The sequence below is a fragment of the Denticeps clupeoides genome, chromosome 4 (genome assembly GCF_900700375.1).
Source record: "Denticeps clupeoides chromosome 4, fDenClu1.1, whole genome shotgun sequence".
NCBI classification, from domain to species: Eukaryota; Metazoa; Chordata; class Actinopteri; order Clupeiformes; family Denticipitidae; genus Denticeps; species Denticeps clupeoides.
In genome coordinates this window covers 27,429,070-27,717,427 of record NC_041710.1, presented here as the reverse complement: position 1 = coordinate 27,717,427, position 288,358 = coordinate 27,429,070, and the positions used below count along the sequence as shown (strand labels likewise).

Genomic DNA, 288,358 nt, shown 5'->3' with positions numbered 1-288,358 from the left:
CTAAGCACCTGGAGGGCTGTGCGGCCCCTCAAAGAAATGCCAACCCAAACAATTACTGACCCATTACTGCCAAACCGGTCATGCTGGAGGATGATGCAGGCAGCAGAACGTTCTCCAGACTCCAGTATCCAGTCACATGTGCTCAGTGTAAACCTGCTTCCATCTTTGAAGAGCACAGTGCGCTAGTGGCGAATTTGGTGTTCTCTGGCAATACCAAACAAGCTGCACGGTGATGGGCTGTAAGCACACCCCCCATCTGTGGACATCGGGCCATCATACCACCCTCATGGAGTCTGTTTCTGACCGTTTGGCCTGCTGGAGGTCATTTTGCAGGACTCTGGCAGTGCTCCTCCTGTTCCTCCTTGTACATAGGTTGAGGTAGGGTCCTGCTGGAGGGTTGTTGCCCTCCTACGGCCTCCTCCACGTCTCCTGATGTCTTTTGGTAGCGCCTCCATGCTCTGGACACTACACTGACAGACACAGCACCTTCTTGCCACAGCTCGCATTGATGTGCATCCTGCATGAGCTGCGCTACCTGAGCCACTTGTGTGGGTTCTAGACTCCGTCTCATGCTACCACTATAGTGAAAGCAACGGCAGCATTCAAAAGTGACCAAAACATCAGCCAGAAAGCATAGGAACTGAGAAGTGGTCTGTGGTCCCCACCTGCAGTGCCCCTGCAGTGCCACACCTGATTAAAGCACTGGTTGGTAATGGGTAGGTTTTGGTGTGTTAAATGAGGATAAACCTGAATAAGAAGCATGCAAGTGTCCGACAGGATTAGGCAACTTGTAACTTGTAACCATGTATCGAATACATCAACAATTTTTCATGCTATTATGTATTAATCACTCTGGCTCATGCTTTTGTGTTCCAAGATCCTGTAGCTGTCTGTAGCTACTGCTTCACATGCACCAACGCTGCACATGACCTTATCTGAATGGGTAGTGTGATTTCAAATATCAACATAAATGTTGATGAGATTTCCAAGCAGGTTTAGATGTTCTCTTCTTTTCTGAGGTTGGCTTTTCCATTGGTTATTTAGCATTTTTACCATAGACATTTAGAACGTGGGTCTAGAGGTTCCTCATTGTTTTCAACAAATTTGTTTTTTCTTACCGTTATCAACTTTGCTCATTTTTCCTATTAATGCAGGCTCGCTCCAGGTAAAAGGCGTTTGCAGTTTACTGTCAACTCTGTCTGCATCCTCTGTTTTCATTTTGGCAGATGGCAGCCAGCATTATGGTGCAGTACCGCTACATGCAGTTGAAGCATGCATATCATAATCTATTCCTTTTCTGCTTCTTGAATGAGAAAAGAAACTTGAATCCATTTGTGTTAGTTTGTTTAATATTGTGACATAACATTCAGTCCATCAACCTTCACAAGATTTAATGAAATGCAACAGCACAACACGGCAACACATCAAGGTCACATGTAGGGTTTTATGTGAAGTGGAGGACATCTGGGCAGATGTGGAGAACTGTCTGGGCCCCGGACAATGCAAGGCAAATAAATCTAGCCGAAGAAAGAGCCAGTGAGCTTTTGGAGCAGACACAAAGAGGGGACAGGGCAGGGCGCACAAACACCCTAACATCAGCATGGCCTCATTGTTCTACTCTCGTTTCATCTTCTCCTGTTTTCCCCAAATATTTGGAAGAACGCTCTGAATAACATGGCGGTAGTGAGAACGTCAGGTTGTGTATATTGTTAAAAGGAACTCTGGCAGGACAACCTTTCTTCAAAGGCCTTTTTCGTATTTTGTTTAGTTTTGTGGACCCCCCCACCACCACCACCACCTTTACAGTATTTCAGCTGCACAACACGATTTCCAAGGATATCTTATTGTTCCAGGAGTTGGACGCTTAGACAGGGCGCCATCTGTGCTCGTGTTTCTTTTGTGATTTGAACAGATTGAATGGTTCAGAAAAAAAAAAAGCAAAGACAACAGAAACCTAAGACTGCAGCCGTATCGATTGAGAGTAGCGAAAAGCAAAAGACGCTGCAAATTGTAGATCATCTTCCATAAAACCAGCTCTTTGAAGGAAAAAAAATACTTAAGCGGAAATGCAGACCCTGTTTACCATCAAATCAGTGGGAGGCATCTGAAGCGTTGCAAGGTGTGATGCCGGTCAGGCCGGGTACGTTTCCCCTCATTGCGCATTTGATGGCGCTTTCCCGGGGACGTCGCATTGATTAGGCCCTGAGGGCGCCCTGCGGTGCTGCTCCATTGCCGTGACTACCTGACTGACAGCTCTGATCAAGCATGCAATGGCAGGCCAAGAGGTACGGCAGACCTGCCAAAACTTCAATCAGACCAAACTGACATCTGACGAGTTGCAGCGCTCCTCTGAGGTAAAGGGGCAATAAATGAGATGGCAGTGTTCCCCACAGGACCCGAACCTTGATCCAGCCACCTCCTGATGAATAGTTTAGCCGGCCCAGCAGTGTTTCTGCACCCAATTGCTATTAGAGCAGAGATATGCAGATAAGACCAAGCCAGGTTACAAGAGTGTCACAAAAGGGCCATCTGTTGTAGGGGGCCGTCTGGAAGAGCTGCCGTGCTGCAGACGGGTTTCATTCAAACAGGCTGCCTGTTGTTGTTTTTCTATGAAATCAAATGAATTCTACACATTTGGAATAATTATTATTACTTTTAGCACACTGCCAGACTGAATGACATTTTCCAACTCATGTGTATTAGTGTACTGGCAGCTACAGATTCTTGTTCAGATGATAAAAGGACTCCTACACTGGAATAACCATGCATTCCACTGTTAATGGTTTTAGTCCTATACACATCCTCCCTCGGATAACTCCTCTCTTTCTCTTCTTCTCTCGCCTCCGTTCAGCAGAGGGGCGCTGAATGCTGAAGAGTAGTGGAACCTCAGAAGGCTCATTCTCACTTTGTTCTATTATTCACTAGCCTGGGCTTCAGAACTCGCTGCATCTCAGTGGGTTTGGAGCACTCCACACACGGAGAGAGCGATAGATGGATCGACGAAGGGAGAGCGAGAGGTAAAGGGAGAGGCGCAGGGCGCGTCAGTGCTGTTTACACTCTGGGCCGCGGCTTGCCAGAGAACACAACAACGCCACTCCAATTCCATGTTCACAACAGCGGGCCATCAAAAATAAATCAAAAACGGCCCCGACGCCGGCCGCTGCGCCCACTGACACTTTCGCATCTCCGCATCCGGAGAGCGAGGAGCATGTGCAGATGCTCCTTACCCCTCCGAAGTCTGCCGCTGTCACTTTTCACAGGAAACATGACATTTCTTCCCTCAGAAGAGTCTCAGATTAAGAGTCAACCCTCAGCCCATCTGCTGTCTTTTTCTGGGGTAAACTTTTACATCTCCGAACGCCCGGCAACAATCTGATATTTCCTCAGCATGCTCATTTGTACCAGCATAAATAGTTATTTGCGAGATAAAAGCAAACATGTTTGTTTTTCTGTTTTTGTCCCCCCCCCCCCCGCGCTTCGACTCCCCATAGGCGTTTACGAGCACTTTGGTAATAAGGACCAGAAGAGGATTTAGCGCTGAAGGAGTGTAGATGTGCTTTGATGTGCTCTTAGATCAAGTGCACTCTACAGCGACGTCTACAAAAATACATATATATATACGGCGAGCGAAACTAAACCCTCTCCGTCTCCGCGGACCCTCGCTCCATGGTCTCCAAAGCCAAAGCATGAAAGTGTGTCTGCCTGCACCATGGCGTCGGGGGAGTTGTATGGACCCTGTCAACAACTTCTGATAAACCGTTCCCCCAAGAAAAGAAATAAACTAAGATGTTCTGGAGAGAAAGTGTTCCGTAACTTTCTTTTCCATCTCCCAGCTAAAGTAAAGACCAAACTTTTGAGGCAGTGTTATTTTGGTGTGGTTATGATAGCGTAACAGATAAACAACATAATTTAATCATAGCCAAGGTAATAATAAGTATTACAGAAATCGTTCTCTAGAGTCAGATTAGATATGATAAAACGTCCTACTAACACAATAGGCTCAGAACTTCCTTACCCAAACAATCTAGCCAGTTTCCCACAGATGGTGTTTAAGATATGGAGAGAATATTTGTTTAGCTGTCCAGTAAGAGTTTGTACTGCTAATTAAATTTTTTGCAGACTGTGACTCGTAGAATGAAAAACGAAAACACACACACACACACACACACACACACAGAGTTCTGCCCAACAGCGAATAGCCGATCGATGTGGAGCTGCTGACACCTTCAGGTGTGTTCAGTGTTAGGGCTGCCATTGCTGCTGTCTCCAGTAGTGCAGTACAGTGGTGGCCTAGTGGTTAAGTAAGCGACCCCGAGAAATCAGAAGGTTGTGAGTTTGAATCCCGACCCGCTAAGGCGCCACTGAGGTGTGCCTGTCATGGCTGCCCACTACTCACTAAGGGTGATGGTTAAAATCAGGGGACACATTTCGTTGTGTCACCCTGTGCTGTGCTGTTTTTCACAATGACCATCAATCACTTCACTTAAAAATTGGGGCCTTCATCTTCTGAAGTTTAATTTTAAGACAATGCTGCAGATTCAGAAACTCCTTCAAATCTGCTCCACAAAAATGTGTTTGTCTTTTCATCTGATGGTTCGTCCATGGTTAAACTTAATGCATGATTCATTGCAGGGATTTTTATTTTGGGATATATGTTGCAGTAAATGAACCACTAGGAGGGCTGAGGTGCTGTAATTATCTGTGGGCGGGACCAAAATGAAGCAGTCTGTGTCAAGCAGGAGCTGAGACATACCAAGCGGCTCTTACACTAAAAACAGACTTACTTTTCCATTTAGCTGAAAGAATGGAAATGCCAGAAAGTGTCTCATCTGTCCAGAACTAAGGCCTTAAATCTAATCACATGCATTAGTGTGGGTGTGTCTGTGTCCTATATATATACTGAACAAAAATACAAAAGACCCATTACACTCAAATATTGTTCACAAATCTGTCTTTGAGCTCACATTGTGAAAAATGTGAGCACCAACACTCTTTTGACTAAACTAATAACTTGACTAAAAACAGTTTTATGAGTGTTCCTGTAATAATGTGGCTAATGAAATTATTCAGAAAGTAATCATTTCAGTTCTTTGGCATTCGTTTCACATAACCACTGGCAGCCTTTGTTAACAGGGCATCTAAACAAAAAACACAGAAAGCAACAACAGCAAAAAAAAAAAAAAAGAAGCAAAATCCTTGACTTCCTGCAGACTCACAGTATTTTCAAGTTCGTCCTTCACATGCTCAATTAACGCGGGCCGTCCGACGTGCGCATGCGCACTGGCCAGGCGATGAATTATTTAGCGACGAATTATTAATAAATAATAACGGGGGGCTCGGGGGAGCCGGGGCCCGGTCAATTAGGAGAGGATGGTGTGAACGGGAGCAGCAGGGGGGCTCATCTCTCGCGCCCATCATTATCAGCCGCGCCGTCAGACACAATTACCTCGGCCGCCGCCCCAGCGCGGGCAACACTTCAAACGTGCGCGCCGCCGCGCCTACAGCCAGCGTGAGCGCGCCTGACGTCCCCAGCGCGGACAACGCTTCAAACGTGCGCGCGCCTGACGTCCCCAGCGCGGGTAACGCTTCAAACGTGCGCGCCGCCGCGCGGACAGCCAGCGTGAGCGCGCCTGACGTCCCCAGCGCGGGCAACGCTTCAAACGTGCGCGCGCCTGACGTCCCCAGCGCGGGGAACACTTCAAACGTGCGCGCGCCTGACGTCCCCAGCGCGGGTAACGCTTCAAACGTGCGCGCCGCCGCGCGGACAGCCAGCGTGAGCGCGCCTGACGTCCCCAGCGCGGGCAACGCTTCAAACGTGCGCGCGCCTGACGTCCCCAGCGCGGGCAACACTTCAAACGTGCGCGCCGCCGCGCGGACAGCCAGCGTGAGCGCGCCTGACGTCCCCAGCGCGGGGAACACTTCAAACGTGCGCGCGCCTGACGTCCCCAGCGCGGGTAACGCTTCAAACGTGCGCGCCGCCGCGCGGACAGCCAGCGTGAGCGCGCCTGACGTCCCCAGCGCGGGCAACGCTTCAAACGTGCGCGCGCCTGACGTCCCCAGCGCGGGGAACACTTCAAACGTGCGCGCCGCCGCGCGGACAGCCAGCGTGAGCGCGCCTGACGTCCCCAGCGCGGGCAACACTTCAAACGTGCGCGCCGCCGCGCGGACAGCCAGCGTGAGCGCGCCTGACGTCCCCAGCGCGGGCAACACTTCAAACGTGCGCGCCGCCGCGCGGACAGCCAGCGTGAGCGCGCCTGACGTCCCCAGCGCGGACAACGCTTCAAACGTGCGCGCGCCTGACGTCCCCAGCGCGGGTAACGCTTCAAACGTGCGCGCGCCTGACGTCCCCAGCGCGGGTAACGCTTCAAACGTGCGCGCCGCCGCGCGGACAGCCAGCGTGAGCGCGCCTGACGTCCTTCCGTTTTCCGCGGTTCCCCTCTCCCTTTCTGCCTCTGTGTACCTTTATATATATATAATGACCCCCCCTCTCAAGAATTTTCCAGCCCCATATACTTCTAGCGCGAATTCGCTCTAATTAATAGGAATTTGACTCATAGTGGTTGCTTTATGGAAGTGCGCGAGCCTTTGATGTTCTACCTCAGCCAATCTGATATAATTAGAGTTGTGTCTGTTATGGATGTAACCCACATCAAAATAGTCCACGTTTTTTTTCCTAGCCTGCATAGAGTCACTTCGTGTCCTCCGGACATTCCGTGAGTTTACCGGAAATCGGTGTTTTCTTCCTGACTAAATAAAGGTATTGTGTGAGTCTCATTTACAATTCTATTACAATTTTTTTACCAACACATGGTCCACACAAATAAGCACATTTTCATTTGACGGGGCCCATCAGAATCACAACCAACACCCATGAGTGTAATTTTGTCTTTTACCAGGGCAGTGAGCAGTGGGTTGTCATGAAAGGTACCCGTGGAGCAGTGTTTGGGCACAGTACCTTGCTCAAGGGGACCTCAGTGGCACCTGAGCGGTTGTGTCACGTGATTCCTTGTGAAATGGTGTGATGCGATTCCCATAAAAGGACAAGATGGCCGCCTTCCGTTGCTCAGTCATTGAATGCCTTTAGACTAATGACTCAGCTCTACTCACCTCAAACCCTAAAATAAGACAGTTCCTTTCCTTGCCTGTTTTCCTGTCCTGTCTCCCTGCCTTTCTGTCCCTTGTTTTGTCTTTTTCACGAGTGTCAACATCCATGTAATGTGAAAATTGTGGAAATTCACCAGCCTCCTTGTGCCTCTGCGTGACTGGATTTTCACTTCCATGTACAGGTGCTCACTGTCCTGTCTCGCTTAGTTTTTTTGACAGGTTCAGGATTTGACCATGCAAACTATCAGTTACGAGTCCACTTCCTTATCTGCTAGGCCACCACTAAATGAATGGCTATTACATGTGCAAAAATGGGTAAAACCAAGATTACACAATGATTACGCAGACCAATGAAAGGGAAAACCAGTAGTCTAATAGGCTTAATTAATTAATAGGATCTGTTATCAACTACATCAATGTTGGCCCCACTGGTTCTATAGTTCATGCATAAGATCTTGCTGGTTTATTCAGACTATACCTGCTTCTCCAGTTGTTACACAAATACATACCAACAGGTGCATCAGCTCTGGGACAATCATTACATCCTCTGTTGAAGAAAATCATAGCCAGGCCCTTTTCATCATGTAGCTTCTCTAGCTGGTCCGAAACTGATTTGTCTCAGTGCATCTTTTTAAAATTACTTACATGAGCCTATATCAAAAAGACTTCCAGCCAGGCGAAAGAAGTGCTTAGAAGGACCCCAACTGATTCCAAAGAGGGTGAACATCAAGCATATAAGAGATCATGATGTCTAAGTTATGCTCAGTCAATCTCTAATTAAACATGTTGATCAGTAGAATGTTAAATTTGCCTTAGAAAGCACAATTTCAGGTGTCAGTCTGTCTTTTTTTTTTTACCGATCTTCTTTAAATATTCATCAAATCCAAAATTATTCTACACAGAACTGTACATTTCCAAATTATACTCTCTTCAGAACAAGAGTTCTTTTAGCTCCACACAGATCCTCACAGCATGAATTAAAATTTTTCGTTTTTCATGACATCAAATATATTCACACAGTTTCACAGGCCACCAATTAAAATGTGATTGTAGCGCCATCCTGTGGCAGAAGAGGACCTTACATTTCATTTCGCAGTATCACTTTTCTCTATGCATATTTCTTTGTATCACAATATTAGATTTAACAGATTCTATATTCAAATATAGGATTAATATGTTTCCTGTTTTTAGTAATTCTAAAATACTGAATTACCATTCAAGGCAGCATTTTGTTGTCTTCAGAACATGTAATTTACTCTGTTGCTTGTTAACTCGCACCATAACTGTCCACCAGAGGGCGCTGAATTTCCAATCATCTGTTAATCACCAGAACATGAGAGGAACTGAGAGGAAAAGTGATCAGTCACTCATTGCCTCATTAATAAATAATCACAGTGTCAGGAAATATATTACTCCAGCCTGATTGGTGGAAGTAGAGAAATGTAATTAAATCTTTAATCAACACAAGCAATAAAATGTACAATTTTCACATCCGATGACTGAAAAAACACATTACATGAGTTTAATTGGTTTTTATAATTGAAATGATGTATGGCTTGAGCAGCAGAGCAGTAATAATAATAATAATACAGGGCAAACTAGCAACTAGCATATGGAAACAATAATTTCTATATCTAATTTGAAACTCAATTCCAGCTTTGCTCTTGTTGTCTTTTCAGGGGCAAAACCCTTGTAGCCAAAGGAAACTTAAATAAATGTCTAAACATATAAAATGCTAAATGTCATATTCCCAAGAAACATTAAGAGTTAATTTTTTTTAACAAATAAACATTAACAGTTTATTACAAGAAATCATTAGAAATCACTCACTTATTCACTTTCCATAACTGCCTAGTCCTGTTACTCTATATCGCGGGTGCCAGAGCCCATCCTGGGGCACAGGGTGGGGACTCACCCAGGGCGGGGTGCCAGCCCACAGCAGCAAGCACACACACACATCATTCACTCACATATTCAGGAGTCGCCAATCCACCTAGTGTACGGAGGGAGGAAACCGGAGAACCTGGAGGAAAGCCATGCCAACAAAGGGAGAGCAAACTCTGTGTACACAATATCCAAGTCAGGATTCAAACTCACGACATTGGAGGTGTGAGGCCACGTGACAAACATTTGAAATTCTGCAAATAATGAACAGATTATTTTGCTACAAAGCCTCAAACTATTGGATGCTGTTCTGCTTTGATAAGGGTAAGAAGTGTTTTTTTATTTTGATTAAACTCTTACATAAGGTTTCACATCCATTTAATTAGAACAATCGAGGTTGGCACGTTGCACTTCAAAGGCAATAAGTTACATTTCTAATGTAGTGCATTTTCATCGCAGTATACCTCAGAAACCTCAGCTGCAATCTCCTGATTTATTTGTGACTACTCACCTGTTTAAAAAAAAAAAGATCAGTCTGCTCTGAGCTGACAGCACACAGGCACGCTGTGGCAAGATCTCTCAATCTTCCTGGCATCTCCTGCCTCCATGACTGCTTGGTAATAAAGCGATAGCGCAGCCTCTTATGCAGCCTGCCGGTTGAGAAAAATCCATTTGTATACACTGTCACCACTGTACCAGAAAAAGTGCCAGAATGAGGAAAGGCAGCAAAAACGCTGTGCTTTGTCACGCCTGGTGTGGTCGCTTCAGCTTCAGTTCCCTCCTGTGCAGCTGTGCCGGTCTCTCCCGCTTTTTAGAAGACACCTACCACTCAAGACGTGACTCAAAGTCAGACATTTCCATCTCAATTTTGTTCAGCACGTGCGGTGATAACACGTCACCGGTCCGGTGTAACAATTATTCAGGAAGCCGTGAGCTGAGCTGAGTGAGCATGCTGCCCAAATCTGGCAGATTTTAATTTAATGGTCAAGCATGCTGACTGTGGTCAGGCTCCCTGGCACAACTACCTGCTCTCCCCCATGCATCAAGACCTACCGACTGGGCAAAAGTGCACACAAGTCAAGATAATATATACGGTCGCGGTGGCAGTGAGACTGATTCGATTCTTTGCTACCTAATCGCGGTTGATTAGTCAGTGTATAGAGTTTACTTTACTTTACTTTACTTTATTTTGCAGACGCTTTTATCCAAAGGGTTACAGGAGGAAGACACCAGAAATTCTCGTTCGATTTCTATAGATTTAGAGTTAACAAAACTAGGAGCCCTGATAAGGCCTAACTTGTCAGAAAAAGAACATGCTCGGGAATTGTTAAGTGCTAGACGAAGAAAACATTTTTGTTTTTACATTTATTTTGTGCAGTGTGTGTGCATGTGCATGCGTAAGTGTTAGATTCGTCTGAAATACTTTTTGAATAAGTGTTTTTTTCAACTGCTTCTTAAAGGTGGTGGTAGTCTCGGCTGGTCGAATGGAGCAGGGCAAGTTGTTCCACCAGCCAGGGGCAACAAAGGAGAACAGAGTTGATTGGAATCGGAGACCCCGTGAAGAGGGAATTTTCAATCTCATTTCATTTGCAGATCTGAGAGGGCGTGCAGGAGTGTAGCTAGAGTTTAAACATGATTCTATCATTTTCTTTAGCATTTTTGCTCTGAAATAAAACAGTCACCCCTGAGTCATAAGCACAGACCCTTCCGTGTCTCGCCGGGCCATCTGAGCAAATACTCACATGGGTGCACAATAACAAACCACTCAGCACTGAAATGTGAACAGCAGTTACCACCGCGTTGTCTCTAGCTGCACATTTGGACGGAATCAATAACCTCAAATGGTTTTTGTCTTCAAAATGGGTAGGGCATTACTGCAGCCGCACCCGCGTCTCAGAGCCAGCGGCCAGGCCTGCCTCTGGTCTCTAATAAACAGCGGGCCAAAATAGCCGTCTGGAGATCCAAGTAAACAAGCTTCAATTAACTTGTTAATTGCACAAGGAGCAGTTTGATAACCGTCCAGTTTATCAATTAAATTCTAACCTTGCATTCGGTTCAGAGCTTTTTATGAAACTGGCTTTTCAGTAATGGAAGACTCACAGGATCAGATACAGGCAGATACTCTACAGTTAATGGCGAATGGAGTGGAAATAAAAGTGTTTAGGACCAACAGAACGCAGAGGTGCACAGTGTGTAAAAAAACTCACTGACGCCTCAAACTTCCTCTGCCACTGATCTCAGCACAAACCTGCTCAGAGCCTGAAGGTCTGGAACTGGGGGGCATTGGGAGAACATTACCTGCCCAACCACAGCGAGCCAACAATGCCTGGTTCGGTGGAGGAGGAACAGTTATGGGGTTGGTAGTAGCCTAGTGGGTAACACACTCGCCTATGAAACAGAAGACCCGGGTTCGAATCCCCCTTACTACCATTGTGTCCCTGAGCAAGACACTTAACCCTAAGTTGCTCCAGGGGGACTGTCCCTGTAACTACTGATTGTAAGTCGCTCTGGATAAGGGCGTCTGGTAAATGCCGTAAATGTAAATGTAAATGTAAATGGTTATTTTTCAGCGGTCGGGCCGTTCCAAAATGGCCTGCCAAAACAATTCCAGACAATTCCATGCCTTGTCCGGAATGCCCAAGCTCAGTGAGAACTGGAAGAACCTGACCTGCCCACCTAGAGCCCAGGCCTCAGCTCAGCTTTTCCGGAAGAATTCCAAGTTCCAACTCCAAAATCTTTCCAAAAAACTGGAAGCTTCTATGTACACCACCATCCGTAGTGCATTTTTCTTACCTTATAGAACAAAACCGAGGACACAGGACTATGAGGTTATGTGAACAGCAATAACAAAAAGACAAAAGGTTTGTGTCTCTCCAAAGCAGGAGCTTTTGCTGTGATGGCAGCATTTCACACTCTGGGCTTCTCTTGACCGTCTTGGACAACGGAGACGGTTTCCAGCAGTCCTGAAGGTTTGTGCTGAACACTTCTTGTCATTCTTCACTTTCTCCTGACAACAAAAATACTAAATATGTCATCCTCCATCTTAGCCTCCATGACCGCCACAGAGTAAGTGGTAGTAGCCTAGTGGGTAACACACTCGCCTATCAACCAGAAGACCCAGGTTCAAATGCCACTTACTACCATTGTGTCCCCGAGCAAGACACTTGAGTGTCTCCAGGGGGGGACTGTCTCTGTAACTACTGATTGTAAGTCGCTCTGGTTAAGAACGTCTGATAAATGCTGTAAATGAGTAAGTGTGTCCAAGCTGTTGACTGGTAATGTATATAGAATAAGAAGTAAAATTATAGCTGTATTTTGATTTGTATAGATGTATATAGGTCAGATACCCCGAAAATATTGGTCCATAGAGTATGACAGCTGGAATTTAGACAAATGTGTGCGTCTTAGTAGACGGCGCGCGTGCGCGTGGAAGAGACGCCGGTGGGCGGGGACTCGATGCCGATGGGCGGGGACTCGATGCCGATGGGCGGGGACTCGATGCCGGTGGGCGGGGCGAACGCCAGATGCCGTCACGCAGGGGGAAAGTAGCGTTACTCCGCGCCACAATGTCGCCGCTCGCGTCGACCCAGTAAGCCGCTAGTAGGAGAAGAGTTGCGCCGCCGGTAATGCTGGGATCGGTGATGAAACTACAGACCCGGGTTCTCCGGCGGGGCGTCGCGTCGTTCCCGCTTCTCAAGGTAAAAAACGCAGCACTTTCCGGTTCTGTCGGCGCGGCTGGACCGCGTCCGGTGGTTCTTCCTTCTGACATTAAACGCAACATGCGCCAGGAAGTCGTTTCGTAGGTTTTTTTTCCCCGATTCCCTTGCAAGTTTTTGAGCGCGAGGTGGGAACCGTCGGTCGGGTCGCTGTGGGATATTCAGGGTGTGGTGGACTCCATTGTCGAGAGAGGAACAAACTTTTTCTCAGGAAAAGATTCGCCGATGTTGTTAAAAACGAACGCCAGACGTTTCCTTTTCCGTCTTGCATGTGAGGTCTTCCTCTTCCTCACCTCGAGGCTTCTGTACAAACCCCGACTTTTAAAACAGGCGAACACGCACTTTCTGATCTCTCAGCGTTGCTTTACAGCAGAATCGTTGCATGACGTATCAACCTTGTGTGTGTGTGTGTGTGTGTGTGTGCGTGTGTGCGCGCGCTTTTAAACTTGGAGAAGCCCCACGCAGCTCTCCACCTTCCCCTCTGAACCTGAATCAAATGGCCTGAAACCAGCTGGACGGACAAAAGTGTTGCCGAAAACAATGCTGCGGAGGTGCCGTGACGTGGGTGGAGGCCAGGCGATGTTCACACAGAGAACATGACACCAGGAGATGGTGTACCTGCTGAGACATCAGAGAGCAGGTGCCGTTTCGTTTGTTCGCCGATGAAGATCGTCATCTGACGCCTTTTCGACGCTTCCAAGATGTCACATGCTCCAAATAGAGGCACCGAGACGCACCCCACCCCACTGCCTTCTTGGATATCCCAGCAAATCTTCACCGAGTTTACTTACGGATGTACCCTCTATCATCCTAGATTTAATTACGCACCTCATCTGTGACGACCGCTGACTGAGACTGGTTTCCCGGGCGACCGCACATTTAGCAATAGCCCGTCACCCTACAGAATCTCTGGAAGTCACGGAGAAGCACAGGACTCTTTAACGGGTCCGTACGCTGGTTTGATGAGGATGACGACGATGACTGTGTAATTAAATGGGTTTTGGGGTTGTTCCGAATGTCACCAACCCGCACTTCTACGGCCCTCCGGGTGCCGTTTGACTGAAGAGCCCACATTTGGATCCCATTGGCAAGGCTTGCTTGTCTGCACGCAGCACAAATAAATGAGTCAAAGTCAACGTTGCATGCAAAAGTGCTGAGGAACGGGCGGGTTCAGCAGAACCGGGGCCACGGTGAAGCCCAAGTGATGAAACCTCTGGTATCCGGCCGAGGCAAACTGTGCAGTTCCTCACCTCCAGTTCGCTGTACCCAGCTCAGTGCACTACGTAACGCATACTTCAGTCCACCTCGCACGGCAAAACGATTTGTATGTGTGTGTCTTATTTCGCCGCTGTGTGACTGGAGAGAGCATGTGACAATATGAATTGCTGCAGCAGGACTCAGTCCGGTGATGCGCCCCATCTGTCCAGTCTGCAGTCGGAGACGACACGTTCGCTCTAATTCACTTGCGTTGCAGTTTGTGCTCAAATCTTCAGGGTGTCTGAAAGAACCTTACGTGCGTCAGGAGCTTTTGTTCCCCCCCCCCCCCCCCCCCCCCCCCCCCCCCATATTCATTGTTTTATTGCAGCTATAAACGTAACAGGAGCTGTACTTCCTGAAGGCCTGTGTAATAGAAATCGTGTTGATTCTTTCCAGGTCACTGACCGTGCACTCGGTTGCCCTGCCCTCCTTTGCTCATTATTTTCCCTTTTTATGTCTCAACAACTTTGCATGCAATAATAACAAAACCATTTATTTCATTATATCCATAAAATTGCACATTGAATTTCCTGTCGCTCTACTGCTTGCATAATGTAGCTTAATTTTGTGAAGAATTGCACACGTTGCCCAGTTGTGCATCCTGCACAAATATTCCAGTTCTTAGTCGCTATGAGCTGTGTTAAGAAAAGCATGGCTTCTGGGCCTCACTGTTCCTTTCATCACAGACACGTAGGAAAGTCCTGGCAATTCTCAACGAGGCAACAAGACAGGTAGTGCTCCAGGAGCCTTTTTTCCCCCGCTGAACAGCGTTTTCACTGTGCAATACTTCACTGTAATTGATGTAGTAATAACACCAAGGAATGGTGCGTCTGAATACTAAGTAGTAAGACCCCATTTTCTATGGCTCGGAGAAAAGTGTTCTCCCTGAATCCGTGAGTTCTAGGGAAATGTAACTTGGGTGAACCAGGTCATGGCACAATTTATCCTAGATGTGGCTAATGGACGGACATTCTTTCTTCTAAGGTAGACCGTTCCCCCGTACGAAGTACCATAGTGCGCTTGTATTGATGTTCCCAATGACGCGTTTGTGACCCCAAAAGTCCTTCGCTCCTGCAGATTCTGCATTGTTACTGCGGGTCACTGTATTGTTAAGCTCTGTATTGAAAGGATTTAAGTGATTTGGGACGTTTGCTGGTGAAGAGTCCACGTTCTGCCAGTGACTATTCTTGTTTAAACCTGCCCTGTCATAACTGTGGTGGGCGCCACACTCCATGGGCGATAAACTTGTCATTCACACAGCAACTGCTAGACCTCTACCCTTTAGTGGTTGTCAAGATCCATCTCGGTCAGGAAGCAGGGGAGACTTGTGTTTCTAAATATAATTCACTAAGTGCACTCAGTTGTCCTTTTCGATTCGGCTACAGCATGCAGGTCATATATTAACATTTGCTAACATCTATGCATCATCTTAAAACTGACCAATCGAAGATGCTTTATTAATGGCACTGTTTGCAGTCTGGTATCTGTTTCAATGCAGAGCGATAAAATATTGACAGAATGACAGAAGACAACATCTCTTGCAGTCCATTTATGCAGTTCTCCGCTTTTAATGAGTAGTTACAACCCAACCTGGATCGACTCGGCCTTAAGTGAGTGATTGTGATTGTCCTTTGTGATACACAGCAGCACAGCACACGGTGCACACAGTGAACTTTGTCCCATCATTTAACCCATCACCCTGAGTGAACAGTGGGCAGCCATGACAGGCACCCGGGGAGCAGTGTGCGGTGTCTTGCTCAACTTCACAATGGTAATAATTAGGAATGGGCTCTACATATGACATCATTTATGTATTGTGCGTCTGACAGACACAGAATGTCCATTAACAGTCTCATATTCAGTCTGGGATGTGAGACGAGCGCAAAGCTGGTTTCAGACTGAATACAACAAGCACTGTGATCTGAACCTAGGCCTGCAACAACGAATCGATTAAACCGATAAAAAAAATGATTACTAAAAGCATCTGCAATGAATTTCATAATCGATCCGTTGTGTCGTGCGACACAGAGACATTTGATTATTAAAAAAAAAAACTTAAGTTGAGCGCAGAGTCCAGCGAACATACTCTGTCTCTCTCACGCGCTGATGCCTGCAGAGGTTGGCACCTCATAGACAGGGCGAGGTAAAAAAAGGTAGAGAAAAGATACAAGGCCACGTAGGCCATAATTCGTGTGCAATTTAACATGCGGTTTTACGTTAAAAACAAGCACAGTTTCTAACGTCTGTCACCTGACTCCGCCAGTGGAAGTGGTCTGTGCACGTGGGCTTCCACCCATTACTGTGGTGGAAGGCTAACAATGAAAGATATTCCATGTTGGCCAGGCTAGCCAAGTGGGGCAGTGGTGGCCTATCATTTAAGGAATCCCAAAGAGCCAAAGTGCTACAGAGGACACATTTTGTTGAGTCACCGTGTGCTGTGTTAGTCCATTTTTATTTTATTATTATTATTATTATAACAGCTCAAGGAGCAACATGTTTATGTCATTTATATTTCTAAAGTAATAGAACTTTCTTACTTTCAGTTTCAATGTGATTCTTGAGTTTGCTTCTGAGACACCAGTAGATTCAGTAGATTTTTTTTTTTTTTTTTTTTTTTTTTTAATAAAGTGCCACCTGAGCTGCCAGAATGATAAATAATTTATAAAAAAAAAAAAAGAACAATACAAATCAGAAAATTTAACAGGATTTGTTTGAATGTCAGAACTTCTTCTCTACACTACACTGCAGATGCACACACTCACACACACACACACTGCAAAAAAAGCTTTTCTAACTTAGTAGTTTTGTCCTGATTTCGGTCCAGATCTCTAAAAAATCTTAAATCAAGATACATTTACTAGACACATGAAATAGCATAAGAAATGATGTCTTGTTTTCTGATAAAACATCTCAAAATTAAGTGATTGTTTAAAACAAGCAAAATAATCTACCAGTGGGGTAAGAAAACTAATCTTAATGAGATATAATCTCAAACAGAGGTTTTAAGCATCACTTAATTTTCTCTTGTCTAGTAATCTTGATTTAAGATTTTTTAGATACATGACGACAGATTGAAAAATGAATGGTCCAAAAAAAAGCTAGTGAATAAAAACATGTCTTTAGTCTTTTCATGCAAGGTAACTATAGCACCCCTGCTTTACTACTGTTATTAACGCGCTAACGCTAACTTGTCATGCCTGTCAAGCTGGATGACGGGTAAACATTTACATTTACAGCATTTATCAGACGCCCTTATCCAGAGCGTCTTACAATCAGTAGTTACAGGGACAGTCCCCCTGGAGCAACTTAGGGTTAAGTGTCTTGCTCAGGGACACAATAGGCGAGTCGTCCATGCGGAGACGCAGAGAACAGTCCGAACGCTGTTTCATCCCCCCTCCACACCTGTAGGTGGCGCTTGATTTTTTTTTAGATATTTGGACTGGAAACGAGATAAAATTACTAGGTAAGAAAAGTGTAGTGTAGTGTAGCTATACATGACAACAGATTGAAAAGTGAATGGTCCAAAAAAGGCTAGTGAATAAAAACACGTCTTTAGTCTTTTCATGCAAAGTGCAAACTAACTATAGCACCCCTGCTTTACTATTGTTATCAATGCGCTAACGTTAACTTGTCAAGCTGGATAACGAGTAAACACCAGCACCAGGGACATTACATTCCTCAGTTCAAAATGGAACTAAAGTAGGATTCTGTAGTGACTTCCCCTGCTGCTGAACTCCCTTCTTCCTCCTCATCAAACACTCCAACATGTTTGCGTTTCAGGTGCTGGATCATTGCCGCGGTGCTCCCGTGCCGTGCCATGTCGCTTTTGCATATTTTGCAGTTTATTTAGTGTGAAATGCTCCCGCACTTTGGATGACTTGGGTCGTGCAGATTTCTCTGCCTCTGCCATGTATCTGTCCTCTACCTCCGCTCGTTTTTTTTTTTTTTTTTTTTTTTTTGCTCCGCGCTGTCTATGAGGCGACAAACTCTGCTAGCATCTGTGCACGAGAGAGACCGAATGTGTTCACTCCGTGTTTTTTTTTTTTTTTTTAATAATTAAATGTCTGCGTGTCGCGTGGCACAACGAATCGATTAGGAAATTTGTTGCCAACTCTTTTAGTAATCGATTTTTATCGATTTAAGCGATTCGTTGTTGCAGCGCTAGCTGGGTTATGATTAATTATTATTATTTTGTATTTACTCTTACAGTTTATTGCATTTTATATACATATGTATTCGGAGATATCTTAAAGGACCAGGTGTTGAGGATTTTAATGGAGGCTGTTTTTCTACGTAGTTGAATACAAGAATACATCCTGAAAGCCTTAGATGTTTGTACTTGTTTTGGCCAAAATGCAAAGTAATATTTGGGTAACAAATGTATCCAACTCAGGACCTCTACAGTTTTTACCTCTAGGAATGAATGATTCTTATCATCTGGATGGTGAACAAAGAGTTTCTGTGCTGGCACGCCATGCTAGCAACACGGACTCAGCAGAGATCAAGGCCACTACACCGACTGATCCCAGCGAGGAGGGAGATAATTTTACACAACCCCGCTGACTGTCACTCTGTCTAATTTTCTCGTCTGTCATGTGGGGCATGATGCATGTGCCTGGACTGACTTCACAGACAGCAAACATGCTGAAGTAGCATTCTATTATTAAAAATGGAAGGTGTGCTTATGCAGAACGGTGGTCCCAACATCATTACTGCATGATAATGTACAATTTCGATTAGTCAGGAAAATGCTCAATGAACAAATTGTGGTGCACAGATTGAAGCATTTAGCAAATTAGCATATTACTGGTGGTTCAAAAAAGGAAACTGTGAAATGTAACGTCACATTAAATGACGCAGGTACGTGCTTTCGTGAACCATGCCAAGTGAACAGTGTTTGAGGACGAGACCTTGCTGAAGGGTTCCAGCAAATGGCACCTTGTATCGGTTATTGGTAAAGGTGTGTAGCTCTAATAAACCAATCTACTCTGGTCACAGCAATCCCGGTTCGAATCCAGGTCAAGGCAGGCTTTTATGGGGTAGTGGTGGCCTAGCGGGTAAGGAAGCAGACCCGTAATATGACCGTTACTGCTTCGAATCCGGAACTGCCATGGTGCCACTGAGCACAGTACATTTCCTACGCTCGTGGTCTCCGAGACCAGATGCTGCAAGCGCAGCACTGCACTCAGAATCCCATTGTTTTCCGTGATTCATTGAAGCACGAACAATGGACACAATAGGCGAGTCGTCCATGCAGAGAACAGTCCGAACGCTGTTTCATCCCCCCTCCACACCTGTAGGTGGCGCTGTAAGTCCCCGTCTAGTTCTCCTCCGCGGCGAGGTAAACACCAGCACCAGGACTGCTCCCCTGTTGCTGAACTCCCTTCCTCCTCATCAAACACTCCAACATGTTTGCGTTTCAGGTGCTGGATCATTGCCGTGGTGCTCCCGTGCCGTGCCATGCCGCTTTTGCATATTTTCGCGCAGATTTCTCTGCCTCCGCCATGTATCAGTCCTCTACCTCCGCTGTGACACCTTGAGGGAAGTTATATGCTGGAGAAATATGTTTGATGCTGTTGGCCTTCCGGGTGTCTTTTGTAGGCAGTGTAGATAGCTATGGCGATACCTATAGACCTGCTTTTCTGGGGCAATTAATATTTTCCTTCTCACAATAAAAGGTTTTATTCATTTATTAAATACTGGTTAAATACTCTACCGTTATCCGAACTCCAAAGTTTGTTTTTTTCCCACACCTCAGACTAACGTCAGGTTTTTATCTCCTCAGCTTCCATTTTAGCTCTAATCAAAATGCATCACCAAACCACGCATTTACTGCCCGAGCCTGAGTAATATGATAGATGAACTGTGCTTTTTCAGGCTTAAATTCCTATCAAACACTACATGCAGTGATAAGTGTGTCCCCTCTCCCCCGTTCAGCAACAGGGAAAAGCAAACAGGTCATAAGGCTGCGATGATGATCAGGTTCAAGCCCTTAAAACACTTGCTCTTTTAATTTATATTTTCTTTTTATTTCATTTATCTTGTTTTAATTTCCTCTCAGGACTTTAAGCACCAACACATTTTTGGTAAGTTAACTTTCTTGTAGAATTGTTCTTCAAATAAAGAACTTTGTTAACCAGTCAGATATTTCATCATTTACAAGTCAATATTGCCTATATGCACTGTGATTTAAAAAGGAGTAAAAGTGAACCTGCTAAACTGTTATTAAATGTGATGCTGTTAAAAAAACGTTAGGCGCACCAGTTACATCCTGGTCTAGGTCAGGAACGTGAACAATTAGAAAGAGGGAGGGAAACGTCACAACTGTTGGAACGAAGTGATTTTTAATAAAACAAAACAAGTCACGCCTTGACACACAGTCAGGCCATGAAAAGCACTGGGTAGACTAAATGGGAACAGAGCATCCTTCCTGCGTATTTTCCCTTTCTCCTTCTCTCCCCCTCCTCGTCACAAGACTCAGACGGGAGCGCGAATCAGCGCCAGGTCTGGGAGGAGTTCCGTAAATTACAGGCTCCTCATACCAAAAAGGAAAAGACACCAACAAGACAGAACATACAGACCACACATCACATGATCACGGGACGTAACACACCAGTGCAACTAATGCAAAAAGTTATTCTAGAGCCCTGGTTTCGAATTGAAAAAGCTGGAGTGGTGCAACCCAGGTTCAAACCCCACTTACTGCTTGTGTCCCTGAGCAAGACACCTGAGTGTCTCCAGGGGGACTGTCCCTGTAACTACTGATTGTAAGTCGCTCTGGATAAGGACGTCTGATAAATACCATGTATGTAAATGCAATTTTGTATCCCCCATCTTTGTAAGAAGTGCTTGATCAGTGATTACAAGTCAGTATGGCAAATGTACTCATGATACAGATGACCGTTACAGAAAAAGAGCAAACATCAGCTTATATAACCTAACACATTTTTTGTTCTGACTGTAAAAATATTTGGCAGACAGTGAAACCTGAACCATTAATGGAATTATGTGTTTGCTATACCTTTGTCTAACTGTCATATTAAGGTTAATTTGAAATGCTGTTTTGAATATTGACTATTTCTCTAAGAAACTTCATCCTGAACCCTTTCAGATTTATTCTTTTTATTTATTTGTTTATTTTAAAAATCTTTTTATTGCAGATCTTTACTGCTCTGTCTGTCTGGGACAGAATAATGCAAATCATTTTTCACAGGAGAACAGTAGTGCAGTCAAGTCGCATTTCGTAGTTTAGTATAATCAGGGCATGACCATATTTCCTGCATTGGGTAAGACACACACGGTGGGTAGATATTTATTACCCTTTCTACCTTCTCCGGGCATGGTGAAAAAATCATTATATAGGTCATAATTTTGTCATGCGTTCCACAGCCCTGCTGCCAATATGGCTTCTGGGCGACTTAATGAAAAGCCAAGCTGACCGCTGGGCCTCAGGGATTTGTGTGCACGGCAGCCGTATTTCAGATGTGACAGGGCCAATAATGTCCTGCAGGCTTTTGGCACTGTTGGGGGAAATGGAGAAATGCGGTAGCCTTTGATGGCTGCTAGCCTGTCACCTCCAGGATTCCTCACATTCACGTTGTGCACTAAGAAATCAGCCCAAGAACTGGGTTCAGAGCACATACCAAATCTCAGTAATTATTTCAATTACAGCAATATTTTACACACATTACAGTAGTGTGTGGTGGATAGGGATCTGAAAAACCAGCAGTCGATGACGTTGATGACGTCGCCCCAGACCTAGTGGTGGAAAGTGTATAACAACATGTTTTCATTGGGTTCCTCTTGGCTGTTTTGTGATTTTTTATTTTTTATTTTTAGAATTTGTCAAAACCAAATCTGTAATTATATTCTAACTTGTCATGCCTGTCAAGCTGGATGACGGGTCCTACGATTCTGGCGTGATGTTGTAGACTTGAAAATAGTGTTGCATAATTAATCAAATTTTAATCATGATCACAATTTTGGCTGGGAAGATTAAATTAAGATGATCGTCTGTGATATTTACATTTGAATAGCAGGCTCTGCTGCATATCAAATAGAGCACTTTCTCAACCAAATGTCAACCAACCACCAAGGGGGCGAACAAAAGCGTAATCTGTATGAGTGGCAACCTCAAATTGTGACAGAGTTAGACATAATGTGGGGATCAGTAGGTGACAGCATAAATAGGATGTTGCATTCAGCCTCTCAGCATACGCCAATAAACCCATAAGTAAGATTTTATTTTGTCATTATTTGAGTAAATATCATCAAGAATCATCTTAATTTAATTGTGGCAGCCAAAATCGTGATGTGATTAAAAAATTTTTTTAACTGTGCAGCCCTAGTGCTTTATCCTTTTACCTCAGACAAGGTAGAAGATGGCCAGATATTGGACAAGTATCTGAGTAGGGTGTGTTGATAGAAATGGACGAATCATCTTAATGTTGTAGAGAAGGAATCAACATGATAAATAGCAGTTCACCATTGCTGGGGTTGAGTTTCGGATGGTGTGCTGCCATCCAGGATGATATGCTAGACAGGCAAGCAGCTGAAAGGTCCAGAAAGATTAGTACTGATGACAATTTTGCTGATCTGGCAGCATGTAGTTTCTCTGTAACAGCCAGAAGAGCAGTCTCTGTGGAGTGGGCAGTTTTGAAACCAGACTGATTTGAGTCCTGCTGTTCTTAGTAAGATTCTACCTTCTAGGATTTTAGAAAGAAATGGTAGAAGATGAGACTGGTGCTGTTTTTGGCGGAGAGGGCAAGGTAATACAGAAGGAGAGGAAGAAGTGGTCAGAGCCATGAAGTGGGGTGGGAATGTTTTTCTTGACCGTATGCCCACCGTTTTTCTGTTCAATGGAGCATAAATAACTAAATAAAGCACCCACACAGGCGTTCAGCACCAGCATTTGGACAGATGGCACCAAATATACGCAGTATGTAAAACAATTTTCTCATCAATATCTGCCAAAATTTCAACAAGCGTTAAACAACATTGAGTGAACTTTTTGGGAGTAAAAAGAACAATGAGCAGGCTTATTTTTAATTTTTTGCAATTTAAATAGACAGTTGTCATATCTGTGTGTAACAGATATGAAATGCACCCAGCATCTGTGAGTGTTTTTTTTTTCATGGCTTGCCTGCTAGTCTCCAGTTATTAGAGCTGACAAACATACCCAAACTGTTACAGGTTACCTTTTCAAGTCACTCTACTGTACTTTTGTCTTTCAGGCTCTCCGCTAGTGCTCAATACCGTTTCACTTTTCTTTCCTGCATATCTACCAGCTCCAGTTACAACAGTGTGAGAGGAGAAGGCACAGTAGTATTTGGATATCAAGACAGGATTATGCTGTTTTTAGAGTCTCTTAGCATTCACAGAAATCTGTACAGGAGGTTCCATTATACAGTGGGCCCTGCTTCGTTTGAAGTGCTTCCATAGATGTGCTGTATACATAAGTCTACAACATGCTTTGAAAAGTGCAGTTTTCACAGATATAGAACACATACCAAACTCTGTTATGCATGCAATAAACTACAAGGTCTATAAATGTTAACATAGTCAGATTATCAGATATGTAGTTCCCCAGGTATTTAACCACATTACATTCTTTAAAGACAGCCGCTCGAAAGAAGTCAGGAAATACCAGATATCAATCTCTGAACCAAGTAGGCACACAGCTCTATTCAAAAGCAGGTCCAAACCACTCTAGTCAAGCTATATGTGGCACTCTCACCGCTTGCCTGAAGGAGATAAAGGCGTGTCTGAAGCTGTTATACACATATAAACTCTTTCAGAGCTAAAATACACATATATGTACTATGTTTTGATAAAAAAAAAACTGTCAGTGGTCAAAATAAGATTCTGCATTCTATTTAAGATACTTTGATGGAATACTAGCCAGAGCTATAGGCCGATAATTATATACATATTTTATATGGGCACTAATATAATGGATAATATAGAATCAGGTAAAATACCATAAGTTAAAAATCAGAGGTAAGGTAAGCAGAGGGCAAGCAAAGGGACGAGTTATATGAAGATGGTTGTTCAGAGAATGAAATGTAACAACATGAATATGTTATGACTTAAAATATATTTAAAAACGTATAGTTCATTTTTTAAACTGCCTATGGAGGCTTTTAGGGGAGCTTGTGTCCTTTTTAGGTGGAGACGAGCTTACCTTAGCTCCCCCATAAATTAAACAGTGCCGGCAACATAACATTAGTGATGTGATGTTATATTCAGTTAAACAATTAAACTATTTTTTCAACTTTAATGAAATGACTCAAACACTGACAGCAGTATGTATCATTTGCAGGGGTGGGTAAGACTCAATGGTGATTGAGCAGGAAAAGAGAGAAATTAGTTTTGTTGGTGGAGGGAGAAATAGAACAGCTGTCTTCCTTCTGGGTCTCTGTCTGAATGTCACTGGAGGACTTGATAGCATCAGGCTTTCATGGTTTGCATGTTAATTGGATGAATTGGGAGGAGGAATGAAGCCACCACAATTGTCCTTGTTTTCGTTTGAAGGGGCATTAACAAGGAAATGCTATCATTTCTGGCTCTCAGGAAGATGTCTGGATTAAGTTCCAACAATCTTGGGTTCAGAGCACTGAAACAACTTATTTCCACCTGCAATTCTTTTTATTTTGCATATCGCAGAGTCAGCCACTGCTTTTTTTAGTCTGCTGATGCTTAAGAAGTTGATAATGGCCTTAGAGCTGGGAATATTTGAGTGAACAGTAGAATGGTTAAATCATACATTAATAAAATTGCATTTTATTGTCTATAGTTGTCTATAGTATAGTTCACTTACTGTTTGTTTAAACGTAATTATCTTTTTGGCCATAAATGAGCAGTCCTAATTTCAACCCATCAAGTATATTCAATATATCGGCCGCTCCTAGTTCAGAGTTGTAAGATTTTACTCCTTTCCGGTCACTTCCAAGTCAGAGTCAGAATACAGAGAGGAGTTGTAACAACTGATGGACTGGTCAGCAATCTTTTTATGAACATGGACAAAAGGAAACAGGTGATTGTTGACTTCAGAAGAGAATGGAAGGACCACTTCCCACTGAACATTGATTGATTTTGTGTAGAGATAGTCAGGAACACATAGTTCCTTGGTGTTCATCTAGAGGAAAACCTCTCCTGGAATCTAAACACAGATGAGAAGATCATTGGAGTCTCTCTTCCCTCCGTAAGACATTTGCATCACACGCCCCATCAGGAAAGCCACCAGCATTGTGAAGGAGACTATGCAACCCTCACATGCACTGTTCACCCTCCTAGCAACCAAAAAAAAGTACCAAAGCATTTGGACCCTCACTGCCAGACTGTGCAAAATCTTCATCCCACAGGCCATCAGACAACCTCGTAAAGACACGCACACTCACACACTACCTCTGTTATATTGGGTACATTTTTGAGTACATCCATTTTCCATTTTGCACAGCAGTATCTGCACTATTTTTACTTTGCACGTGTAATATTCGTTTCACTATTCGTTTAGTGTTGTCTGTCTCATTGTTGTCCACATGTTTTCATTAAATTTTACTGTTGCTCTGCCTGCTTCCTCTGTTTGTGCTTTATGTAGCCGGTTTGTCTGCGTCACACACGTGCACTTTGTCAGTATGTAACTTAACATAACTACGTTACACGCAGCACCAGGTTCCAGAGAAACGTTGTTTCGTTTCAATACGTACTGTCAATGTATGTGGCGCTGCAGTCGGTGAATCCTAAACTTTTTTTGTGTTGTATTTTGACATTTGGTCCCCAAGGACTTGTTATGAAGCCTGGAATATGCTGATAAAAGAACATTGTGTGCAGAACCGAGATGATGATGATGATGATGATGAGGATGATGATGAGGCTGTTTGCAAGACAGTGGCAAATTGCCTGAGTGCGGTCTGTCTGGGTTTCTCCTCCTCCTCAGAGTCTACATTTTCTCTCATTAGCATCTTGGTGGTGTGCCATGAAAAAACACAGCAGTCTGAATGACGTGCTGCTCCTGGCATGACGCATGGGGCTAATCGGTGTGCAGCGGAGCTATGCGGCCATATTTTGCTCCTCCATTTGTAGCAAACAAATGACTTGAGTGAATGCACCGATGCTTTAATCAACTAGTCATGCATACGTAAAATTCTCTTGGTCTGATGGAGGCAAGGCACTCAGCACAAGCCACTGTGCTCACATGCTTGGAGTCTATAAGCAGTAGATTTATCTATTTCAAGCAGGGCCTCAATGCAACCGTAGACAGTCGCTCACGTCGCTTTTTCCTCACCTGAATTGATGTTGGATGAGATCTGTGTCGGTGAGAAAATGCCATGCAGACACGGAACTAGAAGACTTACGTATCCTTAGTGTCTATATTACTGGTACATTTGTGAAGAATCTAAAAGCAGCATTCTTCAATTGAACTCTATTTCAAAAAAATATTTAAACATTTGTGCAGGTTGAAGAGATGGTAGAAACTGTAACTCTTCCAGGATTCAGATGTGGTGTTCACCGTAATTCTGATTCATTCGTTAATTTTCCTAAACTGGATTGGCAAGTCTGGAGCATATACCAAGAGCCACACCTTGAGCTGCTTGGCAGACTGAATTTGCATGCAGCAATCCCAGGACTAGACTGGAATCAAGGCTCCTTGTACCAAGTGAGCCGTCCGTGGAACATAGAGTCTGTGGATGACCCCTTGTGATCGGACCGGACCAATCGTGTCTCCAGAGTTTCACAGATCACTGGTTACTTTGTTTTAGATGAAGATGAAAGGGAGAGGTTTTTAAAAGACTTCAGACCTTTTTCAGCCCTTGCAGTGAGAATTTGACCTTTCGCTTGTGCTGCCCTTGATTCTTAGACTAATGTAATATTGATCGAATGGGGAGATGGTGGGTCCGGTGGGTTGTGGCCAACGGGTTGTTGTATGTCACTATGACAGGGACGCATGTGACCACTGCCCCATACACTAAATCCACAGAGTCTGTGCTTAATCGACCAGCACAGCCACACTAAATGAAATCAGTTCCTGTTCCCACAATACTCAGTAGGGAATGTTGATAGTATTTTCATCTTTTAAGAGACTTTGTTTCATTCCTATTATTTTGGGACAGTGTAAGACTTAATTTCTTTTGTTAAATTGTTTTTATTGTAGACTTTTATTTTTAATTTATTAACATTGAAGAAAATCAAAGCACAGCATTGAAAGCATTGCTGTGGAAATGACAAGTCCAATCAGATTAAAAGACTGATTTACCTATTGCACAGTTATGCTGACAGCCACGCTGCCGTTGCACCGCAGGTTGAAAAGCAGCAGCAGGAGACGTTTGCCAAAGGCAGAATCAGCAGTTCATGAACTGTATACAAACTTGTCCATTTTAATACATTTTCTTTTAAATTTCAGGTTTCTTCCTTATTTGTGATTATGATTGCTTGCTTATGATAACTCTGTCCCATCATACAGTTTCTATGTCAAATTCAAATTTTATTTGTCACGTACACAGTCATACATGGTATGATATGCAGTGAAATGCTTGTGTGACTGCTATTGACCACAATATTACAAATATTGCAAGTATAAAGCTTTACATATAATGTAAACATACATTATATGTAACGCAACAAGGTGTGCAAATGTACTGTGCTGATTGTATAGTCACTGTTAAACGCAATCATGCTGTAATCCTGCTGAAATCATTTTCACGATTTGTATGAAGATTTTTTTTCTTCATTAACACAGTTGACACAGATGCTGTCATTCATTCACTTGCTACAATCATGACAGCCAGGAGTCACAGTAAATAATGAATATTATATCTTATTTAACAGCTCACTGTACTAATAATACAAGATATGTCTGAACTTAGCTGAAATGCCGTTCAGTGTGTTATTTTCGAGCTACGTCTTCATCTGTCCAGCAGCAGGTTGAAGGTTTTGTGTGTTCCACAGGCTCAGCCCACGCATTGTCTCTGGGGACGGCACCAGATCGCATTTTATGGATCTTTACTGCCCTCTCATGGTAAATTAGAATTTTGCATGTCTTCAATTCAACAAGGAGCGTGGTACATTGATCTAGGATCAAACCATGACTAAACAAAAGAATAGATTTATTATCTTATAATTTTACTTAACAACCCAGATTGCCGGAAAACATAAGCAGTTCAAATGAATCTCTTTCTTGCCCCGGGGCTGTAGACATCTCAGTGGAGTACAAACATGGCCGTCCGGTGCTGGCGCTGCCCTTGCCTTCTAAGAGAGAGAAATGTGTGTTCTTCCTGAGGCCCATGCTCATGACCATCAATGACCTCATCCAAGACTTGAAGAAAGAAGATCCCGGTATAGAATCAGCTGTGGTGCTCACAACAGGTGAGTCCAGAAAAAAAGGAGGGGAAAAATGCACGAGCAACATCCATGAGGATCCAATGCATTGGATTTTAAAACATCTACTGATTTGAACATATAGCAAGCAGCAGACTTGCAGATAATCTGAGCAGGAATTTGGCTCTGCACCATACCTGTTAAGAATTTTGCACAACGTACATACATTTATTCACTTTAATATGTTTTTTTTTTCTCTGCACAAGTGTGTTTGTTGCTTTGGATAAAACAGCTTACACCGTATTTTGCAACCTTTCTGGAGAGCGTTGTGCCTGTCTCTGTGCTTTCAGAAGGGGAGAAGGTTTCATGCAGCACCTCCGTAGACACACTTCTCCAGAGAAACTTCCAACTCTGCATCAATGACATGGTCTACAACGTTCACTCTGCACAGCAAGGTAATAAACCGAAATTCCTATTTGTCCTGTTCCATTTGCTTTTATTTGTAAACAGATTTTTAAAGATTTCTGTCAAACGCATTCAGTTATTCTTCTTCTTCTAAAACAATTTGTAATTACTTTTACTTTTATTACAATACTAATATTGGTGTCAGGAGCACTTCTATTAAGTAAGAACGAAAGTCAAGAAGAAAGGTTGTCTTACTTCCAAGCACTACCAATTGTTTATTACGGGTTTTCAATGTTCAACGATATAGTTAAATAAAGCTTTTAAAAGCAACACCACATTATAACTGGTTTAATTAGCTAGTTTGCACATTAAATAAAGCCTGTGTCGCAACAGATAGAGTCATGACCGTGCACATTATCCTCAGATAAGGATGGCCATGGTCCACTACTGGGCGTGGATGACATGAAGAACATGGTGCATCTTCTGTACTCTGCGCTCCACCTGCCAGTCCATCAGCAGATAAAGGAAGTGGAGCTTCGCAGGAAGCTGGACAGCCTCCAGCAGGAGCTGATGCCCCTGGAAATGGTGAGGGGTAGACCGGTAATACAGGAACAGTGAATGTGGAATGGTGCTCTACTCGTACCGGATTATTTCTGTTGTGTTACGAACCCGCACTGCTGCTCAGCAAGGAGTCAATATGCATGCCAATCGCTATTCTTCTCATTTCAGTCCTTTAACTTCACTTTGGTGCTAAGCACATAATGATTTAAGATGAAAGAGTGATGTAGGAAGATGGTTGTAGGTTTATATCTGGGGGTAAAATATCTGCGTGGTTTTGTGTGTGTGTGTGTGTGTGTGTGTGTGTGTGTGTGGTGTTGTAGCTGAGGACCCAGGTCGATCGCAGAGCTGAGCTGAGCTCGTCATGGGCGCTGTGGACAGGACTGGCACTTCTGTCGGTGCAGGGTGGGGCTCTGGCCTGGCTCACTTGGTGGGTGTACTCCTGGGACATCATGGAACCGGTCACATACTTCATCACCTACAGCACCAGCATTGCGGTTTTCTCCTACTACGTCCTCACCAAGCAGGTGCGCTATACATTGGTTTCTTCCCAAAATCACCATCAGTGGGGTTCACAGATGCCACATTACAGATGTGTGAGAACTAGGGATGACAATGTCTTGTCTGGTGGATTAGACTGAAGATGGGATTTTTTTTTTTTATTTTGAGGCCAGATTCCAGAATAGCTCAAGAAATCATTAAATATAGGATGTTCTTGTTGACTTGAAATGCACTCCTCAGTGCTATGTTGGCTTCAGTAACCCAACAATGTGTGTGCAGTTAACCTATGTTGAGGTGTTAAGGAATTGGATGATGGAACTAGACAGAAATGTTCATTTTTATTTGCCTAACGCTTCTGTTGCTCTAGGACTATGTGTACCCTGATGCGAAAGACCGGCAGTTTCTGCATTACTTCCACAAGGGGGCTAAACGGAAGCATTTCGACGTGACCAAGTATAATGAGCTGAAGGAGGAGATGGCTGTGGTATGGAACTGCTTGTCCTGTCTTGTCTTTTTTTGTGAGGTGGTGTCATGCCCATAAAGCTTGCGTGCACGATTCCTTCCACAGGTGGAGGAGGATTTGAGGCGTTTGAGGAGTCCAAATCAACTCCAACTTCCTGTACAGCAGATTCAGCCAAAGGAATGAGGAAGATCCATCGATGTTAACATTTACATATATTTAGTTTTGAACGTGGTGCCTTTCATTTTACATTTTTGATTTCAAATTTTGGAAATGTCCTTATGCAAAGCATGGCAAAACTATTAACTATTTGAAGGCTTTGAAATAAACACGGTGTGAATGTTTGAAATCTTTAGTGTTTCTCTTCTAACCAAGCACAATTTGAAATATGTTCAGGTACATCATGGATCTTTGCCTTAACGCAGTAAATAAAATAAACACCAACGCAAAGTGGAAAGGTTCACCCTTTATTAAATCCAATCCACAAAGTCCCCCTAAATCATGTATATTCCCAGTAAGAGAAACAAGTCACAAAGATGTGTTCTTAAATCATACACACTGACACCAGAGAATCCCCCCCAACAGTTTTAATGATAGTTATAAAAAGTGTTCAAGTATTTGTGCAACAGGAATGTTCTGCACTGGAAGGGATTTTTATTCATGAGAGCCCCCCGCCCCGTGCAGAAACAGCACCTACACCTTCACAACAGCACATTTGATTGTTACTGTGAGATAGTACCATGAACAGAACTGGAGCCGGCGATCCACTATAAAACAGTTAATAAAAAAGTATGCCAACCATGATTCAAAAAGCAGGATTTATGTCTGTACATGTTCAATGCAGCCCAAGTCTCCTTATTCCCTGAGATACCTTCTAGTTTTTCCTGTTTGTGGAGAACAAATGATCAGATGTAAACAAGAAACAGTAATTCCCTTTTTTTAACAGAGATGGTCCAGGCACAAAACATATGGCCATGAGGAGTAGTTAGCTGGATAAACCAGTGGTTTTATGAAAATTAATAATATTCACCATGACCAGAATGTCATTTCCAGACATTCCTGGGTTGCCTGATCACAAAAAAATTATGATCTTATTACCGCCTACACTAAGCGTTACTATGCTCTTGTGCACCCTTGTCTAACATTTACATGGTTTTACATTCTGGACCCTTGCAATACACACTGGCAACATGCCAAATGCTGAAATTTGCCCTGGGCAATTAAAAACGAAAGTACAGTTCAGTAACAGATCAGTCCCGCTGATAGAAGCAGTTCCTATTCATTCCCCTCTGAACACACCCGATCTGTTCAACTATGGTGTAATTGTTGAACTGTATATGGTGCTTGAAGAGTCACAGAAGAATATACAGAATTTAATTATTACGTAATGGTCGATGTATTTGCAGAGACCAATTGGCCCCCCAAACTCTCTGAATCTTAGACCACTTATACATAATTATTCACAATGCTGAAAAAGCCTATATTGTTCAAAATTAATTTTCTTTTCATTTGAATCCAGTCCAGCATTTTCAGACTGGTACTATCAGTGTATTGAAGATATATATATGAAACCATTCTGTGAAAGTGTAGTGGCTCATCATTTTTTGGGCCTGAAGTACAGCTTTTTGGTGAGCATGGAGGCAAAACAAGGAACCTGTTTCTTGCCTATGGCTTTCGGATCTCTGCACTGGCCCACGCTGCGTCTGGACACCACCCGGTTTACCAGCGTGAGGAGCTCAGTGAACTCCAGGGTTGTTCCATACTCCTTCAGCACTTCACACAGGTCCTGGATGTACCACGACCCGTTCACAGTCTCACGGTGGGAGTAATATCCTTTAGATACGGAGACAAGATACATTTTTTATGAATAATTCGAATTACAATCCATTTTCACCTCCCTGGCCATTCATTATCTTAATCTGCAGGCATTGCTTACCCTCAGCAACCGAATAGCACATGATGAAGTCAGCACCAGAGGGCAGAGTGTAAACAACACCTGCATCAACCTCCACCTCATTGGTCTTTGTATCCACGACATCCATAGGGGTCACTGGGTCATCATGCTTTTCACCCCGACACGCCTGGTGACCATACACAGATGAATGTGCAAAGTTAAATAATACATAAAAAAAAAAAAAACTGTCCTGGAAACGAACCTGCAAGATGAAGATCTTGGGCTTCCCCGCCAGACTTCTGCACTTGTTTCCTTTAAACAAAGCAGTAACTTCCTGAATAGGGATCTTCTCATCTTTGGCGTAGATGTGGTCATTTTCACCATGGCTCAGAAACACACAGACGAAGCAGTCAGCATTGGAATGGTCCTCATTAGCAGCTGTATGGAGGAAAAGGTTCATATTTCACTAAAATATTACATTTATTTGGCTTCACACAAACACACAGATTCTGGCATATTATTATTCGAATTTGACCTACCATCTGTAATAATCCTCCGAATATCTTTTTCTGTGAGGTCGTCATATGCTCTGACATCAAATTGTAGTTCTCTAAATCTGCAATAAGCAGCAATTAAACGAACGGAATTCAGATTCTCTCACCAGCTTCCGTACTGTTTTAAAACCAAAACGAAGCGCCTACCAACCTCCTCACCAGGTTTATCCGGTCTGCAGCAGTGCCACTGCGTGACGGCAACGCGAGTTTCCAAAAGAAATGCTCCTGGTTAAAGATGAGTGCCAAGCCCCGCGTCTTGTTGCTCATACTGTACTCCACAGCTGGATCCAGCTGCACAGAGCTGCAGAAACCAGTACAGTATCGATGCTATAGTATTACAGTGTAGTTATAGTAATGTTGTAGTTACAAAGGACACGAAGGATCGTACCTGTGACGAATGGCATCCGTTTCTGCCACGTCCAGCAATGCGGGGCCTGAAATGGAAAATCGGGGAACCGTAACAAAGTACTTCTTTACAGTAGTCTATGCATTTACATCATTTACCAGACGCCCTTATCCATAGCGACTTGCAATCAGTAGTGACAGGGACAGTCCCCCTGGGTCACGTGTCTTGCTCAGGGACATGATATGTTGGGTTTGAACATGCGACTTTGGCGATGTTACTTGCACCTTATGCCAGTGTCACAGCTGGAGGCTTTAATCCAGCATGTAAGAGTTCAGTAAGCAAACTGGATGGCCCGAGAACTCCTAAAAAACGTCACGACGCACAGGAATGTGGACCGTCGCAGCATTTCTTCCTGGGAGACGAGATGTGTAGCAAGGAATTCTTTTAAAAAACATTTATATCTGCCAAGTTCCATCTGTCCGTACGGCCCACTCACATTAATGAACGAGGACAGAGAGGGATCAGGACAAGTCACCGCGACGAAGGCGACACCTCTGATCGTTAATGGTGATGTAGCTTCGGTCTGTAACGTTTGTTAGAGGCAGATCGGCGGGGTCAACCCGCCATTGTTCACAACGCACCTGGTATTAAGCCGACGGCCTAACACAGCATGTGACTGGCAGAATGCCTTCTCTAAATCACATTTTCCCCGGGCAAAAAAAAAAAAAAAGCTGAATAAAAAGGATCGCGAATTACTTCGCGGTTGCCGTGGCTCTGCTCGCGGAACAGGAGCTCACCTGTTCGGACAGGAGCGGCTGCTTCGCTGTCCGTCTCGGTGGTTCCTGACGAGAAAAGTGAGACTTCAGCTCAGAAAACAACTGTATAAAGAAACAGACTGATACAAACCAATTAATTCGGCGACTTCTGTCAGTGAAATGTTGAAATAAGAAGGTAAAGAGTTTCCGCTCAACAACTACAAACCCATTCCAAAGTCGGTTCAGTGAATCGAACCTGCCACGTCCATCTATCACGCCTCACAAAATCTCTGCTGAAATTAACGACGGGCGCTGGAAGAGATCGTTCTGGAACTTTTACCTGGAGGTACAGCTCCGCCGGGGCTCGCCATCGCTCTCCTCTTCCTGCTTTACTTTGCAAATGAACACGCTTGACAGGAGCCGTCGGAACCGAAAGGGGCGGGCCGGAATTTGATTGGCTCGCGCTCGGTGTAGCGGAATGCTATTGGCTGAGAGGGATGTCAGTCAATCGACGCGACGAGCTTCCGTGAGCGGTGAGAAAATGAGCGCACGTACGAAGCTGTATAAAGAAATGCGACTGACAAACGTCACTTCAGCTAAACATAATTTTATTTCCATTTACTCGAGCAGTAAAAAGACAGCGCAGCATAGTACTTCTCAATTTGAACTGTTACTAAGCGGTATTTTAAAGTGACCAGACACGGCGCTATAAATATATGCATAAATTAGGCCCTGAACTATATTATTTGGCATTGCAGATCCTGCCACAAATGTCCTTCGACACACTGATACAGGGTCAAGGAAATCCTTACATGACACACTCATTAAATATCTATTTTTGATATCGCATAAACATACTGGTTGATTTATTGAGCATCTCTGATGGGCACCCCAGAATTTGGTCAGGGTCAGAATGGCATACAAGTGCATCGGAACAACTTTTCTGCATGCTGCAAGAGCTGTCTTTGTGCTACTCTGTATTCCACACTACAAATATGAAGTATAAATTCTAATTTCACTCATTCTGTATATAAAAAAACAAATAATTGATCCAAATGAATTAATGCTTCCTTCAAATAAATGTAAACAGTTTCAATCCAGTTAAGCGACAACATCCGACAGCCATATATCTGGTTCAGCATTCAGTAACTAGCCGCTTGGTGTAAATGCATCCACAGGTAAACGTAACAGCCTTGTGGGCATGTGGCTGAGTTTAACATATACTACTCGGAGGAGCAGCATGACTGGCACAGTATATATGTTGGCAGTGAAAATGTACCACATACAAGCATGCCATTCCAAACCTCATCTCAGACATGTCTAACGTTACAACCAGGTTGCCTGATCCCTGAGCAGTAATCAAAAACCACGGGGCAATGTGGCCGCCCCAAGTCCTCTGGGTTATCACAGCTCCAACTTCTCCTCGTAGCGACATACACACGAGGCCCTCTGGCTGTCGAGGTACGGCTTACAGCCCATGTGCATAACAGCATCAAAGAGCAGATTCACTGCAGACTCACAAGCTGTGGGATAAAAGACACAGGACAGAAAATCCATGAGCACCAATAGATCCACGCATTTTAAATTCAAGGTGCAATTTACCAAAAAATTATTTTACTTTGGCATTGGTGTCTGCCCTGAGAAGGACAGCTACCCAGAGATTTAACATAAATAAATACTGTTAGTAGCTCTTATCAGTAACTGTGCTGTCAAGGCTGTAATATGTGTGCGGGTGAATTACGGGAGAGGGGGGGGATAAAGGTCTGTTGCCGATGTTCTATTTAACATGAAATACTACCACATATCATATTCACATTAACAGTGAGCAGATGTTTACCTTGGACACTGTGGTTCAGTCCAAGAGTCTTCTGTACGTTCCTGCAGATGGCCTCCAGACAGTCCTGGAACTGGTGGTCGCAGTCATGCTTCTCACGTCCGCAGGTGTCATAGCAGCGGTCGTGCTGATTGCAGCACTTCGTCATGGACGGAATCCCAATGTCAAACTGTGAGGAAGAATCAGCGTGCAGATGCAATTAGACGTGAAATTACGCACGTATATAATATTACACTTGCGATATGGATGGACTTCATATATAATGTGAAGTGACCTGAAACCCAAACAACGGTGATCCACATCCATTCGGGGGCGGTGGCTTGTAAGAAGGCCGAGGTTCTGGCTTGTAACCTGCAAGGACCGAATTGTTCGTATAAACGTAATTAAAAACGAATGACAGCAGGGCCACAAGCTGGGACAACTGCACTAATAAGCTGTATTAGTCTCTCACCATCGCTGCATTTGTAATGACACAGCCCGTCCTCTCCGCCAAACAGATCCAGCGCTGCGTTCAGGTACGTGTCTATTTTGTGGACACCATTCCGAATGGTTTTCAGAGTCAAACGCCAGTCGGGAGTCTCCGGCTCATTTTCTTGCTTGCACACAGTTACTCTGAACGCGAACAGAAACAGGACGGTGAAAACGGAGATGACACTAAAGTACATAGTCCGCACTGGCAAACAAATTCAGGTTTTAGGGCGATTTCTAGTCAGTGACATCATTTCTACTCTCGCCAGTGTACTTCCGGGTAGTGTTTGGTCACGTGGTGTCCGGACGGCCAATGAGGGAGCCGCCCCGCAGTTATCGCGGTGTGTACAAAGTTCATGCAAATTACTGACCTGCGGAAAACGAAGGATTAAGTGTCGGTGTCAGGGCAGCAGTTCTAGGAAGTATATAACAAGGTCAACTATCAAGGTGAAGTGTCAGTGGTTCTCTGAAGCGATGACCAAACCTGTGGCGTTTCTCTCCTGGCGAAACAGGATAAAGGACCGTCTGCATGGGTGCCATCGCCGTCCGTCCAGGGGGCGCCACACTACTGGGATTACTGCGTTTTAACATGAAAAGGACAAGTCCACAGGAATTTATCTGCCCAGCAAAGTAGTAGTAGTAATAATAAAAACAATGTTTTTTTTACGTGTCAAGACTTGAGTAAAAAGAAGGGTTCTGGGAAGCCACCTAAAATCTGGCCTAGGGCTCCATATAAGTTAGGGCCTGCCCTGGTCGCCATATAAATTAGGGCCCGGCCTGGTCGGCATCATTTGACACCAAACAAAAAACAACATTTCAATGTATGTACCATGGCACAATTTTAAATAACATTTTATTTCAGTTTCAAATGTTATTCTTACATGGCAATATAAAAAAATAATAATAATCAAGACTTCGTTCACAGTCACCACAGTGGGCTAAGAAAAATGTGGAAGATGTTACATCTACTTTACAGTACCATAAAAGAATTTTAATAATCTATACTCTGTAAATAAATCATGACAGGCTGCATTAACAACTCCAGACAGTAAGATTTTATTCAAATGATTAGTCAAGCAATGACGAAAACCATTTTTTCCTAGATATTTAAGTTACTCCATAACTTTAAAACATTCAAAATAAAAAATGAAATATACACTAAAATTCATGACTGAAATGACTCAGAGGTCCACCCGGTGACCGTCCTGGCGAAGGCCAGAAAAACACAAACCATGGTTTACCCCATTACAGTGTTGTGCTGAAAAGCAAGGAAGCATACAATTATGCTGGAAACTTCAAAGAACGAGCAGCTCATTGGGTTCAAAGACTCTGAAGGTTCTCTGAAGAACAAAGTCTTTACTGGTTGCATGGATGAAGAGGAGTAACTTTATAGAAGGAAGAAGGTTTGTATTTTTCTTGTTTTTCAGTGCAGAATGCTGGGAATCCTTCAGACAAACTTCAGCAAACAATCGGCCGTCTTTATTTATCTTCAGTCCTCGGGATGACATCTTACTCCATGAACTGCATTTGATTAAGCTCTGGGATGTCACTGAACCAGAGCATTCACCTGGATGCAGCAGGTCAATTTTGTTGAGGAGAACTTAAAAGATCTCACAGTTTACATGATGTTTATTTTAGGTGGCTTGCTCCTATATTAATGTGTTCCTTTAAAAACCATGTACATATTACACATATATATATATATATTATCATATATTTACTCTAAAAGTCCTTAGGCCTGAGCCTCATCCTCCACGAAATAAGCTGTTTAGTCTGTCCAGCTCCTTGCAATTCTCCATAGTCATGAGCTCAGCTTTCCGACGCAAGCGTTCATCTCTGTAAACCTTAGCTGCATACAGCAGGTCAGTTTCTTAAACAAAATTAGAAGAAAAAAGATGGTTAATGTCTCAAAGATTACTCACACTTCTTAACCGTATTCTTAGACGACATCGAACAAAAAAAATGCACTTACTTGTTTGTCTCTCCTTCCAACAGTTGTTTCGTACATTGGATACATAATCCTCTTCTACGCTCTTTTCAATTTTCTGCAACACCAAACCCTTGTATTCTGCTTTGAAGTCTCTGTTTACGTAGTAATCTACGCGGAGGTTCTCAGTCTGCCTCTTCACTGTCTGCCCAGTAGACCTTCGGAGAAACAAGGAAGATTTTAAAACAAAAATCTAGAAAGAAATATTAGACTTTCAAATAAAACTGACCACCGCTATATTAACAACTTTGCATTTAGTATGCACACCAATACCGTAAACACTCTTTGGTGTCTGTCTAAATGAAAAATGGTGCTCTTCTCAACTGCAGACTTACTGTTTGGAATATAGGCTATAGGGGGGAGTGGACACCATCAGCTGGCTGAGGATGGATACCAGAATCAGGATAACAATGGGCATCAGCTGGATGAACATGGAGAAGCCACCCTAAATACAAATAAAAGAAAATTCATATTTGTGCAGTGGAAGCCATGTATGCATGTTATGCCTCTAGAAACAGGACAGTTAGGTCAGACATTCCATCATCATAGCTCAATTAACCTGTCAGGATAATTTATTGAGAACAATGAATTATTAAAGAATTATTAAATTATTAAAAAAAGACTATATTTCGTATAAAAAATATTATATCTGGACCGCTGGGAGGAATTACAGAATTCTGAGTCCATGTGGACTGGAAACTTAATAGATGTGGGTATGTACTCAGATGAAGGTAATATGGTGACAGTGACAGGACCCTGGCCTACTTACATCTCCCCTCTCCTCTCGGTCCCTTCCAGTTTGGTCCTGCTGGCTGTAGCGCGCCCGCCCGTTGGTGAAGGTGTGTGGGCTGGCTGGATTGACAGCATGCAAAAGAAGGCAACAATCATTTCAGCCCAAACATTTAGAGACATTCCAATTGTACCAATGTGTTCATTGACAAAGGTTCAACAATTGAATATGAGGAGGGAAAAAAAAGGACCATAAGGAACATTTCAGGCCAAACAATTTGACCATTTTGATGTTGCATGTAATGAACACAGAACTGAAGTGATGAAGCATTTATCATCAAAAGACTCCTACTGTTAAGGTGACAACCCATTAACACAAATACAGATTTAAGACATTAAATAGGCCAAGCATTACTCGAGCACCATTGGTGGCACACTGAGGCCCCAATTCTTCAAATAACTCACCACTCTGAAGCGACTGCAACAGAGTTCAATAATAGCAAAATGTTCTCAAAGTTAAAAATCAATGTGGTAATGCAAAAAATGGAGGAGTCTAACTAGCCAATCAATCTTTAAATGAGTGAATATTCACACACGTTTAATTGTTAAGTGACTGTCAGACTCACATGAGGGGAAACCTCCACCGAAGAACATGTTGAACAGATCCTCTGGAGTAATATCTGCCTCAAAGCCTCGGTGGAAATCAAAATTGCCATGGCCATGGCCTGGACTGCTCGGTTCCTCCCCACCTGTGACATCATACTGTCTCCTCTTGTCAGGGTTGCTGAGCACAGCGTAGGCGTTGCCGATCTCTGATTGAAAAAGAAAAAAAAAAACGCAGCTTGTTAGCAGTTCATTTGCTGGAATTCATTTTAACTCATAGCAGGGTCAGTGCAAGATTACTTTTGAAGGCTTCCGTGGCACCAGGGGCATGGTTTTTGTCAGGGTGGAACTTGAGCGCAAGTTTCCTGTACGCTTTCTTTAGCTCCTCTTCATTGGCCTCCTTATTGATGCCCAGTACTTCATAGTAGTCCTTACATCTTTTTATCCTAAAAGGACAAACAATTATGAGTACATTAAAATGGTCTGCTTTTTTAAAATCAAAAATAAGAAAAATCTAAATGTGCAAATAGGGCACGCAACTTCACGAGTTTGATTTACACCGTAGTGAAAACGGCCGTAGGAATGGAATAGTGCAAAAAGCACTTTTATTAAAGATTTTATGCATGGATCATGTTACAGTTACAGTGTGTCATGAATCCCCAGAGTGTAATTAGACTCTGGATAGAGACGAGGGAGTTAAGATGCAATTTTCACAGTTTGTTGCCTGAGATACGTTCTACCTCAAAGGTCTTTGGCTAAAAAGGAATCCAGAAAATAACCTTCAACAAGACAAGTGTGGACGTTGGAAGTGCAGAATCTCACACTCTCTAAACTATAGAAAAAGTCTTTTCGTTGAGCTCACACCAAGCGTTCAAACTCACAATGGAGGTTTAACGCTGCCCCACACAGGGATGGGGGGCATATTATTCTTGGGCTTTTCTTTCACAGTCTCCTCCCCCTCTATTTCCGTGGGTCTCCCTCTCTCCATCGCCCTCTGGCTTGCTGTAATGCACAGACTCTCTCTCTTCATGGCCCCATGGGCAATAAGCCAAGTATCAGGGGTTTCCATGGTGATGGCAGGGTGAGGCGAGCACAGCAGAGACCGCGGTCTCCTCTTTGAACGTCTGATTAAAAGGCATCGGATCCGCGGAAATACACCCGCGTCAGCCTCCTCTGTAACACAACCTGTTGTTTCAGCCATGATCTTCACCACAGCCACACGGCACAGTCCAGCTTTTGCACAATATGTTCTGCTCTGTAAAATTCTTTTATCTAGTAAGGCGAAATGTATACAGAAACCCTAGCAAAAACCAAACTGGAACATTTAAGAGTTGTATGTCGAGACTTCGGGGACAAGCCGCGTGAAACTGATGTTCTCCATGCTGACTCATCTCAGGAGCAAGCAGGTGCCTTAGGAACACCGCCATTCTTACACAGGTTGCGGCTAGACGGCGGCAGTGACGCAATACTGCTGTGGCCGTGCGACCACATTTCTGTATGTTTTTCGGCGGTTTTCACTACAGACTACACTACACTACAGAACGGAGGCATCTGGATTAATGTTCTTCTGAAATGTATGTATACTGTTCAGTCTGGCCCCATTTGAACTAAAATAGGGGCCAGAATACAGAGTAGGCTGCATCCAGGGCCCTCTATTTTACATTATGATCATTTCTAATGACCACAATGCTAGTAAGTGGCGTTACACAAACCACAACCACCCTTGATTAATAGTACAGGCTTAATGGGACCTGTAAACAGAAGGTTGCCAGTTCCAATCCCGAACTGCCAAGGTGCCACTGAGCAAAGGACCATCCCCACCCATCCCCACCCGCTGCTCACCAAGGGTGATGTTTAAATGTAGAGGACACATTTTCACAATGACAATCACTTGACTTTCACTTTTCCAGAGCAGTTTAAGGGAACCCCCCAGTTGAGGAAATTCCTTCAATAGGATGTTTCAAACCAAACCTGCAATGCGTGAACTCATGTCCCCTTCCATAATAGGGGTCAACTTCAGAACCACGCAATGGTTTTGGTCTCAAATTCAATCATTCTAATCGCTGAATTGTGTAACACACATCTCAACACGTAACTATTTACGTGGTGGTAGTAGCCTAGTGGGTAACACACTCACCTATGAACCAGAAGACCCAGGTTCAAATCCCACTTGTCCCTGAGCAAGACACTTAACCCTAAGTGAAGTGAAGTGATTGTCACAGTGAAGTGATACACAGCAGCACAGCACACAGTGCACACAGTGAAATTTGTCCTCTGCATTTAACCCATCACCCTGAGTGAGCAGTGGGTAGCCCAGGGAGCAGTGTGTGGGGACGGTGCTTTGCTCAGTGGTACCTCAGTGGTACCTTGGCAGATCGGGATTCGAACCAGCAACCTTCTGATTACGGGGCCGCTTCCTTAACCACTAGGCCACCACTGCCCCTAAGTTGCTCCGGGGGGGGACTGTGCCTGTAACTACTGATTGTAAGTCGCTCTGGATAAGGGCATCTGATAAATGCCGTAAATGTAAATGTAAAACATGCTAGTACAGTCAGGTTGGCCGGCTTCCGCAGCCACAATAACGTCAGGCTGTAAACGAGCTCAGAAGCTGTACTTCTCGGTCTCGGGCCGGGCCCAGTCCAAATTCTACTGGGCTTGGACCAGGACTAGCTTTTAAGGCCTGAATACAGCTCTGGTGAAAACACTGCCACATTCCTCCTAATCCCAAAGAACAACACAGATTTGTACAAAGAACGTACTAAAACAGCTGCCAACCAAAGTTCCCCAGTGGTCAACTTATCACTAACTGGAACCAGATGTATGTAGTTCATTTATAGTCACTTTTTTTTCCTTATGGATCTTATAATTGCACAATAATTCTGTGTGTTGCGACAGGGCTCATCATTTCCCATTTCACTTCTAAAGCTGATCAGTTGTCAGACAAATCAGAAGTCAGGAAGTTGTGTTGTCAATTTTGTTTTTAGTAAAATCGCTTCAAGCTTCAATCATATATGAAACTGTCTCTTTCACTGACAAGGGTGCACGTGTGAATGTGTTGAGACACCAACTCTGAGGCCTGAACCTTTATCTGAGTCGTGCAGCCATTCGGACTCCATTACAATTCTTCACCAAAGAATCCAATCATATGCATGGATGCATTCAACAGTACTGTGCAAATAATTCTGGAAATTAATATGAAGCATAGATTATGAAATTGAGAATTTCAATACTTTCTGAAATTCATGATAATGAGAGTCAAGTACCGGCTGACTGACAAAATAGTTTTATGTAAGTTTATAGTAAAATGTTAATGATAGTTGCAGGATAACAAGACCTGTTTAAGCTGATGATGTTTTAATGATCACATTACATGAAATGCTCCCAGAGTCATTATGATTATATGACCAGAGCATTTTCTTGATGATTACTGAAATAAATAAGTGTACATTTATACAAAGTTTGACTTGAACTAATCACGTGTGAGGACATCATATTGGTCAGTCCACAGAATATCTTAGTATCTGAGTATATTCATTAAAAACAAAGCCTCCTTTGATCATTTATGAAAGTGAAACTGTCACTGCTGGTTAGGTTGACCCAAGGCACAAACCACAATGGAACACACAAAAGAAGTGGGACAGGAAACCACACAAGACACATCTAATGAAAGGACCAGTGAAGCAGACCACTAAAGCAGAATAGGTGACAGCTGCCGAGACCTCGCTCACAGTGAGCACAGTACAAGGAGAAAGCGGAATCAAATAAGAGTAATGCTCAGTCGTCACCCACCTTTGCACCCCGTCCAACTGCTCCTTGGTGTACGATTTGGCTGTGTCTCCTCCTGCAGACTCCTGTCCTCCCCTCTCGGTGTGGGCATTTGGCCGTGAGTTCTCGGCCGGCTTCCTCTGATATGCATTGCCATTCCCTGCAGAGCTTCCATTTCTTGACAAGGCCTCCAACAAAACTGCAAGAAACATGCAATTATCCTACAAACAAATACACTGTTGCTGGACTCATGATTACCAGTTGTGTCAAATATACAGTACAGGCCAACAGTTTGGACACAGAAATACTTCCCGTCACCAGATCCAATGTTGATATGCATCTGAATTAATTGCTATATGCATTGCTATTTCACCAGGTAAAAAGCTAATTGTAATTTAATTTAAGATCTCCAAAAGGTTTAACACAAATGCAGAAATCCATTTCCAAACTCCAAGTTCTCAGTGTGTGCCCTTTATCAGTTCAGCCTTTATCCTGCGATCTGGAAATCCAGATCGAATCGTGGGACATGGCAAGCTGGCATGGCTTCATTGTATGCATTTTCCTCGCGCGTATTTTGAAGCAGCACAAATGCTGGAGAAGTGGGATTAAACAGAAATAAGAATAACTGGTTATCAGAACTTCCATCAGAGGTTAACTAAAACCACAATAGCGAATAGATTTTTTCAAGAACAGCACTGCAATGGTCTTGGTATTGATATTACGTGTTAACGTAATCCGAGCGAGGACTGCACCCTGCCTTGGTTCACTAGAACTCCTCAATCGCTTCATTAAGGGATTCTGGACAAGCCTATTTATCTCCCTTACTGCTTCCCACGATGATCCTTCCCCACTGCCCCCTTTCCCCACAAATCCCCTTCTACAGTGATTAGAGGCAGGATGCACAGCATGCATGACAGGCGCCGCGTTTTAGGGGAGGTTGTGGGGTGATGGGTGCTCCGATTCCAGCAACAAACACACGATCACGCAGCAAGCAGCAACCCGAGCGTGGACCACAGGCACGTCAGTCCCACTTCACGTTGCCAGACAACTCGACTCCGCTGCACCACATGAAAATAAGCAGACGTTTTCACTCTCGCTCGCACGCTAACGACAGCAGCTAACGCGCGACGCCGTGTTCACGCCCCGCGACTGCCCACTCTGTCACCCCGCAGAGTGACAGTAGCGGGGCCGTAACGAGCAGGCTCGCCCGGACAGAGATGCCCCGACGGAAAATGTTCGGGGCCTGAAACGAATTCGGTTCGGTCGGATACTCCATGTAGCTCGGACAAGCTAACAGCCACAAACGGCTCTCCGCGCATGTCTCACCTTTCGCTTTCTCGGTCGGAAACAGCTTTTCCGCTTTATGCAAAAACCTCAGCGCCTTTTCTTTGTCTCCCGCTTCCAGCGATTTGGTGGCGATTTTTATACATTTTTCAGCTTCGTCTCTGTTGCTTTCCATCGTTCTTCCTCTTCCACCCCCACCGTGTGTCAGCTGAGCGGAGTGGTCGCCGCTAAAGCGCGTATGTGTAGTTTGATATGAAATCAGCACTTTCAACATTTATTTAAAAATGTGTTTCATTACACCATCCTTTTCAGTAACTACTGAAGTGAGCTGTATGTAGTGTTAGCTACTGTTAACCACTGAAATTCCTATCAGTAACTATTTCCTTCACATAGTTGTAGTGACGAATCAGCAAACGATGATCACAGTTGACCACATATTTACTTCGCTGTCGTACGTTTCATTTAAGTGCGTTTAACAACATATTCTTTTCAAAATCTTTTAAACAAAATGTATTTTACAGGTTGTCAGATTCAAAATAATTACCAAAAAAAAAAATAATTCTATCGACAAATGGAAGACAATCCAGACATTTATTAGATTGCATTTTATTACACCTTGATTGGAGGTATACAGTAAAAGATTACGCCCGAGTGATTGCAACCAAAAGAAGTTCCAGTGACATATCAGCTGCTGCATGAAACTGATTCAATTCCATCACAAGGGTGGGACTATCAGGCGGACTCGCGTTGCTGTCTGGGCGAAGTCTCTGGAGTCCGACCAAGGGCACTCTGAGCTGCATGGATACGGAAGTTTAACCTCGACTCCATGGAATAGCCCTTGTAGTTCAGCCTGTAGAAGAAGGGTTAAAATAAATCAATCGATGATGCTTTAGTAATACACGCAAAGGTGTATATTTTAAATTTGCATCTAAGTATAGATCTATTATTTAAGCATGTCAAACAATCGCACACAGACTTACTTGGCATTTTCAATGTGAGCAATTGCCTTCTCAGTGTCTCCTTGTTGTTTGCAGAGGAGGCCCAGTTCATAGAGAGTGAAAGGTACCAGGTAATGGTCATATTTTATGTTCTTCTCACTGTGGGGGCAAAATAATCATTTAGAAAGCTGTATGTGAGCTTGTGTCTTCAGATTGGGCAATGCATTGAACAGTACATCACAGCACAAAACGAAATGTGTCCTCTGCACTTCATCACATTGGTGAGCAGTGGGCAGCCATGAAAGGTGCCTGGGGAGCATTGTGTGGGGACTTGAACAAACAACCCAGCATATACAGGTCCACTTCTTTACCTGCTAGGCCACCACTGCCCAATTTATTGGTAGCTCAATCAGGGGCTCAACCGGGTCTGAGTACCTGTCTGGGTTATGAGGCCAGGCACTACAGTGCAACCTCAGTTTTTTTTTTTTTACTTTCACAGAGCCCTGGTCCTCTTATTTGAACTCAACACCTTACTGAGCAGTGGGCAGCCGTGACAGGCACCTAGGGAGCAGTGTGTGGGTACTGTACCTGTGTGTTTTGAAACTGGGAGTCGAACCTGAAGTGCCACTGAGCAAAGCACCATCCTCACACACTACTCCCTGGGCGCCTTTCATGGGTGCCCACTGCTGGGTGATTGGTTAAAAGCAGGAGACACATTTCACTGTGTCACCGTGTGCTGCAATGCATCACAATGACAATCACTTCACTTTCAAAGTGAAATGAGTCCTCTGCTCTTTACCCATCACCCTTAGTGAGCAGTGGGCAGCCATGACAGCAGTGTGTGGGGACGGTGCTTTTGCTCAGTGGCACCTTGGCGGATCGGGATTCCTTCTGATTATAGGGCCACTTCCTTAACTGCTAGGCCATCATTGCCCCAAGGCGGTGTCAGGGGAAATGATCTGACCTGGAAATGACCTCAGCATAGCACTTTTCAGCCTGCTGCAGACGGCCCAGGTGCTTCAGACACACACCTTTCAGCATCTGCACCAGACAGCGGTCATCTGTGTGGTACTCTGATGGCTCTGCAGAGGGTCAAATAAAAAAAATATATATACATATCTTAATAGTACATTTGGTGCAGCACACTTGATATTATCAGTAAATACATTTCATGCGCTTATTGTTATTCGTTAGGGTGTCTATTTTATACTATAAATACTTATAGCTCTTGTGCATTAGAATGTTTACATATCAAATATGTTGACTCACTAGGGTCATTCCTTAGCTGCTCCTCTGCCTTCTCAATGGTGACAAGGAAGTTCACTGTCAGGTCCGGCCGCTTACCAACAAGGTGGAAGCCATTCCACATGTACATCATTTCCTAAAAAGAAATTGATACATTTGGACATTTATAGACATTTGGAAAGATTCACAGATTTACTTTGCTCATAAAATGCTCATAATGTATCTACATGTTTGGTATGGTAGTGGTCCCAAGAACATAGTCTTGTAACACAAATAACAGCAGTCCTACAATTAAGATGTATTTTCAATAAGGAACGTACAATCCATCCACTCCTTTCAAATCCATTCATCAAGCGCTTGCTTTTACAGGAATTTTGGCGAATTCATCTTAGCAGAATTGTTGAAGTTCAGCCCCATTGGGGGGGGGTTTAAGCATGAACCTCGTTTTTAAGGTCATGGCACACAATCTCAATAAGATTCAGGTCAGGACTTTGATTAGGCCACTCCAAAGTCTTCAGAGGTAGACTTGTGTTCTGCATCATTGTCCTGCTACACAACCAAAGGTCAGCTTGAGGTCACCAACAGATGGCCGGACATTCTCAATCAGGATTTTTTGGTAGACAGCAGAATTCATGGTTCCATTTATAATGGTATATTTTCCCCAAAGAGCCTTAATGAGCTTTTTGCTCAGCAGTGGTTTATGTCTTGACACTTTGCCATGCAGGCCATTTTTGCCCAGTTTTTTTCTTATGGTGGTGTCATGAATACTGAATTAACCGAGGCCTGAAGTTCATTGGATGTTGTTGTGGGGTCTTTTGTGACCTCTTAGATGAGTCGCTGTGCTCTTGGGGTCATTTTGGTCAGCCGACTTCTCCTTGTTCCATGTTTTCACGATTTGTGGATAATGGCTCACACTGTGTTTCGCCAGAATCCCTCATTTGTTCCTGAATTTCTTTGTATATTGGCATGATGTCTAGCTCTTGAGGATCTTTTAGTCAACATCAGGTCACGCAGCACAATCAGTTTTTTTCCCCCCATACAGAGCCATGGAAGGTTAATATCTGCTCTTTAATTCAACTTTCTGACTAGTGAATGTGGAGATTTGGAGACATGTCCCATGCAGGAAGTCAGAATTCTGGTTGTCATGTAAGAGCAGGGGTGTGAACAGGGGTTTAGGGCAGTTCTGCTGGTAAGAGGTGATACTCACAACTAGAGGAATAACCAGCTTTACTGGGTTGGGTGCATTGTACCGTCTTGCCTTCCGCACAGCAAACTTCTCAGAAGGGACAGATTTTCCTGCAAACTTGAGCCGGAGACCCTCCACTTGCCTGCATAGATTTAACACACGCAGCACTTGGGTGACTGCTTACACATTTACACCCACTACACCCCTCAGTTTAGCCAATTTTGAATTACATCCCAATGGGTGGAGTAATTAGAAACTCTCCCTTTGCCACTAACCTAAAGAGCTCAATTACATTCTCTCCGGTGTCCTTCTGTTCCTCCTCAGACATCATACACAGGACAGATGCTTTTTGAAAAACATAAATGGCCTGTGAAGAAATTAAATCTCTCAGTTTAGTATTTGCTAGAAAATAAAATTGAATCAATGCCGTGCAAATGAATTTAATTAAGAGATCATTAAAAATATTGATAATATATTAATTATTTTAGCAGTTGTACGCCAGTTTAACTGGGGGTCAAATTTTTTACTATGATTGAGGTTTCGTTCTCCAGATTTCTTGTGTTCTCCTGCCAACTTTCCTTTGTTACTAGGCTTTTACTGTATTGGGATAAAATGGAGGAATTTTTGCATGATATTGGCAATGAAAAAAATGGGAATGGAAATGAAAAAATAATGTTCACCATCTTCACATTTTGTGTATAGCCAAATAAAGAAATACCGCATTTTGGGAAAGGCTCCTGTAATTAAAACAAAAGGCTGCATTGTTAGGTCAGTGGTCACCTGGCTCCATTTGCTCTCTTTGGACAGCAAGTCAGCATAGCGATATGCCTCCTTCCAATCTTGCAGGAAGCAGTAGGACCACATCAGCTCCCAGTAACAGAGATGGTGGATCTGATGCCATTCCTGCTGAGCTGTGATGCACTCCAGAAACATCTGCTGCGACTAAAGTTGTGCATGCAGATATATATACAGAAATCCAGCCACCGGCCATTGGACCTATTTGACATATACTGACATCTAGTGGTTCACTGAAAAGTGTAGTAAAGCATTAGTCATTTTTAATTAGGAAAAAAAGCTACTTACAAGCTCAAAGTCTCCTTTGAGAGCTGCAATTCTAGCAGTGTAGAAAATCATTAGACAGCCCTGATGGGAAAATGCACAAACTGTAGATTTTTATTACTACTCCACATTTATTCTTCTAAACCTGTCTCAAACTTACATTGGGGAACAGTTTTATGTATGGATCAAGAAGCAATTCAGCTTCAGCAAGATTTCCATCACCGGACCCTAACACACAGAAAAAAAAAATTTAAAAATCTGAGAAAAGCTTGTAGAATATTATAAGCACAGAACTTGGCACTTCAACAATCTGTATCAGGGGTTCCCAATCCTGTCCCTGAGTTTTCAATCTAGCCATTGCTATAATGGGATTAGGTGATCCTTAACAACCCTATTATTCACATGGCATGTTGAAAGCACAGACGACTGGAATGAAAAACATGAACAGGACAAATAATAAAATTAATGATAGATAAATACTAAAAATCCACTGGAAAAGGCTATGTCAATTTTATTAGCAAAAATAGGCCACCGTCATCAGGTGATGCATTTTAATTATCGCGAGAGAGATCCAAAAATGGATGCTGAGGAGGTGAAACAAAGGTTAGCCTGTGGCAATTACGTTTTGATCCCGTTCATTTTGCTGAACATTTCCTTTCCCTCTTAGTCTAGCATTCGTAGCGCCAAGCTGTACCGGCCGGGTCGGCAGCTCTAGTAGGAAGAGGAACAGTGGATTTGAGAAAGCAGCACATCTCTGTTGTCAAAGTCATAGCGACTTTAACTAACAACTAAAAAACAAATCTATATTTGTACAGCCAGTGGTGGACTAGTCCATTGTTCTTCTCCAGGTTTTACCACTGTGAGCTTGTCTGCTGCATAGAAGACCTGTGTCTGTCGGTCCTCAGCAAAAAGCCCCGCCCCAGATATTCAACAAGTTACTCCTTTCATATCTCATATACTGATGTAGTGAAAGGGAAGTGAGAGTCATTGTGATTCACAGAAAGCACAGCACACGTTGCACACAATGAAATATGTCCTCGGCTTTTAACAATCACCCTTGGTGTGTGGTGTGGGGATGGTACATTGCTCAGTGGAACCTCAGCAAGATTCGAACCCGGCAACCTTCCAATTGCAGGTCCCATTTCTTAGCAGCTAGGCCACAACTGCCCCATGTAATCACAGTGATTTTATTACAAGCTTATTGACATTTATTTTTATATTACTTAGCCTACCCTTTTAGGTTTTGGTAATATTGGAAATATTGAGAAGATGGTAAGTTGCTCTGGATAACAGCGTCTGCTAGAATGCTGTAAAATGTTGGGACTGGAACCCCCTGCGCCACAGAAAATGGTCTCACCCAGTATGACAGTGACATATAGGTGATACATGAGCAGGGTGATGGTGCTGAGAATGGCACGGAGGTTGCTACTGGCTGCTCCCTGGCGTAAATATGACAGCCCCAATTCCTAGAGAAATGATCAGGTTCAGGCACAGTTTGCATTATCACAGAGAAAAGAGAATTTACACAAATAGAATCTATTTTAAATGTTACATTCTGGCACCAAGTGTGAAGAAAATCAGACAGACTCACTCTGTTTCCAGAGAAGCCGATGAACTCCAATAGCCTGAGGACTTTGCTGGGTAGAAGAGAAAGCATCTAAAGAGAAACCTCAGTTATTAAATGGCAAACAGACACACACAGACTAAAACATGCCCACATCACAACATTTACCAAGTTGAAAGATCCAATGCCCATGTGGACACCGCCAGCAAAATGCACAAGCGTCTCGCTTTCTTTGGCCAAATCTTGATTTGAATTTAAGATGGCCTGGCATTGCCTAATATAAAGCAAAATGACAGGCTTACAACTGAGAATCAGCACTTCTTATGCATTTTCTCATAATAATCCTGTTGCAAATTTTGGAAAAGGATCCCAGTGCTGTAGTTCAAAAGCTTACTTACAATTCGGCAAATGAATTTATGAATAATAAAATGTAATTCTGATTTGGTAAACCATGTATTATTCTTTGTTAAATAATCAAAGAACATGTGTACACTGTAATTTAGTACTAATATAATACAGAATTACATTTTTAATATACTAATTCATTGATGTCTTTGTACAGTACATATATTACATTAAAAACCATTGGCAAATGTCCAGCATGGCATGATTTCAATAGTTTCTCACTTAAATATCTGATAACTTGACCGGATTCTGATTCCTCCTCTGATGAAGCCAATTAAGCTCTCATCCTGGCAATTGAAATGATATGTGATTACATTTTGCAAATTAACATTAAATGCATATTAAATGAAAAAAAAAAAAAGAGGACATATAATGCAATACCTCCAGAAATGTGAGTGCGGCGTTCTGGAGAAGAACCTCCGCATAGCACAAGTCAGCATGCATCTCCACTACAAAAGGTAAAGAAATTAAGATTAAATTAGACACAGATCCAAAGGCAGCGGAAGAGGGTTTGACTAGTTTTATTCTAACCTTCTGTCAAGTTCTCCTCTGCCTGTTTATATAGGAGGTTGGAAATGCTCTTAGTGAGAGTGGTCCTTCTCCTAAACCTGCAAATTAAATTACAATTCAAGAACATGTCTATTTCACCGCTGCACACAAACACTAAAATTACACCCGGTTTGACCTCTGACAAGTCTGAAGAGCCTCATTCAGTGCGGTCATGGCTGCATGCATATCCCTGGGTTCAAAGGTCATCGCAGCTTGCATGACTAGGATGCTGCTGTAGCCCATTGCATGGTACATGCTCTCGTTTCTCCTGTAATCATGTAATCAACACATTGAATGGAAACAATGATAGACTGTCCATGCGTGCAAATGTTTCTTCTTGAATTGCACACCATGGTCTGAGAATACCGAGCGCCTCTGAGAACTTGTTGTTCAGGAAGAGGCTCAGTGCACCATAACAATCTTCTAAAGCAGTCACCAGATCCACCTTGGTTTGCCTTAGTTATAAAAGAGAGCAATTCATTAGACAATCTGGCATCCAAGTCGTTCACCTCCGTTTAGTTTTAGTAAGTTATTGTAGATAATTGATCAGTTATAGATTATTATGTCATGGTTGGGAACTGCCTTCTGTAGACTTACACAGGGCTGCTGTCAAATGCCTCTTCGAAATCCTTCTGAAAGACAAGAAGTGAAGAGATTATCCCAAAGTCTGATCACTGTCATCTCTGTCTCCTGGGCCCAGTTGTTCACAGGGTAATCCAATCTGAGTCTTGAAAATGGGATGTTCAAATGAAAAAAAAAAAAAAAGGATCAGATCACCTAATCCAGTCTCCGTTTTAATCTGGATTAAACATACACTTTCTGTATTGTTCAAACATTTGTGTATGAATTTGGATATAAGTGATCCAAAAAATCTGATCCCAAACACAAGAGTGGATTCAGGCAGCAAATAAAGAATATGTCATGAAGTGACTTTGTGCGGTACTCCAGAGTTTATGGTGAACTGTCTTGCCCTGAGTCCCAATTGTGTGCATGGGTTTTGTATAAAGATGCCCTGTTTGGATCATGTTGCCTTCAGGACGTTGTGCTGTATATCTTATGTGATGATGTGTGCTCGGTTTTTTGTTAGTAATAAATACTGGATTCACGTAAGTCCCACAAATGTGTCCTCATTCTTCACCACGCCAACCGAACTGTGCCAGAAAAACTTGAAAACTGGACTTTTTTTTTTTTTTTGGACATGAAGCCTTCCGGCATAGAAGAGGGGGGAAAATTCCAGTGAAATATCTGTACTCGAACTAAATTTTAAAACACATTGTTTATTAAAGATCTCACCTCCTCGACAATTATGTCCTCTTCTGGACATTCCTACGTAAATGGAAAAATGGTGTATGAGCAGAGGAAAAAACAGAATACTGATGACATTTTCAGAATGATGAAAATCTGCCCATAAATCGGTCTTTATAAAGAAAATTTCATTTACAGCAGTCTTGTATAAAAAAACAAACAAAAACAAATTACAAGCGCTTTTAGAACGCGTTTCTAAATACATTTGAACAGAGACAGACTTGCCTTTTTGACGTCGCTGTCTGTCGTCGCCATTTCCAGCCGGGTGTAAAGTTAAGACTAAAGAGTTAAGAAAGGAGCACCCGTGCTGCTCGCGGTCCAGTTCTATGAAAAGTACATTTTGAATCCAAGTAAAAGCTATAAATTGCCCTGACCCCCCTCCAGCCGAACAGTGTCATCTCCAACACGCCCAGTGCAGAGAATTAATTAAACACCGCAATCTCGTCATGGGCATGTCAAGCGATATTTTCGACCACAGCACACTTTAACATTCGCTCTAAGTATTTTCCCGGATCCTTTCAATAGTTAATATTCTTTTCATTTTAATCATTTTAATAATACAACACCACTACGACTAATTAAATCAATTTCATTGATTGTAGTGCCTGTCTATTACTTTGATGTTCTGCTTCTAATTATCATCATAACAGCACACCATCAACACTTCCCAAGAAGACTGCGTCCGAGACACGCACTCCTTCACTAAAGGGTTCACTATGGGGCGAATCCGCCAGTATTAACTTGCAGCGCAGCTAATTACTTATATTGAAGGCTACAGACTACATTTCCCAAAAACGCACACGCGGTGACGCAACTTCCGCTTCCACTTTAGAAAATGGCGGAAGGTGGCGGGCGTTCAAACCCCAATGTCCCCGTGTATGAATACGTAGATATAAACACCCAGGTTTTCCACGTTGGGTCTTTTAGGCAGCTGTGGCTGGACTCCCTTCCGCCTGACGTGTACTCGTTCGAGGAGCTCGATGAGGAGGCGCAGGACGCGAAGTTCTCCGAGGAGTTCGGGGTTCCTGCGGAAACGCTCGCTGAACTCCGAGCTATCTGCAGGTTTTACATTTCCCCCCTCTCTTCTTCAACACCGACTGCTTATCAGCAGCTTTTCTCGTCGTAACCATTTCTCACTCCCCTGTCTCCAGCGTGGATTCTTTAAAGAGTTACCCCGATGATGAACCCCCCGACACTAGCGTGGTTCCACCAGACCCGCAGCTTGCCTGCCTGCGGTAAGGTGCTTTAGCTCGGCCTCAGGAGGCGGACATGTCCGGTGTGCTCATATAAATGCACATATTCTCCCGGGCTACTTTTATTACTTGCTTTAACTTTTTCAGGCTTCGGAAAAGAAAGCAGGATTATAAGAACAGTCTTGCTAAAGACTATACTGGGAGACATGATGCCTACACAAATGAAATGGTGAGGTAGTGCACGTCGCTGTTGAAAACTCAGGTTCCCCTGGCGCCAACTCTCCATTTTCTCCTCTTCTTTCCCATCTCACCCTCAGGAGCTCCAAAGCGTTGGCCGGAAGCCTGCAGATGCAGACAATGCGGTCCCGGAAGGAGAAATAGTCCTGACTTTTAACATAGTCTATCCTGTTATATTTTACCGGGTAAAATTTCTTCAGCTGCGTAGCTCCGGGATGCCGAGCGTTTTGTAATGGACTGAAGTGTGACGGTCACCCTCTGATTACAGTTCAAGTACGTAAGGCCCCATCAGACACTGCAGGTGCTGGGCAGCCAGAAGCTGGCGGAGCTGAGAGACGCCATCTGCTGTGTGAGTGACCTGCAGGTCTTCGGGGAGTTCAGCAGTGTGCCCGACGCCGTACCGCAGTTTGTCAGTAAGGTGAGAGACAAATGCACTCCTCCACTTGTATTCAGAGACGTCATAGTGCCGTTCTCGTAGCCAATGGATTCTCCTTTTTCTTTTCAGGATCACTACAAATCTGCTTTCTTCTACTTTGAAGGAGTGTTTTACAATGACATGAGATACCCAGAATGCCGGGATATTAGCCAGTAAGATCCTGCATTTGAACTGCTTTTTTATTATAAAGTGGTCGAACACTGTGTGTATATATGTATGTCAGTTCTGTAGAAATAAGAAACAATTTGACCTGAAACAGGTTTTTGTCGTCTGAGACAACAGTACACTTTGAATCTCATTTATTGTATATCCCGACATGGCAGTTAATTGTGATAAACCATGATTAATTTAATTGAGGGAATGTCTAGAGAGGATTCATTTTCGTGTTCAGTTCCTAATTTACTCCAATCAGTCTGGCTCCTGGAATCAATTCAGCTTGCAAAAGTCACGCATTTGTTAAGGCCTGTTGGTTTCCTGATCTTGTGAGCGGTGGTTTATGCACATTCCTCCTCTCTTTGGAGAACGGTTCCAACTTATGTAAAAAGCGTAGTTGCGTCTGTAAGGGATAATTGCTCATTCATTGCAAGTTATGCTGGTGTGCAGGACCACGCGTGAATGGGCAAAGACACGGGACTTCCCGGCCTTCACGGTTGCCAAGATGGAAGAGACAACCTTCTATGACCTGAAAGTGAAGATTGGATATCCCTACCTCTACTGCCACCAGGGAGACTGTGAACATGTGGTCATTCTCACAGACATAAGGTCAGTGCTAAATATACCGTTTAACCATGTAAATTGGTTTATCTGCAACTAATTCATAAGCTGTTCTAGAGCATATGTGCTGTGCAGAATAATGAATTATCTAAGTCCTTCAGGCTGATCCATCGAGATGACTGCAGAGACCGGAAGCTCTACCCACTTCTCACCTATAAGCACAGAGTTGTGACCCGGAAGTGTTCTGTGTGTCACCTGTACATCAGCAGGTGAAGAAACTACTCTTGGTGTAACTACTCTATTAATTTTGCATTTCAGTGTCTGATTTGTTACATTTTTTTCTTCCTTTTTAAGGTGGATCACCACCAACGATTCTCTCGCTCCCATGGACCCGTGTCTCTTTTGTGACCAGTGCTTCCGGTTGCTGCATTATGACAAAGAAGGCAACAAAATTGCTCCATTTAAGGCTTACTCCTATGTAGACCCTGGAGCGTTCAACTAAATTTCCTGGAATCTTGAGTTTGAAATGTTTGTAGGTATGCAAATGTTTTACATAGTAGGATTTCTTTAATTTAAACCTGGAGCACTGCTGCTATTTGTTTTGTATCAAAATGCTGAATTTAGTTCTAATAAATGCTTTTGTGAAAAGTGCTTCTTTGTGCATGCATGTGCCCAGAGGACAGATTTTACATTGCCCTTAGTTTAGCATTCTGGCCCCAGTGGTGGCCTTGTCCCACACACTGCTCCCTGGGTGCCTGTCATGGCTGCCCACTGCACCCCGCTGATAGGTTAAATGCAGAGATTTTGTGGTGTGTCCTTGTGAAACTGCAGAGCAGCACATTCACTTCACTTTCAAACCATTGAGACAATATGGAATTATTGACCCCCTATTAACAACTTGAATTGACTTTGAATGTGTAAACAGCTTTATTTGTGATGGCAAAACAGGTTTTAAGACTGGCACAAAAATACTCTTATTTACAGAACATAAAGATCAAAAAGAGAAAACAAATCGAGGAGTATATGAGAAGCATTTCCTTGGCAAATACAACTTTGGCACGACTGTCTAGTAGCATTTTTTTAGTACACACGTCATCCAAATCTTAACCTTAGGGCCAGATTGAGATTTCTGAATTTCAGCGAGTAGTTTGTCTGAGCACCGGACCAAGACATTCCACTCCAGGGCAGTAAATGGACTAGCTCTGCTGATCGTGGATAAAGTTATGTATATCTATACTACTAGGAGAGAATATATAACACCATGGCAGATATGACAAAACTATGCAAGACAACACTAAGTCTCACCCAACTACTCCACTAAGCCCTACCACAAACAACTGGCCTTATTTGTAAGTTTTTGCAACCAGAACAGTGAAATGGAAAAAAAGTGCTAACATCCAAAATACTACAGCAATCTACACAATGCAGTACAGCTTCTAATATTTCCTACTGCACATACAGGTGCAAAGACATTTCTTTAATGACAAGACCATACAGTTGCTTCTAAGAAAAGGCACCAAAATAAAAATGTATTTGAGCAACCATAACATATGTTTGAGGCCTCAAAAAAAAATCTGCTTCCTCCAGTTTTTAAAAAAATGTTTTAAAACGTGATCCCAATTTGTGCAATTGTCTCCCACTTTTTAATAAATCATGTTAAAAAAAAAAAAGATGTGCAAATAGACATACTAACAGGAGGAGCCTGTTGGGGAAGGAGTGGGTAACTCTTTATAGAAGGATGGAGAACAGACACCCAGAGGAAGAGCAGCCCTGTACGCCAGCTCCTTTGTGCTCAGCAGGGCAGTAACTGGGTTCCTCAGATCTGGCATTGTCCTTCAGGCAGATTCTGGTTGAGGACTAAAGTAAATAAATGCACAAAGAATATGGTCAATGTGTACTGTGAAATAAAGGGCAGTTTCAGTTTAACAAAAAAGTAGTGCAGTGTCCTCATTTACAGTTTCTCAAAATTCCTTACTGAATAATGACTTTCACCAAAACAATCTAGTGGCAATGAAAAAAATTATGTAGCCCACAGATAAAGGAAGACACAGGAATTTTTTCAGGTTTCTGTTTTTCCTTTTGCTCATTGCACAAGGCTACAGCATTCAAGCTAAATCATCAAAGTCACCAGCAACTCTGAAAAGATTGTGAGAACCACAAAAAGGTGAATGCAAATGACAGCAAGGGAAAAATAAATGCACATTGTCACCTGTTTTCCACAGCTGGAGTCTCTTCTGCTGGTCTGTTCTGCTCAGCCTCCTGCTTGTTCTCCTCTGGGCTGGAGTCACCGTTCATGACCTTGTCTGCATTCAGCACATCACGAACAGACTGATACATAATCAAGCATGCAACCACCACTATCTGCATTAGACTCTGGTTTTGAGAAAGCATGTGATGAGTACCAGACAAAGCTCCCACATTGTACACAACTGGAAATGCAGAAAAGAGGATCGAGTCTGCATGTCCAATTTAGAGTTTTCAATGTACTGGTAACGGTCCACATTTCAGGTAAACCCTGCAAATGCTGGAGTGTTGTCCTCACCTAAACCCATCTCCTTAGCTTGTTCCGCCTTCTTCAGTGCCCCTTTCTTGGTCTCCTCATACTGCTTCTGCTCGGCCAGTGACTTGTTCAACACCTGGCTGAGCACGGAGTCACCCTCTCCCACCAAGAACATGGTCTTGAATTTGTTGTACAACATAGTGGCCTTATCCATGACATCCTGGCTGGCTTTGAACCTGCGAATCTAAAATTGAACAAAAAAATAAATAAAAATCCTATATAAAAGCCCTTGTGCATTTTAGAGATTTGAGAACTGTAGTTAAAAGGGATGGGGGAAGGAGTAGTTTGGAGAGAAGAATGCACCTTTTTCAGAGTGGCTATCAGGTCGCTGTGCTTCTGAAGGTGTTGGGTGGTGACCTGGAGTGACCCTAGCTCATCCAGCGCAACCAAACACTTCTTCACATCCTGAAGGCAAACACCAATTGGCCACTGAGTTTCACATTAAAATCAGAAAATAATTTGATAGGGCCATAAAAAAAAAAAAAAAAAAAAAAAACCTCTCTCAAATAGATAATGTCAAGCATAGAATCATTGAACGGAGGACATATAATAATAATTTTCAGTCATCTGATCTGCCTTGGGCGAAACAAATTTCTTTAAAGATTAAGCGTTGACCTTAAATCTTGCTGTGGGGCAAGTAGGACACTCACAGGATTGTCGATCTTCAGGGAGATTTTAATCTCTCCATGCAACCTTTGCAGCCTGGATTCTGTAGAAACTTCTGGATCAGTGAGGGGGATAAAATATAACATTATAGCACATATACAAACAAGCCCCTACATGCTCTTCTTCTCAAGTCAAGAATGAGTGCTTGGCTTGCCCTGAGAAGGACACACTCACCTTTTCTTTTGTCTCCTTTTCTTTCATCCTTCTTGCTGTCCTCCTTCCCCAACCTGCAGCAGAGAATTACTCAAAATTCAAGCCAGAATAAGAAAAATATAGGCCATTTTCCCCCACGGTGCAATCATCAGACATTTACACTAATCCCCTGATGCCCTCAGGTGCAAAATTTAGTTTTTAATATGTTTATATAAATCATATCATAATAGTCATAAACAAAAATTTGAATTTTTTTTTCTTAATTTTATAGGGTTCTACACGACTGGCTGTTTGGTTACGATGATTCCAGAAACATTTCCTTATTTGGTAATCCATAAAGAGCACATCATTTACAGCGCAGGACTCATGACTTAATTGTCCTCAGTTCGAATGAACAGTCGAAAGCGGCACTCACTCTTTCTGGTCATCAGGCCTCCGGCGACGGTCGTCTTTATCTGCATCAGCCGGGATCGACTGGCCTTTCTGTGGGTTGCGCTTCCTGCCTGCTCCCCTTTTCTACAGAGACAACCACATCATATCAACAGCGATCAACTGTACTTATGGGGCAGCAAGAATCCCGATCCACCAAGGTGCCACTGAGCAAAGCGCCGTCCCCACACACTGCTCCCCGGGCGCTTTTCATGGCTGCACACTGATCACCAAGGGTGATGGTTAAAAGCAGAGGACACATTTTGTTGTGTCACCGTGTGCTGTGCCGCAGTGTTTCAAAATGACCATCACTTCACTTTCACTTATTGTGTTTTAGAGAGTATAGTAAATGGGTATTTATTTACTTCCTCATCCTCAGAGTCTGATGAGGAGTCCCCTTTGAGGTTCCTCCTCCTCTTAGCCTCTGGCTCCTTCTTCCCGTCTTTCCACTCTTCCTTCCTCTTCCTGCCGTCTGGCCTCCTCTCATCATCCTCCAGGTTTCTGGTTTTGTCAGTAGGAACTCTTTTCCGTTTACGCTCTGACTCTGCAGTGCCGTCCCTGCTGAGACATTCAATGCTCAGCGGAACATTTGCAGCACATAAAAACAAGGATCTTACACGTTTTTAGAAAATAATGTCCATGACTTTTCAATTAGACCAAGGCAAAAAGTCAAATTTACCAAAATATTGTTAAACTAAATTAATGATAACCCTGAAAAGCTTAACTTAAACAACAGTCTTTCTTCCTCAAAGTTTCTCCAAGTCCAAGCCTGAGTAAAATGGGCATCATGTTCATAAATAAATAATCAGCTTTAATTTACATGACTTTTAAAAGGAGACACGTGGCTGAGAAAGTTCAGGAATATGGAAGCAACGCACGCAGTAGCACGTGGCAAGGTTCACCGCGTAAAGCCAGCAAAAAAATATATAGACTGCTCTACTTTTAAAGAATGTAGTTGCAAACGTAGACAGTCTTAGGGAAACTATGCATTCATGTCTCAATCAAATTCCATGACTTTCCAGGTTTTTAATGACTGTAGGAACCCAGCTAAACCTGAACTTAATTCTGAGATTTGTGCTGCATGTACCTCTGTGCAAGATGTGCATGTTTGTCAAGGTCTCACCAACACGTTTAAAAAAAAAAAAAATCTGAGGACATACTTGACATAACATGAACTTGCCTGTACTGATGACCATACATATAGTCGATGTATCAAAAGTAAAAACACACAAAAACAGAAAGGTCAGGTCACTGACATGTCACTGCCAGATCCATGGGGCTCCTGCTGCTGGAGCAGAAGCAGCTTCTCAGCTCTAGGCTTCCTTCCACGTCGCTTTGGAGCAAAACCGTCTCCACCTGAAAAAACAGGGGCATTGTCAGTATGATTCCATTCCACACCGTTAAGTCAAGCCATGGTAAGAGCTTGAGAAGACCATTTAATCGGACTCTACAGAGCTATTACTTCTTTTTAATGGTACACAGTAGTTCTCCAGTCAGCTTGTGCAAAACCTGTAGTAAATTGTCGGATGTTGATACAAATTGTCATGTATTTAGAAGCTACTTCATTTAAACCTTGAAGTCTAAAAGGTGGTGGGCTAGCGGGCAAGCAGGCGGAACCACCAAGGTTGAACAAAGTACCGCCCCCACACACTGCTCCCCGGGCGCCTTTCACGGCTGATCACCGCTCACTAAGGGTGATGGTGAAAAGGGCTCGACAAAAACAATGACTTACACTTAAAATGTTTTCCCCTTTCGGTTTGGGTTCAACTTCAGTTTGTTATGTATAGTTATTAGTGGTGGGCCATTATCGGCGTTAACGTGAGACTCTTATCGAGTTAAATGGTTACACTAGATTTATAAGTATATTTCTTCTTTCTTGTGTCTTTTATTTTCTTATTTCCTAAAGACTTTTATTTTGTTTTTGAGACCCGGTTCAGGTCTCTTGGACACATGGCGTGAGCTGGGAGAGGTGCGTGGTGTTTGTGTGCAAAAAGTTATTTCTTTCATTTTAATTTATGTACATATTAGTAATATTTTGCATGTGTGTTATTTTGTGAATTTTTTTTATGTTCTTTTAATACTGTATATTGTAGAGAGAGGTGCAGAAAGATGCGATGTTCTGACGCGACCTTGCTTTTTGTACAGAATACACTTTGCACAGAAAATCTCTTGGGTGTCAGCTCATCATTTGTGGTTCAAGAAACGAAATAAAAAAAGTTACACAACGCAGAAGAAGAACCACTACACTATGATGACTTTCACCTTGATATTTTAGCGCGGATGTATATCTAGCCGAATTGCACTGTAGGGGGCAAGAACGAGTCTTCGAACTGTGAAATTACCACATCAAACGTGACGTGGTAACATGGATGCAGCTATTTAACTGAATAAACAGTTGGTAAACACAAGTACATCTTATTGAACATAATTTATTTTCATCACCAATTATCATAGTAGAACAGCTTTCTCAAGCAGTTTGTGATGCATTTTGGAAACAGGAGATGAGCCCCTGGTTTGAGAAACCTGTTCTTACTTTTAGTCATTATTTGGGCAGCACACATATTCTGAATGCCTTCGGCAGAATTCAAATGAGCCATTTTAATCTAGATTCATCTTGTTTACTCTAGATTAATTCCATGATTACAGTAAGATTAATCTAGATTAAGAAAATTAATCTATGCTCACTTCTAATACTTATGCATATAGGGCATATAGTTATGATGCTGCTGTAGTTTTGGAGGGTGCCAAAGACACAGTCATTTACGGGTCAAAGCTGGAGACACAATTGTGGAGCATGCGCAGAGAGTTGAACAGAAATGGGTTTAAATTAACATCTCCATGCAGCTCGACTCTTAAATCATATCGGTGTTAGTCTGAGTAATAAGATTTTGATTTCTGATTTCAGTCGAACACGGCCCTCAAACTATATTTAAACCAGCCTCACTGCAGAGGACCTGAAGGACTGCTTTACCTGAAGGACTAGAGGTGGGACTGGTTGGAGAGTCCTCTTTATCAGAGTCGTGTTCTGTTTCATTCTAAAACAATAAAACAAAAACAAAAAATTAGGATGTTTAATTAATATTTCATCCATTAATATTTTTTGATTAATTTAATTCTCTACCTTTTTCTTTCTTCCTTTCTTGGGTTTTGCAGGCATGTCAGCGGATTCCTTACATTAAAATGTATTAGAGGTGGGGGAGAAGAGGTAGAGTGAAATCACTTCGAATTACAATAAATCTTCATCATTGTAGCATCACAAAAAATGTGCTGCTGCTCACCTCGAGTTCAATTTAAAGTTCTTCCACACAATGACCGATTCATAATAATTTAAACAAAAACTTCAAAAGTTACAACAGCACGAGCTGATACTTTCTGCGTGCAAATGTAAGGCAACTAAAACCTTTACCCAGAACCTTTATCTTTTTTGGTTACTTGACTAAAGGCAGGCATGCGATGCATCCAGTCATCTAAATGGACATTACAGGACATTCCGAGAACGTTGATAACGGAGTTGTGGTTACATTGACACAACGTTAGTGTACTTCTCCACAAACACAAAATAATGGATCTGAAGAACATTCTTAACCCTGTGAGCGGAACTGGTCCTGAAACATCTCCAGTCAAGCTCAGTCATTCCTCAGTCACAGCAATATGGTGCAGGAGCACCGAACAGCAGCCCAGTCAAACAGGGTGGACCCACAGAAAAACAGGAAACAGCAGAGGCGGTTTCTTCCCACCACCATCACCCGGAACTAACTAACTTTATAAAGCAACATCCAAGAGAGAGAAATTAGGTCCACCACTATGCATGCAAAACCCCACAGTCATGCCATGGGCCATCTCTCTAGAGACAGTGGTTCCCCTTCATGCAGTGGAGGTTACGTACGTCCTCCGTCAGGGAACCCTTTTCTGACACCTCCATCTCCTCCTCCTCCTCCTCCTCCTCACCAGCCTCACTGCCAGCAACCTGAGATGACACCAAACACACACACAAGGCCCCGGAGTGCCAGGGTTACACACTGAGAAGCTCAGCTCGCTCACAGGAACCCATATCCACAATCCGGCGAGGATTTTCAACAGCTTCCTGAGGGGCTCAATGACAACAAGGTCTCAGCACGAAGACATATCTGCCTGAGGAGAAAGACGTCTGGGGATTCAGAATTTTGTGTCCTGAACAAATCTTTAGAGTAGTTTTAACAGATAAAGTACAACGCAGAACAACAACATCAGGGCCTAAAGGGAATTAGAAGAACCTACTTTAGATTTTCTCCTCTTCTTCTCATCTTCATCCCCCTCCAGGCTGCTGTCTGAGTCTTTGTCAGCTGTGGGCTCAGCTGCAATTGTCTGCAAAGACCACAGATCACCTCAAAATGCGAGCACTAGGAGGGCTTTAGATGCCACTGCACTGCAAGGTCAGACTTCCTGTTTCTTTTAGCATATTTCCGATATGATTTCCTATGAAAAAGAAATTACCTGGATTTAACTCGACTCACCTTCTGTCCATTCAGCTCCACTGTAGGGTTGTTCTCAATTTCCCACAGTCCTTCATTGAAGCCTTTCCTTTTGTTGGGTTTGCCATATTTCTCTTTATTTGGCAGATATGGGAAAATGTCTTTGGGGCCCAAGAAAGCACTGTTGCAACAAAAAAAAATTGTAAGTTTAAGGACGAAAAAAAAAAAATCAACTCAGTCAACTTATCTTCTGACTTTGAGTAAGTATTACTTACGTTTCATGAGTCCCGAAGAAAAATATGGGGAACTTAACATTGGCTGGTTTGACTGCACCATCAGGAACTTCGTCAATCTAAATGATAACAAGAAATTAATATAAGTCTTCTCTCTCATGGTCCACTGGTAAATTGGTGAAAATAAGTTAATGTAGCACACATCTACATGAAACGGTGAACCATAAATTAATGGAGGCTGCCCAGTCTGTACAGCCGTGTGGGCCATGTGCCTGTGATTGGTCACTGTTCTGGATAAGAATGGGACCTCGAGCATGTCCTACCCTGGCTGGCCAGTGAGGATACCCCTTCATCTTTGCAAAGATCAAGACGCCAGGTTTGTAGTCTCGAGCCATTTCTGCCAATGTGTCAGAAAACGCCTTCAGCTGCATATGGGAAAAACAAGCATTACATTAGAAAAGCACCCATCTTCAACGTGGGGGTTTCAGGATGTGAAGATGACATCGGCGGCCTACTGCCTGGTGGGAGAAACTCTACCGAACGGCGTGTGTGTGTGTGTGTGTGTGTGTGTGTTCTCCTGTAAAGTAAGGCGGCTCCTGACCCCTCCCCCACGGAACGGTCGGGCCGACAGCAGCCCATTCATCCGTCGTGCGCGAGACCGCGCTGCACGTGGCGCGCGCTCGCCGTTAAATATTATTATTAATAATAATAATAATGATGATGATGATAAAGTTCTATCGCCGCCGCGTCCCACCGTTCGCCCGCTTCGAATTCCCCGCGACCGCGTCGCGCTACTTCGCTCCAGGTGTCACCTTTCCTCGTCGAAACCGCAATGTCACGGCCGCGCCCGCGACTCGGACGTGGAGCCAGTAGCAGCGCCTGTCGCGCCCGGCGAGCGAATTCGCCGTTTTAGACCCGCGGCGGGACCTGCGCTTACCGGGAACCAGCCTGCTCGTTAGCAACGCAGCGCGCCAGGCAGCCCGCACTCCCGCGCAGCCGAGCACCCGGCCGTACCAACGCGGGCGGAAAACGGGGGGAGCGGGGCATCTTTTCAGCCGACTAATAACAAAAAGACCGTTCACCGCGTGAGACGCAGTTGCCGGCGTGCATGTATAATTACGTCGTCATCCCTTCTTCACATAATAACAATATTTTTACGCCAAATTAGTTTTTTAGAAAAAGGCGGCAAAAGCGGTTTACACCTTTTTGGAATAAGTAGGCCCGAAGCGTATATATATATATATATATATATATATATATATGCGCAAGATGGAACGGTCTTTTTATTTTGTATTTCTGTGTAAAAGTTTTCTTTTTATTTCTACATATCCATCTAATTTTGAAAATGAATTAATTATTATGAAGCCATTTAAAATTAAATTGTGTTCAGTGTGTAAAACCCTGGATATCTTTACGATTGAGTCATGTGTTGCAATAAGGAAACGTAAAATATGAAACAACATATCACGTCAAGAAAATATATTCATTTTAAGTTTTTAGAGTGAAGGTAGTGCCATCTGGTGGACAATAACATATTTTCACTTAAAAGAAAAGAAACTTCAAATGTTTTCTTTATCGCCATCCAGTGGTTGCACGCTTTACTACATGTTGTACAGCCTTCTCCGTAATATATTAAAGAACATGTGGCCATGTGGATGGTGATGAACTTTACATGTATGAGGACTATAATATGGATGGTGATTGCACAAATGTGGAAATAGGTTATGAAGGTGACCCCTGTGTGTATATGTGTGGCAGCAACAGAGGGCATACAGTATAGGTCAAAAGTTTGGACACCTTCTCATTCAATGTGTTTTCTTTATTTTCATGATCATTTACATTGATAGATTCTCACTGAAGGCATGAAAACTATGAATGAACACATGTGGAGTTACGTACTTAACAAAAAATGGAGACCTGACCTCCACAGTCACTGGACCTGAACCCAAATGAGATGGTTTGGGGTGAGCTGGACCACAGAGTGAAGGTAAAGGGGCCAACAAGTGCTAAACACCTCTGGGAACTCCTTCAAGACTGTTGGAGAACCATTTCAGGTGACGAAGCTCATCGAGAGAATGCCAAGAGTGCAAAGCAGTAATCAGAGCAAAGAAATTAGAATATAAAACATGTTTTCAGTTATTTCACCTTTTTTTGTTGACTTCATAACTCCACATGTGTTCATTCATAGTTTTGATGCCTTCAGTGAGACTCTACCAATGTAGATGAAAATAAAGAAAACACATTGGATGAGAAGGTGTGTCCAAACTTTTGACCTGTACTGTACTTATCTGCAAGACAATAGAAGTAAATGTGAAGGACAGGCTGTATTTGCCATGATGGTCCCTGGTGATCTGAGAGCAGCCTGGCCCAGGAATAGCTCTGGTGCTGAGAGGACTCCCCATTCACCCTGCGAGGTGAGAGCCCTCTGCTGGACAGGGGCCAGCGCAGCAGGGGTCCCAGTCAGGCAGACGACCAGGGGGTGGTGGTCAGGCGTCTACCCTTCACCTTGACAGATGAGATGTTGGCACAGTGTCTCACACACAGTCACTGTCTTTGGGATCACAGTGCACTTGTCTGTCCATCCTATCCCCCTTTTCTTCTCGCATCTCACTCATTTTCCGTGTGTGTGTATGTGTGTGTTCAGCCAATTTTTTTTTTTACTTGTAATATATGTGCCACATCTGCCAAGGGTCCTTCCAGTGGCCGGGCCATGATGATGTATCACTATAACGAGAGTGAAAGAACAGGCTGAGGCACGCTATGATTTATGAGTATACATAAAAAGACTGCCACCTTTGTCCTTCCGCCATGGACACGGACTGGTGTTCAAGTGTCAGTGTGCAATGTGTAGTCAGTACCTGGGGAGGTGGCACATCTGCCCTAATGTGGGGTAACAGAATGCATCTGCCAACGAGCCTCTTTAGCGCTGAGCACAAACTGTAGGGATCTGTCCTGTGACTTTATTTGGGTATTTTTACACCATCGCTTCGTGTATGACTGTGCTGCCAATGAGGACAGATCATTGTCATTTGAAAAATGGGGATGGCGGTTTAATTACTGAGTAACATACTGCAAGTTGCAATCTATATGCACTAAATAAGGTATAAGGGGAAAAACAGTTAAATAAAGCCTGGCAAACTTATTTGAAAAAGTATATGGGTATTTATGTGGTGTTTTTTAAAGTGAAAGTGACATTTTTTGACATTGTGAAACACTGCAGCACAGCACACAATGCACACAACAAAATGTGTCCTCTGCATTTAACTTATCAGCCTTAGTGTGAATCACCTTGATGGTTCAGGATTTTAACTCACAACCCGTCACTTATGAGTCTTTCAATTTATGTATATTTACAAAAGAACACCTGTTGGAAGCCAATTTACAGTAGATAAATAATCTAGCCGTGCTGTGAGCCATTTCATTTGTCTCACTATAAAGCACTATATCAATTCTTAAATATCTTTGATAATGTTTCTACAAAGAATTAATTTTTGTATTGATCTGAGTAAATTCTTCTCCTTGCATGTTGTGTATTAATTTCAAAATGATAAGAGCCAATTTCTACTTTTCTACCCATTATTGGGAATATTATTGGGCATAAAGTTAAATTAATTTAACCACCAATTTCCAAAGACATCACATTGGATATTTTTCATATTAATTTTGAAAAATAAGTTAGTCATAAAAGGTGATTAAAAGAGGCTATATTTAAGGTAATAAAAATTGTGAGAAGAATAGAATCCTACCTTTTTGATCTGAGGACTCAAATGCACACATTGTCATGAAGATTACACTAGTGAGTTAAAGTTTGTGACACCTGTGTCACCGTGGGTTCTTATGGGTAGGAATAGGTTAAGCTCTTACAGTGCACTTTACTTATACTTTCTAAATAATACTGAAATCATACATTCATGATCTCAGTATTATTTTTTTGGAAATCAAGTATATAACAACAACAACACTTATTTCTTATATAGCCCAAAATCACATACAGAATGTCTCAATGGGCTTTGACAGGCCCTACAGTTGACACCCATCACACTGGATCCTTCTACAAACAAGGAAAAACGAAAGGAAGAGAGAAAAAAAGAAAGGAAGATACGTTGGGAAGGAGTGAGGGTAGAGTGAGTCTGCGAGTGGTGTCAGTGCAGGGTTTGTGATTGTTCAATAAGAGAAAAAGGCCTATAGTTGTAGGGGTGGAGAAGTCCAAAATGTAGTCCACTGTTATGGTGTACAATACGTGTGCATTATGATCCTACTGGTCCATTGAAAAATATAACAACATTGCGGTGATTCAATCTTAAAACCGCACACCGTAGAATGAAGTTACACCTCTAACATTCATTTCGACAGGCGGTCCCTTTTAGTGCGTTTCTAATATTAACCTTTGATTTGAGAAACAGCCCATTAAAGATGTTTTTATGAGTTCATGTGTGAAGGTGTATGTACCCTACTATCCAGGAGGTGTCAGAACTGTACTGGGTGCCCATGCTCCAGTCCTGTCCTCTTGAAGGGCACCTTTCTGCAGTTGGGTGAGCGATGTTGTCCTTGAGCCGTCGGCGCGCTTGTGTTGGTGGTGCCTGCCGCCGATTGGCATCCTTCCCCTCTGCCGCTGGCAACCCTTCTGCTCATTGGGGGGTGGGGGTGCCATTGGAGGATGATGAAGTGGTCGCCAGGCAGGTCAGTGCCTTCATTAGAAACATCTACAGTAACCAGTTCTGGGCACTTTTGGAGTTTTGAGACTACGTGGCACCACAGCACTCCCAGAGGCAAAATAAATTCAGTTGCACCAAAAGCAGTCGTTTTCCAGAACGATGACATTTTCGCGGCACAGCGAGGAGTGCATGCGTTGTTTATCAGCATCGCAGGAGGCACACGGGAGTTTCCGGGGGGAAAGGCTGAGTGGGAGGGAGGCGGCCGGGCCCTCGGACAGCAGGTGAGTAAGGGAAGACCGGGGGGATGACAGATGCTCCTGTCAGGGTTCCAACGGTCGCCACTTTGCGGGAACACTACAGATGCCTTCCACCACCTCCCGCTCTCCTCCCCTCCTGGCTCTCGACAGGCGGCAGCGAGGATGACAAGATCAGTCCGGTCCTCTCAGCAGGCAGAGTGACCACGGCGGAGGTTGACTGGGTGTGGTGATGGAGCACCGCGGTGGGGTCCTCGCATGCCGGGGCCGGCGCTGCTGTTATAAATGCTGGGGTCGGCACTCGAGGACAGGGGAAGGGCTCTCGCGCTGGGCTGTGGCCCCAGCTGAGACGCGGGGTCCGTGCCGTCCCGCCCCGTGAGGGGAGCAGATGTTTTCGCTCGGGGCGAGCCAAATTTCTGGAGCAACCTTCAGCTGCTTGGAGGTCAGGCCTTCAATAAGGTGGGCAGCGTGGGGGGACATTTTGAGAGGCACGTGCTTCAACTTCCATACAACAACATATTAATTATGAGCTAGGCCCTGGGCTGGAGGGTTGTAGTGGAACATACCACCCCACTGTTTGCAGCTCCGCTCGGCTGACATTAGCCAAGGTGGTTGGCAGATCCGGCACTCTTCTCCATATTTTCTTTCACTTCAGTTCACATACAGACAGATTTCACGTGTCGTGCTGCATTTTTTTTTTTTTTGGTAGTTTTCTTTTTTTTTTTCAAGCTGGCAGCACGGCTGAGATCAGTGGCTTCTTCCAGTTTGTCCTTCCGCTAATTGGCATGAATTGAGAGATATGAAGAGATTGTCCTCCCAGTTCCTGTAACTTCCTGTAACAAACGAGTGGAGTGCGGCTCACCCCTTAACAACCTCCGCATTGATTGTCTTTTGAAAGTGGAGGCGAAAAGGATTAGGCAGCGAGCTGGTGGAGAAGACCCAGCTTATTGGCCCTTTTTTATATTTGGCAACAAGATTGACAAAGACGGGGAGAAACAAAATCTCGGGGCTTATGGCTGTTACACGCTGTCCCAGGGAAAACTTGAAAGGGGGAAGAGAAGAGGAAGACTGGGAAGAGAAGAGGAAGACTTGCCTCCGTTGTTCGGGGCCACAGGAAAAGAGGAAGAGAAGTGTGGCGGCACAAACATCACTGGGAATTGAGATGTTTAAGAACCTTAAGAGGGGGACGAAACGATCAAAGGGGGCTCGTTGATTCTCATTCGGGTGTGAACACATCCTGTTGGCAGGAACAGAGAGGATTTATTGTTGGTGGGATCACGGCATGTGAATCCGTCACATCAGCACATTAGTTTTATAAGGCCCTTGGTATAGAGGCGATCAGATCATTATCCTCACAGGGAGCAGAGTGGATGCCAGTGAGCGCCTCATCAGCGCAGAGGAAGCGTCTCTGGGGGCTACGGGTTAAATTCACAGTCCTGTCAGATGCGTCGTCGGGGCTGCGATGTACCTTACAATTTAATTTGGTTCTGCTTCTTTTTATTTGAACGATGAAAAAAAAGGAAAGGATAACTATCATCCACAAAGCATTGGCAGCAGTGGCTGACCGATTTCTGCCGAAGAACATAATGCAGCACAAAGCCATTTTAGTCCAGAGTTGGGGGTCCACTTCCTTCTCACAACCCTTGCAACCAGAGGAACATTGACCACTGACTCTATTTTACATACCTCTCATCTCAAGCCCACTGAATCTGCTTGGTTTTTGGGGTCTCCCTATTTCCAAACGATAGCAGGGTCCCTGCAGAAAACCCTTTTTGACTACTGCAGGTAGTTTATACCAATATAGGCACAATAATGACCACATAATCATCATGACAGACGTTTCTAGAATACTGCTGCTATTCATTACTGACACGGCATGAATTGGAATGGAATGAGTGAATGAACACATTGACATATTTAGGAATCTTAAAAAATTGAAACAAGATATTACCCACAACACAATTATCACAAAAGTGCACTGTTTTTTGTGCTCCCCCTAAAAGACTCATAGATCAAATTACGGGAGATGCAAGTTCCTTTTCACCACTACTGCTCCTTAAATATAAGCTGGAGAGGGACTGAAAAAGTTTTCAAGGTGGCCAGTCTCAAAACCTCACCGACTCAGGTTTCTTATTTGTTGGATAAAAACTACATCACAACAATCAAATACTGGCGATCAAATACTAATCTGTTCACTGCAATCTACCAGAGTACAGTCATTTCATCCATGGGTGCATGTTGAAAGAACCCAGATCCATCCTCCCCATTTAAAAAAAAAACCCTGCGCCACCCATGAAGACGGCCAGGCATGAAGGTCACGTCTCGCTGCCCCACTTTTGGTTTTAAAGCACCTCAAAAACAGACGCAAATTGGCCTCTCTTAATTCTCAGGCCTCCTCAGGTCGCGGGACTAATTCAGAGGAGTGTTTTTTTACCCCTTCTTTCTTCCCTCAGTACCAGGAGCCATACTGGATTATAAATCAAAGCCGGTTTCACATGTAGCTCTACTAATTACGCCTTCTCTGACTCTCTCAGTGTCACTTTAAACCACCCTTTGAGCTGCGTGTAGGGTAATTCAAAGAAACCTAAAAGAAGACCCAAGCGTTGCCAAAATCAATTATTCTCACCTCGCTGTGCTGGTTCCGTCCCAGCCCACCTTTGACTATTAAAGACTTTCTTGCTCTTGCTTCTCATTTTTTTGCCCTGTCCTTGAAACGGGTAAGTTGTCTGTAACTGATAACCTAGAAATATATATATATATATATATATATATATATATATATATATATATATATATATATATATATATATATATATATATATATATATATATATATATATATATATTTTTTTTTTTTTTTTTTTAAGTTCAAGAGGACCAGCACACACCTTTAGCACCACTGCTTCTGTCAGGAATTTTTTTCCTTGCTCCATGTCCTCTGCATGTCACGCTCCTCGGCACGGCGAGGCCAGACCATTCATCACACAGATGACCGGAGCTCCGGTTGTGCTGGGCGCTGTGCTAATGAAAGGGGCCGTGTCCCAGCCACTCCGGGGGGAGACGGGGAGAGGGAGGCCGCACTCGCCGCTCTCTGTAATTACCACTCTGGAAAAGCAGGAGCTGGGGACCCTTCCTCTGACCCAGAGAACTTAGGACCAAGTTTTGTTTTTTTTTTGCACTTCTGCTTCCAAGCGTCCAAACGTCCCACGGTCCTGTGTGGCGGGCGGGTGGAAAACGGGGATGGTGGACTCTGTGGGGCCCTGGCGCAGAGCTTGGGGGAGGCCGCGTGCCAAGCACGCGATGGGCCATGGTGGACGCGCTGACAGGAAGAGGAATGGACTGTCAGTGAGAGATGAATAAGAGAGAAGGAGGCAGGCGCCAGTGACCTGCTACAGGACTGCATGGTCAGGACAGTGACTGGCTGACCTCAGGTCTCTGTCATGCCGGTCATCTGTTCCAGAAGTGCTGGGAGGCACTGACCCTAGACCTGTTTTTGGCTTGGAACATGCAAGTGAGGGCTGAGACGGGGTTTGATTGATCCTGGAACTGTTATAATACGCTGGAAAGTGGGCTGCTCATTTGTACCAGTGCTATTGGGATGGATGCCTTCACTTTGGTCTCATGTTTAGTCCATTCAATCAGGTCTGGAAAAGAGAACCCATGAGAAAAAAAAAGTGCTGCGTCTACACAAGGTCCGTTAATTTCATTCCTTTTTTATGACTATTTTAAATGTCCACATGCCACAATAACGCTCTCACTCTTTCTACTCAGTATATGTCACAGCCGACAGGTAAGGTGGAGTCCGATGACTGATGATTATGATGTATGAAAAAACAGTGGGATGATGGACTTGCATATAAGACTGACCAAGACTGATTGACTTGCATCTAATTTTAGATCTACATCTATGGCAGATTATGACTTACCTCCTGTCAGTGTCTTTTCTGATGCATAGAGGTCTCGTTTTGTCATTTTGAAAAATGTCATTTGTCAGAGCCACTGTACACTGACTGTGCTTTTATAAAACAAAGATTAGCTTACAAAACAGCCGCAATTGATTAATTATAAATTATTAAGTTCGTTTACAGAGACTGTGAGGTCCCATACATATTAGTAATTCAGTGTAATAAAAATGACAATTTCAGCACTGCTGAAGATCTATTTCTAGAGCAATTCTTATTTACTGACCCAATCTACTTGAGTTACAAAAAGCATAAAGCAGAAAAAGTCTGCTTCATTGATTACAGTGTACAGTAAGTTGCTATGTGCTGAGAATGATGACAGTGGTGGCTGTGGCCCACAGCTTGGGTCAGAAGTCGTCCAGCACACACAGACAACGGCAAATGCAAAGATGAGGCTGAGGAGGGAGCCAATCAATTTTGCTGTTTGATCTCACCAGTCTCTGAATAAATGTATATTTAAACGTTCCTCCGAGCAAACATCGACTTTTCAGCTGCCGTGAATTCTCCAGATTTTTTCGGATGAGGTTGATTTTTTTCCCCTCTTCTTCCCTCTCTTGTTCGCTCCATCTGATTTTATTTTTCCATGTCTTTTTTCTCTCTCCCTCTGTTGGATCTGTTTTTAACTCCACTGGGCTTTGAGCGGCGTGCTGTTGGTCAGAGGCGATGCTGCTGGTATGGAAGGTTGCGGCCGAGACCAGAGGTCCCGTTTCCTGCTCCTCCTGGCCCATGTCTGCCAGAACGCCCTCCACCTCCACAGCATCTACACCCAGCCAACCTTCCTGGCCTCCTTATCCAACCCGCTGTCCACTTACTCACGTACACTACTATCTGAGGGCACATACATGCAAACACACACACACACACACACACATGGTACTGATAATAAGGTAATGAGAAAATAGAACAAGCTCTTTGCTTAATGATTGATTATGCATTCTTCATAGCAGAGAGCAAAGGACATAAATATTTAAGCTGTATGGCAAATTTATACAAACTTTAAATATATTTTACAGTTCAGGTAAGCTTCCATTTAAAACCTGCAGCATGTAGACCAAGAGCCCTAGTGTGCAGTAACACAGAACACAGGGCTCACAGATCGTGGCAAAGATGGTTTTGGCCTATTTTACACATTACATTGTTACAGACAGCTTCTTCCCTCTGGCAACTGCCAAATGCCATTTCTCCCATGGCTTCTGCTGTCCTTGATCTTATTTAAATAACAAGCGTGGCTTTGGTAATTGTGGTATAAACTTGTAATACATGGCTGGCATAAAGTGATTAATCATCAAGGTTGAAAAGATTAAAAAGCAGAAAATTGATTAAAATGAAATAAATATGGTATCTGGACCTCCGCCTAAATAATTAATTGTGTGTTTGAGGTTAGAGATACACAGCGATTAGCAATTTAAATGTATTTGGGGGCAGTTTAGCATTTTGTATATTCATATAAAGATATATGAAAGAATATCTTCCTGTCAACCAGTTGAGTGTAATGTGTGCTAAAAAGGGTTATTTAGGCCCAAGGGCACTCCCATGAATAAATGATGTATTTCACTGAATGTAAAATTGTTTCACCACAACCTAGTAAATAGCACCCTTAATAATGTGTGGCCTTACATTATCATAGTATTCCACAAAAGGTTATTGCTATGCATCCATCTACTGCAATTTATAAATAAACAAGGTTTTCATGTAGTATGGGACACTACTGATATTGTTTCATTATTGATAATGAAACCTCAACAGCTATAATATTGAGTGTAAAGTAGAAGAACTTGCTTATGCTATTGATCCAACAAGGGCTAATGTTTTTTTTAAATATAGTGCATCATTTCCATTTTTTTAAATAAAAATGACCACAGGCACAAAGGGAATAGAGAGATTTGTGTTGTAAAGAACATTTAGAATTGTAAAGCCCAATATTTGTGTATTGGTGATCTGTGATTTTGTGCACTTGTGTGTGTGTGTGTGTGCACGTGGTGATTCCTTGGAGATGCTGTAGACCTCTCTGCACGACCTGTGCCAGCTCCTGGCAGCAGACAGTGTGCTAATAACACAACCCCAGGGCCTGTTGGGAAAGCAGCGCTGCTGTGCTGCTCCCGCCGGCTGCCGTGACCTTTGACCTTGGCCCAAGCTAATGAGCAGGTAGGGACGGCATGGCGGGCCAGAGCAGCTGTGCTTTGCAGGTTCCAGGCAATGACATTTGTCCTCATCAGCAATGTTTTTCACGGTGCACATTGAAAAAAGGGAACAAGAATAATAATAAAAAAAATACATCTCCCATGTCCCTCCTTTCCTTCCAGCTCCAGCTCACGTTCTCAGAAGGAAGCGAGGTCAGCACACACACACACACACACACACACACAAATCACACACTCAGGAGTGTTCTGCATTTGTAATTCTCCGGCATTAATTACAGCTTGTCTGTTTCACAGTGTGATGCCATTGCTGAGGGCGTCTGGATGCTCCTGAAATCTGTGCGGGCCCAGCCGCCGCCACCCCTCAGCCAGTCAGCTCCAGTTCCAGCCCTGGGCCGAGCCCTCGGCCCATCAGTCCCCCGCTCACAGCTACAGGGACCTAATTAACACAACATAAATTACAGCAGTGCTGATAAAGCAGTCAGACCCTGGCCCTTGCTGTGTGACTCGCTGTCCACACAATGGGCCAGTGGTGTGTGTGTGTGTGTGAGATCTTCGTGTGTGGTTGTTTTTCCTCCTTGACATGGCCATAAGGGTTTATGTTTGCGAGGAGCCGGGGTGCAATTAACTTGACTTAGACATTGATAATTAGCCATAAGGTTACAGCTAAACCATTGGCAGTCAGATGAAGTATTTGTGAGGGTTCCTGTTCCTTGCTATCTAATCTGTCCCAAAGCACTGGTTCCCTGTCCTCTGCTCGATGAATATACATTGGCCACCCAGTCAAATATTATGGAGCTAAGAACTAGAAAAAGCGAAATCAGCGCAACGTTGGCAGCCAGTCCCACAGTGCATGTGTGCCACGGAGTAGTTTCTGACCAAGTTTAGTTTTACTGGAGGGTAAATATTTAAGCGGCATTGGTGCAAGACAGACATTTGAAATGTGTCACATTTCATTTAGGGCGTCGCTAAAACACCATCCTCCACCCTAGCTGGGTACCGTGGAGACGAGAGGAGTAACACGCTTGTGTCAACAACATGTCATTCGAGAGTGACGACTGCGCAAAGTAAACATGCTCTAATATTAATTTTGCCCATACTCTTGCATGGCTTTGAGGGGGAAGGATAAGTTTCAAGGGAAATATGTGGCTGGGTTTCAATATTGAGGGTGGCTTTGGGGAGAAGCCCACTGATCTCTGGGTAAAGAGCACACAGGGTGGCAAAACTGACGGGCGGCTCAATGCTAGCTCACCATGCCACCCGAGGGGAAACCAACGAGTGTTATTACTCCTCCAGGTAGTGAGACTTTCCCTTCCCATTTAACATCTGTCAGGAAAAACAAGAGGGCAATCTGAGGATAGATGGGAAGAGAGAAAGCGGAGTTTGTTGCACAATTCTTCATCTCCTTCAGGGCTGGCTTGTACAGCGCTTTTCGACCTACACCGAACAGTGTGAGCAAACTTTTCTTCCCCCCACCTGGATAATTAATAATTACTGATCTGCAGGATCCAATGGCACCACGCTCTGCTCACGGACAGGTCCAAATCACAGTGTGCAGGACCCCAGAATTGGATCTGACTTTTCTGCCCAGGCTCTGAAGGGAAGCATAAAAGCTGTGTTTCAGCCAAAGCTGTCCTGGTTGATCTACCTTAGATTACGGCTCTTGTGGAAGTTCGCTGTCGAACCCCAGAAAGAGAGACCATTTTAATCTGAGAAGAAATGCAATAAAAGATGCATGCACAGCAAACAGCTGAGGATTGGAACAGGAGCGTTCTGAAAAAGTAATGAAAATGACAAAGATGCCTTCTACTCGTAAAATACCTCCAGGATATTAAGGAAAAGTCCCAGTGTTAAAACATGCTGCAGTACATTTTTGCAGATTGAACAGTGTGGGCCCAGACAAACTGCATGTCTGTTGGGGGCTGTGGAAGATCTGGCTGGAAGAGATGTACTGATGCCTGCACAAGTAACGTTGCTGGCTTACCAGCTCTCCCAATTTAAAGATTCAATACTGAAGTCAACTTTTAAAAAACTAAAAAACTGACTGCGAGAAATGTAAAAAGAGAAAAGTTAATGTGCTGAGAAGACAGGAGGGTAACACGTGCAGCATAAATACTCTCCACAAAATACCCAAACCATACGTTTGCTGAAAGGGCTTATGGCATTTCTCTGACTTTCAGTTTGACAGTTGTGTTACCCTTTAAGCGGTTGCAGAAAAAATTTAGATATATTTTACTACTGTCCCAACCCTGTGCCTGATGTCCCAGCCAGGGAACCCTAAAATGGATTGAGCAGTTATGGATACTGAGTGAGTGACATTGTTTTAATTCAACAGTGTTTCGTTAAATTAATTCCAAAAGTAAGAATGAGGCAAATTCAATCTTCTAACTGTGCCTAACTGGTAAATGAACATATAAGTTGGGTGGAAACAGGATCCTAGAAAATTCTCAGAATGTTCATATGCTGGTTACAATGGTGAAATGCAAAAAGAACATTTAATTCATTCAAGACCAGTTCTTCACAAGCTCACCTCAAAATTAGTCAAGTTAATGAGCAAAATAATGTATACAGTAAAGCATCCATTTGATACAGACTCATTAAATGTTCCCTGGAATGAGACCACCCATCTGCATGTCACCAGATGTGCCATCTGCACCATGGGACTGGGAAATCTGGCAGCTTTGAGAAGAGAAGCAGGTCAAAGAAAGGCCAAAGGACACTTGTGAGCAACATCGGCATGCACCTCTGGCACAGCTTCTGCCAAACACTCTCTTTCCGAGATTGTGGGCAGCATTCCCAGAATCCTTTGAGTGAGGGCCAGAGGTCTGGTGACCCAGTTCACCTCAGACTTGTCAGTGGAGCAAATCCTTGTGCTGAAGATAAAGGAAGCCAAGGTGCAAAAAAACCCAAAACATTTCTCATATTAACTAAAAGGCCCATTCGCAATCTAGAGCAATGGACAATGCCTGCCATGGAACTAGAGTTGCCCTATATTTAACCTAGTTGCCTATGATATACCGTGTATGTGTTACATGAACAAAAAGACAAAGAAACAGACATTTGACAGATCAACTCAATGGCAGGATGCATACCGAGACTTTACCAGAGAACAGCTCAAATGTCATGCTGCCAATGTGTTACGAACTACTGCAAGTACATGTTGTGGCCGATGATGAGCGCTCCTATTAGGCAATGCTGGGATGTGTGTTCGCTCTCTAAACTTTCTCACAGATGCTAAATAAGACACGACACATGGGAAGTATTCGCCAATGTCAAATCAAGTATATGGATTTACAGAAATAAATAGAAACACATGAGTTATCTGTATCTTGGAGAAAAGAAAGCAACAGCATAACTACCTCTTTTTCTTGGTGACTACTCGTTTTCTGACTATTCTTTTTCTTCTGATGATTTTAATAAGCAAAATTGAAAAATAAAGGAGGCTGTAGGCATGATTGGCAGCTGACACACACCCTACCTCGTCATTCTGGACAGGTGACACCCTCTCCCGTCTCCCTCAATGTCACAAACTGCAATGTAGCACGGCACCAGTCTAGTCCAGCTTGCTTCAGAACTTGATTGGTAACGAGCCTTTTTTTGGAACAGATCATTGGATGGAAGTGCGTGTTTGCGTGCGCGTTTGGGGGTGTTTTGGGCTGGCTGGTTGGGGGGGGGGGGTGCTGCTGATAGCAGGTGCATTGTGGGTATGGCGTTTTTGTTTGGGGGTGGGGGGTGGGGGGGTCTCACTGCTGTGCCTGTCTGTGGGCCTCTGACATGTGCACTGCCCCATGAATAATTGAAGCTGCCCACACAGTCGGGGCCCAGCAAGAAACGCTTCCCTCTCTCCCTCTCCTTTCTTACTGTCTTTCTCGGTTTCGCTCTTGCCAGACTGTAGTCAGACCTTAACAATGCACTTCTTAGAGAATTGTTTGCACTGTCCACTTACTGGTGGAATTATTACAGAAGATACAATTCCACACTTTCGCTCCCCTTCCTTTCTACCAGATTCACCCCTTCCTTTCCTCCCCCTGCTTCTCACCCCTACTGCCCTGGGACTGAGTAGGAACTTAATTCTTGCGTGTTTGTATTGATTAACAAGTTCAGCTCACTCATTAAAAATGGATGTGGCTTCAAAGCCGAAGGTGCAAAAGCAGAGCAGCATGGGCCTCACAATGGACTCGGTGTTAGCAGCTACTCTAGACAGTCCCTAATTGAAAGAAACAAACAGAATCCTGCCACGCTTTCTTGAGGTGAGTGGTGTCACAACCAACTCTCTTCTCCTGGCCGGACTTTCGAGACACGGAAGTCAGGCTTCTCTGAATGTGCAGACACTGACTTGGCCAAGAGTTTTGTTGTTTTCAGTGCAGCCATGTTGCAAAATGGTTGAGACTGGGCATGCTTAAATCAATGATAGCACTGTATATATACGTGTGTGTGTGTCTGTGTGTGGTTTTTCTGCGTATTACGAAACTTCTCCTACCCCTTGTAGTTTTCCTGCAGATAAACAATCAGAGTTTCCAGCCCAAACTCCGATATGAGAAACTCAATCTGAGTTGAGGCAGACTGCAGGGAATAGAAATGGAAGTGGAGGAAAATGAATGATGCCGCGTCCAGGGGTCGAAGCTGAGGTCCCTTTGGTGAGTAAACCGCTCCACTCACTCAACCTTTCTCTCCCCAACTCTATATCTCTCTTTCCAGCATGAACATTGCCAGGTAGTGAGTTTTCAGGTTTTTAATTTCATAAGCAATGTCAGTGTGTGGGTTTGTGTGCATATGTGTGTGTGTGAGTGTGTGTCATATATATACAGATATGCCTAACTTTTTGCTAATATACAGTATATATATATATATATACACACATACACACACACACACTCACACACACAGTACAGGCGAAAAGTTTGGACACACCTTCTCATTCAATGTGTTTTCTTTATTTTCATGTTATGTACTTAACAAAAAGTCGGGACCTGGACTCCACAGTCACCGGACCTGAACCCAATCCAGATGGTTTGGGGTGAGCTGGACCGCAGAGTGAAGGCAAAGCGGCCAACAAGTGCTAAACACCTCTGGGAACTTCAAGACTGTTGGAAAACCATTTCAGGTGACGACCTCTTGAAGCTCATCGAGAGAATGCCAAGAGTGTGCAAAGCAGTAATCAGAGCAAAGAAACTAGAATATAAAACATGTTTTCAGTTATTTCACCTTTTTTTGTTAAGTACATAACTCCACATGTGTTCATTCATAGTTTTGATGCCTTCAGTGAGAATCTACCAACGTAAATGGTCAGGAAAAGAAAAGAAAACACATTGAATGAGAAGGTGTGTCCAAACTTTTGGCCTGTACTGTATATTTATTAGCAAAAATGTAGGGATATCTGCAGCTGGATTTCTTTCTTGTTTTATTTCTCTGCAGACATGAATGCCAGGAACATTTTAGCCCGATAGTTAAAGACACCTAGCACTGTCCAAACAGTGATACTATAGAGTAGAAGTTTGACTGTCGAGAGAAAGCAGGAGAGAGAGAGAGAAAGAGGAAAGAGACAGCCAGAGGCTTCACTTGTCTTTGAAGCGCTGAGAGTAAAGGACCGGGGGCATGAGGCCTCATTGAAATGGTTTCAGCAGTCATCACTCTTCTGGGCATGGCCTCGGGCTCCTGGCCCCGCGCCTCTTTCAGGCGAGTCCCACAATGCACTTCTCCAGCACCGCCGCTACCTTGATGTGGGGACTTGGATCGATAGCTGGACTCTCAGAGCCGGTGGCAGCGGTGGCCAGCTCTGATGTCTGAAAACTGCAGAGGTGTTTTATTGTTCTCCCTTCACTGCTGGTGCCATGAGTTTCGAGAGCGAGAAGAAAGCTGGCGAAGGCACTTCAGATGCACCTCAACCCCAAGACAGCACTGCATGAAGCTAAGAGAAGCGAGCGAGGGAAGAAAGGGTGGCTTTTTGTTCTTGGCTGGAAAGAAGCGAAACCTGGCCTGTTGTCACAGTTTATGTTCTTGTGCGTTTTTTTGTGACATACAGCGAAAGGAAAAGGGGAGGGGGATGGAGAGGAAAGACTCCCATCAGTAATTGTACATGTTTGTGTGTGTAGGCCACGCCACGAGTGGGTGAAAGAGTGTGTAAATCACCAGGAAGCACGGATGGTCCCTCAGTAGCCACTAAGTGCTTATAGTATTTACTACCGCTGCTTTCGGGAAGCTCCCCTAGCTGCTCCCAGCAGATCCATCACAAGCCCGAGACAACGTATGGCCGCGGGAGTGAGCAGGCCCGCACCGCCTTAAGCCTGGGAGAAATATGCGCTTATGAAATCATAAATTTGATCTCAAGTGCTAATTAGTATTAGGGGCACAGAGCTTTTTTTTATTTATCAACTTTTGCCACAATTAATAATGGCGGCCTTGAGGAGGACCCGGCGATACGCAGGACATGTTTTGGCGCATCAAGGCCATAAACCCACGGCCCATGGAGGAGGATTGTGGCAGGCCCCGGTGGGGAAATGAGTAATTGTGCCTGTAAAATTTTAATTGCTCGGGAAACACATTCTAAATTACAGCGCCTCACTTCCAGACACAAGGCACATGGCAACAGGGGTGCGGAAATGGCGGGGTTGTGCATTTCTTAAGGAAATGGGGGGGAGGTCAACTGAGGAGACACTGAGACCCCATGTTCTCTTAAAAATAAAGCTTTCAACACCCAACACCAAACATGGACACCCCACAAAAAAAAAGATCCTTAAATCTCCCCCTTGTTCTGTCTCCCCAACAGACCACCCCTGCCAGAGACTCTACTGTTACGTTTTTCCGCGATCCAGGCGTATGTGTGTGTGTTTAAGAGCCATGTGGTGGGGGAAGGGTTACGACACAGGGACTCTGAGTGGTCTCGGCGTTAATTAGGCTTCATTGTGCTGCTCTGGCACTTTCTCTGAGCTGGCTGTCGCTGGCGCGGGCATCTCTCCAGCTCTCACTCCCTCCCTTCTCTCCCTCCTGAGGCCTCATGGCTAATAACAAGCGGAGGAGTCGCTTTGGAGGTCAGGAAGGTTGACTTACTCCTCTTTACCCCCAACACACTCTGTGCTGGGAACCTGGCACGAAAAAATTGAACTCTGTGACTTCCTGTTTCAGGTGAAGGAGAAACATGTTATTGACACGCATATCATGATGCTTGATGTTTGATCTGTACATGTTACATCACAGTTGGGAGATTGACCAGAGGCATCGTGGAGGTTTTGGCAGCAGGTGCGTGCTAAGCCTGACAGACCTGCGGGAGATGGGCCCCATGGCGGAGCTGCACCCTGGAGACTACACTGCAACAGACCACAATCTAACGTACAACCCTAGGGCTGAGAATCAGCATTGATCTTTGGTGCCTCCTGCAGCAAGAAGAAGGTTCACAACAAGCCTCTGGTAGCGCTGAAGTGACCACTGGCAATGCAAAAGCCTTTGAAGGTGTCTCATCCAGGGGATCCGCACAGCTATGCATTGTGCTGAATTACTATGTAATCAAAGACTGACATGCAGTCTTTTTGTAGCTCACACAGTGGAATACAGAACGATGTTTGTGTGATTTTTATTTCTCTAAGATCCCTCTACCCATCTGTTGACCTTAGAATTGCGAAGCCTTGCATCATTCTTTAATATTTGTTAGGCACCTTCTGAAATGGAAACATACCAAATGAACAGACTAAGTTCTAGTCCAGTTGTTTTTTTTCTTTCACTTTGCTGGTGCATGTGACTGTGTGCGTGGGATCCAAATATCCCCCGCAAATGTTTGTTAACAGCGACTGTTATTATTATTAAGACATGTAATATGTAGTTTATTCTCTTTTTTGTCTTTCATTGTACTTTTCACCTGTCGCTCCATCGAACGAGACCACGGTCCTGATCAGGTCCCTGAGAGGTGCAAGAGCAAAAGGCCTGTTTAGCAACTTATTTCTGCAGTTTCCCTGCCAATGTGAATATAGATGTGGAAGGAAAATCCATCCGCGGAGTGTCCGTTAACACTCCTGAGGAATTCTAACCAAGTGCCGCTGAGCTGTCCCTCCAGGGCTGAGCAAAGTCGAGATTTTTACATGCTCTGTAACTTCAAAAAAAGCGTCCAAAGTGATATTTTAATGAGCTTAGAGATGATAAATTATTTAGAACCTTTACTAATGCCTCTTTCAAGGTCTGGCCATTCCGTGGCACGTACGGATGGCTGTGTTTCAGAAACTTCATTCAGTTGCTCACAACAGAACATGTCTATACACACACACACACACACACACACACACACACACACACACACAAAATGTCTCACACTGGAAAAGCACGGCATTGTGCAACAGCCAGTCGGTATTGTAGTGACCATCCAATTATGTGGCCCCACTTTGAAGTCTGTGAAGATATCTTTCAAGTTTAGGCCAAAATTATTAGGCTACTGTAGGTCTGCGTTTTTTTTTTTCAAAGAACTTATGTTTAATTCTCCACATCGCCCGCATGCACGCGTTGTGCGTTCTTTTGCTCGTTTTTTGCAATCAACGCACTATTACATCATTAAAATTTTCTTCTTGCCTGCAAATTCAATTTGAAATGAAGGGGACCACGAATGTGCTCGGCGGGTCTCGGAGTTCAGAAACAAGGAACCCCGCAGAGGGCTGTCAAATCGTCCACATTACTCTCCTTTTTGAAGATCCTGCCACATGCAGTTCTGCTTTTACACTCGAGATAAAGTGGAGCTTTACCGGCGCTCGGTGGGGCACCCGCTTTGATTCCCCGGTAACATGGCTTACTGTGACAACGCTTCGCAGGGGGTCTCTGTGAAGCTAATCTCTAATCATGGATGAAACACATTCGGAGGAGTATTAGGGCGCCAGGTTGATCTTTAAAAAAACTCTTTAGTGGAATGAGGGGAGGGTTGTAAGCATCAGGCTAAGCCACGGCGCGGGAGGAAATATGCCTGCATTTCTCCTGCGTGGTACAGAGCAGCCACGGCAGGTTAATGATGAATAGCCGTTTCCCTTCCGAGGCCGCAAGTTTGCCAGGTAAAAATCTGGGCCTTTCTCTGGTCTCTGCTTTCGTGGCTTTGCAGCAATCAGACGCAGTTTCAGGTCAAATTTGAGAGGCTATAGATGTAGAAAGATGGCAGAGCCAGTGGTTGGTGCTTTTAAATTGGTTCCACCATTAAAGAGGTTGTGAGAGGAGAGGGACGGGATCCGTATTCATGGTCGTGTCTCACCCCTAACGTTTATTATTCCATTATTAGGGCATTATTCATGCTGAAGCATGCTGCTGAAGCAAATTACCTTGACTGCTTTTCACACAACCTGCAACATTGCTGTTTGGAAGATGGTGCTCCGAGATTCCCCGCCTTCATTCATCAGACAAAGGAAACAGTCCATCACGGTCAATGCCTCCTCACAACCCCCTCCCTGCAACTCCCCATTTTGCACTAACAAGGACCAAATAGACAATAAACACAGCTGATGATCCCACTGTCAGGACCTGAAATTTCATAAGGGCCCGATCAAATTATGAGAGACCTTGCAGTGCAACGCAGGGGGCTCTGCGCAGGATTAAGGGCAACTATCTCAAGGCTGCGCTTGTCCGATAACCGCACCTAAAGCGACCTTTTCTCAGGCACACAATTACCTAGCCGCAGGCCTCCCAGCAACCCCCTTCCTTCCCCCACCCACCCTGCGTTTGAATTTCATCAGGGGTTTAATTAGTATACAAATAAAACCCCCCTTATCTCCTGCTCGCCCTAATTGGCCTGTCTTTACTTCTGGCTGAAGAGCGTGTGCGAACGGCCCCCGTAATTAGGGTGACCGTGTTCACCTTTCCCTCTCCGGCGTAGCAGTGCAGTTGTGGGAGGGGCCTCGTGGGGCCATCCGGAGCGAGGGGGGGGGGGGGCTGTGGCTGAAGGGGATTGTTTTATTTTTTTTATTTATTGGAGGGGGGGCTCTGGATTATTGCCTGAGCAATCACCGGGCGTCGTCCCACTGCCGCTCTCACGCGCCAGAGGGGGCTTTGGGCGTTTGGTGATTCCCACTATCCTGGCCCGGCGTAGCGCAGCTCCGGTCCTCTCGCTTGCTCGCTCGCTCGCTCCCCTCCACAAGTAAGTGTTTATCGATTAGCCCGCTCCCGCTTTCCGACAACTTAATATCAGGTGACAGTGCAGAGAGCTCTCTGTGTAATTAGAGTTCAGCGCGGAGAGGAAGGGGGGAGCAGAAGCGATGGACAATTACAGGCTCTTGTTATTAAACTTGATTCCCCTCCTGCTCTTAATGCTGGACTGCTGACAGGCACCCCGCAACCGACTCCTTCCCAGTCGAGGTGGCATCTCTGTGAAGCTGTGCTAAAGGTACAACCGGCCACTGACTTGCTTCAGTTATGACACTCATTCTATATGGCATCACTTATTTGTCCATTAAGAAATAAAAACAAAATAAAGGAGTTAATAAATGGCACTGTTTACTGTAAGCTCAATGGTTTGGGGGTGGGTTTGTTGGCTGTGTAGGGAGGACAACATAGCTTTTTAACTTTAAATTGTGCAAAATTACATGAATGTATTTGGATGATTTTTTTTTTTATCCCACTGTCTAGGCATGACATTCTGGTGGAGAGCAGGAAGTGAAGTAGTGAGGATCTGGCACCTGAAAAGATGCCCATGCTAAGTTCTAACACGAGAAAAGGACAAGTGGTTACACCTCGCAATCTAAAAGTCAATGTATTCGGCTCATATACACCATTATCACATTTACTATGTTTTACACAATGCACGCTGTATGAGCCCAAATGCAGTTTAGATCAAGTGGAATAAAGTAATATAACATAACATGATTAGAATTATAGAATTTAATTGATTTACTTATGCCAAGATTTTGAGTAAACAGTTACAAAGCTGTTGCGATTTGATAGGACAAGTCTTCAGTGAGCGTCAAGCTAAGCTCCAACAGAATACAGGAATCTCTACACGCTATGTGGTCATAAAACTGAAAAATAATGATAATACACACTGAGATAAATATCTGCCATTACAGGTGTTGTTTAGTCAATTATGCATATAGATAATTGATATACATATATGTTTATTGTTTTTGTAACACGACTCTTGCTTTGCATTCATATGCACTTTGCCGTGTATTGGTGTTAAATGATGTGACAATAAAAGCAATTTGACTCTCCATACCTGCACACCACCTGTAAAATAAGCAAAACTTTAACAGCACGAACACACACAAACAAGATGGGGAGTCACGCTGACTCTCCCCAAGACCAAAAACTATGGCAAAAACCAAAACTCTGACTGTGCAAGGTATCAGGGGGCGTGGCCTGACATCAGAGCGCCGGGAACTGTTCTCAGGTGTGTCCGGCTGTCCCGGGATCACTCGGTATGTCATGTAAGTCAGCAACATAGATGAGCTACGATTTCTAACCCGTGGCCCACCGCCCGGTACACAACACATTTGGTATCAGCGATATATTTAATGAAGGACGAATCTAAAATGAAATGCCTGCCAATACGGAAGCCGATGAAGGAGACGACTGTAACTACAGATTGTAAGTCGCTCTGGACAAGTGCGTCTGATAAACGGCATCAATTTCAAGAAGAGCCACATCTAGGGGAGTTGTTTCTTATATCAACGGCAAATCTTTGGGTTCTGTCAAAAACTCACTCATCTTCACATACCATCCAAAAAATGTTTTAATTCATTGCTTGTATTGCTTTTTAGACACTGGGTCTAAATCCGTACATTACAGACTCTCTGCAGTGCTTTCCTCCATATATGTTTTCACTTCCTGCCCTCCATTAGGAATCGTGCATCATCATAACCACGTGACTGAAATCAAACTATTCAAAGCAATGGACCCACAATTCAGTTTGGCAGAATATGATGTGATTTCCTTCCAAGCGAAGGAAGCGTACCATTATGGGCCGAGCTTATTTCCTTCCCTTGTCTCTGTAGTGAAGTGATACATTTTGTCATTGTGATACACAGCAGAGCACATGGTGCACACAACAAAATGTGTCCTCTGCATTTAACACATCACCCTTAGTGTGAGCAGTGGGCAGCCATGAAGTCTTTAGAGTTAATCACAATTAATTGCACATTTTGAAAATAATTAATTGCAATGTCTTTAATCGATTGACTAATCCAAAAAAAAAAAATCATTTTAAGAGTGTCATTATGAGTGGGAGCATTGGGGACTTCTAAAGATTCCGCCTTTTCCCTTTGAAGTTGACTAAATAGCGCTGACACATTCCTGCCTTATCCCCTGCAGGCCTGCGATGAGACATGACATCAGCCTGCTAATTACATCCTGCACTTAGTTCACCAGCCTGTCAGAAGTGTCTATTCAGATATGTGTCATGCACCATAAGGCTTCACAACTTACAGCTAACAAGGTGGCTCATGAGCATCTGAACATCGACCATTTGCAGGTTTACCTTAAAAGGCGCTTAACTGGAAGCCACCACTGTGCTCGGGTGTTTTCTCATACCAGCAAGGTTGCTGCACTTTTGCTGCTGCCTTGTTCGCTCAGCAGAGACTTCCCTTGAAAAATTTGTATGTAGTGATTATTTACAATATGATTGTTGTTTTCTATTTCAAATTATCCGAAAAATAAAAATGTAAATGATCAAAGTGTAATCATCTTTTTTTCTAATTTCATGCGTGCCACTCAGAGCTGAATTAGTACAGACTGTGTGACATAATTAAAATATTTGATGTTGCACCGATGTTCATGAATGCCCACCCTCAGTGAGTGAGCCGAGGTTCACAATTCATTTTAAACTGGAGAAAATCCAGAAAGATTACTTTTCTCCAGGAGAAGAGTAAAAAGACTTTGTGCTTTGTGTAGAGAGTTTTCCATCTCAAACATTTTTAAAGGATGTTACTAATCAGATGTAAAAATATGGATGCTGTTTGAATCAAAGAAAGAGATAACAGCATCCAAAGTAGCAAGATACCAAGCAAGTCAGACACATCAGGACAGGAGGCTGTGCTAACTCTCACAAAGACTTCCGAAATTATTTTTCAGTATATGCCTACATTCTTTTTTTTAAGCTTGTAAACAGCTATACAGCTATTCTATTTGAAAAATGAAAAACAAAACAAAATATTTGTGACCTGAAATATATTACAAACACTGTAAGGCTTTGCTCAGTTGAAACATTTCTGTAGGTTTTGCACCGTGACACAAGGACACAAGTGAACAATAAGAAAAAAGTCCAGACCAGTCAGATCTGAACATTTTACTCATAAATGATGTTTTCAACATGTTCTCAAGGACTGGAACATTGGATGTGGTACAATTTCTTTCATTTTCTTTTTTAACTAAGTAGGAATTTGAAAGCAGATGAAAATGAATCATTATTCATACAATGTCTCATGTGACAAAATAAAAAAAAATGCACGTTTGAAAGCCATGACGGTCTGAACTGCCACTCTCTGAATGGCCAAAGCTCTCTTTACACCTATCGCCATTTCTAACCAATGCAGGACCATACACAGGCCAGGGGAGCTCGTATTAATGTTAAAATGAAAATTTCATAATAGGGGACCTTTAAGAAGGAAACTAGTTGGACAGATTTTGGACATCAAGTGATGTTGTGTGTGTGTGGGTCTAAGACTAGAGGCAGTCCTTGGCTCAGCAGCTGGAACAGTAGAGTGAGAGAAATCGAGACGCCCCGCCCTGGGGAGTGCACAGCAGACACAAGATCAATTCTCTCCATCTCTCTTGCGAAGCTTGATAACAAGCACCAGTTCAGAAAGCCCACAAGCTGTCTCACCTTTGAAATGTTCAATCTGGCACATGCACATAGACACACATACTTTCACACACGTGGGCAGAAAGATTTGAAAAACTAGCTATGATTCTCCCGGAATACCAGCAATGATGCTCTCAGATCCACACGGACTCTAATTTGAAACCAAACACAACAGAACGCGTTTAAGTTGCTCTTCTGTTTTTGCCTCTCTTGGAAAACAATATGAATTTGTCCAGAGCTGGAGTACATTTTGAGCAACCCAGGAAGTCCTTGCATGACTATCAATACCGGACCTACTGTAATTTGTGGCTGTGCCTGTGCCAAAAGCATGCGGTTTGGATGGTGATTGTGGCTTGCACTGTTATTGGCCATGACCACAGTCCTCAACTCAAAACACACACCGTGAAAATCTTTGTTTCCCCCTACAGACACAACTGGTCTTGATAACGCACTCATCTGGAGGGTGTATAGAGTGTAATGTTCCTTTCCTGTCGGTCTACTCGCTTTTTGGGGAATCTCTTTTTTCTGTTTTTTAAATGTTATTTACATTGGACAGATGGAGGAGAAAGTGAACACTCTTACTTCCAAAGGTTATTTTTCCATGAATATGCATTAAGCTGGTTTGAACCATGCAAACTACAGTGCCCCATTGATCCAAGTGCAAGGACGTGAAGGTTATAGATGATTCAAAATTTCGGCAGGATAGCATGGAATCCTTTTGACAGGACTCAAAGACTTCAACATATCTGAGACACATCACAGAGCCACGTCCATCTCATTCCGAAACCTATTGTTCTTCAGTTTGATTCCTGATGTTGGAGGTGGACTTTTCTCCTCAGCAGTGTTCAAACCACTTGTGTAAGCCTGGAGAGATCTGATCTGGTGTGACAGGAGCGACTCTGGTTCCATTTAGTCTAACCATGAACAGAGATGACCTCTGGGAATTGGACTGGGATGCTCCAGCCCGATCACACGACCCGATCACACGACCAGAGCAAAGGGCATAGTGACAAGACCTTCCTCCCAGGGTCGCGGTCTTAGATGCGCTTCACCTCAAGCTCTGTTGTTCTGCATGTCTTAGATCATCACTGTCTCTCCTCAATGTCACCCCTGCAATGTCATAACAACAAGGTAGTAATATTCCCCATGATCACACTTCCCTCTGGGATCAGGAGCAGAGGCCTGAGCCAATGGAACACACGCTCTTCTGATTGCGATGTATGTTTATCGGCACATTACATATGCGTTGGCACACATGCTGGCATTCATTAAGGGTTAAAACAGACCCAGCAATTAAATCAAGACATTCACAGCATCCAGTTTTACTCCTGTTCAGCCATGTTTTTTTTTTCCTGCTCTAGGATATTAGCATCAGACAGGGACAGCTTACACGTGTGACCTTTTACATGCTATTCAATTAAAGGGGGAAAAAAGAAGAGACACAGAGGGGTCTCTGTAGCTCTGCGGGCTGCCTCTGTGTCTTCCCCCGAACATCTGCCCGCGATGGTGTCGCGGCACGCCTTCTCCCGGCAGGGTCGCGTTGTCAGGGAAGATGGGCAGGTGTTGCAGCCTCTGTCATTAGACAGCCAGCTGTGCTGTCACGGCGATGTCATCCGTGACCCCATCATGGGCCCCTGTGAGCGGCTCAGGGCGGAGGAGACCTTGACAGGGTTGGCTGGGGTGAAGCCATGCGCTGCATATCTATGAAGGATGCCGGGGTACCAGCAGACCCTCACAAATACACATACAATACAAGGCACAGGCCAACACACACACTTTTTATAAACCCCACTGCAGCCAATAAGACCACAAAATGCTTCCCCATGGACCTCTGTTTGACTTTTAGTACCACAATGAAAATCTGAAACAACAGGACCTGTGATTTTTTTATTTTGAAGCAATCACAGAGGAAGAGAATATCTGCAAAATTATTATGAAAAGCGTGCCTTGCTGAATGTAGATTGCTGCCTTGCGGGAGAGACATTTGTTAAAAGTTTGCATGTTAATATAATATTCCACGATTCCTGAGAACGTACTGGACAGGATTTGAGTGACCCCAACATTACACATTGTTTGATTTTCCTTTTATCCCCTCTTTCTGTGGAAATGAGTGACACAACAATGTGGCGAACGGCTTACAACAACACAGCAGCTCGGCACCAATAAGAAAGGCATGGGAAAAACATGCTGCTTCCCAAAACATAATGACATTCACATGTACGGTAACACGCACTGTATCAATCATGGAGCAATTTCCACATGACCCTGGTCTGGCAAGGAAGTCTCTGACATCAGAACCCTTGTCTAGTGTTTCATGACACAGATCTAGTCCTGACTTCTTTCCAGTTTTCAGCACAGCCATGCATCTCTTAATCTCATCATAGCACATGTCAGCGTTTTCCTAATTCCATCTTCTGTTTAAGGAAGACACATGGTGTCTAAACTCTAGCAAAAGAAACTCAATTCAAAGTATTCCTTACATTTTGTACAAATGCCCCAATCTTAGAATAATTAGTTTTATCTTTATTCCATCTGTGCGTGAGAACATTGCCTTGATGTTCATTAAAAACGTTCATTTATGCTTTTAAAACATACATGAATATATCTACTGATGTAGAAATGCAGGACACGGACTCATGCAGGGTTGGGTCAAGACCCCACCAACCACCAACATGCCACTGAGGTGCCTGACTAAGAAACTGCTCCCCCGGCATCATTCATGGCAGAATACGGGATGGCTTAGAAAGAGTGGAAGCATTTTGTTGTGCTGGCAATGCTGTCCTCACTTTCACATATTTTTTTTGTCTCTGTTTGACATTTGGTCTATATGTATTAGCCTGTAATGCCCCTCCATACACATATGACACCCCAATCAAAATTATAATAATAACGAAAGAAGCTCTTGCATAACAGTCACATACAATGTTTACCATAAATCTACTGTTCGAGCAAATAAGGACAGAGACCTCTTCAGAAGAGATTAATTGGGGTCAGGTATTCCAGTCCCTAAATAAAATTACATTTTTTTGCCTGCAATACACAACAGTTTGTACAGCTTCATAGCAAGTAGGATGCCCTGAGCTGACATATTTTGTCCCAATACAATATTCCTGATTTTACTGTGATTATACACACACACAGATGCACATAAATGACAAGCTCGCTTCAGAAGTGTTGCATTTACTAAGGAACCATCAACAAAGTGCATTCAGTGGAAGATGTATGCAAGGGAGCTTATAGCATTTTTGCAGGAATAATTCTGGAATGAAAAAAGTATCTGACAAAACTGCAAACACTTAAATAAAATATTTTCACAGATAGAGCATTTTCTTTATTACAACCAAGTCAAACCAAGGAACTGAGATATCTGACATAAAGCTGGTGCATACAGTATATCAAAATTGCTATCTTTGTTGGAGAGTTCAGAAGCTCAGAGAAAATACTTCCCCAGGGGCAAACATACAATACATCATTGTCATCATTGTTTAATTCATATCATTATACACTTTTAATTTTACAATATTCCGGCCTGCCAGGTTTGGCCAAGTGGATGAAGTGTCTTTCACCTCTGCTGCACTGCATCTCTCATCCTCACCCCTCTGTCTGGGGAAGAGGGAAGGTGGGGAGAGAGAGACAGAAAATGAAAGTTAGAAAGGAAGGAGAAGAAAGGGGAAGAGAGGCAGGCTCTCCTCATCTGAGATCAGGAGCTGGAGACTCTAGGCTATCAGGAGTACCATCAGCAGAGAGCGATAGACACACTTGCAGTGGCCATGCAAAGAGCAGAATGCCAGATTTACACTCACTGCGCTGACACTTCACTTCATGGTATGGAAAAGTGCTCTGAGGAAAAGTAATTTAAAAATCTTCAAACGAGCTAGCCAAGCATAAATTATTAGTAATACAGTTAATACATTAATATTAGCCAATGTATAGTTTTTATTTTTTGTTTTGTATATACGGATTTTTTCATTAAATGCATTAGAAATATGCCATGCCACCTTAAAAACATGCCTTTTTACAAGGAAGAATTAGACATGCTTGATATATTTAGGCTATAGAATTCGTTTTTGTAAAGTCCTCCTGACATTCTTAGGATTTTAAAGATATTTGGGAAAGTTGAAATGCAAATGCTTTGGTGTCAGGTTAATCAGTATTGGGTTTGTGTATCACTAACGCAAGATTGTGTCCTGTTTTTCTTTTTTATGCATATTTGCAAACAACTATATGTTAGAAGAAGATTTTAATTCATGTTTTGAAAAATGTATCTAAATTATTCTTGATTTTTACATGTTTATGAAAGTATGCTGTGTTGTATCATATTGGTTGTGACAGAAAGGTTTCACAACTTGCTGCTTATGCTGCTTTACGCATCCCTGTCCTCCATTAAAAGAGTCTACAATGGGTCAGAAGTGGGTCTGGGAACAATCAACCTGGAATTAATCATTTTTCTTTTAAACCATGTGGATATGTTGTGTGTGTTTTTCATCTGGAAGTTACATGGACAGTCAAGTCGATGAAGTTTCTGGGAAGTACGAACCATGTCCCAGCCTTGCCGGATCCAGTGCTCACGTGTATCACATAACAGAGGACACTTTCACAGGTAGGACCTGTGGGACCTGCAAAATATTGGGCAGGACCCAGATTTACAGGAGGACCCAATGTTAATACATTTATATTAACTATAATCAATTAATTCCAGAGACCTTTGAGTTAAACTCATCCCGTCTGTGTCTTATTCTTATGTTAACCCCTGGTGTGGCTTAATTGAGTCGGGCTAATACACTCTGCAACACTTCATTCGGCACAAACAACAAAGGGGTGAGCTGTACGTGTGTGTGTGTGTGTGTGCGTGCGTGTGTGTGCGCGCGTGCACTTGGACCATTTTCCCTTGGTGATTATTGGCTGCGGAGGTGTCAGGGAAGGGATGCTACTCCCCACCTCACCTCCGCCGCGTGCGCATTGTTGTCTGCCATTATTGGCAGCGCGCCTTTCTACTCCGACACCAGAGGCCTCCCTGGTGGCCTTTGTCACAGAAGAAAGAGAATGATCAATATCCCAGTTAAACTCGACTTTCAAAGCTGATCGCACCTCGTTCGGGGGGCTCTGCTTTAATGAATTTTCTTTCATTCCACGCAAGTTTTTAAACATCAAACAATAAATCGGCCTGGGCACAGTAAAATATTTAGATCTATTGACTGTGTTTGAAAAATGCAGAGGGCAAAAACTCTGGTGGTTTGATGTTGATACATTCTGAGCACTTTAATCCACCCGAGTGTTTCCTTTTATCTTCCTGGGTTTCTCCAAAAGAGGGAAAAGGGCCTGAAGAATATTCTCAGACATGAGAGCATACCTCCGCTGTACATTTTAAAGCCATCTTTGGTGGAAGAAAAAAAAAAAAGTGTACTTTCTTAATTGTGCTGCACTGGCCAACACTGATGCAACGCTCTTCTTCACAGACACACAGAAACACACTCAGAAAAAAAAAAAAAAAAAAAACAACTCACACTGGCAAGGTGATAAAAATTACATCACACGGAGAGGGCCAAGAGAAGTTGGCTGGCCGTACCGCAGTAGGTATTGACAAAATATCATTACGCTGACATGAAACGACCCACAATAAAAAGAAAACAAAATGAGGGAGAGTCAAAAAAAAAAAAAAAAAAAAGCCATAAGATTATATAGTCTATGGTGGCTATCAAAGGGCCTCGTACATTTTAGTATCGACCGTTTGTTTGGTAGAAAAGATGACACGTGTTCAGAGAAGAAACAAAAGAAAGCAAATCAAAAATAAGTTAAAAAAAGTTTTTATTCACTTTGCGTAAACAAAAGAGAAATATATTTTCCCGCTCCCGCTCTTTCGCTTGTATCGGTTTCCCTATAAAACCTAAAAAAAAAACCTGGACCTTTGGGATTCTAGGGCAGTGGAAATCACTCCGCGACACATCTAGGTGCATTGCTGGCCCCTCGAAATTCCCGCCTCCTTGCTGCATTCCGTGGTAATAAACTGCAGCGTGTCCGGCTGGCGTGGCATCCCGGGCCGGACGTTAAACATCTGCTGTGTGATTCATTCGTTCTAGGATGCGGTGTGACACCGAGGCACATCTGCCCAAACGCGAGCCGCCCTCTCTCTCTCTCTCTCTCTCTCTGCCTCTCCCCCTCTCCCGTCCTCTCTTTTCCTCCCTCCCTGTCTCTCGGCAGCCTGGCTCTCATCAGCGGCCTTGCCGCGCACATGCTTGTGCGATGATGATGCCGTCATTTTTGCTTTTCTTGCGCGGTTACTTCAGCAAAGTGACATCCCTCTCTTGCGCTCCATTTGCAAGGGCGGAGGAAACGACAGATGCTGAGCCTGGAGGGACGAAGAGATGGCAAACACTATGAAAGTCAAGAGTCAAGTCGCGCACACAAGGAACCGGATAATTTAAAACACTTTTCAGACGATGACTCATGTCCGGTCAATTAAAAAAAGTTGATATTTGATGGGTATTTGCCAAAACGAATGATTTTAAGTGGGTTTTTTTTTTTTGTTGTTTTATTTTTAGCCATGGCAAGTATAATAAAAAATACAGTTGTGTCGCATGACATTAATTAAAGTAATTAAGGTTCTGTCAAAACCACTGGTGTCAAAAAAAAAAAAAGCTGGTGTCAGGTATTATGTCAGGTTACATTATGTTCTGTAGAAACTGACCTCACCCAGAAACTTCAGTGTAAATATACACACATGCAACAACCTGTAATAAACACTGAATAACATGTAATAACCACTTTATGATGTGAAAAGTTGAAACCTCGCGAGACTCAGACCGGACGTTCCCTCAGGTAAGCAGGTCATGTAAATGCGCTTATGTCAATTAAACAAAACAACGTGCAAAACCAAGTTAACTTTACTGACGAGCTCGTATTTCGAGCTTTCGAACAAGATTCGTTCCAATTTATTTCGCCCTCTTCCTGCCGCTGGCCGGGTTAAGCTCCGTTGCGCTCGCACCTGTTAGATGGAGCCAACGGAGATGATATATTTTGTGACGGTCGCTTTACGTGCGAACAGGAAAAATGTTCCCCAACGTGATCGATGTATTTGTATTAATAACTAATTTAAAGGGAGAAATGGCCAACGTGTCGAAGAGAAACTCCCGTGACTTTCCTCCATCGCGCCTCCGCAGCGCGGCTGCTGTGAGGCCGCTTGGCCGACAGGTGGCAGTATGACACCTGATTCCCCGCCGACTGCGGCCGAACTTTCTCCTTCCGCTGCCCCGTCTCAGCGGCTCCTTCTCCTGACCAGGCGCAGTGCCGATGTCATACATTATTATGCAAACTATACTATATAACAATATACATATATATATATATAAAACAATATATGTATGTATATAACTATATAACAAATAAGTGTTCTAAGAGAGAAGAGAAATGGTTCGGGGATTCATGGATTCACGTGTAGGGAATGTGGCGTGAATGCTTTTTTTTTTTCGTTTCATTTTAATTCCATTCCAAATCTCAACTCGGGTCCTTTCGTTCTCAAACTATGTTTTGCGTGTGCCTGAATTTTGCGCCCCCCACCCTTCCGATATCGACAATATCATTCCTCCAACACAGAGGGCAGAGGCTGGAGGGGAGCCCTTGTAATGCAGATGTGACACCATTTTCACTCCAACCACTTTACTTCAATCCCCTCTGAAAGCAATTAAAAGGTAACTGAAATCCTTAGGATCTAATGGGTTAATTTCTGGGGCTGTTGCTCGGCAGCCCGATACAACGAATTCTCTTTGTTTGTTTGCCTCGCAACAGAGCTCAAGGTGGACTCTTTATTGACTCTTGTCAAGTCTCAAAATGATGAAATTCCCGAGTTTCAGGAAAAATAGCTGGATGGACTGTATAGACAGCGGGGAGGTTGCAGCAGAGAAAACGCACTGTTTTGTGCGCGTCTGCATGGGGAGTATTTTGAAAAAGTTTTGGAAAACCATTTCCTCTTCATTTCACGCGAAGGAAAGCGCTTTTCCATCGCCGCCATTTATTGCCTCCACTCAGAATTAGCGATTTATTTGCTGAGGGGAAAAAAAAAAAAAAATCAATTAGCGCTAAATTTATTCATAGATTTCTGGCTCTGGCAATCAATGCAAGTCCACTCAGTAGTGTTCCCAGGGACTGGGTTCATCCCACTTAATGTGTTTGAAGGGGAATTACCATTGATGTTGTTTTCCCTTCCTTTAGGTCAAAGTGCACATCGAGCTGTCACGGCCTGCTGTCACCAGGGAGGGTCTCACCTAACCGTTACTCGAAAGGCACTTGGACATGGGAAAGGCCACAGGGACAGCCAGAGGTGGTGAAGTGTCAGGTTAGCTCCAAGTCATTATGAAAACACACCCTGCTTTAATGCTGGATGTGAACCCATCACACTAGGGGGATTCAGCGGTCATTCATAGATGCACATGACAGAAAACACAACACGCTCCAAATGCCAGGGGACGAGTCCAAAGGAAACAATTGACCAGTGGCGAGAAGTATGACTGTCAAACATTTAAAGGTTACGGGTTTGAACCAAATTGATAGACTTTGTGTCTTTTCGGCTTTCAGGAAATGAACGGGTTTTTCACACACGCACACAGGCACAGGGGTAATTGTGGAGTATAGCAGGTACATGTACACCCTTTTGAGCAAATACGTGCGTTCAGTGATGTTCTGATGTTTATAATGCATACTGCTTAGCAGTGTGTATGTAATTAAAAATAATACATAAACAACATGAATATTGATTTCAAAGGGCTACAGCACTTAGGCTATATATCCAGGTCAATTAAAGATATTTGGGCATTTGGAAATCTTTTTTTTTTTTTCTCACTCGAATCCTGAGGCTCTAAAAATGCTCTTTAGCCCCTAATAGCTGTACTTGGGCTCTCGGAGGATCTTGACATCTTGATCCGCTACAGAGAGTAAATGATAACCATTTCCGTATAAATACTAAGACCTGCGGGGGAAAGTTTAACCTGACAAGCTGCACTGAGTGCTTTTTCAATCCGAATCTTTTCTTCCACTGTTTATAGAGTGCGTGTCCATCTGACTGCATGAAACACAGCGGAGAGGGGAAAAAAATCACACGAAGCAAAGCAAGTGCATATGGAAAACAGAAAGACTGCCGCCATAATAATGTTATTTTATGCACTGACATGACCATGACAAGAAGTGAAACAAGTGATAATGAATGTGTACAGCACAGAGAGCATATTGTTAATTTTCCATCTTTCTACTAATTATTCATGCTAACTTTTTCGTTCATTTTACAGTGGACCTTCTCAGATCCTAAAATAGCTTCTTCTTTTTTTTTCATTAAAAGTCTTCAGCATCTGCCAATAATCAACCCCTTCATAGTGAGACACTAAATTAGGTTTATTTTAATTTCAAGCAGTTAATGACTCCCTCTCAGAGATCCAAGAGAGTGTATTTATTTGAAAGTAGCCTAATTCATGTGCCTCATCAACAAATTAACGATATTTGACTAAATCCAAGTTGTGCCTAAGCACAAAATGCCGTTTTGTATTCCTTTCATACATTTGTCTGCCGTTACAGCTTTTATAAAGTATAAAATAATTGGACCGTATGCTCCATACAGCTAACATAAATATGGCATAAAACATCCAGCTGTGGTTGCTGCCGCTCAGTCTGCCCAAGGTTATTGAGACGGCAAGGTTTTACCTAATGACCAGCATCCACCCAATTACGTATCAGCCAGGCACAGCCCACATGTGCACGGCACAATTTCACTGGAAAGAGAATCAAGTACACGCTCAAATGTGGTGGAAAGCGTGTGAGTCTGTGTTTTTTCTCCCCCTCCAGTAGCAGTAAATAATACAGATGCAGCATTACATTTAAACAGTTGCACAGGTTTATTTGGCATGGCTCATGTCGGGATTGTCTGTGCTCTGATGGAAGACAGATTTCATTTATCCATTCTTTTTTTGGGAATAGATAGGCAAAGATTTTTAATCTGAAGTATGATAAGGGGGGTTTTATTACTTTTATTACTTTTTTACTTAATTTTAGAACTTTTTTTTCACCATTTATGGCTTTTTTGCATGTTCGAATAGCTTTTTTGTGTGTGTGCATTTACTGCAAAATTGTACAAGAAAAAGCACATTTATATTAAGCCTATATGATCTATATTCACCCGTTGGCCTCTTGCTGCTTTTGTCTGTTACATGTAATCTATAATGAATTAGCTGCTATAATTCTCAGGTGGCTTTATATGATCTGCTGGTTGAACGTAAAGTCAAACATGTTTTAACACCATCATCATTCTGCTGGATCTCCTCTGTAGAGGATCTCGCTGCGAGCCACAGATGGTTGGATTTTCCCAGCGCTTCCCTCATTCAGCGCTTGCTGTAAGATCAATTGTGTTTGTGCTCTGTGTATGTATTGTGTATCAAAGAGTCCCCCTAGTCAGTGTTTCCACTTATAAGGCAAAGTACTGACACAGAAGGCTCCACTGGGGACTTGTGCCTTTGCCTGTGAAGAAGTAAATTTTTAAACACATCTATGTAATAACATGTGGTGAGAATGGGTTGGGTGGGTAGGACTTATGCACACCCACGCACACACACACACACACACGCACACACACACACACACAGGTAGATGTCAAGGTTACAACCTCTTTGTTGGTTTGCTGGTTCAGTTTACCTTTGCAGGGGAATTGAATAATTACTCTGAATGTCTCCATTGTTAGTAGAAAAAAAAGCTATAGTTCTTTTATTAAGGTGTATGACTTTTAAAAGAGCATCTCTCTATGGAATAGGGAATGCACTCTCACACTTTTCAATATTATATTGACCTTGTAACTACCCAACCTTAACTCAGAAATCGATAAGGCCAATGTCTCGGAGTAGGGTTGTCAGCCCACCTTTGCACCACTATTATTACTGCTACTGCTGCAGGAGACAAGCCAAAGGAGCAGTGATGCACCTCTGGTGACTAGAGGTTATGGAAAGTTGGAAATCCACTGCATCAATATATATGTTCATGTACTTGCAAATGACTAAGTCAGTTTGACCTAATTGTTGGTTGACCCTGAGAGTTTTGTCTTTGGCCATGTGGTTGGGCAGTGAGCTCCATGCTGTCCAGAATATGGCTACTCATCTGGAAGAACATTCTGGAAACATTTTTGCATCTTCTGCTGCAGAACATACCCATTTCTGTCTCTCTCTTTTACGCTCTGTTCCTCGTGCGCTTCCTCTTACTAAGGCTGGATGGCAATGTCAGTGACAAGCCCTCAGCGGAGGCAGGCCATGAATATGCAAGGCTCTCACTAGAGCAGGGCAGAACCGGAGAAAAGGAAAGCTTGTCTGAATGGGGAAAATAAAGCATTTTGTCATCTTAAGATCATAATATTGATGAAATTAGCATATTTCCTCTCGTGAAATATGCTTCGCTTTTTTTCTGCAGCTTATAGACGCTAGATATCAACAGGGAAGAAAAAGAGAGGCCTTCGCTATCCCAGCTTAGTCCACTTCTTTGCCATTTTTTACAGAAGAAAACATTTTATCAAAAGAAAAGAAATAAAAAATAAAATCACATATTTATCCCTTTAAAGGCTCCACATTCCCCATGTGATACAAATGAATTGAACACATCCTTGATATTGAAATAAGTCTGGACTGTTCACCGTGCATTTTGGCACACAGTATGATGCTGAATGCACTCGGGATCGTAATCAATTACTAGTGAAGAACTCCCTCTAAAATACCAGCAGATTGTGAAAAAAAAAGCAATACGGCTAAGGCCTCCAGGTTTAACCCTACGGTGCCACACATGTTACACGTCTCTTCCCGTCGGCCAGAAGTGATGCCATCAGATGTGACAGGATGGCCCCCGTGGAGAGTAAATAGACAATTGGTCCTGCCAGGATACCTTTATGCGAAAAGATGCTGCAACTACTTGCTGTAACCTCTTTGTTATACACGCCCTGGATTCCCCAGGACAGGGAGATTGCTCTGGCAGGCTGTCCCCCAGGGGAGAAAGCTGTTTCTCCCTGGCAGAAGGGAAATGTGATAACGGCGCAAGAAGTGTGTCAGGCTTGTTCATTTGGCAAAGCCCCCTTCATTTTTCTCAGCGGCACCCACCCCTGACACCATGCTCGGGACTCACCGTTTACTGAATTAGAATTAGCACGGTCCGCACCGTCTCCCAGATGCGACAACAAGAAGCGTGTGCTAATTACTTTCGTGCCGCAGATAAGAGCGGTGCATCGGGCGCGTAGCCCCTGCGGTGAATTATGTTTCACCGCTCACCTGGTCAAGGCGCCTAGACAGAACTTTTTAATCAGCAGGAGCATAAAATGGTCGCGTTCTGTGGGGCCATGCAAAGCAGAAAGCAGACCTTCATCCCAAACCACAGCGCTTGTGTAATTGGGGACAGACAGCATGTTGCCTCAGAGTGACTCAAACACAAGACTTATTTGTACCCTGGCTTTCCACAAAGGGAAAAGGGTGGTGATGCTATTAACTGCAGTTGTTTCCTGTTTGGACAAGGGGTCTCAAATTCCAGGACATGCCGTCTCTCTCTCTTTCTCTCCCTCTCCGACTCTCTCTCTCTCTCTCTCTCGCTCTTTTTTCTTTCTTTCTCTCGCACGACCCGCTCTCCTCGCTGACCGTCACTTTCTCTATTTTCTGGCACACTTCAAACCCGTTTTCCGTCCATGCTTACGGTATTGCCACTTCGACAGACCTTAGATAACAAGACATTTGAGCCCATTGGGAATGTGAGCACTTTCAGTGGCTTCTGCCTCTCCGGCTCTTTAAAAGCTTTTATCAGCACCTTAAAGGCACCAGGACAAAAAGGAGGCCGTGCTCTCGGGCCAAAGGGAGTGCATTGTCTTGTGAGGACCTGATTGCTTTGAATAAAGGCATGAATTATTAAGGCCAATGGCAGATTACATTCACCTAAGCGACACACACTCGCACACACGTGCTTTCAGGGAAAGGGGCATGGCGAGGCCGATCGCGGCCTTGGGAAATCGATAAGGGAGGAGGTCTGACGCGCGTGCAGAAAAAGTACGGTAATCTGCAGTCGCACTTCTCTGCAAACAGATTTTGCGGGTAAGTGTATTCCGGGAGCTTAGTCGAGCTTGTGAGCTGGGCCATAGGCCCCGGCTATTAGGGACCATTTAGTGCAGCACCCGCAGCACACCTCTCTGCACACTCGCAGTGAAAGTCTCTGGACGTCTGTGGGGCTGATGAGCTGTAAGTGAGCCTGATGAATGTCCCTCTGCTGCTGCCCACGGCGCCTTGTCTCTCCGTCCAAGTGGAACGACTGAGTGTGTGGGCAAGGAAAATATAAAGGGGGAAGTTGGACAGCACTTGGACTGGCACTTCGCGGGGACCACCCAGCCTCTTCTGCGCCACACAGAACCCAACTCTGCTTGTCCACAGTAATGCTGGTCACCGTCACAAATGGAGAGTGTGTTTGGTCACTTCAACTCCCTGACTTCTGAACTATTTTTGATTTAGAGTCGGCTGAACCTGGTCAAGAAAACAGTGTGTGGTTAAATGAACAATTTCAAAGATGAATTTCTATTCACACCTGCGAGGCTTAATAAAGACTCTTTTCAAATGTAACTGGATTTGTGTGTGTGTGTGTGTGTGTGTGTGTGCTGTATTCATAGCCAGACGTGTGAACATTCCAATGCATTTCCTCTCCTTTCCTGTCTGTGGCCTACACTTACAGTGAGGGGGTGTCAGTGTATTAGTGTGTCCCCTATGTTAAAAAGCATGCATGCCAACTATGTGTACTTGCGACCCAGTCGGCCTCTTAAAATAAATCTGTTCAGCAGCTTTGTGACTTGAGGGCAATGGAAATGTGGCTATGGAAAGGTTGGAGAAGGGGTGGTGGGGGGGTTCATTGAGAAGAGTTGGATAACAATGGCTGGCTTCCAAGGTTGGCTAATAGTATCTGACACACTGTGCAATTTGGAGGCTTATATCAACATTGTTTTTACAGCTGCAATTAAGCCACCTAATCAGAAGCACATTGGTGGGGACGGGACAGCCTAGGATGAGGGGGAAGGAACACACTGAGCTCTGTTCAGCTCCAGCCTGCAGGGAACCACGGGTGGGAGAGAGCATCCTGAACTCGCTCACTTTAACACACACACACACACACACACGCCTAAACACACACTCACTGTACAAAAACATAGAAACCCACACACATGTACAGTCAGAAGGTCTGGTGACTAGAAACCCACACTGAATAACCACAATCCCTGAAAAGAAGTAGACATAGTGTGTGTGTGTGAGTGTGTGTGTGTGTGTGTGTGTGTTTGCCGTATATATTGCATAATGTATGTTAAGATGTAAATGCTTTGTAAATGATACAGTGCCCTTCCCCACTCACAAAAACACATTCATACTAGACTGATTAATAGCATATAAATTATATATGCGTGCAAATGGTGCATGTGTGTGCTTGTGTGTGTGTGTGTGGTCACCCCAGAGCCGCACTCCACCCGTGTCAGGCCCAGTGCCGAGTCACCCAGTCTCAAATGGCAGCTGTGCACAGTGAGACGGGAAGCTGCGGCCAAAGTCAACAGATGAGCTGGCTTCCATCGGCTCTCTGTGTGTTCTGATTGTAAATTGCACTGGTGATGATTAGAGAACTCCAGCACAGGATGTAGACTCTTAAAACTGTCCAGAGAAAATAATTTTCTACTATGTTCAGGAAACATTTTTTGTAGTCTCTCTCGCTCTCTCCCTTGCCACATCACCTCTTTTTCTAATTTAAACTTCATGGCAGTGAGGAGGTGGAAGGAGTTGGTGTTCAAATTGGTTTATGGATCTCTTGAGTGAGGGACGGAAAATGGCTATGGTTTTTCGGTATAGCTAACATACACACGCACACACATACACACACAAATATGGCCACGCACTATAAAAACTGCAATGTGAATCAACGTAACAGTGCAGAAACAGATTGCTATCCTGTACGAAAGCAAAGCAGCAATTACAGTGCAGTCATCTTTCACATTAGAGACTTCAGTGATATATTACTTTGTAGAATGTGTGGCCAGTTGAGACTTTGCCATGGCTCATTGTGTGTATGTGTGTGTGAGTGTGAGTGTGAGTGTCTGCGTGCATGTACGAGTCTGTTTTATGACTTACTTGTTTATTTCTGAATAGGCCTGTCAGTAGGTGGAGGGGAAGATCAATGAGGTTTGTAATGGGCTGATGGGGATGAATTATTATTGTTCTCCGCTTTGCCTCCCACTTGCTGTGTCATGATGTCATCATCCAGGGACTCCCAAATGGCGCACAGGCTGCACATGTGTTGCCTTTCTCTAAATTCTTTGAGTATCCACTATTTTAGCTGTTCAGCTCTCCGCAACTGCTGCACATTATACTTATCTGGGTGGACACAACAATTATGGTAATTAATATGTAATAAAAAAAGGATTTTGTTGTCTGGAAATTGCAAGGACAGTCCTCAATATTTGTGCGGGGCAACCCATCAGGAAATTAAATTAAGAATTAATTTACTGTCTTGAGAAACACAGTCTCATAGCCTATTTTCAAATTACTCTTTAATCTATGTCAATGGTCCTAAGTCCTGTTCCTGCAGGACTAGAATTAGGGTCAGATAATCCTGAACAGACAAAAAAAAAAGATGCATTTCACAGTGAAATGAGTTTAGCCTTCTAGACGTGCAAGATCTATCTACAGTCAATTGTCAGGCAACATTATCACACATGCATAATTTACTATATTTCTTGTAACTGTATTAATGTAGTCAAAAACAGCGCCTACATTTTTTATAAGGTATTGGCTCAATATCTGTGACACCATATTCAGAGTGATAGCTCTGATTACATTGGAGTTCAGGAGCAGTAGCTGGCCTTTGTACCACAGATGTACCTGGCTTTCACTAACATGCTGGCTTCACATGCCCTGACCCCCATGGCTTTGTCAAGTTAGGTATAGGCCCAGTCCTCTGGTCCTTTTAAGTCCTTCGGCCTAATAGAGGCTTTTAGTTTTTTTTTTAGGTCCCATTTTTGCAGCCTTGTCATTCCAGGTATAATATCTTCTTACCAATGCAAAAATTAAAGAAAGAAGGTGTATGACTAGACAGGATCAGCATGTCACTTCATCATACCATATTTTCTTTGAGTCTTTTTCCCACTAGTCCCCTACTCTAAAAAAATGTTCATCTTGAATTAATCAACTCTGGGCTTAGACCCAAATCCAGCAATACAACATGGGGACAGCTTAGACAGGGCAGCCCACAGCGGCCAGACAACAAAGAAGGCTGCAGAGGAAAGGAATGAGTGAGAGATGGTGAAAGAGTGTAGGTGGCAGTTGTTGGAGAACAGACATGATGGTAATTCGTCCCTGAGGTGGTGGAAAGGACATAGCCACGCAGAAAAAACAGGCCGAACTGTGAATGCAAGCGCAGATTTTTTACAGCTGCTTCCTGCTGATCCATTCTCTCCTTATCCAAAAATCTGTATGTAGACATACACTTCACTCATTAGTGTTTTGTCTTCATATTAGATGGCAGATCATCAAATAAATAAGCACAAAAACGAAAGCGGGTGTTGGTGTCAGAGAGAATAAAAATAATAATGGATGTTTTGATGTTCCAATTTAATACTCAGTTCAATCATAAATATTGGCATGGTCTTACATACTAAATGTATTTTAGCCCTTCTTAGTCTTTGTCCGATGTAGGTGGTCAGACTCTGTATTAAATAAAAAAAAAATGTAATTGCCAAAAATTGGATACTATACATTTTCACCCCGGATTAATGTGGCACCCTCACACACCTTTGGGTTTGTGTGATCATCAGCACTGGCCTTCAAGCCACTTCACAAATGTTGACAGGGTAGATTTATAAGTGTTTCGTTTGGAAATGCCTTGGTCTATGCAGCAGACGTAGGGGATTTCTAAAAGTCTTCTACAGTTTCTTTGGGGTCAGCATTTTGTCCAGCTGAGGATGTTACATAGTGACAAGCAGCATTAAATTCTGGTTGTATTTCTTTTCTTTCGGTCTTTCATTCTCTGCTCTTTGACATAGACATGAGAGAGTGACTTATATAGCTCTTGTGCAATTTGTATTTTTAGTGGACATTTCAAAGACCTTTCAGCTTTTTGTCACCTTAATTTCTGGCTGGTCGTAAAAGAAAACAGTGCACACAATATAAATGGCCCCCTAAACATAGGAGCTTTTGGACCACACACAAACTTTACACACTGTACGTACTCTCCTCTCACTAATTTCAAACCGCAGGCCCTTGAGATAAATAATAAGGCTTTTCCTCTTTTAGTCTGTGGTATGGTGTGGCGTTACAGCAAAAGGAACAGTCTTCCCCCAATGCAGTTCTCAAGACGTTTGTGAGGTGGTTTGTCTGACCACCATGGCGGCACTCAATTGAAATACAGCTTAACAGCCAGCCAAAGCAAAGTATTTCAACTGATTAACCAAAATCTCTGTTACCCGTTCTCATACACTGGGATAAACCTTGTCCAGGAAGCTTGTGAGAAATGGGAACCACGTTTAGGCCTTTTGGGGCTGCTGTGATAGGGCTCACGTGCAGTGTTTACACAAAGGACCTTTTACAGCTGACTTATTCTCCTCGGTTTTAATGTAAGCTAAATTATGCCTGCATTTTTTATTTGCCAATTGTTTTGTCTTCTTGTCTATCAAATAATTTACATAAGAGATAGATCGTCCCATGCAAGGTTGCTTGTGACACCCATTGTGGTTTTATTTCATAAGATAAGATGATTCTTTATTAGTCCCACAGGTGGGAAATTTACATTGTAAATTGCATTGCAAAATTCTGACCCCAAAGAAAATGGGGAAGTCTTTTAGAAATACCCTACATCTGCTGCCTAGACTAAGTAAATTTGTACATTTACATTAAATGTCATGGTGATATGAGTGAATTAACACTTCCAACAGAAGTGTTAAACACTTCCTACATAAATGAGTCCTACATCAACCTTTTCCACGATGTAAAGGTCTTTTGTTGAGTGAAACATGCAACCTTGCTTTCAGGAGGCAGGGGCAAAAAGTGGAGGGGGCTAGTTTGTGGGCATTTGCTCACACCAGCATTAACTGTGGGAAAACTTCCAACCTCCAGCAACCCTGTTCTTGTGCATTGACTGAATAATGGTTAGAGGGCCTAGTGTAGACATCACAGGACTATCGTCTCAAAAAAAAAAAAAACTCAGTCTGTGCTTTGTAAGCCATGTGCAGCTGCAGGGAAATTTATCTGAAGAAGTACTCATGCTCCATCTGATAATCTGACATATCTTCATGCAGCTTTACTGACCAGTACATCCTTGGGCCGGACTTACTAATTTAATGACAAGCAGAATGAACTGGGACTCTATCTATGCCGCTATTTTGTCGCTCTGGATTGTTTGGCCCTGTCTCAACAGACATGGTTCTGTCCAGACCTCAACAATTCAGTCAGGACTTTGTATTAATACTTAAAACTATACAGTTCTGTTCCTATTCATATCTATGTAGGAATCTGAAGGGGTCACAAACCTTTAAGCTCCATTGTGCTCTGTACATACAGTACAGGCCAAAAGTTTGGACACACCTTCTCAATAAATGTGTACATAACTCCACATGTGTTCATTCATAGTTTTGATGCCTTCAGTGAGAATCAACCAATGTAAATGGTCATGAAAATATAGAAAACACATTGAATGAGAAGGTGTGTCCAAACTTTTGGCCTGTACTGTACAGCAGTACATTTGTGAGCCTTGTCAGAATTTCTCTTCCTCTCTCTCTCTCTCTCTCTCTCTCTCTCTCTCTCTCTCTCTCTCTCTCTCACACACACACACACACACACACACACACACTGCCTTAGCTTTTCACGAACATCATAAAGGGAGGACATCATCTCATTGTCTCCAAAGGGCAGGTTTAATTTCTCCACAGCACAATATTGTTTATGAAATGCGTCGTAACTACAGCCTGGCCTGCATCTGGTGAATGGTCAATACCACACAGCGATCAATACTGTGGAAATTTTTTTTGGATGCCATAGGGGCTGACAGCAATGAATGATATTACTTTTTGCTCGATTGAAGAGCGGATGGACAGGGATGGGGTGGAGCTGTGGGACTGGGAAGACTCTGTTTATTTCACAGGATTTTTGTTTCGGATACTGTAGGAGGATGGGGGGGTCAAACCACCCCGGGCAACTGTGTGTACTTGTATGTGAATGTCTGTGTGTTGTTCATTTAGTGGTTTCACCACAGACTCAACACAAACAAATCCATACATGAACAATACATATAACAATAAAAAAACTACATTACAATGTAAAACCACATACACAGCAATATTTTTCAAACAGTAGTAGATGATTTTACATATTTATCTGAAATTAATTCAACCATAAAATATATTCAACTATATATTTCTTCTGTAATAAACTGCAGACTGGCTATCCTTATGATGATTGCAGTTAATTACTTCCTACCATTGAAATAAGTTACTTTACCAGCAATCATTTCATGGAATCTTCCACATTAGCATGTGGGGAAAAAAAGAATGGGATGGGGCATTGGAAATAGACAATTAGTCTGTCAGTCCTGTCCATAAAAACCAGTATCAGCGTTCTGTCCCAGCTGGAATAAAGTAACCAGTAAAACACAGGGCTTTAATGGTGAGCTTAGCAGGCAGGAGGCTTTCAGTGTGAAAAAAATTCGTATGTACGTCAGAGACATTCTGTCAGCCGCCGAGGTTGACACCTCGAATCACGGTTTGATAGCTGGTAGAGCAGCAGTGCCTATGGAAGTGGACCTATTAAGGTGGATGCGTTCAAAGTTTGGGCTGGGGCACCAGGGAAAAAATAGGAAGGACACGGCAAGAGGAAGCCGAAGCTGGTCTCTGAAGTACTCCTGACATGTTTCAAGACACCACTCCCTGACTGCACTGTAGGGGGCCAAGCATCCCGTTCCTCACCCTGCCTGTGTTGGTCTCCAGCTGAACCTATAACAGAGAGAAAGAGGCAGGGATGAAAAATAATTATTTTCAGATGCAGACACTGTGCGGTAACGCTAATACAACAAAATTTAACAATGGCAACAGTCACAGAGACATTTAAATGTAACCAGAATCCCCAAACATACACCTTTAACTCTCTGTATGTGTAATCATGGGCAGCGCCCTTCCCGCTACTCGTCACCCAGCCTGCAGGGAGAATGCCCAGGCCCTTAGAGAGACAGAGATAGCAGGAGGGGGAGGAATAAAGAGAAGGAGGAAGAGGCGAGAGGCAGTTAAGCCCCCTTGCTGCGTCGGAGCCATTGGCGGGCTGAAGCAGACACGCTGCACCTTGACCACCTATTATGAAGCTCTTTGCCACGGTGTCAAGTGAAAGCAAGTTAATTGGGTGAAGCTGTAGAGCATGTTAGGGCCGTGCTTTGAGGCTCGCTGGCTTGACAGTTGAGTGTCAGCGGGACCCAGTCAAGTGTGGCTGAGAGACAGAACCCTGTCACTGGGCCCGAGCGGGTCTCTGAGCTGGGAGGGAGAGGGAAAGAGTGCAAGGAGGGAGAGGGAAGGAGAGCTCTCCCACACAAACACACTACCTTGCTTTCTACACAGCCCAGCTGCAGAACGGCGTGTCATGTGATAAATTATTAGTAGGCCATTAATGAAGCATTAATATGCATTTTCACTGAAGTCAGAATGCTTAATACTTTCTTTTTCACCGACACAGAACGTTGTCGTGGTAGTTTAGCTTGAAAAAGAACATTACTAAACAGGGATGTCAACATATATTTTTCATTTTGAAATACTGCTTTGATGTATAATCAACTATGAGGACAAAAAGTATCTGTTACCTCATTGAAGAGTCTGAGCATGTTTTGGTGCTTTAATAGTGTCTCAGAATATATGCCATTGCATTAAAATAATAAAAATAAAAACATCTCATTAAAAGATACTTATGGTGGCTTTTCTAGCATTAAGGCAATCTATTTCAGTATGTTCTAATGCTGTGTGTTTTAGTAATGTGTTCAGGCTAGCATAGAACAAAACAAGAAAGTGTTTATTTCAGCTGATGCCAACATTCCCTCGGGTCCCACCATAATTTCCAAGGGTGACATCTATTGTGCTTTTAAGAGATAGTGTGCACTGGGAATTGTCTCTGTGTGTGTGCTGGCTCCTGGTGCCCATTTATCTTCCTAAAGCTCACATTCAATTTCCATCATTGTGTCAGTTGGAAATGAGACAATGGCCTCAGCACCATTCACCGTTGAGGAGTAATATTCTGGCCGATCCAACGATTCGTGTAGCCTAATTAGGGGAGGGGGAACATCTGATAGATGAGAGTTGGGACTTGGTAGAGGAATCATTGTGTTTTATTTGTCTCAGGTCACCAACATTTTGTGCCCCCCCTCCCATATGGTTCTGCCAGCAGTTTCTACAGCTGAGCGTCTTTCATTTCCACACATACTCAAAGCTCCATTATAGAGGTCTTATGAAACTGATGGGCCAGAACATGGTCTCTATTCACTGCACTCCTCTGTGCATCCAAAGGCTTTTGACAAGCTTATTAAGAGCTCTTGGCCATATTGGCCAGACGCTCTTGAACTAATGCCTATTTTTTTAATTGTAGGTGACATTATTTTGTGTGAGTGAATGAATGTCCCTAAAGTATAGACATATCTCAATATATGGCCACTTTAACTGTGTGTTTAATTGATTTTGCTCTGTGCAACGAAGTCTGAAAAGTTTGCTCGACCCAGACACCGCTCCTTTTACACTAAAAGATTTACGTGCATTGGATAAGATATTGTCTGAATATGTAGTGCCAATGTAATTCTTACAGGCTTTCGTCTGGCTTTATCAAATAACTGACGCCAAAGGCCTCCTGCTTGAGGCATGTGAGCTTGCCGAAAATGTTACTGAGGACAGTACGTGTTAGTCACTGACAGACTGTGCTGTTCACTCTCTCGCTCTCTCTCATCACTGGGTCTTTCTCTACTCTTAACTTAATCCAATCAGCTCAGTCAAAGGATATCAGATCCTTATGCATTTCTCACATTGTCCAAATGCTTCCTGTCCAGCCTTTTTTCAGCAGTTTCTCCTGAGTGATAACAAGTCTTTAACTTGCTTATGAAGCCATTACCTCACATCCTGAATGTGCAGGGTGTATTTCCTCCTTTCAGGAGGTAATCAGAGGTTTTAGAAAGACGGCACGCGGTTTTTCCAAAAACAATGGCATTGTTTTTTTTTTCATCTTACAGTTGTGGAGGAGTCTACTGCCTGTTATAGGCTGATTATGAATCTGCGATTCATAAATAGTGACCTTTTATGCTACCACATATTAATCTCACCGCATAATTAATTATATAAACAAAATCCCTGTATAATGTAATTGCTATGGATTAAAACTGAACAAAGTAAGTATAAAATGTAATAACATAATTTTTGTGTCTGTTCAGTCTTTTAAAATATATTGGCAATGCACACAATAAATGCGTTGAAAATGAAGGACTTTACACTTTCAAGTTAATACTGTAACTATTTAAAAACCAAAAGGTTAAGTTTTTGTGTAATTTCCCAAAGTTCCTAACAAAGGAAGAGGAAAAATCAATAAGCAATTTTAGTCTCTATCTATCAAAGTGGATTCCTGCTTGTCTGTTTTAAGGCGGTGGATGTGGCACTTTAATAGGATCGTGCGAGCTGTTTGAAATGTATGCCAATGATTCCTGTCATTTCATGGCAGCCAGGCCATGGTTCAGTGAGCGCCCACTTCTCCCTTGTCAGCTCGACGAAAGACAAGCATTTAGTTGCAAACTTTGAGCAGGTTGCGCAAACCAGAAATGATGTGACTGCTGCTTCACCTCCCCCCCCCATCATCTCCATGACCCCCACCACAGAGCCACACTCACCCACATAATACACACACACGCACAAATACACCTTCACCTTTTGCATTCACACCACAATGTCACTCCCGGCTATGGCTGAGAGAATCCCATGTTTTTGTCTAGGGAAGGTTACGGAAATGTAGTTCCCACCGTGGTAGTAAATTCATTTACTCAACATGAAGAGATACTTACTTTAAAGTCTCTGCACCATACTGGTCAAGTGACACTTTTTAAAATCTTTTCACAATACCATGAACATAAGCTTTTTTGGGTCATTATTGAAACATTAAAACCATTTACATAAAAACATGAATTCATACAAAACTTTGCATCCTTCAAAACAACACTGTTCCAAATGCCCTGGCAGAGCTCTCTCCTGAGTGAACAGGTATGGGTGAGTGTAACGATCAGACAGCAGTACTTTACGCCTCAGCTGAACCGGCCTGCTGCACCTTTTTGTCTCTGGGACCCGAGCAGCATCCATTCCTGGCTGCCAGTCTCAGCAGCGCAGCCATGGCCCCTTGCATTTTCTGCCTTGTAGCACACCAAAGTAAAACCGCTTGTCAGGCCAAGGTGTCTCTCAGCTGACAAGATGCCCCAGTGACATTTCAGCTCCAAAGAGCAAGTGTCTTGCAACTGAGTGGTCAAATATCAAATAATAGGTCAAGCAGGGAGGAGAAGGCAGGCCGGCTGGGTGAAGGGCAGGCAACCCTGGGCTTGACAGACATGGGGGTCCAGGGCAGTCTGTGCGACTGAACAAAGTAATGTTCTGTTGAGCATCGCTCGACAGCCTTTACCTTATTGCCTTCAAAGGAACAGACATTGACATTGATTAATCTTCTTAACCCTTCATACATGGTGGCAACGATGTAGGTGGGGGTGGGGTTTGGTCGTGTTAGTCCCAGGCTGGATATGTATGCGGAATAGACAACACCAATGGGTTCTGGCTTAAGAAATGTATTCCTCGTCTTGTATGAATTTCCTGACACCCGTCATTTCTCCAGTCATGGTGATCGCCCCCATGAAAGTGTATTTGGGCTGAAGCCGATGACCACCGCGGAGTACCAGTCAGGACAGGAGAGACTCACTCCCCGTGGTATTGGTACTTGGGAGATTCAGTACCCATATTTACCAAGTTGAATTTAGGTGATCATGCAAGTCAGTGATTGATTTGATGGCTGTTATTGTAGTGTAAATTAGTCTAAATTCATTATCACAAAGTTAAAAATTGTGAAACTGACTTTGCAACAAGAAAACCCACCTGGTTAACTACTATTAAAAGAATTGATCGGCCAGCAAATAAATTGTGGTTCAAAACATTTCCGCATTATCATAGATTTTAATGGAAGCCATTTTAGACACAAATGGAATCACAGTGAGACCATGAGAGGGAGGGAGAGAACCTGACAGTCATGACACAGTCGTGTGGTGAGGCTGACATAAATATTTAACACAGCAAGGCTAACCTACTGCGTGTCATGTCACGGCCGTGATTAGGCCTTGCAGTGACCTCCCTCTCATGTAACATGGGTTTGGGGCGGCATGTGTCAGCGCATCGTAGATTCCCTATCAGAGACTCACCAGTGCTCCGTTTAACCCCCATTTCCATAAACTCATTCCTATGGAACAGTGTGCTTCCACCCCAGACCGACAGGAAGAGGCTTCTGGGAATGACGCCCCACATGCCTGCTCTGAATGTGGCCTCTGTCTGACAACAAACCTCCGGTGGCTGTCGCTGTGCATTCCTTATGCTCCCCCTTCTCGGATGCACTTGCTTTATGCAGGTTTTAATGTCCTGTCAATATGTTTTTTAATGCTCGCTTGTTATTTCATTCTTGGAACATCAAGCCATGCTCCTGTGAATTAGTTCCATACTGGTACATGAGTGCATACAAAACGGCTGTGAAATAGAGCAAATAAAATCTGAACACACATAGAAATCGCTGGTAGAGTATTAAAATTTCATTATAAAATGTCACTAGATTAAAACAATATGGCTCTGTTTATGGGCTGTTTTAATATCCAGAGAAATAGTGAGTAAGAGAGCTTTTTAAAGCTCTGTAAAATAATAAAAAGAGCAGAAGGGCGAGGTTCAAAATGTTACAATTTTGAAAAAAAAAAAACACTTGAGTGGAGTTAGAAGCACATTATAACCTCTCATTAATACAGAGTAGAGTGAAAAATAGTGAGAGACCTTTTGGACTTTCATAGGAAACTTTCACCCACCTTTCAGTCATGGTCCTGTGATCATTTTAATGTGGAGTCCAAGTGAATATTTTATTAGTTTATTTAAAGCTTCATTAATATAATATGTGAAATTAAAATATGTGTGTCTCGTTATCTTTACACACAATCTTTCACAAGCAAGACCTTAGCCCACAGAGATTTGTGCACATGCATGTGTCTTCACACACACATACATGCAAAATAATGACCTTCAGTTGGACTACTGCATAATTCTGGAATTTATTAGGAATTTATTGGGGTTATGCCTCACTACTGTAACCCAGTGTGTGATTTCCAGGCTAGAATTAACCCCTGCCATTGATTCGTCTCCTACATTCAGTCTCTACAGACCGTGTTTGTTTTTATTTTGCTTTGACAAAGTAACAAATATTACCACCCTCACTAACATATCGTAAATGAAATTAATAATGCTGAGAATACAAGGGCCTTCCAAACTAACTATTTAACGTCAAAGCTCAGCAACTATTAGATACATGCTTGCTAATTAATCACAAAATTGTGATTCTGCCGCAAAAGAGCACTTTAATACAGAGCACGTCACTGCCGAGCATTCAAGAGTTCACGCCTTTTCCAGTATGCAAAACTGGGCTGATGGCTATTCCAGTATACGACATCTTACACTGGCCCTGTGGTCTCGCCCACTTTCTTCCATCCCCATTCCTTGTGCAGGCCTAAATCAGCCTGTGGCCTCCCTTAAGTGCCTCTCTGTTTGTTAAGTGCACAGGACCTGGGCCCTTCTGGTATTAATCCAATTTGAATGCCCACAGCCTTCAGAGCAGCCCTGTGGTACGAGCGACACACCTGGGATGGATGACTTTTTTTTTTTCCAGAGTAGGGGGAATGGAGTGAAATCGACAAATGGTGGTGGTGGAGGAAGTGATGGGACGGGGGGGCACTTGAGAGCACCTGTCCCTTTAGCCATTTAGTGCGCTCACCGTCTCACAAAAAAAAAAAAAGACAAAAGTCACTGATTAAATTTTCATGCCGTAGCCTTTTAAGGCCCTTCCTATTGTGTCGACCTCCCATTAAAGTCTCTGGGTATGTCAGGATATCTTCTGTGCCAGTGACAATGGGAGTGAGAGGGGTTCCTGCACTCTTCCGGCAGCAAATGCGGAAGCGGAGGAGTCATTATTATTTCAAAGCATCTGAGAAGTCCAGTGCTCTCTTCAAGGCACTGGTGGCCCTGTGTTGGGCTGGCTTCTGCCCAGGGAGTACTTAAGAGGGGCTTTGAGTGCTGCTGCCATTTTGTTCCTTACTCGGCCATTGTCATTCGTGCCATTCTTGTAGAAGAGGAATGCATTTTTTTCTGTTCACGCAATACATGTAGGGTTAAAATAAACAAATTCTTGATAAGTTTCATTAGGAGAGATCATGGTGTTTGTGTAACCCAAAAGCAACCCTCAGAGTGCCTTATTATTCTTTCCACAGAGGTCACAGCAGTTTTGTTTCGCTTTGGAATAAGGATCTATTCACCTTGTCTGTTGTGGGGTTAGAAAGGGTCCTTCTGGGATGTTGTTTGCATTGCAGTGTCCAGACACACACCGAATCTCAGCAGACATCTGAGTGGCTAATTAATATAAAAAAGAGGCTCAATGTGACCTTTGAGCAAAATGATTGACACAGACCGACAGTTACAATCCCTAACCTTCACAAATGTCAGAGTGTTCCTAACCCAAAGAGGCCGAATGGCTGCGTGCTGACGCTCCCTGCATCGGCCTGATCTGCCACACAGTCAGCTTCTTCACCTTGCACATCACCATATTGATTTGTTTGTGCAGAGACTGCGGCCGTAGTAAAATATCAACAGTGTTTTTCCTGCCTAATTTATTATCAGTCTCACTGCTGGTTTACTTTAAATGTGAATTACCTTTTTAAATGCTTAATAAGTGCTTTTGCTTGTGCCTTGTTGAACATAAAGGCAGCTAGTGTCTGACATTAATTTTTAAACCTCCTTTCTTTTGAATTGCTAAATCCCTTTATCTTGGTTGGCAGTTAACATGGAGTGTGAGGAGCAGGGCTTCAAATAGTAATGTTAGCTGTGAAGACCCCCACTCGTGATGTCTATCTATGTGAGCCTCAAACTATTCAGCTGGTGCAATGCGAGGAGTGTTTCATTGGGCCTGGCCAATTGATTTTAGGCCATCACATGTTGAGGGACAGCGCAAGACCACCTGACAGTGCAAGTCAAAATCATTTTTTCATTCCCTGTAAAATATGGAAAACTTTTCTTGTATTGATTCGGTAGGCCAGACTTTTTATTTATTCCTTCTTGTTTCATTTGTTATGCTTTTTTCCCCTTTTTGGTACTGCTGAAATGTGCAAAATAGTTGTGGCAGATTAAAGATTCCCTCCACTTCTTAATTCCCACTGTCCCAGTGGAACAGACACGGAAGACTTTCTGGCTGTCAGAGTGATTAGGTGTGGCTGTGGAGGCCAACTTCCTTCCCCCTTTCTGCTTTCGCCCAGGTCTTAATATCATATGAGTAAAGCTGAAAGAGATCCGTTTGTGTTATTTGTGCTTTTATGTCAAAAAAAACTTCAAAGAACTTGCCGTCTCCCCTGCACCTATCATCAGTGACAGATATTGCACCTTGGGAGAGACTTGAGAAGTGGAAGGGTGCATTGCCCAATTATTTCTTTATTTTTCTCTGCATCTGAAGATAAAATATGCCACACTCCCTCTTTTTCACCACCTTAGCTCAACCCACCAGCCATCCAAATAATAAAAAAAGCACTGTACATGCAATTGAAAACGAGAGGGATGCGTATGAGGAACACGGTTAATATATTAATCTAATCCTCCTGTTTGGTGTCTTCAATCCCCTGAAGATCGGCAGTAATCAGTTTGTTCCTGTCTGCTGGGCTTGGCTGAGGGGAGGGCAGAGCTAATCAGAAGTGGCATAGCGAGTGCTGATGCCAGGCAGGAGAGAGGGGAGGAGAGCGAGAGATGACACCTCACAGATTTATTACCTCTGAATCTGCCGGCCTAGCTTCCTTGTTCTACATTGAAAGAAAAATGCAAAAATGAAAGAAACAAAAAAGAAAACAAACACACACACACACACACAAAAATCTGCAAAGAAAACCTGAAAACACCAGTGGGACACAAGAGCCATGTAATGACACTTGCCAAAATTGAGACTAGCACCACCTTGCCTTTGTTCAAAAGTTTGCCAAATATATGAAATGAATGCTGTGCCCTTGTTCATACAAATGATTTGTGCACATTAAAAATAAACATCTGCATGCTGGTTCATGCCTTTTCTAAGCCGTAAACACTATAGTTGGGTTTGGTGTTTGACCATGGCCCTAGTATGTCTAATAATTGAACCTCACCCATGTTGACCATGATGGCTTTGACCTTTACGTGTTATTGTGCTGATCTTTCACCCACAGACGTACACCTTTGACCATGTCATTTTCACTTGTCTGAGCACAGGTGACCTACTTAGCATTGATTTTAGTCTTTTCCGAAAGGAAGGCGGTTATTGAGTTCCATTCAATCATCTGGAACTTTGATGGAGCTGAGAGTGACAATGCGCAAGGTGTAATCTCGTTATGACAGTAGCTCCATTGTATCAGATGACTGCATTCTCCTCCCTGTGTTCGCTAGTGCACGAGCCTAAAGAGGCTCTATTGCCCTGTCCCTTCTCCATCGAGTTATACTAATCAGGTAGGCATTTTAAGTGCTTTATAGCACCCAATAAATCTCTTCTAGATTAATTTAATTTATTGCTTCAGCTAATTTGGTACAGTTGCCTTTTTATCTTCTAAAACTAGGGTTGAGTGCACATTGCATGCAATAACACATTAGAATTGTTAACTTAGCCCATTCTCCGACCAATCACAACAGAATAAAGTGGGGTGCAGTGACACTGGAAAGACCAGTGTTTCCAAATTTACTTTCAATAAATCAGATACATTTGCCATGGAATTATTTCATTTTTTATTTCTTTTTCCTTTTGTTATTATAAAAACTTGCATAATAAAGTACATATTAAATACACACTAAAATCTATATTTCATGGCTCTGCATACAACCTATACAATGAAATATGTTCAACAACACAATAAATCATCCTTTTGTACATTATAGCAACAGTAAGAGACATGTTGACTATGACAGAATGACTGGAAAGGTCACTGCAGCGAGTTCAGGAGTGACAGGAAATAATGAACATTCCCAGGTCCAGTAAATTAACCCGTGTCATGGACTGCCCATTCCTCCTGATCAATACTGAACACTTTGCTTTCGGAAAATGAGGGTCATCCCTGCAGGCTAACCCCCCTGAGGTATGGAGTAGAGGGGAAAAAAGCTCAGGACCTCAGATAAAACAATCACCATAAAGAGCTGAGACTCATGAGACTTCATAAGGCCCACACCAGCTTGTGTGTGTTGGAACACCAAAAAACAGCTCCTGACATGTGCTTGGCCCAGTCAATTAATAATTTCCATCATGTGACCTTGATAATGACATCATTTCAGTAGAATCTGCTTTTTAAAAAATTATGTGCATAGCAAGCCGTTTTTAATATTCACTGGGTGAAATAATTCCAATGTTCAAGCTTTGTAATGATTGACTATGTGTTCGTGTATTTACTGCTGCCACCAGATGATAGAACCAAGTCATGTTCATCTCACGTTTCTCGCTGAACCTTGTTTTTTGCATTGCGTTCACATCTCGACCATGCCTTCATTACTTCCTCTAGAACTAGGATCAATACAATTTTCTGAGACCTCCCATCTGCAGCAGCACTTTCTTTAGTCCCTGCCACAACTGCCTAGACAGCATTAAGGGACCAGGAAGGAAAGAGAGAGAGAGAGTGAGTGAGAATAAGGCCTGCTTATGTACATCTCTTTGAGAAAATGCTGGAGCAAGCACATGCCAAGGCCCATTTTCCATTAGAAGCCATTTCCAGGTCCTCCCTCAGCCAGTGACAAAGTGGTCTTCCACGTCTTCATTTTCTGCTGATCTGTAAAGAGACAGGGGCGACAGTCATCTGTTACCGGCCACACACCTAATTGCAGCCAACTGTCGATGTGCACATTTGGAACCTTTTCAGGCCTACATTATTTATTGGGAGAAAAATATTGTATTGATTTTGGATGCTGACTGGTATAAGTGATGCTGCTAAAGAGCTGACGGGACACTCTATAAACTTTTATCATACTGTGTCAAAGCTGCACTTTGCAGGCATAAAATTAACACAGTGGAATATTATGTGAGGAGGGGCGACGCCCGGCCATGCTGACGTACATTATAAAAATGAGTGTTGTGGTTATGATGGGGTCCTAAACAGAGAGGCCGGTGCTCTCCGGTCCACTGTTACGGGGCAAAGGTGAACCACTGAGTCTTGTCTCTGATTCAGTATTTTCACTCCTTCGATCTTTCTGTTGGTGCTTTGGATTTATGGGACTGTGCGCTGCCAACGGGTTCCTAGCTGCATTGTGAGGCGGGAGTTGCGGTGTATTCAAGGGGACGTTATTTTTGAACCGGCGCCAAGCGAGGCACCATGCAATAAGCGAGGATCTTGTTTGATAGTATTTGTGAAGTTCAGAGACACCCTCAGTATTATCATAAACAATCTTAAATGATGGCCGCATATGTACAAAATCCAGAATGTGATTTTTTAACTGGGGTTTTTGCGACAGAAATACTTACACGTAAGCAAAAAAATTTTTTGCAATATACAGACACTTTAAAACGGTTATTTCCTGTTGTGTCTAGCTTTATAAATCCTGAGGACAACTTAGAACTTAAGCCCCATGCTTTACACATAGTTCCATGCTTAGTGTCAGCTTGAAAATAGTGCTCTCGAGCCTCTCTAACATAGCAAAACAGATGTGATGGGAGGATGCCAGATTTAAAATGACAAATATTCTGCAACAGACTTTTGTTGCTCAAATGTGGCCTCTCTGCCTTTCCATCCTCCCCCCATCCCATCTACCTCAGTTCTCCGGTTTTCCTTTTGTTTTCTCTCCCTATCTCTCCCAGCCTTTTGTTCAGTTTTTTCCCTCCATCTTTATTTCAGTAAAGACGTTGTGCATAGCATACCTGCAATGTTTGATTCCCCCGTAATTGAAGCAAGCCGTCGGGGGGTCCGTGCCAGAACATGGCCTTGCCATTTAAGGTAATGTTTGCGCTGCTAAAGCGGCTAATGAATCCAAGTCCTCGGTGTTGGCACGGCGACGCTCTCTCCCCTGTGCTGGGCCCTGAAAGCGCCCGGGGATACTGTCCCTTCCCTCCTCGCAGCTGTGCAGTTTTTAAACGCTCCCCCATAACATGAAACAGTGAGGGCCGAAACGCAACTGCAATTAAAAATTGGGGGGGAAAATACTGCTTTGGCATCTTGAGGTCATTATCCCAACTTTATTGCCATTCGTACAGTGCCTTTTATTTTCTTTATATGAGAAAGACTGGCTTTAAAATGCAACATCGCTTGTTTTCCCTTTTAGTGTTTTAATTTTCGGTGCGTCAACAGGGGGGAGCGGGTGTTCGTTGCACCTTTGCTGACCCTCCTGCTTTCTCCAGCAGATCAGTGGGACTCAGTTGGAAATTGGCCTTGCAGGATATTCGCAGACCTTATGACAAAAGTATGTCAGACTTCTAAAATCCCCCCAAAAATCGGGCTCTCATTACGAAACCAGCTCTACCCAAGGGAGAGATTAAGAAGGCCTTTTCTCAGGGCTCAAAAGCTTGGATGGAGTCTGATTTGTGATTATTCTAACCTCTAATAAAAAAGAGCATACTCTGTATTTTTCTAATTCAAGAGCACACACTGTTTCATCGGGGTCTGCGTGCATGCCGGCCACGCTCAGCGTCTGTGCTCATGCTGGCCTGCACACCCGAGCCACTGGAATTCATCTCCACTCTCTGCGAAGATCTGACCAGAGACCACCCTACTTAACACTCCACAACCAGCCCACCGCCCATTCAGCAGTCAGCTGACCTCTCTCGGCCATCCCACAGTGAGTTCTCACCGAACTTGGTTCATTACCCACTGGCTGCTCCAGTACAGCCACTTAACTGCTCTTAATTCAGGGCCAGTGAGAGGCACTCCCAGGTGCTGATTTGAGGAGATGGATCCTGCTTAGTGTAATGTTGTTCCAGTGGGCATTAAAATGACATTATCGCCTTCACTAAAGGATAAAATCTTTTGCAGAGATCCAGGCACGACATGACAGATGAGCTTTTCATTGCACCATCTTCTTAGCCACATGAGGTCCAATAACAAATGAACAGAGTGTGTGACGGGGTTGAGCCAGGACCAGAGCCTTCCATTACAGTCAACTGTCATTACGACAAATGTTATTGACACAAACACTGCCAGCACAATACCTTGTGAATTTCTTTACAAATGCACAAACATTTAGTTATCAAATCTGATTGGGTTTGCACTGACAGATATTTGAACAGCATCTAATCACACTGAAAAGAAAAAAAAAGTGAATTTAAGCTGTACTGTGCAGTGTTGGAACACTTTAATATAACTAGTCAGGTATAAAGGAAAGAGAGGAAAGCTACAGAATCTGATGTGTGTTGAAACAGATGATAAAGAGTGGCTGGAAGAGAGCATAGAACCATCAAAGTGTTTACAGACAGACAGAGAGAGCGAGTCTCTAGCTAGAGAAAGCAGAAGAGGGGGAGAGGGAAATTTGAGGGAGTCAATTTTATTGATTAATGTGCTGAGCCTTTCTTCCCTCTTCTTACTACTGTGGCTGTGGAAGACCCATTCAACATAAATAAAAAATGTAATACATACTCATGAGCAGTTTACAAACGCACAGTTACACCACAGGAAATATTTGCACCAGCAAAGCAACAAGCCTTTGAACGAGTGTTAAGTGTGGCAAGGACGACCACGTGTGAAATATTCTCTAGAAGACTGATGGAATTTGCTAATTAATATGCCTGTGTTATTAATGTAATAGCCTATGCGGAGATCTATGGCAAATTGATTTAGAAATATGCTGATAGCGAGAGTATTATTTTGAGGTTGCAGCTAGTGTGGGAGTGATCATTAAAATGGCCTTTTTAAATGAAACGGAATTATCTTCTTTTTTTTTTTTTTTGCTTGAGTGAAGGGCTTGTTGAGGAGGGGTGCCTCCACAATGTGAAACCCCAGTTAATTAATATCTCCCAGTGTCATCAGGGGCACAGAGAAGTTCTTTTGTCTAAAATGTGGAAAAGTGGAAAGGAGAATAAGGGTTGAAATTAACAGGAGCTCCTGTGTGTGGCCAGAAGTGATATAATCCTGAACCGACTCCTCTGCTCTTTGCTTGAAGGAAGTCACCTTTCATGCATCAGTTGTGTGTGGGGATCAATTCTGATTAGCCCAGTAATATGATAATGTGAATCTGGAACTGATGTTTTAGTCCCAAACAAGTCGATGCCGATCAGATCAGACACTATGCAATCTTTCACAAAAATGATGATTTTCAGCTGCTAATGATGCAGAAGGGAATTTAAAAACATTTTTGCTCGCAACAATAATAATGATAACGGATGGTTGTTTTTTAGATAATTGCACACAAATAGTAAGTATCATTATCAGTTTTAGAAATTTATTACAGACAATTAATTTGATATATAACGCTATTCTTATTTACCAATAATGCTAAGTACACTGTTTTCTTTGTTTTAATATATGCAATCATTGCAGTAAATGCAATTAAAAATATTTTAGTTATGATTAATTAAGCTTAAATAGATATATCCAATTGGATATATCTATTTTTTTATTTTAAAAGCAAGATATACGTATATATATAAGGAAATATATTTTTGTAGCTTTTTTGTCCAACTTTTTTTAACATAAAAAAAACATTATTAATGTTATCATTACTATCATTATTTTTACTGGTTTTTCTTTCAGCCTCTGTCTGTATCTGGGATTCACCACCATGACCTTGGCAGTATGGCAAATGGATGAGTTGTTTTTATATGAATTATTATTTAATTCATATATTATTGTTGTTAATATTATCTCTAATTATATTAATTTTTTTTAGTATTAACTGCATCTCTATTTTAATTAGTGTCTCTGCTAAGATTCCTAGTACTCAACCTTGCCTTTCAGTAATGGTTTGGATATCGTTCTGCTTAAATCTGCTCTGCATTACTGGATGAACAAACATTTAGCCCACTTAAAATTCACACGAAGTCTAGACAACTCAAACATGCATGAAGAGATGGGCAAAATTAAGAAGGGAGAAAGACAGTGAAGTTGCCGTAATGACTTGTAGTATTCCAACTGTAGTTTTTATGCATCTAATCACAAGGAGGAAGAAAGATGAAAAAAAGATGATATCCTATAGAGAGGTTCCTGTATCTGTGTGATCTGATTATTTTTTTACACGAGCACCAAGCACACCTATAATGATCACTATGTAGAATGTTCCAGAAACCAGTGGAGATCACCAAGTTGGAATCTTAATTATGGACAGATCATTTGGACAGGCCATCATCAGATGTAAATGCCTCTTTTAAAGGTGGCCCAATTAGTACCTGCCCACCAGCTATTCTGCTCTACACTGGCTTCTCATGCACTTCTCAGCTGATGATTAGGTCTACAGTCCTGCCCAGGCCCCTGCAACTATGGAGATTCCACACATTCTTGACTGGTTTTATTTTATTTCATCATATCTGATTGCCTCTCACCAACTCACCAACTCAGTAAGTTACATAGATTAAAAAATGTGGTCACATACTGACAGTTTGGTTATGTTGTGCAATTTAAATATCACTCTTTTTCATAGTTTTACTTATTTTTTATTTTTGGTCTTTTCTTGAGCGTAAATTACGTGCCATCTCAGCTCTTTGTCGGCGTGCTGAGTTAGACACATGGTCCAGAAGAGGGTGCCATAACTCAGAATGCACAGAAATGGTGTCTCTGCACTTCAGAGTCTCTCTCTGCCCACACGTTCTCCTTTCTCTTTTTCAAATCCTCATTTCTCAGTCAGTTCCATCTTTTGTCTTATTAACTTATTATGCCTCGTCTTCCCATTCTCCATGCTGAAAACCGAATGCAACGGTGAGTGCACCCTGGCCGGGATAAATCCATTCTCAGGTAGCCTATAGCACCTCAAATCAGCAGGACGCTCATTAGGGTCCCAGACGTCTCCGCCGCTGTGCCAGAGAGTTAATTATGTCCCAGTGAAATCAGGACATAGAACGCTAAAGAATGAGAGAGAAGGAAGAATTTAGAAAGAAATGGTGGGAAAAAAGGGATTTTGGCTGTGAGGGGGGGTAATGATTCTTTTTATCTGGGACAATATACAGATTTTTCTTTCCTCACGGTCTCTGTCTCCAAAACCAGTGAACGCTCCCGGAGGACTTAGGTGAGGAGATGGTTGTGCATCTGGCTCTGGGTTCCACAGAGCTTTTACATAATCAAATCAATATCCCAGTGATTCACCCTCTGGCAATGGCTGCCTCGTGCAAGTTTTCACTGGCGATGTTTGGCAGCTTACGAGATAAAAAAAAAAAAAAAAAAGAACGAACAAACAGATTTTTTTGGGGTGGTGGAGGGGGGGGGGTCTCTTGGCTATTGATTTTTTTCCTTTACTACCTTGTTTGACTCCCAAAACCCACTACCACCACCTTCCCAGGTCTCTTTCACACCTTTGTTGTGTCCCCCTTTCTTGGTTTAATTTTTCAGCAAAGAAAATAAATAAATGAGATTATTGCAAGTCTTGGTCCAGAAGGGCTCAGTGGACTGGGGAAGGGGAGGCACAAACACACACACACATGCGTACACACACTCGCGGGGAGCCCAGGTAGTCTGACAGAGAGTAGACAGGAGCAAAGACCAAACAGAATCGTGAATGAAAGCAAATATGACAGCAAATGTAAAAATGCCGCATCAAAACACACAAGGCACTTCTTCACAGGCACGACATCTCTTCGACCCAAGCACAAGTCTCGCAGGGTGCCAGATCACAAAAACCACGACGATGAAGCCCAGAAGGTCTAATGTAGATCTGTATGAAAGGGAAAGAAATGATCTGCAAGTCTTTGTTAAGTTCTTTCTTTCTCCAACTTCCACTGCGAACATTTTGGGATGAAAGTGTAGATGCATCGGTTTGATGTTTCTTGCAGATAAATATGTCTGCCACTTTAATAATTAATGTTGGCAAATTACACAGTTGTGCTTTGCTCATGCTAACTGAATCGTGCTGTTTAATTTGGACTCGTTTTGTAATAGCCAACACCACAGTGGTTAACCTGCAAAGGATCACAAGATCATTTCACGCCAGAAAATGCCAATTCTCACATCGACTGGGCGGCAACCATTACCTTGGCAAAATCTGGGGGGCAAATGTTATTCATGTGACTACCATCCCACTCCCAAAAATCAATGGCCTGTTAGGGCTTTCCAGCTCTCGCATTTGCACAGCTCTTTGGTCCGAAGCACCCGGAATATAAATCCCCGCTCCTGTGTCACTTCAGTCAGCTACTTTCTCTTTCCTGTTGTGTCAATCAGGATGGGGGACATGGGTGAGTGGTGGGAGTGGCAGTGAACGGGGGATGGGGGACAGATATATGGCACATATCGCTTTGCATTGATTTGGTCCATTTGGTGGACTGAACATGAACCCAATAATCAGATCTTGCTTAAGCATGCGCTTCCTCCGTAATTGACTCTCGTGTATTGATTAAGATGTTGATGTGTCCCGGTCCTGCTTCTGTGCTAATGCAACTGAGAATGAGCCCAACCACCACCCTCTTTCTAGCCCCCTCAGCCCCTGACACACGTGTACCAAGCACATACACACATTCTACTGGAACAAGCCTTAGTCTAATAGATAAAGCTGTCATTCAGAGGCCGCACCACTGTCTTGCAGGAGCCCCAGACCAAATTAGCCAGTCAATAATTTATGTACAAGAACTAAAAAGAAGAGGGACGGAGGGAAAAGTGAACAATAGAAAAGAAAAAGACGGTGAGATGTCAGGAAGGAAGAATCTGCCTAGTCAACCAACCACCAGTATTGTTTTTTCTTTGAGACAATTAGTATCAATTTTGAATGGACTCTTGGGGTAAGTGGCAGCCCTGCGGGAAGCGTTATCACAGGCAGAAAAAAAAAATAGCTTCAGTGAAATATTGGATTTCTTCGTTTGAGAGATAATGAATCGTGGATTGTGAACGTATTACTATCGCACATCAAAGCTTGCTTTCTTCTGCATCGAAGCCATTTTTTCCCAGCTCCCGAGCCTTTGTTTAACTACAGTGCCTGTGGATGCAAAGTTGCCATCTAGCTCAGGGTTCAGTGCTGATGTGAACTGGTGTTGCTCCTTTTAACAAATGTTTTTACATCAACTCCGTCTAACTCAGGCATTTCCAGTGCATTATCTCCCCACGAGACAACCTAAACATGCGCATCTCTTAAGTGTTTCTCATGCAAAGGGTCAGAGATGTTTTCATTGCATGACCTTACATTATATGCAATTCCTGCGTGACATTCCCACTCCCACTTAGAATATATCACGGTGTTAAATTGTGGCCTTCTTGACAGCACCAGGTTTTTTTCCCTCTCACCAGCTTTGCAGTGGCACATGTCATCCCGTCTCTCAGCTCTTTGAACCGTTCACACCAGCGCACTATTTGCAGTGTTACTATAAATATTCAACAATTCTGGGGTTAGAGTGGCAAAGTTTGCACATGGTCTTGAATGCTATTAATTGTGGTCTTTGCTGGGACTGCCGTCCCCTAGTGAGCCCCGCGCTTTGAGCTAGGGCTTGCCGAGAAAACATGGCGCTGTGGTTTTCCAGCGCGAGTTTGCCTGGCCTGCGGGCCTCAGGAGTGCGTTGCTCCTGTGGGAGGACGCCGGTAGCGCGGTGAACTTGTCAGCCTGAATCCTCCACAGCCTCATCTCAGGAATGGACGGCCGCTCTCCCTCTCTCTCTTAGCCAGAGGGAGCCTGCTGCCTCCCCAATCAAAGGACTCTGCCTCACTGAGGGGCTTACGGGATGCGATAATCTCAACCCTTTTGCCTAATGCATTGCCCTGATGAATTCATCTTGTGACCACCTGGCACCCGCTGCAAGGATTGTGTGTGTGTGTGAGTGTGTGTGTCATACACACACACAAATGTATTTTTCTTTGCCTTTGTTTTGTTGCATTTTCCCCTCTTCTCAGAGTGAAATGTTTGTGAGTGCTGTAAGGGACTTGTTTCTGATACTTCCCCATGGGTGACATGTAAAAAAGTTTTAAAAAGCTCACCCGGAAGACCTTTCTGTGTAAGCAGCACAAAATGGTGGCAGAGTTCGATACTCCAGGATGTGTGTAGGAAAAACACAGAACGCTGCTTTTTCAAATCACAGCGTGAAGACAAATCATTTGTTGGGTTAAACAGTGTCTGAAAGAAATTTACTGCTGCTATTTTAATGTGCAATTTTGAAGTAAATTCTTACAAAAGTCTGCTTCACTAAAGCATTAATTTATGGAGACTGAAACCAAAGATGGCCTGATGTAGTCTTAGCATTACTTGAAGACACATTTTATAATTCATGTTCAATTAAAATAATAAAATAATAAATACATTTTTCATGAGCCCCTGACAAAAAAAGTGTGTTCAAATGTGCAAATTTAAATAGTGTCTTGGTACCACATCGTCACTGCGTTTGAAATAGCTTGTGGCTCAAAACATTAGAATTTCATATTTTCAAGTGGGGAGGGAGAGGGAGGGAGAGAGAGCGAGTGAGAGCGGAAGGAGTGAGGTAGAAGGTGGGAGGTGTGAGCGAGAGAGATTTAGTCCATGTCTACTGCATCTTGCCAGATCTATAATTTGCACATTCGCATAATTGGACTTTGCTGTTTATCGATTGGTTGGCTTCTCATCTTCTGAATGCAACACAGGCTCCGGGTAAATATTTTAATAAAGGCCTCAGAAAAGGCTAGAGCCACAAGTCAGCAAGGGACAGCTCACAGAACATTACTGTCAGGTGACGGCATATAAACTGCAGAGCTGAAGTTGGGGCTCAGTTTTTTTTTATATATCACGCTCGCTTTATCATATTTCAAATGAACCTCGGTTCCCGACACTAAACAGACGCTTAGTTCATGAGTTGGGGGGAAAGGGGTTCCTCTTATTTTTCCCTGTTATTTTCCCCCACACCATCTGAAAATAAATATGAAAATAATTGAATGATTCTAGAGGAATTTGTCTTGTTTATTGTGTAATTATGTGGGCATTATACATGGCCACATATGCAAGACATGTGTTCCGGAAGAAAAAAAAAAACTGCAAGCAGATATATTTACTTGACTGCGTGCTTGTAAAACCCGCCTGGTGATGGACGACAGAAAGACCTTTTTCCACGTGCTTTGCTGACATTGTTCTGTTGTGATTTGTCATCGTGGTCTAGACAGAAAGGACCGAACACGGTGCTCGCGGTGAAATTGCTTGGTAACATGTGGCGTGGCACATGTGTATTGATCTCAGCCATATCTACTTGGCTCGTATGATAACTCACCTGGCCTTAATGTTTCCCATGTGTAGCATTAGACGAGAGTCAGCTGGACCCTGTCAGACAAATGAGAATTTTTTTTGCATTGTGTAGTCACGATTTACAGTAAAAAAAAAAAAAGAAAAGAATGGAGAAGAGTAGAAAAACATTGGACTGTACCTGAATCAGAGTTTTGTGGTCTCAGCATTAAGTCATCTTCTCGCATCAGGCACGTCTGATACTTCAGAGGGCTAAAAGTGCCACTATGAAATATTAATGTGCAGCCTGCATGTTTGTCACACTCCCATCACTCACCAGGACGCCAGTGTGTGTTTGTAGCCTGTGGCCAACTGTTGCCCATGGCTGCAACATGAGAGAGGTGCTGAGTGGGCACCGCTTCCTTTCTTTTTTCGTGTCAGAGCCTTCCTTCATCGGTTTCCCCCGGACTAAATGTTTGCATTGGCCCTTGCTTCACTTCTGATCATGAATGGTAACCTTAAATGTGGGGGTGAAGCCCATCTTTTGTGTGCTTTCATTAAAATGGCCCCTTAGGGCAGTGTATAGTCGAGCTCTGGCACTGCGGGCTATCCAAATCGCCATCTAAGGCTTCTTCCACCTTGTTTTTGATATCTGTGTTTTTGTCGAGTTGGTCTTTTTGTTTTCTTTTTCTTCCATTTCTCCCTTACCACACCTCATCAAAGTATTGAACATGACAATATTGTAACTTAACCCAACTTGAAAGAGAATCTGGCTGACTGGGTCGTTGTTGTTCCTTGAGGTACTGTAGTCAGCCATGTCGACATTTTGACTGGCTCCTTAATTGCTTGTTGGAGATCCAATAATGATTTGTACAAGGTCAGTCTTTTAATTTGCAGACATTTCAAACATTATTGTTATATTTTGGCGGCAATAAAAGCAACAGTTAATAGATACTTCTATGAAACTTGCTACTTGCAATTACAGAGGATTTGGACGGTCTGCTTAATTTATTTATGCAACACTAACAAATGTAGTTTAATATTTCAAAACAATCACCTTATAATTGGGTAGAATTTTCCAATATATATTATGAATAGCCTAAGGTCAGTTTAACTGTAGGTGCTATGCTTTTTATGGTGCTTTTGGCTGTGTGGCAGAGGCACTGACCATCCTTATATCCACACATGCCAGCATTGGCCTGTAAAAGACCTGATATAGACAAAGGGAGGGAAAGAGAAGGCAACAGTGAGGCCAAAGCTTCAACGCCAAACTGTGATGGACTTGAGCAATTACGTCTAATTGGGCCCAATTGGTTCCCTTAAAGGCTGTCTTCACTAGATTCCCCCTTACAGAAGAGTCAGTGGGCTGAGAGCAAAAGGCTGGAGCCATGCCATCACTTCTGGCATGCCGTGGACCTTTCTGGAACATGGCCTTCACCCCTTCAGTTTTTTTTTTATAACAATTTTTCGTCCCTTTCCAAGCGCTACCCTTTGCATGTGAACTATGTGCATGAAAGAGCACTGTTCTCGGACCGGCCTGTGCTCCCTGAAACTTTTTCTTTCTCTCACACTAGTGGAATGCAATACATAGAACTCAATTCCTAGCTGAACAGAAACACAGGGCGAAAGGTTAGTCATGAAAAGTGCGTGTAAAAAACGTCCGACTCTGTTGCCAACGTGAGAACAAGCTAATGACATGTTTAGAAGCAGCCGGCGTTGTGCCCGCTGTGGCCGGAGCGGAGGCAAGAGCAGGGCCGTGCTCTGCTTACAGCCGGAGAGCCGTAATCTTCCAGTCGATTGTGTACTCCGCCCACCCTGCTCGCCCCAGACTAATAAGCGCGTCCTGTAATCGAGTTACTCTCCGTGCACGGACCAAGACCAGGGGACTTAATTGGGACAGAGGCTTCGCTAAAGTGAAAATTAATAACTTTTTGTCAAGCTCCCGGCGCATTGTCTTATTAAACCATGAGGGTCAATTAGAAAGCCTTATGCAATCAGCGTCCACCAGCAGAGCAGCTCTAATCTGATTAGAACAGTGACTGGACCACAGGAGCCCTAGCCAGAGAGGACATTTTAATGACTCCCCACCTAAACTGGGAACTAATATGGAAGTGGGTGAGGAGGAAAGGACCTTGCATTCTTTCTTTCCTTCTTTTAAATTGAAAGACTAAGGTTATGGGCTATATCCTGTACCATCACTCATATTCCGTGTTGCTGCTTTTTTCATCTGTGCCACTGAAATACAATAAAAGAGACAGAGAAAGATAGGTAATTACTGAAAAGACTAACTGCTGCCAGAGTGTGTGTGTGTGTGTGAGTTTGTGCTCCATGCATGGGTGTGAGTGCCCTACAAGACCTGTGATCTGTGAAACCAAGGCGCTTTCTGAGCTCTTTCTTAACTAAAGGATTAGTGAATCAGTGAATAGCTACATAGATCAGGGAATGCCCAGTTAGAGGGAGCACTCCTGGCTTTTACAGTATTCCATAAAAAGAAGGGTTCATTGCATGGCTCCAGGAAGGAAGTGTCTGACTCGTGCTCTGGCCTGCACTGAAACCCTTCCTTCTAGACCCCCTTTTCATACCCTACACGTCATTAATGCCTTGATTCTCCATTCGGATATAATATGCAATAGAAAAGCTTGGGCTTTAAGGAGCAGTCCTGTGCAATTGAAACCATATTCACTGTGTTTCCCTGTGTGTGCTAATGATTTGGTGTGTCTTGGGGTTGTTGCAGTGCATGTAATTTAATTATCAACTTGACTTTGTGTCAGCCTGCATTGTCTACAGACCGCAAGCTTCCCAACTGGGTCAGACACTGAAGGAGCATTTGGGGAGAACACAGTTGTCTTTGATTCCAGATGAAACCTCATCCCCCACTTATCGCCCTTTCCAACTCATCCCTCCATCCAGCTACATAACATAACCCACTCAGCCCCACACTGGGGGTTTTGAGGAACAAAAGAAGCAAAAGGATAAACCAATATAATTGATAAAATCTGAAGACTTTGTGGTCTTCCTTCCTCAAGTCCACCAATTAGACAAATTAATTTTAATCCTTATGGAAGTGGTGTTGTCCAAGATGTTGATGCCCCAAGCCACTGAATGGCTGGTGAAAATTAAAATGATGGATTCCACCTTTAGTGACAAATAATGCCAAATGAAAGAGTATATGTGGCAAGGTGTAATTTCCCTTCATTTTATGCAATAATTCTGATATGTAATGTCACATATTGTGTAAGTGGCCTCAACTTAAATGAGTTTGAGCACTCTCTACAGCCACAGTGAAATTGTTCTCCTAAATTATCAGAATGTCGTCTGGAAGTTTCCGCTTGACCCAAGATAATGCAGCCAAATAGCCTTTTAATGCTATTGAGAGTGCCACACTACATTCCATTGCATTGCTTTTATCAGTACACTGTTCCTTAAACACATTTTCCTACCTTAAGCAGCACTTTATTGTGGCATGTTAGTTTTTCAAATCTCATTAAATGCAATCCATTTCAACCTGATCCTTCAGCAAGGCATTTCAAGGAGACTCCATTAGCTGTCATCGTGTGCCATGGCCTCCTTAGAAGGCTGAATTTGTAAGACGATGCGTCATCCATAATGATAGGAAGGAATCAACATTGACTCAAAAGCAGTCAAACCTCGTCCGTAACAGGTTTATCACAAGCTGCAGATCAAATCAGCGACAGAGCTAACCTAGCTCTGAGACACTTAATGCTGATGAGTGGCAACATGAGACTCCATTCAACAGGGACCATTTCTCTCTTTCTCCCTCTATCTCTTTCATCCCCCCAAGTTCCTCGGAGGGCAGATCCCTGCATGCAAAGCCTTTTCCCGAGGTTCCGTGTTGCGGTCAGGTGCCTCTCCCTGGGTGATGTGGGGCCTTGGAGAGGCGGCCTAGCCTTGCAGATTCAGGGAGGGCCCAGAGCAGCATGCTCACTCAGATTTATTGAAACTTCTTGTCCCATCTCGCAGAGCCTCATTTGTCAGGAGACCTAATTTATACTGGCCCTTAAGACTAATTGCAAATTTGTGTGAAAATGCTGATGTCGTTGGAATGAGGAGGGCTTTTTTCCTTGCCAATGTCCCTCGCCATACCTCTGCTAATGGGTTTCATCTGTAGAGCATAAAATAAGACACAAGGCTGTGTGTGTGTGTGTGGTGTGGTTCTGTGTGACAGAAAGAGAGCAATACTGAGAGGAATAAAACAGTTGGCTAAAGCACATGGCCCTATTTTGCACAGACAACAACAAAAATAAGCAATGTCTTCCATTATTATTGTGCTACTATTGTTAGTGTCAATGGCCAGCCTGCTCACAATGCGGCAACTGCACAGCATGACTGAAATAATAGAATGCAGGCCCTGAATGGCACTCTCAATACATCACCCAAGCCACATGGCCTCTTAGCTCTCATAATGCCTGACAGACATGACAATGAGCCACAATTAGCAAACCACCAGCAGGATCATCTTGCAGACTATGGCTCCCTTTAACAAGGACATCTTTATTGGGTTAAAGCTTGTGTCAGATTAAGACACTGATTCACCTCCTCGCTCCTCCAGCACCACCAGCCTCCCACACCAGCTTCCATCGTTTCACAAGCAGGGCTGTAATTTAATGGCCTGGGCTAAGCCACATGGGAGGCTGAAATAGGTGGCTTTTTAAAATAGGATTAAAATTTGCCAACACTAATTGGCATCTGTTTCTGATGATGACCATTAGTGTTGGACTGAACGCGTGCAGGACGGACCATTTGCTCTCAGAGACCCTTGTTATTCATTTATTTGAGCGCATCTCAGAAAGGAAGACGCCCAAGTAAAAACTCTTAAGTTAATACTTAGTGATGTGCTAGTCCCGTTGTGCATGGTGCAGTGTGAACATGTGGAGTTTGATCTGGGTCTATTGTATGCAGCTGCATTCATTAATCAGGCAAGCTTTCAACTGAGGCACAGCACTGACACAGCCAACATAGTCTGCAGTGAAGTATGCAAAGCATGCCTGCATTAATTCAAACGCATGACTCAATCCGAAATATTTCCTGTTTTGACCAACAGCATCAGCCATTCATACAGTATGTAGCATCACATATGCGCCACAGAGTTTGAGGGACCTGTGCCCAAAGACAGACATCTGACCGCATGATATATCCTTCCGACCCTGCCAAACCAGAGACAGTTTTCCAGACATGCCATATCTTACATTATGGGAAATCAGTAATTGCTGAAGTAAGTAAATATGATTACAGCACGGTGCACAAAGAAATTGGACAAGGAAAGCTTCCAACATCAACAACAACTGTTTGGCATTGCTGAGAAAGTGTGCTGTGGTCCAGATGCACTAATACTCACTTGAAGGCCTCGGATCTAAATGTTGTTCAACATGACTACCACGTCCTCTCATTATGTGCCAGGAGCCATCACTTGAACAAAAGCAGCTTTAAAAAAAAAGTGTTAGCGTTGGTTAGCATTAGCACTCCACTTTGGCAAAATCCACAATGATAATTGGCTTGTAAATAATCTTGGGCGAAGATCAGTTGAGCCCAAGGCAAGAGCATTGCCAGGTCACAGACTCCCAGAGACTTTCTTCTCCCCATCACCAGCCAGCTCTCACCCTCTCTGCCTCTCCCCCCACTGGTTGGTTTCTTCCTGCCCACAGGATACCCTTGGTGGGCAGCGCAAGCTCTGTTGTGATGTTCCAAAATGTATTTTTTAATAGGGGAAAGGAGGGGTGTTCTGTGGACCTCCCAGAGTTTTCTGAGGTTCATCCACAGAGCAGGAGCTTTCTGTAAGCACTTTCCTCCCCTCATGTGCTGAAAAGGCACCTCTCCCTCACACCTTGCCTTTAAAGAGAAGACAATGAAGAGTGAAATGCTCACATAGGGAACACATTTAGCTGGGAAGACAGCCAGGAGCCCTGCGTTCCCATATAGCTATTTGCCATGCCCGTTTTACGAGTAAATATCAGGTATTGGATGTGGCACATGGGTTCCTAGTCCTTTACGTTATCTCATCTCTTTCAATCAGACAACTTCCCGTCTGTTTTGACTGCAAGGACTAGACACTGCGGGAGTGTAGGAGAGGATAAAAAGAAGTTGAAGGCTTCAATTCAATTCATTTGATTCTCATTTGTACGGCATTAGAAATAATGCCAGTCATTTTATGCCTGTTGTCCAAGTTAGCCATACAACCTTACCTCATTCTTCAACTATTAGGTATGAAATTGCCATAAGACTCATGTTTGACAAATGCCTTTATTGCAGCCACGTGTGTTTACGAGCATCCGTGCATTTTTGGGCAAAATCAAAAGGTCCGTCACTCCAGAGGGAATGTGTATGGGTGTGTGGTAGTTTTGTAGTCATGTCACCAGTGATCAAAGTGTATTTTATTGCTGTCAATATCTGCAACAAAATGTCACTGAAATACGCCTAGAGGTTTTGAGGGGATGAATGATGCCATGTCGGGTTTTATGACAGCACAGTACAAATGTATGGGTATCATTTCTTTTACTGCATTAGGTTACGTAAAAAGATTGTGTGGTTTCCATATAAACTAATTTTGTATATCCCTTAAAATATTCATGAAAAATTATTTATGCTTTTTAGGGTTCATATTTCTGTTCCTGATGTCCTTATGATGTCCTCTGTCACCAAGGATATTAATGCCCAATGCTCATGTATGTGTAACAGAATGTACTGTTCAGATGGTGCAGAGGTTTTCAATGTCAATGATTCAAAAAATGGTTTTTGATGAAGAAAAAACATTCACCTATAACACGCATGGTGACGTGTGAATCAGAATATGGGAATGCACTGAGATCAATAATTAGCACATAATCAGGGAAAGTGATAGCACATGCGATACACCACAACACAGCACCCAATGCACACAGTAAAATGTGTCCCCTGCTTTTAACCATCACCCTGGGTGAGCATTGGGCAGCCATGACAGGTGCCACTGTGCAAGTTGTCAGGGCAGAGTGCACGTCACACAAAACCGTGTCGTTACAGCCCTGGTTTTGTAGTTGTTAGCTATGAATAATGGTATAGTGCTTCCATAATGGTAGGAGTGACGGTGTACACAGGAATGCATCTGTCTACATACAGTATGTATAGTTCTGAAAATCATGATTCTGAATGTGCACATCTGCATATGTGTGTGTGTATGTCTCCAGTGGCTGAGATTATGGAGTAGGTGTTTGCTCCCTTTCAACAGTCTCTCCACATGGCCTTCTGCTTCTTTTGTCTTTTTATAGCCTCCTTCTGGGAGACACTGCACTCCCCCAGAATGCAACAAAAGCCAAACACCTCTCAGTTCCTCTGCCAGGGCTGAAGCTCAGGGAACGCTGCGATTCCTCCCTTATTTTTCCACACGCATTCTACCATTCCTTGTTTCTCACCATGAGCTGGACACACAGCTCTGAGGTTGTGGCAATCTGTGAACCATTATCACACCACCCCCCTTTGGTCATTGCATTCTCTCAGAGGTGACACAGGGACCTGACCCCCTGTCCATTCTCAGCTAGCCAAGTCCACAAGCCTCCACTGCGCTCATCCACAGCCCTGCCTGTGTTGTCTGGAACAATATATCAGGCTACTGCAGTGTTACCCACATGGGTTCTTTTTGCCATTTTAACCAGTGGTTAACCAGAGAAGGTGGTAGCCCTTTGTCCCACCCCAGTTGTAGCAAGAGTTTTGATTGCTAATTGCCCCAAGTCCCAACTGGACAAGAACAGCCGGGCTGCAGCTGTGGAGGAGCCCAGACTGTCTCTTCCCTGTGGCGCGCCGTTGCCAGGGTGGATTCAGATGTGCAGGCGTGGTCACAGCCGACCCGCTCGTTTGTCTTCTCTGTGGTGCTGCCATATGGAGCGCGCTGGCACTGCACAGATGTCCGCTAAGTGCTGATGAAGGCTGAGGAATGGGTGGTAGCTGCACTTGCGGTCAAGAGTGGCTAGGGTGGCCAGAAGCTATAGAAGCCTGTTAGTTTGGTTGTCCTGCCCCCCCGACACGCTTTGACTGGCTGCTTTTAGGTGGGTCCTGAGAGGTGATGAGATGCAGGTGCCTGGTCTGCATGTGTGTCTAGACCGTGTATCAGCAGGCTGCATTCCCAACTTATACGTATGTGTCACTCACACCACTACTGAACATGGCATTATCTGGGCTATAGACCACTATTTTCAAACTGACATTAAGCGTAGTGCAATTACCTAAGTGAAAGTGAAATTGATTGTTTTTGTCATTGTGATACACAGAAAGCAAATGAAAATTTCCTTTGCTTTTATATATCGGTCTTAATACTGTGTCTGAAGTCTCTTTCCAAAATTCAGCCACTTTTAGCCAGTCACACCATGAGATTTCCCCAGGAGATTAACACAGGATTTTGGTGTGTGGCTTTAAATGCTAATGAGGGGAGACTAGAAGGAAAGCAGCCTATAGAAGTGGGTGGGCATTCGTGGAAATGCCTTCATCCACACTTCCTGTTTTGCGCAAACAGGAAGTCATGTCTGCATTCCTGCGTGATGGAACAAAATAAATTTACATCCAATCACCAAGTAACTGCAACGTTTTCAAGCCATGATGGTTGGTTGACTTACTTTTTTAGGGGAGGAATGGGAAATTCTCTGGGGGCAAAACGCATGAGGAACGTGATGACATAAGGGGACAAATTCCAGATCGTCTCCAGACTGTCTGAACTGCTGCTCTCTGAAATGCCAGATCACTTTGTACACCTATCATCATTTTTGCCATTGCAGGACCATAGACAGGCCAGAGGAACACGTACCAATGTTGAAAAAAATCTCAAAAAGTGTAATTTTCATAATAGGGGACCTTTAACCCAGAGTGTCTCTGGATAAGGGCATCTGATAAATGCCGAAAAAAAGTACATTTAACTCATCCCCCTTGGAAGGCAGGGGTAATCATAAAAGGCGCCCGGGGAGCAGTATGTGGGGACGGTACCTTGATCAAGCCGACCTCAGTGGCACCTTGGAGGATAAGTTACCCCAAATGCAACAAAAATATATTTATCAATATATTATGTGACAATACACTTTGTTTGCATTCATATATTGTGAATTGTACATAGTAATATATGTTGATATATTCTATAATAATATATTTTATATTTAAGCAATATATAAATATATGAAATTGAATATATGACAAATTGGATATATACTGCAATGATTGCAGTTTTCATATATTGAATAAATACATTGTTGTACTATTTAATATATTTTATTACATATACTGAAAATGTCCTACATGTATACATGAAATGAGATTATATATATTGAAACGGGCATTGCAAATATATGGGGAAGTTTCTCATATATTGAAATATATTTACAAATGTATTGCAAATGTTATAAAAACAATGTGTTCTGGTGACAACGATGCAAATTAACTAAAGTGGCTCTTACTTGTTTTATCCGTTTGTGGACATCCATAGGACGCCTCTGATCTTACACTAGCAAACAAGCCTCACACTTAACACATTTTGCTGCGCTTAGCTCCAGTTTTAAAATAGTGCCTATTGTCCGAACTCTGCATCATCAGGTTAGTGTCTCTAATGAAGTGGCCGATAAGTCCATATATGGTACAGTTGGGTGTGTGTGAAATAAAGCGGCACCAGCCCAGTTCTGAAACCGAGGGGGATTAATGTCGTAGGTAGAGGCAAAATCTGCGAAGAATAATTCACAGCTTAAGGCCGACCAGCTTCAAAGAGCAAAATCCTCCAGGGGGAATGAGGGAGGCTCTGAACCTGTCAATGGCAACTTACTCCTTGGATATCATGCCCAAGACTTCAATAATGACATCAGCCAGGAGCAGGGGCCGGCTCTCGCAACCGCCAGTGCCCGTCAGAGGACTTTGAAGTCCTAGTAGATCCTGACGGGGTCCTCACAGGCCTCAGTAGCACCAGCCCCTTCCTTACAACCGATTGGCCATGAGCCACCACCCTGATGGCTTATCTGATTTAGGTGGGCTTAGTACTAGTTGATGGGATCCTATGAGTGTGTGTGTGTGAATATGTGACAGGTCCTCACTTGGGCCCTTGTTAAATACTAACCATTCTGATTCAACATGGCTGACGCAACTTTCTCTGCCGTTGTGGTCATCCCTCCACTACACTTGTAAGCTGTGGAGCTGTGGCATTTGAAGATGCCAGATCACAATGGAGATGTTATTCCAGCAGACAGGTCTTGTCCTCACAACAACATCCTGATGTGAAGCTCTCTTGGCTGGAGAATAATAAGGATTAGCCTGATTTCAATCTATTAAAATCTTCCGGGATGAAAAAAGTTTTCTGATTCTCTAAACAAAAGGCTTAAGTGACCCTTTTACCATTAAGGTAATTTGTGCACCATTATGAGCTAGCAGGATATGAGAAGGTTACTGAAATTTGCAGAAAAACAACAAAACACCGGGCTCTTTTTCTTGTCCATTTTCCCCTAGTCAGGTTTCATGCACCCACTTCAAAGCAGTTGCTAATGATTGGAAAACTTAGCTGACTTCTGCACGACATTAAAGAAAGTCATTGCTGCAGTTGTATTTCACAAGCCTCTCCCTACAATGCAGCAACTCATTTTCACCTCCAGCACAAACAAACAGTGAAGGATTGCCTGCTGCAGCCCGCATCAAACGGAGCATTTGTTAACAATAAAGCGCTGCTTTGACAAAGATCCAATGGGCGAAAGACTTCAGTTCTTACATACGGTCCAAACTTTGTTTTTTTTCTCTCTGAAGTAAAGCACAGAAACAGAGTGTGTGTATGTGTGTGTATACGAGAGAGAGGGAGAAATGAAATGAAAAGCACAGAGGCATGCTTGTGGCTTGCTAGACAACCCTGAAACAATTGCATTTCTTTAATTGCAGGACATTTGCCCCCTTGGGAGGCTGAAACGGGGCTGTCATTTTATAGAGATCATGTGTTGCAATACCACCATGCTGTTTTGAGGTCCTTGGGCCTATTAAAAGCGTATCAGGTTAGGGGATGCCGTGCCCGCCCGGGGTAACAGATATGTAGAATCAATAGGACATCGCTGCTCTGTAACAGCCTTGCCCCCCACACACCAGCTCCCTTTCCCTTGAGCACTGAGAGGACAATGGTGACAACGGACTCTCTCATGCCCATGAGATCATCGTGAAAGGACAGGATCAAGTTTTCCTTCACTCTGCAGCACCACCTGACATCAGAGCTGGAAAATATTGGACCGTGCGCTCCCTGCCGCAGCTCACAAGAGATGAGTTTCCAAGGGAAGGGCCACATTAAATCTGGGTTGCTTCCAGAACCAGGGGGTGTAGTCAGCATTAAAGGAAAGATGGTTGGTGATACAGTTGTTGTAATTGTCTGTTTAGCCTGTATTGGTGCTCTAAGAATGCGCAGAAATATGAGAGCACTACAGGTGGTCACCTCTGTCCCACATGACCTTAGGCTCTTGACCCTTGCCCGGCACCCAGGTGAAGGCCTCAGTATGGTTCAGGCTGGAGGTCCACATGGGGCTGCTAGCAGCCTAGTGCGCCAACATTGTGTGCCGCTTCCACCCATGGTGCGTTTTGCAGCCATTTGAAGGCTTTATGGCTCCTTGTGACTCTTCAGGCCAATCAAATCCAGATGCTGTTTGTGTGGGAACAAGAGAGGGAGGGAGGAAAAAAGAATGCAGAAAGAGAGAGAGAAAGAAGCGCAACCAGGTGTGACCCGTTGAATGGGTGAGACATTTTGGCCGGATGGGTGTCCTGATGGATATTCTGCAAATGTCCGATAGGGAAGAAAAGAGAAGGGGTGACTGACGGGAGGAGGATGGGTAGAGGACGGGAGGGGTTGGAATTGGATATAGTTGAGGGGTCAATAATCAGACACAGGTAGTGCACACACAGACACACTCGGTCTCTATAATTCGCTCTTTCTCTCCACAGACCCCTTACCCATAACCTTTCTGCATGCACACTTTGCCAAGGCACGGAGTTCAGGGCCAGAGTGGCGATGTTCAGCACATTTGCTCCTGGCAGAGCTGCAGTCAGACATATGGCAATGCTCTGAGTCGGCAGACCTGCCCTGACCCGACTGCCAGCCTGACGGTGCTGCGCTGCCCTACTTTAGAAAAAAAAAAACCTTGGCCCATCTCTACACAATTACCCACAATCCTCTGTCACCATTCCCAAACGAGCTGGAATCATGGTCCCAAGATATAACACCACATTATATGAATGCAGTATGTTTCTGTTTTATATGTTCAAAATGCAGTGGGAAGAGGTAGAGCTGAGTTCAGCAAATGTGCTTTTCATTTGAGCAAAGGTAAAATATATCAGGGGGAAATGTGATTCTCTTCAGAAATTTGTTTTTGTTTAGGAGCCCACGGTCTGGATGGACAGAGGGGATGGACTCAAAGAACACGTCCTTTTTTTGTGTGTTTAGAAAAAAATATGAAGGTTAAGAGTAGTCCCAAGCGAGGAAGAGCCTGTGAACACGCATGCCTGTGTGACCTTGATTTAAAAATGAGGAAGTAGAACATTTATTTTCTTATTTTCTTGCTTCGCTTTGGGAATATTTTTTTGCTCAGGTGCTAGTCACACTGCCAGGAATGTATTTCAGTCTATGATAAGTGTATAAATATTCAAGATTCTGGATTATAATGTGTGGAGACAGTTCCCTGTCTGCTTTCAAAATAACCAAAAGTCCTCCCCCTCCAACATACAGTGAATACCCTCAAACTTATATCCTACTGGACCCATTCAGTCTTATCAGCGGCATGCTTACAGGGGCCGAGACGGCCAAATCGAGGACAGAAATTGAATTTCGGCAGTGTCGTTGGCCATCACTTTATCTGAGCACTGTCTGCTCCCCGAGTCTGACATAAAGCTCGGGTTTCGAAAGGAAAAGAGACCTGAGTATTTAAGGGCACACAGAAAATGAGACGAATGTGGACGCAAACATCCCTGCACACGGCTGGACCTTCCCAACTCCTCAGCAGCGTTGTGCGTTGCAGCCTCTCATCTGCAAAGTAAACAATGCCTGCCCCCGTCTGTGCCCGATTTAAAAGGGGTGAAGGACCCGTTAACCCGCTCCGCCGGGGCATTCACTGCGGGGTCCGCTGCCCTTCTCCCCCTCCACATCCCCCCCCCGATTATTTCAAGCCTGTGGGAGGCTCCTCCAGTGGCACAGATAAGGACGCTGGAGGTCTAGTGGCAGAAGAGGGTCAAATCACAGAGGGAATGAAATGCCTGAGAAAATATAGGAAAAAAAATATATCTTTGTTTTTTTTATGATGGAAAAAAGTACTTTCAACGCCCCCCCCCTCCCCAAACTTCCACTCCAGGGCACCAAGGCTATTAGGCTGATAGAATTTTTAGCCCTCTGTCAGTCTTGCCCGTGTGAGTGTGTGCGGTCAGAGTCTTAGCCACATCGCAAGCTAATTTACAAAGATCCCGAATTACTCCTTATCTCCGGCTTTAAAGGTTCTAAGGTTGATTAACAAGGCCCCTGTCCTGTTTATCAGTTTGGGCCTGGTGCACAAAATAGGCGCGATAAGTGCACAGACCATTAAACATCCTATTTCCCCGAATATTTGTCGGCAACCATCTGCTTAACTGATCTGCCTTCACTTTAATTAAAGGGATTCCCGTCTTGTTGGGGTCATTACGGCGTGGGCGTTTGAAGCCAGGAGAGGGGTTTTGTGATGAGTTCAGCGTTCCTCCTGTCCCCCCCGGTTCCCGATTGCCAGCTTGTCTTCCCCCTCCCTCTCTCCCCAGCCTCCCCCTTCCCTCGCTTTCCCTCTTCTTTTTACAGCACTGATTTCATGGCACCAAATCTTTACGGACTAACTGGATTCTTCAGTGGATGAGGGGGCAATGCGCGCAGAAACTTTCCAACACCCCGAAAACCCACCTTAAACCAGGCAATGGAAGGCGTGCGCCGGTGCTTCGTGGCCACCCGGGCTTGATTGGCCGAAGCCGGATCGATGCGGCTGTTTACAGTTTCTTCCTCTCTCATCCCTTTTGTCTTTTTTCTAATTTAGTGTTCCCAAACCATGGACAGGGTCTTGAGTGTGTCTGCTGCGCTTGCATCTTGGCCCTCTTCTCTGCTCTCCATCACTGTCCATTGATGTTTTTTCTTCCTCCTCTACCCTTCCCTCCACCTCTCTTTCCACCGTTTGCTGGAAAGAAAGAAAAAAGAGCTGCATGCCTCCACACTTCTGCACAAGACTGATGGCTCGTCAATAGCATTAGCCAGCAATGCAGGCCCTCACCAGTGTAGAACAGAATCAATACAGCCCAGTAAAAAGTCTAATACGTTGACAAGCCCATCCTCAGTAGGGCTCACGTTACCAGAAATGAGTTTTTATAAGGAGCCAGAGAGCAAGGGGGTCTGCTTCGTCCCCTCCTCACACTTTAAGTGCTTGACTAAGATTTATTACACCTTTCCTTTGCCCCTGCCTTCCTTATTTATTTATTAATATATTTATTTAGCTATAGGAGGGACATTGCACACACAGTGGCGTCTGAATGAAAATGGCTGTTGTGTTAAGAGCACGTGCAGCATTGACACTCACATAAGCACACGCACATAAGCATGCACATTTTGTTAATGTATTATTAATTGTAATTGAATATATATGTATATGTCCTTTTTTTTTTTTTAAATCAACCCACATGCGCACACACACGCACACCTCCCCATTCCAGTCATTTTCTGTCCAATTATGCCATACAATTGAAATCAATTATCATTCAATGGAATGTAATTGTGGCACACAATATAGCACTCTGCCAAATGAGAACTGGGAGTGCTGATGTGTGTGAGAGTGTGTCTGCTGAAAAGCTCTCTGTGCTGCCTTTACTACATATATGACACTATTAATGTTGGAAATTGTTTGTGGTGGCAAAGTTTGGGACCTTCAACGTGGCTTTTAACTGCTGGACCTCTGGAGTTGACTCTGGACCGCCTGCTCCCTTGTCATTCTCAATGAAGTATTCTGTAAGGAGCTATGGAAAATGAAGCCTTAATTGTGACAGTCCTGCTGCACTGGCAGTTTCCTGTCAGCCACTTCAGATTCGGATCCCTGCTAGACTCCACCACTCAGACAACCCGTGGAGCGTACTGTTTCTGGACGGGATGCTGGGTGGCAGGGCAAGATGGACTTGGTCCTATACTGCCCGTGCCATTCATGTGTTCATGCATTTCATTTCCATTTTTAGGGCCGTGCATTGTGACGGGTCAGCTGGGGCAGAGATTCAGAAAAAAAAACCTTCTCCCAGGACTTGAATGTTTAATAAATTTCATTTAGATTCATTGTGTCTTCTCCACGGAGGAGCCATCCAGGGGACCATCAGCTAGAACGGATGTGGGGATGAGATTTCGCTCATTCCAAATTTCTGACACCGTCCCTAATTACAGACAGCCTCGTCAATGAGACATGACAGCCACCCATCAGGCCCCCCTTGCAGGTTTTTCCTTCTCCCCCGCGGCGCTCTCTGCAGAAAGGTCAGTGGCCCGGCCGGTGTGTTTGTCAGGGCCAATCGATGGGCTGCTGCTTACGGCAAGCGACACGCTAAGTTATGTTGCAGGTGAGGCTGTTAGCCGGCAGTGCAGAGGTCCCCAGCGGCCACCCATCATCCCAGCGACCCCCACCCCCCCGGTGGGCCTGGCAGTGGGGAAATATCTTTAACTACCCCCGGATAATCAATACACCCGGGTCTATTATTCTGCCACGGGAGCCCTCTGTGTATCGACGGAGGCTGGATGAGCAGCCGCCGTGTGACAAAGAGCGATCACGTCAGACTCAAGGTCAATACGCCCCCGTCGCTGCCTTCACTTCAGGCATTATGTTCCTGTTTGTTACTAATGCAAACATGACATCCTGATAGCACTGATATCAATTTGTAATATGAGTCCTGAACCCTCACAGGGTGGGGCGGAGGATGCTACCAGGAGCAAATGACATGAGTGTCCCTTTGTTATTGAGTGAGTTTGGAATTCACTGCTTGGTCATTCTTTTAGAATAATCAGAAAATCAAAAGAAGCTCAGAAGCATCAACGAAACAGACTTGTTATAAATCATACACAATGAAATATAACTAAAGGTTGTTTATTGCTGGTGATGAACAAGGCTCATTTTGTAGATGTAGGTTCCCCAGCTTCACCTTCGACTTAGACTCTAGAAAACATACTATTGCATTTTTTTCATATAATCACCAGTTTGAAAGCCAGAGGTGGACAAAGTACTCATATTCATTACTTAAGTGAGATTCATTACTTAAGTACAGATACCACACGTTAAATGTTACTCCACTTCAAGTGAAAGGCGTGCAGTAAAATTTCAACTTAATGTACTGAGGTACTTGCTTTCAAAAATAGTATTAAAAAGTGAGTTTTCACTGCATACAATACCTAATTCCTCTGACTAGCTTGCCTCTAGGAATTGGTCAAATGTTACAGAATAAAACACAACGAGACTGACAAAGAAAGTAATCTGTTTATTTTTTACCCCTACGAAACAGTATGGTAGGGGCCACGTACATGCATCAACCATACAGCACCTTCGGCCATAACACACAGGTATGGCCTGTGTGTTATGGCCTGCCTAAGATGATAGCTACCATAAAATTACAGCATTTAAGCCTTTTTTCACATGCTTTGAGAACTGACATTTTTTTTATTAGGGAGATTTTCAAAATTCACAAATAAATAATCACACGATTCACAAATGCATTTCTCAACACACAAAATGAAAAAAAAATTATGTCAGTGCAGTTACATTTATTCACAAACTGATAAACCTGCATTTTCAAACCAATGTATATATTTGCGAAAACCCTTACATTTATTTGTGGATTTTTGAAACTTCCCTGACGGCGCTCGATTCACAAATGTGTTTTTTAAAAGGCAGCCAATCAAATGAGTTTACAGCCCATCACATCAACTGGAATTTCATAAAATGTCATAGTCATAAATATAACTCTAGTCCTCCAGTGTTTTGTTGTGGTAGTAACTGTGAAAGTTGCTCATGTCAAGTGGTGTCTTTCGGTCACATGTCCACACAGGCAGCCTGGTGTCTGAACAAATCCTGCATGCAAGAACACCATCTGAAATGATCTGGACAGGTTAACAGCCTTAAAATCCTTACAAGTGCAGCTATGAGTTTATTTGTTTATTTGTTTATTGTTGGCACGAGACAGGACAAATGGTAGCGCTCACCTTTTGTTCTTCGGACAACTTATTTTCCAGACAATCGGAAAGGGGCTTCATCAGAGAAAAGGGCTTTACCGCAGTCCTCAGCAGTCCAATATCAGCAGGATATCTGCCTGTCCTTGATGTTTTTCTTGGAGAGAAGTGGCTTCTTTGCTGCCCTCTAAAAGTCTTCACCTCACTGTATGTGCAGATGCTCTCACACTTGCCTGCTGCCATTCCTGAGCAAGCTCTGCACTGGTGGCACCTCGAATCATCTTTAGGAGACGATCCTGGCACTTGTTGGACTTTTTGGGCACCATGAAGCCTTCTTTGCAACACTTGAACCTCTCTCCTTGACGTTTTTGATGATCCGATGGTTGGTTTAGGTGTAATCTTAGTAGCAGCAATATCCTTGCCTATGACGCCCTTTTTATGCAACATAATGATGAACAATGGTTTCAAGCATCACCCTCCTCACCGATAGAATGATCTCCAGCCTTGTGCTCCTCAGCCTTGTGCTCACCTGTGTTAACTCTAGGATCACTGAGAGGATCCTGCTTTAATTAAAGCTAGTGAAAAATATGTGAGTCAAATTTGAGACTATTATGAATCGATTGCTATATCCTTTATAAGGCAGATCATTGAGCTCTTTGGCTGGACTGGCAAAAATGTGTATCATATCATAACCTTGCATGTAAAAAAGTGAAAGAAGATCCAAGAAAAAGATTTCTGTCACTGGGATTGACACTTGATGATTTAACCATAAATCAAATGGCAGATTTAAGCAATTCATGCTAAATGGCTGCGGTGAGTTCAGAACTGAGTGAGAATGGAGGTGGACTCTGAGTGGGCATCTTCAGTGATCTAAGTGCTGCCAGTACAGAAATGCTTACCCTGGACTCATCAGTTCAACCCCTCCCCAGAATCCTTCTGCATTTTGCTTGAGCTGAGGCAGAGATTTAGAAAAAAACCTTCTCCCGTCTTATTTTTGGAATTCCTCATTTCTTTTTTTGCTTACATCCATTGTTGTTTATTGCTCCTACTGTGAAATTACTAAAGTGCAAAACCTAAAAGACCCCAAAGGAAGCTTCATGCTCAATGTGAGGTAATCCTTCCAGTTTGTCTTTAAATGGCTTTAATTAATCTAATCATCCTGTAATTGGTCAAGATAGCCATTTCCTAGGTGATTTTTATCAGGTGCTAATTAAAAGTGTCGGATAAATGTGCTGAAAAACAGACAGTCTTGTAGCTGCCGCCAAATGATTGACAGGCTGTCATGATGTGTGCCAGGATTTTGAGCCACAGAGAACACAAATATTCGAGGTGTGTAGTTCTCGCCCCAATATCAAGAGCAGCCAAGCTTAGCGCCAATTATGTGACCCACACGACTGCCAGAAGTTTCTAGAACCCTTCCAGGGCTCTGAATTAAAGGGAAGAATGGACATTATATATGCCAGTGACTGATAAATCTTTAATATAAAAATTGTACAAGAATTCTGATACAAATTACAAGAGGTATTTGGACAAAATATGAATAAAATTCCATTTACATCCCAAAACCCTTATGCATTTTATGCAAAAACCATAGACAGTTATGATACAGAAGATACAAGGGAAAGCAAAATCAATTAAAAAGAGGACTTCTTCTTATGTTTTCCTCCAGTCCGCTAATGGAAAGAAAAACCTGTTCAAGACCCATACAGTATTAATGAAGCTACCAATGTCACCATTAGAAAATTAAATTGTTGCAAGCTTCCCCTGATGTGAACACACTGCAGTGACGCTATGGCACAAATGAATTGAGGTGGTAACATGGCCATTGAGCACAAAAAGCAAAATGATAAAAACACCAAAACAACACAGTGAGAGAGAGATTACCAAACAAATGTATTCACAAAAAAAAAAACTTTTCAAGCTTATTTATTTTTCTGTGTTAAGACAAAAAGGTCAGCTGAAGCATATCAATAAATATTATATATATACTTTTCCAATGGGAGGGGAGGTGACTGCTTTAAATTACGATCTGTGAAGATTTGTAGATTGCGTGCAACGCAAAACGATGCTCAGAAATGCAAAAAATGCTGCAGTGTTTACTTTGCATTCTTCTAGTGGCCTTCAGCTTGTATCTAACAAAAAGTAAGCAGTATAATCATAAATATCCAGGTCAGCAAGTCATTCACAAATACTCTGGTCTGTCTCATCTTTACAGGCCATCATCAAATGCCAGTTTTGCTGGCCAGTGTTAAAATAAAAGGACAGTCGTTCTGAAGCGCTTTGTATTGCGCCTTCCCCATTTCGCCTGGGCATTTGTCACGTCTGCCGTCTGAGTGCTGTGTGTAGCTCGCCGGCGTTTGCCGGACTAATGAAATATTAAAGACTTACTCAGCCTCCCTCTTAGCCAGTGGCTGCTCTTTAAAAGCCACGCTCACCGGGGACGGTGCCGGGACAGTAATGGCTCTGGTACGCTGCCCACTCTGTCTGGCTCTGGGGGCCCTTGCGGTCGCTCCCTCTGAGGAGCTCCCTCGTCAGCTCCTGGAGGAGGTCTCGGGAGCAGAAGTAGAAAAAGACACGGGAGCAGGCCAGGGGGGGCAGGACCTGCACAGTTCACGCTGTGGCGGGCAATCAAGAAACAAGAGGAACTTTTTTTTTTTGTTCCCGCTGTACAGATCTTCCTCTGGGGTTCATTTGCTGGCTCCTTCGTTAAGTGACTGCCACTAAGGCCCAGCCCCACTTTCTCATCCGAGTCTGTTCTCCTCCTCTTTTCTTTCCAACCCTTCCCAAGAGGCTCATGAACTGAACTAATATCCTAGCATGTATTTGTTTAAACTCTACCAAATATAACCCCACAAAATTCGTAATGTTTCTAATTGGCTGCCTGTTGTCCTGTGCTACGTGGGACATTCTTAGTCCGCTCAGTGTTCTCGCCACCTCAGTATCTCTTTAAGATATTTCTTCTGTCTATCCTTTCATCTTCTCCTTTTTCTATTGCTCTCTGTACGTCGATGTGCCCTTGTCTCATTCATCACCGGGTTAACAAGTCTTCTTGTTGCTGTCATTCTGCTGGCCTGTTAGAGGGATGTGCATTACGCCCTAAGTGTGTATATATGTGTGTGTGTGTGTGTGTGTGTGTGTGTGTGTCTAGAAGAGAGACAGCTGTCAGCAGCCTCTAGAGTGGCACACCTTTTTTTTTTCTTTACTGGCCATCGCAGTGAATGAGTAAGCACACAGCACAGGGATATAACTCCAGGGACCTGGCCTGCCTCACTGTACTCAATTTTCCCCTCATATGAGATAAACAGACAATTACACCTCCTCTTATGCGGAGGGATGGCCATCCAGTGAGCTTAAGCGTATGCTATTAGTCTGTGTCCCTCTAGGACCCATGTGGAGCACAAGAAAGAGACAGATAACTCTAAGGCATAGAAGTAGAAGAAAGCAAGAAAAAAAGGAAGCGTGGAAGGAAGGTGTGTGTGGTGGGGGGGGCATGGATCCCTCCGTGTCACCATCTTGTCAGCAACATTCCCATCTTTGAACGTAATGAAGTGACAAGTGAGTTATTAGACAGATCAGCGGCAGAATTGAACGGATGCCTCCAGGTACTGTGTGGCAGCACATTTTTAATGATGCTCGCTGTCATCACACCCCCACCGCCCCCTCACCCCCTCGCCTCTGCCAGCACCGTCTGCACATCCACCCCGCCCTTCTCTCTCTCTCTCTCTCTCTCTCTCTCTCTCTCTTACACACAGACGCAGAATGTAGAGGCCAAGGACCGCTGTTACTGCAGTAGCAGGTAAAGGACTGCAGCTATTATTATGACAGTGGGACTGTTAGACTGCATGCGTGACCAGAGGAAGTTATTAAAGACAAATGCAATTGGTCGTTATCCCTTCTAGACACTCTAAAATTAAATTTATTAGCTCTAATCGATTAACGCTTGCACAAATGTTCTCATTAGATAAAGAGTCCAATGTTTTTCTTTACAGTGTTTAATAATTTTAGTTGAGACATTGGTCAAGAAATAAATACTGCCCTCCTTCTCCATGCTATCTTAACCAGAGAATTTGTACCTTTAAAAAAAAAAAAAAAAAAAAAAAAAAACTCCCACAACCACACACACAAACACATTTGGCTTGGCAATGTCCATGTTTTGCAGGTGGAAGTGGAGCTGCAGTCAGGGAAAGTTTACAGTAAGTTTAAGACTTGGATGCATCCACCCATTAATCGGATGCTACGGCAACAGAAAAAAAGGATCAACACTGCTTCTGGCTTGGTCACAGTTAAAAGGGCTCTTTTTTCTTTAGCACTGTTGCATTCACAGAATACTTTAAAATAGATATTGTCCTTGTTAATGACTAATTTTGAGGAGACAAAACGAATTACGGGACATTCACTAACGTTCTTAAAGTAACCTTTTGAGATCACGAACACCACATGCAGTAGAAAGTCTTGCCTACATAACGCCTCAATTCTCATGATAGTACTTTACATCCATACACGGTCTTCACTCCATTTCCCCCAGGAGAATCAGATTCCTCAATACTAATATTCAGTGTCAAAATATGGCAGTTTACTCTATATTCAGTCACACATCCTACTGCGGAGAATTCTTTTAAGTTAGAAACACTTTAAAGACAGTTCAAGGATACGATACTGGTTTTACATGAGGGGCTTCATGTGTGAATCTGTAACTGAACCTGTGCGTGCAAAACTGGCAAATATTTGCTGAAGGGGCGTACAGTCATTTCCCCTTAGCACTGTAGCCATTACAGACCGATATATTTTTGTGTGAAGAACCAGCACTGCGAAATGTATTCCTTCTTGTGATATTACACATCCCCCTTTTGTATAACTGCAAAGTGCAAAACCAAAATTCTTGATGCAAAAGCTATAAACATAACAAAATGAGAAGTAATAAGAACAAAAAAAGCTATCGGTGAAGGAGACCAAAAGCATGCCGGCCACCTCTGCATATCTAACAAGTAGATAAAACAAGTCACATTTTTTTTTCTTTGTTTGAATTTTCTCAGATAAAAATGTTTTTAAAGATAAACATAAATGAGTCAAGCTAGTAAAGATGCTACCGCTGTCTTGCCTACCTTAGAGCTGGAAGTATTGAACTGTAACATAAAAAACAAAACCAAAAAATAAGAGAGCTAACAACCATCAATACAACTGTTTTACACCAAAGGTCTTTAAGGAATATTTACAAATGAAGCCATTCATGCTCTTTTGGGGATTCTTTTAAAAGCTATCATTACACAAATACAACATTATAATCATTACGGCAGGCAACAGTCACAAATAAAGAGTTTGAATAGATTGTAGATGGATAAATTTAAGAAGATTTTCTTTTCGGGGCAAAAGAACGATGCAGAGCTGTCCTGAATTTAAAGGGACTCGGCTCCAAAATGTCTCATTCTTCCAAAGAAGGAAATGTCAACGGGCACAACGCTGAAGAGATTCAATGTCTGTTCATAATTCATAACCACTGAACAAAAAAAATAACGTGTAATAATGAATGTCTTTTTTCTTGACTTTTTTGTTATGACACAGGAATCCTAACCAATGAGTGATGTCTGGACAAGGGTAGAGTTTGTGTGTATTTCAGAGCGGGGGAGGAAGGGGGGGTGTTTCGATTGAGAAGGGATGATGATAGGAAGAGGAGGAGAAGCTGTGCTAGTCAATCATGGCGGCAAAAGGCGTGTTTTTGTGGAGGTTGGGGTTTTGGCTGTGCCTGTTTCGACTGCGTACCGAGGAGAACATCATGTTGCAGCCCGGCACTTTGCACTTGTGCATCTCGCGCAGGTGGACAGTCTTGTAGTGCACCCGCAAGGTCCCTTTGTTGCTGTACATTTTGTGGCAGATGGTGCACAGAATGCCCCCTGTCCCTGCACCACCACCAGAGGACAGCAAAGAGAGCGAGGAGGAGTGGTCACTGGCCAAAAGCCCCTCGCCCTCTCGCCTTCGTCCCGTGCCTTCTCCTCCTCCTCCTCTGTCGCCCCCTTCCTCTCCCATGCCTGCCTGGCCCTGGGCATCAGCGCTGGGGGCGCAGTCTTCACCATCGCTGGTGCCCTCCAGGTCATCCAGCAGGATACCCTCGTCACTCCCCTCATCAGACTCGTGTGAAGAGTGGACGCTCCCACTGGACTGGACGCTGGAGGTGGTGCTTAGGTCCAGTACCATGTAGTCATCAGCGGGGCTGCGGTAGTAGCCACCGTTGCTATGCGAGTACTCAGTGCCTGCCGGGGAGCCAGTGTCATCCTCACGGCCCAGTCCTCGAGGCAGCAGACCCCCGCGGCTGCCCCCCATTGCCTCCAGGCTGAGATGGTGGCTGCTGCTGGCATAGATCTTGGCCAGGAACTCAGCGCGTAGGTCTTGGTGCAACGGCGTAAGCTGGGGGTCCAGCACGATGTCGTCCAGCTCTTTGGTCAGCAGTTTGCGGTGTAAGTTGATGTTGGAGCTATGCCTGCACAAAGACAGAAAAGAACAAAGCGCTTGGTTAATCTACTGCAACTGTGCTCTGTATGGATATATGAATACATATACTTCCTCAACTTTGATGCCCCAACACTGACAGCGTATTTATGATAAAGCTTGATCTCAGTAATGTTTGTGCTGGCGTTTTTTCAGTATCTTCAGTATCTAGTATATTTTCTGCCCACGTGGGTCTCGGGAGCCATGCAGCGCTCAGCCATTTGACTCAAGGCCGAGGTAGCGCTATTATGCTAACCCTGTGCTAACGCTAGAGTGGCTGTGCAGAATGCATCCCGCTAGCGTATTTAAGCCTGTCAGCGCGTCTGCAGCCACACTCAAATCCAATTGAGTCTGACTCAATTAAATACTTCAGCACATTGAATGGGTGTTTATCAGCTGATTCGAGCCATGTTAATGCGATAATCGAGTGGAACTGGATAGGCTATATTAGCGCCGACTTGGACAGCATTAGCACTGCTGAAGGTGGCTTAATCGAGGCCCCTGTGAACAAATAAAGTCCTTCCTTTAATAAAAATGGGCCTTTTCCTCTTCCAGAGGGTCGCATCTACAGAGTGAGGTATGGTCATTGAGTCTGGCCAAAGATTGGTCCTCATCGTCGGCTAACAGGGCACAATCTGAATTACATTATGTGAGGGCGTGTTCGTTATTTGAAACAGATGCACAACCATGCACTAATCCATAACGTGAGTAGCGATCTCTCCAGACCTCCAGCATGACAAAGTTTCAAATGATGCATACAAGGGTGGCCATAGCAGACAAAAAGGGGGAAAAAAAGAAACACTCAACAAAATAAAGCACAAAACATTTACTTCCATTTACTGCTGGTGTATGTATTTACATCCCATACAGCCATATTCCCTCTGATACACTTAGGACTCAAATTAAAGACAAACATGAAGTTAAGGGTTCCATTCCTTGCACATGGGGTCCATGCAAAGGGGACGCAACACACCGAAATGGTGGCCTTGGTGTGAAGGGGTGAGGGGTAGATGGATTGCACAATGTATAGTAGAGCTTACCAGCAGTGCCATGGTTGATGCAGTCAAAAAGGGTCCCTTTTTCTTAATTATTTAGTTCCCTATCCGACATTCTCCTGCAAGAAGTAGAAATACATTCAATAGAGGGACCCTTTTCTGTTAACAAGGCAGAGAGGAGCCGGCCACTAGAGTATCATCAGCCCTAAAGCAACTAATCAGCTGTCCACTGTCTGCTTGTGTGTCTGCGTGTAAATGTGTTAATTTGAAAATGTGATTGTGTGAAAAAAAGGCAGGGTGGGTTTCAATTCTGTATTCAATCAATAAAAAAATGCAAAGGTGGCTTCGCTAAGCATGATTTGATGTTTGTGGACTGCAATTCTCCACTCCTGTAGTGAACTGTGTATCGTGTTGCACCTAATGTACCACAGAAGACAATTCAATATAAGCCAAAGGGAAATAATTTAGTGGGACAGTAGATGAGAACAGAACAGAAGGTCCTGAGCAAGTAACAACAAAATCGATGACACTCCTGTGGGCGACTCCTTAGCAGCATGTCACCAGCCCAGAGATCACACCCTTACACTGCTCATAAGCTCTAGTCTGACATGACTAACTTGCATCTGATGACTTATCACACATACACACAACAAACAATATGCCATTCATAATATTATACATTTCAGACACTCTGAAATAAGCACCTTTAATGACAAAATATACATTTTCGTACATTATGTATTTATTGTCTGGCCTATGAAAGTAATGAATACTAATCCTACTGCTTTCCCACATTATTTTTTATCAGTAGCAACAATGAGCAGGATTGCAAAAAATTGTGTAGGGCAGCAATTAATCAAACTTATGGTTATAAAATGTCCAGCAAAATATTGGATGACTCTTTGGAATGGGCGTGGCTGTGACATGAGAGTCATTTGGATGATTTTTAATATGGTATGAACTCCCCTGGTGGCTGTAAGAGACCCATTGCCTCTGATCACTAACAGATCTTTACTGTGTGAGTGTGTGTGTGTGTGTCTGAGTGTGTGTAAGCTCATTTGCACTCGGTGCCTGAGCATTTATCTGTCCATTCATCAACTTTAGCATTTTTAACGGATTTCCCTCTCTCTCTCTCTCTCTCCCCCACTGTTTTTGTCATTGCCTCTTTTTAGCTGCCTCTACTCCAACTCTCCCTTCTTTACTATTCCAATCGCTTCTCTACACCCCCCCACCCCGACCCTCAAAGGCCGTTATATGGCAGGAAAACCAAATTGACAGGCTCATTTTTGCCAAAAGATGGGGGCGGCATCTCTGGAGAAGCCATTTTGACTTTGCAGAGGAGGAAGAAAAGGAGGAGGCAGAGTGTGGCTCTTAATGGCTCTTGTCCCGGGAATGTTAATCATCTTTAGGCTCCAGTGGCCCTGTCGCTCATCAGCCTACTGCGCACGTTTGCTAAATGAGTCGTAATGCAGAGATGAGAAAGACGAGAAGTCACATTAAACTGACGATGATATGATTTTGGCTTTTCTTCCTCCTCCTCTTCCCATCTTCTTCCTTTTTGTGAAATATCAGCAGAAGGTGGGCAGGTGACAATGTTTATCACTGCCGTTTTGTCTGTACCACTCTTATTGTTTCATGTGTCCTGTGTGCCTAAACAGGCCTAATTCTATGTCACTGCATGTCACATGTATAAAACTGATGATCTTGAATCTTGAGTTAGGGGGTGTGACTGTGATTTGTGTTTGACAGCAAGCTGCTCTGTGGAGGCTTTGGACTGGGTAAATTCACAGTTGCCAGCGCCACAGGCACAGCGGAGGGGACAGGGGACACAAACTCTCAGATATAATTAACCTTCACTCTCCCCAGTCTGCATTTGTAATGCGCGGGGTCATGCGCCTGCACATTAGAGCACCATGGGAATCTGGATGCGCTATGGCAGGCAGGGTCACTGGCGACAGTGATGATCATAATAGCGGCACAAAAAAATGATGCAGATAAGAGGGGTGAAGGTAGAGGAAGTGAAGAAGGGGAAGACCTTGTCATTCTTTTAAATATGATTAATGAGAGTAATAAGAGCTGTGATTATTGGGTTGTATGCTATTGCAGCAGTTAATCATAATGCGGTGTTTTGTTTTTTCAGTCGTTGCAAATAAATAAATCACTGCATAAGGCCATCGTAATGCCCGAGTCACTATAATGCATTATGGCATCAGTCATTTGTAATTAAAACCCCTGGGTGCATTCATATAACAAAATAAATATAGTCATCATAGAACATAGTATATATGATTAAATAAAAAGGCAGTGGTTAGGAGGCCATAACGTCATACGAGTCATGTTTTTGTTCTGCAGTTTACTTTTCCTGACATTGTGTCCCTTTGATTATATCCTTATCTTCCCACCCAATCGGAGTTTCACCTTTATTGTTTTCGAATGACACCTAACTCTGAACAGGAAGTGCTGAGGTGCTCCTGACTTCCTGACAGGAGGAGACAGCAGAAATTACACTGCACTTAAGCTGGGCCTACATCACTTGTGCAATAATTCCTCGAGTCCGGCCGAATCGCAGCTTGATCACGTGACATATGGCGTACATGATGTACAAGCACCGATTCAGCCGTCCCAACCAGGTCCCAACCGGCAATCAGCTGATCATGGGAAAAACAAGCCTGTTTGGAATGTTCCTCACTGTGCATATGGCAACACAGAACAAGCAGCAGAACATGGAGCTCGGCTCGTTGGGCTGTGGCAGCAACACACACAAGCCTTTTTAATGTAGCCTCACTTGTCATGAACGGAACAACATGGATAAAAGTTATATGACTGCGTTTGACCGCCTTAGACATTTACTGCGGGTGGACGTACTAGAATTGTTCTTACTGCTGGCTGGTTGTAGCACAGTCATAAGCCTCTGCTCTGGTGAAACTCAGCGCTTCCTTAAGTGTCATTATTGGGTCATTGTAGCAGATGTGCAACCAGACGGGCAGTCAGAGGACTTCAATAAAAAAGGACCACGGCTAAGCGTTACGATTTGAAGACGAATCCCAAGCTGCTGCTGATGGGGCATGAACTCTGATTCATGACGCTCCATGGACTTCATTAAATGAGGACAGGTCATGAGTCTGACTGTGCCCTTCCTATAGCACCCTCATAAAGTACAAAAACACTTTAATGTTATTAAACATATCCTCTAACCCGCTAAAAATATGCTCTTGAGAGTGCAGTGGCTTATTTAAGTCTTTGTTTGCATAAGTGACATTGTGTAACGATGCTCCCGGTGTACATGCACCAGTGTTCCGGGTACGGTGTTGTTGTAGTGTCCGTTTTACAGTGTCCGTTCAGTGGGCTGGCAGGTGCGTCAGGCAGACCCTGAGCGGACATCGCCCACAAGTATGTGTTGGTGGAGTGTGTGTGTGCGAGTTCATGCTCCCCGTTCTTCACTCCTTTGTCCCAAGAAGACCCCTACATTGGTCCTTCATTACAAGGAACTGGTTTTTGTTTAAGCACCTGTGCCTCGGTCCTGCCCTTCTTTGGTGATGTGACACATTGGTCTAATTTATATTACTGAATCTATCCTAAAGGCTGTTGCTTGTGTACTGGGGAATGTGTGATTGAGTGATGCATCCAGTATTTGAGTGGTTGGTAACCACTTCACATACACAAGATAACAGACTCAACTGATCAAAACTTATCAAAAGTGCAGATATGTGCTATGGTTTTTTTCTTTCTACTGATAGCTCAAATATGGATGCAAGGAGATGTCAATAAGAGATGTCTAGAGGAACTAGAGACAAAACAGCAAAAACCTCTGAGAGGTTTTTGTTTGCAAATTACAGGGCAACGGAGAGGCAAAACACACCCACCACCTCTCGATCTTTATTATCTAAATAAAACTGTCACTTGTCACTAGATCGGGTAGGGGCAGGCTCTTATCTCTGCTCCCACAGGGATGAATGAGATGAATGAGGCTTTTCCTCCGGAGTACTTCACCGCTCTGCACATTATTCCCGGGAGGGGGCGGCGCTCTGACAAGCACCGGAACTGTGCTAAAGTGACGAGAGGGAGATGCATTTGTTAGTCTGGAAGTATCAGGTGTGTGGTTTTTTGGGGTAGGCAGGAGGAGTAGGATTCCTTTTCAAAGAGTTTTTACTCGGCACCCCTGCTGCGACCAGGAACTTAAATGGGAGGGTTCATTTACATGCTTTCCCATGGTGGTAGGGTCTGTGATGATATGGTGGGAACCATAAACATATATTTATTTCATCTAAAACCCATTTAAATGTAAGTGTGTTTTACAAAATGCTAAATAATAGCACATCTCAGTGTGCAACAAATTTCACCGATTGAACTGCTTTAATTGTTGTACATTTATTTAGAATGGTTTTCTATTGTTTGCTCCATGTCATTCTCATGTGACTTGAGGAAGCTACTGGTGTGCTAGAATTTAGTATATTCTGCAGCCAGCAATTTATTTGACTGCGTGTGTTTGTATGTCGGATGTGCTAATGAGCCCAGGTAGTGAGACCTGCACTAGCCGATGCGCTAAAAAATGCAGTGGGTTGACAGGCCTCAGCCACTGCTAATGTATGCAGGCTCACCTGCGCATGACAGGTGCATAAGTTCAGGTAAACAGCGCACTGTGGCTTTTTGGAGACGCGTCTGCTACCGTTTCTCCTTATTGCATCGACACCTTGAACTTTGACATGGGAGTCAACACATACTGTAGCAGTTAACACATCGTTAGCAAAGCAATAATTATCCAGCACCTTCCACATGTTCTGTCGTGAATGAAAAATGAAGTTTAATTGAATAACTTATTGAATAATACATTTGTTCAACCTATTTAACTATTAAAGATATTATTTTACTGTATGCTGTGTCAGTATGAATCATGTTGTTTTTTTGGCAGAAGATCAGTGGAAATAAAGGCTAAAACGATTTGACTGGTGAATAAAACACAAACCTGTGATGATGCCACCTTAATTAAACTGCGCTACATGTGAAGAATGGGGGTGAAGAAGCGGGATGAATATCTGAACATCTCACCTGTCTCTGCTTCGTCGGGAGGGAAAGGCAGCGTTGCACCCATCCACAGTGCACACATGCATCTCTTTGAGGTGCACGTTCTTGTAGTGAAGTTTGACACTGTAGGAGCTCTTGAAGCTCTTCTTGCAGACATAGCAGATCTTGGGGTCGGGGCTGGAGCAGAGGTCGCTGTCTGGTGAGTGCGATGGAAACTTTGGAGGGCTGGAGCCATAGCCCATGGAGTTGATGAAGCTCTCGTGTAAGGCAGCCATACTTGCAGCAGCAGCAGCAGCAGCTGCCATGCCACCATTGTAGAGGCCATACTGGCTCATGCAGAACATGTCATAGGTAGGATCATTAAGTTCCTCCTTGATCTTTATGACAGGCTGATGAGGCAATGGCGAGGATCGAATCTTCTCATCCAGGTCCTTCCTCAGATGCCTCTCCTGTTCCTCCCTGCCACCTTCATGCAGATCCTTGTCCAAGCCTCTTACACCACCCCCTATGGCTCCTCCTCTATGGTCCTCTGTGTCCATCATTTCATCGCGATAGAACATTTTGGACTCTGAAGTTTCAGAGTCATTTTCAAAGTCCCGCTCATGGTCCTGGTCTTCAGAGGTGTAGCTGTCCATACAGCGAAGCTCTCCGGCTGCCCTCCCACCACTGGCACCACTGCCACTTCCACTGCGTTGGCACTCATCCTGGTCAGAGCGTAGCATGCCCCTTAATGCAAGACCAGGGCTCATCTCATCTTGAGACGGGGATGGATGGCCGCTGTCCCCACTGTGATGACCACTGTTATTGTTGTTATTGCAGTTGCCATTGATGTTATTGTGGACATGAGAAGCAGAGTGATGGTGGTGATGATGTTGGTGGTGGTGATGGCAGTTTTCATCTTCATCTTCATCTTTGTCATCATACTCATCAGCCACATCAATAACCTCCTTCTCAATTTTCACTGGCATGCTAGACTTGCGGGGTTTCTTCTTAGGTGTTGGATCGGTGATTATTGTGGTGGCAGAGGCATCTTGAGCACTCGGGGTTGGCAGCCGGTGAGTTAGCGGCAGCCCTGCCTCAGACATATGGTGGTTGTGATGGGAGCTTGGGACCATAAGGTGCTGATGTTGTTGCTGCTGGTCCATCAGGGAGGTGCTGTTGATGCTTGTTGGTAGGATGGGACTGGTAGGAAGAGAAACAGGAGGACTGACCAGATCCGCTGGGGACAACAGCGTGCGGTAGAAGGGTGGGACTGGCTGCACTGGCTGTACTGACTTCAGTGAGGGGAAGACCAGTGGACTCTGCAAGGGTGACTGGAGCATGGGGTCCAATGGAGGGGTGGTGAAACCCATAGGTGGCCTCCCAGGACTTGTAAGGGTGAAGCCTCCACTCTTGGTACTGGAGATGACAGGGGTGCCGGAGCCTGAGTTGGAGCGGATGAGGTCCTTGTCGCGGTTGTTTCTCAGCATGGGCATATGCAGACGTGGGTTGGGGTTGGCACTGTGGCGGTTGCGGCTGCGCAGCGAGCTGAAGACCATGTTACAGCCCTCAATAGTGCAGCGATGCTTGATCTTCAGGTGTACAGCATTGTAGTGGATCTTCAGTGTGCCCTTATCATAAAACGTCTTGCCGCAAGAGTTGCAGCAGACACGGCCCTTGCGCGAAGTGGCACCCATGCGCCGCATGCGGTGCATCTTGGATGAAAAGGATTGGTGGGTGATGCTCTTGGATTGTTCGGTTTTAACAAACTGGTGGTGAGCATGATGGTCATTTATAGTGCTGGGTTGTGGTGATGGTAGGACCTGCTGTGGCTGCTGCTGCTGTTGTGTTTGCTGCTGCTGTTGCTGTGGCAAAGAAGGAGTTGGGGAAATAGGTGAAGCTCGGTTGGGCTCAGTTTTGGGTTCAATATTATTGGCCAGGGCACCAAGGCCTCCTCGACTAGGGCTTTGACCGCTGGGAAAGGGTGAGAGGGATACCTCTGACTCACTGCTTTCCCCCTGCTGGCTTGGGTTTGGCAAGCTAGGCTCCCGAAGCCTCAGGGCGGATTGTTCTAGAGCCAGGCCATTGGGCGGCAGACCCAGCGTGGGAGCTGAAAGGGGGTTGATGTATTGGAAGGGAAGCAGGAATGACAGACTGTTGGGGATGTTCTCAAAGTGATGAATACTGGAGGGGCTGCTGTTCTCTAGGTGTGTCAGCAGGCCGGGACTGCGGGTGCGGTTGTTGCTCTCAATGAAAGTCCTGATCCCAGAGTCAGCCTTGGACGACGGCACAGTCACAGCCTGACCCTCTTTCTCCTGGATGGCCATCAGCTCCACAATAGATTTGGTCTCACCAAAGCGCAGGAACTGCTGGAGGGTAATAATCTCCTCTTCCCGGGACATGATGGTCCAGCGGTCCAGCACCTTGCCCGCAGCATCCTGCAGGCCATATCAAAGAGAGGGGAAAAAAAGACAAACACAAAAACTTATTGATTCTGCATAATCAACATGGTCAGAGGAGGGACAGAGGGGGAAGGATCAGCGTTTGCCCATAAAATGCAGCGCCCCTGGAGCAACATGTAAAGACTGGTAATAGGAACACTCTCAGTTACACCTCCCCTGCTCTGTACTTCCTTCCTCTCTTGCGCTCTTTCCCGTGCTTAATCAGCAATGCTAATGCAGCCATTAAGAACACAGCAAGGGGAACGGGCAGAGTTTAATAAAGTCTGAAGCAAACAAATAAAGACCACTGGGGTTCAGCTATTAGCAGGTCCCTTCGAAATTGTGCGCTCGGTTCCGAAAGACGTTGATCTATTTGAACAAAAACAGCTCTGAAAGATGTGAACTCTTGCTGCGACTCCCTCTGAACACGCCTTGGTGACATGCAGTGGGAAAACACAGCTGAAAGGATAGGGTAATTAAGAGCACTCATTAATCGAGCCTCAGCTTATGCTTCCATCCCAAATATTTCATTGGATAATTCCAAATGTCTAACTATATTTATTTTAAGAGGGTGTAGGGAGGGGGGAATCTTTGTCTGGGAAGAAGTAACGTCAGACAAAAATAAGGCTGCTCATGTTTATTTAAGCATGTCTTTGAAGAAGCCTTGGAGGTGACAGCGATCCTGCATTACATTCATTAGGGAGCCTGCGGAGCAATATTTACTGAGCTTTATGTTAATGGACTTTAGAGGACGCATATCTTGCGTCAGATTAAATATTAATGAAGGCATACTTTAGCAAGAGGAGGGTGTCAACAGAAAATTCCTGTGCTTGCACATATACTGTATGCCTTTGGGATGACGCAAAATAAAATGATATAAATCTGTATTCTCTGCTCTCCATTATTTCCCCTCTGCATGTAGTTGAAGCGTGGGAAAGGGGGTTCCATCTTGAGAGAAACACTATTGCTCCTGAAGGGGATATAAGCACCACTTCCAAGGACCTCTTTCCTCGGCCAGCATTTTAGAAGATGGTGTTATTAACCACTGAAAAATAAAACGGGTTTTGCACATCCAGACACCGCCAAACTCAGAGACATGGCAAAGGATTCTGAGAAAGGAATTTTGGCACAGCCAGTCCTCAGGCTTTGTGGTCAGGCATGGAACTTTGATCCACAAAATTCTTGACCATATGAGTCAAACGAGACCCCCGCCTCATTTGATTCACTGGTTCCAACAGAGAATGGACTTCCCTCCAAAAATGTCTGAGCCTCTATCTCAGCACTGATCTAACCAGTGTAGAATGTAGGTGTAGGTTAGAATGAAATTTCTATTCAATTTAAAATTAAAACAAAAGCAAAATGCAATGAAGCAATGTACAAAATGCAAGATGGCAGGCACTTGAATTTGTAAAAAGTGCCACTGTGCCCCTGCTTTGTTTCTAAAAGGCTAAGTGTTTGAATGACAGTCTTGGTGTCAGAGAGCCAGACAGAAATATACATAGAGAGCGAATGAGTGCAAGATTTTTCTCTCTCGTAAACGCTCCAGTTTACCCACCACAGGGACTCTGGGATGCTCACTGGGCCCAGAGGAGGGTGACATCAAGGGAGTCACTCTCATTTTGATGACAATTAGAGAGGACACGTGGCAAGGCCCTGTCTACCCCTGCCTGCTGGGGTCTATGAATGATAAATGGCAACTCTGGATTTTAAGAGCTGTAAAAACCAATGGCGCAAAGCACAGAGGGCCTTTAAGGCGCAAGAAGAATAAATGTTTAAATAGAGGGAGCAAGAGAATGGGATAGAGGGAGGAAAAGAGAGAGAATGAGAGAAAGCACGAGCGAGAGGAAGGCAGAATAGGAAAAAGTAGGGAGGAAAAGAACGAAGGGGGTGTATGAAGTGGTTTCACCACAGCATGCCCTCAGAAATAGTAGAGAGAGATGAACCCTTCGGAGACTACGCATCAATAGTCACTGGGGTATTTGTTGTTAAATATACATTAAAACACATTTTACACTTTCATTCTGTTTGTGAGTACGAGTTTAGCCTGGAGGTAAGACTTTAAATTCTAGCCTCTACACAGATGTTGTATACTGCACAGCAGTATGAGCATTTGTATTTCTATTTGAGTTAATTAAAAGAAAAAATAAGGCAATTTTAAAGTGAATCCATAAATAGACGTACACAGAAGCATGGAAAGTAGCCACCCTGAAATGTGTTGCAGCAGTTTTTGGAACGCATTCCCTTACCCTCTCTCCCATCACATTTTGAATGAAAGGAGTAAAAAATGGTGACTTGGAGACCATGCAAATGCATAAAAGCAAGTGCATTTGCACCAGATTCAACTTTTTAAGGGGTAAATATCATCAGTAGCTGCAGAGAGGGGCTGGTGTTAAGGAGTGTGTCTGTTCCCCAGCTGGAGTGCAGCTCTAAACAGGCTGATCCTAATCACAGATCACAGGCTCATTCATCACACTCCTCTCTGCCAGAGCACTTGGGGACCCCACTATCAGCACTGGGGCTACCATTATGCCCGCAGTGGGGGGAGATTAAACACACTGCAGCATTACACAAAGTTTCGGTGAGGGAGCGAGAACGACACTGTTACTTTGGAGGCCATGGGAGAGGTCTGAAAACTGCTAGTGGATGTTGTTTCAGTTCATAAATGTGTGTGTAGAACGCTTGACTGGTTGTGACTGGAAGCACGGTCACCTCTGTGCTGAGTGAAGAAGGTTAATTCGGTGGTGGTGCTGCATTAATTTGAATTGACCTTTCTACTTTTGGACTTTTTCCATCCAGCCTCACTTCTTCCAGCATTCAGCATTTCAAACAAAGATGACGCTGCCAAGGATCACTTATGGGCTTATCTTATTTTTGTTGTCCAATCAGACCCAACTGAATGAGACGATGCTGGTTTATAATGTTTACCAAATGGTGCTGTTTCCTAGGAACCTTTGCCAACAGCCTCTCATGATGCAGGTCAAAGACTCCAGCATTCAGAGGGACTGCGTCAGATGGGCTACGCAAACACACGCTGTCGACACTTTCAGAGACGTCTGGATAAAAGTCAGACAGGGATTTGGGGCCTTCTCTGCTCCAAACACATGGATAAACACAAGCTTGCGTGCAGCCTGCGCGATGTGAGGGGACGTCCAGAGACACGCGCACGCGTGCGGTGCGGCTTTCAGCCCACTGCTCTGCATTAGCCCTGCGTGACTGTGGAAACTTGCCATTAAGACCCCTCTTTTATTAGCAGACACTCATCTCCCAATTAACTTAATGTAGCCTCTCTTTTCCATGGTGTGTATTCTGCAAATCTGCCCAGCTGCCACCCTCCTCCACTCAAACCTCATTACCAAACAACCCCTCCCCCCACCAATTCCACACCTCCCCCAAACCGCCCCCAGCACTATGACGGATTGCCCTGCCACTACGCATCCCTGAGTCCTTTAAACAATGCGGATGAGGCACTGTTTGTGAGGTTAATGACGATTAGCCAATAATTACGGTGCTGAGTCGCACCGTCCACTTCATCTATCTGTTTGCTGCCGGTCGGTGTGGCCTGCCACCGTGTCACTAGAAAATGAAGCCTGGTGATGGCTGTATTTATCTCCCTGACACTGCTCCCAGCAACCATGGCTAATACTGCTGCGAGGCCTCGGCCTTGTAAATTACTGCCGACATGAGGACGGGCGAGTTATGGCCTTGTCATCACCGGGGCAACGCTGTCAGTAAAACAAAGCAGGCAATTATGCAATTAGTTCAACATCGTATTAACATCCCACAGTCAAACCGCTGAATGCCAGGGCGATTTGCATGGAGGATTAAGACAGTGAACACAGTCACTTGGACAATCACCACTTATCAAACCCAGTCATTAAGTGGTGCCCAAGAATACACAAGGACCTTTTGTAATAATGGGCTTGTGGCTCATTGGGCAAAAGGCTAAAAGCTTTAGGGAACAAAAAAATTCAAGTCAAAGTCTGAGCTGACAAAGAAATCGTTACAATTCATCTGTTCATGTAGTTCCCATGCTGGATAATAAAGCATAATATCTGCACAGGAGACTTACGATTTTTATGAGGTGATTTTATATGGGAATGTCATTGATTGCCATTGTCTCTTCCCATTGGTGCCAACTTCCACCACATCAAGAGGGGTTAAGCAGAAGGTCCCTGGGATCTGAGAAGCTCTTCGATGCATGCCATTTTCAGTGCTCTTCCCTATCCCTCTCCCAAACCTTTTTTTCCTTTTCATTTCATCTTCTGAATAATTCAGAGTGGAAGTGGCCAGGACAGCCACAGGGGATGCGTTCACACAAAGCCCAGTGCCTCTAGCCATGACATCTGAAGAAACGCACTTGCCCAGGACTGACTCTTGTAACTGGTTGAGAGGTGACAAGCGATGGGTCCAAGAGACCAGGTTCTCTTCACCTGGTCCTTACCCGGGTCATTTCTTAAAGTGATATGTGGGATGACAAGATATTGCAGTATCTGTAATACTTGCACTGAAGATTAAATTGAATTTTAAAATTAACAATGCCACGTGGTCACCCATTGATTTTTAGAACATTCTATGTGTCCGTCACCTCTCAGGAACAATAAAGGAAAAAATAAAAGAAAATCTTGGTCATGGTCATAAATTAAAACTTTTCATCCATTTGAGCAATGCTCTGAAATGCTCTATGTTTTCCATGAAACATCTTTCAAAGGGAAAAAGTGATCTGACCTTTTAACCAGGTGCTTCCCAACTCCACACATGGCCCTATGTCTGCATTCATATGCCTTATTATAACTCACAGCATATCTGCCCAAGGTTAGTCCAACTCATTATACAATTAGCGGAGCATGGTGCTGTGGCCAGTTGGTCAATTGTTTTGCTCATCACTATAACCACAGCTGTCTGTGCTGGAAGCAAATGGGGCAAAGACATGGCTTCTCTCCTGCCTCAGTGCCTGGCCCTGTGCAAAATATAAGTGTGACTGGAAGACCCAAGTGATCCAAATTCACCAAATTCACTGACGGGAGTGAGTGAGTGATCCGTGACCGAACTGTGACGGTCGCAGAGGGCTATGCCTCTCCCGACTGTCCTTCTGTGTGGCTCGGCTGACCTAGAGATCATTCAGTTTGCATTAAACCTGTTCCTCCCCAACTTTAAAAGCCATGGCCTTTGGTCAGCACCAAACAAAGGTGCAGATGGGACAGCACATGGAAGCCATTTTCAGGTCTCATTAGTCACGGCAACTGTTCAGTTACAAAAAAAAGGGAAGAACTTCCTGGAGATAACCAGAAGTCCTCCATTTAAAAAATCTACATTAATAAATGCCTTGACATTAAGGGCACATGGTGGTTTATACCCATGTTTGTAGGGAAAATCTAACAGTCACTAACAGCAAAGAAATGATATGAGTTGGGATAACAGTTGGAGAAATTTAAAGAAGAGGTATATCGTGCAGTCTGGGAGGTGGGTTTTTGCGTAATGCGTGCTTTAAAAAAAAAAGATAGGAGAGGTCAGTCTGGGAGACAGATGTGAGGCAGACCTGGCATTTAGGAGGCGACGATATGGCTGAAGTGTGTGAGAAATAGCCTGTTGGAGGGGTCTTTGGTGCCACGCCGTGCTTCTTTTTATACTCCCCTATATCACTTCTGCCACAGCTACAGCTCCAGGGCGGGCTTGGCAGGGCCTGAGAAAGGTGTACTAGCATATGCTTGCAATTTGCTTGCTGGCTCTGCTGTGGCTTTAGCATTTGTGTGATACTCAGAGGTGTGTGGTGCTGCTGCTATTTTTCAGTGTTATACATGCACCCCCCTCAAGTCATTATCCCAGAGTTATTAAATGAAGGGGGAAGGAAAAACAGCAAGAAACTGCCCTTAGAACATTAGCCTAACTGGAATGAGAACAAATACAACATTGATACCAGATATGCACTGTTGTGTTTTCTTCTGCTTAATACAAGACTAATGGCTGGAAAAGAAACAAGGTCTCTATGGGAAGCCCAGTTTTCATTTTATCCTCTGATCTTTGGTCTCACTTTTAAACAAACCTGATACACAAAGTATTTCTGTTTCAGTTCCCTCTTCAGCTCCGCAATGACAGTCATAATCCAATAGATGTGTGGACTAATTTGTGAACATATTTGTATATAGTGCTTGTGTTTGGATTGAAGTGTATGTCTAAGCATCATGAACTCCGATCCATAAAACACACACACACACACACACACACACACACACACACACACACGTTATCATTAGAGCTGCTTTGCTGTGCTAGGCTCAACTCTGCCTGCTGGCTGCCAGCGAAGGCTGGAGTGAAAGAAAGAGAATAAGCTAATGGACTCTTTGCCTAATGTGATAAGAGCCATTATTGACATGCTGCCAGGAAGATGCAAGACCATTAGCTCAATCCTTCCCTGCCCTCAGCTCCCCCACCCAGCTGCTGTAGTCTTCTTTGCCTCCTCTCCACACCCCAGACACTATTTTACTGCCTGTCAAACGTGTCCCCAGGCCCCTTGAGAGTGACTACCCCCCCTCCACATATTGTTGCCAACACACTATCCAATACATTTCACTTTATTTGAGAGCTCCACTGTTTGAATGGTGTAATTTTGGTTTGAGATTAGTTGATCACATTTCAACCAACAGAAACTACAACCCAGAGCTTCTTTGTGAAACTAGCCCATTGGACTTGGTTCTGGTTCGGCCAATTTCTCTCAGGTGCCTGGGTTGCAGTGGGTCTGTAGTGTTATTTACATACCAAGAGCTTCAGCCATCTTTCAGCCATGGCACGATTATGTTTCTGGATGATGGTGTGTGTGTAAAGAGAACAATGTGACAGGAAGTAGTGTGATGGTCTATCAGGACTTGATTCCAGAACTCTGGACCATGGATTCCAGTTTAAAAGTCATGATTATATACAGTAAAAATAAACATCATTAACATCTGGGTTTTTTTTTGCATGTTGCAAGTGTAACTTATACACGAAGAAAAGCTTTAGACCATCAAACAGACACAAGAAATTTTGGACAACAAAATGTGTTTTGTTTTTTTTTTTAGCACAGGAATCTAATGAAAAAAAAATCTAAAAGAGGAGTAGTGAACCAAAACGGCCCTCAACCAACAGCTGGTTGATTCATCCTCCGGCATCTGGCCCAGTCCATTCATCTGGACCATGCCTTTAGATTTTCATTGTTCCTTATGGCCCACTAAACCCCTGATTTTCCCAGTCCAGCTACTAACTTTACTGTTCCCTTGGAATTTTGTGGTGTGAATGACAGCTACGCTGATTCTCTGCGGAGACCCTGTACCACCCCTGACCAACCACTTCTTAAATATCACATATGGACTACTTGAAGTTAGACTTCTGTGCCTAGACTCAAAACGTTTGTCTCGGCCTCATCTGTGGTGAGCTGTGGAAAAGTCTGAGCGGTGCTAAACTAAAATAAAAGATGTCGTTTTTTTGGCCATGCGAGTTAAACCACAGGAGAATTATACGACTCTTAACAACTTCATTGTTCTTTTTATTGTTGTGAGCGTGGCCCGGGTTCCTGCAGGATGTGATGAGAGGACTGCCGGCTCCCTGTAACTCTCTGTGGATTTCCTTTAATAAATGTCAGCCCACTGGCCCTTTAGCAAATCACATCTAATGTCTGCCGGCAGCAGGGGCCGCTCGGAGGTGGCTGGTGACACCAAGCATGGTTCTAACTGTTTTTACAGCCACCGCCTCATGGTTTTGACCCAATAAAGAATATATTTGTTGGTGTGCGTTACTTTTGCGTTACATTTGTAATACCATTATGCATATACCGTATGTAATGCAGCATGAAATCACTTGAGTGGGTGTTGGTATTTTGTGCTCTTTTGTGTGAAACACTATCAGCCCTGGTTAGAACAGCCTGGTCTGGCAACAGGAGCAGCGGATTGGGAGGTACTGGTGGATCGATAGAGGCCTTGTGGTCAGGGGTTCCTGTCAGTGGACTCAGTCAGCCTGGATCCATTCGGCTCCTCTCCCTTATGCACTGAACTCACACCTCCAAGCTAAACAGCCATGCTCAGAAACTCAATAGCCTTCCAGCACTGTCTGCACCCGTCCCCCGAGACCACAGCTAAGTCAATTCTGCCCGAGAGAGCATCTCACTGATGCGATAGACCTGTTGCCAGTCCAGCACGTTAGGTCTTCTACATCTTTCCATACAAATTACAAGCTGGGAGAGAAAGGTAGATGCAATAAGTATGGATCAGCGCCACATCTGGCCCCATGGTGTACTGGGAAACATTCAGCGAAAAGGTTGATTGTGTAGGACTGGGGGCTCATGGAAAAAGCCCCTTGGGTTAAGCAGTCATGGAGAGTAACCTCTACCTTCGTTCACCGAAACCTTCATATTAGAAGTTATATCTTTTGTTTTGAGCTCTTGATCAATGAGAGGTGATGGGTGTTATGGGTCCAACAGTTAGTTAATGCATTGTAATAAAGGGTAGTGGGAACTCTAAGGGCTTTTTGGATGGGGTCAGGACATGAAGTAGGAGGCAAATACAACTTAGGTCATATTTTGAGGTAAGCGCTGAATTATTGACTAGAACAGAGAGAAACACGTGATGGACGAAAGGAAAAGACCTGTGTACTCACACAGGGGTGTAATTAGGGCCAGATTTGCACAGTACATGTTGCATTGATCACTCTAATTCATACAGTAATCACTACATTTTACCCAGAAGACATCAGCTAAAATTTTCATCGGCCCATTGCGTATGCATCTCTTCGAAACCTGCTTTTATTGGAATTCAATAAAGGAATGTAACACTTCCTCATCCCCTCCGCATATCTGAAGGTGTTAAGCAGATTTCACTGACAGAACCTTGCATTTTGCAAGTATTAAAGGTGACCAAAACCCTGAGGCAAATGTCACCCATACATGCATGCATTTCATGTATTAAATATAAATAACACATGGGTCCATTTAATTGGATCCCCCAGTAAGCCTCACTCACTTTAACTCTGAAGAAGTGAACCACTGGCTGAAAAGTTTGGCCTCCTGCAGGAAAACCGCAGAATGTGGCACAGGCTTCTCAGACACTGATGTGTCACTGTATAAAAATAAGAGGAAGCAGCACTCTTATGTCCATACACCTGATATGGATGTATTGATAACAAGATGTTGTTGTTGTTGTCCATCAAGTCCCAATTTCTCAAAAATGCCACAGGGATGTTCTAGGTGGTTAGTTAGGGTCTCTCTCACACACACACACACACACACACACACAGAGGCCATGTTTGGTCTGTCTGTGCAGTTGGCAGTCTCAGCCACCAGATGTATTTGCCCTGCCAGAGGTCTGCAGGGAGCCCTGGCGCAGAGCTGGGCCCTCCGTTGGCACCGTTTTAATGTGAGGGCATTGATGACCAGCGCCAGCTCATGTAACCCCTCTGAAGCCCATGGAAAAACATAGAGCCTTTTCTAAGAATTCACCCATATCCATAGGCTGGACTACACATACACAAAGCTGAGTTTGGTTTACATTTTCTCGTAGTTTTGTGCACCCATCATAAACATGGATGATCCTATCGGCAATGACTCAAACTCGTATCTCACCCCTTGTGGCCCCCCTTCTCTCCAAGGTTGAACTCAGAATTGAGGTTATATTTTCATGTCAGAAGGTTGCTAAAAGGTGGGCTGTGGCCTCTGCTGGACAAACACACACACACACACACATGCCCTTTCCAAGCTCACCCAGATGACAAATCCTTATCTTACCGAACACCTCAGCGCTGCCAAGAGACAAACATATAGACATGAAACACTGCTGTTTCCCTTTAGCAGATGTTAGGATCCAGGTACCAATATACAAAGAATAAAAAAGAAGAGGAAAGCTGAGCCTTCCATCGAGCGGTTGCCAACACTGTATCACTTCCCTTAGCATCCCATATTGGAATTCTGTATCTCAAACAATGATGAAAAGAGAAGTTGCTGCGTCTCTGTTGAACATCAGCTCTTGGCAGCATAACCTCAGACACAGAAAAACTACTGACGGTCTCCTCTGCCCCACAATCCTGCTGCCTGATCCCATATGCTCATCTCAGCCAGTTACTAGTAAGACAATGTGATGTCCTCACATTAAAAACACACTCAAAAGACAAACATCAAAACGATTCTTGCCGTCCACATTAGAAAAGTGCCATGCATTGTGGCAAACAGTGCAAGTAAGGCTGATTGCAACTTGCTAATGTACATTTCCACACAAGACGTTTAAATTCAATTAGTGAGGCGAGGAAGGCCGAGTTTGTTTATTTTCATTTTTTAGTATTTTCGTCTGTGAAAGTGGGAACGATTCCCTCACAAAACCACAGTGTGTTGCAAAAAAAAAAAAAAAAAAAAGATGGAATAGGGAATGGCAGCGCAGGGTCTGGAAAATGTGTCTGGAAGGTTACATCATTGCGACGGTCCTGTCCGGATGCATTCTGTCAGGCTTATGTTTATTATTATAGTGGTTCTGCATTATGCCCAAACAAATGAGCTAGAGCTGTGTTATGCCGAGAAACAAATGGCAAAGCATGCTAGCGCACCGCCATATGGTTTGACGTCATTTGCATTTTCAGTAACAGAAATGCACATCTGGCCACAGGTGTTTACTATGCAGTGGCAGATAATAAGGGCAGGGCTGAGGGACAGCAGGTATTTCCTACACAACCCCACTATCCCACGTTCTCTGTTTTTTGGCTCTGTACGACTCCCCGTGTGGGTCACCCTGAGTGCCCTCCCCGCAGAAGAATTATTTATTGACCCCCGTGGTGCAGCAAGTGGGTCAGACTCGGCCTCTCGCCTGGCCGTCACCCACCGCGCATTCCACTTCCTGTTCTCCCAGGGGCTTCTGGGAGATGGAACCGGCACAATGGCCTGAGCAGGGGATAAAGTGAAAAGTCATGCCAGGGTGAAAGGGGAGGTCGGAGTGCCCATGTCCAGAGGGAGTGGGTACATCTCTGAGGCGTTGCCACAGCACTCAGGAGCTATTAAAACGCACGTCTTGCCCGCTCCCTCCCTCGCTCTTTCCCTGTTCGCCCCTGTTTTTTTCTCGCTCCCTTAGTCCCCCAGGTTGAGGGCAGGTACAAATGGCTATTTGCTGTACAGCTAGTGCAGCATGTTTGTGTTGGCTGGTGCTCCCGCTAACAGCATGTAAAACAAAGAGAGAGGGGCTGTTCTTATTCACAAATGGCCCGGCGAAAACAAGAGCCTTCCAGGAAGGAGACATCAAAGTGCTATTAGGACACCCCCAGTGAAAGAGGACAGCATCAACCCTTTGCCCATCAATAGACCTTAATGTGCCCAGGAAACTAAAAAGGTATTCTGTCCATGGTCACTGGCCTCAGACGCACATTTAGAGACCTGACGCACATATGTACACACACACACACACACACACACGTCTCTGTCTTCCTTTCTCATTCTGACACACGCTCATCACTTTCAAAGAGCATGTGGAAGTCCTTTCCAACTACACCTAAGGTCTACTGTGATTTGCACAAGACCTTTGAAGCTCTGTTCATGTCCGCGACTGGACCACTCCTCTCAAAACCCTCCCGACCCGAAGCCAATGGTTATTACCCCGATTAACGGTAACAGCATTAATTGAAACAAAATGGATGATTATGGGTGCATAGAGGCACTACGGCATCAGCCTTGCAGCTGTTTGGTAATGATGTCATACATGCGGTCGAATTAGAGCGGCAAACAGAGAGAACATCATTAGGATCTCAGGCTGCTAGCTGTCACCAGCTGGGCTTGAAGCCTGCAGTTGCTCACACGCTCACACACACATGCGGTAGCGTAGCGCGCAATAGACGGGTCTTTCATTCTCACACCTTGACTTGTCTGTCAGGATCAGAGTGCTCTGTGTGTCTGCGTCTCTCTGAATCAGAGACATATTTCTCGCCTCTAATTAGGGAGGAGGGCTCCTCAGGGCAATCAGTGCTGGGTTAATTAGAGGCAGCCGGAAACACACAAGTGTGTATCTCTCTCGCCCCCCCACCCTCTCTCTCTTATCACACACTGTCACCTGAGGTAGTTCCTCTGAGCAGCAAAGTGTTTTGCATCTGTGACAGATCACACAAAGACACATCACTCTCCCAGGGCTCCGTCTCGCTCGCTCTTGCCCCGTTTGCAGCCTCCCTTCATCGCGGTGCGGAAAGAAAGGAACAGTCATGTAATGTATTACCGCCTCTCCCCAGTGATGCAGGTGCCCTGCGTGGTTGTGACAGCTTGTTTTCTCTTCGGCGTGAGACGTGCTGGCTGCTCGGGATGCAGTGGAAATCCGCAGCCGGCGAGCGCTCGGGGCGGAGGTGCCACACCGGCCCGCACATCTGTCTGCCCTCATTTGGGTCTGCCGCTGCTTTGTTCACCAAAGACGTGGAAACACAGCATCCAGATGTCACAGCAGGCCTGCGATGTGAACGCTGGCACTGGGTGAAAATTGGGTTTGTCTGCCAGAATATGACAAAGAATGATGAAAAACTCGTTCTTGACCCCTTGTCGCGAAGTATTGTGTCACCATTGCACACCAAGTAATTTCCCACAACTTCAAAATGTCACTCAGGACCAGACTCTCGTGGTGGCTATGGCATATATATACGCCATATTTGATTCTTATATTAAATCCTGCAAGTGACCTTCGTACCAAAGACACAAAACTCATATAAAAGACGAAACTAGGCCAGTCAGTAGGTGTCCATACAGGATACGGTCTCACCATGCACCAGACTCAGTGGTGTCGAATAATATCCATATTTCTTTATGTGTTTATTTGATATGAGAGCAGAGCTGGACTATTTGTATAAAACTGATGAAAAGAGCTGCCATTAGCATCATTTTTATCCCATATATTCCTCAGCACATCTGACACAAAGCATGACTACATCACTGCCATAATCTCTTACATATTTCCCTTCCACATTGTCTGTCAGTGTAAAGTGATTCTGTCATAATTTCCCACAACACGGTGCTGCTTATTTATAGAATTATAGAAACATGACTATAATATTACATATAACAAGTAAATGCTGCCTTTCATTTGAAAAGTGAGAATGAAGGCCACAAAACTTGTGGCATTTTGAGTGTCAGAATTATAAACTATCTCCGTAGCAAAAACAATACATTGAGAGTCTGGCCTGTGATTACATGACGTGTAACATGGCTTATTAATACTGGAGCTACAAGCTCTGAGATCATTTTAGCATGGCTGGTTTCCATGGGACTGGGCAGCTTCACCTGCTCCAGACAGAGGTCTGTAAACCACTTTCTGTTTTCCGTTTGTCATGTTTGTCATGCTTATATGTACCTCACATTTTAGGAATAAAAACGATCCAGATCCGACAGAAACATTGTGTGCTGTAGATTTTTTGATCTCATTTGCCCTCACTTTATCTAGGAATAAATTTTATATCTAGGCTGCTCCCGCTGCCGGCCCAAGGCCTAAACATGTGGCCGAGGCTTCAAGCTCTGGATATCGGGCCTGCCTTAAAGGCTTGTGTTTTTATTTAGTCCATTCTCTCCTGGTTGGGATCTGAGACAGACTGGTCTCACAGGAGCGCAGCTCCGTGTGTTTTGATATCAGGCCTGCGCATACCGAGAGACTGGAGGACACTAAATCACCTTCTAATGTGTGTGTGTCTGCGTGTGTGAGAAAGACGATGGGCCAAAGCCAGGTTGGGGCTTGATATGGGGGGAGATGGGGGCCTTGGATCAGGATATAAGCGTGCTTCAGGAGAGGGAGTGAGGGGAAGAAAGAGAAGGAGCGAATGGTCATTTGGCCCGTGCGGCGCTTGGCAGGGCCCGTGACTGAGTGATGGCCGTCTCTCCAGGTTCAGACGCGGCGCTCCCTTTAATCTCGCTATCGTCAGACATGGAAACGGGGAGGGAGCTGGGAGGGGGTGATGCATGCGCAAGGGATTGATTTTCACTTTATATCACTTTTATTGCCGGGCGGCACTTTCTCACACACAAACACACACACACACACACACATGCTCATACACACATACAGATGGGATGGCAGGAGTGGAAGGTGAGGGGGGGGCTCTTGTCAAATTGAACCCAGAATTCTTACAGTTCTCCACATGTGTGAAATCCCAGAGCCATGTTTCCAGACCCCTTTACCATTTTGCGCTTTCTCCCTCCTGCGGCTCTTTTGTTGTCTGTGAACTTAAATGACCTTGTGACGAATCGAAACACATGGTTGGTGACATTTCAGTGTGTGGCACCGTGGCTCTGGCAAAATCAGCAGTTCTGCCCTCTTAGGAGATTTTCGGATAAAATAAAGTTCTGGAATGGCACAGCATAATTCATAGTGTGACAGCAGGGGTGTAAAACGGCTGTCTCGCTAAATCAAGGGAGAAGAGGTTAAACAACAAATTGAAATCTCCAAGGAAAACAGCGCAGAATTAAGTGCGGGTGACGCGCTAACACCTGTTTCGACTTAGAGGAGAGCCAGTAGGAATATTAGCTAAACATGACCATAAAGGGGAAAGTGTCTCTCTTGCAGTCCTCTGATAACAGAACAAGGATTCTGGCTCTCAGGGTCCTTTGATTCTATTTAAAACACGGCAAAAAATTGCCAAAAAAAAACAAAAACCACTGAAACAGGATCATTGCTGGCAGTGTTCTAACAGGAGAACAAATGAACAAATGAACCAAGGACACGGAGAGACCTGAGACCATACTCAGCATCCACACAGGTATCGCCATATGCTTACGTCACACCCGAACACACAGCCAGCTGAGCGAACCATCTCTTTACATTAATGATCTGGCGAAAAACCCTTTGAACAAAATGAGCTATTGCATGAGATCAGCCTAGACCAAAAAGTGAAGTCTTAGCGTGGATGCGCAATCCTCACTAATGGCGGGCAATGACCGAGACAAAGCCTGGTACTCAGCGACGCTCCTTTGAAAAGGAGGATGTGAAAAGGAGCCCATCAGCTTTTAACAGAGCTAGCCTACTGGGACGCACACTGAAACGCTACAAGAATTAGCCTGAGTTATCTGAGAAGAATGCTGGGGATTCATCAGGGATAATGGGGTCTAGCAGAGCAGAGCTCCCTGTGTGCGATTTCTTTGTAGTGTTACAGAATTGGCTGGCTTTTGTCAGGGATCGCTGTTGCCACGCATTCGAAACGCTTAAACCGTCTAAAGCCGCAGAGACACCGCTGCTTACAGAGCTCGATTTAGACGTGAGGATGATGGTAATGGGGACCTGAGGCATTTAGTGCTGCTATCATCAACTGAGGAGCCACTCTGACACTGGTCCTAGATCAGCGCCGTTAGCACATTTGCACATTCGCTGTGACAAGTAACGAATGGTCGTAGGCCTGCAAAAGTGAAAAACCCGGGCTAATGTAGATGACACTCTGACACCCTCGTGACAAGCTGGAACCCGGCCACGACACGCGACTGTGGTTCCCCGCGTAATGGCTGCGTGCCGCGGACATTTTTGCTGTAATCTCTGTTTACAGAGAGGGTAAATCATCTGAGAGGGGAGCGCGTTCCAATGAGCGATGGAGAAGAGATAAGGCACAGCCTGGCACCAGCCCCGGATCTGGCACATCAGCTCCCCTCTCAGCCCGCCCCCACCCCTTTTCCGAGATCCCACTGATAAGGGGTCGCTCACTGCTTACACAGCGCTGATACATGGCAAACGCGATATTCACACACACGCCGACTCCCACGCTGTGCAGAGACACACATGCAAGCTGCTGCACGCACACACACTCAATACTACAGTATATTGTGCACTCTTTAAGACCATGCACCCTCCGCTACCGCGCACAATCAGCTGTTCAAATGGATTTGTGTTGAGAGTGAATGGGAAGAGGAAGAGAAAAAAGCCTCAGCCAACACTAAGGGAGCAGCGGAGAAGTCCAGCCTGTGCAATTATCCGAGCAGCCGCATGCATCCGAGAGCAGGGCCAGTCACCTGTAGCACCGCGGGTCGATACGCTCCCCTCCAGCAGGCCTGTTGTCTTTGGTGATTACCTCTTTCCCTCTCAGCCCCGGCACGCTCCTTTATTTATTTGTTTGTGACAACGTGGCCGGGAAAAGAAAGAGCAGGCCGGACACTCTGGAGGAGTGAGGCTCTGCTACATTAGCCACGGATGGCTCTCTTGCTCTTTCTTTCTCTCCTTCCCTTCCTTCTTTCTTTCTTTCTTTCTCGCCCTAGCCCCTTTGTCAACCGGGAAAGCTGAGAGGCCATTTGTTCCTGTTAGGGGGGGTGCTCCTTTTCTGCTTGTGTGCATTACATTGACAGTAAGACAGAGGTTTTGCACATCCATTTGGCAGTTTATTTGTTATCATAATTTTTTTTTTTTGGATTATGCTGATATGTTGATATTTCAGCCCCTTTTCAGTCACATCTCTTTGTGTGGGCAGTTTATAAACCTTCGCCTGTGCAGCTCTTGGTGGTCCTGTGAGCGACGCGCAGTGAAACGTTTTATAGGGACTAGTTAAATGTAGGGGGCGAGGGAATAGTTGTAGAGAGAGTTGCTGGTGAAAGCAAGTTTATGAAAAAGACCAATTTCATTCAGTGATGTGTCTTGTATTTCATTTTTCCTCTCCACCAGAGAGAGTCACCTCGCGGAGCTGCGCCGTGGGGCCCTGCACTGGCGGCTATGTGTAGGCACTGGCCTACGTGAGATGCCGAGGATTGCAGGCTCTCCGGTTCTCCTGGTGATATTCTAATAAACAATCAGCCAGGCACCATGCTGCGCCACTCTGTTAATGGAGCCCTAATTATCCATGGCAAGCAGAAAGTGGGGGAAATAAAGGGGGGTGGGTTTACTTCATGCCTTGTTTTCTGCATTCATCCTGCAAAAGTGAATGAATTGATTCCAATTTCTCCTCTGCTTAATGCAGCCTGATTGTTTATTGGCACTTTGAAACTCCTCGGTCAAAGGACCTCATGGACTGTGTGATAGCCAAGTGCCAGCGGTTATACTGGAAACTTTTGACATAATGCAGGTAAAATACTAGTTCTAAGGCACTAATTAGTTCTCACTGGCCATAACATGCACCTGTATCATGGATAATGTGGATGATTTTGTTGTTTAGTAAAACAGTTGTCCAGCAATGACAGGCATTAAATGTATGTGTAAAAATATTGTACTTAGACCAAGAATAAAAAAAGGACTCTATGACAAGAGCTGTATTCCCAAATGCTCCAATAATGCGTGAGAAACAACAGAACGCAACAATTTCATTAAATGTGTAAACATTTAATTTATACTGTCAGTAGCTAATCCAAGGTGGAGTGAAAAGGAACACAGCAGCATCTGCTGCTGACTATTTGACATTCTTTCCCTAGCATCCGTACTGGAGTTAATGCTTCCAGAAACCCAACTGCACAAAACAACAGGCCATTTCCCAATCATCTATCACAGACTACACTCACTTCCTGCTAACCTGGCCCAGGTGCTAATAGGATGTAGCATGCCGCTGGCAGCAGTGGGTCATACACTCTACATTCCTCCTTCTCCTACTTCATCCGCCCATCCCGTTCCCTCCCTCCGCCCCTCCTAAGGCTCTGGCTCTGGTTCTGTGAGCTTGTTATGGCGAGCTGCTGGGTGACGGTGGGCCTGAGCGTGGAGCTGCAGGCTCAGGCCCTGTCGGGGGTGAAGTGAAGCCAGACCAATTGACGGAAAGGAGAGGCAGGGACGTTGTGCTGCGGCGGGGGGAGCAGCCACCCTCCCCAACCCCATCCCACCTGCATGACAGGCCTTCCTGCCTAATAAAGGCACTCATGCACAGAGAGAGGGAAGGAGAGCAAGGTCAGAAGTGAGATGGAGAGAGTGAAAGAAAGAAAGAAAGAAAGAAAGAAAGAAAGCTACACACAACAAGCCTGTGAGGCATGGAGTGGGTGGACAGGCCTAAACGTGGCTTCGCTCTCAGTGGAGCGAGAGAAGAGGGACAGAGAGGGAGGATATGACTAAAATTGACTGAATTGGTACATTTCAAAATTACTTTGATTATATTGTGAAACAATCAACGCAAAGAAAGTGTCCAGAATGTGGAAGTTGAGCCAGTGGAGCATGTGCAAATTTTGATTTCGCATCTTTTCCCTGCTGGTATATGATTTGAAAGCACTTAATATGAGAATGCAGGTATCGTTAACACATTACGAGGAAACCGCCATTTACAGCACACCTCACACATGTACCAGATCTTTTTTTCTATTATAAATGACATGAAGTTATGTTTCCAATGAAATGGCAATGCATCCTAGGTTCTACCAAGACTCGTGCAACCCTACCTGCATGCTGCTTTGCTTTTTAAAATCTAGCTCTGTTTGTTCAGCTATAAAATTTTTTTTTGCACGTGGAACTGTGCCAATTCATCACACAGGAAAATCGTAACGGTTTTTGAATTAATCTTTACTGCTATCAATTACTGAGCCTTCCAGAAAGTCAGGAAGCAGTTGGGGATTTTTCTCTCTCCCCTCTGTTCCTCTTTTCCCTCAGAGAGGAATGGGTTTGGCTGTTATTCTGGGCGGGATCTTGGGTGCCCCAGGTGGTCTGAAACTCCCTCCGGCGGTCCATGCCAATGACATCACAGCATGCCCAGAACAGCGGGAAGCCAAAAACAGCTGGACACGGCAAATAAGAGAAGGGTGAGGGCAACACATACTCCAACACCAGCACGCCGGCCTCAGCGGTGTCGGTGGGGGATGTCTCCTGAGTGCACCGTGTGTGTGAGCGTGTGTCACCTCTTGCTCATTTCCTCTCCTCCCCTGCCTCCCCTGCTACTTTACGAGTATTATGTTCTTTCACCTCCAGACACACACGGCCGCTCACAAAAAAAAAAAAAAAAAAAAAAAACGTTTCCATTTGTGGACCTGATGTGACAGAAACGCCATGTGCTCAGGCCCGCGCCGCCGATGGTGGGTTTCTCACTGACCACTGGCCGCATCCAAAATGACGTCAGAGATGGACAGACAGGCCGGGTTTTAACTCCGTTTTAGAACATCTATGTACGAGAGCTAATGTAACTGTAGATGTAACGTCGGTGTTGATTAAGCCTGAGCAGCGCGTGTCTACAGCAGCACTTTGTGCCGGCATAACTCTCATGGACTTTTTATTGAGCCTCGGGTCGTGAGCATCGGAAGGTGCCTCTGGGGCTCAAAGGCTCTGATGAGCTCGTGACAGACCGCCCTCGCACTGCTGACCAATCGATACCCCCGGGCCGGCGTCTCAGACCAGCAGTTTCGAGGGAGGCTCGGCGAATTCTCCTTCCCACAACCGCTTAATGTCGCTGACCTTGAAGAAAATTCAATTTCCACAAAACCCTCATCAACAAAACCAATGACAGCCATTTCTGAGGAGTCTGCCATTTCCTCTGCGAGCGTGGAAGACAGGATATTTATTAGCACGGCGGACAAGGGGGAGAAAAAAGAAGTCACAGAAGTGTCGGGGGGGGGGGCACAGGCAGGGATTCTGTTTGAGGAGGTAATTAAAACTTGCCCTGCGCCCCTTTGAAAGAGACCAGCAAAGTGGTAAATAGAGGCTGCAGAGCAGAGAAGCGTCCCCCGTCTCCATTAGTCATTCAGCAGCCGGAGAGCAGGATCGGCACTGAGGGAGAGCGGCGCGGCGAGAGAGAGAGAGAGAACGGGAGAGTGAGCCGCATCCACGTGGGGAATTCCCAAGGCCGAGTCTCGGGGAAAAAAGGGAAAGCCAAATGCGGAGAGAGAGAGAGAGATCCCACTGGGTGGGGATCGAGAAGGAGGGGCAGGTTCCACGGGAGATTTACAAAAAGAGAGGAGAAAAAATGACAGAAGAGAAAGGGGCCATGTCAGTAATATGGCTGCAGTATTCTTTTTCATTGTTATTATAACCGGATGTGTCCCGAGCCATTAACCCCGTCCTCTGACATGCGAAGAGTGCGAAAGAGGCAAGCGCCAGACAGACACTGGGGCAACTGGAGGAGCGAGGAAGAGACCAGCGGTTGGGATGAAGCTGCTTTGATGTCAGCGTGACTTTGGGGATGTTGGGGCGGCACTGGTTGGAGGAAGTCTGGAATCGAGGTACAGGAAGTGGGGCTGATCAAAATGCACCAGCCGACTTCCTCCAGAGGCCCCGACTGCAACCCAAGCGTGTATGTTAAACATATCAATTTCGCTACCATCTTTTGCCTAGCGTGGCACTTTTGAGGCCTGGAGGTTGTTTATGTTTGTGCCACTTTCTGACACAGTGTTTTCATTCAGTATTCATGGCTGCAAAATTCTGCCCGGATTCCTTCTCCCGTTGGGGTTCACGTACAAACAGGACCCCAGTGTGCGAAAAAAAAAAATGACATATTTCCCAAACCTTGCCACACCCTTTTCTACCGCGCCGCCAAAAAAGTGACTGACTACAGCATTCGCGGATGCAAGCTAACAAGTGTGCAGCCGGAGGTGGCACAGGAGCAAACAGCCATTAGCTTGTACTGATTATTTATTTAAATCCATTCGGGAGGGATGGACGGATGAGAAAGAGGGGGAAAAGGAAAAGTGGAGGATGAGGGTGGTTCTTCTGAATGCCAAAGAGTTTGCACGCACTGTGTGATTTTTTTCCAAGTGTGTACTCTGCGGTTGCAAGCAACATATCAATATATCAAACATATAGCTAACCCTAACTACCTAAAATAAGAAGGGCTGTGCTCTTGTTGAACTTCAGTATTAGACATTTTTAAAAATGTATTACAGGTATTATAAAGTATTATAAGCATTGCACAAGTTTCCTAACCAAGCTTAATGCACCTCTATCAAACACAATCCATGGCAGTGAACTTTTTCAATCTGAGTTTTTTTTGTTTGTCACTTGTTTCACCACACATTTTCGTTTAGGTATACTATCAAAGTAAATAAATGTGCCGATTTTGAGTGCTGCTATGCTACATAACCAGCGTGAATGTGGCTTTCACAGTGGGGTTGGTCAGGAGAGAAGTGCTCTCTGTGTGCCGTGTTATGCATGGGACCGGTCCAGGCCCATCTGGAGTTAAACCAACAAAATAAAGCAAAATAACAAAACACAGAACTGCACTTCATTAAAGCTAATGCCAGAGTACACAGACAGATAACCTTAACCTTGCCTCCCCCTGTGTGTGTGCGAGAGAGAGAGAAGGGACAAAGATATTGAGTTTATGTTAGAGAGAGAAAGAAAGAAAGTCGAGCTGAGGGAAGAGATGCTCTGCGAGTGGGAGGGAAGGCAGAAAGAAGAGAATGTGTGTGTGGGAGAGAGAGAGAGAGAGAGAGTAAGAGAGAGAGAGGGGGAGACATGGGACGGGGAGTTGTGGGCTGTCAGAAGACTGATATGAAGCGGCGCTGCTTCAAAGCTGAGGGGGCCGTGACCTGAATGTGGTGGCTGCACTTGCTGCCTAAGAGGATCAATGACAGGGGTCTGGTGGACTCTGACAGACCCACAGCTGCCTAATGGACCCAGCCTGCACCCGTCCATATGACACACACACACACACACACACACACATGCACACACCGAGTGACATGCATTCCCAGCCACAGGCTACAGGCAAGCCCCATGAACAACCAACCACACATACATGACATCTACCCGGTCCACCTAAACGCACACATACACACACGCACACAGCCGGTAACATATGGGCACACACTCACAGTTCACAGCCTTGTCGACAAGAAAGCATTCTGTCATGGCCCCAACTATCTTGTACAAAAACACACACACACGCACACACGGCTGATCAGTGATGTGAGTGAAACCACCGCCGACAAAGACGATCATGTCGAGCGACATAATAAGAGACGCAGCTAAAAATACCTCGTCTGTCTGCTGCACAGGGGCTCGAGCAGATGTTTACAATGCCCCAGATAATTTTGTCAAAAGCTGTGAGTGTTAACGTGCTGAAAGAATTGCCATGTGAACTGCAGCACGCCGTTCGTTCTTGTCTCGAGGCTTTTGTACATGGCACTTTTAAACACACGGCATTTAAAGTTATCACTTTGTTTCTCTCGTATTTTTTTTTCACCCTCTAGCATCCCGATGTCTCTGAAAACCCTCTAAGGACCCTTCTCAAGCATGACAGTCAAATCCTGTCCAAATCCAATATAGGGGGAATTACTTCCAAATTCCTTCATACATTGTAACCCTTGCGTAACCCCCGGCTCCAGCTTGAATCCATTTGGAGCCTGAATTTGGGATTCGGGAAGAGAGGGACTGTGGATTTGGCACAAGCTCGCCCAATATGAGGTCCTTGGTGTGAGTTTTGCCAGCTCTGAGGAATTCTGCAGAGATGGAAATGGCAGTCACAGGATCGCCCGCCGCCTCATACAGATTCAGATGTTTAGCTGTCTTTCAAGTGTGTCATGTTCTGGAATACTTTAGCCAGATCTCAATTACATGGCCAATTAAATTGCTCGAAATTACCACCAAATTCTCGGAGATTATCCCGAAATCCAACCGTAAACACAAACTGTCATAAAAGATCATGCATTGGAATGTCGGCCTGTTGAGGCATCATGTAGCAAAGCCTTTCTGATGGATCAGTGCATGTGACGCACAGCACAAGCCGCCGAGTCTTTACACGCATCTTCGGCGGTCGCCCGGCTCTGAACATGTGGACTCCGGCCCGCCGTGCTGTCTGTCCTGCTCCCGGTGCCTTACACACAGCGTTTCAACGCAAGCAGAACGCGAGGCCACAGCTGGTGTTTCCACATGTGGAAGGTGGAGAGCAGCGACGGAGAAGGGGATGGAGGTTGTGGGAGGAGGAGAGGAAGAAATGATGGGGCTAGGATGGGCTGGAATCACCTTGATTCAGTGCGGCGGGCTCTTTGATGTGCTCAGGAGTTGGCTCTGCTAGGCCAAGAGCGAAACGTATGACTTAAAAAAAAAAAATTCAGTTCAGCTTGACATCTTCAAATCATAACCATATGAACCCAGGAATTCCACCTCAAGAAACATTGTGGGCCTGGGCTGTGGATGAGGCATTAGGCAGTTATAACAGAAACCAGGTTGGTGGGGGGTGGGAGGGAGATACAGGGAGGCTGCAGAGGTGATGGAGGGATGCAGGGGTGGAGAAAAAGCTGAAGGCAGGGGTGGACCGTGAGGGTTTGGTGGAGGGAATACTTCCAAAAAGTGTCTGCGCAGAGCCTTACTGCCTAAAATGGAAATTTCTCAGGAAAGCAGCGTAAATGGGGTGACCTTCGCGTTGACAGAGGGAGACAGCGGGAGCGCAGGAGTTGGGGGGGGGGGGGGGGGGGGGGGGTGATGGGAAAATAAAAAAATCATGAGTTACTTACTGATACTGCTTGAACTTCAGGGCTACCCGTGAACTTTTTTTTTTTTAAATGTAAAATCCCAGATCAGACTCGTTGTAATGTGTAATTATATGCGGACACACATGACTTGGATTGAAGCAGATGAGCGCGGTGGTCGGGCTTGCCGTGCATGCCGTGCTCTGTGCCGCACAGCGGGGAAGGTCAGGAGCTCAGCGGCGGCAGCTCGCGGTGACTGCTTCCAGGGCCCCGAGACCTCTGCCGCTTAATCAAATCATGTCTTTTGGCCAGAGGACATCCTTCATTAAACGAATCAGGAAGGGAGCATATTATGCCCCCGCTGAAGCACGACTGGCTGTGCCCCCTCTACAAATTCCTCTGCGCAAGATGAGCCGGCTGCGCTGCACCCAGATGTCGGTTTTATTTGAGTAAAACAGGCCCATTGTGTCCTACCCTGCAGCCTGTCCCTGCGGAAGGGAGTGGCAGATATGTGGATGAGCGAAGGTTGCAGGGTGCGTGGGGGCAATCTTCTGGGGGGTGGTGGCGGTAGGGGTTCAGCATAGCTTAGCAGTTCCATATGGGTCTCCTGGAACATCGTCGGAGTCAGGAAAACCGCATCTCATAAAGAGAAACAGAAAAGGGGGGAAAAAAAGGAGAGAGGAAGCACAATGTTCTACAAGGACAAGAACATTACTGAGAATGTCGCTCGGCTTTCCAAATGTTGGCTGCATCTACTTCTCCTCTCAGAATGAGAGATCGAGGGATAAAGAGAAGGAGGGAGAGAGAGAGAGAGAGAGAGAGGGGCCCCAGACTGATACGAATTCCATCTGCCGGGCAGCGGCCAAGTGACAGGAGAAAATACCAGCATCTGGTCTCCATTGCTGCTGGCCCTGTGTTCCAACATGCAGTTTTCAGCATATCGTTCGGGGCTGCAGGGACGCCAGACAGGGCCGCACTGGCACCCGCAGGACTCCTCAATATTTCACACGTCGCTCTGGGATTCGGTGGGGAAAGGTGAGGGTGATTTGGTTAGTGGGCGGAGGGTGTTTGGGAAGGGAGGGTGTGTTTTTTGTTTTTTTTTGTCCGTTCCGTCTGAGCTCTGGCCAGGACGTCTGGGGTTCGGGAAGGAGGGGTTAGGTTTAAGCATCCTCAGGGCAAGTGCCCCCCCTCATCCCTGGGGGGCCCCAATAGTACAGGGTTCATAGGAGTGCGGACAGCACTGTCGGGGCAGTGGGGTGCAGATGAGAACAAAAGGAGCAGAACAAAGGAGATAGCCTGCAGCCTCGCAGTCATGTCTGAGGTGGACACATATGACACACACACACCCACACACACACATACACTCGCGAGGGCAGCCATGCACCAGCATGGCCTACCTCTAATGTCCAGATTGTCCACTAAAGCTGGTTATTAATTTTTCTGAGAAAAATCCACAAAAGCCACAGACAGAAAGGCCACAGCGGTGGCATTTATGACTCTGAAAACAGGTAGCGCATTGCACTGTGGGAGGAGATTGTGCCAAACACAGCTCATTTGATAAAACTGTTCAGTGTTTTTTTTTTTCTCCCTATTTCCCTACAGACTACAGACGCGTGTCCCAACAATTCCTTCGGGTTTTGGCACAATTTCATAATGGAATATTTAACAGCACACAACAGCAAAATGTGCTGCTGACCACAACAAATGCCATTATTTTTTAAACTACTTTATTTAATGAAAGCTCTTCAAAATTAGATCATATGGGAGTGATTTTCTCTGTCCCTGGTGTTGCCATGAGAATGTGTTTACTGTGAATACTGAGCAATTTTAGCCAAACGAACAGTTCAACAAAATTCATGTGTCTAATTTTTAGCTTGCAGTATTCAGTCCTGTGAGACTGTTTGTGTTTGAGAGTATGCAATCGTTTTTATTATTAAGTGCTATTATGTGGGTTTGGAGGTTTTAACATTATCAAGGTCAGATAAGATAAACTCACCTAAAAAAGAACAAATCATTTATTTTAATGGCTATTGACGTTATTTATAATTCTCATCTCTTGCAAATAAAAATCCAAAACACTCTAAGAGCCATTGCCCTTTATGGTATCGATTCATTACATCTACTTAAAGAGTCTATTACAGTGGTAAATTGCAAAATGTACGCATATTTAGTCATGCTTAAATATATTTTCTCTTCTTGTGATGTGCATGGCTGAGCGAATGTTAATGCATTGGTCTCTGGGTCCGGAAAAAAAAAAAGCCTAAATAATAAAAATCCAACAATCACTAATGTATGTTCTATCACAAAGTAGCAAAGGTGAATAAGGGCAGTGATTCAGGGTTGATTGACGATGACTACTGCAGAGGAGGGGTGACATCTGTGATGAAGAGTGCTGGATAGGAGCAGGGGAGCTCTGCGCTTCAATCCCATCAAAGCAAAGCTACGGGATATATACTTAATATCCACACAAGGGGAACATAAAACCATATGAAGCTATCCGTGGCGGCGGCTGGCGGTGCGCTTTGAGGAATGCAGCCGCACACTGACACAAACACAGGAGGAGAGGGGCGTGCGGCGCCGCACCAGGTGCTGCTCAGGCCGCCGCTGTGCAGGAGAGCTATCAAGGGCCGCACCTTATGATTCTAATTCCACAGCAGGGAGGTCAAGAGGGTCGGTGCGATAGGAAAAGCGGGTGGGATGAAATAACGCGGTTTTACGCAGTGCGTGTACTCAGGGGCAACAGCATCAGTGTCTGAACGGCGGTTCCTTCGTGTTCGCGTGTCGGCAGGCGAGCGGCGGTGAGTGACAGTCAATGGGCTCGATCGGCCAGAGAAACGGGCACCGGCTTATTAACGGTGACAGGCACACTACCTGGGAGACGGTCGGAGAGGGGGGGGGGGGTGGGGGGAGAAGAGAGGAGAGGATTATTCATAAGCCCCGGAGTTTAACAGCTGTAACCCCGCCGCACGGAATTACATGGACGCCGCGAGCCCACGCTCTCATTCAAACTGCTGGGCACTGGAGCGCTAACCCCGTCTGTCACCAATAAAGGAGCCAGAGAGAAAACCACGCCGCATCGCTGCGCCGTTACTGTCAGTGTCACTTACCAAGCTGCTGCAATGCGTGAGTGTGTGTGTTTTATTGTGCAAGTTAAAGACACACGCTCTTGCATGGGGTGCACAGGTCCACACTGTACCAGCATGTTTTCAAATAATGGTTTTAATCAAAAATCCGCCAGATTATTCAATAAGCACTGGTACCGCTGATGCCTATATTTAGATTATTACATTTTGCTTGGAAGCTGTCCTGTAATTTCCTAGTAGGAAGTGGGCAGAAGTAGTATGACCCTCTTTCATTTTATTTTCGACAGCTATGATTTTGATTCCCACAGAAACTAATATTCTGAAAAAAAAAAGTCATTTACAATTCACGTCAAGGCTTCTCACACACACACATACAGACATACAAAAGCCTGCATACACACCTACACAAACTCTGAGCACCTCGCCACGCCATCACTTTCTTCTTTTTTTCTTACCACGCTTATGAAATATTTATGATATATCTACAGCTGGATTAGGATGCTGACATGCATGCACACACACCCTGGAGTTCCTGGTGGGGCGGGTTGTGACATAATGTGTCAGGACCCTGATTAGCAGCAGTCAACACGCTGCCTCCTGGGCTGATAGACAGATCGGCAGATTGTGCGTTGGGTAAGTGAGTGGGATAAAAAACAAGGAAACAAGGCCAAAAAAGAAAACAAAGAGGCAGCTGGAAACAAAAGGGATGGGGGAATTAAAAATGATAAGAGGGATTCGTTAACATAAGTGCTGCTGTTGAAGGTGTTTTGTCACTCAGAGCCATTTTCCAACACCGGCCCATCACATACTGAAAAGGTGCGGAGACGCAAAAGCTGATCTGTACGTAAGAGGCGCAGAATAAGGATGCAGATTTCAAGCAACTTTTATACACCTGAGAAATGGATTTTTGTATGGCTGAAATATGTTATAAAAAAATCTACTAAAACGTGCAATGTTTCATTCATGCATACATATTATTATAATTAATGTGGCACTTTTTGTGGCACTTCATTTCACAAATAGATGTAGTTTTCTATTTATAATATATATTTTATTCAGTTTACTTCCTACTAACAACACATACACATTTACAGGTATCAGACCGTTAAATGAAAATATTTTGATATTAATTTATACATATTGCTCAATATATTTATTTATTTAAAACTACACCGGGTCCATGTGGGGTTTGGACATGTGTGCTGTCTGACCTGATGTAATAAAGGACAGTGGTGACGCAGCGTTGGTTATAGTGGTTCTCGAAAATCTTGCCTGGAGGCTTGTAAATGATTGAATTTCATATCTACTTAAGGGACTAATAGGCCTACACATTTACTTACTGTCATTCAGTGCCTGGCATCGCTAACCATTTCTAAAGAAAGAAAGAAAAAAAGGACAGAATAGCAGTAGGTGACAGCCTTGCAGAGGAGGAAGAGCCATGTCGATATGTGTCTACTCTGTGAGTGTGTGTGTGTGGGCGTTGAATCAGTTCAGAGAATCGGAGTGGTGAGGTTTACTCACAGAAGCCCCTTTTCCACATACAAGGCCTCAGAAACCGCCCCGGCCTCAGCCTGCATGCTGTTCCACTTACCCCGGCCCTCCCAGCGCCTGCCTTCCCCAGCTCTGGCAGCGGTGCGGGACACACAGGGCTAACCACAAGCACATGTTCAGTTGCTCTTAACTAATTCATTCAGGAACACTTGGGTTTGTTGCGAGACCAAAAAACCCTGTACTTTTGATTAGAAAATGTGTCTGATTCCAATTAAGGGGGGCGGTGGTGGGTGTAGAAGCAGCAAACTCACTGTGGTGGTTTTATAGTCTTCTGGTGTGACATTTTTCAATTTCTTTTTTTTACATTTCTTTCCATTTCTTTCTTTTTTTCCCAATTTTGCATACAAGGACTTCTTGCTGACAGAACACAAAAGGGAAATTGTCGGTTCTGGTAATCGTTAAGTCTTCTCTCCCTGGAACTCCATGGAGTCTTCAGCACTTTTTTTTTCTTTTTTTTATTAGGGTAATCATTTAAAATAATCATATTTTGTCAGCAGAGCACGGAAAGGCTGTAATGTGGTTGAACTGTAACTGCTAATAATTACAGGCTGTCACGTACGACGAGTCTATTATTATTTGTAATTCTACTATGAACCTTTTGTAGACCTGATTGTGAATCTGATTATACTTCTCACTACTGATTATAGTTCTAATTATTGCTCTGTTCGTTGTTCAAATGTGGTGATGAGGTTAAAGCCACATGTATTAACCGTGTAATTTTATTTAGCTTTACTGATGCATACATAGTAAACAGACTTATTACTTGTTTGCGTATGTGACAGTGTATATACGGGAGCCTGTTGAAAGAGTGTCGGAGTGCGCGTGCGTTTGTACCTGTAGGATGTAGCCCCTGACGTAGTCGCGGAGTGTCCAGCCCAGCCCGTGCAGTATGTGCAGTACCTCCTCCTGTTTGAGGACGCTGAACAGCCGGTCCAGCAGGATCTTGAGCCGCACGGGCACCGCCTGCGTTCCGTACAGCATCAGGCTGCTGATGTCGAACACCACGTTGGACTGGACGATCTCCACCTGCGTCGGGTGGTACAGATGCTGCGTGCTCAGCTTGTCTAGAGCTGCAGGGACAAACACACAGGCAGACACAGATGCAGAAATAAAAACGAAATGCATCAATATTAGACCAGAGCCAAGGCACAATAATAACAATAATAAATATTATTATTATTTGTATTATTGTTATTATTAATTATACTGCATGCACAATATTTTCCAAAAAAAATAATTTCTTTAAATTCTGTTGAATTATAATATAGAAAAAAAGATATAAATTATAGAATTTCGAATATTTTAAATGTCATAAGACATAAGATGCAATTAATATTAAAAAAACAATCTAATATTAGAAAAGCTTAATGTAAAAAACAATTATGTCTATTTATTAATGTATTAAAATATATATTTTTTAAATCATATTATCATATCATAGAGTGCTAGTCAATAATCACCTATTCAAGGTGTATTAAACAAAAGTAAATAAAAGCAGAACTGAGAGCGATCCGAGCACATTGCACGCCGGTTATGAAATGAAGAGATCACATTTAACAGAGTTCAAATGAGAGAAACAACAGATTCACAGGGATGCTTAACAAGTTCAGGAGACAACAGAAGAGAACCTATTAACAGCTGCTGTTACACACACAAACACACACACACACACACACACACTCGATTCAGGCTAATGACTATCAAGTTCTGCCCTTGACTCCTGTCTTCATAGGGAAGCATCGGCTCACTCAGCACCCCAAGATAACACACCTATGAGATAAAAGCTCTGGCATTAATGTAATTGTCTACCTTTTTTCTCTTTAGCCTAATCTCCCTTTCTCTCTTTCTTCTTTTCTCCACCCTCTCACTGACATTTCTCTTTTTCGGTATCTTACTATCGTTTTGCGCCCGGTCCCTCTATATTCCAGCGTTGCGCGCACACTTTCTCTATCCCTCACCCTGACTGTCTGTGTGACACCTGGTTTTGTCTCCTCAGATCCCGGGACAGGTTTTCCGCTGACGAGGTTTTTACCTGACAACAGGCCCCTGCCAAACACGAAGATAATAAAATATGAAGAAGTGCTTGTCAGAGCATCTGCCAATGCTACAGATGAAATGAAAAGACGGAGGTGAAGAGGGGGAGAGTGTGTGGTGTCTGACAGTTCTCCGGCAGATTAAAACTAGGGAGGCCTGTGACGGTCGCTGAAGGGCCCTGACTTTCTTCACCCAGCCAAACAGGTGTATCCTTTTATCTCTCTCTCTCTTCCTTTCTTTCGTTTTTCTCTACTGATGTATTTTATCTTCTTAACCACAATTAATAAACTAACCACATAAAAAAAAATAAAAAAATTATATGTGTACTCAGTTGATTGAATTCACCTCATTCTTGTTCCTGATTTTTTTCCCTTTTCGCTTCATTCATTCTTTTTATTCCTCATACTGGTTTTCTATTCCTTGTTTCATTATTGATCAAGGCCCCCTCATGCCTCGTTTGTGGAGTGTTGCCAGTGCACTCGAGTGTTATAATTGTAGTCCACACTGACAAACATAACGGGGGACCGTGTTTTTTCCAGAACTTTCCTCCGGAGCTCTGACTCCGCGGGCACAAGGGGTGTGTGAGTCAGGGCTCATCTACTGGCTAAAGAGACAGCTTTACAAGGGGCCATAACTTCACAGGGGATGGAGGAGCGAGGGATCAGACCAGATAAAAAGATAAAAGAGAGGAGCATGAGGGACCAAGTGAGAGAGAGAGAGAGAGAGAGAGAGAGAGAACATTATGCTAAAACCCAAGCCACCAGTTATTCTGTCTTGCACTATCACTTGTTATTATCTCAGTTTCTAACGTGTGCTGCAAACTTGTAACACGGCTTTGTGGTGTGATGCTGGGAACACATCAATACAAGATCATAATGAATATCTTCGAGGAGGAGGGACACACACACACACACACACACACACACACATACTCACCATGAGCTACCCAGCCATGTTTGCACTGGTCACATGTACGCAGGTGTATTTTTCCCGGCTGGAAACACTCGCACGTGCAGTTCACCAGAGTACAGCGAATGGCCTGCAGGAGGACAAGAAATAACAGGACATGTTACACTGATCACTGAATAGGAAAGAGAATTAAAGGAAAAACAAAGATGAGCAAGTCCGATGCTAACAAAAACAGATGAATGAATTACGCTAGAAAACCACACTAAATGTCTCAGCTTCTGACAGGACTTCCTGTCATTTTGCACAAAGACTCCTCACGCTTGTGTCACATTAATGTAAAGCCATTTGTATCCCCTTCCCCCACCCGCTTCACCTGAAACAGGGCGGTTTTTACCCACATTTCGAAATTTCACGTGTTTTGACAAAGCCTCCATTACGTGCAGTGTGCTCTGAACTGGAACTGACCCTGAAAGCTTTTAGCGGTGAGAGGTTAAGCGTCCAGACAGCTCAGGAGCGACTCGGCCCAACACACTGCATTGTCTGATAAGACGTCTCCCTAATCACGGAGCAACTAAATAGAGTCTCGAGAGGACAAAAAGAAGAGAGGGGGGAAAAAAAGGACAGGAGGAATATTCATAAAGAAAATGTCCTCCTCCCTTTCTGTTTTTTTTTTTTTTTTCCCACCTTCATTCTCTTGTTACAGACTGAAAACTAATAACATTAATAAATTGTTTTGGAGCTGTTTGAGTTTCATTCTAGAACGTCTGTTAATGATTTCATCGGCGTGTGGAGCAGCAGCTCCAGGCCACAAATTTCCTCCTCGCACGGACGGTAGATGGTGCGTTCAGGAGAGGTGGGCATCAATCACGGCCGCTGTGCCAGCCTTATCAGCTCTTTGTTATTTTTTAAAGAGTTTTAGAGAAATTGATACGTCAAAATAATAGCTTGAAACCCTTCAGATTAATCAGAGACAAATTACTGTAAGCAGAAAAAAAAAACACTTGTGGTCATTTTTGGTAAATTGGAGCCTCGTTCGTGGTGAATTACATGAATGGGGCGACGTACGGAAAAGTTCCTGTTTCCAGGAAAGTCTCATTTATTAAAAAAAATAATAATAATGAAAAAAAAACTGGGTAAGTCAACGATTACATTTTCCTGAAAACATATTGCCCGGCCAAATGAGGAGGTGTTGACCAAAACATAACAAATGAGAGGCTCTGGCAGGCGAGAGTGGGATTCCAGAACGTTCTGATTGCGTTTTTCACATTTAGCCCAGACCAAGGGGCTGAAAAAGCGCCGTCTTTGTTATGACTAGCCTTCGAGCCGAAACCACCGAAGCTGAGATCAGAAGCTGCAGCTATTACTCACCGTTAATCAAAGCAACCACGGCCTCAAAATTATTAGCAAATTTAGCAAATCAGATCGCTGGAGAGAATTGTTGTTCTACATTTTTGCAACGTGCCCTTGAATTTATTTCATTGACTTGATTATAGTGTCGCAAAATGTGCAACCTGAAATGTCATAACTGCGGCGGCGGTGCGTTTAGTGCGGCAGGTGATGTGACAATGACCACGCCCGCTCTCTCGGCCCCACATTTCACAGCGGCGCCACATGCCACCCAGAGCCTTCCAGCAGCACGGGTCGCCGGATTGGCAGGCAGCAACCACAGTTAACGTGCTGTAATCCCGGATTAATGACACATTACAACTTGGCCAGAGAGTCACTGCTTTTGGTGAGAGTGTCATAGTTTATGCTGTTGTTGTTGTAATCAAGGAGTTTTTTTTTTATGCCCACTGTGGTTTTTATTGTATTTTGTTGCCTACTGCTCCTTCTGCTTAAGAACAGCCTTGTCTCGCTGGCTGTGTCTCTTGTTCGTTTACTCCCTGCAGTGTAATGTGAGGAACTGTTAAAGTAGTTTATTTACCTCCGTGTTACCATTTGAGCTCGTCCGAGTTGTCATTGGCAAATATCTCATGAAATATTACACTAAAAGGCCTTTTTTTATGTGTAAAACAAGCATATACACACCTATATAGTGACATGACAAAAGCACAAACAAGGTGGCAGGTTTCATAATTAACGTTTGATCAAAGCGTTATCTGGCTGATTTGTCACTGTGATACAGAGCCTGTTGCCGTGCTCGTGCCAGCGGAGTGAACAGCTAAAAAGGAGCGAATGGAAATATCAGGGCTTCCTCCTTGTTTACAAGCGGGCGCCCTGACAAGCCATGAGTGTTATAACGTGGCCCTAATAAAGCAATTAGAGGCCCATGGGCGGCCCTGACCGGCACAGTGACACAGACCTTCTAATCACGGGGTTATTAGGGCATTAGGGCATAAAAGAAAAGTTAACAGCACACATGGCACAAGCTCTGGGCAGCGTGAATACCTACAGTGGACACGTCCCAGGCACACGGTCGGTGACGGTGTGAGTCAGGGAGCGAGACGGAGCGAGGTGGCGGGGGCAGAGTGCAAGAAAAAGAAAGATGTATCAAATGAAGAATTTAAACAGGAAGAGAGCCCCAGACTATGGGGTTATGGACTGTGGGAATGATTGGAACGCCTCTTATTCATGTGACCTTGTCTTTCTGTGTGTCTCTCTCACACACGCACAGACACTGTGGTTGTCACTGCAGTGAGGAGGAGAACCTCTGTGTTATCAGTGCTCCTGCCAGAATATGTGTGTATGTGTGTGTGTGTGAGAGAGTGTGTCATTGTAGTGTCTGGCCAGGGCTTCCTCTCTGGCTCTGACCACAGAACAGGGGGACGGTCATCAGAAGGACAGGAGGGGTGTGTGTTTCTGGGGGAGGCTGGAAGAAGATGATGGGTTGCAGTCCAATTTTATAAAGAAAAATAATGGAAGGGAAACTTTTTTTTTTCATTAAAAAACCATTTACAGATCATTTGAGACCCCGGGGTATGTAAAAACTGGCAACACCATGAGAACAGCATTTTGAAAAACCAAACGAAAAGAAAAATACTAAGAAAAAGAAATGTGCTTCCTTTTCTCTGCAGGACCTGTGGGACACAGGACCCTGGTATGAAATCATACATATTCTGTTCTCTTGTTTTTTCTCTTGTCTTTCCCTCTTTCTTCGGTGTAAAAAGTCTGAGGGATGGTGGCCTTTAGCCCCCCCCCCCATCGCGTCCAGCCAGTCTGGTTCTGCTCAGGGCGCTTGGAGGAGCGCTAAGTGAGTGTGTGGCTTCTCAGGCCTGACTGTTTAGTTGAGGCCACATGTATAATGGATGTTGTCGTTGGCTGCGGGACTCTGTCCCAGCCCAGTTAGTATAAACACTGGCAGGCAGCGCCGCGCCGAGCTCCGGGACGCTTCTGAATCAAAGGTCCCTGTTGCTACACAAGGCGCCGGATGTGCTGATAGTGGAGCGGCAGAACCACCGAACTCCTCCAGCAGCAGCCTCCTGCTGTGGCAATTGAGCGCCTGTGGCTGACCTGGATGACCGATGAAGCTAAAGCGGCCCGGCCGCCTAACATGCTAATCGCGACCACCTCAACAGTGAAAATGCGGCAGTGAAGTCAGCCGTGGACTCCCACAATTACGACATGGGAGTTTCACACACACAAGTTAGACAAGTTCATCATGGATTTTCGTAGTACTTTGTTGGCGTTGGCTCACGGCTCGCTTCGCCACCGTCACCCCGATCCCCATCACCCCCTCCCGCCCCACGCGCTTTCCTGATGTCCAGCTGAGGGCTGCATTGCCAGGGGCTCATGGGCAGGATGGTAGTGGGCAGACGGAGTCTTTTCAGCAAAAGACGCACCTCAGCCAGCTACGACCAGCGATTCGTGGAATCTGCCCTGAAAGGTACAGACACACACACACACACACACACTCGAGCACCCTCACACATATGCAGAGCAAAGCCCACCGACACGGGGTCGCTGGCAGACACAAAGTGGCGTCCTCTTTTCCACCCACAAGATGTTATCTCATCCGCTGGTGTCGCTGCCGAGGCGCAGCCGCTCCGTGTCAGACATGTGCAGCCAACGTGCGAGGGAAAAGCCCGACTCATATGATAAAGCCAGCCCTCTCCGGACGCGAACCAGAGCCTCCGCAGGGCACATATTGAAAACAGGTGACAAATAAAGCCATGCAAAAACGTGAGAGAGCTTTTCTCGGACGAAAAAGCAACATACCCCCGGAGCAAACAGTCCAAAATGATTTATCTAAAGCACTTATGCAGGTTCGGGACCGTAGTGTCACTGAAATTGTTTTTTTTCTCTTCAATGAAGTGACTATCATCCTGTCGATGTGCACAGCTGCCATGAGGGTCTTTGACATGGGCCAGAGTGACTAGCACTATGATAATGCGAGCCAAATGGGGCGTAAGTCCACAGTGAATAAGAATGAGTGAAAGGGATGAGAGGAAGACAAAAGCGTGTGTTCCTGCCGAGAACTCAGAACCCCTTTTTTCTTTTGTGTTGCCACATAGTTAAGGTGCATTTGTGGACACATCATGCTTAATTTGTGCAAATGTCTTGTTTTATTTCAATATATATATATATTTATCTCAAATGAAATTTTATTTTGCATATGAATAAAATGTAATAATAACTAATTCTATTTTGGATAAGTGACACAACATTATTGTTTGAAATACAAAATTCTAATCACAGCTTCAGGCCAAACAAAAAAAACAGTCACATCATGCCGTAGTCAAGAGATTGTTACACTGTACTATACTGTAGTCAAGAGATTGTTACACTGTACTATACTGTAGTCAAGAGATTGTTGTACTATTTTAAGCCACAAAATGTGACATTAACAACCAGCCCAGCCACGGATGTCATCAGCAGCAAGCTGTTAACACACACTTATCTCTAAGGAGTCTTATTGCAGTCTCAGCCTCATACAAAGTGAATGAAAATTAAAATAAACGTGCGAGGAAAAAATGAGGGATTAAAAAACTTATGAATGCAGATGAATTCCTGATGTTTTTGGCCACGTCGATTTGATGGGATTTCTGCACCGGCCGGGACAGAGAAATGATTTCCACACCACGTCTATAATCTGGGAACCAGTACACGGCCTAAGTGGCAGTCCAAATATGATTGCGGTGAAATCACCACTGTCCTGTTCTTCAAGAGACAAAATGCACATATTCCTCATAAATACAACAGTTGCAAACAGAGATGTTCAGAAACAGGTAATGTACTGAGTATCCGTATGATATCAGATCTTCTAAGGCCACCCCATGGCAATATCCAATCACATGCTTGTGGTTGAAAGCTTATCAACAGTACAATAGTATCTGCAGTATTTAGGACACACCGCAGCCCCCCCTGTGGATCTCTGTCTTTCTCACATATGGACAGAGCCAAACTCCTCAAAACATTCCCAGATACCTCTCCCTTGCTTATTGTGGTAAGGCAGAGTCCTGCACTGTCTAGCATTTGGTGATGATTAAGGCCCCTCCGACCGGCCAGGGAGATAGGGCTTGGCTTGGTGAGTGGAAGCAGGCGCTCTCGGTGTCCTCCTACGAGGTCCGGCTGTGAATGCACACTGGGCTGCCTTGTGCTTGTTTATAAAGAGAGGGAAGGGACCCAGCTGGTTATGGGACACAGACATCGCCCTAAACACTACACTGGGAGTGTGGGGTCATCGCCGTCTAATCGCACCAAACACATGGAGAGTTTGAATGGCATCACTGCACGAAAAAAAATTCTGATGGCAGGATCTGACCTCAAAATGGGAGTGCATTTCTGAGAGGGACAAAGGAGGAGTGATAAAAAAAAAAAAAAAAAACACTTACTTGAGCTCCACCCTTCCCCCTTCCCTTGGCTGAGGGGCAAGGCTGGGCTCTGAGGACCCATCTCAAAACCTCAGAGCACCAGAGATCAAACTAGCCCTACCCTGTGACACGTCCAGCCAAGCTCAGTGTCCAGAGGAATACGCACTGTTCAAAGTGTTGCAGAGAGCGATAGGGAAAAGGAAAGAGACAGAAAGAACAAGGAGGGTGGGGCGAAGGGAGGAGGAGCAGGGGGTCTTCTGTGACTGATCTTTCCCCCTTTTCTCCTGCCGTCACCTGCTGGTTTTGTCCAGGTGTTTTATGGCTATCTTGAGGCTGCGCGGCTACAGGCCGCGAGGAACCTCGGCCAATCCTTTAGTCTGGAGCGGCGCATTCCTCAGCCAGATGGTGGACAGGCTCTGTCCGAACAACGCCAGTCTCTCTATCTCTCACCTTTGCCTCCGCATGTGTATGCATGTGTGTGTGTGCGCACAGAAGGAATGTTGGTCACTATGATGTCCTTGTGTGCTGCTGAGTTAAGGTCTACAGGACATAGAATGTACACCTTTGTATTTAGTGGCAGAGCGCTACACAACTGATTTATGGATAATCTGCGCCTGTACTGTACAATAACGTTGAAACTGAACAGCTAGATGAAACAAGAGAAGATGGAACCCAAATAACCAGCCCACCACCACACTGATTAGCATTTTATAGCACTTTTTCTTCACAATTTAGCCAGCTGAAGTCCATCACCCAACTCCACACTTTGGGTTCCTTTAGTCATTGCGTCTTCACGGAATCAGGTGCACTCTCACCTAATGGCTTTGTAAATATACCAATGAGCAAACAGTTGTGTGTATTTGCCGTCCCCTCCAAAAGTATTGGAGCAGGCCAATTAATTCGTTTTAATTTTTCCGTGCATTTGATCAAACAAGCAAGTTGCTTGTAGGCCATGCAACAAAACATAAAGCATTTTTACTTTAATTTAGTTCTGTTCCAATACTTTTGCTCTTCTGAAAACCTGGGTGGTTTGATATGAAACGTGTTGTGTTCAGATCTCTTTTTTTATATCCATCTTTTCATCTTATAAACCGATTTCTTTTAAATCACAGCAAGAACTAATTAATTGGTCTTGCTGTTAATGCTTTCTGAGTGGTCTGAAAGTTGTGTGTTTGTGTATGAGAGAGAGCGTGTGTGTGTGTCAGAGGTTCGGTAGATCTGGGAGACTCCTTGGTCTCATTAATCTGTCCTCACATGCTGTCCTGTCGCGTCCCGTCAGGCGGTTGTCCCCTCTGGAGAGGGTCACTAAAGATGGGGCATGTTTCAGCTCTGACTAATGCCATTAGAGAGGGAGACACACACACACACACACATATTCAGTCCAAATACAGTACATAACCCCACATACATGCATATATAACCCATAGCACAGAAACAGATACACGTACACACACACACTGGCAATAAAACACACACTCAACACCCTGATCACACTGACAACAGTGGCATTGCTCTCGTCACGGTTCTGCAGAAGCACTTGAGATTAAAAGTTGAATCTGACATGAAGACAGCTTCACCCCACTGCTGTCTGCAGCGCTGCGCCGCTGAGCACCGACCCCTCACAACAGCCATAAACCCCCATTACCGCCCCCCTCACAAACTGTCCAAACAGCAATATCATAAAATGTCACTGATTAGTCATGACATTAACCAAATTCCCAGCGCCCTGCCTTCGTCCACCTCCGAACTGAGCTCAACGCCTACAGCGGTCACTGTCACACTCCTCAAAACACACTTCTTTGACACGCAAGTCGGAAGTTGCCATACCTTTGCCTGCATAGCACTGATTCTGGTCCCAACTACGACCACGGCCTCCACAGATCTACTGCAGCAAACGTGTCCTACACACAGCCACCTCCATCAGATCAGTGGAGTACGAGAGAGAGAGAGAGAGAGAGAGAGAGAGCAGCCAGCTCTTCCATTACCACTGTGACAACTGTAGAGCTGTCCCTCCCACACGACCACGACCCGGCCATGTGACAGTGTATGTGTGAAAGAGAGAGAGAGCGTGAGGGGGAGGGAAGGAGGAATCCTTATTCCTTAGTGACCAGAGTCTGCCTGTGTGTGTGTGTGTGTCAGTCAGAGAGGGAAAAGACAGAGAGGAGGGACGAAGGGCACTCCCTTTATCAGGCCTCACAAAGTTCAGAGATAGAGGGGCTGAAGTGGAGGAGATGAGTGTCACAGGTCACATTCGGAGAGGGGACAGCTTACGACACCCGCTGTTTATCCGGTTAAACACACACGCACACACACATACGTTCATTTCAAAGAAAATTTATTGACGTCAATATACTTTATTGTCATTTTTTTAAGAGTTGATATGCAAAGTGGGTAACGTCACATGTCCAAAAACCACTTGCCGCCATTGTGTCCCGCACTGAGCACATTGCTGCAGTGGCACAAACTCGATGTAAAAGGCATATTTTCTCATCCAGCAATTGATAATCGCTACAGCCTCCAATGATGGTGGAAATCATGAGTTTAAACTGAGCTGCAGCAGAGCTGCTGTTGTTCCTCATTGTCCTTCCACTAATGAAATCGACGTCGACACAAACGCGCAGTAAAAGGCCCGTATCAATTCACTCAAATGCCAATTAATAAGTACACAGGCGGGCTGCACAGAATTCACGGGTCTCGCGTGGGGTCCCGCGTGGGGTCCCGCGCGCCGACCCCAGCCTGCGGACTTGATTGCCATCCTGCAATCGACCGGGGGGAAAATTGCCCTCCCGCTCCTGGGGCCCTGTCCCACTCCGCCTTATTTGACTAAGATGGGCCGGAGCAATTATAAAGCAATCGACGGATGTTTGTATGTCTTCCAGGCCGAGCAGTATTAAGTCATTAGCGCTACAAATTGTGACAGGGACTTTTTTATTGCCGCACAATGATGAGAAACAAACAGTGGCCCCCATCTCGATGCGAACATTCCTCCCTCGACCCCCTCCCGCCATAAAACCCCTCCCCAATTCCTGCATCCCATATTTATAATTTTACCACATCCTAACAATAACATGACCAGAACTGGTGCAAAACACACGGCTCTGGCTAATGAATCACACACGTTACCGCAAAAGGCAGTAAGTATTACCATCTGCGACACTCTCCCTCCGCTTCCCCTCTCTTCCCCTGCTTTTCTCCATTTCCCCCCTCTCGCTCGGCTCTCTGCCGGTGGCTGGTGAGAGTGAGAGCACTTCAGACTCAGCTGACTGCAGATGTGTGTTGGGGAGAAACCGCAGGCTGTATGTTTCCAGCTGCCTTCTCAGGGGCTCATTTTTCTCGGCCTCCGTTTCAGTGCCCAGGCCCCTGTCCCCTTTTAAAACCCCTTCGGCCATCTTTGTTTTGACAGGGCTCCGCAGTTCCAGAAACTTCTCTCAGATGTGCTGAACTAAGGGAAAAACAAAACAAACTTTTTCTGCCCCCCCTCCACCCTGACCCCTTCGCTCTTTCTCCCTCTCCTCCGACTCGCTCCCTGGTTCTCGCTTGTTCTGCCTCCTTCTTGCGTGCTTGCAAGTTTTGTACGTGTTCGGGGCGTATCGTTTGACCTGCCCCCACACACACTTCTGCACACACGTAATCAGAAGGCAATCGTACGCACACTAATTATGCACGTGCATGATTTGTATGTGACTTCTTTCCACAGAACAGTAAAAGATCAGTGGATTTTTTGACATTTTCTCTGGTTGCTGTATATGAAGGGCATGGCTGGCCGGGGCCCTGGTGTCTTCATTTAAAAAAAAGGTCCAAAAAGCACATTAAAATAAACCATAAAAGCCTCCCTCATCAGCGGCCTCGTTACTTCCATCCCTCCACCCTGCTTATTAGTACGACCCGCCTTCCCACAGCGATCCTAATGACCGCGGGTGCTTCGGCCAATAGAAACTTGCTTTATATTCCCCGATTTATGATGTGTATTTGTTCGTGCTGCATTCTCTAGATGGGAACAGGCCTCATATTTACACCCGACACATATTTAGCGTAATGTCGTTACACAGCCCAGCATATAAAACATCAGTCACTCCTCATTTTCCATAAAAACGCAGCGTTCGCCTCCCCTGTTCACTTTCCCCATAAACACAATTTCTAGTGCCGTTACATCAGATATATAGCATGTGGGAAGTTTTATTCACTAATTCACCAATCAAAGTTATGCTTGAATTACGGTTTGCTGGCAGTCGTGGTCCAGTGACAACTACAAAAAAGGGAGGAGATGGACGCTGTATCACATATTGACAGGATGAGGAAGTGTTCTGGAATAATTACATTCAAACTAATCCTGTAAATCCTGAAGACACACTTGCTGTGACATTAGCGTACACTCCCCAATGCACTACGACCTATTATAGGAAATCAAGCCGTATAAGGTGAAATGCATATTTGTTAAATTGTGAAGATTCAGTGTAAGATGATTTCTCTTCGTCCCTCTTTTCATGTATTTTGCATGACTCCCGTCTTGTCATTCCCCTGTGATGACTTTGCTAAGACATTTGAATAATGAAGTGAAGTCATTTGAATATTCCCCAAGTATTAAAAACCGATGTTTTCACGCGATGCAGCAATATTACGCATGTTAATTGGGCTCTTTGGACCTACCCAATAGAAAGACTAAATTAATTACTCATGTCGACAAAATGTCAGAAAGCAGCCATGGAAAATAATTATGCCAACATTTGTGTATACATTTATTTAGTTGACTTGCTCTTGTATGTGAGTGGACGAGCATCCATTTGTTTGTCCTGTGGTCTCGTTAATCTTTCAATTGTGCAAAATGATCGGAAAAGCTGCTTTAATTTTGAAATAATTTTTGCTTTCTTCGTTCACACAGTCGTAGTTCCTGTCTGCACTGTTGACTGATGCAGCCTCACCACTGTCTCCACCATTTTTTCTCGGGTAGTAATGCAGTCGCCTGTGTGAATTGTTCATGTGGTTATAACTAATAACGCCACCCCTCGTTCGCCGCCAATCACCTCTACACCTTGAGTCTCTCGTTTTGCTGATGTTCACAGTCTGGAGAGCGAGTTTGTGTTATGTGTTTAACTGAAAGTGATTGTTTTGTAACTACAAAACTGTGTGTTACACAGCAAGCACAGCGCACGGTGCACACAGTACTCAGTGCCAGTCAGCTGAGTCTGCGGTTCGGGATTTGAACCCTCAACTTTTCAGTTACGAGTCCCCTTCCTTGCTCCCTCAGCTCTGTGAGTATGTGTGCATTTGTGTGCGTGTGAAGAGCGGTGGTGTGACGGGGAAGGCTGCTGATGCCATGTTCCACAAACTCGCTTGAAGTCGAAATGAGTGTGGGCCTCGTAACAAGTCTTTTCCGACCCAGTCAGCAAACGCCACACACACACACACACACACACACACACAGACAGAATCCTCTCACCCTCCCCAGGACAAAATACAGAGTGACCGGACGGGTCCTTTTTAATGTTTTCAGCCTCTTTCCATTAAACTGGACACTCCATAAAAAAGACGCACCACTCTGCTCTTTTTCGGGTGGCTGCCGCCGATGCCAGCACCGTAGAACCACACATTAGAAAAGCGCCCAGTCAAGAGCTTTTGTGCTGGCAGAAGCAGATTCGGGAGGCGGTACTCTATGACACCGGACCACACCAGCCTGCCCCTTCCTCTGAGCGACTGCCTCACTTCCAGGACGACCATCGCCGAGGCATCCAGGTCCTGTCCCGCTCTGATCAACCCTCTGTCCACATGTGCAGTCGCGTCAGCGGGGACGCTGTGGGTGGGGGGCGGTGTCCTTGGCTCTGTCTCCTCTCCCTCCTCCAAGCCTTGGAGTTTGGCTCAACCTCCCAAAACCCAGATACCTCCCTGACACAGCATCCATGGAAATCTGCTCTCATGTCCAGTTCCCCACAGTTGCTGGTCACGGCCATTTCACCGAATCTGTGTGATGTGTCTGAAAAAAAAGCCCCAGCAAATTCTACAGGTGGAAACAACTCCCCCTTCCTGAGTAATTTATATTTTGCTCACTGGAGAGAGAGAGAGAGAGAATCAGGAATGACACCAGGAGGGACATGGTGAAATATATATAAAACGCACCAGGTGTTTTATGCATTGTAGAAGAAGCGAAGAATAAAAGTCGATCGTTTTTCTGAGTAAACCTATATGGCGCTACAGCGCTTGAAAAGGAGCGAAGGCTGTCCAGCTACGTAAAGCACTTAGAGAAGACGGAGGACACGGACTGATCGAGTTCATTTCGGCCCGGCGAAAAAAACCAACAAGAGTAACAAGACAACTGTCAAGGAGAGACACATAATCGCTAATGAAATTCTCATCTGCTGCGAATGTCAAGACATTCCATCAATTATATCAGGGGACTGGGGACTCATGCAGGACACATTTCTGTGTCCCTGTGTGTGCGCGTGTACCAGTGGGAGAGGCCGTACAGGCCGCGCTGCGGCAGGGACAGCTGCGTGCTGCAGACTGGTAAGCATCAGTGGCATCACCGCCGTTATCCTCACAGTGGCCTTGGTAATTAATTAAAAAGTCAGTGGAGCTGAAGTTTTTAATCAGGACACAGCGATCTGACAAAAAAAACCAAAAAACGTCATAATCATTACATGTAATACACCTAACAGAAAAGCCACGTAGCTCCGCATCATCCGGCTCTCCAATCAACCATTAGCACTTTAAATTACAGAATTACACATTACTAAAGTACGGGTGTAAGTACGGGGGTGAGTGTGTGTGTCTAGCGACAGTAGGAACGTTGCTCAAGCGAAAGAGGAAAAAACCTGGACCCGGCGCAGGAGCAGTGTTGTGTTTCTAAATGTTTGAAAAGATCCACTTTCCCACTGACGGGTTGATGGACCCTCGACACATTCCCATAAAGAATTAAACATAATATTATTCCTGCCTCTTCTGCCTGTCTCTACTTAACTAATTAAGGTCTGCCACTCATTACCCGCTGCCTCTCACAGAAAGAGAGAACTGTACGTGTGTGTGTGACAGAAAGAGAGAACTGTACGTGTGTGTGTGTGTGTGACAGAAAGAGAGAACTGTACTCGTGTGTGTGTGTTGGTGAGTTCCGTGCACTGTTCCCGAACGTCCTGTGAAGGTGGATCAGGTTTTCCCAGAAAGGACGTCTCTTTTTTTTTTTTTTTTCCAGAGGACGGATGAGGGTCCTCTTTTGTTTTCTAGTCTTCGGACCGTAGTGAGGTGTGACAGGACGGAGTTGTGAAATTTGTGAGTCACACACTCCCTTATCTGTGCGTGCCGTGGTGACAGCGCTGATCCCAGGCCATTGAGTGTGAGCGTGTGTGTGCCGCAGCGGGTGGATCTCTAATCAGCGCCGAGCTCTTATCTGCGCGTCACTTCGGCCAAGACAAACACGCGGCGGCCCTTTATTGCTTTGTTTTCACAGGTCGTTGGGGGGGGGGGGACACACTGATGACTTTGCCAGATCTCTGCATTCCAGTTATGTTTTAATTACTGCTTCTTATTCCAGCGTGTGTTTCAGGGGTGCGAGTGTGGGTGCAGGACACAACGTACCTCATAACACATCCACATAACTTCCAGTGGCGGATAAAAAAACGACAGCGGCTGACAGCGGCTTCGTGGTTCTGTAACGCATATTACGTCTACAGTTTTTTTCTCCTGCCACGTGCCCGCCCGTATTATAACGCAGATGCCAATGCACTCGAATCACAAGTGCGTTTGAGTCTGACTGTCCTGTTAAATAGCAAGAAATATTTGGACCCCCAATGCACATCTGGACACGCTGGACCATATGTAAAATGTTGTAGAAGGCAAGATCACAGATACGAAAAAGGGGGCGAGAGAGAGAGAGAGAGAGGACAGTGTGTCGGCATGTTTATCCTAGCCACCGGTTTCCTGTGTGGCAGGCGGCGCTCGGCCTCATGGGAGAGCAAGTTCCTGATCCTGCTCGGGCGATGCCTCTTCGGGAAAAAAAAAAAAAGGCAGCACTGAGATTACAGGACAGACACAAGAGCCGCCTGTCTGTCCTCTCTCTGTGTTTTTTTGTGGGGAAGTGAGTTTTACATGACAGGCTGGCCTGAAAGAGTCGTGTGTTCCTCAGATCCTGAGCTCAGGGACAGACAGGAGCAGCACTGTGGAACCCCCTCCGTCTCTCTCTCTCTCTCTCTCTCTCTCTCCCCAGGAAAAGGAGCAGCAGGTCCATCTCTGTTTAACCGAACCTCCATAAGCGCGACACTTCCTGTGGCGCGGTGTGTGTGTGCGCGGGAGATTTCTTCGTATGTGCGTGTCATACTCTCCATCGTGCCGAGCGGCCTGTGTCGGTGGCATCTGCGCACGCGACTTTAATGAAGCGCTCTCATCTCCGCTCTGCCGGGATCTCTGCGCCCGCGGAGACGGTGGCGGGGCTAATCTGTGTCGCGCGGTAATTAGCGTGCGTTAGCCGGGCCCCGCGCTTTCATTTAGACAAATGCCTAGGCAGGGCACCCACTAATGGCCCTCTTCCCGTCTCCCTCTCGCCACACTGCCCTGGGCGCCGGGACCAGCAGCCCGCCCCTCTCCCGGAGAGGGTGGGTAGGCCCTGGCTGTCTCCCCTGCTCAGGGCGTGTGTGACGCTAACAGGCCTGCCGGTGTGTGAAATGGCCCAGACATCAGGCCGAGCTGCGGCGCAGCGCAGGATCATGCATGATTTAGTCAGAAAGCGGCTTGTTAGCGTCTGCCGCCACTGAGGCGGCGTATCTGTGTCAGTGTGAGTAAACAAGCGTGGCGACACAGCGGGGGTGACAGCATTGGCGGTGACAGCGCTTTGCCAGGCTCAACGCCGGCCGTCTGTGGCATCCATATTTTATGCGACCCCCCCCCACGTCTCTCACTCCCCCTCTCAAGATCTGTAGACTCCGCTCGCTTCAGGCTGACATCCGCTCATTACGTAAGTGCAGCGCCAAGCCAGGCATGCGTTTCTGAGCTTTGGCAGATAGATGGAGCCGAGTTAAGACAAGAAGGTTGTGAGTTCAAATCCCACGGGACTGGAGGCTTCACTTTTGAATGAATGAATGAATGGACGTCCGCCATTAACGGGGACAGCTTAACAGAACGGCGGCTGTGAATTTGCTTCAGGTTGGACCTGCATCTGCCCTCTGTTTAGTGTGTGTGAGTGTGTGTGTGTACTGTCTCCCAGTAGTGACTACGTCTTTAAAAAAAACTCCCTCTTCTAATCTGTCTAGCCGATAGTGGAACGGTGACAGTGCTGAGCTAAGCTCCATGCGGACCAGCATCCAGATAAACCTCTTCTCTCCCTCTCGTTCTCTCTCTCTCTTTCTCTCCATTACCCCCCCCTCCTTCCTTTGTCACAACAGCACAGCGACCCTGAGAAGAGGGACAAAGGCGATGAGGAAGAGTACTTTACAGTAGAACTGTGACTGTGCTAAACTTCTATGAACCCATGTGTGATCACGGACACCATGGACTGTTACTGTCTACTGCGTTTGTCTAATGCCAACACTGTCCATTCTTTTATACAAACTCATTAAGTGCGTGAACGATAATGATGTTTGGGCCCATCACACAAGATAGTACCGGCTCCTGGTAAGAGTTCACAGCCTAGGATGATTAGTGTAAAAATAGCATGAAGCATAATGACCACTATGCTGGGATGAGACGTGAGTGGCAGAAACAAAAACTGTTTTTCCAGAAATTTCAGGAGAACCGGGAGGTGAAATTGCCAGGGTGGAGAGGTGGCTTCTCTTGACTCTACCTTTTAGTGGAACAATCTCTTGTCATTACTCGTCATTTTATAATGCCTCATAATGTTGTTGGCTCATCCATAATTGACAGAACCTCACAGAGCGAGGGCTAGGATAATGCATGTGCAAGAACACATGCACACACACCCACACACACTCTGGCTGCAGCGCTTATATATACTTCACTGCGGTGGAACTCACCAGCACTAACCATTTGCATGCCCACACGCAGCTAGGTCTTTGGACCATCGAAATGCCTTTTGAGCAAGATGTAGTGAGCAGAATCTTTGAGCTGATGACCCTGATCTGGAACAAAGCAGGCTATTAGGATTGAGGTACCTGTGTTTGGGGACCAGTCCTGTGATACAGACCCTGGTCGAAAGTGCCAAAATGTCTCTGCCTGAATTCAGAACCGAATACTCCACATTAGGCCTGTCCTCTCTCCTTCCTGTGATACTCTGATAGCACAGTGTACATTAACAGCAATACCAAGCCAGTTACATCAAAAACATCAAAAATAAAATGCAAGCATATAAAATTAAGTTAACATTTTAGGGCATTTTCAGGTTTGCTTTGTGGCATTCATAAGCCCACATGCACACACTGCCATGTTGAGAACGCCACAGCGCTTCAGAGAGCTCGGGGGGGTCCCGGGTGCTGAGCTCCAGCTTTGAGTTTCTGTCTGGGGCTTCTCGCCGGTGCTGACGAGCCACAGCTTAGCACCGAGGCTGCAGGTGACAGGGCCTTCTTATGTCTAATCCAGCACGAACTCTCGACACGAAAATCTCGCCTCCACACGGGCCCCTACATCCTCCCTCCCCGTGTCAGAACAGAGCGGTGGCTCTGTCGCGTCCCTCCCTGCCCCCTCCTGCTCCTCCTCTCTTCTCGCTCTTTAGTGTCTTATAGATCTGATTTGGGTCTCGGGAGGGAAATCTAAGTCGAGCTTTTGTCATTTTAAAACAGTGTGATAGTCAGAATCAGAGCAGCCCAGGGAGCACCCGGGGGAACTGGACCAGGGTTGGCTTCTCACACTTCCTCTCCTTCTTCCTCCTCTTTGAGCCGCTGCTCGGTGCTGTGCTTGCTGCTGCTGGTGATGTTGTTGTTGTTCTTATCTTCTGCTGTGGGCTACAGAGGAGCAGCTGGGACGTGGGGAATAGTTGTCTTGACTGTACCAAGGTCAGGGCTCTCCGCACATGACAGTTCCTGCCTCGCTACAAGCTGGGAAATCAATACTTTCGGACTGTGGCAGTGCCCTCGGTGTACAACAGCCCCACTCACCGGCACCTGACACGTCTCAGGCCAATCCGAGGCTCCCGGCTGCTGCATCTGAGCTGCATCCGAAAGTAGCCTCTGCCTTCCCCCCAGTTACCAGAGATTCTGTGTGCGCAGCGGTCACGTTGTCACAATCCTTGAGGCTCATGCAAAGGGGCAGAATATAAGAGGGGGACAGTCAGGTTCGATCTCAATTCAGTCTGATGACGTGTGATACGGGTTCATTAATTACAGAACAGGAGCTGGACATGTCAATGCTCCAGCAGAGGGTGAAGAGCGGAAGAGAGAAAATGAAAGTGTGTTCGGGGGCATTGGACTGCATTTTTAATGCTCTGCCATGGCCTAAACATGTCTCCCTGTGCCTCAACACCACCTAACACCAAGCAGCCTGAAGCAAGCAGAGAAGAAAGAGCAAAGCAGAAGGAGACAGGGAGAGGGAGTAAGTCTGAGAGAGGAATGAAGGAGTAGAGGAAGGACAGGAAAAAGCGACAGAGAGAGAGAGGAGTGCATCCGCACCCCCAAACAGATTGTTAACCCTGCCTCTCACCTTCCTCTAATGAGGAGAGTCAGAAATGGGCAATTACGGTCCCTCCGACGCCTGCGGAAAAATCTTCCCTCGCTCTCTCTCAAAAAAAAAAAAAAAAAACGAAGAGCAGAGAAGCAACCAGAGTGCTTGTCGCTTGGGGACACACTGGGGCAAAGAAAGAGAAGAGGAGGGGGCAGATAAAAAAAAGAGAAAACTCCTCAAGATCAGCAAGAAGCCACTCCAACTGTGATCCCATCAGAGCAAGGGCCAATCCTTCACTCCCTCCTGTCCCTGGCTGGCGCCTTTAATTCACCCTGCCGTTCAGTTGACTAAAGAAAATGCATCAAATAAAACAGCCACTTTAATGAATTGGATATTGAACCGTTCATTAAAAAAATTCAAATTTCTCTTAAGTCAGCACAGGGCACAGCATGGCACTATAACCTGGGCCACTATGCAGCCTTGGATATTAAGATGAGACGAGATGTAAAAAAAAAAAAAAAGCTGCTTGGAATTAAATGCTAAAGTAGCTTCACTAAAAAAAAATCTTGTTGTGAGGCAGAGTAAAAAGAACATGTGTAAGTAAAAGATTCTGTTATATTATCATATGACCAATCGTATGAATCAAATATAAATGCTGATCTTAATTCCCTTCTTATTGGAAATTGCAATAAAGAATAGCATCGGCCATTCAGTGTTTACACCAGGACAGCCGATGCAAGAAAATAACTGTCCCCTGTCGCACTGAACATGGGCCATATCTAATTAAATTATGACGTAATTAAAATATCATCTTTCTCACTTTCCTAAACCCATACAAAGAGTGTGAGTTACATTTTCATGTGCTTTTGTTCAATATGATCAAGTGATTAATTCCTCCCAGTATGACCATCCCAAACTTGATGAAATAAATAAATAATAAATAAATTTTAAAAAATATATATATATAGTGATGACTTGTATGTATATAAAAGACATAAGTGCTGCCCTGCGTGCGGCTGAAAGATGGTGGACCTGCCTTTCCCTCGTATTCACCCAACCACCCTCTACACCACAATTGTAGTGAAGCAGCTGCTCTAAGGAGACGTTGCTTCGTACTCACACCCCCCACACCCATCTCACCCAGCTCCTAAGTAGGTCTCAGGCCTTTATAGATGTGCACATACTTTCTGGTGGCAAGAGTTTAAACAAATAAAAAAGAGATTTGTGATCCCTGTTTTCAGACCTGGTGCAAACAGCAGACAGCACAGAGCCATGTTTTACTGAGAGTGAAGGCTCCAAAATGCTTTCAGAGGGAATGGGATAGATTTACAAGGCATGTGTGTGAAAGTGTGTGTGACTCCCTGAAATGAAATGAAAAAAAACACAGGAGCGTTGGCAACAATCAAGTTATACATCTGCTCGGGCTAATACCTATTTTTATTGGCGCGGGCTACAGGTAGTACTTAAAAAGCCAGAGGTTGAGTATTTTTTAACGCTGTGCTGACTGCCTCACTTATATAAGAAAAAAATTAAAGGTTTCCTTACACTAACAAATTATGATTTCTGAACACAAGTAAACACAAACTATGCGTTGTATTCTTTGGAACTAAAAAAAAAAAATTAACTAATTCATTAAATATATGCTCTTCAAAGTATCCATCAAGTGATTTGTTCTCAGTGAGGGGGGGGAAAGAAGCTGCTAGTTTGTGTATTTGTTTTTGAGTGGCATTTCTATGGTAGCATCTCTCTTCTCTTGCCGGACCTGACAGCGGTTGCCAGCGCTGGCATGATGGATGGTTTATTCGAGCCGTCCCTTCCCCTCGATCTCTCTCTCTCTCTCTCTCTGGACTGGCTCCATCATCCGTACGGGTCCATCCCACTCCACTTTCATCGTGACGGGCTTTCTCATGAATTAAAAGAGGGAAAGTATCGATTTCTCCCTGTGTTTAACTTTGCTACTTAATCCTGTGATATGTCCAGAGTGTGAAGCCCTGTCGATAGTCCAGCGCGTGTTCCGATGGACAGAAGAAACCAGAGCAGGTGGACATGATCTTCCACAAAGAGAGTGGAGATGATCTCTGATATGGACAGGAGAGACATTTTTCATTCCTGGGCCAAATGGCTTAACACAGAATTTAACATGTGCTAAAAATATTCATACACTCTCTTGGGTAATTACATTATTTTAGAATCATGTTTTTAATCTTCTTTTAACCAAGCGTGGAGCTTGTTTGCTAATCTACGGTAATGCTACAGGATTTACATAAATAGAGAAACTGTTTGGTAGTTATCTGTATCCTGAAGAGAAACTAAACGCCGTTTTTGATGCTGTGTAGTTATGTCTGTCACCCAAAACACATACCTTGATTCTATTTTTATAAACAGAGTTTAAATAGGGGAGGAGCTCCCACACACACTATTTCCTCAATCTGGATTATTTAAACCCATCATTGAATATCTTGTTTCTTTCTTGTTTTATACGATGCATTATGAATGTCCATTGACCTTAGAAACCCCAGCGAAAAAGCTAGGTTGGTAATAGTTCCCGTTATCTCAGTAAAAGAAGCATAAATTGTACAGCGTGTTATATTGCATATGCTGGGAGTCTCCATTAATATCGTCTTCTTATAATGTTCTGGTAAAACAAAAGAATAATTTCAGAGCCAGTCTGAAAATACATTTGTCTGACTCTGGGCATTTTGTTAGATGCTTTGACACTGATGTGTTAGTTCAGTTTGACTGGTAAAGGTGCTGGCTGAGTTGGCACCACTGGGTGTCCACCACAGTCCCATAATGCCTTTGGGCAAATGGACGGCAGCCAGAGAACGAAGTGCTGTTTGCACCAGATTCCTGCGGCCCCCCCCAACAGACGTAGGCCATTATTCCACAGCTTACAGCCCCTGTTAAACACACAAAAGCACGCGTGCACACCCACACACACTCTCACTCAAGCGCAAAATCGCCCATGCGCACACACACAAACAAAGCGTGTGACACACAACCACACATCTCGCACGGCAAATCGCTCACACATGCGCGAGCATTAACCTGCTCCTCTTCACACACGTTTTCTCCCTCTTTCTCACCCGCCTCCTTTCAGACTTGACACGAATGAAGAGAGTGGGGGGGGGGGGGGAGAATAAACTATTCTGAAGACGCACTCATCTGTTTCCATTTTCCCCGCAGATGCTCAGGTTTTATTGCTGCAGTCTAGTATTTCATGGCAGATTTACCCAGCGGTTTGCTTTTCTACCAGCTACATCTCTAATGACGGCACATCCCTTGTAAATTGCGGCGCACCAATAATCTGCCTCCTCAAAGGGACTTTTAGCCCTTCCTCAGTCCACCAGCACCCCGCACCCACACACACACTCCCACTGCTCAGGCCCAACCCGGTGGCCTCGCTGCACGCAGGCACACACACACTCTTTCTCGCCATTTCCTGTTCTCCGGCTACCCTGCCTGGGGTCTGAGCCAGGCCCAGCGGGACGGCAGGGTGGGTACACAGCACAAGTTACACGGAGTGGATCTGATACTCTGGCAAGGTCCCTGCTGCCACACTGGCACGCAATTTATGGCCTGTCTTTAGAGCCTCAGACTACAATGTAAAATAATCATAATAACAATAAAAATAATCATTATTACGGTAATAACCATGAATCTGGTGAACATGCTAAATCAGGTCAGCTGTAGAGTTTATTCAGCACGTTCCTCAGTTTGGTGTTATGAGCTACATTGTGCTATATTTAGTGCAGTTTATTAGTTTGAATATCTTTACCCCACTCAACCTATTTTAAAGTGCTTTTGGAAATCCAGCAAAAAAGAAAAAGGGGAGAAACTGAAAAGTAAACAGGAAAGGGCCAGTGCACGTTTAAGAGCTGTAGCGGCAGGCAGCAAGGTTATGGTTGTTGTTATCGTTGTAAAATTCGGGACCACATGCACTCTTCCTGTCACCCACTGGTGCGTTTATGGAGCATCGCCATCTCATTTATCCAGCCAATTAACTCCCTGCCGAGCCGGCGCGCTAAATAATCACCCCTTTATCCCGATCGGCTGCAAATGAGCCCAGCACCGCGTTCAGTCTGCATAAACTACCACTGTACTTACAGTTCACTCACCAAGATGAACGTCTAATGACTGTACACACGTGCACACACGCACGCACACACTCAAGAGTTGTCACCCGGCTGAAGTGGAGTGTGATTGTCTCTCTTAATGGGTTCATTTATTCCTGATGGCTTTAAATGATTTCATCACAATTAATGACAGCGACGGAGCCTCCCTGTGATGCGCCGCCAGATGTTCTGGGACCACAGAGCATTTTTCTCTCGCTCACTCTCCCACCCGCTCGCTCTTTCTCTCTCAATTTCAAATTCAGGTGGCCTTACTGGCATCACAAAGACACATGGGAGTTGTCAGAGCACATTTCCGTCACTCCAGGCCAAAAGAAAGAGCCGCTTGGAACAATGGTGGGAAAGAAGGTGACATTAAGAGGACAAATGCTTCCAAAATGTAGTGAGAACATTTTCCACTTTGAGCCAAAATATCTAATTATTTCCACCTTAAACATGTATTTATGTATGTAATTCACATACTTTACATAGGGTGAATCTAGTTCAATATGTGCATATCTATGCTACACAAACATGCAAATATATGATGCACGTGTATTCAAATATTTGCATATCCAAAATCTGAGACTTTACCCACATACATTCTACATGTATCTTATATTGCAAACATCTATTCAAATATATGCTGAATGCTGCTGCACATATGCGCATGTATTTTAGGACATGGATTTTCTTGTTTTATTACCAAAGCGCGTCGATATCCTTTAGGCTATGACTGCATTAATACATAACCATCCTTCAGTCACCACACCACTATAGTGTCTTGGCACACTACTGGGATTCAAGGGTTTAAAAATAAACCTTATTTTATTTTTCTTAAACATTGGATCTGATGCAAGGTTGTAGAGCAAGCAATGGCACGTTGGCAAGCAACCAGGGCTCTTAGAGCCGACTAGTCTAAATGAAAATCAAACCAATAAACAGTCCATTGAATGGCCATTTCTATCCATGTTCAATTGTTCCAGCCTTAATTGCTAAATTCATTTTCAGACCCCATTGATTTCTGTTCCTTCATTTTGCTAATGAAATACTTGAGAGGGCTTTTCAGTGCCAACTGAAGTAATGACATTTTAATTTGAGGGGTGGGAGAAGGAAACAGACCTTTTAAGTGGATTCAACTAGTTTGTGTCCTCCCTTGCATTGTGACTCTAGACTCAAACCTCGCTGAAGGCCAGGGAGGTCAAACCCTGGCCGGTTTAACACTGTTTAAAAATTCTGCACCTTTTCCATATAAAAATAGAGACCTCCCCCCGCCATAATATAAAGTCCTCCATAAAGGTAAAATGTACGATGTGACAGTACGGTATCTGTTCTACTCTGTGACAGGGTGCTCTGGGCCACGTTAAAAAGTGGTAATGATATGCTGACAGCAGAAAGGAGTACAGCAGTCCGGTCATTGATCAGGGGGCTCAGACGCTCCCTTGGAACTGTAAGGGGATTACGTTTTTAAAACAAGCTTTCTTATTGAAAAGATTAGGTCATTAATTTCACAGGCTTACATATGAAAATATTGACTCTTCCCACAGACCTGGTCTCTCGCTCTCCTGACCCCGTTCACTGGCGAAAATAAATCTCCCCGTCATGTAACATCGACATGGTGCGGATTTATTTGTTTGAGAAGCTGATAAACAAGCAGCGTATTAAATTATTACGTTATTAGTGCAAGTGTCTATCGATTAACATCAAGGCAAAGGAATAGATTACTGTAGGCACTGTACATGGCCGGAGAAAGTGAAGTGCCACGCTGTTCATCACGCTCCCCGGCATAAAAAAAATCGTCTGTGAAAAAAAAATAAGAGGAAAGTTTGAAAAAATACACTCAGTGGGATTTCAAAGGATCATGCGATACTCCTGTGAGTGTGTGTGAGCCTTTCGTCTTAAAACCAAGTGCCCCTTTCGCAAGGCTGGGGAAAAAAATGTTGCCTCTTCTTTCACTGTGATAATAAATAATGTTCCCCCCAAAAACACCCATCTGAGGAGGGCTTCTAGGAAATAACGCACGATGACAAACGGGGTCCTATCAGTGAGTAGGCGCCCCTGTAATGAGTCAGCGTCCCTTGAAGCAGAACCTGGAGGGTTCCCGGTCAACAGGATCTCATCGAGACGCCTTCTACGTTCCCAGTCTCCCCGCTGCATTTTATTTTCCATGTCCCTGAAAGGCGTGGCGTTTGTGAGAAGACAGTGTGAAAGAGGGATTCTGAGACAACTGCCCCGCGATACAAAGAAAGTCCCTCCGCAAGTGCTGAGACATGACCAGAGCATGAGGGGGGGAACGGCAAGCACTGGAGGAAAGCGCCTTCCAGAAAAACTCCCCTCACATCTGTTATTCGTTTGTCCAGAGCTTGGGAAGAAAATATCAGGAAGCGTTCTGGTTGTGGTGGAAGATGAAAAGAACAGAGAAATGAATAAAAAAACATGTGTCGCACATGCACTGTGGCAGATCGGATATGTCCCATGGATTAGGCTGAGCAGGGTTCCAAGGTGCTTCTGCCAACGAGCTCACACACACAAACACACACACATGCGATCAAACACCTACATAGGCACATATATTCATACACACACACACACAAAGGATATTCCTCACACCTAGCCCATTCTGGCAACACAAACACTGGCTTCCTGTCTTCATTACATCCTGACCTGCATGTGTGCATTTGTGTGTGTGCGTCTGTGATTGTGTGTGTGTGCGCGAATTGGTGGCCCTTCACACTGATCTTTCATTAGAAGCGCTCTCCTGTTGTTGGGCCAACCTCCCACTCAACAAGCCCTCTGATACCTTTTATTTACAGTAGAAGCGTGCTAAAGAGCTGTCCAGTGCCACAAACACTGCAGTCTGATCAATTTAAACCCATGCCCATGTAGAAACCGGCCACAAACATTAAAAACTGAGTGTGAAAGTTGTGTCTTTAATGAGAATTTCAGATTTTCCAAACTATGGAAAATGCTGTCTTTTTTACAGCGTGTTGTAACCCCTAACAACACAGCATACATTTGAGATGTGAGTGCATTAATATTGATCTTTACACAGAATATTTTAATACAGCTGCAATCTATATTTATGTTTACTTTTTATACTTAGCTCCTGGCCTGAATCAAACAAAAGACTGTAAGGTGAACCCAAAATATAAGACAACACCCATTACAAATCTACCATTGCATATTTGACTAGACTGTCACTTTATTATGCATACATGCCTGTGTTCTGCCACTTAACCATGCTATGCCACAATGCCACACTTGTGTGTTTAGTTTGTGTTTGTTTGTGTGTGTGTGTGTGTGTGTGTGTACATGCTCTATGAATTATGATTATATTTGGTCATGTAGCTGCTGGCCCCATTATGCAGAGCAGCCACTTAAGACATCCCCACACCTCATTAACAGTAATAAGTGGCTGCTGCCACCTCCTTTGTCAGCAGGGTAAGCAATCAATAGGGTCATTTCACATCATAACAGCTATCGGGGCACATTACTATCTTGTTCATGGCGGGAATGGCAACCATTAAGCGCCCGCACAGATTAGATATGGAGTGAAGACAGATGGCGGGAATTAGACAGGAGTAAGAGACAGATCAATATATGGATGGCTATGGAGATAATTCTGCTACAGGGAGATGCAGGGTTGGGATATTAAAGCCTTGGTTCTCCATTTGGTGCATATATGCATTTGAGTGATTGTGTGTGTGTGTGTGTCATGTCACTGAATGCATGCTGTCCTGACTGTGTGTGAATACATAGATGCATATGTGCTTGCATACGACCTGATCTGAACATATTTAGATCATGCATATTTAGAGTATGTATATTTTTTGCATATCATTTATGCATAACAGTGACGTGCACAATATACTGTATGAGCATATGGCTGAAGCTAAAGCTGAGGCAAATTATATTGTTTGTACTGTGGCATCGTCACAAGCCTGATCGAGGCTAATTACATCATAGGGGTCCAACAGATGAAAATGCGCTCCTTTAATTACAGGAAACACGTTGGTTAATATTTTATGGAAGTGCAACTTAGCAAGAAGCCCCAGTGTGCTTGGCATTGTGTGAGAAGCTATTTATTTTACATTGTTTCATTCTTAAATATACTTTTCCAAAAAGCAAGCAACAATGAACAGGAAATTCACTACTGCCAGGCTACAACATTAAATGCTAAACTGGTCTGTAGAAACAGCTCCTATATAATAGTAACTGTACTACAGACATAATTGCCATGGTGACTGAAAGTTGAGCTTGGCCCTTCCTGTTGCTCCATCCCACCATATCTTAGTGTCTTTGGCAATACCAGTAACATGCAAAGTGATTCCAAGAAGATGGGCTAAATGCTCCTTTCTCACAACTCAGCGTTTCCTGCTCAAATATTTATGATGTTTTAGGAGGGAATGGAGACTGGGCCTGACAAATATATATTAAAGATGAGCCACATAAAGTCCTGCCACACCCCACACACTCCCCTTTCTTTCTCTTCCCCCATTAGTTTCATTGTTGCTCATAGTCATTAAGGTTGAGGGTAATGGTCAGCGACTCCGTAAACCAGCCACTTTACTTGCGACCCACTGAACCAACAGTAAACCTGAGTGTTTAAATTCAGCGACACACACACACACACACAGAAATTAAAAAAATAAAACAAACACAACAGACAGTTTCTGGCGGCTCTCCAATATATTGTCCCTGTCCCTCTCTGCCTTCATGGCACTCCGTCCTCTTCCTCCGGCTCCTTTCATATTTTCCACCCACACACCTAGGAACGGTTTTTATAAACAATCTCTTGTCTGTATCTCTGGTAACAACAACAGTTGGGATTATCTCATAACGCTAACATAATCACAGTGTCGCACAATAAGTGAGCACTAATTTATGTCGCCAGGCTGCAGGGGCCAACACTAACACATGTTCCTGCTTTGCTCTGCGGTGACGCTTGTGAGTCTAGTAATGCATTAGCCCTGGACGCCAACCAACCCCCCCCTTCGCTTCTCAGCAGAGGCATGCTACCAGTAGACTTTACTGCTCTTTGATATGCACCACCCATTAAAAATAGATGGCAAGCAATCATTACAGGCATCGGAATTAATTTAATTAGCCCAGTACTATCTATCTCCTCGCTCTCCGCGGCTCCGCCCCCCCCTCTCTCAGCGTCTCGGTTCGGCGTGAGGAAGTGCGTATTGCAAACATTGCGACAGGGATGCTAATGCGGGGTAGAGTGGGTTGGTGGGGCAAGCCGGAGGAATAGTGTGGGGAGGTGGGAGTAATCTTGCTCTCCTTATTAACGCGCACAAACAAGATTTAGCTGTTCAAAGCAGAGAGGCGCAAGTGCAACTGGCCCGGCCAGATCCGAGAAAAGCAACAAGCAGGATGAATTATTTAGACTTACGAAGCCAGGCTGCAGATAAAGCAGAAGAGAGAAAGAAAGATAAAAAATGCCTGGACTGTAGAACAAGATTTCAAAACATGCAGAAGGTCTTTAATCCCAATAATCCTTTAAAAAAATCTTTTGATACAAGAATATTGAGCTTTCCCTTTAGTTTTATACAGCACATGCGCACACACACACACACACACACAACAATTATACATCACCATGAAGGGCCTTCTAGACAGACATGAGTCCTTTATTGAGTTTATGGCCAATTGAGTGCTTAGTTGATGACCCTGCTTGACCCTGTCATATTTATGGGCCCTGCAGAAGGGGAAGGCTGGTGCGCTGCTTTTTCCACTCTACCATACAGCCTCCACACACATACCGCAATGGACCTCCACATACCTCAAAAGGAAGAGTTGTATCTACAACTAGCCCACTCTCATCAAATTTTCAACCTCAACACCAATTTATAAAACAAGAAAATAATTTTTACGACTACGGAATAGTGAAAGGACGCCAAAATGGGTGCCTTCATGCCTATTTTGAAAAGATAGCAAAGAAGAGCAGATGAAAGGATAGATGAATTAATAGAGGAAACACAGCACATTTCCACTGAGTGCCAGTTTGATTGGGCAGATGAGGAATGGTTGAACACTGCCAGAGTAAAGAGTAATAATAAAATGGAACATAAAATGGTCAAGTGGGATTAGCAAGGATTGATGCAAAACAGTCCTTGCCACCATGTTTGCTGTCACCAAACAGTATGAGAGGACTACACTACCCACACTGCTTTGCTCTTGAGTCATTAAGACAAAAGGCCAGAAAACAAAGCAGCCGTGGATGTGGTCCAAAAGTGGCCAGCCTCAACATTTTGATACTAAACAATGCTGCTTTAATCATGAATGTATCTTCAACATAAACTCAATTTACTCAAGATATATTAAAACATACAAATACTGTGTCATTCTAACACTTCTTCTGTTTACTTCATCTCCCTCTCTCACTCTCTTCTAGTTCTTAGGATGAGTTACAGTTGGGGCGGAATGAGGGAGTGAGAGTGGTACCAGGAGGAGACATGGACCTTCTGGCCCCAGCAGGTACTATGAATCACACACACACACACACACACACACACACACACACACACACACACGCACACCCACACACATTGGAAACGTCCCAGACCTCTTTGGAGCACATTCCAGTTTCATCCTCCTCCTCTCCTCCCTCTGCATGTGTCCTGTCATATTCCGTCAGTCTGTAACAGTCCCAGCAGCGTGTGTTCTTTCCTAACAGTCGCAGTTTAGGAAAAATGAAATCCTTCTAAGTGACTGTCACATTCTATAAAGCTCACAAGAAGCCACAACCCCCAACATACACACACACACATTTCAGCCTCTCTTTCTCCATCCAACATGCTCAGCATCAAACCCCTCCACGCCAGCTCTCTCGGGGACCCGGGAACCTTTGACGCTCTTGTGGCAATAAAACATTCATGCACATCGGAATCTGAACACAATGCAATTTCCCTGGTTTAAGCTGAAAGGAATGCACCAGTCACAACAGACTACATCACGCTGCCATTAGTCCCCGCCACGGCTGCTGCTCTTCCAGTCCTGGGCCGTCTCTGACAAGGAGGGAAAAAAATGACAGTGAAGAGAGAAGGGAGAAAAGACCCCACACAGACAGAATTTTCACATGAACCTATAATGCAGACACACACACTTCTATATAAAGCCATACAGAGCAGGGGCTCCTCCACTGCTGGCCAAGTCACAGTGACCTCTTGGCTGACCCCAGCATGTCATGATCGTGTGATGCATGTGTCACTTCTGCTCTACTCTGAAACAAACAGACACACACACACACACACACACACACACACACACTCCAGTTCTGCAACCAGAGACTAACAGCTCGTCCAGCGACCACACACACTTCATACATCCGTAAAAATGGCATGAGACGGCGTATGCCAACTCGACTCAACTCTGAAGTCTAAACAGGCCTGATGTACAGCCCCGCACTTTCTAAACGTGGCCCAAAACAGTCTGAGGCTAAGGCCACTTCGCTACACAGGGGGCACAGTTAGACAAACAAAAAAAAGCCATTTGGTGGGAAAGAGAAATATGGCCCTTTATTAATCTACTAGAAAGATGTGTTTACTTTGGGCAGCGGGCATGTTTTTCCTCCATGTTTTAGGGGAGGACTTCTGCCTGAAAGGTGTTTTTCTATTAGCGCTGTCAGGCCCAGGATTGGTGCTTTATTGAGCATTTAATGAGAGCTGTGGACAGAGGGAGCGCCCATCAACATTTCAGCAGCCAATCAGGCGTCTCGCTGGGGAGGCTCCTGGCTGCTCATTGGGGAGGGACATTTGAGGTCTCCCGGTCAGGGGGAAAGTGTGGGATTCTGTGCCAGCAGACGGCAGCAATGGAGGACAGGGATTCTCTGAGATCGTTTAGAAGGTATCTTCGTAAGCAAGTGTGTGTCTGTGATTTCGTATGTCTGTGAATATGTGGGTGTGTATAAGTGTGTCTGCGTGTCTTTGTCACTACGTGGCAGCGTGTAAGTGGGTGTGTGAGCAATGGGAGGGAGCTGGAGGTCAGGAATTGGCCAGCAGATGGGAGATGTTTGGGCTGGACCACAGAGAGTGGACTTCAGGACCTCTCAACTGTATCCAGTCAGCACACACTCACACACACCCCTCTCACTGACATCTGCACATTTTGGCAGGACCCTGTCTGGAACCCCGAACACAGTGGAGCCTTTGACAGATGCAGACACAGACATACCTTGACCCCGCGCACCGCAGCGTTACGAGACCACACTGAGTCTAGCGCTCGATTTCCGTCCTTGCACCGGATTACATCATAAACTAATTCATAAGCAACTACTGTGGAACACATCTTCGGCCCCAGAACTGCAGCAGCAAACACGTCCGTATGAACACACGCGCGTCCACGCGTCTGCTACACTAGTTCCAGCGCTGTTAAATACGCCGCATATACCTGAGCAACTGTGTGTGGCCTGTGCTCTCGGGCTATTAGCTTTCTGTGTGTGCTGCCATAAAAAAGGAGCCTTGGGAACTGTGCATGGAACACTTCGCCTTGCTAATAAAAACGTGGCCACACTCGGAAGATGAGAGAGAGCGGCCAACGTCTCCCCGGCCTGACCCAGCTCAGCTGGAACACGGCGCGGCTGCGCAGGGGCAGCTGCATTCCGTCGGGCCTTCGACGTGGCCATGGCAACGCGGGCTGCGTCTCTAGATACGGGCCCATAAATTGGCTTGTTTCTAACCTTCTGTTCTTCCCGTCTTCCCATCAGCCACTTGGTGTGTGCATTTTGTTCTGATAAAGTCCAACCCAGTGCCCAGTGTGCTCTGACAGGCAATTATTTACACCGCACCTTTTTTTATGGCTGAAGCCAAAGCTGTTGCAAAGTAAATTTACTTTTATCAAATTAAAACATGAAGCTTGCTGGCGTTAGAATTTTGACACACATCTTTTTGCACGTAGGTACTCGGTGTGTGACACGTTTACGACAAGTGACCGCGATGACGTAAATGTGGATGTGTGTATCTAGGGAAGGCTGAGCGAGTGAGCTGAGGATGGCGAGTGTGTGTGGCCCAGCGGGGGGAGAAAGAGCGAGGAGGGGTGCACGGGAGGAAAGGGGGAAGAGAGAAAATGAGCCCACGGCAGCAGAAGAGAGCAGAGGAGGCAGCTGCGACCTTCTGCTAATTCAGCACTTTAACAAATCAATGCCACTGGTGGAGCTCTGAGAGAGTGTGTGTGTGTGTGTGTGTGTGTGTGTTAAAGAGAGACAGACCATGTATTCAACTGTGCATTTGTAAAGATAATATGTCTTATTGCGCCCCGGTGTGTGTTTACAGTACTTCAATACAGGTTAGGTGCCGTGCCTAATGCTAATGTAGATGCACATTATATAGAGTGCTACAATGAAGCTGCTGTGAACTTATTGTTACTGTAATGTGTTTGTTCGAGTGTGTGTGTGTGGATGTCTGCTGTTCACTTTAAGAGGAAGTAATGTGTTAATTTAGATCTCTTTGCCCCTCACCCTCAGATGATCCATCTGTGTCAGCCTCTTGGCTCTGGAAATTCATCACTGCAAAGAGCAGGAGGTAGAGGCAGAGAACAGATCGTGAGGAGAGAAAGACCGGTTTTAGAAGAGGCGCCGCCATCGAGACCGACTCCCTCCCTAAGCCGTGATCCTTCTCTCCATCCGTCCCTCCACTCTTTCTTTCCCTGCCCTCCTCTGGGGCTCGGTGGTCTGATTGAGAAAGGTGCCATCAGTCACAGCCTGACACTGCACTAAGTACTGCGGGCGAAAGCCCGGTCCACAGAACGACTCGCGTACCCACCCCCTGAAGGCCCCGTTGCCTGGGTTCCCTTCCCAAGGTTCCCTGCAAGGGCCCACAAACCCAACCATGTAAAGGTAGAGAACGTGAATCTACGACAACTACAAGCCACTTCCAATTCATTCATTTAACATACAGAATACCTTGACAATTTTCAACTTGTACGTTATCAAAATATAGTTCCGATCTTGACACTAGGGGGTGAAAAAATCTATATTAGCAATACATTGATACTTCATTTGAAGTTGAATGCTTTAATCTCCGTTTTTTTGTGGTAGAAAAACAGACAGAAAAACTGATGCCAATTTTCCCCAGACATCAGTAATGTTGCCGTAATTTCTTATCAAATTCTGTTTTTTTTTTAAGTTAAATTTGTACAACTTCAGGAGCAAAGATATCACAAAAGTATTATGGAAAATTGTCTTGCAATATAAGTATCACAGAATCAACATAGCAAACATGTTGATATTGCATGTTTTCTGTGATTCCCACCCGTGTTTGAAGCAACACACCGCTGGTGGATTCCTTTGATGTCAGAGCAGTAACAGGTTATAGATGTTTTCCATAAGGTCACTGATGTCCTTGACTGTGATGAATATGCTGGTTCCAGGGAGACTGGTGAGAGTCTTGGTCGGGAGGCCAGTGGCCCCAAGGGTCAATGGGGACAATGTCTCAGTGAAGGGACTCAGCGAAGGTGACACAGGGCCATGAATGCTTGTCTGTCACACACTTTTGTTCTTTTATTTGCAGCGTGCCGAGTTGAAAGCTTACCAGCCTGTTTTGGGGGGGGGGATAGGAAGAGGGGAGAGAGTCTTAGCGGGGACTCACCACACAATCCTAAATCGAGTGCTATGCTTATAATCTCAGCTTCTTTTACTCGATGAAAATGAAAACATCTATACACCCCCACAATTCACTGCATGTGCACCAACTGAAAAGCACTTTTTATGAAGGTGAATATGAAGAAAGTGTCTTGCCCTTACAAATGTAGGCGAGAATGTGTGTGTGTGTGTGTGTGTGAGTGAGAGAGAGTGTCCATGTGTAGGCCTCATGCCTGTCAGCAGTAGCAGGCATTAATAACACACAAGGGGACGGGATCAATACTTCCCTCTATTCGATTTCAAAACAAGAGCTCACCCCCTTCCTCTAGCCCGTTCCCCCTCACTCCACGCAGTTTTTTTTTTCTTTTTGGAGTGATCACGAGACGGTACAGTCTAGTAACAAACGTAGCCGGAGGGCCGTCTCAAGGAAGGAAGAAAAATAAAAAAAGAAAGAAAGAAAAAGATGGAGAATTAAGCGGCACTGAATCTCAGCAATGCATTAATATTTATTCTGCTGAAAGCCTCCCGCTCGGCCGGGATGCAGGTCCGTAGGCAGGCCGCAGCCCCAGCGAGGCAGCGCAGCGCTTGCACCTTTAAAGACCGTAGTCATCAGCTCTGAAGCAAAGATAATACCGGCCATTAAGACTAAGTGCCTGTCTATTAGATCATGCAGGTAAGTAGGCGGACATTTACCATCACCAGGGCTTTAAAAAAAAAAAAAAAAAAAAAAGCAGCTTTCTTACGTTTCACCTCCAGCCAACAGCCCCTTTCTTCTGGACAGGGACAGGGAGGGTCTATTGTTCTCGCTTTCAGACAGTGGATTTTACAACACGCTTAACTGATCAGCAACCAATCAGACAATGAAAATAATGACAGATATTCATTTAGACACGTCAACAATTATTTAAAATTAAGTGCATTTTATTTTATATGTTCTCCATAATCGCTCAATGGAATAATTCAGAAAGTGTAAAATAATGGTGGTGCCATCAAAAGCATAAAATAATATTCTGTATGAGACTATTCTGTAAAAGAAAACTATTCTTTTGCAGCTTTGCTAAAGATGGAAAGAGATTCTTCAGCCTCTTAACAAATATGAGAAAAATTAAATAAATAAAATAAAAAGTGTGGGGTGGTAGTAGCCTAGTGGGTAACACACTCGCCTATGAACCAGAAGACCCGGGTTCGAATCCCACTTACTACCATTGTGTCCCTGAGCAAGACACTTAACCCTGAGTTGCTCCAGGGAGACTGTCCCTGTAACTACTGATTGTAAGTCGCTCTGGATAAGGGCGTCTGATAAATGCTGTAAATGTAAATGTAAGTCACTGTGTCTTAAGGGAATCTAGAGGACAGCCTCTTCACCTCCGTTTTCATTCTCTCTCTCTCTCTCTCTCTCTCTCTCTCTCTCCCCTCTTGTGAGGCCGCACAGTGATTACGCTGCCTCTTCTTTTTCCCTAATGTAAACCACCCATTCTTATCAGCACAGTACAGTTAATCCTCACACGCACCCCCCCTCCACCCCCGGGCCCCCAGAGTCCAGAGGTGCAGAGTGTGTGTGTATGGGGGGGTGGGGGTCGTACTTGCCACTTGTCTGTGACACATAATACCCGGGTTCCCTTTAAGCAATCAACTTTACTTGACACATATTTGCTCATCAGAGGACCCCTGCCTAGAGCTGCTGTTTGAAAATGGGGTGGGGGGTGGTTAGGGTCGGTGCACAGGGGTGGAGGTTGTGTCTGAGGGGGAGGGGGCACAAGAGAGAGAGAAAAAAGAAGAACCTAAATTAACACTTGACATTCAATACGGTCAGGTCCTTAATTGGTCGGGGCCTTCCTGAGAAAGCAATTTTCTATTCCCCAAACTACCCCAGGAGTGTCGTATGCGTGTGTGTGCGTGTGTGTGCATGTGTGCGTGTGTGTGTGTGTGTGGTATGACAGCCAGGCCTGCGGTCCCTTCCTCGCTCTAATGAGAGCGGATGAATTAGCGCTACGTGACATGATTTGAGTAAAGGGCCCCCACCCTCTATAACACACACACACACACACACACACACAAGCTCCTCCTCCTTATTCTTTTTTTTTCTCTACAGAGTGTGACAGGCGTCTGGTGGCCAAAAAATGCCAGGAGCAACCTCTGGGCCCTTTCCTTTAGACGTGCTCTCTCGCTACTGTACAACACACATACCCCTTCTCTTGTATTATTATATTAGCGGGGAGTAAACATCATATATGTAAGACATATTCTAAACACAGATCTTATGAAAGCCCAATTCTAAACTAAACTAAACCAAAAAAAAAATAACTACACATTTACTCAGATAAGCACACACTCACACACGCTGGCACTTCTTGGAGGATACAGTTACTGCTGATGGTATTGATGGTATTACTGGCCTCGGCCTGAGAGGAATTAGGCTACTCTTACCTGATCTGACAGCTTTTACTACACAGCCCCTCTCTATTAGCCCCTCCACGTATCACGCCTCTTATCAATTGACTCCAACATCTGATAGTGTCCCTTTCTATTCGCCGACTTATTTTTTTGAAAACGAGTTTGTCTTCATATGTGATTACAAGCCATTGCCCCCCCTGCTCCTCCTCGCGCTTTGCTGGGCAGCAGTAAATCTGCTCAGTGTGCTCTTTCACTCTGTCATATTTGGTGAATGGCCTTCAATCAATACGGCAGAAAGAATAGACGACTTGTGCTCCGCGCTCAGTTAACGGCGTACAGGACTTGGCACCGAGCACCGGGGGGGGATTTATGGGCACAGATAGACGCACAAGCAAACATGCGCGGTGGGATAAATCTTTTTACTTTCACCCCTGTCCCCCGGGTGCAAAGGTGTGAAGTAATGTTCTGGAAAGAGGTTTTAAAACAAATCTGGGAATCTGGGGGGGGGGGACATCAGAAGGACAATAGCTATTAAATATTCAGCCCCGACAAACCACTTCTGAGAACGCGGCCCGTGCTAGAAACGAGGTCGAGGTACACGCCATTTAAAAATGAAAGAGTCACAAACACACAGACTGAGATTTTCTTCCCTACACGAGTTTTCACTTTGTCCCCGCGTTAGTTTGAATAAGCGGCCTCTTCGATGATGAATGAAACACAACAGGCATAACAACGGCGCTTGTCTCGGTTAACAGTGCCACTCTCGGCCTATCACGCACAGGGCCGCGACCTCTCACTGTTCCCGGTTGCCGGGCTACACCGGCCAGTTCATCCCCAGTCTATCACAGGAGCAAATGAGGCTGTGTGAGATTTAATTGACATTATGGATCGGCGGCAGGCAGCACTGGGCTGTTCGATACGTGGGACCTGATGAGACGCTCTCCTCCCTGCTCCTGTGATCGGCCCTGTTAGCAAACATCGCAGAGAATCATTCCACATTGTACATATCCCACTTAAAAATGACAACGGAAAACACAACACAATTTTATTGGATACTTTATCATAGCTGTGACTAATAAAATGCAGTATAATGATATCAACGTTATATATTAAAAGTAATTTGTTAATTAATATTTTAACTACATGTACAGAAATCATAAGCATATCTGTGAATGTATTTAATTCAGGCACATAATGTATGTGCACATCCCGCCACTTAATATTAGAAATTCCCGTTTTCCGTCGCATCTCATGTATTCTAATACGAACAATGAAGCCCTTGACTGCGATGGTGGCTCTAATAGAGTTCTGCTGTTGCATCTTTAATGACAAAAATGAAACAGAATCACTTCCTCTCCCTCTTCCTCCCTGACAGCTAGTTGGTCTCATTCAGCACTGAAGCTGTCCAGGGTCGCAGCGCACACTCCCGGTGAATGAAAAATGAAAGAGCGTGGAGCATCCTGAAGTCCGAGCTGACCGATCAGCGGGGAATTTGACCTTACACAGTCCCGCTTTGTAACTGTGTGTGTGTGTGTGTGTCCGTATGCATGTGTGACCCTGTGAGAGGGTTTGTATAAGGGGTGTGTATCCCTGAGGTGATTCTCTGAGGACACCGGGCCGGCTCCTCTCCTCGCTCATGTGATGTATGTCTTCATGTATTCACCACTAGCTGCCCCTCAGTGTGAAATTATTTTATGGCTTACTGATGGCCTCCACATCAAGTTCCATGAGAAGGCAAGGAGACACACACACACACACACACACACTCACACACACACACACACACACACATACGCTGCTTTCAGACGAACTAGTAAAATGAGAAATGCTCATTCAGTTTAGTTCTGTTCAACATAAGGGGTGAACACATCTAATCAGGCCACACACACATTCTCCTTTACACATCTCATTCTTACACACCAGTTCAAACAATCACACACACAAATGCACACACTTTCTGGAATCACTAAAGCCCAGAATTTAACAGTGGCTATTAAATGTAATTAATCTAACTGCACAAACATGTTTAAGCATGTGAGGACAGAGAAAACAAATGTTTGCACATGGTGAGTTAGAGCTGTTTTACACACACACACACACACACACACACACACACACATACCAGCAGATGTTTCTTTTCTCTGTCTCACACAGTGGTGTTTCTGTTCTTTTTGGGATAACACACTGCTTGTGTGTGTGTGTGTGTGTGTGTGTGTGTGTGCCTAATATGGCCGACAGTGGGCGTAATCTGTTGTGGCTGCTCTTCCCTCTTGTTTGCTCTTATGAACCCGGGTTGGGCAGCAGGACGTTCTGGGTTCTGTGTTCAGGTGCGGTGTTCAGAATAGTCTTGTATTTAAAGACTCTTGGCCACATGCCTGAATGCTGGCGGAGCCATTTTACTCATCTCCCCTGGGTGGCCATGAAACCCTCGCAGAGCCTCTGAAAAGTTGGAGAAATCTGGTTAAAAAGCGGAGCCGGCAGCGCAAGCGAGCGAAAAGTCCAGCTGTGCTGACATACGCGTCTCCTCCACGACCACAGGCCACTGGGCAGCGCATCACACCACACACACCTGCACATGCTGACACACACACACACACACACACACGTACATTCACCTACTCATCCATTACACGCTCGCCCGGAAGGAATTGGATCTGTGGATCTTTTTTTAGGGAGACTGAGACTCAAGGAGAACTAGAGAGTCTGTTCCCCTCTGCTCCTCGCAGCCACCGGCTCCTGCGCCGCTGCGGTAATTACCGAGCATCCTGTCACAACCAGGAGCAACAGAGTCGCTCCGATTAAAGCAACACACATCAGCGGAGAAGAGTTGCATTAACGGCGGAAAAAGAATAAGAGCAGGTCTGAACACCGAACCAGACGAAATTACTGTAATTACCCACAGACATAAATAACTCTAATAATAATAGTAATAATAATAGCAATTTATCCACGACACTAGAGGAAATAATGGCAACAGAATCAACCGCAGTGCAAAGTGAGAAATGGAGGGCTGTGCAAGCAGAGAGTGATTTTCCTGTCTTTCCTCTGGTGATAGAACAAATTGCCCTCTTTGCTGTTTAAGATTGAGGTGGCCCAGCAGGGACGGCCAGACGCCTCTTAGCCGCGCTGCGGCACTGACCATCGCACGTCGAAATCACAGCAAACAGAAACATAATGGACACCAGATATTAACATGCACTCAAAAATCCCTGCAGATAAATTTATTTCATCTATATAAAATAAAATAAAAATTGTATTCATAGCTAAAAATCTGTCAAAATCATAAAATAATTGTACAAACATCTGCTAGTAATTATATGTTTATAGATAAGAAAGATTAGTACAAAATGATGCAAAGTAAAAATATTAAACAAAAATATCTTCAAATTTAAGGGAAAGGTAAAAGAAATTTGCAAATCTTTTTTTTTTTAATAACAACACACATAATTCCATTGGGTTCCTTAGCATGTACATGGAAAAGAGGCAAAATAACGAAATAACAGGTTCTGGCAGATTAAGCGCGATGAAAAGTGCAGCTTCCCGCTCGACACGCATGCAGTGCGCTCTGGACGTTTTTCCTGAGAAGAAGCGCTGCGCGGTGAGGAGAACTTCAGGCTTGAATTCAATCAGGCAATTTCACACAAAATGGCTATTAAGGGGTGAATGGCTTTTTTTTGCCCTGGGCAACAGTTTACAGTGCCGTTAAAACGGATGCAGTAAATAGGCCAGAGTGCACAGCTAGTGAACAGTCACTGGGAAGTGTGTGTGTGTGTGTGTGTCACCACTTGGGCTGATTTATGACACCGAGTGGGCCAGTGTGACTGGGTCACCGGCTGCTGCCGGTGGGGTTAGCCCCGTGGTAGTAGGAGCCAGTGTGCCCCCGGTGGCAGCTGCGGCATTCCGACGACGTCCAGCGCTCGGAGCACTAACAAGGAGCGGAATGGTGGTAATGTCCCCTCATTACCCGCACAACAGGGGTGGTGACATCCTGACTCCCAGACTATTGAAACAGCAGTTTCCCTTTTTTTTTTTTTTTTTTACCAGGACTTCCCTTCAGGTCAGGGGAAAAGAGTCACGGAGAAACAGAAAAGAAAACCCAAGAAAGAAAAATAAGCTCCTTGTTTTTTTTTTTTGAAGGAGTGCTTCCCCTCCATTTTCGTGTATTTATTTGAACAGGAACGTTATCTACGATCGGGGTCATTCAGCCCCTGAAAATGCACACAGTCAGTCATTTCTGGCTCTAAAGCACAAGACAAAGAAAGGTGACAGTTTTCTGCTCGGGCGGCACCAGGAATGCCGAGAAAACCTCCACTTCACGCAACAACCGCAGATGATCACAGCCCACAGGAACCATCCTCAACGTGGCGCCGCGAGAGCTTTCTGGAGATCAGAAAGAAATCGATGCGCTACAAACAGACGTAAGCCGACGTTTCAGATATTCACGACCCCCCCCCCCCTTTAATCTCCACGGTCGCACCTCACAACATTTCAATTTCTGAGAGAGGGAACGTCACAAGAGCCACACAGAGGCGGGGAGGGCAGAGCCGGTTTGGACGTGCGACGGCGCGTACGTAATTTATTAGAAGGGGCTATAGGGAAGCCCAGCGTGGGCTCCAGGAGTTGGAGAGCTGCTGGATCGGTCGTGGGTTAATGCCTCCGTTTTGACAGCTGTGATGAATGTTTTTAGGAAGGGCGCAATGAAATACGCCGCGCCGCCGCCGCGCCTGTGTTATTTCTTCGCCACGGGCGCGGACTTATCTGGTCCCCCGCGCAGCAGGTAAACAGGCGAGTAGCCGGCTTCGCGTGCCCCCAACTTCACAGTGTTGTATGCTCCGAAAGCAAGAGGCGAGCTCGGCCGTACCCGCGGCCCGGTGGAAAGGCCGGAGGCTCTGTGAGGAGGGGGAGGAGGAGGATCATGGGAAGAGAGCGGCTACCTTTCAGCACTCGCCCTCCTGGCCGATAAGAGCTCAGCAGATGGTCTCTCATTTTTATCGTGCCTGAGCCTGGGGAGCGCATAACTCTCCCTCCCTCCCTCCCTCCATCCATCCTCCACTCACTCACTCGCTCACAGGGGAGAGGAAGCCGAGCGCTGTCGCGGCAACAGGCCCGCGCCGGGAGTCGCCGCGGAGAGGGCAGCGCTGGCCCTCCCTCAGGAGGGACGGAAACGGGCCTCCCAGAAATACGTGAGCCATGTTGTCCCCCCCCCAGGACATGCAGAACCCGAGCGGCTCCTGACCCGGCGAGTGATGCGCGCGGTGTCAGCTATCGATCAGCAGCCTCGGCAGAGCCAGAGGGACATGCAGAGCCCGACGCCCACTGACACTATCTGCCGAGGCTTTTTTGGCTCAAGCCTCCATCTCTGAGCTCCAAGGACTCAGAAAGAGAATAAAACAAAAATCAAAAACCCAACAAAACAAGGCGTCAGAATAAAATTTACACAGGATCAATACATTTGTACTTCTAAGGTGTGTGTGTGTGTGTGTGTGTGTGGAAGGGGGTAAGGGGAGCTCTATTTAAAAACGACTCCCTGATCCCGAGGAGCCTGTGTTCCACTCTGGACAGGTTCCAGGTCTCCCCCCCCTGACAGCATCACTCTCCCTCCCTCTCGCTCCGTCTACCTCACCGTCCTCCTTCCTCCGGTTCCCCCCCTCGCTGAGCTGAAGCAAATTCAACAGGACTAAGGTGGCACGTCGTTTCAACACTTTACAACAGCTTGGGCAGAAGGGCATGGAAAATTAAACCATTTATTTATTATTATTAAATAGTTGTAAAGCAGAGACATTTATATATATACATATATATATAGTCAAATCACCCACATTAAGTTAAAGCTTACATATATAATATGCACATATCCTCAATGCAAACACAAAGAGAGAACGCACTGATGGTTCTCAGGAGCATTTGATCTTAATATTCCAACACTGACTTGCAAATTGGGAAATAGAGGGAATTAAATCATGAATATTAAAGTCGACTTGAAACAGAAACTGCTACAAACCACACTGACAAATGGTTATTAAACGCCATAACCGCTGCAAATTTAGTCCAATTCTGACTAAAGAATCACTCAAAATAAGAATAGCTGGAATGTGTGATTCTGAGGTAAATTCCTGGTCAATGAGGGACCCCTTTTTGTCCCCCCGCCTCACTTTGGCCAGGGGGTAGGTGAGGGTATTCTGTTTTTACTGTTTATATTGTCATCCAGTCATCTTAATAAATTAGCCACACCTCTTTCCCTGTTGTGCTATGGCTCTGTATTCCCTGTTATCACAATGAAATCTACATTTCAGATTCGTTCGAACAGAAACCACAGGTCAATGGTGCATTAACTAGTAAAAAATGCTGTGGGGTGTGTGAAATTTCGGTATCTTCCCCTTCTCCACTGCAGTACCCCGCTGCGCATCAAACGGCCTGTCTCTCCCGTCTCGCTCTCCTCCACCCAACCACCACCTCTCCCCATTTACACGACCACAAAGCAACAAAAACCAGCAGCCGCCTCACCGCAAAGGAACAGACGACCCGAACACGGCCCTTCACAAAAACCCGCGCCCCCTCTCAACCACTTTCAGCTTTCTGGCGGTGGTGAAGACGCTAAAAGCCCACCCTGCACGGCCAGGGGGGGCGGGGAGCGTCTCTGAGCCAGGTGAGGCCAGAGTTCCCGCATCCGCAACGATGCCCAGGACGCGGCGCCGGTGTCGGCGTCCCGCTCCGGCAGTGACGTCTGTCTCCCGTTACCACCGCAACGTGCAGGCCAGGGCCGGCCAGAAGCCTCTTCAGCTAGCACCCACACACACGTGCAAGGGAGCGAGGAGAAAAGGAAAACACACTCAAACGCACTTCACACAGACCCATAAAACGCACACACCGAGAGCGTAGGCCGCCCCAAATACACACACACTTGCGTACGTAATGAAGCGAAAAGAAAACGATGGCAGAGAGCACAAAACGTGCATGCGAAAACACTGTTACGAAGTGTGTGTGAATAAATATGTTAATGTCCAGATTGCAGCGACAGCCATCTGTCCGGAAGAGGACAATATTAACTACATTTTTGAGTAAAAAAAAAGACACAAACTTTGAGTGCACTTAAAAAAAACACACAGATGCAGGAGAACGAACAGACGTTCACGCAAAATACAAAACATATCAGCAGTTTGATCATTCCAGCGTGCAATCTCTTCAGCGGGCTTCTCCCATCTACCAGTGCTAATTTTGTGAACATTTTTCGTAAAAGACGTGTAAGGAGAAAAGAAAGCAGAAACAGGATGAATGGAGGGCGTTGAGGTAGAAGGTGTAAAGCGGTCATCAGGGGTTTGGGTTGGGGAAGGTGCTCTTTCTGGTCACAGAATATCTCCCAGTATTTTTCAGCAAAACACTTTTTTTTTGTAATTTGACCCAGAGGTGATTTTACATCCAAATACAGTCAATTTCAAACACGATCTTCAGCCAATTTCAAAATGATATTAATTCCCCAAACTGTACTTGAAATATCAGCCATTGATATAATAATAATAGAAAAAATTAAATGAATGAAAATAGATTTTTTTACCTTTTTCATTTCAAATGGTTGCATACATTTTTATTTTATTTCTCAAAATATTTAACAATACGCAATTATTATGATCATTATCGAAAATATTTTTTCTAAGCATATTTATAGTTATTTTCCAGGAGCGCAGCTGAAACGAAGCCACCTGTTCTCGCTGCTCAGAGCCGCGACGCGCACGCAGGGTGCGGGAGGAGGCGACGCAGGACGCGCGGCGCGACCCGACGCGACGCGGCGCGACGCGACGCGGCGCGGAGACCCGCTCAGCGGATAATTAACGCGCAGCTCCAATTAACAGCACAATCACTTAACCGCGGCTTATTTGGACACGAGGACCTGCGGGAATGTCCCGCTGCGCACGTTTTATTACAGCAGACGGGGGAAAAACATTTTTTTTTTTTACAGATGCCGTCGCATGACAATTTTCACCAGCTGCCATTTAAAAGATCATGCGCCGCATGCGTCTGCTGACGGGGTCGTAAAGGTGTTGAGCTGCTGAATTATCGGGGTTAAGCCTCTCAACCATTAGTGTCAATTTTTTTTTAACGCAACACTGTCATTTTCACCGCAGAATTATCATTTTCTGCATGTTGTGAGAAAAAAAAAATCATGATGACAGCATACACGTGTTTTTTTTCTATCATTTAAAAACAGATTAAACGAGTATGGAAATATTTCGTTTGAAATATTATTCACACTTCTACACTGTTTTGCCATTCGAAATTTGCCAACAGTAAAAGGGTCACTTGGCCAAATATTCCACCCGCATATAATGAAATAAAATAAAATATATTTTTTTTTATGATAAATCGTATTTCGTCACATTCCATAATTGAGTTTGATTGTATTTAATTATGCCATTGGAGGCCGATTTTCTCGTAAATATCTCTCCACAGATCACTGTGCGTACGCTACATGTATGACTGCATTTGTCATTTTTAAATATTGTGGTTCTTTTGGGGCTTATTGTAAAATTCTGCAGACCAGAAGTTCGCCTCGGTGCAGGTTCATATTGTAAACTTCCTATTCTAGCAGTTTCCTAAAAGGAAAATACGAAGAAAACGATGTTTTGATGTGTTTAGCCAGATGAAATGCAATGTTCCGGCTATATAAATCCCAGTATGCGGCGCGAACATAAATTGCAGCAAAATCATTTTTGTCAGGTGATTTATCGGAGGCTTTCGGAAGCGCTTCATCTCCACGCGCGGCGCTCATCTCTCTCTCCCTCTCTCCCTCTCTCCCTCTCTCTCTCTCTCTCTCTCTCTCTCTCTCAATACCCAGGGTGCAGCGCGCTGCGCAAACACAACTCATTACCGCTCAAATAACGCCGGAGCAGCGGGGACGCGATCCGCGCGCCGCGCGCCACCGCCCGTCCTCATCGATCAGCGCGCGTTTGATCGACTGATCGATGAAGCCGACGATCGGCCTGTACGAAGCGTCAAGTTCACATCGCTGTGTGTGTGTGCCTGTGCTTTGAGGTACCTGTTTGCCAGGTGGGATGTCATAATACGTGAAATAAAACTTTCTTTTTCAAGTGCCCCCCCCCCAACGAGACACTAAAGCAGTTATGTCAATTTTAGAAAAGAGAATCTACAGAAAACAGGAATGATTTAATGCATGTTAAACGGGTATAAAAACACAAGCTCTCGTGGAAAAGGAAGAGAAAGAAAAACATATTGCGCAAATGGGTACGCGCCCTGCGCCCGGAGCGCCCCGCGCCTGGTACGGAGACCCCGGCCTCACCCCCACCGCGCAAAGTACGCCCCCAAACCCCCTCCCTGAAGGAAGGTATGCGCGAACATAAACCACATCGCGCGATGAATCCAGTCACAAGATAAACACGCACACGCACACGCACAAAACGTCGACCGGGTTCGATCGTCCCGTAAGTGCGCAAAATGAACGAAAACGACGAAATAAAGGGACAGGGCAACATCTCCGCGGAGGGACATGTGCGTGGTACCAATAACACGAGGTCGACGCTTTTCTTTTCAACTCTCACAAACCAAAAGTGTCACAAAGAAAGTTTTTTTTTGTTTTTTTTTTCCAGGAGACTCCTTGTTGGTGTAAATGGGAGAAACCGGGTTATGACGGGACCTTTCAATGGGCCGCCAGCGGCGGAGTGTACACAAACCGCACGTGCAGGCGCAGACGCACGCACGCACGCACGCACGCACACACACACATGCGCAAAACCAATAAGTTGTAACTAAAAAAAAAGCTCGCTTTTAGCAAACAACAACAAGAGGAAGAAGAAGCGCATCAACACGGAGGTGCTGATGCTGAGAAGAGCCGCTGCCCACCTCATCCTTCTCTCAACGTCACACAGAAAGAAAAAGACAAAACACAACAACAACAACAAACGGTGGCAGCGGAGACGGGACGGGGAGGGGACGGAGGGGCGAGGGTCCACTCACTCACCTGCTGGGACATTCTGAAGAGGAGGTTGCCTTCAGTGCTCTGCTGCTGCCATGTCCCCATGAAGCCCGGCTCAGCGCTGGCCGGTCTGGTGCTGAACTGCATGGAGCCTTCGCCGTCGCCGCCGAGGACGCCGCCGCTGCTGCTGCTGCTGCTGCTGCTGGTGTCTCCGCGGTGGCAGGCGCTGGCCGTGGACGGGAGTGGCGCGGCGTGGCCCCTCTATCACTCTGCCTCTCTGGACACGGCGCTGCCAGCCCCTCACATCCAACTCTGCCTCCTCGGACTGTCAGAGAAGTGTGAGGGGGGGGGGAGGGAGGGAGGGAGGGGCGGGGGGGGGGGTATCGCGCCGGGGAATAAAAGGAGTGCAAAAGGTTTTTGGGGATGTTGAGTGGGAGGAGGGGAGAGGAGGACGAGGGAGACGCTCTGGGGTTTTTTTTTTTTTTTTTTTGTTGGGACGGCCGACGTTCTGCTTGCTTCTTTTGTTTTGTTCTCTGTGTTTCTTTCGGTCTCTTCTTTTCTTTCTTTTCTTCCTTTTCTCCTCTTCTTCTACAACCGTGATTGCCCTCCTTCTTGTCCTGCTTCTGGTCCGGATGAAGGGTGGAAGGCGCTCGGCCGCTCGCTGGTAGCAGGAGGAGTGCGCCGAGTTAATTCAGGAGCAGGCAGCGCTCTGTATATTTCCTCTGGGGCATCTGGTGGGAGAGCGCAGGATGAGCTGAGCGTTGAAGGTAAGCAGGGAGGAGGAGGGATGGACGGAGGAGGGAGGGGTATGGTGAAGTGACGGAAGAAAGAGGGAGAGAGAGAGACAGAGGGAGAAAGGTGGGGGGGGGGTGATGGCAGTGATGTGAAGGAGGAGATATGGAAGGAGGGGATACCTTTTTTGTTAGGAGACCCCCTGCCTTTCCTAGCTGTCATTGTCATAAACAAAGTAAACACATACACACATACATACACACACACACACGCACGCACACATGAACAGTCACATCTGCAGGGGTCACTGGCTAAACAAACTCACTCCCTTTCAATGGTCCAAAAGCGTGAAAAAAAATATACTCATAAAATGACTGATTGCTGATCAAAACCACACATTGTCCCCAAATAAAGCAAACAATGCACAATAAAGCGAGTATGGCACAAAAAAATATGCATATATATATATATACCAATTTGCCATAAAACTAAAATTCAAAAAGCTCTAAAAACTCTTTTTGGAATTCTTTTCCTGGTTGTACATAAAAAGTAAATTCCTCTACTCTTACCATAAAGAGTCCAGCTGAACTGCACCTCCCAGCACAGAGCACATCAGGTGTGGGAGTGTGTCACCTCTACAGCGCCCCTCCTCTCTCTCTCTCTCTCTCTCGCTCTCTCTCGCTCTCTCTCTCTTTGTGGTCCTCCCTCTCTCCTTCCCTTCCCCTGTCCTCCTCCTCCTCTCTAGTCCTGCTGTACCTCCTCTCTCTCTCTCTCTCTTCTCTTCTCTCTCCGTGCTGCTCTCCTCAGCTCTTCCCGGAGAAACTCCTCTGTACTCCGCGTGAGCTGTGTAAGTGTGTGTTGCTCTGTGTGTGTGTGAGAGAGAGAGAGAGGCCAGAGAGGGGTCTGAGTCAACTGCTCCTCTCGTCTCGCCGGCATTCAGTGACACACAGCGCTCCCTCTGCCTCCTTCTATCTCTCTCTCGCTCGCTCGCTCACTCTCTCTCTCTCCTTGGAATGATCTGCTCCCCTGCTGGCGGTGGTACGAGTGATAGTGAGAGAGGAAGAGAGAGAGAGAGAGAGAGAGAGGGGAGGGGAAGGGTGGACTCTCCCTGCCTTATTACCAGCACAGCACTCCACGCGCATCTCCGCTCCTGTTCCTGTGGGACCCACACACACACACACACACACACACACACACTCCGCCCTGCCTACTAACACACATAATTCATTGCTGTTTACATTTCGTCATATATTCATGCACACTTATTACTGTGTGTGCGTAGATGTTCAATTAATTTGGTGTAAAATCAGTTATTCTGGAGCAGATATTCAAACAGGCCAGTGGCGTATGTTTACACACACACACACACACACACACACACACACACACGCACACACAAGGCAGCTATTCGCCATCCCTGCAGATTCTGCTGCCTTTGTCTGTTACTCCCTCTTACTATTAAAGTCTAATGGCACTATACAATCACAAATCACACATATACACCATATCACACAGTCAGTACTGTGAGCATGTGAACTAAAGGTGCACACACACACACACACACACACACACACACACAGAGGGAAACCCCGAGTGGATGCTTTCAGATTTTAATTAAGAAAAAATTGAGAAAGAGCCTCCATTTCTGCCAAATTGGTCCCCGCTGCAGAGAGTCTCAGAAAGGTGGGGAATACAAAAAAGCCCCTAACATATGCACTTACAGTAAGATAAGCCCCCCCAATTCACATGACAAGACATTTTGGAAGAAAAATGTCTCTGGTAATGAATATATTTTTTGTTATTATTGCTCATACATCCTCTCTTTTTGCCATTTCCACTTTTTTTTCTGCAGAGGGTAAAAATGACAGGCTGTGAGACTCAAACAGCATCTGATGAAGATGTCACAGCGATCTTCTCCGAATGGGGAGAGAGCTGGGGGAAAAATGGAATTAACTTCTCTCCCCAGCTACATTAAATGGCTGCTGGTATATAAAGCAGCCACTTGAATTTTGTGGTAAATTGTAGGAGACAGCTGTTACTGTCTCTTAAAAGCCTCTGTACAGCATTAATGACAGCTCCAGCTAACCTTTACTGAGAATATCTGAGCTGCGTTTTGCCTGATCAAATCTAGGGATTTTTTCACTGTGAAAAGAGGATGAAGAATGAAAAAAAAAAGGAAAAAAGAACAGAAATGCTCTGGCGGCCGCAACAAGAACTTAATACACCTCTTTTTGTTTCTCGCTCTGTCTCTCTCACACTCCCTTTTTCTTTTTGTCTTTATGCACAAGTCTAGAGTACCCCCATCTGTAACCAAAGCCACTGAAGGCCACGTCATTAGAGGCAAATGGGCAGTAATGGGAGAGAGACGGGCATAGCGCTGTCTCCCACACACACACACACACACACACTCATATGCACGCCTGTCCCCCATCTTTTCGCTGCCATTCCCCTTTAACAGCAAGGCAATGCCACGCACACTTACACATACACACACACACACACACACACACCCACACACCATCACCTCCAGCATTAGTGGTCTGAGATATGCGCTGGTAAAAAAAAATAAAATAAAGGAAAAAAGTGTTAATAAATTAAATGAAAGGGGAAAAATATTTAAAACCTTTTTTTAAGTTTGAACAATTCAGTCCCGATTTATTGTATTTTAAATGACCCCCCCCCTCCTTTCCCTGGCCTTAAATGTGCGAGGCTCTTGATTTTTCAAGTGCCACTCTGCGTTTCAAGTCAAGCTGGCAGCTCAGTTCCTGACCTCCCCATTAATTACTGTTATTTGTGGGAGGTTGGAGAGGACTCTGCCAATATCTCTCCTTTTTCATTCTGTTTCGCAGTCTCTCTCTCTGTGTAGAAGAGGGGAGGTAGGCTGAGTACGGAGAGGTAGGACCCTGGCGCTGCTGCAGCAGCAGCCGACAGCCAGAGAGGCATGGAGCTCCACTAATAGACTCCTTTATTAAAACTATTATTCTGCAAGACTTCAAATTCCCCCCGGACCGAGGGCCACGTCGAAGCCGATATAATTAACTAGAGGCTCAGCTACGGATCAATTACCAGACAAGCAAGTGATAGCCAAATCAATGAAAGATCATCAGCCACATTATCAGTGTTGCAACTCATTAGAGTAAAAGTGAAAAGAGGATTCTCTGAGACCCGGGGCAGTGCCACTGCAGGGGCTGTGGCTCTATGTGTGTGTGTGTGTGTCGTTGTGTTTGTATCTCATCATCATTCAGTGCTAACTCCTTAAAGCAGCTCCTTCAGAAGTCACGGTGCAGGTGAAGTTGACTTTGTTCATAAACTCTGCCTGGCAGAGATCAATAGAACCCACTGGCCCACTTCTCAACAGAGAGCCACCTTCCGCTTTATTGCAGGAGTGTACATTCTGTCATAAGTGATTTAAGCATCTTCGTCATCAAAAAATTATTTCACCAATTATATTGATAATGTTTGCTAAACAAATACGAATGCTATAATTGTCATTATTGAAAAATACTAACTTTATAAATGCTAATAGATGCAATATTCTCCTAGATCGTCTGAAGAGTTCTGGAGTACAAACAAAGGAAAAAGTGTATGGGACAACGTTCTACCAAGGTTGACAGTCGGATGTCCATTCTGCCGCTCTCACTACATGAATGACTGCTCTGGAGTGTTTTTTCAGTCTATTCTCCAAAGTGGCGTTACAGAAAAGGCGTGACCCCCTTGCAACTGACCGAGGCTCTTAAAATTAGGCTGTTGTTAGAAACAATCGCCCGAGGGCCAATTTTCCCTGCCTTTTAATCTGGGGCTAGTAAGTGTGTCAGCCCCATTTCGTGGGAAGGGGTGAGTACCTGTTAAGCAAACAATAATGTTCGCAAGAGGAGGAGGACTTGCTGGCACCCGGTTTTTCTTTCCACCCTTGATATCGCTACGTTCCATTCTTTTCCCACTGAAATGAAATCAGTCAGGGGCACGCCAAATAAATGTACCCTCTCAGCCACGCCGGACGAAAATACGCGACGGGGGCTGGTTGGTTGTTTGGTGCAAAATGAAGAGGAGAGAGAGTGAGCGGAAAGCACAGATTTGTGCCTACATACGTGATACGTAACGGCGAGTAGATACATATGATTGCAGAGGTCACACGTCGAGTGGATCTGGCTTCAATCTGCCGCTGTTCGCCACGGCCCCTAAACCGTTTAACCACTCTGATGTCGAGAGGGCCGGCAGCAGCCTCCCTCAGCACGCCGGCTCTCTTCCCGGCTCGAAAGAGTCCAAATGCTTTGCTTTTGTCTGTACAAAACAAACAAATAATAAAGGAATGATGTAAAGCGGTACGAAGGCGGGGCAGCGCTCGTCGTTTCTGCCTAATTGGACCCAGGCCTTTGACTGCGGGGCCGTAAGCAGTAGCACATGTTGGACAACATCCCCGGTGCTTGAGGATAGGCGGGCGGCGGCGTGGTGTGGTGTGGTGTGCAGGAGCGGTCGGGGGGGAGAGAGAATCAGTGTGCTCTTCATGTGACAACCAGCGGTGTGTCGATCAGATGGCCACCAGATAGAACTGTCACTGTTCTGTTTCGCAGGAAAAAACACACAAGGCCACAAAACATCATATGACACGCAGGAACAACCTTCCGCTTGTAGTTGAGGGGGAAAGATGGAGAGAGAGAGGGAGAGAGAGGGAGATAGCGAGGGAGGCCACAGTGAGGTCCTCTTCAGTGAAGGGCCACATGTGACTTCATTGTCCCAGTCATTGACACTGTCACGTTAAGATCTACAGCAATGCCACCCTGCTAAAGGACTGAGAGAAACCACTACTAATCACTCAATGATCCTTTATACATAATGTCTAAATAATAATAAATATGTCACTCTACATATTTATTCACTTGCTGCAAATTTCTCACGACACACCACACAGAAAATGAAAGTGAACAAGACGATGAATAAAACACGCTGAGACACATCCCGGCTCTTCATTTAACACTCACTCCATTTTTTTTGCCCTCCCCATTTGCTCGGAGCGTTCCAGTGACTGAATTACCACTTATCCTGCCAGCCACAGGCCAACCTGCCCCCTCCCACCCGCCCAAACCCGTCCACAATTAAGAGGCCTCATGTTAACACAACAGGCCCTCTGTGTGTCCCTCCTCGGAGAGAGAGAGGAAGAGAGTGTCAGCGGAGGAGGAGGAGGAGAAGGAGAGCAGTGGCTCGCTCCTATCACCTGCGGTTTTCCTCCCTCGCTCCTCCGCTCTTCTTTTCCCAGCAGAGCCTCTGGTGCAGACAGGTCCGTCTTTCTGCTCCACTCGCCAGGTTCCGGCTGAGGCTCGCGGGGCAGACACGTTCTCCCGCCGCCTCACCCAGTCACCGCGCCTGCCAGCCTCGGGGCTGACAGCACCGCCGACAGAGCCCCTTCGTCCTTCCCCCCCTCAGGGATGCTCGGCAGAGGGAAAAAAAGGGCCGATGATCCGTAACGCCGCCGCACAGAGACTCTCAAAGAGTCCGCGGGATTAAAGAGGAGCTTCTATCCCTACAAATGCTTCAACAAATGTGCCGTTACCTTTTCCGTAGCAAAGGGTACCGCACCGTAACCACTCCATCAAACCCTGATGAGGGTTCCTGGAATAATTTATCCCATTCCCTCAGTACTAAGCAAAGTCTGCTCTTCACTACAGTCATTATTACACAAAAGGCACAAATGACCCCATATCGGCAGCATTTCTCTGTTCATGACCCCTGACCGCTTGTAAAATGGATGTCAATCTGTGCTTCAGGTTACGGTTATGCGCTGACATCCTTCAGGACCGGATAGGAAGGGAAACTCCTTCTGGGATTATTAATTAATAAAGATTTAGTATATATAAAGAAAGAAATTAAGTGGTTTTCTGAAAGAAACAAGAGAGAGTCTGCAAAACACGCCTCTGAACCTGTAACACCACCCGAGACCGACTCATATTGTCAGATGTCTCCCCTCTCGGTGGTTTGGCACTCACCAAACGACCGGAGGAAATTTCACTTGAGATCCCCCAAAAACCCCAGTAAAACCCCAATCCTAATCGTGAACACCAGTAGTCCAAAGACGACACACCTTGGACACACCACTCAACATCCACGCAAATGTTTTTGATACTGCGGCAATGCAATGAGCTCATAAATTGAGAAGCCCTTTCAAAAAGCAGCATGCAGTCTGAGCGCGTCGTGTCTTTAAGAGGTGGGAACCCAAACATGTGCATTATATTAGTCTGGGGGAACCTTTTAACTGATCGCCACATGCTGACAAGGAACATGAATGTTAACTATCAGCGAACAGATCCGATCTGCACGATACATTTACTGCAGATTGCCGTTTATGATGCATAGTGCCCTATAATAAATCACGTTACAAAGGGCGAAGGTATGGCTCCGCAATTGCACAAGAAACGTTACGATGTGTGATGTGGACTGCCCCAACCACCCGCTACAGCTATCGGCTCAGCCAGAAAAAAACAACAAGAAAGAAGAACGATTTTTGTTCTGCCATTGGGTTTCAATTACAGGGATTTAAGCAAACATCACGTTTTGTTAACATGCACAGGCACTGTTGAAAGCACTCAAGCTTTAATATGATCTCGGTCCTTGCCAAAATGCACGGCTTTATTATGCCACACATTGCTATGGGTCTGGTTGAGGAAGCCGCGCTCTCTCTCTCTCTCTCTCTCTCTCTCTCTCTCTCTCACAGGATTAGTGGTTCTTCATTTGTGATCCTGTTATTTACCCTTTATAGAGCTGTCAGAATTAACACCGTCATTTCTGAAACTTCACTTATGAACTTTCCACGCTTTGTTAACCTCCTGTGTGGGGAGCCTGACCTCTGACGAGGAAGCAAATTTCACCCTAGCCAGAGACAAGCCCTACATAAAGACAGTCAAGGTGGTTTAGGGCACATTCAGATCTTTTGCAGGAGGGACGCGCTTGTGGTGTGTGTAGTTGAGGACAAATCAGGACGAATCATTTTTTTCAGGCACGATCAGAAAAAAAGGTTTAAACGGATGTGACCGAACGTGTTCAAAGCGCATCATCTAAATTAGCCCTTAGACTTTCAAAAAATAAATAAATGTTGCTCAACTGCTCAATTGAGATTTAAAATCAGCTATTTTATTGTTTTTGCCTTTATGCAGAACTTTCATTCTTTTTGGTGAGTGGTGAGTGAGAATATGTATAAGGCCGGTGCTTTTACCCGCAGGGTATTACAGCTGCAGAAAATTTTCACTTTATTTGAACCCCGAGCAATGAGTGAGCGCGTCATTCCGCTCCACTCATACTGAATATCTTTCCCAGCACTCGTCGCTCCGGTCACATTGCTGCAAGCGCACCGATGGGCCGGCTCGCCACGGAGCGACAGCGGCGTGACCACATGACCGACCAGCTCCCCTGGAGGGTCGAAGGGGGCTAAATAATTTAGGGACACTCACTCTCCTCCCCAGTCAGATAAACGATGCAGGGATAAAGCCATTAAATCTCTTAGTCCGCTGAATGCCCACGTCAAGACACTCTCCGCCACGGTTCGTGTCAAAGTCGTCAAAGTGTCCCAGGCTTTTAAATGCTCTAACACCGTAAACTGTGTGTGTGTGAGAGCTTGTGTGCGTGCAAATGGGAAGGGTGTGAAGGGGGGTGAATGGCCTATGGTCATCAGAGTTAATAAATAAGTCAACAGCTGTATAAATGTGCAAGTGGGGTGGCCACCGAGCTGACAGTTGACAGAGACGCCCTGCAGCGAGACGACAAGGCCGAGAGAGGTGATTCCATCTGATCTTTTCACTCCTTTTTTACCACTCTCCATTACACCCCTCAACCTGTCCCTTCTCCTCTTTGTCGCTTCTGTTCCCTCTTTTTATTTGTCTCTTTTTTTAACCTGCAGCTCTTCGGGCCGTGCCTACACTGGGCTCTGTCCCACTTAGGGTTCCCGGTCTCTTGATTTCCCTGAGCCCTGGATAGAGCACATAAAGGCGGTTTGTCTTTAATTCGGTGCTCGGCTAGGGAAGGGTGATCGGCCATTTTTGCCGCCATATGTCTCACTGCTGGGGCTGTCTCCCCGGGCGACCACCAGGCCCTCTTAATTTACTCTTAATGTTATTTTGTTTGTCATCCTGTCCAGGCTCTGGCTTGGGGTCGAGGATTTATCCTTGGTACACAGCATGTGAGAGTGTTAAACAGAAATATGGGTGTATGTATGGATGGGTGTTGCTATGCGTGTTGTTACATGGTTTGCAAATTGTTACATTTGATTCTGTGTGTTTATGTGGGTATGTGTTGGGGGGGGGGGGGCTTTGGACACTCTGTCTCATTTGACACTTGGCCTGGCTCTCCGAAACAAAACATGCTCACAACATGAAAGCAGCACCTTGGGCAGCGGCTGTTGGAAATGCTGCTAATTGCGGCTTAGGCTCCTCTAATGAAGACCGACCGGGGTCTCTGGGGCGGGCAGCCCTCCGCTGGCAGGTCATGAGTGTGGCACTCGCCAAACTGTGGGTGCAAACAAACCCTTTCAAGCTTTGCCACAAGCTGCTTGTCCATCTCCGTCTCCTTCTAACGTTCTGTTATAAAAGCTGCTCTGACGACCCTGGCGCTTCTTACTGATCTCAGAGTGGCAAAAAAAAAAATCCACACAACACTCACATGCATGTGGTTACTTGCTTTGAACATCTTAATTATGTGCTACTCTGTAATTACATCCCACTGTGTGAAATGTGAAATAAAAAAGATGGATGACAGCAGATGATGGCTGAGTTACTGTTACTGTCTCTACACTGGGGCATATGAGATCTGTCGCATTTCATTAATTTTGTCTACATTTATGGATGGTAAAACACAATATTCCATAGAATGTTTTTAAATTGTTCTCACACTGCATGCGGTATTAAGTGAATGCACAGATAAGGGCATCTGTGTCTAATTTTCCATCACAGGAAGTGACAGGAATGAATTAAGAGAAAAACACCCCTCTTCCTCATGTGTTTACTATCACACTCCTTTAAGGTCTATGCTCTCTTTTCTTTAGGAAACTTTCTCTTTCTTTATTGGACCTGGCCAATTTGGACCCATCCCAGGCAGAGACAGATTACACAAAATAGCATATCAAACGTAATCAATCTTCAACCCCTGGAAGGCATCACTCTCCCCATGAATAATTACCACTATGCAGCTAAATGCTGCCAGAGCCAAAATTTTGCCACCGCTGGTTTTACTCTGGGCCCAGGCTGCCATTAACTTTGAGGAAAAACTTCACCCTCTCTCCCTCCCTCGCTCTTTCTCCCTCTGTCTATCCGTGCATCTGCGGAGAAAGAGGGAAAAGGATGATTAGTGGATGGAGGGGTGAGGACAGGATTGCTGCGGTGAGACGCACCACGGTCTCGGCGGTACAGGAGCCGTCTGGCTCTTCTTCAGTCATTATCTGCTGCTCCGCAGCTTCTCGACGTCGTTTGTCTGGACGGGCGGCAGGAATGATTATTAACGCACAATGTGATTTTTTTTTTTTAACTCTTGAACACTCCCTTGCCCAGGATTTGCTGGAGAAGTCACCACAAAGCCACAGCTTCCGCCTTTCAACAGTATCATGAAGAGCCACTGCCTCACGCTTGCTGGATTATAACAGAAATAAGCAAAGAAAGAACTTGTCAAATGACATGGGACAAGAGAGAGAGAGAGAGAAACAGAGAGTGGACTGCTGTCTTTCATCCGGAGGGTGGTTGAGTGATGCGATCCCGAACCCAGATCAGAAACTGATAGAGGGAGAGAGGGCATAGAAGAGCGGAGTCTTGAGAGAGGGAGCCAGAGAGAGAGGGACAGAGAGGACAAGCCCAGGCTATCACAGAGCCGAGCAGCAGCAGAAGCAGCGCCTACAGGGCCCGCTGTACCCGGCTCCGTCACGGCAGCCTCGTTTCAAAAAAGTGCCCCGATCAGCAGAAACCTGCCCATCCGCCGTGGCTCGGCTGGGCTCGGGCCGCGGCGACGCAAGAGGAGAGTCGCGGCCGTGAGTACATCTGTCAGCAAACAGCTCCGGGGGCTACAGCGGGCAGGGCTCACTAGCTGCGCTCACAGTACAGCCATCTAAGACCAGGGGAGTCGGTCTGAATTAACCACGACACGGACGGAGTGTGATGTGCGTGTTTGAAACGTGTGAGTGTGTTAACCCTTTGAAGTATACCACTGAGCCAGCTCATGAGTGGGTGGAGGGGTGTGCTTGCTAAATGCTATAATTGCAATGTATGCTAAAGCAAAATGCCACAAGAGGCTGCATGTTGCACTGGTTTTTGTCATGGTCAAAGACTGTTGGTAGATAAAAGCTATAAAAGCTAAAAGCAGTACAATTACATTCCAGATGGCAATTGTTCTAAATAAAAAAAAATATATGAATGTTAAAGCCACAAATTATCCCTGTAAATAAGAATTCAATTTAACAATAAATCTTTATTAAAATAAAGATAACATAAATACGTTGAAATTCAAATGTCATAAGTGTGCAGGAATTGAGCATGTTACTATGGCTTAACCAATTAGATTTCAGAATCAGAATGTAAAATGAAAATGGGAAAACAATACTTACAAACATTCTCTGACAAAATAACTTGAGCCTGTCATCTTAAATGAAGAAGCCTTATGAGTGTCAGTATTAAGCAACAATTACAACTGAAAATATGCCTAATACCATTTTTGTCACTTATAGTTTTTATTTCAGTTAGCATGGAAAAAGTCTAAAGAAGATAAATGACAGATGGATTTCTTCAAACATATAACCTGGTACAAAAATTCCAGCTTGTCCTTGTCCCTGTCCTAATGTATAGATTTTTGTTTCTTGTTTCTATACTCACCTTAACTCAATGATGACGATAAGATTAATTGAGATGATACCTAATTTCACTAAAAAATTTTTTTTGCTGAAATAGGCCCTATTTATACTTGTTCATGTGAGCGGATTGTGACTTGGTAGTGAAATGGTCATTTATACGTGGGAAGAAATTACCCCAGTTGAGAGAGATACATTTAATCATCTACATTGGCTTTATTAAAATGACAAAGACATTTGTCTTGAGTTTGTTTGCACCTGAATCTAATGTTTCCCCACATAATCCAGATTTAATACCAATACTTGAGAAACAGAAAAGTCAGGTATAGAGACACACCCAATTCATAGCATTAAAATGTTTCTAAAGAGGTATATGTGGTTTGGATGCCTTAAATGATTACAATAATAATGTTTAAATTTGGCTGTATTCCTTAAAGTGTTGGTGCTTTGCTGGTGGTTCCATCATTTATTTACATGTTCATCATATCATTCTGCAGTGCCACACCATGTCTGGTTGACCAGTCAAGTAAAACACATTTAAAACTAAATAACTAAAGACCAAATAAAAAAAAAATGTAAAGCAATTATTAGGTTTTTTTGCATAACTAAAAATTACAAAACTGTGGAAATCCTCCAAAAGCTGGAACCAGCACTGAAGGTTAAACTTTAATGTATCCAAAGCAGCAGATCAAGATGCCTTGCTTTCAGAGTGTATGTTAAATAAAACAGTCATCCAGACCAGAGGCTAGCATGGGACCCTAATAGTTTGCAGATTTGATAATCCAAACTTTTGGGATGAAATGGCCCTTACTTTAAAATATTATGCACAATTATCTCGAGTTTATCTGGCTTTCCCACAGATATGCTATTCCACGAAATGCCAGAAGAGTTACCGTCGGGGACACTTCAGTCGTATCAAACCAGACAGAATTCACAAACAGTACTGCGGCTAGCCCAAGGTTACAGCAGCAAAGCTTCAGTACCAGGTAGACTACATATTTATTTAGAACCAGTGCCACCCTAAACCAGATGGGTGAAAAGTATCAGGTTAATGTAATTCTTCGCCAACAGTGGGAAAAGAGACATGATAATGGACACTCCAGTTTGCCTGCACTTCCGCATGGAAAGCCAATTCACACACCGCCCAGTCCATGTCCAGACTTCCTCAAGTCTGCCAAATCTCTGAGCCTGAAACACAAGACAGTAAGGCAAAGTTAAACACGCCGGGGCTGCCAGTGGGCTTTAGGGCTGTTTAGATTATTTAATCGCCATGTTAAGTGAGAGACACAGGCCTCTATTCACAATGACACCAAGGAGGATTTCATAAACAGCTCGTCCGCCATATTCCCCGAACCCTGAGGAAATCTGAGCTTTGTTAATCATCAGACATCTGGTGGATTAGGATGTGTGAAAGCGAAGCATGGCAGCGCGGCACAGGAACTCGTTCGTTTGCACGTACTACTTCAGAGCAGACCACAGGGTACAAGATGGTTTTGCGGTGGCTTATTAAGACCACACCAAATTTCACTACTGCATTCGTATTATTGCAACCAAACAAGATCAACGCCAACCAGTTTTAAAGCTTTTCGCCATTTTTCCGTCCTGTAAGCACCAGTCCACCAGGAGCTTCCACACTGTTGGACGATTGAGCAGTGTGATCCAGGACCATCTGTGAAATGTCTATCCTGCCTGCTCTACTTTCTGCGTGAGCCACACGCTGCCAAACCTTTAGCCCAGCAGCACAGCTTTCGGGACCCAACGCCATGGCATTTTAATTGCCTTGCTTCTCATGCAAAAAGAGTTTCATTTTGGAGCCTGGAGGTGCTCAGGCACGATCACAGTGCTCCCCCCCGGCCTCCCCAGCACACACAAAGGGAGTAACGTTAGCCTAATTAGCCACGGTATTTTTGTGGCTTGTTTTCTGAAATTCGAAATGTGTGATCTGGATTAAAATATGACTTGGTATTTGTTCCTAATAAAAAAAGAAATAAATAAAAACACTCAGGAGAAACTACGAACAGCTAACCTTGCCCTCTTCCCGCTCATACGAAAGTAATTTAGCCTTCGAGAGAGAAGCGTACATTCTTGCAGGACCCGCTGCTCGCGGTGGGTGTCTGAGGGCCCTTGGTGCCAGTAATTGCTTCCATACTCCTGAGATGCACGGCCTCCAGTGAGTGTGCAGCCGCGGCCGCCGAAGTCCCGGCCTGGCTGCCAACACGTGAGGCACTTCTCCCCTCTCCGGTCCCCGTTCTGCGGCTCATTCTGTCCCTACATCTGGATCCAGCTCCCATAACCCCCCCCCCCACCCCAACCCGGGTCCCTGTCTGTCCTCACATGCACATCCGCAACGCCCACCAACACCGACAGCATTGCTGGTTTTATTCTGGTCACATCTGCTGGATCTTACTCCTTGCCAATTTTCAGGCGTCGCATGTCATTAATGGTTTTCGGTTACATACGGTAAAAATGTACGGAATCGAGGAAGCCGTGCGTTACGGGGTGGTCGGGTTCTGTGCCATGATAAATAGGTTACTTTCTTATAATGCAGTTATCAGAAAGCTGGACTCTGAAATAAAATGTTTTATGAGTGATTACACGGCTAGTAAACCCTGCTACATCACCGCCGGTCTAGACGCAGTAATATTAGATGTTTCGAGAGATTGGTCACAGATTTTTTTTGTTGCATTTGGGTCCCTCGCTGGTCTTCCCCTTTTACTTAAATAGGCCCTGATGACAGGGCGCTCCTTCTGGAGCTGTAATCTCACTGGGCCAGTGTGTTACTAAAACCCCACTGCACAGCGCATGGTGGGAGGCGCTGAGAAAATATACAGAATAACACACACACATACACACACACACACACACACACACAACATGTCTTACACTATCCATTAAAATAGCATTCTTGTGTGTATGTGTGTGTCTGGTGGGAGTGCTGGCACTGCTGGAGGAAGGGAGAGTCGCTGTGCAGAGCAGAACCGAGAGGAGAGAAGACCACACAGGCCATTCCGCCACAGTCCGCTCCCGCTGAAACAGCCATCAGGGGCCTGGATGGGAAAAGCAGATGCCGGGACAGCGTTCAGTCCCCCTGCTGAAGACACGGTGAGCCAGAGCAGGGGTGCTGCACACCATCCACTCAGCCAAAGGAAAACACCGCGAGTGCTTGTGTGTATGGGAGGGAGGGAAGGGGACAGCGAGAGTGGCCAAGGTGCACAAAACCACACACGTTTAACAACACTGGCCCCTCTGCATAAAGTTCATGCATAGAGTGCAGAACCAAATTCAAAATACATGCCATGAGAACGTGTCCTTCCCTCTGCCAGTTCTCCCCCACTCTGTGACAGGGTAGCCCATCTCTGATATTACAGCTAAACAAATTCATTTTGACGCACAGCTAACAAGCTCAATAAACCATTTATTTCCATGTGCCAACGACGGGCTTAGGGGAACGACAAGGTGTCAGCATGTTATCTGTGTCATGAGACACCAGTGCAGCCGAATGTTATATTATATTGATAATGTTACCAAAAAAATATGTATTACGACAAAACCACGAATCGAGCCCACAGAGAGATTTCAATGGTTATTTAAAACAAATGTCTTCCACTAATTAATAGAACACTGATAGCTTACAATCACAAAAGCTTCAACCAAAATCTAAACCACTCTGGATACAGTGGGATTGGGACTCCAGACATGTTCTGCTCTATTGTGTGTTTGTGTCTGCGTGCCCGTGTTTGCAATACGGAAGATTTACATACAAAGGTAATGCGGGAAGCTTAAGTCATTACGCCTCCCACTGGGAAGGTGCACACGATGACGCGACTGAGCTCACTGTGACGACTCGCACGGTAGGCTGAGCAGGTGTGCCGAGGAGTTTTCAGCCACTAAAATGCAATGAAGTCTCCGGCTGTGCGGCACTCGCACTAGTCCCACCAGAGCTGTTATTCTCCGTCACTGGGCCTCAGTGACCAAATCAAATCCCGAAATCAGCAGCACGTGTGCTTCGCTGCCGAGGCAAAGAGGTGACACCGGATAGCGCCAAGGCGCCTGCGCATGCATTTTTGTCCGTGAATGTCTGTGTAGTGTCTGTGTGCGTAGGAACCTGAGGTCAATCCAAAGAAAGCGGACCTCGAACTGTTTGCATTATTTGATAGGAATCAGCTCGCCATACAGACATTGTAACCATCCGAGACTGCGCACTGACCTGTGGTGGTGCTTGTTTGTGGTTAATCAGAATTGCACAGCACTGACCCTCCTCTGCGGGCAGACTTGCACTGCCATCAACTGACTGATGTGCTGTTATTGTTTTAAGTGGAAAAATACAGGCCAGAGGGACCCCTGTAGTGAAGAAAACACAGGACCACACTGACTTTATGGACAATAGTTTTCCTTCTTTTGGAAACATGAAAAATGCACTGTTCAAATTTCACTTCTTTTTTTCAGAAGTGTTTTATATAGGCATTTTTATTGGGCACAAATGAGGAGATTCAATCAATTGGCAAAGATGGCTCTGGAACATTTAGACGTGGTCTGTCTGTGTGTGTGCTTTATTTTTTGAACTTCACAGCAGCCAGAAACAACTTTGGATATACAGATCAGACAGTCATATTTCAGTTTCTATGTCACAGAAAAAAATCTCCATTCCATTTTTCCATTTGACAAATGTGACAAGTGTGAAATTCTCCACGCACTAATTATCCCATGATGAATATTCAGTTTTGGCCAAGAAACCTTGGAATCACACTACTGGCTGCGTCTTAAAATGTCAAAATCTTCGGCATGAGCCTTTACTTTATTAATGCATCAATGCATCAAACTGGAGAATGAGTGGATGCGCCACGTTACAGACACCCTGATCAATCTTCAATCCTGACACCCTTTTTTTTTACCAACCATCACTCAAAGATGTAAAACACCCACGATGACAAGTAAACAAAAATCTGAGAAGAGAGTTGTGACACTGGGCTAGAATCACAGCGAGGAGGAGCTGTAGAGAAAAACAACATGTAGTGAGGGAAGGAGAGGGGAAGAAAAAGAGAGAGCGAGAGAGATGTTAACCCAAACAAACTGTGGTTTTGGGAGGAGGTCCTTGTCCCCTGAGGGTTTGTCTGAGATGTGGCCTGACTGTGAGTGTGAACAAGTGTTGTGGGCAGCCACCAAAGGCCCCCATTTGCACCACACACACACATACGCAATCAGAAACAAACTGTTTAAAACAATGCACTTGCAGAAAACAAAAGTAGACATTCACTCATACACAAAAAAACTGCAAATACACACGTGCAAACACTCACACATTACTGCACGCAAGTAAACATAATCACAGTTGGCTCAGGCCACAGGAAAATGGTGCTGTTTGTGAACGCCATGCGGTGGCGTTCAGAATACAAGAGGGCTTCATGGCACTCAAGTGCCATGACACCAGTGTAGTGATTAACTGTGTACAATACAGCATATGCCAGGAGATAACGCCGTAAACATTTGAAGGCATAACGGGTCAGAAATGGCCCTGTGATGTTTTCGCCATGTGTCCTGTGCCGTCTGTGTGTTTGACTTTATGCAAGCAGTCGTTTGCACTTTGTCGCCTCTGTTTGCTCCACTCAGCTGTGAGAGAATGTACTTGTCAAATGCAAGCCCATCTTTTAGTGGGTCCTGTTTTGGTCTACTCTGATTGTCTCTTTGCATCCCATGGCTCATGGGCTGAAGAAATCAACACAAAAGAACTCTAAATCGCTCCTTATGAGGTTTTAATCTGAGCGTGCTGAGAGTCACAGTGTAGTGTGCAGAGTGAAAATGCTCACTGTGTGCTGCATGATTTGGAGTCCTGCAAGGATCCATTTCTGGCACACTTATGTTTTTTATGATGTAAGCTACAATATAGACATTATTTAGAATTATATTACAATATTCAACACACAGTAGCACGATATGCTTTTCTTTCACCTTTCTAGGCAATATAAAATTCTGTCACATGCAGTGCTGTAGTACACAACACTTTACACTGACACTTTACGTTTTATGTAACTTACACAGTTATGTTACGCAACTTTTACTTATTTAGATATTTATTTATATTCATACTGATACCCGCTAGGATGATATATATATATCATCCTAGAGGGTAAGGAAGCGGACCTGGTTGCCAGTTCAAGTAGTACTGTACCCACACACTGCTCCCCGGGCACCTTTCATGGCTGCCCACTGCTGACCAAGGGTGATGGTTAAAAGCAGAGGACACATTTCGTTGTGTCACCGTGTGCTGTGCTGAATTTTACAATGACAATCACTTCACTTTTACTTTTATCCCTTGGCTGTAGAGATGGTACTCAGGTAAAAAATGTTATTGTGCTTGGTATATTGTATACTGTTCATATGACAATAAATTACTTGACGTATTTAATTAGCTGATTACAAAGGGAAGAAAATCTAAGGGATGAAAGAGTATTATTAAATGGGAAAAGGCAAGTGGCAGTGTTCCTAAGGATTATCCTTACAGTAGATGTTTGTCATCATGTCATTAAGCAGTATTTTCAAGTTTTTCAATTATGTTTTATTTAGATTTTTTCCCATTCTGTCCCAGTGATCCAAAGCCTCTCATCTTTTACATTTTTGCCTGGTTAAAAAAAATCACCTATATGGTAAAAATAATTAGCATTCTAAATCTAACATTCTATACATAATGCTCAATAGCTGTCATAAACATCTCTGGATGGGTATGGGTGAAGGTGTTTATGCAACATGTTGTCTTACAGCTATTTGGAACTGGCCTACTGAGAATTTTATTTTACATTTTATTTGTTTTTGTTCTGACAGTAAGTAACATTTTTGAATTGGGCAAAAGAGGTCCATAGTCAATACATGTGTTTCTCAAACGCTTGTGTTTCTCAGTATAAACAGCCTGCTTAAGACTTCATGTGCTCCAAAACACACTGGCTCTAAATAATTTAAACCACCTCCAGTCCTCAAGGTCCCTAGCCCTCCACAGTCGAGTTCTTTCCCTTTCCCTCCCCCCATACCTGATATAGTAATGGGTGGTATTTAAATCAGGAGTGTTAAATGAGGGGCAGCCCAAATAACCACAGGGCTGGCGCTGTATAACCTATGATCACATCAGTGTAATTTGTTGTATCATTTTGAATTACAATCAAGGTTGTTTATAGGTGGTTAACCGGTTCACCAGATGACCAACTGGAAGACGGGCTGCCACTTGTGTCATCATGACTACAATTTTCTACATTAATTATGTAATTGGTGCAGTAGCATTTTTTCTTTTTTGTTCACTTTGTTTGAATACAGATGAGTTTGTCGCTATGCTGAGAAAACAAAGCAACATGTGTTTGTGTTAGCACATCTGTCCATCTGACCACAGCTGGAGTCTGATGCAGCTTTCCAGTCAGGCCTCGAAAAGAAAAGCTGTCAAGAGTCCCCGTAAAAGCCCCTGAAATCTGCAGCACCCTAGTTTCATAATTAAACAATCGCAGCCTCAATTGCAGGACAGGAAAGTGGGGTGCACAGCTCTGTGTGTGAATGAATAGTAGTGGTGAGTCTTAACCTGGTGTTAATGGGAGCAGCGGAGGATGACTACAGCTTTTTCTCTTTTGTGTTTTTCCTGCAGTTTCTCCTGTGATACTCTGTACTCTGTCGCACCAAGCACAAACACAAACTCAAACACACATACATAGACATTCAGAGAGATGGCCTGAGGCACTCACCCTCTCTGTGGTCCTGCTCTCTCACAGACACTCACGCGTTACTCCTGGGGACATGTAAGTACAGCAAAACACAATCATGTTCACTGTTTTCTCCAGTTGCCTGGCTGGGTCCCTGAACAGAACATCGAGACCGAAAAGAGACGGAAAGTGGCACAGTCTTGCTGCTGAAATCAAGCACTAATAAAGTGACCAAGGCCACAGCCCCTCACATACAGGCTTTCATTTAGTCCTTTCTCCCATTGAGCCGCGGACGGCACTAAATGTGTCTGGGTGCATGGCGGCAGACTGAGAAAAAAGGTGGGGAGAGAATGAGTGAGAGATGGAGGGAGATTGGGCAAAAAAAGACCAGCCTCCCCTTGGTGTCACACCTCGGTTCAGACATACCCAAGGAAACACAGTGTTTAGGGGTCGTGAGAGTGCGAACACGTTCCCTGCCCGACTTGGGTTGTGCCTATGTCATACTGAATTGAATGAGGACAGAAAGATGGTAATTATTGTTGAGAAGCCATTAGCGATGCTTCTTTAGCCGGAGCAAACTAATGGACTGGCTGAGTTGCCGACGCAGGCTCATTCTGGTCCATTTAGCCCCCCCCACACACATACACACACACACACACAACCCCCTCCCCTGTGTGTGTATACAAGAGAGAAGGAAATCAAGCATGTGTATTTGTGTCTAAGTGTGTGTGTCTCTGTGTGCATCTACCCCTTTCAGAGGTGTTGACAAAATCACAGTGCAAGCGGAACCGGGACAATTAGCAAGATGAGGACATGAAACAGCTTCTTTTCTGCTATCCCTTCATCACTCCATTTCAAAGGTGTATGTGTATGTGTGTGTGTGTGTGTGTGTGTGTGTGGAGTGATGTACTATAGACACCCCACAGTGGACATGCTGTCTTACAGTCAAATACCCGTTGGCCATCACCACGACAGCCAGCCTCAAACACTTCTCTTTCCTCGTCCCTGCTTGTTAACAAATTTTCTCCCTTTTTCAGTCTCTTACTTTACATTTCCACAGACAAGAGGGATGTGGGTGACAGGTTCCTTCATATGCATGTATATACGTGTGTCCAAGTCCATATGCAAATGTATTGTGTTTGTGTGTGCATCCCAGTGTTGTCCAAGCTGCAATGCCATCCAGAAGTGATCCACCCCTCTATGTTCTTTCACAAGGTGTCCTTCATTTACTGGTAAAATCAATCCATTTTAGGTGACATCATTGACATCATTTCTAGTGGAATGCCATTAATTACTCTGCCACTGATAACTATTAAAATGATGATATATTTACATATACGACATTTATCAGACGCCCTTCTCCAGAACAACTTACAATCAGGGACAGTCATCCTGGTTACACTAAGAGTTAAGTGTCTTCCTCAGAGACTGTGGCTTCAGACCACCTTTATATTTTTGGTACAGACAGTCTGGTACAAGCTGAATCTGTGATATTGCAGGACTGAATGCTAGTATTGATAGTGAGCTGATATTGAGAACCGGTTTTTTAATGGACTAATGAATATTTTGTTTTTCATTTACCTCTGTTTTCACAATATAATTGTTTTGAATTATTGTTATATTGTATAATATAAGCACATTTTATAAGACGCTATACAGTACAGGCCAAAAGTTTGGACACACCTTTTGTGTTTTCTTTATTTTCATGACCATTTACGTTGGTAGATTCTCACTGAAGGCATCAAAACTATGAATGAACACATGTGGAGTTATGTACTTAACAAAAAAAGGTGAAATAACTGAAAACATGTTTTATATTCTAGTTTCTTTGCTCTGATTACTGCTTTGAACACTCTTGGCATTCTCTCGATGAACTTCAAGAGGTCGTCACCTGAAATGTTTCCAACAGTCTTGAAGGAGTTCCCAGAGGTGTTTAGCACTTGTTGGCCCCTTTGCCTTCACTCTGCGGTCCAGCTCACCCCAAACCATCTGGACTGGGTTCAGGTCCGGTGACTGTGGAGGCCGGGTCTCCACTTTTTGTTAAGTACAAAACTCCACATGTGTTCATTCATAGTTTTGATGCCTTCAGTGAGAATCTACCAACGTAAATGGTCATGAAAATAAAGAAAACACATTGAATGAGAAGGTGTGTCCAAACTTTTGGCCTGTACTGTATGTGGTCAGCACATTTGAAAAAAGTGTAAATAAGATCACCTAAATCTATTTTGACCTGTTAATGCAGCACATGTAAAATTTGTGCCTCGCTTCAACTCGCTGGACAGATTTTTTGAAAACTAACTGATAATCTGTCAGAATGCTTGGTTTGGTGGAGCTGGGTACGAGCACAACTCCACTCCAACTCCACTCCACTGTTGGGGTGTTCTGGTTTTTATATGCATGTGTCCTCGCCAGTAGTCACAGACCCGAGGGCCTGTTTTAACTAATGCTGAGTGAGATGAATAATAACAGACCCCAACTGGCACACACTGGGCCACTGCCCATTAAATATCAGTGCCTGTGAGTTTGGTCACTGACTGAAAATTTGATAAAAAGATGAACAAGGGTGACATTTTTTTCTATATTGATTTATTTCTAACTCAGTGAAGTGCACGTGGTTTTTGAAAAATGCCCATCTTCACTCTCCCACAGTCAATGAACACGTTACTCAAAAAAAGACTATATACACCCACACCAAGCACACTCACTCCCTTACACCAAACGTACTGTGTCAGTCTGAGCAGGCTGCCTAGCACTGACCCTCAAAGCAGAGCTGACACTGTTGTTCATTAGCATTCTGTTGCCCAAGGTGTTTCTCCTGGGTGCCCAGGGCATTGCTATTGGCACAGTGCTACATCACTGAATTAAATAAATAAATAAACAGACACAAAAAAATCGGGCCAAGGAGCTCCACTGTAAATTAAACATGCCTGGCTGCTGTGTTTGCCGCTTATTGCCCGACATGTGATAGCTCAGCACTGCGGCAGCATCGGCCCACCTCTTTGCTGTGAGCTTTTATCACTTACCTGCCTATGGGGTACAGAGAGACAAGGCAAAGACACTTACCTTACGGGAGGAGACAGAGCATGGCACGCGCACATGGAGGGAAGGCGAACACATGGAGGAAGAGGACATGGAGAAAGACAGAAAAACAGAAGGTTTGGATGACTACAGGATTACAGAGCCAAACTATAATGGGCATTTTGTGCCATCAATGTTCCTGTTGTTGCCTTGGCACGGTCTATTTCCACTAACTAGCATTAATGGTTCCAGTTAGACACAGATTATATTGTATATAGCTAAATAGCGGGGTTCTTTTGGGTTTCATCTTGTACAGGGGAGCATTTGTTCTAAATTAATGTGGGATCTCCAGAACATCGCATATACATTATCACAGAGGACATAACGTGTAATTGCACCGAATAGCAGTCATGTACACTGTCATTAGTAACACAAATGAAGCTTGTGCCAACCAGTCTTTGTCAAGATATGATTTTTTTAATTGGACATCTGCCCTTTACTTACCTGTAGTAACTTTAATGTTATGGTCTATTGTAACAGCTTTAATGCGTGATTATCGTGAAAAGCAAAAGTACATTTACGATAGATGTGTATTGTTCTCTCAGCTCATTATGTAACTCAACACTCATTTTGTGGAACTGATACTTGACAATGAAATCATTATTAAACCATTAATATCAGGTGGACGGTTAAGAATATACCTTCCTATATGGACTTTGGGGTCACAACAGTAGTGTTTAACAATGGAAACATTCTCACAACGTTGGAAAAAAAATACAGTTATTAATCTCGTTGGAATTGCATAAAAGTCAGCTACCAAAAGCTTCCCCACCCCCCAGTTAAGCCAGCTCCATTGTCACAGCATGATGTAAAGCGCCGCTAGTTCCATACTGGTTAACCAGCAGTAATATCTGTTTCTGTGAAGGTAAGAGCATGGTGTGTTCTGTGAAATTTATATATACAGGTTTCATTTGGTGAAGATGTGATGCCTTAGCTTCACAAATCTGCAGCAATTTCACATCAAGGCAGGTCAATTTTATGTTTCCCCCTAAAGGACGCCTGAGAAAATGTAAAATCTTATGCAAAGTTCACTGTCCCTCCCCTCTCTTTCTGCCTAAACAGCAGCACACGAAGGGTTAACTGGGGTGGCGTGTGAATATTTAGGAGACAACCTTGCTTTAAATGAGACACTGCTGGTCGTGGTAATGGGGAAATTGCACTGAGAGGAAGGACAAGCAATTATAATCTGGCGGCGGCCCCACCGGACAAAAAGTGATTTACTCGGCAAAGCTGCCTTTTTTTTTTTTTTTCCTCAGCACCCGCTAAAACACTCACGCTCACTTGCTCCACGCCACTCGGGCTTGTGACAGCCTTCCAGATGTCAATCAAATTACCATCTATTTACAGTTGATTTGGTGGTGTCATTCGCAATATTCCCCCTCTGCTTATGATGGGGAGGCAAGAGGGAGAGCGGGAGAAGGGGGTGGGGACGAAGCGTCCTGCGAACGGTGCTAGAGTGGGCACGAAACGATTCTCGGGCAGAAATGCCACGTGCCCGCTTATTGGCCAGGGGAGGATGCGCCGCTGTGTGCGTATGTGTGTGTGAAGGGGTGTCCTTTTTATGAGGAGAGAGCCTTGTGAGCACATGCAAATCTTTCCCCCCAATCATCAGGGGAGGGCCAGCGCACATTTTAATGGAGTTCAGGAAAACTCATTTTGCAGTGCTGAGGCACAGAAGAGAATGATAATAATGATACAAATATGACTACAGACCCGCAGCTTCTTCTTCTTCTTCCGTGTGTGTGTGTGTGTGTGTGTTTTGTGTGTGAGAAGTTGCCGTTGATGTTTTTATAAAAAGCCTAGAGGAAGATGTGCATTACTGATTACATTCTAGACGCTGGTTTCCTACCAAGCTGATATTTCTCTACCATCCACGGATCCCTCACTGTATAGGTATATTCTAACACAACATATCCTGATGGTGCAGGCTGAAGAGATCATTTTTAATATGTGATCCCTTGTGGTGAGATACAATCAAAACCGTACATCCCAGTATTTACAGCTAAATCAACATCCTTCGGTATTAATGCATGTCTCATTCACGCTGAATGAAAGGAGAAAAAGAGCGCGAGAGAGACACTTCTCAGAGCTCTTTATCTCGTCCTGCACCCTGCTAGCCATTCGGTTTGTCAGGTGGCCACAGTTTACAGAAATGATTGTCAGCTGTGAACTGGGGGAGAGAACAGAATACAAATGGAATATGAACAAGAAGGATTATGGGACGAGATGGAAATAATAGTGTGCTGTGATTGATGCAGTTTGATTCAATTTCCAACGTATGGAGACATTTGGATGCCCCAGGCTGTAAGTGCCTTCACAAGAGGGGGAGAGAGAGAAGCAGAGAAAAGAGCAGGGGAGGAGTTGAAGACGGGCATGGTGCTCCAATTTGAGATGTGCCTTTCAACATTAAAGTGCGCTGATGTTCAACTTATACTGTAAATCTCCCCTAAAAGACCCCCTTAATTGGGATGAAAGAAAGAGAGGGAGATGAAAAAAAATACCCACCTTCAAACACTTGTTAGCTCTTTTTTGTCTCTCTCGCTCCTGCACTTTTTAGACTTCACAGACACGTGTTTTCCTCAGAGTTAAATGAGGAGTCTTATGAGAGTGCCCGAACGCATCCGTCTGAGGGGACCTGCTCTGCAGAGAACAGCCCCATCTCCCCTGCAGCCCAGACCAACGTTTCATAAACATTTGATAAACTGTCTGCAAACCCTGCCGTGTCGACGTGCTGCCTTTTATTGGGGTTTCTGCACGGCTATCCAATGCCAATGAAAGGCCGAGCCCGGGAACAGAAAGCTTCCGGCTCCATGTACCACAGAGCATGATGAGTTTATTATTCTCTCATTATAAATACATCCCTTTGTCTCTGTAGACCCAGGGCATAACAGGTACTGTAATACGCTCTGCGTTTCTTTGCACTTTAGCACATTATAACATGAAGGGATATAGACATTAACCACGCTAGGAGCATGATAAAAATTACAGGTGACGCTATCATCGAAAGCCTTGTTTTCTGGAATTTCAGAAATAAATACTAGCAAAAACAGCTGTTGTTCATTTTTTGATATAGACTACAGGCTCATGATAAATACATTGTTGCATTACATTATATTCTTACAAACCAGTAAGTTATATTTGTTGTAAGTTTTTCTACTGGACCTTAGTGTAGACATGTGACAAGGTTCATTTATCTTGTGGTGCACTTAAATAAAAGATTTGAATATTTGGATGGCAGCAAAGGAACTTCGATTAAATCAGTTTTACTGGGCAGAGGGCAAAATTACAAGTGTTGAGTCGTTTCACAGCTCATGTGAAGTAGGTGGCAGCGGCTCTTAATCCTGCCTTTTATTCTCTCCTGCTGCCTGTGGCCCGAGGGCAGACTAGGCGGTGTCTGTCACACCTCATCGCAGCGCGTCGTTCCTGCCACGACACGAAACAGCGCACCTTACAGGCACCACACCTCGCACAGCTTTACGGAGGGGGGATGGGAGACTAAATACGCCGCGACGAAGTACAAAACTACACACACTCAGGAACTAATCTCTTTACGTCCCAAAACGGGTGCAGCCACCTTCCCACATCACCAATCATGTCACTGTTGATTGTTTGCCGTGTGCATCACAGGGAGGAGTGGGCTTCTGAGCGGAGCCTGCCGTCTACGCTTCTCCACAGAGACACAGACCCAATCAGCTGTTGACTGAATGCGGCACTGGGCCTTTCGTGGCACACACACACACACACACACACAGACACACACACCGCTCACACATTTCCCTGCAGAAGGGAAAACTTCCTGTGGGCCGCAGGAGAGGCGCTCGGTAATCACTGGCTCTCTGCTGGAAAATTACCTGAGCTGATTTCAGCTCCAATCTGTCTGGCCCATCCCGGAGGAGGGCAGGAGAGGAGGGGGACATTTCCCAGCATCCTCAGGCAGACGCGCGCTCTCTCCCCCACACACACCAACCCCACTGACGTCATGGATACCCAGGCTCTTGGCCTTCGCCAATTACCCTAATGTGTTAGTAGGAAGGCACAGTTCACTTCGCACCATGTGTTTGTAGTTTGTCTGTTTGATTGTTTGTGGTTATCGCTGAACACTTTAAGATCTGGTGAAAAAGAGAGAGAGATAAAAAAAGAAAAGCTCAGCGAGGGAAGTATGAAAGGGGGGGGCCAAAAAGATAATGTCAGGATGTTCTGCCCTGTAATGAACGCTAAGCCCTTTTGGGAGCTCCCTCTTTCCTCCGCCCCAACCTCAGCCCCAGCAGTTAAGAGTCTGATTGGGGATAATTGGGCCGGCCTTCACTTGCAGTTACAGTCCAGGCCTGCGCAAAGGAGGCTGAGGTGGAGATACGCGCCATCACAAGACCAGACCTGACGACACGCGGACAGCAAGCATGAAAGCCTCCAACAGAGCTGTGCTGACCCAGCGAGACACAGACCTTCTCTTTTCCTGTGCATCTCGTAAACCTTAAACGTTGATCACAAGAGCAGGGAGACACAACCAAGTCCCTGGGGACAGAACAGGAACATGACTGACTGTACTGTTTAGTGGCTACTAAATGATTTAGTATGAGATTAATCAATAACAAGATTTCTGATCGGTGGGACTGTTTTCCCTGAGCTAATCACATGCGTCATGGTCTGTGTCTGTCCCACAGCCAATAATAAACCGTCCTTGGTACAGTACAACACTGGCGCAGGTCTGAAAATACCTCACAGCGGTTCTGAGCCACACATCTAAGGGTGCTTAAATGCAACAAGGTGACACGTATTACAATATTAGAAGCAATCTGGCATCTCGGTCCATTTTCACACTCCCTCATGCACAGTGCAAAAGCGTGCGGAGAACAAATTCCAGCAAGCAGCCATGCAGCGCCTTTCCTGAGCAGCCGAAATAATTAGCAGCTAAGAGCTGAGACAGAGAGAGAGAGCGAGAGAGCGAGAGAGAGAGAGAGAGAGAGAAGGAGAGAAACTTTTGCAACCTGCGTGCTCATTCAAACACACTAGGATAAATGATCCAAGACTTTGATATGCGCCACCCAAACCAGACTACTATCATTATGTTACAGGTGCAAAACACTCACATTTCACAATTAACACTAAACACAAGTGTTCTGTTTAGTTAGTAAGCTAAAGCAAATCAGCTATTTTTTCTGTGGCGTGGCAGTCGCCAACCATCGGCTGTGGTGCATTTGGTTCTGAGCTACACAGAAAAAAAAATCTCTATCACCGTCAGTCAGGTATTTTCTCATGAAAAATACAAGATCATCTCCCTGTCACTCCTCATCTCTGTCATAGTTTTGATTCCCAATCAATTATGCCCATAGGCTAACCCTAGTTAAAATAAGTTTAAAGAAAGGTTTCGAAATATCTCTGGAGAGCGTCTAGAGCTCAGGGCTCCCACAGATTCTCTGTTAGTTTGAGATGTGCACAATGGCCAGTCAATGTTACATGAAATCAACATGTGGAGAGTGCTGTTATTACAGTTTTCACTAATGCAGCGTAACATTAAATTTCCCCTCAGAACGCTAGAATTAAAACACTGATAAAGTATCTGCTGTACATGTGTCTGAATGTAGCCCTATAGAGTGTCACTGTCACCTCTGCAAAAATAAGTGTAAGTTCAGGGTGGGGCAGCACTTTAAAAATGACAAACACACACACCGGTTATTGTTAGGATGTGTGTGTATGTGTGATTATGTGTTGAGAGGCCCAGTGCACTGTAACAACAGCAAACGGCCAGTGCAATCAGGAGGGTTCAGGGGGTTTTCCGTCAGACACACACACACACACACACACACACACACACACACACACACATACACACCTTTCAGAGGACCTATGGTAATAAGTTTATATAAATGTGCAATTACCTGTGTGTAAGATGACTTTTATATGACTTGTCGTACATCCGCCTGTTAATGTTTTTGAGAGTTGGGACCCACTTTTACAGAAATGTCCTGCATTCCTGTCTTTATGACAACATTTGGTCCCAGTTAATACATAAATATAAATATTGAACACACACACACTTACACATACACCTCAGAAGAGAGTACATAATTGGTCACTGCGGGGTGGGGGGAGCTGTTCTGAATGGCAGGAAATCCCTGAGATGTTTTCTGTACTCCCAGCGACAGTCTTGCCCCGTGGAGAGAGAGAGAGAGAGAGACGGAGAGAAAGAGAGAGAGGATTCTTGTTTTGCAGCACGTCTCCCTCCTTCCCTTTTCTCTCTTCTCCCCAGGTTGTCAGGGAGAGGCAAGTAAATGTACCCTTTAACTCAGTAACACACACACATACACACACACACACACACAATGACCAGTCACTTCTCTCCCTTGACTATTTTTTTTTCTTCTTTCCTGTGGTGTTCAGCGGTGGCCTCCCTGTTCCCTGAACACAGGCAGGAATGTGGGGTGATGAGTGTGGAGGTGTCTCCTCACAGCGGGACCCTCCCCTCCGGTCTCCCTCTCTCTCCTCTCTTCTCCTGCTCTCCTCCATCTTCACTCACAAACTCCACACCCATCTGTCTCGCTCCTTTTCCAGCTCTCTTTCTCCTCACCTTTTCTCAGTCCTGCATCTTTTACTCTGTCACATTCTCACTTTCTTCAGCCCCCACTCTCTCCACCCATGATGTCGTCTCACTCGCCAAAAGCCGTACCTCTCGCTCTCTTTCCCTCCCTTTCCTCAGCGTCACTCCCACACCGTGGGCCAGGTCACGGTGACATCCTGGAGCTCTCTCTCTTTCTCTCCACACCTCCGCTCCCAAGCACGACCTCTTCTCACACTCACCCCCCCCTCCACCTACTGTCTGCTGCTTTCCTGTCACCCGGGCCCCTGCTGCTGCGGTATCCCAGACCGGGATGGAAGTTGAAAACGAGCCGCACACATTCATCACGCCTGGCCGTTCGCTTGCGGTGTGCGAGCGGCGTGGTTTATATTAACGGAGCCGCTGTAAACCTACGCTCAGACATTTAAAAAAAGGCCCTCTGGTCAGAGAGCTTAGCGCCACTTGGCCCGTTCGGAAAGTGATACTTAAAAAAATAAAAGGAAAAAATGGGCAGTAGCCGCTGAGGAATTACCACTTATTATTACAGAATGTGATTTGCAGTCATAATCAAAACCTCATCGTGCAGAACAGGATTTAAGGCAGCTGCCTTTTTTTTTTTTTTTTTTTTCAAGTGTCTGGAACACAGTTCCCATTCGAAGTGTGTGGCAATAAACTGCTGAATAAGACAGGGAGAAGGTGTGGGTGCGGAAACACACAGAGGATCTGGAAATCAGGCCTGAGAGGACCTGTAGCATCACAGCAGTCCAGTGGAGCCCCCACTGCACTTCAAATTACATTTCCACCACCATAATTACCGCCATAAATATAACCGCACACACTTTTACAGAGCTTGTTATCGGCGCTTGTTATTCACTGTTGCGGAATTATGAATTCCCTTATTGTGTAAGTGCCCATGAATGTGGTGTTACGAAGTCCGCTCGTATTTATTTATTTGTGCATAGCTTTATGCAAGCATTTGTTTTATTCTCTCTTTTTTTTTATAATTCTGAACATTACAAAGGCCTGGCAGTGGCGGCAACGTGACTCATGCCAATAAAGCATCATTGAACAAAAGCAGATGTCTGCAAAATTACGGCTTTGTTCAAACGCTGTGTGAGAAGCACCTCTACTCCTCCCCAATGCACCAAGGCCTATGATATCACCTGCGTTTGAAGGCCGTCCAATGACAGTAATGTGGGGGAGATGGAACGCTAGCTGCGCTAGGCTTAATACCACAGCAGGTAAAGAGACGAACAGGGGAGGAAAGAAAGGCCAAGGGAGGTAGCGTTCACCGAAATATAGTCCCCGCCTTTTCCACAAAACACTGGACTGTTGTAGTCATTTTAGTTTGATATTATTTAGTGAATGGCAATTTATCATACATTTGTTTTAGTCCAGATGTACTTGGTTTTTTTTTGTTTGTTTGTTTTGTGGCTGAAGGTGGTTCAAAAGAGGCATTTTAACGAATGCTTCAGGAAACAACACTCATATAAAGTAGATTTTCGGAGTCTGAGTGTTATATTGAATTGTCACAGCGGCAGAAGGACATAAATTGGGCAGCATGGTGTCAGCAGTATGCATCTTTTATTTTATGTCTTACTCTGTGACTCTGTCACTTTGTTGCTGGTATGAAACTACAGAGACTAACAAAATGTAGTCTGAAGGGAAAATGAAAAAGAATGAGTAGCGGCGTATGGCGATGTGTTTAAACCTGCACCCGTTTTCAAAGGTACCCCCTTTTGGGTCTCCACCCTCACCCCACCCACATGCAAGGGGTGTCTGAGCTTGCAGGTGGCAACAGACGCCAGGATGCGACCGAGAGAAAAAGACAGGAGTGAGTCATCAACTGCACTTCCCGCCTGTAGGAAGGGGAAAACCGGGAAAAAGTCGCGGCCGCATTCCAACTTCACAACGAAATACTAACGCCGGTATTTAAATGGGGAGTCCAAAGCTGCCACTTTTTTATGCCATGCCACTCAACCAAATTCCACAGAAAATTGTCCAATGTGTCCGTATTGGGTATTTATTTACTCAGAAGTGCGCTAACTCGTTTTTTTTTTTTTTTCCAGGGCTGTTGGCACACGAGTGCCCGCTAATAATGCTGCTGTGTGGTTAACGCAGCCTTTTAACGCATCACCACTCAAGTGGGTGGAAGGAGGCCGAGTTAAGAGCAAAGACAAAAAGCGCCAAAGGTAATTGGGGAGCAATCCCGCCTGGCAGACGGAGCGCGTTAAATGGGATGGCATTGCGGTGGCGACGAGTCCTTCAGGAGGGAATCAACGCGGGCCCCATTGAACACGTCAGGCCAAATGAGCGGCTCTGCGCTGACGTGCATCAGCCCTGAGAGACACGCGAGGGCGCAGAGAAAAGACAATAACGCCTCCGGAAGAATAGGCGTCGGACATAGCCACGAGTGAAGGGCGAGGGCGATTGTGACAGGCGGCTAACTAAAGCCACGCGAACGGTGGCTCTTGGCTCGGACACGGCACTCCCGGTTTACCGCGGTATCACCGCTAAAATGCGTACAAATATTTACAAGCACAAAGCGACACAGGATGCAATGCAGGAACCCGTCGACCGATGTACCCATATGAACTAATGATGAACTAATATGGAATAAGAAATTAGTTCAATTCGCATAATTCCTGCACACACTAGTAAGTATTATAAGATCATGGAGACTATACAATTTATGGAATATGTTGGCAGCAGCAAGGAAAGATGAATGTGAGAAATCCCACACTGAGCACGGATCGATGACTGTAGGATGCTTTGGACACGGGACGGCGGATGTGTCTGTGGCTCCTGTTCAACTGCAGCATGCTTCCTGTGTCCGTCAATAAATCTCAACGCTCACACAAAGAATGTGATGGTGACAGGAGTGGGAATGAGACGTGGGGGTAGGGGGATTTCAGACACAGAGATGCGTTTTGCTTATATTAGTGAGAGAATATGTATATGCGTGTGTGAGAATTGTGTGTACAGTGTTAGTGTTTCGAAGTTTTCGGTTAGAGTGAGTGTATCACAGGCCGATTGTGTGTGAGGGTCAGTGTGAATACCGTATTCTTAACCTCCCCATCTCTGACCTTTCACACCACAGCATGAGAGCACAGAGAGAGAGAGAGAGAGAGAGAGAGAGAGACACAGACAAACAGAGAGACCCCTGCTCCCTGCCAGCACTCTGCCCTCCTCTGAGGGTGACGGTGGGGGGGGGTCCTCTCCACATTCCTGGGCGTTGGCTTCGCTCCGGGCACTAATCCCCTGCAGCTGCAGCGCTCTGGCCAGTGCTGCCCTGTCGAAGACATTTTTCACCGGCCACTCGCAGGCGACAAATCTAGACCGCTGCCCACCCCCGCCTCCTCCTCCTCCTCTTTCTCTCACACACTCTTTCACTCACATCTCTAACGGCACCAACAGAGCCTTTCCGTCTCTTTCACTTTTTCCTTTACAGCCACGGGGCTCTGGGGACCCTGAGCGCTGTTTTACACGCGGTGACAAAGGAGTTCAGCTGCGCGCTTCCTGCTCACCGTACAGAGAGCGATACCGAGCCCCGCCAGTGTCAGCAGCGAGGAGAGCGAAAGAAAGAGAGTTGCAGGATTAATGCTTGCATGTCCTGTATCCAAGTCTTCACTGATACTCATCCTTAGCCATAATAGCTACAGAAGAAGCTCCAAGCTTGAGACAGAACACCTGAAGGCCCAGCAGTGACAGATATATCGGTAAACCACCTGTGCTAAATGTTGTATTTTAAACCCTGGCTTAAACCCACCCCTTATCCAAATATTGTTTTTTTTTTTCATTGACATGAACAATGAAAAAACAATGACGTGGGCCACTTCTCTAACATATTAGGTGGACAGTCCTGCTGAGTTTAATTACTAAGAGCTGGCTAAAAAGAAGGGCAGCTCTTATGATGCTGTGTCAAGCATGTCAAACTCTGACCTGTAAAAAACAGGCTGAATTGTCCTGGCGGGGCACCGCTGGGTGCAGGGGGGTTTTAATGAAGAGAGAGGGTCATAATATAGAGAAGGTGGTGGGAATGGCAGTGGCTGTGTGGTAAGTAAGGCTCAGTGGCTGTTTTATACCCAAGATGTGCAAATAATCATATTAAAATCATGATCATGACTTAATTTTAGTCTGAATCAAGAAAATTACTCTACAATGTGACCTAAAATGTACAGCGACATTAAAAACATTTGCGAAGGTAAAAGCCCTATTTCTGTAGTTAATTTAAAAAAATCCCCAAGTCAAACACATCACATATGGTCATTAACTGGCTTTTAGTTGCATGAACAACTACAGTCCGCAAATCAGTCAAAGTCCTCGCTCCTTAATCTATTCACTATTTTGTCTGTAAATGTTGAGTTTACTCAACAGACTCTTTATTTATGCTCTTTATTTGCATAAAAATAGCGCATAGCATTACAGCCTTATTCCAAAATGGATTTTAAAAAATTCTCTGAATTCTACACACAAAACCCCATAATGACAACATGCAAAAAGTTTGAGATTTTAGAAAATTATTTTAAAATAAAAAACTGAGAAGGCACATGTACAGAAATATTCACAGCTCAAAATTGAGATCATGTCTGCTTCTTTGAAGTTCCCAATGAGCACAGTGGCCTTTATCATAATAGGTGAAAGAAGTTTAAACCCCCCAGGACTCTTCCTAGAGCTGGCCGGCCACCTAAACTGAGCGAGACTTTAGTCAGGGAAGTGACCAAGAATCCGATGGTCAGAGTTCCAAAGGTCAGGCCTGTATGGTAAAGTGGTCAGATGAAAGCCACTCCTTAGTAAATGGCACAAGGAGTTAGCCAAAAGGCACCTGAAGGACTCTCAGGTCCAATGAGACAAAGATTGATCTCTGTGGTGTGACTGCCAGGCGTCACGTTGGGAAGAAACCAGGCACCGCTCATCACCAGACCAATACTATCCCTACAGCGAAGCATGGTGGTGCTAGCATCATGCTGTGGGGACGTTTTCAGCTGCGGGAATTGGGAGACTGGTCAGGATAGAGGGAAAAATTACTGCAGAAATATACAGAGACATCCTGAATGAAAACCTGCTCTAGAGTTCTCTTGAACTCGAAGGTTCATCTTTCAGCAGGACAACGACCCTGAACACCCAATCAAAGATATAAAAGGAGTGTCTTCAGGAGTGTCTTCACTCAATGTCCTTGAGTGGCCAAACCAGAGCTAGGACTTGATTCTGATTGAGCATCTCTGGAGAGATCTTAAAATGGCTGCGCACCAACGCTTCCCATCCAACCTGATGAAGCTTGAGAGGTGTTGCAAAGAGGATTGGGCCAAACTGGCCAAAGATAGGTGTGCCAAGATTGTGGCATCATATTAAAAAGTGTGAGTCTGTAATTGCTGTAAAAGGTACATAGACAAAGTATTGACCAAAGGCTGTGAATACTTATGTAAATGTGCTTTAACATTTTTTTACGTTGTTATTATGGGGTGTTATTTTATCTATTTTGGAAGTTTGTATTGCATGTTATCCATTTAGATGCTGAGTTTTGGCAATATCAACCTCATAGATATCTGTTTTTCCTCCAAAATAATGAGACTAAATAACACTGGGGTTGTGGTGCTTGAAGAGCCAAAAGTTCAATATGAATCATGACTCTGTTACTTAATACAATCCACAGTCATTGCTGTGAGCATTTTATTTTACTGAACCACAGCTACATCATAATAGTAATAATAATACAAATCATGCATCTCTGTCGCAGAAAAATGTCGCCTGTCACCTGATGGGACAGAGCACCAGTGAGAAAGACTTGGCTGGTAAATTACATTGTGCTTTAATAAAGTGCCCTTACGCACCCCAGACCCCCCGGGGACACGCCCTGAGGTGTATCTGAGCAGAAGGAATGTAAGCGATCTGGACACACAAAAAATATTTTTTAAAATGATGTTTATTTTTTAAACCAGGTGTCTCGGGTCTGGACTTTAAACAAACCACAGAACAGACAGATCTTTACTCTGTCCGGAGACATAGGACCACATCTCTCCCCAGCCTACTTTTCCAAGTAATGATGGTGGTTGAGAAAAATAAAATTGGTAAATGACAAAATGGCTTCTGGTCTATTAGATGTTTGATATTTTACCTAGAAACTGTGCTCCCTGAACATTTATTTTTATACGTTTCTTCTCATTATCTCATTCTCATAGAAGAGGATAAGAAGAGGATTTTGTGATACTTATAATCAAGCATGATTCCAGGGTCGCATTTAGTTTTGCTCATAAAGTGTGTTCCAGGATGTTTTGGGATGTTCTTAATCAGTCATTTTTATAATACTGATTAAAGCTGATAGGAAACAAATCTGTTGTTTTTCCCTTATCCCATCTGTTCATTAACTGTTCACCTCCAATAAATTACAGTTCAGCCTTATGGAATCTAAAAGGACCATTTCCTGATCTTCCCATCCCTCTCCACCTCCCTTTCCTCCTGAGGTTGGCCATCTTGGGGACTTCCCCTGTAGATGTTGCCAAGAGTCCAGCACACACTGCAGTTCCAGTGAGCAGACGACCCTCGCATGCCTCACACACGCACACACAAACACTTGGGGATAAGAAGCCAGACGCAAAAATGAGTCTGGGTGTGATGACTTACACATGGGGCTCTTATTAGAAAACTCCACTGTGGAGGAACAGTAATCACTGTTTTGAGCTCCTCACCTCAAAAAGCCTGAAGTGGATCTCTGAATCCCATGTGAGCCCAGCCCTGTCTGGCAGTGACACTAAGGGTGAGGTTCTGCAACATTATATTTCTTATTGTGTGTCATTTTGTGTTTTATTGATGGGGAGACCCAGTTCTCACCATCACCTGCATTGGATCAAGGCTGCCCAAAAAAAAACATCTCTAACCTCTCTCTGAGATTACAAGCCCTTTTAGACCTGTTCTGAATCAAGCACGAAAGAGTGAATGACAGATTAAGGTAGCAAAGGTAAGGGTGGGGGTGCACACCACCATATCACTGTCTGTACTGGGAGAGGCTTTGGGAGCAGGGGCCACATATGTCGAGAGTTAACATAGCTCTAGTCTAACCCATGTCACACCCCAAAAGCAAGAGCTCCTTTGTTTTTCTCTGTTTGGACACTCTTTAAGCCCCAGCTGCTGAATGCTTTAAGGGAAGCCCTCAGCACTGACTGGGTGGTAATGAATATTCCCCAAAAGAAGGATGGGGATTTTTTTTTCTTAGTATTCGTAAAGGGGAAGAAAGAAGACAACAGAAGGATAAAGCCTGGCCACTGTGTCTGTGATCTTAGTGTCTTCATAATGACCTCAGTAAACACTGGGACATTCACTTATTTACAAGCAATAAAGGTTTAATTAAAGCAACTAAAACTTTTTGGGGTGACTGATGTTAATGGTTTATGAGCTTTAAGCATGAGCACAGCTATGTAAGTATGTATCGGTTTGCGTGTGTGTATGTGACTCTCTGTGTCTGTGTGCGTTTCAGGTGGTCCCGTGGTCACTTTCCAGTTGAGGCCGGGTGGGAGCAGGGCGTAAGAGAACACTGTGTCAACACGTTTCATCTTGCGTCCAACGTTTGAAATGGCAGGAGGAGTCCCTCTAATGTAAACACTATACACACACATTCACACCACCCCCCCCCACACACATGCTAATGTGTTTCAGATTTTCAGAATGTTGCAATACAAACACACTGTATTTGGTGATACGGTTACATTCGACATCTTCATATTTTATCGCACTTTTAATTGATGACAGCGGCCTTTTTCGGCCCCTTCCTGCTGTGAACTTTTCAAGGGCCCTTGATTCGGTCCTCAGAGGACAACAAAGGCGAGCCTTGGCAAAAGGAACTGGAATAATCTTTTTCTCTTTTGCGTCTCTCTCTTTTACATAGGAAGACCACAACTGAAGACCAGTGCTCGACTCCCAGCTGAACCCCCCTCATGAAAAATTTAAACGCTAAAAAAGAAAGGGAAAGAAAAGAAAGTGTGGGGGGGGAAATTGTCGGACTACTGACACGGCCAGCCAGCAACATGAGGGTCCTTATCAGTACAATGTGTTTCTACTTTTCTAATCTACATAATTTATTATGGCCAAAGCTAGGCTAGGGAATGCAGCCATGTACAATATTATGTCTTGGCTTTGTCGGTATTATTGAAAAGAGCGCTGCTGTCCTGAGAGGTTTGGGCACACAGAGACCACAGGTCTGAACTGGTACCAAAGCAAAACAGACATACGGCACGCCGTACGGTAGTCAGGCACTGGCCGGTCATATGGAGGCTAGCGAGCATCGGCAAGGGGGAGCGGCAAATCTGATGGAGGCGCAAGAGGGGCCTGTGTGATAAGGTGACACAAGAGACAGCAGAGCTCTGCATCTTATCCTTTCTGCTCTGTCTGCAGAGATCTTTTACAACCCCAGAGGACACCCAAACAGGCCAAAATGGAAATCTGAAGCTTTGAGAGAGCAGTGAACATGTGTGGTGTGTACATGTACAGTGCTTGTGCACATGTCTAGGGAGGTGTGTGTACAGAATGTCACACACATGTGTGTGTGAGTTCAATGCACCAATGCAGCACCAATGCAGGGTGTCTGCTGTGCAAATGGTGAAAAACATTGTTGATAGGATTAGTTACACGTTACACTAAATACACATAAGAGAGGTGCTTCCTATCACTTACCTCACACAAACACATTCAAAGTATATTAATAAACGTGCTAAAGCACAAATGCACACAAAGTAGGTTCACTTTAATGTATTGGATGTCTACACAAATCTATGATTCTGTAGTTCGCCCATCAGAATTCTGAAGTTAAAGCAATGATCATTTGTCTGCATGTTTGGTTTGGAAGTGGATGTGGTCTTAAGGGGACTGTAAAAAAACTGAGATAACCAGAGAAAGAGTCAGGAGACAGGACCTTGTGCTCAGTGATGTCAGATCATCCTTATCACACACACAATAATGGAACCACACTGGATAGGGTGAACACACTACCTCACAAACAGTGCTCACTACCAGAAGCACACTCAGAAATAGATGTATGCTAAACAAGCCCCTGTGTCTCGAAGATCACGTCAATCAGCAGTGGAGCACCAGCCCTGCAGCACTGTGCTGCTACCCCTCATAACTGACCTCCAAAGGAGCCCCAATTCCCCTCCGAATGAGTTCAGCATGTTCTCACACAGCCAGCACTGCCCACCTCTACCCCCCTCAGGTTGCAACGGCCCCTTACGAGAGCATCACATTCTTTTAGATACAGTACATGAAACGGTAATTCCACATTGGTACGATGTGGAACGCACAAACAACCACGCAAACACACAGAGGGGAGAAGAGTGTGGTGCTTTTGTGAACACTGGACAATAAGCAACGTCCTGTCCTGTATGTGAAGACCACCGGTGCCATTTGCGAGGTACAAATGAGTAATAACCCTTTTCATTTCCTAAAAAAGCTATTTGTTTCCCTGAACCCTACAGGAAAAACACTTTGTGCAGCATATTCCTGCGGTCTGCAAATGGCACAGTAAATGGTCCCTTTTACCGGCAAAGGAATACAAGATAAAATAACTCACACACTCCCCAAGCTTAAAAACAAGCCACCGACTATCTGCGAATCACCCTTGCTTGTTGTGGACTCTGGCCAATCAAAGGTATGCACCCAATGGACAACATCTGCAGGAACACATTTTCTGAAGGCTAGCGTTTCAGAATGGGGGGGCTTCACGCGAGAGGGAGAGAGGGAGAAAAAGCAGGGGTACGAGGTGGGAGTGCAGGACATTCCTGACCGATGACAGCCGTCACAGTCACACACAGGCACAGGAATGTTCAGGGAGGGAAAAGGCCGGGACCCGAAAGAACGTGCAGACGGACGCAATAGGGGGAACAGGAGGAGGAAGTGGAGGACTCTGGGAAGCCTGTCACTGCCCCGTTTCATTACAGCCCATGTCCCAAACTTGTAATTAGTTTACCTTCTGAGAAACCACCCTCACACCCCTCCCACACACCATGCTGACTTTTGTCCCCCTTAATGCGCCTCCCACCGCCACGCCATTTTGCCCCCCTCTAAACCACCCGCCTCCCCGGTCAGCTCCAGTAATTTCTGTCATGCAACTTGAAAATCACTGGAGGGGAGAAGATCGCCATAACAACCGCTGAAATGATCTGGTGGAATGTGTCTAGTGGCACTGGAATAACCTGAATATGTGCTCCAGATGTGTCGACTGTCACGGAAAAAGTAAACACAACTGATGGACAACGTATGACTGGATGGCCTCTTGCTCCGCTCGAGGGAGTCCAGGGGGTGGGCTCTATTTTGTGTAGATAGAGGCAGGGGTATAAGTTTATGTATGTGTGTGTGTGGTGTATGCACACGTGCAAGTGTGTGTGTAAGGAGGGACCGGAGCCAAGCAAGACAGGCCAGAGGGAGAGCCAGTCACCCTGAGGACCTGTGCAGCCTGGCAGGCTGAAGTTGGAGGACTGGGCTCGATTGTTCCCTGGCCTGTCCCTCCTCTGTGTGGCCTCCGAGGGGGCTCCTGCAGCCTCAGCGAATTTCCGTCTGGCACAGACCTGTGAGCTCCTGGGAGCAAACTGAAATATGAACTGCAGGAAGGGAGGCCAGGAAGGAGAGAGAGAGAGAGAGCGAGACAGGGCTCTGGGACGTGTGCAGCGAGACGCGCTCGGGATAAAGACGCTGGTGGTAACCTCAAACACAGAATTGTACACACACTCGCAGTGACATACTCCTGCCAACATACACACCATGCGCAGCGCACATACAAACACAGACCAAGTGTGTCAACACTCACAGCGACATACCCACCCACACACTGACGCGCACTTTTATATGTACTGTTTACATGTAACCTTATGACCACTTTCGCTGGACGCTTAAAAGTAGTGAACTTAGTGCTTGTTGTATCAGCAGCACTGAAGTAGGGACTGTGTAGGCATTGGACCATGTGACGGTCTTCTCTGGAACTGTTGTAGCCTAAAGGATTGCCTCGTCGAGACTGGTCCAAACAGAACCGCCACACAGCGAGAAAGAGGGTGGGATGGAGACAACGAGAGGGACCGTGATTAAAGAGACAGAGCTCCAGCTCTGCGGTAGATCTGTCTTATGTTGTAGCAAATGACAGCTCCTTAAGAACTGGATACCTAAATCCCAGGCTGATAAATAAACAGTGAATTATCGGGCTATTTGTACAGCACTAACCCACTTAGATGCCATTCACGGTTAACCCGGTCCCCTCAGCAGAGGTGTAGGCTGAGAAAGAACGTCAAACACCAAAGGAGTTATGGCACGGAACAACGATGCGTAAAAAAAGAACGTTGCAGCAATAAAGCTGTCAGTGTACTGGCATACGGTGTAGCATCGGGCCCCACCGTGTGCAATGGTCCTGCAATCGATGGCGCAGATTATGACATTACAGGCATTTAAGCTGTCGACTCCCATAACCTTTTAGCTACTTATTTGTATTTGATAGGGCATCGATGCCCATTCCAAGTTTTAGCAGAACACCACCAAGTTACCATGAACCCCGTGTCGAGGCTTTCCCAAATATGAAATCAGAAATCTGTCACGGTTCCAATGGGAACGAGTCTCTGTTTGAGGCCCGTCGCTCTCCTACAATGAACAGAGATGGAGTTACAGCCTCATTTTTTCCAATGAAAATCCAGTCCTGTTACATGAACCAGACGGTGTAAATTGTGAAAGTTGACGGGCAGTGCCATATTAGTGAACTTCCTGGTTGGCAAGATTAGCAAAGGTAACCTTGAGCAAAGACCTGGCTGAACAACCCACGACAGTGAAACCGAATTCCGCATGTGACCTTAGAACAGACAGCTCCACAAAATACTGCTGTACGGCTACATGACGAGAAGAAAAAGAACATTTCATTTTCAGAACAGCACACAAGACATGCATTAACATGTAGCACATGTCTCACGGAGAGAGTTAACCTCACAGTTCTAGAAGCAATGTTATCTGTCCAATGAAATGTAATTTGTGATAATTATATTGCTGATTGGCCTAATTATAGCTCAACAGCCAAAAGGATTACAGGCTAAAAGTGGCCTCAAGCCGATTATAACACACAACCATGCTCGTGTGTTCAGCAATCATTGCCACACAATTCCCCCATCTACCCACTGGTAATACTAGCAGTGAGTCACATGACTGAGGAGCACACCTAAGATTAAAGAAGTCTGCATCACATCTAAATGCTCTTCACCTCTGCAGAACTCACAAAAAATCAGTATATTCCATTTATGCACAATAAATGACCTTTTCAGCACTATTCATTACCTATCCACCTGTGTATAAATAAGCCCCCCCACACTGGCCCCAACTTTCTACCCCACCGTGCCCCCCATGGGCAACCATGCAGTCAGGTAGTGTCTATTTCCATACTCAATCCATGCACGCCATGGCCCACCCACGGACATTGTGTGCTGCGGCAGCGGAGTCACAGAGGAGGTTATTAGCTGTGACACAGAGACAAAATTGGGCTCAGTACCACACGGCGCCACCCACCAGGGACACAATGGCCTAGGACCGCTCCGTGTTCAGAATCGCTGTTCAGCCAGGTTGGCGCTTTGCGCGGCAGCCAGCATGCCTGATTTGTGATGGAGGACTTGGGAGAGATTGCGGCTTCTCAGTCTTATTGACTGTCAGCTTGGTCGCCTGTCCTCATCAGTGAGAGCTGAGACCTGACTGAACCCTCTAAATAATTCAGAGGGCGCCGAAAAAATAAATAAATAACATTCAATGTTTTTCCTTTAATAAGAGCGACTCGGGTATTCAAGCAACAGCAATAAGCCTCGCACGCAACAAACTGTTGGATGGATGCATTCCAGTCGAAGGGTTGATAAACCCAACCCCAAGACCTGCTGTCTCTCTGTCCACATCAGGGCTGTCTCCTTGGAGTGTCATTATTTTGCCGATTAAATTTCTGAGATACCAGCCCCTGGACAGTAAGATTTGTTCCAATGTTTTAACTGTCCATTTACACTCCTCATAGAGATGAAACGTGAGATTGTTGGTGGGCATCTCTCAAAGGACTGGTTACTTACTCACAGCTGGGGAGTGTTCCTGAAAACCTGTTCTCTAAAATTAGCCTTGTGGGCCACTGCAGCAGCACTGCTGGGAGCCATGGGCCTTGATGTGGGCGACAGGGGAAACTCCCAGGTTCGTCATTTTTGGACTTCAGAGAGATATGATGGATGGAAGGCGTCGAGATACACCCTTCACACATCCACCCCGTCAAACAAACGGGGTGGAGCATTTCCTGTGCACCTGGCCAATAGGGTGCTGGCATTATCCTTAGGGAGAACGCGTTCTGACACATACAGTGCAAGGCAGACGTAAAAAATACTCTTTAGATATGATGGCCAAAATGGTGCAAAGTGCATCACAGCACAGAAAAATTCTGCCTAACAAAACAGGCCTAGGGCAACAGGTATATGAGGCATTGAAAGAGCAGGTTTACATGTAAAAACCTGAAAACAGAAGAGAAAGGTGAAAAAAAAACAACAGATCCAAACATATCGTGTGTCACAGGGTGAGCCTGTTGTACACCAAACCCTGCCATTACACCTCCCATCAAGCTTTAAGGCTGTCTGCAGTAAAAAAAAAAACGTTACACATGAAAATTATTAGAAAGCGTCGAATTATGATTATTCATGAGGCCGTTCCATAGCCTGTAATAACAGTGCTGTTTGCTTTTGCAAATTTCTTATTCAGGTACCTTCGCAGGTGTAATATATTGTGTCTGGCAGTGGGTGGGTGGTATAGACGTGAGGTCAGCATAACAAGCAATGTGTACATTCCATTTATAAATGAGAGTTTCTAATTTACAGACTTCCATCTTATGTAATTTTGGTCATATTATTCATAGTCTTTTCTGAATGTCATAACTTGCCCTAATGCTACCCCCGCCAATATGGCACGTCATTGTATCACTTGGCTTTGCCAAAGGGTTCATCTGTTCCCAGGACTACACTGCTGTTGCGGGAAAGGAATCAAGATGCATGTGAGACGTGGCCGCTCCTTTAAGTACCTCCATAAACAAAAATGCCTTCCTTTCATAAGCCAAGCAAGATATCACCAGAGCGTGATCTAACACAGCTCATCAACTTCCACCAAGGACAAACAAACAGTCAACATGTCCTCCTGCTCTCCGCCCTAAACTCTGCTCCCAGGTAGTCAGTGGTGACGACCTACCTGGACGACCACGTATTTGTGCAGTCACGTTATCAGGGGCACGCGGCTGGACGGAGCGGCCTGGGAACTGTATCATCAGTGCTGGGGCAGAGACACCGCAGACTAATCCTCCTTCATCAGAGGGCCTGCCCCAGAGATGCAACGCGGTTTATTAGTCTGGAACCATTCGCCTGGGGCTTCTGCACAAGATGGGGAGATATTTGAGAAAAAGTGGAAACCCAATAAGAGTCTATCGATCAAGCGTGAAGCGCAGCTGAATCACACGCAGGTACAGTAGCAACAGACAAATTAAAAAAAAAAAAGATTGCAGGTGTCTTGCTGCAGTGCTCTGTGTTTGTTTCTGCTTCAGACGGGAGAACTGACATTTGAGGAAGTGTATTAGGAGTGAAGAGAAAATGAGAGAAGCCGCAGAGAGGAGTTCTAACCACCACATTGTGTGAAAACAAACATCGGAGAGCACAATGCCAAAATCCAATCCTCTGCCCAGTTATGACTTGTTTCAGGGATAGATTGTCAACTTCATGCCACTGTTTGCTGCCAGGAGTTTTTGTGTGGTGCATTTATGTTCACTTGCATGCATCTCAAAATGGGTGCCACTGGCTGACTGGGGTTAACGTATCTATTAGTCGTCTTAATGCCTCCCGAGAATAATAAAACCTTTGTCTTCTTAAAGCTGGAAATCTTCCAAATTCCTATAGGGACCAAGATGCAAGAGCAATAACAGTCCATCAAACGACAGACCAAAGTGATTACATAGGGACTCATAAATAAAGGGCCTGTGTGGACTTGGAGAGTAGGAACCTTAGACCCTCCCTGATAAGAGCACTTCCTCCCCTCTTTACAGCGATTACACTTCACAGCAACTGGCTACCTGGCTTGGTCAGGTTGCAGACCTTAATCAAGCTGAATTATGATTAATGGAAATTGTATTGCAGGAAAAGCTTGGGATTCAGCACATAGGACATTCTAACTAAAGCCAAAAATGAAACGAAAGAAATGTTTCTCACAACATTATCAGGAATAGTATTACCAGTTTTAAAACAAAAATGTCTCAGTACAAATTATTCTCCAGTAGGATCACAAAACTAATTTATTTCTTAATAATCACATTCAAATTTGACAATATGTAGTAGTTGACTTTGAAACACTGGAACATAGAAATACAAATGCATTTTCTGTTCAAATTAGTGTGGAAAAAAACATGCAAGACCCCTAAGTATAACTATAAAAAAACATAATTAATATGCAAAAGTTAACAATCATATTCCCAAATGTGCATTCCATGAGAATTCTTATAAGAATTCCAAAAGCAAACTATTTGGCTAGTCTGGCCCATTTTATCTCAAGGTCAAGTGTCTAGAGCATACCTACAGGTTTTAACATCTTTAATGGTCGAAATAGGATTCACTACAGCTCTATCATCTTTTAAATCCACTGAAAGTAGGAAGAACCTTTTGCAGGTATGGAAGTTGACGTTCTGGGAGAGCATGATGGCACGATGATCTAGTGCGACAAAAAAAACAGAACAGCTCTTAAAATCAGAAGTGGATTAATTGTGCCCACGCTCTCCAAACTTTCACCACCCGCATAAAGGGGGGTCCAGTGGTGACAGGACTGAAAGATGGCTTCTCCCTGAGCCCCAGTGTGAGACAGTCCAGAGCGCTAGCCCCTTAATGAGAGATGGGGGTGGTCCTATTGTGCTTTGACGTGTGACAGATTCATTAAACCCCTCCCACCCAACCACACTAAACCACCAGCCCAAAGGGCTAACAGCATACTAATCCACTCCTGAAATCCAACTTCACGTCTTCCTCTATATCACCTCCAAAATCCTTCATACATAAAACATTTTTTTTAAATATGGATATGAGTCATTTCCTCCCTTTTGACTTGAGTGTTAGGGAGAAGAAAGTAGAAAAGTTGAAGCTGATGACATATGACAAAAAAACAGAGGACAGAAAAGATTGGGAGAGAGAGAGAGAGAGAGAGAGAGTGGCCACAGCCTTTAATCTGATGAGAGCGGGCCGCCCCCTCAACTGTTCCCTCTGGCTGCCCAAAACAGGATTCCTGAACTAACTGTTTGTGTTTGCAGTAAACTCCTCCAGTCAAGTGGTGCTGTGTCCAGGCCACTCCTCACTCTCTGGGGTCCTGGGCGATATCATTGTGTGGCACATGTCCTTGACACACTCTAGGGCAGCATCTCACTCAGCTGTTGCAGTGGCCTTTCCCCCCTTTTTTCCTTCCTTCTATAACTCTCACTCTCTCTCTCCTCTTCTTTAATTTTGGGTTGCCGGGTACATGGGGAGGAATCTAATAACTGTGACAGTGGGGCTTTTTGGCTTTGTTCCTTCGCTCTCAGACAGAGAGGCTTTGCAGACTCTAATAAAAGGTTAAATGAATAGGAAGAAGTGACAGGAGGTACAATAAAGAGCAAAAAGAGAGGAGGGGAGGTCTGTGTGTGTGTGTGTGAGTGTGTGTGTATAGTGATACTTCAGCACTCCAGCCCAGCTTGCCAGCCTCAAACAAATGCAAGGACAGGCCACCTCCACAGTCATCATATTTAAATCATCTTGCCATGCCACAAGATGTGTCTTTGTGTGTGCTTAGGTGTGTGTATGTGTGTTGCCATATGCCTTTGTGAGCTGTGTGTGTGTTTAACGTCTGACTCTCCCCACTGTAGCGATGCTGAGAGGAATTTCAGCATGGGGTTCTTTGATAAATGTTAAGGTCACAGAGAGAGAGTGTGAGTGGGGGGGGTGGGGTGGGGCGCATGTCTCATCTTGTGTGCGCCGCTGTGCCTGCCTTGGCGGAATGCACAAGTCACATGAACGAGGTCTCTAAGTTATGTCTCTGTCTGCTCAAAAGCTGCACTGTCCCTTTTTCCCCTGTGCGCACACACCTAAACACACATACACACTGCACTTACTTTCCAAAAATCTGAGAAAAATCCCAAAGAGTTTCTGTCACTCAAGAAACTCATGTGAACCTGAGCTTCAAGGCAGGCCTCCACAAGTCAAATATGGAAATGTGGCCAAAATTACTTTTAGCATCAATAACCAAGAGCCAAATGCCATGGAAAATGTTTATCAGAAAAAAATTAAATCTGATATCTGATATGCATCTGGGTCTTGTCTTGTGGAAATCGGGATTTAAATTGTAAATCGGTTCATGATGGGGCCATGTGGAAAACGTTCAAGGAACAGTGCGTCCGTTGCTGCCTGAACCTTATCAATAATTCATAATTATATTGATAGGGTTGCTGTCAGGGTCATGTGTTGGTCAGCCATGTCACAAGACCTCAGTCAGGAACCTTCAGATGAGTGTAATTCAGTCAGCCACACAAACCAGACTCACCATGTCACTCATGCAAAATATCTTTGGGCCTTTCAATTGTACCTCTGCTTTTATGCATCCATCTCCCTCTTTCCTCATGACCAGTTTCTACGTCCCCAATTAAGAAAATTTCACTTTATGAGATTATTTAACATTAATACGAGTTCCCCTAGCCTGTCTATGTTCCTGCAGTGGCTAGAAATTGTGATGGTGTAAAGAGTGCTTTGACCATTCTGCATCAATGTTCAGAGAGTGGCAGCTGAGACGGTCGGATCTGGAATTTGTCCCCTTATTTCGTCATAAGGGGAAAGGTTACCATCTCATTTTTTGTCCACCCAGAGAATTTCCCACTCCTGGTCTAAAAAAGTGATTGGATGTAAAAATTAGCACAAATGTATTTTTTACTTCCGTCAAGCGATACTCTGAAGAACCAGTGGGTTAATGAAAATTTTTTCTGGACAAACGCAGACACAACCTCCTTTTTGTGCCAAACATTGTGGTTGGTAAATGAATTTCCGCAAAAGCCCCCCTCACTTCTATAGGCCACTCTCCTTCTCGTCCCGCCTCTTCATTATTATGATTCTCATGATCATTTAAAGGTACACACACCAAAATGGCGCATCCTGGGGAAATATCATTGTGTGACTGGATGAAAGTGGCTGTAATTCTGCACCACGGCTAACTTCAGATACAGTTTCAGGGGACCACTATCAGCTATATAAAAAAAAATATTCATAATCGGGGTCCTTTAACTTCTCTACCAAAGTTAATATATGTAACAGTAAAACTGATATACTGACCTGCCTGAGGATCTAAGAAGTGCTTTGACGAGTTAAATTGTAAAACTGTTTTCTGGTTTCTACAACAACATTCATATTCATATTATCCATTATAAATGTTATGACTATGAACTAAACCAATCTCTGCTCCTAAATTTTTTAACCTCAGTAACCAAAGGCAGTTTAGATTTTAGATCTGTATAAAAATCCTGTAAGGACTAGCCAACATGTCATGTTTTTTCATTGCTAAAATAGAAAACCCACAAACATATAATGAGCCTTCCAGGGATCCAGCATCAGCTGGATTGCCGGTTCTGATTCAATGAGTGTGGACCACGCCCCTTCCCCACACCTGTGTTCCCTCCTTTAAAGGAGCGCTTGCACTAGTGTTCCCGAGTCCGGTATTGCCATCTGTAAGTGTCACTGTGTGCGTGGTGAGTGTAGTGGCGTATGGTGACTGATGGTGTAGGGTCAGACGACTGGAGTGGCTGCGTCTGCCCTGAGAATTCCTGCCATGGGGCCCCAGAGCAGACCCGGAACGGTCCGTGCCAGCAGTTTTAAAGGAGCCATGGTCAAGTCTGAGTTTGTGTAACTCAGGGGATCTTTGTGTTGTGTTTTTTATTTTCAGGTGTGGTCGTGTGTGGAGTATCCCCCCCATGTGATTGGCCCTTTGATTCCCCATTTTTACTTCCTCTTACCCAAAGTAGATTCATATATGTTTGTTCATCCCGTTTTTTTTTTTTATACAAATCACCTGCGCCTGGGTCCTCCCCTTGCTTGGTGTCATGACAAAACACAAGCAATAGGTGGACACTATAGAATACATTATAAATGACATGGAATTCAATTTATAAAACAACAACAAAGAGTGTAATTACAGTACACAATTTATTTTAAACAACAAATGAAAGCTTAAGCACCTGTCCATCATGTACTTGTAAGAATGTATTCCTCTCCCAAACTTCAAATCGTTTCACTGCTCCCATCAGCAAACATTACATTTTTAGATCACATTGGGTATCAAAAGTTCATTTGTTGGGGTAAAAACCAGAATGGAATAACGAGTGAATAACACAGAAGGTTATCAGCAGAAGTCTGTTCAGAAGATGACAAGTCAAATTTTGGTTCTGAGGAATTTCCTTATGACCACCACTTATCTTGTCACATTCAATCACACCCACAACGCGGCTTCAAGCCCAACATGCAAGAGACACCTTTAGGGCAAACTATTCTCTTACGATTGCCCCAGCCCACGTGCCCTGGGGGTGAGCAGGGCTCAGCTCCGGACATGCCACCAAACATTTAATCACACGCACTATTCCTGAGACATAAAGGTTCATCAGGGTGATCCTGAGAATCATGGCAGTGCTACAGGTTTCGCACTTTCCTGGTACAGACAAGGAGCACATGCTAAATTAGAGAGGCCAGCCTGGAAATCACATCGTTTTCTCCCCAGACTTCTAGCACATTCTGCATGGCACAATGTCTGACCACTTATTTCTGGACCGACTCCACAGAAGCTATAAAACAGAAATTATAGCGCATAACCCTACACCTCCCTGCTGAGTAGTTTAGTTACCACGATCTCCCACCCCCCATCTGTCTCAAAAAGACCAGGCCAAAATTTAAATCTAACATCAGCCACAAATAAATAAATCAAACAAATCGAACAGTCAGCTAAATCAGATCATTTAATCAGGTCCTTCATTGCAAGGTGCAAAAAAAAAAAAGACAATATCCCATTCCAACCACCAGAAAAGTCTGCCTCTTTCCTTCATAATTATTTTGATCATTTTAATTTATTTAGCATTGTGTATTTTAAAATTGTTCGGCTCTAATTTTTTTAATGAATGAATAAGTGAAATCAAAATGTGTATAATTAAAACTCCACATTTAGTGGATTGGTTTGTTTAATTTATTTTTTTAAATACTAGCCTTACCTTCACAGTTCTAATGTGTGCAGTTGTGTGCATATTTCTGTACTTGTGAAAACAACATGGATTCCACATAGGGCTAAGAAAAACCTCACTGGGAAGTCTAAAGATTTTTTTAAAACTGTTGCTTTTATTTTAATAACTAGAAAAACAAAAACATTTTGTTAATTTTCTAAGATTACAGAATGGGTATTATTTATGGGTGGCATTAATAAATGTTTATTATACATAGGTTATTGTGCATATACAATATGTGTCACACACTGGTATAAGGTCCTCGCTAAAGATCTGTGAGTGTAGATATGTGTGTGTGTTGGGTTTGACATTTTCTCACTCTTGCAATGGCGAGTAAAATTTGATTAATGTCTACCAAATGTATATTGTTTCAAATCAAGCAGGTCTCCCACGGTGCTCTTTATAAAATTACCGAGCGCTATCCAATTTGTTTTTGGATCTCACAGCCTCTTTGTTTGGCCATTCCGACTCTGGCTACAGTTTCACTGTCTTTTTCCAAACTCTTTGCTCGCAATCCATGGCAGAGAAGGGTAAATGGAAAAAATAGAAAGGGAAAGTTCTCAAAATATTACCTTTTACTGTCACTGCCAAGACACACTATCACTAACGCTTCACTTTATGAGAAGAGCCGGCTATCTCTGCGAGGAGTAAAGTGATATCTCCGTGGAAACGCCCCTCCAGTGCAGCCCCGGCCCATGCTGCGGCGCTGCGGCCGACTGAACAGCAGCTACCTGTCTGGACAGCGCTCATCAACAAGGCCTCGCTCCCCTGCCCTGTGTTGACAAACCGTGTATATGCTGTGTGTGTGTGTGTGTGTGTGTGTGTGTGTGCGTGCGTGAGGAAGACTGTGTGTGAGAGAAGGAAGAAAAGTGACACACACACACACACACAAAACACAGAAACACGGGGTGCTGTCTCCGAGAAATGATTTCCTGTCACTCTCGTGGTACCTGTTAGGCCAAGTTAAAGCCTGCTTATTTTCTATCTGAGGGAGCCCTGTGTGCACGATGAAAGAGCGAGGAGGACGCACGCTCACTTGCTTGTTTGCTTTCCTCCTCTCCGGCGCAGCCCTTATTGTTAAAGTATCCTGCTGAGTGCAGAGCAGGACCAGTTCAACGCCTCAGCAGCAAACATTTCAGCCAGAGCCACATAAAAATCATAAAGGTCATTTACCACTTAAAGAGTCACTTTAAGTGGCAAAATACAGCACGTATTGCTTCATTTTCTGCTAAACGTACATTAAGCGTTGTTGAAAATGTGTTTTTAAGTAACTGAGCCATCAGCACAAAAGCTAAAATAAGCATCTAAAATTGCACTGATTTGCTTAGCGGCAGCGAGGTCGATATCTGGTTTCGCAGGGGAGAGCGGCCATATTTTTTCAAGTTAGCGGCATGGTTAGCTCCAGCATTGCCATTCGGGCAGACTGCGAGGACACAGAGGGCTGAATTTGGTGAGAGAGATCAAATGAGCAGTGTGTGTGTGTGTGTGTGTGTGTGTGTGTGTGTGTGTGTGTGTGTGTGTGTGTGGTTAGGGCCGGCGCAGGGGTCAGAGAAAAGAGAGCTAAGTGGACCTGCTCTTCATTAAGAGGACCTCTCTGGGGGGACGTCACCAGGGCTACCTGTCCATGAGCTTATTGAACCGTCTAACCGTCATCTACCCTCCTCTCCTGCGCCGGCCCCTGGAGAATCGCCCCGGCACCACTGACAAGTTTAGCCTGAGACCGCGCCGGCAACATGAAAGCGCCTCTTCATTTTTCCTCCCGTTCGCTCCCTCCATTCCTTCCCTCTCCTTTTGTCTGAACCTTCACTGATTTAGGGCAGCGGGAGAGGCGGGCGTGTCGTGAGGGGAGGGCATGGCTGCGCCCGTGACATGCCGGAGATGAAATGCGCAGGGCCCGGCCTAGTCGCACAGATAAAAGTCATCAAATGACACTCCCGGAATGCAAATTGGCATTCCCGACAGCAGCACTTGCACAACCGCGAGCCGTCCCTGACAGCCCCTGCGATTAGGACAAAATATTATGCAAAGCGGCGGAGCACGAGAGAAAACGGAGAGCTGGAAGAGGACACTTTTCCGCAACTCCTACACATATGTGCTTTTTTTTCCCCCCCCTTACACACATCCTTTCTGCGCTTTACAGTTCGTTTTGGACTTGAACGGGTGGCAACTTCTCCCAGATGCACATGCTCTCGGGAAGCAGCCACTTGTGAGCAAAGTGGAAAATAACGGGTTTTAACCAGAAACAGTAGTCATCTTTTCCCTTTTGCCGGTGTTACACGCTTACTGATGGCGGTCCAATAATTTATTTCTCCAAACAAATTTCACGCTCTGCGTATGAACCGCGAGCAGGCCCCGATATTCATATCTCGCGCAATATTTTCCAACTCTAAAATGTGTATGTTTTGGAAATTAAATAGAAACGAGCCTCCCCGTCAGCCATTCCCCCACAGGCGTTGCACGCTATCATGATAATTAAATTAAACCCCAAGTAAACCTTTGACTCTGGCCTTGGTTTTCTTGCCTTTTACGGGCTTATAAAAAAAATCATGATTTGAATTTATCGCCTAATTTAAAAGAAATCATCAGGGTAATTATAACAAGTGAAGATAAGAGCGACGGTGTAATAATTGACACATGAAATATTCCGATGATGCTCTATAGGCCAGACACACACACACACACACTCACTCTCTCTCTCTCTCTCTCTCACACACACACACACACACACACACACATCTAATGATGGGACAGCGTCAGGGACCCCAGACCATCACGGTCCAGGGTACAACTCTGTGCCCAGTGGAGAACCGACGCGTGTTCAACACTTCTGATATAAAACATTAAGGGACATTGAGGACGACCGTCCCCCTCCGTTCGTACGGTCTGAAACTTTTGCTACTTACTCACTGCTTACCTGTGGGTCGCAAAAGAAAACGCAGGTTGAATGAAAAATCTAAAAATCTCAAAAGAAAAATAATAATAATAATAAAAAAAAGCCTAAAGTAGTGTTGTAAGGCGAGTTCAGGCGCACACCGCGGCGTGGTGGAATTTCCCCTCATTTTACCACGAGAGACCGTCGAGCCGGGGCGTCTTCGTGAATGAATAATTAGTTTTCTCCGGCGCTCCGGCGAAGTTCGCCACGGTGAGGACGGACGTAGGGACGGACAGACAGAAGGAGGACAAGTTGTCGCCGTATTTACCATCTCCGCACGCTCCGCAGCCAGCCGTCCGCCTTCAGCCGCCCCTGCTCGTCCTGCCTCGCCGCGTCCCGACGTGTCACGCAGCGGCGCCGGCGCGGGCTGGAAGTCGGAGGGCTGTCCCCGCACGACGACATGTATTAGGGGGGGAAAAAAGGAGAGAGCAAAGCCCGCACGCCGGTTCCTCCGTCCTTCTCCCCCCGGCCCACCTCCTGAGGTAAAAAAAAAAAAAAAAAAAATTATAAAAGAGGGGAGAGGGGGGGGGTGTTTAAAAGACAGAAACGTCCGCTTCTCTCCTCTCGCTGGCCGCAGGAGGAGGAGGAGGAGGAGGAGGAGAAGAAGAAGGGGCTCGGACGGGGCACTCGGGACCTGGCGGGCTTCTCCCGGGCTGCTGTACGCCCTGCGAGTGTAACCCGAGCGAGCGGAGCCCGTTCCTCGGGTGGAGAAAACCCTGCCCCGCGGCCACTTTACTTTACGCGTTAAACCTCCGGCGTCTTGTTTAAAGACACAAAAAAAAAAAAAACGCAGATATTTACCACCTTTTTTTTTTTTTTCGTGAGACATCTCAGTCAAATGGGAGCATCATGATACAACAAATAAACCGAACCTCTGTCATGCTTTCGGCTTAATTGTTGCTGTATTCATTAGCATTTCGTTTTGTATTTTGTTTTTTTAATGTTTTTTTTTTAAAAATAGGCCTGCTGCATGGACTCTTTTTCATCATTTGCAGCGGCAAGCGGCCTGCGTTCCTCCTTCTCTGAGAAGGCATGTCAAATTTGAGACCTCCACCCTGGCGTAGATGTTCGAGGAC

The 288,358-nt window shown here is 44.7% G+C and overlaps 8 protein-coding genes across 17 annotated transcripts; 2 read left to right on the top strand and 6 right to left on the bottom strand.

Moving 5' to 3' along the window:
• Positions 1 to 12,498: 12,498 nt before the first annotated feature.
• Positions 12,499 to 30,550, top strand: LOC114788392 (calcium uniporter regulatory subunit MCUb, mitochondrial-like). The gene is made up of 8 exons (XM_028976932.1): positions 12,499 to 12,686; positions 27,909 to 27,978; positions 28,155 to 28,325; positions 28,628 to 28,732; positions 29,107 to 29,267; positions 29,564 to 29,767; positions 30,109 to 30,225; positions 30,310 to 30,550. Exons 1-8 carry the CDS (start codon positions 12,615 to 12,617, stop codon positions 30,385 to 30,387), a joined length of 978 nt encoding a protein of 325 aa, XP_028832765.1. The 5' UTR covers positions 12,499 to 12,614; the 3' UTR covers positions 30,388 to 30,550.
• A 102-nt stretch (positions 30,551 to 30,652) lies between these two features.
• On the bottom strand, positions 30,653 to 34,159 carry LOC114788393 (caspase-6-like). The gene is made up of 8 exons (XM_028976933.1): positions 34,091 to 34,159; positions 33,793 to 33,837; positions 33,038 to 33,083; positions 32,801 to 32,950; positions 32,635 to 32,711; positions 32,358 to 32,533; positions 32,138 to 32,282; positions 30,653 to 32,034 (listed from the first exon to the last, which is right to left on the bottom strand). The coding sequence occupies exons 1-8, from the start codon at positions 34,119 to 34,121 to the stop codon at positions 31,799 to 31,801; spliced, it is 906 nt and encodes a 301-aa protein (XP_028832766.1). The 5' UTR covers positions 34,122 to 34,159; the 3' UTR covers positions 30,653 to 31,798.
• Positions 34,160 to 34,341: 182 nt separating this feature from the next.
• pla2g12a (phospholipase A2, group XIIA) lies at positions 34,342 to 36,343 on the bottom strand. The gene is made up of 4 exons (XM_028976934.1): positions 36,036 to 36,343; positions 35,859 to 35,935; positions 35,588 to 35,753; positions 34,342 to 35,273 (listed from the first exon to the last, which is right to left on the bottom strand). Exons 1-4 carry the CDS (start codon positions 36,247 to 36,249, stop codon positions 35,155 to 35,157), a joined length of 576 nt encoding a protein of 191 aa, XP_028832767.1. The 5' UTR covers positions 36,250 to 36,343; the 3' UTR covers positions 34,342 to 35,154.
• A 741-nt stretch (positions 36,344 to 37,084) lies between these two features.
• Positions 37,085 to 44,652, bottom strand: dnajb14 (DnaJ heat shock protein family (Hsp40) member B14). Its single transcript, XM_028977117.1, has 8 exons — positions 44,463 to 44,652; positions 43,161 to 43,335; positions 39,672 to 39,817; positions 39,395 to 39,580; positions 38,809 to 38,891; positions 38,375 to 38,484; positions 38,025 to 38,197; positions 37,085 to 37,922 (listed from the first exon to the last, which is right to left on the bottom strand). The coding sequence occupies exons 1-8, from the start codon at positions 44,593 to 44,595 to the stop codon at positions 37,798 to 37,800; spliced, it is 1,131 nt and encodes a 376-aa protein (XP_028832950.1). The 5' UTR covers positions 44,596 to 44,652; the 3' UTR covers positions 37,085 to 37,797.
• Positions 44,653 to 45,010: 358 nt separating this feature from the next.
• Positions 45,011 to 53,050, bottom strand: LOC114788356 (tetratricopeptide repeat protein 39B-like). The gene is made up of 20 exons (XM_028976851.1): positions 52,897 to 53,050; positions 52,660 to 52,692; positions 51,964 to 51,998; positions 51,717 to 51,821; positions 51,503 to 51,634; positions 51,349 to 51,425; positions 51,199 to 51,266; positions 51,040 to 51,104; positions 50,581 to 50,686; positions 50,440 to 50,505; positions 50,206 to 50,314; positions 49,009 to 49,076; positions 48,873 to 48,932; positions 48,570 to 48,731; positions 48,065 to 48,156; positions 47,811 to 47,931; positions 46,628 to 46,739; positions 46,323 to 46,440; positions 45,401 to 45,517; positions 45,011 to 45,270 (listed from the first exon to the last, which is right to left on the bottom strand). The coding sequence occupies exons 1-20, from the start codon at positions 52,924 to 52,926 to the stop codon at positions 45,153 to 45,155; spliced, it is 1,794 nt and encodes a 597-aa protein (XP_028832684.1). The 5' UTR covers positions 52,927 to 53,050; the 3' UTR covers positions 45,011 to 45,152.
• A 453-nt stretch (positions 53,051 to 53,503) lies between these two features.
• On the top strand, positions 53,504 to 55,830 carry snapc3 (small nuclear RNA activating complex, polypeptide 3). The gene is made up of 9 exons (XM_028977746.1): positions 53,504 to 53,733; positions 53,823 to 53,906; positions 54,012 to 54,093; positions 54,182 to 54,286; positions 54,370 to 54,519; positions 54,607 to 54,689; positions 55,141 to 55,299; positions 55,413 to 55,520; positions 55,606 to 55,830. The coding sequence occupies exons 1-9, from the start codon at positions 53,507 to 53,509 to the stop codon at positions 55,751 to 55,753; spliced, it is 1,146 nt and encodes a 381-aa protein (XP_028833579.1). The 5' UTR covers positions 53,504 to 53,506; the 3' UTR covers positions 55,754 to 55,830.
• Positions 55,831 to 56,154: 324 nt separating this feature from the next.
• On the bottom strand, positions 56,155 to 64,795 carry psip1a (PC4 and SFRS1 interacting protein 1a). Of its 3 annotated transcripts, none has more exons than XM_028977040.1 (17): positions 64,681 to 64,795; positions 64,067 to 64,168; positions 63,786 to 63,862; positions 63,553 to 63,691; positions 63,317 to 63,403; positions 62,946 to 63,026; positions 62,181 to 62,228; positions 62,031 to 62,094; positions 60,316 to 60,415; positions 59,425 to 59,617; positions 59,046 to 59,146; positions 58,652 to 58,704; positions 58,462 to 58,532; positions 58,115 to 58,216; positions 57,794 to 57,995; positions 57,461 to 57,554; positions 56,155 to 57,108 (listed from the first exon to the last, which is right to left on the bottom strand). In XM_028977040.1, the coding sequence occupies exons 2-17, from the start codon at positions 64,136 to 64,138 to the stop codon at positions 57,087 to 57,089; spliced, it is 1,506 nt and encodes a 501-aa protein (XP_028832873.1). In that variant the 5' UTR covers positions 64,139 to 64,168; positions 64,681 to 64,795; the 3' UTR covers positions 56,155 to 57,086. The 3 variants fall into 3 exon arrangements, with proteins under 3 accessions (XP_028832873.1, XP_028832874.1, XP_028832875.1); XM_028977041.1 differs by having other exon boundaries at positions 64,556 to 64,691; XM_028977042.1 differs by lacking the exon at positions 62,946 to 63,026.
• An 85,654-nt stretch (positions 64,796 to 150,449) lies between these two features.
• Positions 150,450 to 287,962, bottom strand: bnc2 (basonuclin zinc finger protein 2). Of its 8 annotated transcripts, none has more exons than XM_028977424.1 (6): positions 287,551 to 287,962; positions 235,284 to 235,969; positions 190,974 to 191,076; positions 188,838 to 189,073; positions 157,741 to 160,133; positions 150,450 to 151,691 (listed from the first exon to the last, which is right to left on the bottom strand). In XM_028977424.1, the coding sequence occupies exons 2-6, from the start codon at positions 235,383 to 235,385 to the stop codon at positions 150,902 to 150,904; spliced, it is 3,624 nt and encodes a 1,207-aa protein (XP_028833257.1). In that variant the 5' UTR covers positions 235,386 to 235,969; positions 287,551 to 287,962; the 3' UTR covers positions 150,450 to 150,901. The 8 variants fall into 8 exon arrangements, with proteins under 8 accessions (XP_028833257.1, XP_028833260.1, XP_028833261.1 ...); XM_028977427.1 differs by lacking the exon at positions 287,551 to 287,962 and adding an exon at positions 287,265 to 287,294; XM_028977428.1 differs by lacking the exon at positions 287,551 to 287,962 and adding an exon at positions 278,290 to 278,385.
• Between the last annotated feature and the right edge of the window lie 396 nt (positions 287,963 to 288,358).

What these genes read in the sequence shown, in the direction of transcription:
- LOC114788392 (XM_028976932.1), top strand. Translation starts at nt 12,615, where the DNA reads ATGCTGGGATCGGTGATGAAACTACAGACCCGGGTTCTCCGGCGGGGC. An exon ending in CGTCGTTCCCGCTTCTCAAG is followed by an intron (nt 12,687 to 27,908) that starts GTAAAAAACGCA and finishes TGTGTTCCACAG; the next exon opens with GCTCAGCCCACGCATTGTCT. An exon ending in ACTACGTCCTCACCAAGCAG is followed by an intron (nt 29,768 to 30,108) that starts GTGCGCTATACA and finishes CTGTTGCTCTAG; the next exon opens with GACTATGTGTACCCTGATGC.
- LOC114788393 (XM_028976933.1), bottom strand. Translation starts at nt 34,121, where the DNA reads ATGGCGAGCCCCGGCGGAGCTGTACCTCCAG. An exon ending in AGCCGCTCCTGTCCGAACAG is followed by an intron (nt 33,084 to 33,792) that starts GTGAGCTCCTGT and finishes TTTCCATTTCAG; the next exon opens with GCCCCGCATTGCTGGACGTG. An exon ending in GTGCTATTCGGTTGCTGAGG is followed by an intron (nt 32,035 to 32,137) that starts GTAAGCAATGCC and finishes CCGTATCTAAAG; the next exon opens with GATATTACTCCCACCGTGAG.
- pla2g12a (XM_028976934.1), bottom strand. Translation starts at nt 36,249, where the DNA reads ATGTACTTTAGTGTCATCTCCGTTTTCACCGTCCTGTTTCTGTTCGCG. An exon ending in TCATTACAAATGCAGCGATG is followed by an intron (nt 35,936 to 36,035) that starts GTGAGAGACTAA and finishes CGGTCCTTGCAG; the next exon opens with GTTACAAGCCAGAACCTCGG. An exon ending in CACCGTTGTTTGGGTTTCAG is followed by an intron (nt 35,754 to 35,858) that starts GTCACTTCACAT and finishes TCTTCCTCACAG; the next exon opens with TTTGACATTGGGATTCCGTC.
- dnajb14 (XM_028977117.1), bottom strand. Translation starts at nt 44,595, where the DNA reads ATGGAAAGCAACAGAGACGAAGCTGAAAAATGTATAAAAATCGCCACC. An exon ending in CGGTGGAGGTTTCCCCTCAT is followed by an intron (nt 38,892 to 39,394) that starts GTGAGTCTGACA and finishes CTGTCAATCCAG; the next exon opens with CCAGCCCACACACCTTCACC. An exon ending in TATAGCCTATATTCCAAACA is followed by an intron (nt 38,198 to 38,374) that starts GTAAGTCTGCAG and finishes GTTTCTCCGAAG; the next exon opens with GTCTACTGGGCAGACAGTGA.
- LOC114788356 (XM_028976851.1), bottom strand. Translation starts at nt 52,926, where the DNA reads ATGGCGACGACAGACAGCGACGTCAAAAAG. An exon ending in AATGTAATTGAGCTCTTTAG is followed by an intron (nt 47,932 to 48,064) that starts GTTAGTGGCAAA and finishes AAATCTATGCAG; the next exon opens with GCAAGTGGAGGGTCTCCGGC. An exon ending in AGCTGGTTATTCCTCTAGTT is followed by an intron (nt 46,740 to 47,810) that starts GTGAGTATCACC and finishes ATTTCTTTTTAG; the next exon opens with GAAATGATGTACATGTGGAA.
- snapc3 (XM_028977746.1), top strand. Translation starts at nt 53,507, where the DNA reads ATGGCGGAAGGTGGCGGGCGTTCAAACCCCAATGTCCCCGTGTATGAA. An exon ending in CCGCAGCTTGCCTGCCTGCG is followed by an intron (nt 53,907 to 54,011) that starts GTAAGGTGCTTT and finishes TAACTTTTTCAG; the next exon opens with GCTTCGGAAAAGAAAGCAGG. An exon ending in TACCGCAGTTTGTCAGTAAG is followed by an intron (nt 54,520 to 54,606) that starts GTGAGAGACAAA and finishes TTTTCTTTTCAG; the next exon opens with GATCACTACAAATCTGCTTT.
- psip1a (XM_028977040.1), bottom strand. Translation starts at nt 64,138, where the DNA reads ATGGCTCGAGACTACAAACCTGGCGTCTTGATCTTTGCAAAGATGAAG. An exon ending in TGGAGCTGAATGGACAGAAG is followed by an intron (nt 63,404 to 63,552) that starts GTGAGTCGAGTT and finishes TGGTCTTTGCAG; the next exon opens with ACAATTGCAGCTGAGCCCAC. An exon ending in AAAAGGAGACAAAAGAAAAG is followed by an intron (nt 58,533 to 58,651) that starts GTGAGTGTGTCC and finishes TCACTGATCCAG; the next exon opens with AAGTTTCTACAGAATCCAGG.
- bnc2 (XM_028977424.1), bottom strand. Translation starts at nt 235,385, where the DNA reads ATGCAGTTCAGCACCAGACCGGCCAGCGCTGAGCCGGGCTTCATGGGG. An exon ending in TCAGGGGCTACATCCTACAG is followed by an intron (nt 160,134 to 188,837) that starts GTACAAACGCAC and finishes TATGGCCTGCAG; the next exon opens with GATGCTGCGGGCAAGGTGCT. An exon ending in TCCCGACGAAGCAGAGACAG is followed by an intron (nt 151,692 to 157,740) that starts GTGAGATGTTCA and finishes GTCTTTGTGCAG; the next exon opens with GCATAGCTCCAACATCAACT.